Genomic DNA, 288,358 nt, shown 5'->3' with positions numbered 1-288,358 from the left:
TTAGAACAGATTCATTACAAAGCCATTGTATTGACATACAGATACAGATATCAGTGAAGGAATGTAGTTGATATTCTTTATACAGTATGATATATGAGGAATACATCTTCATAAGTAAAATAGAAGTTAGTGATTGTAATAAACTGAAGACGAAGAAACAGAATTGAGAACCTTGCATGTGTAAGTGTTCCACTTGTCAGAGAAAACTGAATTCTCTGTTTCACGTAAATAACTAATGATGAGTTGGTGAACAGTTTAGTTTTTATTGTGAAGTTCCTTAGAAGTTTCAGTATTCTAGATTTCAGACTATTTTGTACCTACATTACCTATACACATATGTACATGTAGGTGCTTTGTGTGTGTATGTTTCTGGAACATAATATATACATACTGGAGTATCTTATCTGAGTAGTTTATTGTTTATTATTATTACAATTCAATACATTAGATATCTAAAGAATTTACAACAAAATATAAAAAGTAGCCTGTCCGAATATTTGTAAGTTACGAATGATATCTCAGCCTCATTACTGAGCCTGAGTCCAACACACCTTAGTAAATATGGAAAAATTAATTTATAATTAATTTTGCTAGTTTATTTCACATAAATTGGTAGGGAGACTGAGTTTGCACTAGGACTATGGTATCGTAAGGTATTATTAGTTGTATTTACTCTTTTGCTTTTACAGCTACTTGATGAACTTTTTCAGAGAGATTATACTCTGTATCTGTATGACACACTAGCAAAAAATGGGCTTAGATGTCTCATATTGGACTTTTCAATCCTTTATTCTGAACATTCTATGCAGGTCTTCATTTTCAAAGCACCTAACAGAGGTTGCTGGTCCTTTGATATGGTTATACATAACTTAAACATTGCTAAAATGTAACAGAGTATTAACTGTGGTGTGTTATACTTCCCATATATTTCTTAAGCTATAGCTTTATTGAGTGATATAATCAAATTTGCCATTGTAGCAGCATCTAGATCTCACATTCCAGTTTGAGAGCAGTATATATGATAAATAACAGAGCAAAGCTGGTCATGTAGAAAGCAATCATTCCCTTTAACCTCTGAAATGAATCGTGTTAGGTAAACTGTGACCTGCTATTTCTTTGGAAAGCAGTTTGCGTATATCCATTCATGACAGTAACAGTATATGTTGTGGGAAACATTATTTTGCGTTATTTCCACAAAAGTAGGTTCAGGTAAAGTGAAATAAACATATATCAAACAGAATACTACATGGTATTGTTCTACTGGAACTCATATTGTGCAATTCTGAATGTGGATGGAAAGAACCCTTCAAAAAGGGGCTGTATTTGCCTGTGAGATGCACAGTGTTCCCCTGTATGGCAGTTATAGGAATCATACCTTTGCTCAATGGCCTCGATTTGTAGCTGCAGCTAAAAACAGTTCTGTTTCTTGAAGGTCATTTTTGTTCTCTCCTGAACCTAATACAACATGTATGAAATCAGTGACCCAACATACTCAACAAAATTAGTTTTATAGTAAGGAGTCCCCAGCCAAGTAACCTTTATTCCAGCCTCACATTTGCAACACCAGCTGTAACAACAATGAGCAAGTGTGTTCAGACACCATTCTGCTCGCTTAGTGCTACTGAGTGACAACACCATCACGAATGAGATTGCATTACATCAGTCCAGCCAAAAAAGTCTGTCTAAGCACAAACTGAAAGTGAAAGATTAATGTTCTGGTGCAGTGACTCAGTGGTCTGTTCTGTTCATTTCAGTCCATATATAAAATACAGAGCAGTGGGAACCTGGGGAGGAGAGAATACGTCTCTTTCAATAATTATGAAGTCAGCGTTTAAAGTGTCAGCTTTACAAAGATAAGGAATATTTAAACATTTTTTATTTCAACACTGGCATCTTTGAATAGCTGTTCTGTTTACCAGTATCTTAAAACTAGACCTTTTTTCTGACTGTTTATGTTGCTGAAGTTACTGCTCTACTTCCTACACATGCAATCGGGAATTTTCCTACATACCCTCTTTGTCCTGGGCCTTCAGTTGATGTTCAGAGGCTGTGTTTTTTCTTCAAATTAGAAATTTATTCATTTTAGCCATAAGCACTTTTCATTCTATCACTAATGTTTCTTTTCTATTCAGGGAAGTAATTTTTAATGCATTAAAATGTGATTTAAATAATATTATTTACAGAAAAGTTAATCTATGATAAATCCAGTAAAGACAGGTTTGCATGAAAATAACTGAGAGTTCACACACACTAAAAAGTGACATGCATTTTTACATCCACAGACTAGTGATGTGTATTAACTGTCTGCTTGTGTGCACTAAAATTGCTAAATCCTAATTAGCTTACGCTGAGAAGCATATGAGGAACATTGACTAGGTTTTTGTTTTGCTGTCTAAAGTATTTCTCAGCTATAGTATAAAATGTGTTGTAGATCTATCCTGACAACAAAGATGTGGAAATATACAAATAGTTCAGTGCTATGCATTTAATTTGTGTGTTCAGTAGTTTTTCCTGGGACCAGTTAGACTTAAAACTGGACAGCAACATTGCAAAGGCAGCTGAATTGCATGTGCAAATTGCACTAATTATACATTAAAATTAAGACTGTGCTACAAATTTCATTTTGTACATGTAGATGCATGAAGTTTAGAAAATGGGTCCAAAAAGCTTGAAGCTCAAAGGAACCACATGGATCAGTAAGCAAACAGGCTAAAAATTCTGCTGTATATGATGTCATCCCTTTGCTGTAGGTCAGAAATAACTTCACACTGTTAATTATAGGTATTTATCATAGTTCATATGATTTTTGTGGGGCCTTGTCAGTGATCAAAGCTAGTTCTTTGGATGCTTGTCATCAAGTGAGTTAGTAATTGTAGAATAGCTTATTTACTGAATCTAATATGCCATTAAATAGACTTATTTTCCCCTTTCAGCAGTTAATATTGTTGAGAAAAAGACAGTCACATTTTAGTAAAGTTGATGTGTTGCAGTCAGGTACAATAATTAGGTACTCATATATATTAGATGTTTGTGCATTGACACATGAAAGTTATATTACAGCAACATTAGAAGTCTGTCTTATACTGGTAATAGGGAGGGAGATATGAAATATGGTGAAATGCCCTGTGGAAACTTTATTTTAAAATAAATAACAAAAAAATAAGACAGGGAAATCACTATCATACATGTTTACAGTGTACCCAGCCTGATTATTGAAATTATTGTAAAAACTTAAGTTGGAAACTTAGACGTCAAACAAAAAATGCTGCATTTGAGAGATGAAGACTGCTTTTATAAATCATAATGAACATATGGAATACAAAAATAGAGAAAGATTTGGACTACAAGTGAAGTAGATAGTGTGACTATTAGATTGTATTACAGGTGGGAACTTTTTTCCCCCTGCTTCTCTGAGCTTGAAAGTACTTTTGTTCTAACCCTGCACCTGGATTCAACTTACTTCCTTTGAATCCACTTGCATTCTGCCTGGGAAAACCATTTATGTAAAGAATGACCTCTTTCCAGGTTTTGCAGCTTGTTTGTGGTGTAGATGAGTGTGCCAGTTCTGAGCCCTCTGTTCAGTGTTGACTAAGACCTTGAAGAGTTCTTCAGCCCCACTAGGCCACAGAAGAGCCTATTGAGACTGTCAGCCTTTTTTTCCTGCCAGCTACTTTTTTTATTAGGCTGATAAGCTCCTGAATTGAAAAGCAGCTGCTCTGAGGAGGATTTAACTAGTTCTCAGGGTGTTTCTGGGTGTGTGGGAGATATATTTATATGGACTATGAAGGTCCCTTGCATTGTTAGACCTAGGTGATCTCTTTCTAGATCAAAAAGAGGTTGCTGAAATGCAATTAAAATGCAGTGTTACTTTCTTGCAAAGCATCAGTAATCCAATCAACAATTCTCTTTCCCCACCTTTTTGTTAGTTTCTCTGCTCTTTCAGATTTTATTTCTATTTCACATTTTATCTGTGCCATAATTTGGTTTTATTGTATCAGAAAATACCACAGATGGTATTATTAAAATGCTCTTAAAAAAAAGGGGGTGGAAGGTGGAGAAAAGTATCTTGTCTTTTAGCAGCTGGTTCTGCAGAGGGCCAAACTATTAATTTTCAAATATTGCTCAAGTAAGCAGAACTATATGCATTTGATTTTTCCCCTAATAATCTCAGATGTAGTTTTGTTGTAATGTAGTACACAATTCATATTGATTATCATGTCTGTAAGTGAGATATGCATTTTATAGACACATTTCAAAGTGAAGCATGAAATCGAACTGTATATAATTACATTTTTTAAAAGGGTGGGCTTTTTCAGTTCTATGGCAAAATTTGTACTTACTGAAACAAAGATTTGATTAAAACTAAACACAAATTTACATTTGTAGGAGTTTCAGCACTGTTGTTTGCAGTTTGTTATATGCCTTTACCTGGCATGCTATTTCACCCTTCATGACACACATCAATACCTTCTTTATGTCTGGCTATTACCACTCATTTAAAAATCTATTTTACATGATTCTTTCAGCCAAAAATGGACCATAATGACATAGAATAGAGCCTGTGCTTCATAAATTCTCCGGGAATCAATACTTTGGCTGGGAATTTGTCAGTCTCACAAAGCTATGCATCATTAAACTTTACTATTATTACAGTGGACTCTGCTTCAAAGTTCACTACCTAGCTGATATTGGATGAACCCATTTAAACCAAAGAAAAGATATAATACACAAATGCTTCTGTACTGACATGTATTTATCCAGATAATGTTTAATTTATGAAATATAAGTAGCTCATAAACTGCTTATTGGTTTATGGGCAAAGTTCAGCAATATCATCATTAAAGATTATATGCTGATTACAAGTTATTGGCAAATTACTTTAAACTGAATCTATTCAGATTATTTCAAATATGACTTACTCTGCTCATAGGATTTTATACATTATTCACAAAACAATGAATTTCTAAACAAAATAATCCATTTGAATTCAGAAGCCGTATCAAATCACACCACATTAGAAGGATTTTTATTGTTGTTAGATGTAAACTATTTTTTTTTCACTGTACCTATTTGTAATAGGGGGTTTCTTAGTAAAATATAGTTATTGGTGCAAACAAAAGTATTTGTTACACGCTGTTGATCATGTCATATGCAACAGTGTTTCCTGTGCAGTATTTTAGCTCTTTTACTGAAGAGTGAGATTTTTGCATGGCTCCCAGACAGAATAGAATCATAGAATTATAGAATGGTTTGGGTTGGAAGGGATCTTAAAGATCATCTAGTTCCAACCCCCCTGCCAGGCACAGGGACATCTTCCATTAGACCAGGTAGCTCAAAGCTCTGTTCAGCCTGGCCTTTGAACACCTCCACAGAAGGAGAATAATGAATAAACAGTAAAATGCAGGAATTCATGGATGACACACAGGAGCAGAACTCTTTATTTCTACCACTCAGCATTGGATACTGAAGACATACCCACAAAATCAGGATTAGCTTATAGAGGGATTATAAGCAGAATAAAAGCTAAAATCAAAAGATTATTTGTATGCAATAAATGAAGCAGGCTGTGTATGCTGTCTGCCTCACCCACTTGCTCGCTTGATGTTTTCCTGGATTTGAGAGCTATTATTGTACCCCTTTGGGTAGTCTGCTCTTCTGCATTATTTCTGACCATGGGCCAAGTAACAGTCTGCTCAATACTCGTGCTGACACCCATGAACATCACGCTGTACCCATCATGTGCAAGTGCTTGAGAAAATACTCAGAATCAGAATTAGCTAAGTATTTTTTTCAAGTACAAGAATCAGGATTAACTGAATTGGTTCAAGGAGTTCCTGGTTCTTCCTGCTTCAAAGAAACACAGACATATGCAAGGCTCCAGTGAAAACACAAGCTTCTAAAAATGCAAGTGTTATGGTTAGTCCCATGAGAAGTCACCTGCAACAAGATAAAGGACAAAATCAATGGTTTGTTGGCAGGCACACAAAGAGGCACATGTTCTCTCTATCCTCTCCTTGGGGTTACCACACCTGCCCCTCTGCTGTCTCAGCATCATCTCTCACACTTTGGAGATCAAAAAAGGAGAAAACAAAAAGGATCATTAGTTAAGAGGTGCAGGTGTGAAGAGACTTTCTAAACCATAGACTTTGTGCACCTGCTCCAGGGAGCATCGCTGGGAATTGGGACAGGTGTGCTAATCTCCAAGCCTTGCCCGGCTTGTGGGGATTGCTGGCTATGGATGCTGAATGTTGTGGGAATGCAGGAGAAAATAGGTAAGGGCTGGTCTCACCACATCTTGGTGTTGTGATCTGGTGCATTCATGATCCAGGGCAAATTATGGTGATCTCTTGGACAGCTGTAAATGAGCTGCAAAATTATCTCTTGTGTAAAGCTAGAACAAATTCTGCATGTCTCAGATCAGCTATAAAGCTTGCATTAAAAAAAAAAATTTAAAAAATGCACTCCTGCTTTGATTATCTTGTCCGTTTTACTTCTTTCAAGTCTTAAATACTAAAAAGGAAAAAAATGCACACAAGTAGGCTGGTATATTGCAGTCAGGTTTACCAAGCTGCCCTCATATATGTTTATTTCTGTTGTTGTGTTTGTTTTTTTTAAAGTATTGGGTTCCTCTTACATGCTTTTTCCAGGGTAGATTGGGTTACTGGATTGTTTGCATGTGTTTTGATAGTATCTTAAAGGTAGCCACAAGATCAGGTTTATCATTCTAGGCCAAGTGTATATGAGGATTTAGTCAAGTGCCAAAGTAACTGTGCTGAAATAAATGTTCTAATAGCATAGTTATAAAGATGCTGTTTGGAAATCATTAATGCCCCACCAAAACCTGCAGTATTTACACTTCATTTGAAGAGTTCTCACAGCTGAACAGCAGATATATCTCTGATCTCTCATGCACGCACTCTCTTTATATCCACAAAATATCTGTTATATAGATTTCTCATCACAGAGGAGAAGACTAGAACTAAATGCAATTAATACGGTTGAAGTTGAAAGTAAAAGAGAGTAGAGAATCATGAGAAGAGGATGACTTACAAAACAGGGGTGCACATGGCATGATTGATAGAAGATCCCTGAGGTTTCAGAGAAACTATTCAGCTTTTCATTAGTATTGAGCACTTCCTCGGGGACACCAGCTACACAGAATTGGAAAGATAATCTTACCCCTTCACACACAATCCCATTCAAAACCTTTTACAGCATTTCCAAGTCAGAGGATATGACAATGATAGAACTGCTGTCTTCATTATTGTCTTAATATTGTTTCATTTATATCACATACTTGCATGCCTGGCATTTCACAGATAAAAGGCAATCCAAGGCCTCTGTCACTGGCATCTTACAGTCTAATCAGCACAAACCACATCTGAATCAAAGCCACTATAAGTATATCTCTGGAAAAAAAAGTGTGAAAACAAAAAATTATTTAGGAAATTTTCCTTTATAGTTTGCTTTTTGTTAGTCTAATTGCTTTAGTAATACTGTCCTGTTAAGGAGAAAAGAGTGGCAGTGGGCTGTTCTTAAGCAAGGCTAAGAGGTGGAAAGGGAAGATAAAGAAAACTGAAGTAAGAAAACGAGGAGCTGAAGGAGGGGGAACAAGGTCATTGGATCACTAGGGAAATGTGGAAAGGGGTTGACTGCTTGAGGCGGAGGCAGCAGCCTGGAAGAGAGTATGAAGTTGCAAAGAAACAAAAGAAGCACAGCACAAGGCAGAGTCTGCAGAGTGAGTGTGGAGTGTCTGGGGAAGCAATAGGAAGCCAGAAAGAAGATGTACATGGATTAGAGTCATTACAGGGATCCCCGCACATAAAGAGTAAAAATCACTGGTTGATTTAAAGAAACAGAAGGCTGTTTTGTAAGGTAAGTGCTGATGTTTTGAGCTGAGAGTACAAGAAAGGGCTTTGTTAGCTTGAGATTTGTGGAAATTTGTGGGACAGATTCTTACTCCAAAGAAGGAGGATGTATAAATGGTGCACAACTACTGCTACAGGCTATAGGTTGAAACAGCAGACGTGTCTTTTCATCTGTCATTTTGAGTCTAATATGCTTTGTGACACATGCTGAATCTACACTGGGCCAAGCCAAAAGAAACATCCCTGCTGTTCCTACCATAGCCTACTCACCTGTTTGGTCCCTAGCTGTCTGAAAGATGTGACCTTTCAAGCCTACTGTGAAGGTCATCTTTCTATGCATGAAATACAATCCCGACCCATTTGAACATTAGTATTAAGATTTCTATAGATGTGGTGGAACTAGATTTTCATCAAGGCTGTCAGTGGCTACCAGCAATTCCAGTGTTTAAAAGGGTTTTTTTCTTTAATGCTACCCCATAGAGGATGCTGACATACTTCTCGTTGACTCCAGCGTGTCTAGCTTCAGCTTTCTGCATTTCTTGAAGCTGGCAGTCCTACCAATGTTGCTTTAGTCTTTCAAATTTCAGAATTAGGAGTGATTTTTAAAGTGTCTGCCCAGCAATCTGTTGTCTTGACATTTGAGAAACATATAGTGTATTTTGAGAAAAGATATTCTTATGGGAGCTTCCAGTTGGAATGCATGAAGGGCAATTTTTGTATACAATTTTATCTATTAACTGCTCTACTGTGTTTTTAAAATTCCATATCTTTTATATAACTCTATATTTTATTTTATAAGATTTTTGAATAATTTATAATTTTCTTTAAGGATTTAGGCACCTGTTATGATAAACCAAATTATATTGGCTTTTGGTTTTTTTTGTGCTCAATGCACTGGCAAAACTTTTACAGGGAGTTATAGACACTGAATTCTTTATGCAAACAGCTAAGAATTTGTAAATCCTTTTTGAGGTGTCATTCAGTAAATAAGTAAATTTTTTTTCTCTAAAATTTAAGAGTAAATGGTTAGTGGTGGCAGTTCCTTCTCTAAAACCATAGTGCTTGAAGTCCTTTCGATGCTTCTTTTATCATCCTTGCAGAGTTCAACGATTACATATTTGACTTCAATTTACAAAAGACTACCACTGGGGTAAAGGTAATGTATTTGGTGTTTTGATATAATCTGTTTCATGAGCACTACTGTCAATATCTATAAACTTCTCAGTGCACCACACGAATGCTAACATTTTCCTTTTGACTATTATTACCTCTAAAGCAGCAAGGTTGTTCAGGAGGGAAGGGGGAGAGGGATGTTTTAGATGATTTGTCAGTTACAACCCAGGGGACTACAGATGTGACTAGTCTTATTTTTATATTTATTGTAAAATTAAATGTTGGCGTAAGGTCTGAGGGATTTGCATGAATACAACAATGTCAGTAATAAACACCTGGGATCCTTGAATTTTTCAAAACTAATTCCAGGGGGAAAAAAATGAAAGCGCGGAGCTCATGTGATAGTGTGTAATGAATAGTGCCTCTTGTTTTCTCAAGAAAGAAATCTGCACTCTTGAAAAAGTATCAGCAGTGGTAATTTCAGTGCTGCTTTCATTTAATACTTTTTGCATTATTCACATGAAGTCGGTAAAGCCATGTAACATGCACATTGATATCCTTTTTGCTATACCAGGTGCCAATTTTATTGCAGAATATAAATGTGTGCCATACAGAGGCCCTTTTTTCTCCTCAGACAATAATGAGATATGTTTGTGTTGTTTTAAACAGCGTTGGTTGTATTAAAACATCTGGTTACAGAGAAGAGTTGTATTAAGCAAAGGGTTATGTCTGTCTCTCCTGGCATATTCAGGACACGAGGTCAAATTTTGCATTAAATGGGTGAATGAGGGGTGAGACGTCAAAGACAGGTGTCCCTGGCTATGCTGTCAAATATTTAAAGCCTAACATCTGCTGGCAAACTCCAGCCAAACCCAGTAATGCACCAGAGCCTTGTAGCTGGTGTATGTGCTAATTCCTCCCCACATAGCTGATGTGTCTTATACGTCAGTCCCTAACCTTAATTACCCTCCTCTGGTGGAACCTCTGGGCCTTTGGGAGCTACAATACAAAGAGCTTTTGCTCTCCATAAAGGTGAAGGTTCTTCCCAGAGGCCCGGCACTCTCGCTGGTTTAAGTAGAGCTGCATCAGCTGGCAGCTTTGTGGTCCATACACTCACCACAACAAGCAACTGTACATAAGCAAACATGTATATGTTAAAAGCATGTACACTCATTGACTGAAATTCAGAAAGTCTAGTAAACATCCTGTCATCCAGACTGAAGATAATATATAATTAACCTTTTTATGTTACTACCTGCCACCCAACTTGTGGTTGCATCAGTGTGGGTAGTTTCATTGACTTCTGAAAGAGTCCTGTTGAATCCCTTCCCTTTTCATTAAGTGGGCCGCTGAAGGGTCAGTATGAGTGAGAAGTGCAAGACAGGTGTTACTAATTGTGGAATCAACTCTTAGAAAAAGAAACTCCTCTGTCCTTCCTGGGGCAGCAAGGCAGATTGATGTTAACAGCTGTTCCTAATGCTATCAAACACTCTTCCCACTAGCACACACCTTATTCAGTAAGAGCTGCATACAGAACATGGATAATAACTGGTTTTGCTTGTCAGTAAGACATCTTTAGCTAACATTAGTAGCCATCTTTCCAAATGTTTATAATGAAAGATTTGCAGACAGGTTTTCTTCAAGTCCTTTCTCAGTTTTCAAACCTACATTTCTTCTCAGTTTACTAGAATGGCAAAGGATGTGAAATTGCTATTCAAAAATCCCAAAGGACTGACAAGAAGCAGTTTATTCTTTTTCTTTTTTTTTCTGTCTGCTGTCAGTCTTTCTTTCAAGCATGGAGTTTCAGCATTAACATTTGGAAGGCAAGGTCTCCTCATCACAGCTTGCTGGATTCCAGCAAAGGCTTTGCAACTTGCCAGTAAAGCTTCCAAAGTGTTGGAGCAAAGAGAGCCCAATGCATCAACATCTTTCCAAATCTCATTCACTTCTGTCTTTGCGGTTCTTAGGAAAATGGGTGTTATGTCCAAACTCTAGTCATAACCCTTTGCACCTATTCTGTGTGTCTAGTACTCCTGCTTATTCAGCCAAGTAAGGGAACAAAAGCTAATGCTGCTCACTCACCTCCTTGTTCCAGCTGTTCGAACTAAAGGCCATACACTGAGCCAGGCTATTCCCTCACATCCCTTTCTGTATGTGTAACTGCGTAGAAAGAAGGAAGGATGAGCCTGGCCTTTGTGCCAGGACTCTTCCCCTTCCCCAGATAGCCCTAGCTCTTCTGTAGCTGATTAGGACAGCTAGCCAGCCAGATGAAGGGAAAAAACTGACATTCACAACTGCAAGAATGTAGCTTTTGTGGAGCAAAGGGAGGGAAAGTGAAGAAGGATTTCTTTCTTAGCAATGGAGAAGTCTCATTGCTATGTCAATTAGAGAACTAGAAGAGATCACTGTAATAGCCTATGCAACACAGACTATAGACTGTCCCTGAACTGATCCCTACTTAGCTGAACAAATCTTTCAGAAACCTGTTATCTTTCATTTTTAAAATTCCAGTCTTGGAACATACACCACTGTTACATGTCATGCCTTATTCATTACTACATTGAAAAGTTCAGTTTTGCTTTTAGGATCTAGGAGACACATTTATTCCCCTTAGTGGTACAGAGGGTCTTTAACGAAGCAAACACTTTTCCTCCACTGAGCAGAAGTAAAAAAGGAATGACTGGAAAAAAGCCTTAGTGAATTGGGGCACAGTTCTAGGGAGGTCTCCAAGCTTCAGTAAGCAGAGCTGAGGAAAGCTGGGACGAGGTTGATCTAATGAGTGCATCATGACCCAATGAATCAATTGGTCATTCCAGCTGTGCTTTGCCTCTGCAGCTTATTTGAACTGATTTGTTCTGCCAGTTTATTGGTACAACTGAGTGATTTTCAGAACCCATCCTTGTTGTTTAGACTCTCCACAATTTCTCCCTAATTATGTCATCTCTACAGTCATCTTTATAGTTTTAGCCCCAGCACAACTGTGCTCATCCCCTTTCCTATTGTGCAAAGTGATTAGGCCCCTTTTCATAGTAATTTGCACCCCTGATTGTAAAACTGGAGGGTCAAAGTTAAAGATCAAGCTGTATTTTACTGAATATGGTACTTAACAAGTCACAATCTTTCAAGTGTTCTGTTCAGCAAATCTAGACAAGACACAGTAGAAGTGAACTTTCTTAATGGGAAATAATTTTATAATTATTTCATCATAAACAACAGATTGGTATGGCCTTGAGATATGCTGGAAGAGCAAGGATGTATAACACAGAAAGACCTTGCTGTGGGAGTCCTTAAACTTAAGCTGAGCTAACGTGTGTGTTCAGATACAGATCCCAGTCATTTCAGCTAGCTGTGCAGTATAAACATCCTGGAAAATAAAGTACAAGTGCTAAGGCACATCCCAGGTGTTGTTTGGTTTTTGGTTTTTTTGCAGTCTTCAATTTCCATTGACTTCCAGTAAAACTGTAAGATTTTGTTACCGCCCCATGGTTATTGAAAGCTAAACAAACAGATCTGTGTTATTAAAATAAAAATAAAATGGGGCTGATAACTGTGTGTCATAAAAGACATAGAAGTAACTAAAAATTAAAATTCAAGTTGAAAATTAAAATTAATGTCATCATTGGTTCTTTAAACATTTTTTGCTGAAAGACTGAAGCAAATAAATTTTTGAAGTTTGAGGATCCAATCTTCCAAATTCACTGTGAGTCTTCTTTCATAGTTTTGCAGGAGTTGATACCTCAGGACTAAATCACCATATCATACAATTCAGGAATGTTTTAAAACCTGGTTAAAGGGTTTCTGTGTCTTTTTAAGGCCCTCTTAAATTATTCTTAGATGTGCATTAACGTGAACTGGGACTCTCCCCATGAAATTATTTTTACTTAGTGTATAAGTAGAGAATGTTGAAGCATAAATTGTTTTTTTTATTCTTAATAAGTACCAGTACAGTTCCAAAGATAATAAGATTATTCACAATGCTAATTACTCTAATTTGCTCCAGTCTAACAAGAGCTAAAGTTAGGTATTCTCTCTCTTTCCCAGAAATGGCATCACTAAGTGTGTCTCTGAAGTTTTAAACATAAATGTTTTCTTGTTAGGTCTTGTAAAAGCACTTCCTTTTTCAAGGTAAATGGTGCCATTGAAAAGAAAAGTCTGGGTTCACACAGACTGAAGATAAGGGAAGAAAAAGGAAGGTTAAATGATTCATTTTCAAATCCTCCTTTGGTGGCCAAAGCTACCCAAGTCTAACTCACATTAACAACCAGTGGCATTATTTAATTTTTTTTTCAAAATGTTTAAACTTAGGTTTTTAGGGTAAACACCTGAACCCATACTTAAACATCTGGAAAAAAAAAAAAGTTATTAGTACTGAAATTTTTCAGCGTCCTTTAACTTAACATCAACACCATAAAAAGTAGTCTGGTTTTGTTTCAGTGCTATGTTGTGAACTACATTTAAATTTGGCCCATGAACTTGGCTCCTACAGCATACTTTTGTTGTTTGGCCTTCTTGTAGCTTCATAATACTAAAATATAAGGAGTTGATGAGAATAAAAATTCCAGTTAGGCAAAATTTTTGAAGTCTCAGTTTTATTTGATTTGATGGACAGTTCTGTCTTTTGATTGTAGGAGGATTTGGAGATCCATATATGTATCACTCACTAAAACATTTTAATTCAAGCATGATCAATTGTTCCTGGAAGTGAGGGATTCTTTACATGCAAAAAAGACTGCCACATGAATTGTAGGAGGATGTTGCAGGTTACTGACATTTCTTCAAAATTTTCAGCAGTTTTATTTTTTAAGAGCTGATTAACAAGGGCATTAAAATATTTTCTGTGTTTGTACAGCACATGTACAACTATTTTTTTTCCCCTCACCATGGTTGACATGGGTTGCAGCTCCATTTCTGCATCAATTACTGGAGGAGTTCATGCTACACCAACTGATCTCAATGAGGGAGGAGGCAGGAGGTTTAAGGGAGGAAAGTAATTTCAGCCTCTTTTACCTATGAAAGCTATGTTCATAAATGTATCAGCAATGTAAATTTCTCCATATTCACTCTTCACATACTTCAACATTGGTCATTTAATCTAAAAAAATCACTGCCAAAGGTGCACAGTAATTAATTTTTGACCCTTCAGAAGACTGCAAGTAATTCTAATTGTGATGGTTGTTTTTATGGTGGGAATACTTATTTCCTGAAGTTGGATTTTGATTGACAAACTCATTTCATGTTAAAACATCACATAGCCATCAGGTGGTTAAAAGCTTTCAGCTGTTCCTAGCCTTGCCTGGATTTGAACCAGTGACCTAAAGGCAAAAAACTTTGTATCTCATTAGGAAAACCCTTTGCTATGCTCTGCACCCATTGAATTCAATTCAATTCTGTTCAATTTAAATGAAAAAATGTAGCTGTGATATGAAACATAAGAGAAGCATTTTACACTTCGTGTGTGTGTTTTAATATTGGTAGATAGAGACAGTTTCAAAAGGGAGATGATTTAAAAAAAATTAATATGTAGCCACTGCCATGACTGTTTAAATGTCAGAAATCTCTAATCTAGGCAGTGTTATTTCCTGCTGTGACTAAAGAAAAAGCAGCAAAAAGCAGCTTTACTTCTTTGCTGTTCTAACACACTTCTAATAATAAAGATCATTGTCTTTGAACTCTCCCAACCTTACTCTGCTCTCCTTTGCTAAAGCCATTAAAATGATTAGAACTTCAAGCAGGGTTACAGAGTTAAAATGCTTGACTTTTCCCTTTCTCCAAGCAGAACAAGCTGGTTTTAAACATGGCACACATCACAGTAATACAGTCTAACTCTTCTATCAGTCTGGCTAAATTTCTTCAACAGATTTGCTCAAAAACTGTGTTAAAAACATAAATCACTGGATTAAACCTGTAGAGAATGATGAAAGCTGAATTCATGTATATACATGTGGTGGTACAAATGTACTCTTTTATTATTTAACCTGAATGAAAGCAATAAATTCGAAACAGGTTTAACTGATGATATTGGTAATCCACAACAGATTTCATGAATGTTGTTGAATGAATATTGGTTCTGTTGAGTAGTCTCTCAGATTAAAGAAGGCATAGATAACTCAAACAGTCTGTTGAGATTCTTATTGTTTTCTTAAGTTTTGCTCTGAATGAAAACTATAGTGGTCATTGCATTTTTTTGTTATTAATAAATAGAATACTTGCAAAAGTCTAGAAAGACCATATTAATTCTCTCCAGAACAGATGTTCTCAAGAGCAGAAAATCTTTTCATTGACATTAGCTTAGCTTAATTTAAATGTAGAATTTAAATTGAGATTGGTAATTTTGGGGAGCCTTTACAAACTGTGTTAATTCCCTCCTTGGATTGTAGGGAACATGATTCTCCTATAATTTATTCTCTTCTATAATTTAGAAAGCTTTTTCCTGGCATTTGTGCAAAAGCAATATTTAGATGCAGGGAATCTTCAGGGTGATTTGAATTTTCTAGATAAGAAGGATTTGAGCATAAACAATTGTGGATGTGTGCTGACACAGCCATCATTACAGTAATACAAATGCATAACAACAAAACAATACACTAATCAAGAATATTTCAGCAATGTGAAAAAAATTATATTGAAGAATGAATTATTATATCAACAGATTACTGAGATAACCAAGATGGACTGAAAAGAAAAGAAACTGCAAGTATAGTTGATGCATTAAACTTTTTAGTAAATAATACATCACATATTTTATGTATTACCTTAGAATTATGTTCTGCACGTAGTCATTCCTGTTGCTTCTCATTAAATGTCATTGATGCGTATATTAACACATTTGGTTATTTAGATGTATGTTTATTTGACAGCAAAATAAAAATCACTCAACTCCTTTTTTCTCCAGTACCAATTCAGCAAGATATTTAAAATATCCACGTTACCTCATCTAAAGCAATGAGAATTCTCACATGGTTTCAGTTAGGCAGGTGCTTAAATATCTTCATGAGCTCAGTGATAACTAAGTAACTATGGCACCATATTTCCAATGTCATAGATGTTCCTTAAATTTTACTTGCCTGACACTAGAAGTAGATTTTGCCCCATGCTGCTTTTTCTCCTGCTGTGTATGTTTTAATTCCTGAACCACACTCTCCACATTAAATATTTCTCTATGACAATTCCAGTAACATTTTCTAATCACAAAATAATATTTACCATCTTCCCCCATGCGGTTTTCAGAACAGAGGGAGCTGCTGCAGTTCTGTAGAGGTCATGAACCTGCTTGATGAAGCACAGATGAATATAAAGTATTGTACTGCGCTTAACAGGCTTTATTAATGTGCAGATCCAATGCACATTTTTATTTAAATTCATCTAAAGGCTAAAGGACATATTTTTCAATTGTTATTTTGCATTTAGTTTTGTGAGATTAGTTTTGCATGTTCTTTAAAAAGAAGTGTGATTAGATATCTACAAATTACTTTCAATTAATTATAGACACTGCACCTCATAGTGCTTTTGGACTTTTAAGAGAAGAATCAACTAGCCACCTAGTATGAAATAGGTTTGCTCAAAATTCTCTGCTTCTTTCCCCTAATCTGTATATTCAGTCTCAGTTCTAAGATTCAAACTTTACACTTCTTTTTCTTTGAAAGGTAAAAAATACTTATTTTAATATATTTTTCCCTTATTTTATAGTTCTTATCTTCCAATGAGTTCCTTCCATAAACAGGAATATTTTCCCACATTGTTATTGCAGAAAAAATTTTCAAAGGGTCACAGGTCATCTGAACCTTAGTCATTGTCATACCCTATGTGTGACTCGTTTTTTAAAGGTACTTAAGCAACTAAAGATTTAGAGAAGTGATCACTGAGATTTTTCATAAGTATATGTTGTTTTTAAATCAAGTGGATAGTTCTGTAATTGCCATATGTATCTTTAAGCACTTAAGTCTTTGGCACTGAAGTCTTGGCACCCATTTCCTTTGCAGTACAACTGCTGTGTGAGATCTTATCACCTTCCGCTGTTTCTCCACTGCTGGAGATCGCAGCTGCCACCAGAGAGCAGGCAGGTTGGGACACACACCCACTTCTCAGTCATGTGAATAAGGATTCTGAGGGCTTCACTTTAAACTGCTGGTCAGGGTGCCTTTAATCTAAGATCTGAGTCTTTGCATTTAAGCATCTGAGAAGCACGTAAGCATTCAATTCCCTGTACTCAGCAGAGGGGCAAAGCAGATAGTGGGAGAAGGTATCTGGCAATTTTCTGCAATTACATTTGCTGCAGCCTGATGGTAAATGCCCTTAGTCATCTGAATCCCCATTTTCAAAAATATCCTAGGCATTCCTAAGGGATTAGCTCTTCTTAATATACTTTGGTGCTGAAATTATAGCAGGTTGTTGCCAAAGAGTGGTGTGTTACAGATCTTTATGGTAAAAACACAGCTGAAAAGCTTGTAACTACCATTTCTCTCTTAGTGTTCAACATCAGAAAGAAATTGCTTCCTGAAAAGTAACATTGAGATGATGCTCACTGAGCAACTTTGCAGATGCCAACCCTGCCATCTGGCACAGCTCCACACACTGCATGCCAGCAATATATCCCAGACACAACCTAAAATGAATTGCATACAACATTCCAGCACTCCTTTTATTTATCAGTGAAGATAAGATAGGTGTGCCAATTAGGATTGAGCAGTTGTTTCTATAAAATACAGGAGCCAGCCAAAACAGGACTTCTGCTCTATAATTTGAGCTTTTTTTCTGAAACTGAAGCTTCAGCTGCTCACCAGCTCCACCAGTCCATTTTTCTGATGCTCCAGTAGGGGCAAACTGGCATTCATTTAGCATGTCCCCGTTGCCTTCCCATTTGTGCTGAATATATTGCTAATTAACATACTTAATTTCATTTGGGAATGTTTCATTTCAGTGAAGTTTTAGCTGCTTACGCTTTCAATCTGCATTTGTGCACTCTTGGCACTGACATCTGGATACTTAGCTTACAGGACCAGTAAAGTTTGGGAATTTTGTACTTTTTGATCCTGAAGTATTCTAATTATGGAGCAAGTCAGACCTGTTCTTAGGCTGCTCTGTGGCACCAAGGAGCCATTGCATCAGCCTGAAGCCTGCATAGGTGCAAAGTCATCCTTCCCTCTAGCTGTGTCACCTTTACTAGTTGGAAGGTTTCATAGGGAAGTAAAAGGTTGTTTTTTGTTCAGTTTTTGTTTGTTTGTTTGTTCGTTTTGTCAAAGGTGGTTTTAGAAGAGCTTTTCATCAATGTAGAAAATAAACCTCTTTGCTATCAGAACATCCTGCATTCATAACTGATCTTTGTTATGCTGCTATATACATACACTTCAAGAAAGGAGTAGAAGGCAACTGCATCTTGTTGCATGTAAACATTGCAAGCAAACCCAATTACAACAAGCTTGCCAATGGGATGAGGAAGGCTTACACTATGTTGTCTAGCATATGGGTAAATGACCTTGTAGTTAAGTGAGGGAACAGAGGTTGGGGTAGTTAGTATGTAGGGTAGATTGGTAGGAGGAAGTGAATGACCAGAAAGGCTAAATCTTACCCTGAGGGCCAACCTCAAGAGTCTGTACACAGAAGCACACAGCCTGGGAAATAAACAGGAGGAGCTGGAGCAACACACAGTTGCAGAACCATGACATCTTTGGTTCTAACTGATACAGTGGAATGGCTTGTAGGACTGGAGTACAGCTGGGATGGATGGTACAGGCTTTTTAGGAAAGATGGGTGGGAGGAGTGCCATTTACATGAAGGAACAATTCAAATCACTCTTCTAGGAACTTTTACAAGGAATAGGTAGCAGGCTGGTTGAAAGAAGACTTTTTGGGGGAAGTGGTAGGTGAGGTCCCATGGGGGCCAGTGCTGAAAGGAGCTTAGGGAAGCTGGCTGATCTCTAGGGGCAGCCCCCTCAAAGCATAATAGCACTTATCCCAATAAGCAGGAAAATGCTATCAGGAGAAAATCTTGGTTAAGCAAGGAAGACTGAAACTCATTACTGAACTCCAGTGTAAAAAGGATATACACAGAAGGTGCACATATACGAAAGGACAGAGAGGATACTAAAGAGGAATGTAGATGCCTTGTCTAGGCAAGCAGGAAAGGTGTAGGAAAACTAACACTCAGCTACAGTTGAAACTGGCAAGTGAAGCTTAAGTTGGATCTGGCAAGGGGTATCAAATTCAAGAAGGGCTTCTACAGCTGTATTAGCAGCGAACAGGGATAACCCGGACTTGCTGCTAAATGGGTGCTGCTTAATAGTAGCAGCAGATGCTAATAAGCCTTTAATTTATTGCCCTACTATTCGCTGACAAAGTCTCCCATGCATCTGACTAGACACATAAAGAAAGAAATTGAAAGAGGACAGAAAGTACCAGCAGTGGGAGAGGATCAAGTCAGAGTTCTCTTGAGAAATCTTGACCCATACCAGTCCACTGCACCAGATGGGAGGCATCCAGAGGTACTGAGACAATTTGTTGATTAACTGGCCTTGTTGTGGGCAGTGAACTGGCCTTTCTCCATCATCTTTGAGAGGTTATGGAGATCAAAGAAAGTCCCCAATGACTGCAGGGACACAAAAGTCATATCCATCTTCAAGCATGTCAAGAAAGACAACCCAAGGAACTATATGCTGGTCATCCTTACTGCAGTCTCTGGGCAAATAATTGAGAGATCTTGGAAGCAATTTTGGGGCACATGAAGGAGAAGAAAGTGAGTGGGAATGACCAACAGAAATTTACAAAGGTAAATCCTGCTTTACCAACCTCATTACATTCTATGATGAAATGAGTAGATCTGTAGGTGGCAGGGGGCACAGTGTCATCTTCAATGATCTTAGCAAGGGTTTCAAAACAACTTCACTTGTATCCAGGTTAGGACATCCCAGTTTAAATGAGTGAACTACTAGGGCAAAAAACTGGTTGGATCATCTAGCTCAAAAAATACTGGCCTTTGGTTGCTACTCTGCTTGCAAAGTGTAGTTCCTCTTTCATTTATACTGGCACTGTTTCATATCTTTACCAGTGAACTGGAGGAGGAGACACTCATCAATTTTTCAGGCGTAGGAACCTGAAGAAGCTAGGAACTGGGACAATAGGACCTAATTAATTTCAGCAGAAACAAATATAAAGTCCTGAACCTGGGAAGAAATTATGCTCCTGCATCAGTATAGGCTGGGGACTGCTATACATCAGCTCTGGAAGAGACCTGGGGATTTTGTTGGACAACAGGCTACATTGGAGTCATCAGTGTGTCCTGGCAGTAATAAGGGCTAACAGCATAAAGGGGTTGTATAACCAAGAGAATATCCAGTAGATGAAGGGAAGTTAATCTTGACATGTTATTGACTTGTAGGGTAGATCTTATATAAAAAATCAGCAGGATCTGTTCCACTTTGCCTACGTACAAGTATACAGATAAAGAGAAAAAAAATTCCAAGAGCAAGAATTTGGTGATGTTTCAGCCCACCTGCCTCTGTGCACTTTATCATTCAGCCACTGTATGCTAACATTGCAGTTCTTCACATCAAAGAAGAATTGATATATTTTGTTGACTTCTGAGGTGCTGAAGATTTTTGCAGTAGCTCAGGAAGGAGAAGCTGTTTAGCACAGGTGATTTTGTAATTGTGATGTGTTGGGAGAATTCAGTGTTAAATGATCCTCTGACTAGCACTTGCTCATACATGCACTGTGATGAGGAGTAGGATTCAAATTAGTACATTGCCCTGAAATATAAATTATGCAAGAGCAGAGGCTGGCTCAGGTGCCAGATGGGTCAGATAGATTACACTTGATTAGCGTCCTGGGTCAGATATCTGGGTACACATCCATTCTTAGCTGCAATACAGGAGTAGAAGTTGAATTCACACTGGAGTGGGGATCTTATGTTGCAGTGTCCTTGTCACTGTCAGTTTAATTTAGACCTGTAGCATTATATTACTGTGATTCATTCTATTTATGCTGGAAAACACAGATAAGTGATTTAGCTTGCTGTTCATGAAACTCAAAAAAACCCAGCAGTGTGGCTTGGAGCAATATGAAGTTCAGGAGCCCTTTGCTACCCAGACCTTGAGACAACTGAGTTTAGGGGTAAAAAGAGGGAGGGATAAACACTGATGAAGTTGTTGCTACATCAAAATTTCTGTATGAAATGGCTGGTTAGGAGCTGTCAGCTGCTGTGGGGTGTCTGTGTTGTTCCTCTCCGCAATTTCAGTTCTGTGGGCATGAAACCATAAAATGTCCAAATGCTACAGAAGCATTTTATATCCTTCCAGCAGTTGCAGCTCCTACTTTTCTATATCATGGCTGAACTAGCCACCTCATGGAGTTGGTGCATAAATGCAAGTATCCACGGATTCAGTTTTCAGGGGACAATCCTGCCTGTCTTTATATGTAGCAGAAGTAATACAGATTCTAGGGGTGGCACAAAGGAAACCTGCTGTTCAAGAAGCCAATTTGACACTTCAGAAAAGCAGCAACTTTTACTGCTTTGCCATCTTTTTTTTTTTTTTTTTTTTTTTTTTGACTTGTGCATCTGTCATGCAAAAGAAGTTGTTGAAGTTCTCAGACTTAAGCTTTTAGAGATTTTGCCATCCATTAAATCTCTACATAGTAAGTGAGATGTAAGTGCTAAGTTTGGATCATGGTACCAAACATAACTGATAGGAGCCCTGCGGCTATCCACTGACTTCAGCTAAATTTAAAACTTCCATTCATAAATAGAGATTAAGAGAGCATACCGACCATTGTATCATAGCTGCAGTCCCAACACACAAATGAATGTGTGTGCATGAATTTCCACACAATTAGAAGGTAAACTCTAACTTAGGGAAGTTTTATACTCGGCACACTCTCAAGACTCACTTTCACAGTCCCTGTGATTGTAGAGCTGAGTATCTGCCATGTTGTTTTATCCAGCTACTCCAGGGGAATCTTAAATGTATGTGGAAAATGTCTGCCTACACCTAGTATTCTGACTGCATCCAGTAAATGAAAAGGAGGATATTCAGTCTTAAACAAAGCATTTTTTATTTTTATAAAGAAATCAAAACCAGTTGCAATTAAATAGCAAACAAAAGAAGAACTGGAATCCATAAAACATCGGGGCAATATTTAAGGCAACCAAACTAAAATCAGTTCAGTATTTCTCTGCTGTATTTATATACAAGTGCACTTATTTTTAAATACCCTAACACTTAATTTTGCTTTCAGTTGTATTTTTTTTATTTGGATTACATATGGTATTGTGATAGGATGTTTCAGAAATCCATAAAGTGTTCTTGCCTGTAAAAGCAATGTCCTTTCTTGTTAATGCCAAGAATTCTTTTCCCAAAACACTCATTCCCTGCTCAAGACACTGTAGCTGCTAATGAGGAAAACACTGCAAGTAGCTCATTCAAATGTTTTCTTTTGTTTATCTGCAGGGAGTTCACTCTGTAATAGTGAAGAATCCCTGAGTATCAATGAGTCTGAAAGTAGTCACATTCTGCCAAGAATAAAGTTGTAAAGCTTTGTGTGCCAACACTTTAAATTAATCTAAAATAATGCAAAGGGGACTTTGTCATCTTGGAAGGCTTTTTAAAGCCTCATCACTATTGTCTCAATTAATAAGAATTTTCCATATAATTTACATGGCTGCCTTCCTTCCTCTACTGCCAATTATAGTTTCAATGGATGATCTCCCTCTGAGGACATATGTCAGAACTGATAGAAAGGATGATATCAGCATGTGACAAAATATACCCTCACACCAGCAGCTTTACAAAACATTGCTCGTTTCCTACCCAGCTCTGCTTACTTACAACCTTCTTTCCTAAGCACCACTTAGTGCCCAGTGCTAATCAGTCAGTCCCTTTAGATGGCTTTTATGAAGTGGGTAGTGCATTAATACAGCACACGAACTGAGAGACTATCTTTGATGGTCAAAAAGAGATTAAAATACCCATGCTCACATTTCAGTTTCATACATAAAACATAAATAATGCAGTAACCCTCCCCAGCATTACAGACAGCCTCACTTTTTCTCTGTTGAACAGTGTTTAAGATCTACATCTATTGCAAACTTTAAAAAAAAAGGAAAATAAAAGGCCATAAACAAAATATCATGCCTGCCAAAATATTTTCTTTATGTTCCCATCCACAGGGCCCTTAGTCACAGTTCTGGCGAGGATTTCCTCATGAGATGCTGTTTAAGAGCTTTTTAAAAAAACACAATGGCATTCCCATGATATATGCACTTTTAAAATTTGTATTTCTGTATGGCTGAGCCTGCTGTGTTTTGTTTTAAATATGTGAAATCAATAGATTGCCCAGGTCTCCATTTTTACAGGGGATACCTCATCATTAAATACTGAAAGAATATAATGTAACTATTCAAACTGCTTAAAATATTTTGTAACCATAAATTATTATCCAAAAATATTTTTTGAATAGATAAAAAGAGTTGTCAATTCTGCATAGTGAATGCCTCATAAGGGGCTCATTTATGGTTGAAAACTGAATAAAAGCAGTAAATTAAGAACAGACGTAACCATAGAGAAGCTGTAATCCACAGCAGATTTCCTTGGTGAATGAAGTATTGTTGTGTGGATTTATCCTCCTTGCTTGTACAGTTAACCAGTCACATCTGTGGCCAAAGTGCTGTCTGTGCACACAGACAAGTTGGGTTCAGTAACCCCATGGAGGTAAGCACATGCTGGTTTACACTGTATTGATAAAGCGCAAAATAAACCTCACTGGCTGTTTCATTGGGGTATGCTATGCTGAAGGGCAGATATAATACTGAACTGAATTCCTGTGACTTGGAGACATAAAAATGTTAGGACATTTGAAAAACTGGAAGCAACAGCACGTTTCTCCTAGATTTTATATTAGTTTTGCAGGCCTTGTTTTCTGGCAAGTTACAACAAGCTGTGTTGCTGACTCACAGAATTAGTGTTTGTACTTCCTAAATACAATAATGAATGGGAGCTGCTTGAGCTATAGTGTTTGTGGAGGGAAAGCCACTTGTTATAAATATTCATTTGACAAAATGTAAATAGTTTTATAGGAGTGTAAACTGTTACAAGTTATTTGATTCAGTACAGTTGTCTCTTCCATATTGTTTGTCACAAATGCCCATAATGAACCAGCCAGGATGACATGTAGTCTTGGCAGTGAATTAGTTCAGCCTTATTGCTGTTTGTTTAACTTTGTGATTACACACCAATCAGATAACTCATCTCCTTTGTCTTGAGAAAGCCAAAAAGTCCCTTATTTCTTATGTCTCTCTATTTCTTTTTTGATCCAGTACTTCAGTGTATCACTGGACCCTAATTTTGATTCTATATCAGGTGTCTGTGTCTATTGCGAGATCACAGCTTATTAATTAAAAACATTTTTTAAAAGTCATTATGTTATTTTTCATTGTTGAGGGCTTTTTTTTTAATTACAAGGCATGTTTCCCTGACAACAATAGATCTCATTTCAAATAAGCTTCTTTCTAGATGTGTCTGAAACAGAATTTTAAAAATGCAGTAAAGACAGCAACAAATATTTAAGTTTCATCATATCGGTCCTTTAGAACCCACTGCCTTCATCAAGATTTTATTTACTTTATCCAAGCATAAAAATGCATCAAGATTTCTGTTTCCTCTTTAATTCATGTTGTAGAGAACATAGTAAATAATTATGATCATTTCAGCATCAAAAGTGAACTGTAGAGCACCTTTGTCTTAAAGAAGACAACTACAAAGTTTTGTAGTCGTTATAGATTCAGCCTGCATGGGAACTGAAACAACATATGTATAAAATGAGTCTCTTGCTGGTTTGAAGTACGTGTTCCTGTTAATGTGTGCAGGCACATGCTTAAACATTGTTATTGCATATGTGTGTAGACAGAGGCTTACTAAATTTCTTTTTATAATCAGGAAACATTAAGTGTCTTTAGAGGTCTGATCCTTGACTTGAACTGAGTGAAATAAAGTTTGCTAACTCTCATGTCTCTTTAAATTAATAGCGGACTTTGAAGATAGTGTATACTATCTTTGATTTTGCTCCTAATATAACTTAAAGTTTTAAATCATTGTTGTCGTTTTGTACTGAGTAAAGAGGTCACGATTCTGTGCAAGCTACAGTCTTTTATACAACAGTAAATTTGGCTCAGGGGCAGATTTGCTGTTTGTTTCAGTGGTCAGAGTTCTTTTATATCTATGTTTTGGTCTAGATTACATTTTTTTTCAGGAAAAAACCCACAAATCTAGTGCTTTAAAAGTATTTTGTCTCTAAGTTTTGTCCTGAAATCTTTTCTGGGAAGTTTACAATCTGGATAATTTAACTAGATTGCTATTTTAAGGCCTGTTTCCAAGACTTCAGGAGTCTTTCATCCCTCTAAAGACTGCTGGGAAAATAAAAGATTCCATGTTTTAAGCAATATTTTTAAAAAAATGTTTGCTGAAATTTATCTAAAAACCTTATTATTTACAGCAGTAAATTTACAGCAGTAAACTTATTTAGTGCTCTGAAAGATAATTAGATTAATTTAGAACTATCAAATGTAGAGGGATTTGGGATTTTTTACATTTTATTTTTTCATTTAGTAAGATTTCTTTCCAATGAGGTCAGCAGGACGTTTCTGAAGGGATTTAATTAAAGTTAGCAACTAATTGTGTGTTCTGCAGCATGTTAAATATTGTGAAAAGGTTATGGATTCATCCAGTGCAGCACATCAACAGTGTAGAGGTGATAGGTGAAATACTTTTTGTTGCAAGTGCTGAAATATAATAATTTAAAAGGTTACTTGCTCTCAAGAAGAGCTTTTATTTAAAAAGTAACTTTTTTTGGGGATATGCTGCATTTTTAAAGGTTAAAATAGTGGTCTTGCTTGCCAACATGATCACTGAGAAGCAATATTTTTGTTTCTTTTCTAAAATTACTGCATGTTACTTCACTGTTAAGATTATTTATTAACATCCTGTGTAACACATCATCAATTTGAAAGCCAAAACTACAATTCTCCACAGAATTACTAAAACCTGATACATAGAAGCTTTGAAATCTAGAATGAGTTTATTTATTATTATGTACATTATTATGGGAGTAAAGTTTTAACAATTATAAGTGTAAAAATAGAGGAGACAAGATTTATCAAAGTGCAGAGTGCATTACATTGTGTATAAACACTTGTTCTGATAGGAAATACCAATCAGCTAAAGTGGAGGGGAAAAGACTGGTTTTTTTTTTTTCTTTTTCGAAGTGATTTAGATTATGTAGGTATGATAGCTAGACAAGAGTAAATTACCTTTTAAATGGCAATGTGAAAGACCGTATCATCAGAGAGAATTTTTAGAAAGCTGAAAAACAAGATTTGTTTAAAATGATTATTTAATTCTTACTACATTTATGCAGAGGAGTTCATATGCAATGAAAATTATGTTGTATGTTTAGAGGAGCTTTTCCCTTTTCTTTAGAAACGTTTCAAATTGGCATTAAATTTCTTTAAGTCACAGTGTTCTTTCCACTTACATTGATGAATAATCCATTGACATTAAGGAGGAAAGAGATCTTTTGTAACCACTCTTTGCTGAATAAGATATTACGGTCATTCTTTTCCTTGATCTTAAAGATTGCCAGTACAGAGAAGCATTTTGTTCATAATTTGTTTAAAATGCTTTTGTGGAACCATTTTCCTGTAGAAATTATACTTGCCATGAAAACAAAACTATTATAATGAAATGGTATTGATCACTTACATCCACAGAACATTGTACATTCCAGAGCATATTATGTGAATAGGGGAAAAAAAAAAAGTGCACATAAGGAATTAACAGTTAAAAATGAATGTCTTCAATTTGTTTCAGGATAATTTTTACTCAAATAAAGTCATCCTCCTTAATTTGCCTTGCTTTCCATTTGAAAGAGGGCAAAATCTATTTCCTGGGCAATTTTGCACAGCACAGATATTAATACTTTGGGGTTTAATTGTATCCTGTGTTTAAATACACTGTGGGTGAAACCCTAGACCTCTGCTTAATTGCTGTGAGAAAATAGCCTGATTTCTCTGAGATTAGGCACACGCTTATGTATACTTTGACCCAAGAGTGCCTCCTTCAGAATTAATCTTCTAAGGTAGTGGGATTTGCTTTTGTACGTGCAGTACACCCATTCATGACAAACGGTGCCTAATAAACCAACTTCACCCTCCAGACCTCTCTTTTGCTGTCAGAGTTTTTCTTCAACTATTCATTTCACACATCCCTTGTCCAGTTGCTTATTAGCAAATAAACCTTAAAGCAGGCAATAGGAATAAATTTAATGATTCCTCTTAATTAGAGGGGCTTAAGGTTTAAATAATGTGCTGCAGAACTGGAAATGTAAAGAATTTCCATTTAATTGTTAGGCAAAAATATTCTGTACCTGATCCACGTATGCTGGCTGTTGGAAGAAAAATTTCCACATATTTATTTTTAAAATTTCCTCTGTACTATAATTCAGTTGAAGCATCTATTCCATAAAAGCACTTTTCCCTCTGTCATCTGCACTGGGATTGTTTCTATAAGATGTAACAGAAAGTTTTGGTTTTCAAATATTTATATTAGTCAAAGTTAGTCCTGTTTATACTTTTTGGCAATATAACTTTTTCCTTAAAAATGAAGTACTTCAGTTTAACTAAACAAAATATGTTGAAATGGATGGTCTTATAAACTTAAGTACACTTGGCAACAGAAAGGACTAAAGCTCCAAGCAGCAAACACTGACTCAAGTGAGTAGCCCCTGCTCATACAAATATCTCATTAACTTCAAAGGAACAATCTGTGTGAATTGGAGTTTTCAAAAACTGGCACTGAAGCACCAATCCTGACTGCAAACACTGAAGATGTAGAAGTTTGCTTCATTTTATTAATGCCATTAAAATCAGGATTTGGGATTGTTAGCAAAGTATTCTTTTATGTGCTTTTCCACAAATAATATGAGCACTTGCAGGAACATGTCCTAAAATTACAAGATAAAGACATCTGTTTCACTTTTGAATCTAGCATTAGAAAAAAATAGTTATAGTTCTGCAAAACAGTTTCCTATATTTGCAGTAGAAATGTTAAATCCAACATCCACATATTACATTTGCAAGAGTTTAGATGCAAAGACTTCACTTTTTAAAATCAGTAACATTACAGTAGCATAAATAATTTTGTAGCATAAGAAAAAATCCCAGGTGAACCAATTCCTGTAATTAAATAACTGGATTTAAAATAATATTTAAAAATGTTATTTAACTTCTATAAATTTATATTTGTTCAAGCAGACTTTTCTCTAGTTAAAAGTTATTTTTTGTCTGTTATTTGTCTGTCGTTTTCTAAATAAGCAATCAGAAACAGACTTAAATTAAAGGGTGGGTTTTTTGTTGTTTTGGGTTGTTGTGTATTTTGTAGTGCCTTTTTTTTTTATGGTAAACCCTCTAGCTATTGTTAGGGCAATAAGCCTTAGTTGGCTGATACTGAACTACATGGTCAGGACTCTCATATGGGAAATGCAGTCTTCATTAAAAAACCCTTTTAACAGCAAGCCAAGCTTGATTAAAATCATATACAGATGAAATCATTTCTTTACAATTCCTTTGTAGTTTTGTGCATTCCCAATAACTCTTTAGGCTTAATAATACTTAGGAGACAGCTGGGTTACTGCTTAAGATTCTGTTGTTACTTCCAATTACTGCTCAGAAGTCAAAATACGTAGTATAATTTCTGTTCAAATAGCTGCAAGTATATTAATGTGATATACAAATGTGAAATGGGTTGGGCAAAAGTAAACATTACAGAAGGCAAGGAATTACGGCTTGCTGTCTTACATGGAATTCCTCTGTAAAATCTAAGGGGCAAAACTTTAAAAACAAACAGGAAACATTCTGTGAGTTTTGTTATTGTTACTCTAATCAAGCTGTAAGAGCATACAGAAATCCTAAATTACTTTGCATTGTAAAATGTAGCTACCACTTTGCTTAATTTATATTTGAAAAGACATTAAGAATTTACACTTCCTAAATCTAGAAACACAATGTAAAAAAGAAGCAAACTTCACTAAAAGCTTAGGAAACTAGTAATTCTTTTTCTGACATCTAGTCAGAGGGAAAATATTGTTGGTAATGCTAAACAAATGAACACAAAACAACTCTTTTAAATCTATTAGTTCATTTTATTAGCTAGAGTCCAATTAAGTAACTATAATCCTGTTGATCTTTATTACTTGTGTGCATTCCTTCCATAGCATAAATCTCTATAGGAGAGAGCTTATGACTTCATGGATGGCAGAGGCCCATTGCAAATGACAATTCACTACTAAACAAAGCAAGAAAACAACTCAATCAAAAGGTCAAATTCCTTTCTGTGGGTGATGATGGAAGGATGATAAGAGGAAAGCCTTGTTCTTTCCTTCTTTTAATGCGTCTCTTCCTCAGTAAAGGCAAGTCTTTAAACTCCTCCTAATCAACAGAATCTCAAAAGTGGGTCCACTCTACCCTGCCAGCTAACAAGGCAATCTGGGACATTAGCCACCAGTTGTCAGAACTGATAGGATAAGTTGATATAAAGCTCTTTTTTCAAGTACTTGTAACATTGGACCTTCTCTTTCATTCCCAGTCCATGCACACACGTTTCCTCTTCACCTTACCAGCTGTTAGCTTCTCTCTACTGCTCCAGTGAAACTGCCTCAATGCTTAGGCATGAAAAGAATCATTCTGTGTCATCTTCCCACAAGAAGGATTCCTGTACATTAAGACTTATGGGATTTTTTTCCACAGCTGTTGCTAGATAGCAAGTTTGAGCATGCGGAGTAGCTGTGTCTTTGCAAGACAGCTCCTCATATGTTGCCTTCGGTACTCTAGACACTGAACTGTTTCTGCCCCAGGTCTGCACTCCACACCCCCTGCCACAGACTGGCTATCCCTATCTGAATTAGAGTAGGGATTGTACGTGTACTTACCTGATTGAAGATGTTTCTATGCAGTTCAATTGGTTGTAGATGCATTTTTTTACTGTGTGGAAAGATCCAAAGACTTCAGTCACGTATGTTTCTGTGCAGTTTTCAGCGGGATCACCATTAATGCTGTGCTAATGCATAAACTCTTCTGAATCCCCAGAGACTGTGTGGAAGTTGTGTACAATCAGTGACAAGTCACAGCAGTGCAGAGAGCAAGTTATGCATCACTGCAGTCCTGATGTTCAGTATTTAATATATTTTCTTTCTTCGTTTCTTCCTTCTAAGAAAATATAGACCTGGGTTTGTACCTACTAAGCCTGTCTAATCTATACACTACCAGAGTATATGACTGCTATTCCACAGGCACTGCTGTTTGTGTTTACAGCCAAAGCAATCTTCTACTGCAACATTCAATAAAAATAAACAAGTAAAATATCAAGAATGAGAAGGAAACACTACAACAGCTTCTTAGCTACCAACAATCATATAATGCCACTAAAGCCAATGGAGCTGCACCAATTTCTATTTGTTCTATGTCTGACTTAAATTTTTAAGGAATAATGCTTTTTGCTGTCTTCTCTGCAAAACATTTTTGTATATTCCATGCCACATATATGTGCTTGCAACAGTATTAATCTGGAAATATTAAAAAACAGAAGTTAGGCCAGAATAGATATCAGTAGATGGAAAGATACAGTAGATAAAAGTAATATGATTTTTTCAAATAATGAATATGCCCTCTGTGATTCTAATTGAAAACCAAAGGGAGAGATATAGACCATTTATATATAGCCCCCTTTTAAATGGGCATTCTGTTTACCAATAAATATTAATAGCTACCGTTTAAAGTCATAAAGCGAGATTTATAGCATTAAAACTACCATACTGCAGAAAACAGAGAGTATAAGGCATGACTGCAAGTAGGGAGCAGAAACAGATCATATGAAAGTGTTTATTCAGCAGTCAGGGAGTTTACATGTTCTGTTAAATTTATTTTAATTCTTTAACCCATTTATTTTATTTTATTTTTTTCCTAAATTTTCGTGTTTTCCCTAGATAGTTAAACTATTAGATCTGAAATCATCAGTGGTACTTAATTTTTCCCATGGAATAACTTCTCTGAAGAAGCTGCCTTCTTTTGATTGGCCTATTTTGTCTAATAGATTACTGTTTATACAATTAAAAATTGAGACTTTTCTTTCCTTGCCACATGTTTCTTAATGTGTGCATAAATATTACTGATCCAACACAGTATTGTTTCATAACACCTTTCTAGCAGTGTGGTTTAAGCAATGAATGTACCTGTGTTCCAGCCCAACATACTCTTTCATTCATTGTCTTTTTAAGTTCTTAGTTTCATGTTTCAAAAGTATCATGATCCTTTATCAGATAACAATAGTGAGCTTCTTCTTCAACAGTAGTCCCTGAAATGAAGGTAGATTGTAAATCACCAGGCACTTTTAGACAAATAATGCACTGGGAAAGGAGTTCTGAATAGTATTGTACTCTCATGGTCTTTCAATAAAAAATCTTTTGAATTCACTATCAAATTCCAATAAATTGAGCTGATCGGATCTAATTGAGCAACTTCATGCAATTCACCTTGCCTTTAATCACAATTCAGTCTGCCATCAACTGGGCTTATCAAAATTTATAGATGTTATATTTACAAAAAACATCATTATTTTTCTGTGTACAGCATGTAAAATTCTAATACTGTTCCATCTGACAGCTAAAGTTTCAACTGAATGCCATCCCCTTGTTCATCTGTCGAACATTACCATATTTCAGTAACATTGTTACAATTTCTCTGTGTATTGGTAGAAAAAGATTACTTGGTTTTATTTGCCCTTCTTTTTATGGTAGGTCAGGTCAGTATCTTGTTGTTAGCTAAAACAAGACAGCCCAAAGAATGTTGCCATTTTGAGAGCAAAACTGTTAAAAATATTGTTTTCTAGAAAATTGCTTTATTCAAGAAAAAAATACTTGGAAAACTTGTTTGGAATTCCTTCAAATCTTCCTCCTTCCATTATGTAAGGCTTCTTATAGTTTAACTTAAACAGATACCGTAATCTCAGTTATAATATCAGTTTGTATTATACAATAGCATCTACATGTCATTCTTGACATTAGATGAACAGGTTCTAGTAATAATATCTCTGAGCAAAACTAATAATGAAGTCCTTTTAACAGGACAATTTTCTTGATTATAGTAACATCCAACTTTTTACTTGACATTTTCAAATTCCTTTTTCCACTTAGGGTGAATCTCTCTTTCCTGCTTTTTGTCAGTCAAATTTTTCCTAGTCTCCTTTTTCTTTTCTCCATTTTTCACTCTTCAGCATGTCTTATTCTTAAATTCAGACATAGGGATGATATAATGCTTTAAGCTTTTCTTCATTTGTCTATCCATGGAACACACAGATCTCAAATTAGTGGTACAACGTAACATTCTTTAGCTGAATAGCAGCAAAGTTACCTCACATGTGTATAGGTCTCACTACATTAAAACTTGAGCAGGGCTAACAAGCTAACTCCACCATACAGACTATATGTGGGTTGGTACTTTGGCAAAAAAATACAAATTTGGCAAGCCAGAATATCCACAAGATTCCTTTCTATTTATGTAGACTTTGATAAATATTAATCTTAACATCCATTTACTTTAACTGCTGTTTTATCTCCAACTTCATTCCCATTACAAAAGCTTATCTATATAACACTTTTAAAGTTCAAATTTATAATTATCTGTGTATTTGAGATCTAAATACAAAGCATAGGAAGATTAAATATTTTGAGAAGCAAACTTGAAGAGCTGTGATTATTTTTCTGTTACATATTAATTCTTGAAAAGTAGGAGTATCAAATTACCTGTTGAAAACAAATGCATTGAAATAACTTGTAATTACATGCCTATTTTGTCTGCATTTGGATAAAACATTAGCTTCGGCTGTTTTATCTCCAAAACTGATAAATTCAAATGAAATGCCAACCTGACCAAACAGCATTCTTATGTCCATAAAAGAAACAAAATAAGGCCATGTTTATTTAGCCATTTGTTTCAAGATGTTTGCTTACAATTATCATAATAATTGAAAGGTTACCTAAAGAATGTGGAAGAGAGAGGCAACTGCGAAAGTGATCCATGGCAGAGCAATGTGAATACTAATGCACCTCCTCTCCAGGTAATCAAGAAAGCAGTAGGTTCAGTTTCCCTGGAACAGTGCAAAGCGTAGCACAGTGATTTGTAAACTATGCAGATTAATTTAAACAGAACCACTCATTATAGTCTTTGTTCCCTTTTTTTTACATCTCTTTCATAGTTAAAAATGCATGTATTGTTTTTAATGCTGTACTAATAATGCTGGTGTTATACTTTGAGGTTATTTATTTATAATGTAGCTCATCATTTTTATGTGTTGTCTCTATTAGTAAGTATTGCTTCTCATTTGGATAAAAGTGGCATTTTAAGTTTCCCAAACAAAATTTCCAGTGAAGCTGGTGAACAGTTTTCTTGTATTTTGTAGCTTGAAAGTCTGTTTGGGCTCCAAAAGTTTGAAGCTGACATTCAAATCTGTCTTTAACACTCTGGTAAAGACAGGCACCCATAGCATTTAAACCACTGACGTATTCAGTATTAACAGACTATTAGGTTTTAATTATGGAATAAACAATTTCAAAACTAGTGTTCTAAAGAAGCAACAGGTGAAACTATCTAGCACCACAGACCACAGTGTCTTCACCAGTGTGAGTCCATGAGTCTCTGGCATGTTAAAGAACAGGCTCATGCTTTTTCCTCTACCTATAAGCTTTTCAGAGTGTAGTGCAGCTCTGAAAGGGAATTAAATAGCAAATCTTGAAAGGCTTGCACAATTGCAGATAGGTTTCATTAGAAAACATTAAAAAATAATTTGGAATAGCAGGCAGTACCAGCATAGACCAAAAAAGGGAAAAAATAAATTGGTGACCTACCTGAGCATCAGGAGTAGAACAGTGTCCTTCAGTTCCTATTTCCACATGATGGAAGGAAAGAGTATTAAGAGAAAAATTGGGTGAACAGTCTGCATCTCTAAACTATTGTGCTGAGAAGGGTAGCTAGATTATCACTGACATGTTATCTGTATTTGTGTTTTTGTTTGTTTGTTTTTGTTTGTTTTTTTAATGAATGGGTTTGCTAAAATGGTCCTGAAAAGCTTTTTGGAGAATGTTCTATGAACCTCTGTCTTATGATACAAGGGTAAAGTTTCTTGGTAACTACCGTGTGTTAAGGTTTTTCCTGTAAGTTTTCCTTACAACACATCTGGAGTATTGTTGTTATGGTTAGATTTTATAATCCCAGGGAGAGCAGTGCAAATTATCAGTAAAATGTTTATGTTTAAGAGCAAGAATTAAATTATTTCCTGGCCAATACTCTGAAGTATGTACTCAGACTTCCATCTACTTTTAATCACTTTCCTTTTAGAACTTTAGCAAGTGGCATTCGCTGTACCAGCCCCTTTATTAATGGTCAGTTGTAAATGAGTTTAGCAAATGGAGCACCATTTGTCACACTGCAACAAGTGATGCACTGTACTGTATTTCTGGCCCTAACACTTAATTTAAGCATCGAGATTTATAGCTTGTCATCATCTTCTCTATCTTTCTGTTCATTCTGTGTGCCTTCCCAAGTGCTAAAACAGGTTGCTGGGAAAGGGGTTTGTAAGTAAAAGCTAAGACATTTCTACCTCAGCTCAGAGTACTGAAAAACATTCATTCACCTCTTTTCCTGTATGGTGAATTCTCCTGGTGATTTTTCTTCTTCTATTTAATTGCTTCTCCACATTTTACTGATATTTGATGAAAAGATCCCCTTATTTTACAATTTCTTTCAAAATAATCCCACTGTAATTCCATTGCAGTCACCTGTGTATACACAATATTTGTTTATTACTTTGAAAGACACATATGGTACAGACAGCAGCGAAGTTGTATTGAAAATTATAAACTTTTATTTGAACTTGAAATTAGTTCTTTCTTCAGTGTGCTGCTATGCTCCATGCCATCAGCAAATTTCCCTGGGCTACAAATTTGTAGCCCGTTCCTCTGTCTAGGCTATATAGATTTTTATATAGATTACAGACTCTCTGTGTGATTTATATACTGCCACATGGAAAGTGGCAGACATCCAAAAAGTGACCCCACTCGTTTAAAACTCCTATGAATCAAACATCTGTTCTGTGTTTGTGTACATTTGTTTATTTGTTTACTTAAGAGCACTGAGCATTGGCCTTGCACATACTTACCCTGTCTTTTCTAACAGAGCAGCTAGGTTGTTGGGTTTTACTTGTAATTACAGTAGTTACCAGACTTTCTATTCTTGTCATCTTTGTCCTGTTAGCAATCAACTGCTTATTTCCCTCCAAACTGGTGAGACCACTGGTCTCTTGGTTGAGGCTGTGAAGGCCTAGCTGGATATGAGAGCCCTGAAGAAAACACTGCATCTGGAGCAGTGCATAGATCTAATACTCCCAAACAACAAACATTTGTGCTGTTTCTCTCCTGCTCAACATCTTGTAAAGTAATTTCACTGATATAAGGTGAGTGCAAAGCATGAATTCAATGATACATATGCAGTATTTTCAAGCGCATGAGTGCCGATATGCACTCTTTATGCACAGCTATAGCTTAACAGAAAAGGCAAGGGATCAGGAGTACATATGTTATGCATACTGTCTGACAGGTCAGAGACACTGAAGTTGACAACCAATGTCTGAGTCTTTCTGCAGCAGTTGTGTCATTCAACGTGATCAGCTCTGTTTTCTGCACTGAAAGAATGCTGAAACCATTCCAGTGATTCTTTCCTGAATCCTTGCAGCTACAAGCCTAAGGAGGGCCTTGTCATGTGAAAATGGCATAAGAAGCTTTCAGAAATTCCATGTAAATAATGTCATATGACTGCAACTTTTCAGAACAAAAGAACTAAAGATCGAGCAAATTGTTTTAGTTAGAATTCTTGTTGCACGTTTCTACCTTTCAGGGGCCAGAGGGGCAGGCAGGATCTCTCTGCTCTGTGTGCCTGCAGTAAGCTGCAGTTTCAGCTGACACTGATGAGCTCTCCATGTTCACTAGTAAAGCTGTGCAAGTTAAGGAGCTGCCTTCAGTCTTTGGGCTAGCTAATAGTTGGGCCTGAATGATTTTCAGTTTCCCATGGGTGCTTAAAAAACCCTGGCTTATAAACTGGGAAAGGAACTGAGAATAGAATTGGAAAACAATTTATTGGCCTGCTGCTCTCCAATGTGGTCTTCTTGAAAACTTCAGGATGAATTCCCAGGAGTCTACTAAATTTATGGGAATTAAGAAGTCACAGAGTTACTGAACAAAATGAATCAAATTCAATTCTAGAAAAAGGAGGTCATTTTTATTAAGTTTTATGAAGCTGCACCTGTTTGCATAGCTTTGAATTTTAACCCAGTAAATCGTCTAGGATAGACCTACATTAATCCATTCTTTTCTACAGCATATTCTCAAGTGCTTTGTCTCCTCTGCTGCAATTCCACTGCTTCACTTTCAATGTGATCCCTTTTTATATGCTGGCCAAAATCACATTTGTTTGTTTTCCCAGTGCTGTATCACATTGCAAGCCCTTATTTAATTTGCTGTTCACTACTGGCCCTAAGCCTTTTTTGTTTGTTTGTTTTGGGGTGGTTTTTTTTGGTTTTTTTTTTTTAATGCTTTTGACACACCATCTTCCTTCCATAGTATATTTGTGTTTCAGATTATTTCCCTAAGTATGTGACTTTTTAGTTTTCAGTACTGAATATTGTTTCATCTTATTTTTCAGATTTTGTCCTCAGCTCTTGTAAACTCTTTAGGTCTCCCTGTACTAGTTCTCTTTACTGTCATTTAACTAAAGCTTCCTGGGTAAAATGTGCAGTTAGTTTGCATTCCCATTCTCCCCCTTTATTAATTTATTTATAAGAAAGGGGAAAATGCAAAAAGGTTACAATGGAAAAAGGGGGAAACAGTTATGAATGATATTAACACCAATGCGCAGAGTATTTCACTGGGTATTCCTGATTCCCTGTATGCATATGAATGTTAAAAGTTAGTATAATACACTAAAGCTATTATAAAAGAAAAGCATATCACCCAGTGCTTTGAGAAAGAAATTGATGACACAACTGTTAAATGAGTTTGCTCTGCTCATGCATTGTATGTACATATGTCTACAGTCCCTCTTTGCTCTTCCCTTTAAGGTGTGATCTTTGAACACGAAGTCCATGAGAGCCTGGCTGCAGTACAAAGTCATTGGTATTGGGGGAGAGAGCTGTAGTGGGTATTGATACAGGACTGGACCATTAAAAGTTCAAATTATTGATGGTTGTGGCCAGACAGTGTAACTTCAGAGGTTAATGTAGATTATACATATAAGAAAAGATGTAGCAGATCTTTAGGAACCAATAGAAGTTAAAGATCTGAATTTATATGCAAATAAAATACTTCCTATTCTTTATTAAGGCAGATTACTGTAAGAATCCCTCATAAACACACTGTTCCAGCTATTTTTGAGAATGCCTGTTCTCTTTTGCTCTATTTTTCCTCAGTGCACAAGGTCACACATGTATTTATAGGGGTGATGAAATGATAGATTTGAAAGGTACCTTTTAATTAGCCTTTAATTCTTGGTTTCTAAATTCTTCTATGTCAAATCCAAAGTCCAATGGCTGAATAAGAAAATTCAAGAGCTAAATGTGGGAAACTAAAATTGTTGGCTGACATGAACAATTTTATAAACTGAGTTTCAGCCACCTTCCATGTTCCCAGGCCAAAAAAAATGGTAAAGATGCAATATAGTTGTCTTTATTCAGCTTCAAGAGGGGTCTTACTGTAAAACATAATCACTAGAAACAACAATTTTTTTAAAGAGAGAAAATGTAGACCAGTTGAATTTTACTGGGCAGAAAAAGTAAGTTTGGAGCCATGTGGGGCTTTCTGTTTTTTCCAACTATATGAGTTGGTCTAATACGCACTGCAGCAGCCTACTGTTAGCAAGAAGGACTTTATTGATAACTGTAGTAGAGGTGGTATAGTCAGAACTGACCAAAAAGATAACTGGGATAGCATTTGCATGAAGGTACAGCTTCCTAAACAAACATTCTAATATATAGGGGGAAAGTGAGTAAAACATTTCTAGGTTGGTGTGCCCAGAAAATTGAAGTTCTTGGCTGTTTTGCTCAATTTTGGTGAGGTCCCCAGGGAAACCAGCATAAACTTGTATTTTGAATATGCAGATTTTGAAAGAAAGGGAAACAGAAGGATCTGCCTTCCCATAGGTTCTGTAGATAGATTCCCCTAACCTGCAGCCTTGCTGGGTTAAGGTTTTTCATCATTTGCAAGACCCTTGATGAGCCTGGAAAGCCACTGGGGTGGGGGCCAAGAAGTGTGGCCAGCAGGGCCAGGAAGGTGATTCTGCTCCTCTACTCTGCTCTGGTGAGACTCCACCTGGAACACTGTGTACAGTTCTGCTGCCCTCAGCACAAGAAAGATATAGACCTGTTGGAAAGAGTCCAGAGAAGGGCCACCAAGATGATCAAAGGCCTGGAGAACCTCTGCTATGAAAACAGGCTGAGAGACTTGAGGCTGTTCAGCCTAGAGAAGAGAAGGCTCTGGCGAGATCTTATAGCACCTTCTAGTACTTGAGTGGGGCCTCCAGGAAAGCTGGGGAGGGGCTTTTCATCAGAGAAGATGGTGATAGGACAAGGGGTAATGGTTTTAAACTGAGAGAGGGGAAATTTAGTTTAGATATTAGGAAGAAATTCTTCACTATAAGGGTGGTGAGGAACTGGAATGGGTTGCCCAGGGAGGTTGTTGATGCCACATCCCTGGAGGATTTTAAGGCCAGGTTGGATGAGGTTTTGTGCAACCTGATCTAGTGGTAGGGTTCCCTGCTCATGGCAGGGGGGTTGGAACTTGGTGGTCTTGAAGGTCCCTTCCAACCTTAATGATTCTATGATTCTATAATACCTTCATATCTTCTCTGAGGCTATATTAATATACTAAAATAAACATCTGTTTTCTGTTGGATGAAATACAGCACAATAATATGGAATATTTTCTCTTGTCTAAACCTCCACATTCTTTCTTTTTATGAACAGGAACACATTCAAAAATACTACACAGAGCAATATTCCTGTTACACAAAATAAAAATGCTAGCATTTCACCTTTTGTCAGGGCAAACCAGTGTATTTTAGTTAGTGACTGCATTAGCTGTGCACCACACTAGAATGAAGCTTCAGTGCCATCATGATGTTTTTCTAAGCTGTCTTTTTCCAATTTCGGACACAATTCTAAGAGCATAATCTAAGACATTCCCTCTGGAGCTGCCTCCATACACAAACACACTTTAATAAGTGAGACCTCTGCCGGGGTCATCAAGACTGAAATGAACAACAAAAAAAAATCTTCAGTACTGCTCTTATTTAGTTAGTGACCCAACCTTACCCTTTAAATATAGTAGGATCAACATACTGGGGCATGACCTCAAAGAGCTGTCATGTCACTTTTCCTCTGCTTTTCTTTTAAAATGTTATGTAAGTTGGGGAACTCAGCTGCAGTGTGTGCTGGATCATATGTCTAGATTTATTTCTCTGGATTATGGAAAATATCTGTGGAGTGGGTGTGTTTAATTATTTACAGATTTATATTGGTCTTTTAGGATTGAGATGGCAAAACTGAAAAATAAAACTGTCACCAGTAACTTTTTAGCAACCAAAAGTGGTCACCGTATTCAGTAGTTCTGTTCAAATCATCAGCCATTCCTTATTTCTGCTCAGTACACTCCAGTTGGGTTCAGACTTGGGCAAGTCTTTGGCTAAAGAAGGATTATTGTAACAGGATTGCCAAAGCCTTTTTGCCCATGTAAAATAATGTGTTTTCAACACCTCTACCCTCCTTTTTTATTATTATTACTTTGAGGCTCTGTTTTCTCAACCAGAAGAACAGTTTCTTTCAGACTTTTCCCACAATCTCCTTCTCAAACAAAGCTACAAGGTAAGAAAAGGCAGCAATTAACTCTTTTATACTACATAGAGTCTTAAGGAAATGTTATTTCCTATGCTGAAGAAGGAAAGGCAACAGACAAAAAAAGAGCCAGAGTACAGCTCTGGGGTACAGCTCCAGCATTGCGTGGGAGTGACGGTGTTTGCTGTTTTCTATGGTGGATGTGAAAGGCCAGTGGCATTTGCATCTCACAGGATAAACCAAATCAGGAACAAATATAGTTTGGAAAGTTTTCTGTTTTTGTAAGAAAATGGTATTTCATGAGTTTTTTTCATAGGAGGCCTTTTGTCTTTAAACTACAGATCATCATCTCAAACTCCAGTGAAAGACTGTGATTCAAAGTTTAGATCACATTGTGTTTAGAACATATATTTTCTTCCTTACGAATAAAGTAGTGTTTTATTTTCCTTTGTAGGTAGGTTTTCACCTGAAGTTTGTAGTAATTCCTATTTTAAATTTTTTCAGCTTCTGCTTTTTGAAGGCTTTTTTTCAGAGGTACCTTTAAAAACGATTTTTTAGATGCCATTTTATTGGAAACAAAGTTATGGGTGTAGTTTGTTGTTTGGTTTGGTTTGTTTGGTTGTTTGGGTTTTTTATATAAACAATAAAACACCTTCGAAGTTATAAGCAAGAGTAAGATAAGACTTCATTTATCCTGCCTTTGGTGGGGAAATGATCTAGTTCTGTTTTTCTTAATCTTTTGTAGTCAAAGGATCATCCAACCCTACTCCAAAAAGTCCATGGACTGCCTTGTCTTCAATTGTCAATTAACAGCTGGGGAGGAGGGGTAATAAGTAAAATAATTAATATTTGGATTAATCTGGACTCTATTATTTTTTTTAAAAAAACATCTTAATTTCATTTCAGTAATTACAAATATAGATTCCCAACTGTGTCTGCCTGCCTGCAGGTAGTGACTGCAGTGGGAAGCCAGCTCCCAATTATGCTCACCTGCAGGTATTGACAGCAGTCAGGAGCCAGGTTTTGCTTCTGCCTGCCAGAAGGCATTTGATAACAATTGAGAAGCAGCTCCTGAGGATGTCTGCTAGCTGGCACAAGCAGCAGTCCTGCTGCTGCTCACCAGTGGTCTACAGGCTGTTGAATTATACTGGATCAGATTAACCTCCAGAGATCCTTTCCAGTAATGTTTTCTAAAATACTGTGATATGACTTGCAGTAAATTTCAGGGATGTCAACAGGATTTTAGGAGAGGCTTTGTTTTAGAATATGCTAATGAGCTCTGCTGATATTTTATCCCACCGGAGAGGAGAGAATTAATTTATTAGGTCAGCTGGAGACTTTCTAGAAGTTGTATAAATTTAAGAGGTCTGTGAATTATTAGGGTGGTGAAGATGATAGGGGGATTGGAGCATCTCTCTTATGAGGAAAGGCTGAAAGAGCTGAGACTCTAGCCTGGAGATGAGAAGGCTGAGGGGAGGCCTTATCAGTGTATGTAAGTATCTAAAGGGTGAGTACAAGGAAGATGGACACAGGTTCTTTTCAGTAGTTCCCAGTGTTGGAATGAGGGGCAATGGGTACAAGTTGGAACATTGGAAGTTCCATTTAAATATGAGGAAAAACTTCTTTACAGTGAGGGTGGCAAAGCACTGGAACAGGCTGCCCAGGGAGGTTGTGGATCCATCTCTGGAGATACTCAAAACCCGCCTGGATACAGTCCTGTGTAAAGTGCTCTAGGTTATCTTACTTCAGTGGGAGAGTTGGACTAGATGAACTCTAGATGTCCCTTCCAACTCCAGCAATTCTGTGATTCTGTGATCCTCTACTGGTACCCTGAGAAAGAACTCTTAACTGAATATGTTGGGTAGAAGACTCTCATGACAACTACAGAAAAGTCTGTACCCACCTCCATCATAAAAAAAAAAAAAAAAAAAAAAAAAAAAAAAAAAAAAAAAAAAAAAAAAAAAAAAAAAAAAAAAAAGAGAATGCTGCACCAGATGACTGGTGATGTGATGGCTCACAAAGGCCTATTTGGTAATTCAGTGACTGGAATTATCTTCACAGAGTCAGTCAGAGCTAAAGTGTGAAGGTGGCAAAAATTTATAACAGAGGCTCTAATATTGTAATAATGCTTTAGTTTTCTGTCTCTTTGGACTCAATGATGTCATTACATAGTTTAAAATTAAGTGCACACCTATCATAAAAGTACACAACTATGAATTGACTCCTATTTTAATGAGGTTGTACAATTTTAAGGGACCAACCACACAACTGGAGCTCATTGAAAATTTACATGGACAAGAGAAACTTTTCAAATTTTTGAAGCCCTGAACTTGTATTTCAAGATAAAAGGAAGCATTGATTTGAAGACAAAGGTTTTGTTTAGAACTGAGACTGGAAATTTGATTTTCATGTCTTTTACTTTATAATATAAACCACAAAATCATAGTGTTTTCATTTCATATTTCTGAGGAAAAATTAAAATGGCAGCAGGTTATGTTTTGAGACTTCCAAAATACAATTTTTTAGACACTTACTTAATCTCTATTTATGTTATATCTTTATTCAATATGTTTCAACATTTAAGATTTCAATTTTAGCCATCTCCTGCAAGAATGAATTTTGTTTTGTTTTAAATTATTACCATTTAGTTACTAGAAACTACTTTAAAGTACATAGATGAAAAAAACACAACAAACAATAGTCTTGAATATACAACAAACTCTGAGTAGTTGATTGTATATTGCATCTTGGAAAAACATGAGACTGACACTAGGAACATATACAGTCATTAACTACTGAAATGGATATAAGGTGGACTCTGGACCTCTCTAAGGATTAGAAAAGCTCTTTTTCTTAGTTATTTCTTAGCTATTTGGATAATGACACATTTTCAAAACAAAATCAGTGTATGCAAAATTTTGCTTATAAAATGAAAGAACTAATTAGTTGCAGGGACTGTGAGCAGGTTGCAGTTTATAGACTGAACAGAGGTTATAGACTGAATCAACCTTATTTCTTGTGGGGCTAATACACATAAGAAGTTATTTCCAGTGGTATGATTTCTGCCAAGCTGTGAGTTTTGTGCAGATTTTAAAGAATATTGTACATAAATAATAATAAAATAATAAAACGACAAATCTGCCAAGTTTTAGTCTTTAGATGTGAGACTTACTGTTTAGAAAAAGCCCAATCTTAAGTTGTGTTACTCCTTCAAAAAGATGTTCCCAGAATGCTTCAATCAAGTGTTAAAATTTCATTCTTGCCTTCCTTGCACATTTCCTTATTTTAGCAGCAGCTGCCTACATAGTCTGAAAAGACATCACATAAAATCAAACTACTATATCCCTATTGGTTGTAATTGTCTTGGGAGACTTAGAATGCTTAATAATAATGACATGAATTACAAAAGATTTGTTGTAACTGAGTTTGAAGTCTGCTATTCAAAAACTGTTGAGAACTTTCCAGAATATTTTGGTATCTTTCCCTTTTTTTTTTTTTTTAATCCATTGTGTTTGAGTTCAAGACAATCCTTGAGGGCATTTACTTTCACGTATATAAAATAATCATTAAGCATTTTGGAAGTAATAGAAATCAAACACAGTTAAGATCCACAAATATAACAAGTATTTATCTCGCTGTGTTCATAAAAGGAGCAGATGGAATGTATTTCCACTATTACTAAGCATTACAACTTGTTTAAAAGTTCCTGAATTTGCAGTGCAGTGTACCTGAATCACAGATTGTATATTATTCCCCAGTCTCATTAGAGCTTTCAAGGAGAAAGCCATCCTTACTTCTTCAAGCTACTAGTGTGCCTGCCAATGCAATTTATGGTGCAGGACTGACCATTAACTCCTACTCCTTTAAAACATATTTTCTCTTAGAGACCTTGACAAGTTAGACACAGGACAAAGGTGTAGTTTATTGACTTCTGATTGAGGAAGATGGAAAAGTAATCTACTAAAGAAAAAAAGGAAGTAACAAAAATAAAGCTTGAATTATGTCTACTGTAAGGTAATAAACAAGATGTCCTAACTACTACATCCTCCCATGAGCACATATTGTTATTTATTACTTGTATTACACTGGAGATCTTAAAGAAGGAGTAGGGCCTTGTTTTGCTCAGTGCTCTATGGCAGAACAAAAGCATATTTGTCTGAGAGAATTTACCAAACACATTTTTATTAAACCATATAGTCATAATCCTAATTCTACTATATCTTTAAAATGTTAGTCACAGCAGTCATCTATTATTACCTATCAGAATGAGTATATACCTCACCTCTCAAAGCAACATTTGCATTTTATTCATAGCCACAGACCCTAAATAAGATCAAGGCAGCAATGAGCTGTCCCTGCACTGTACGGGAGCGTTAGGGTGTCAGGAAACATCGACTCATAGAGTGGTTTCAATTGGAAGGGATTTAAAGATCATCTAGTTCCAACACCCTGCCATGGGCAGGGATACCTCCCACTAGACCAGGTTGCTCAAAGTTCCATCCAACCTGGCATTGAACACTTCCAGGAATGAGGCATCCACAATTTCCCTGGGCAACCTGTGCCAGTGTCTCACCATCCTCCTAGTGAAGAATTTCTTCCTAATGTATTACCTAAATCTACCCTCTCCCACTTTAAAGCCATTACCCTTCATCCTATGACTACATTCCATTAAAAGTTCCTCCCCAGCTCCCTTAGGTACTGCAAGGCTACTGTAAGGTCTCCCTGCAGCCTTGTCTTCTCCAGGGTGAAGAAACCCAAGTATCTCAGCCTGCATTCTTAGGAGAGATGCTTCAGCCCTCGGATCATCTATGTGGCCCTGCTCTGGACTTGCTCTAAGAGCTCCACGTCCTTCTTGGACACAGCCCCCTCATGCTGGGGGCTCCAGAACTGGACACAGTACTCCAGATAGGGTCTCACAAGAGCAGAGTAGAGGGAGAGAATCACCTCCCTTGAGCTACTGGCCACTCTTCTTTTGATGCAGACCAGGATACAATTTGGTTTCTGAGCTGCAAGCACACGTGAGTCAAGAAAATCAAAATGAGCGTCTTAAGCATCCCAGGGAAGAGCATGTCAGAGGCAAGTAGAGAAAGTACAGCCTTCCTTCCAAATCCATTCCCCCTTGTCTAGATCCCTGTGACAGTTAATGAAGCCTTACTTGGTCCAACACTCATTTCCTCATGCAGCTCATACTCATGGCAGTGGTCCTACTCATTACAGTTTGACAGACTTCTGCCAGCACACTATCTAGTTATGAATATTTGTAGTATCTGGCTTTATTCATTATGAAATAATTTTAGTTATGAAAAAATGTAATTGATACTTTGAGGGACACTGATTTTAACAGTACAGTTTGTATTTTAAGTATTTATACTGCTATCAGTGGGAATAAGATTAGATCTTGTTTCAGCTCCAGCCCACAGAACATGACTTCATTGCTGAGTTACAGCCACTAATATGTGGCTGTGGGGTATTTACAGCATGTAGTGGTATTTCTAAAGACAAACATAGAAAAAAAAGTCATAGACAAAGAAAAAGAATGGAGAGTGCACAGTTTGATAAAAGTGTGATGCCTGAAACACTTAGCAATATGATCCATTTTCACCAGAAAGGCCTTAATTGTGCTTTTAGTCACCTAGTACTGCCTCTCAGTGTTTCTTTGTTCCCTAGCATAAGACTATTCTGACTTTTTCATAGCAAAGTCCAAAAAATTAATTGTCTTGCAAGCAGTCTGATTTTGATACTGGATGAGATGGTGAATGCAGCCAGTTTAATACTTGTATTATGACTTTGCCATCTCTTCAAATTCATTACATCATGAAGTTTAGTGAAATGTAGATGTAGATTCCAAGAAAATGTTGTTAAAAAACCTGGGATCTACAAATAGGAAATGACATCTTACCCTCTTTTCTCTTTTAAAACAGTCAGAGATTTGGCAACCTTGGTAAAAATGTCAAATAAAAAATTGAAACTATTTCAAATGAAAGGTTTAATCAAAGCTTTGAAATTAACCAATAGGGAAGTCAGAACCTTTATAGTCTGCTACTGTTATGTTGCATCTCAAAAGCACAAATTAAATGTCAGAAAAGAATTGATTTTCCCATCTTGCAACCGACAGCTACTTAATTTCTTTGATATTAAATATAGTGTTAAAGTTAAGGGAAACCCACAAAAGCTCCTTAAGTTTCACAGATATTTTTCTATTTGTTTTGCTTTCCTCCATTTTTTTAAGCAGTAAATGGAAAACCACAAATCCCACAAATCATGAAAGATCCATACAGATCTTGAATATTGAAGGTCTTGTTCCCGTGTCCCAACTCAAGGGCACATTGGAAAAACAATCCAAACTTGCAGAATGGCTGAGTGATTGCTGCTGAGGAAAGAGACCTTGGAGTTATGGAAGTTAGCTCCCTGAAAAACAACCAAACTAAAACTATGGCTCAATACTCGGTAGTCAACAATAACCATTAAGAGGGGAAGAGGAGCAAACCAAAGATCCACTAGACCTTCCTCCCTCCCCTTATCTTTTTTTTTTTTTTAAGTATTATCAGAACCTGAACAGTTACTAAGAAGGAGAGGCAGGATGATCAGAGGTGTGAAACAGTTTCTGTACAAGGAATAACTAGATACTTTTCAGCCTGGGACAGATGACTGATGAGAGGTATAATAAAATTCCATAAAATCAGAGTAGCATGGAGAAAGTGATTATGGAACAACTACTCAGTGTCTCATAATTTGAGAAAAATAGGCATCAGATTATGTTGTCAGATAGCAAGTTAAAATCAAACAATAGCACATAATAGTTTCCAAGTATTTCTGCTTCAGTGGGGGAGTTGGACTAGATGATCTCTAAAGGACCCTTCCAACTGCAGCAATTCTGTGATACTGTGAGGGGGCTGTAGATAATAGCATTTGCATGGATTCAAAAAGCAACTAGACAAACTCATTAAATCCGCTAAGAACTGACTCAGAATATATCTGACTTCAGGTGACTGAGAGATGGAAAGTTATAATAGAGAAGCATAACTAGATGCCTGTCCTGATGTTGTGTTCTGTTCTAAGCACCTGCTACCAGGCATTGGACTATAGTGACTTTTGGTCTGAAGAAATAATGCTAGTCTTACATATTAGATAGTGCTTCCAGAAAATATAGCCATGTTGGAATTCTCCTGCTGGAGTTTTCCTTTTCTTTCCTCTTTGTGTCTGACATATAGAGTACCCACATCTTGATTGACAGCCATGGTGATGATGATCAATACACCTGAAGAGCAGTCCCCAAGGTGTCTTTTAAAGAGATTCTATGCACAGCTGCACCACAACTTGGTCACTTAATCTTTTATTCTAGACACAAGACACAACCTTAGTTACACTGTGCTTATTAATTAATTTACAATAGCAAATCAGATGTGGATTAACCAAGACAAAGAAGAAAGTGGTACAAAGAATCCAAAGATAAAAGACGTTTTCCTCCCCGTGTTATTCACCATCTGTGGAGGGTTTTGACATCCAGTGATGTTGCATTGCAGCTATCCCCAAATGTAACTGATGTCAGAATAGTATCAGAGATATCCAGAAGTGTTTTTTTCAAATGGCATATGTTCTCTTCCAGTAATTTTTACCGATGCCTTTCTGGTCACTTGATCCAGGATATCCACAATCTTGAAACTATAAGGGAAGGCTGAAGTAGTTGTTGAAATTGTTGTACTAACCCTTTGGATTTGTAAGTTTGGTTGTTGCCTTTCCCTCTCTCCCACTCTCCAGTTGGTGCCTCACTAAAATACCATGTTATCCCAAAAGCTGGTGTTCTTCTGTTACTACTGCAATACTCACCACACATTTGGCTGCCCATAATCTACCACATCATTGATACGTACAGAAAGTACTGAGCCTCGTGCCTTTCAGTGTATGAGCAGTGCAAAACTAGTTAGGTGTACAGAGTTAGAGAAAATCCTCACCTCCAACATTTTCTCTGGTTTTGCTGTAATCTGTCCTTATTTCTCACTTCTTCCACCTCTCTTCCACTTTGGCTTGTATTTTTAAGGTATGATTTTGTAGCAAAGAGGGAAAATACCAAGAATGCACAATTTAAATTAGAGTGTGCTATGCCACACTTTCATTGAAACTACAGAAAAAAACTTAGCTTTGTGGAAGATAAGAAGAGTCACAAATCCTATCATTATGTCTTACCTTTTTTTTTCCTAGTGCAATAAAGCAGATGTCATGAATTTATAAAAGAGAGTTGAAACTGTCTGTAGCAAAAAGAAAAACGCAAACAATACAAGGTTCTTTTCCCATTCCCACATTTTGCTTCATGTTTTTATAATACTCCATCTGTATTTCTTCAAATAATTTTGATGATACAATATAATAAGGTTCCCCTGTTCTTCCCCTTCCTTTTACAATGCTGCCCTGAATAGTACTGGGAATTTACTTACTGGCTTGAGAAACAGGTCCAAAAGCTATATGAAATTTTTCAGTGTCTGAAATGACATACAAAATACTGAAGATTAAGTTTCTTTATGTTACAGAAAAATATAGCAGTTATGCCTTCTGTTGCTTATAAAATATTCCATGCCTGTCTTTGGAGACCAAAAAAGGCTGAAGTTTGTAAGCCTTTGGCCTCATTGGTAAATAGAAATAAATAAAACACACCATGAGAGCCCACTCCATCATCGCTAAATCCACTTTCTCTACAAATAGGTGTTTGCTCCGTATACTCTGTCAGGGTAAACATACTGCACTCTAAAAAAGTCCAAGATACTGTTCGTACTCTAAATATACTGTAATGTCTGAAACACAAACTGAGAGGGAAAGCACAATCCAAATTTTTCTGACTGTTTTGGATAGATATATATTCTGTGATAAGCACAGCAGCACAGCTTCACTGATCTTTTCAATATAATTAGAAGAAAGATTCAGGGCAACAAGTCCTGTTCAGTTTGGTGTCACAGTCGTAGCCTTATGGTCCCCGTAAAACATCCTTCCTCCCAACATGTACGAAAAGAATCAAAGCTTCTGAATGCCTTACCATTTGCAAACTGCTGCTTTGATTCCTTGTTGCCCTCATGAGCCATTACTAATTCAAAGTTGTAAGCCTAACATGAAACGAGTCAGGACCAAAGAAACAGCACATTTTTCTTGTATTGCCCCTGACATTGTATCGTGTGCCACTTAGATGTTCTTGATTATTTGGATTAATACCTTTGTATTTTTTTTTAACTCACTGCATCATGCACATTTCTTACACTCTGGCCAACTTCATTGCAGCTTGTTATGTCTCATCATGTTTTCTTGCAATTCATCACTCTAGCTTCCAGCAGCCGAATGGGATGCTATGTAACTGACTTTAACACAACAGAATGTATAAAAATTTTTTTTTTTTCAAAATGCTTTCGTCTGCCAGCATGTTAGGAACTGAGCCATGAATCTGTGCATAATGGGGAAATAGAAACTGTATGCCCAATGAAGTACGTCTGCTGTTTGTGAATTAATAAGCAGATCTCTCCAAAATAAAACAGTATTTCAATTTACAAACATTTGCTGTAGCTATTGGCATGCCATTGCTTCATATTGCTTATATTCACAGATCTTCAAGCCAGTGTCTCTCTCCCTCCTTGCCCATGACCAGAGCCAAAATGTCTCTTTTCTGAAGGGCAGTGATGCTGGGAGTCCATAGTTTGGATTTCCCTTTATTTCTATGAACTCCCATTTTTTTTCTTTGTTCATTTTCTACTTCTTTCTGATATTGCTTTATGCAAATGAAGAGATCATTCCTGTTCCAAAGGAATAAATAAGGTGCAGTGCACAGATTATACTTAATAACTAAGCACCCCAAGGCTTGGTACAAGTCTTGAGGTAGTTGTCCAGTTCACTTTGTAATGGATTTTTCTTAAAACACTGTGTGATGGGAATACTGCTCTTCACATCTTAGAAGAGAAAGGTACAGAAAGGCTAAGTGTCTGAATAAATATTACACATAAACTGGGTATCATAGCATATAAATTAACTTAATATTTTTGAATAGTGGTTAAACACCTTAACTTCCAGAACATCATCCTACCTATCTATTGGACCAGTTGGTTGTCTTAAAATGTTTGCAGCATCAGAAGGATAAATACAGAGCAGTTGTCTGGTCGAGAGAGGTTGGCAATATAACATTTAGAAGGAGAAAAAATTAAAACAAGTAAAAATATAAGAAGCCCGTAAAAGGAAGGGTAGGTTCAAATGTAGAAAGTGGAATTTGGTGGAATACGATAGGGCAGCAAGTGGAAAACACCAGTGGTGATGTGGTCAAGACAGCAGGTTGATGTATCAGGGTGGTTTAAAAAGCTGTCCTTTAGTTTGTGTGGAGAGGGATTAAAAAAACTGGGATGGGGAAGAGTGGTCAGAGAAAATCAAATTCCCTAGACAGAACGAGAGAAGGCTATAGACATGTTTTGGCTGGAATAAGCAACAGTGGGTTGGTATTTTGAATCTACTCTGTTTTCAAAACAAATTTTCATAAGAACCTGGGAGAGTTTGAAAAAAGTAACAGGGTACAATTTCAAATCCAATTGGTGCTAACAACTTTTCCTACAAAAACGGAAAGTGAAAGCATCCTTGTCAAATACCAAGCTAATCTTTACACCCTTTAAATGTCACATATGTTAATATTGGAGGGAATTATCTTACATTTTTTGATTCTACATATATTAGCTCCTTACTACAAAAATACAAACAATGGAGTGACAGCATATGTGTGCAGCTGTAGGGAAGTAGTTGTCCTGGGACCTGTTTTATCTTATATCCACCTTCAAAATTAGAGTCTCCAGCACAAACAGCAATGTTCTGTGCCATTGCGCCTGCTAAAACACATTTATTCCAGCTCCAAACAGTAGGAGAACTCCATGTGGCACTTCAATTACACAAGAAGCCCAAATCACTAAAGAGATGCAACATCACAAATAAGTATTTGGAAAGGTTTGTCAGCTGCAATGAAGTTATACTTTTCTAGACTCCACTTTTTCCATGCACCTCTGTTATTACTCACTTCACAGAAAAAGGATGGTGCCACTAAAATGATGAAACCTTAATACAACCTTTTCAGCAAGAGATAAAATATATTGATTGGTGACTGCTGAAGGACATCATTAAGTAGTACCATGTTTGATTTCATTTCTTATTTCTTTCTTTCCTTTTTTCTTATTTATTATTTGGTTGCCCGGCAGGCATCTCTGTACTGACTGACCCTGCCAGTTCAACTATTAAAGAATTTATCTCTCTGAGGAGGCCTGATGTAAACATGATAATCTGTTTGGCGGCCCTTATGATGGCCTATGAATAAAACATATGACAACACAGTTTGAGCTGAAGAGCTTACTGTCTGTTACCAAAGAGAATGTTTGAAAGCTCCCTAATGGCTTAGCCATTCTGAATCCCAAAGATCATCTGCTTTTTACTCTGGCTAACCCAGAAGAGGTGTAGTTAACTATTTTTCCCTGTCATCATCTATTTTTATAATGGCATATTAAGAAAGAACTAATGCAAGATATTGGAAATTTTAATTGTTTATCTGTCTATGATGAGAGATAGTCTTCAAGCCAAAGTAGTGTTTCTTGGGAGAAAAAGAAGAAAGAGAGGAAGGGAAGGGAAGGGAAGGGAAGGGAAGGGAAGGGAAGGGAAGGGAAGGGAAGGGAAGGGAAGGGAAGGGAAGGGAAGGGAAGGGAAGAGGGAGAGAGGAAGGAAGGAAGGAAGGAAGGAAGGAAGGAAGGAAGGAAGGAAGGAAGGAAGGAAGGAAGGAAGGAAGGAAGGAAGGAAGGAAGGAAGGAAGGAAGGAAGGAAGGAAGGAAGGAAGGAAGGAAGGAAGGAAGGAAGGAAGGAAGGAAGGAAGGAAGGAAGGAAGGAAGGAAGGAAGGAAGGAAGGAAGGAAGGAAGGAAGGAAGGAAAGACATTGGTTTTGTTTAAGGAAGATCCTACAGTCCTTGTACTAGAGTGTTAAAATAGCCACTTGAGCTAACATATAGAATTAAAGTGAAAGTATGGCAGTTAATTCACAAAATGTGGTGCTCAGTTGCACTGTATTTGTAAACTACTTTAAATAAGTGTATCTTTTCCTTTGATTACCTGTTTAAACCAGGAACTCTGATTCATAGTTCTACCCACAAGGATGAGAATCAGATCTTGGCAAGTTAAAGAGGCAAAACCTGTTCCTAGTTCTTATCCGGATAAAGCCAGTGTGGAATAGTTTCATGTGACCTTTCCAGCACAAGAGAACTGTTGTTTTTCTACTTCAACTTTGTTTTTAAAGCCTAGTCATTAAAAACTGCTTATAACACACATTTTTATTTTTTATTTTCTTTTCCTGGAACCCTCTCCCTTTATGTAGAAGCTTTGGCCATTAATCCTTTAATTATGTTCTTGCATATATTTAATTTTTGATCTTCTGTATTAGGAACCATAAAATGTGCCTTTTATATAGAGGCTGTTTTATACTACTGCCTAACAGCTGCTATTGGCCAAACAACTTTCCAGGAACTGTCTCTTGTCCATCAACAGTTCTCTTTTCAGCAGCAAACAGTACACTGTGCAGAGCACTTTTTACCCTGTAGCTTCCTTATTTCTTGTTAGTTATCAGATGCCACTTACTCCTTCATGGTAGTACTGTCTGCATAAAACCCAAGTAAAAATAAATGGGTTAAATAGATGAGGAGGCTGGAGTTGATTTTTTTTTAGTAAATTCAGGTCATCAAGCTGTTCAAGTGAAAAGTTATTTGAATAATCAGTGCAGCACAGTAAGTGAATGTCAAGGAAATGTCTAGTTTGAAATAAATAAAATTAATGCCTAACTACATTTGGATTTGATCACCTTCCTGATGAGTCTAATTTATTATATGAGATATCTATTATGTTAAAACTCTCCAATTAGCATTTTAGATGTAAAATCTTTTATTCTAGACTTTGCTTTTAGGATCACACATCAGTATAGAAGAGCTCTAACTCCAAAGCTTGCAGAGGTAATTATTTTTTAAAAAAGACAAGGAATGAAAATGACATGCAAGTGATTGATTAGCCTTTATGTTTTTTTTTTTTCATTCCATCTTCATTTGTATCATGGATAGTTAGAATGTTAATTCTTCTTTTATTATGTATTTTCTAGTATCTTGCAGATTCCATTTTTGTGGTCATTGTTAATACTTTACCTGAACATATGGCTGGTTATCTTCATCACAAACTTTGAAATCAATGGGAAATATGCTTCAGTTATGAATAAGTAAAGAATATTTCACCTCAGATTTGAGTTGCCACTGATTTCAAGAGTATCAAGATTTGATCCTTAGGGCAATCCACAGCTAATACATATTGACATCAAAGGAGCATAAGGATTTAAACCAACAGAGAATCAACACTTGATTTCAAGAACTACTGACTTTTATCTGTCTAGGTTTTCTATAGCTCTTACTCTCTGTCTTCTTCTATCAGGTGTATTTATTTCTTCAGAAAATGTGGACCGCCTTAAGTGTGCTTTGGAGTCTTGAAGGGAATAGCAAATAAGTTTCTGAACCTTGTTTGCCAGCTTCCAGTGATCGGGGATTTCTTTAGGGTTTGGTTTTTTGGTGGTTTGGTTTTTGTTGGGTTTTTTTGGAAGTCTGTCTCATCTTCTTCAACTCAGGAAAATCACTGTTTGTCACCTTTGTTACTTAAGTCCCTCCGCTTCTCAGCTTCAGACAAAATCTTCACTTTGACTCATGCATCAAGAGAAGGGCAATAACTCCCTCAGTGCTGTGCTTGTCTGCTCATAGCTTTGCTTGAAAAAAGTTTTCTTAATCGTTCTTTGTTTCCTTCAGAATATTCCCATGTGGATTTTTTCAATCGTTTCATTATAGACATAGACTAGAACTGTTAAGAGTTATAATAGTGGTATTCCCAGTTTAGTCTCTTCATAATGTGTTGGTAAATTTGTTACCCAAACATTGTCCAAAGATGTTAATTACAGGTGTCAAAAAAGTATGTATTATTATAGTTATATTACTATATCTGCTAAGCACTTTACCTGTGAGAGGAAATGGTGTGACAGGATAAGTGCATTCAAAGTTATATTAGTTTTATTCTGTTTTGTTTGAGAAGTAGCTTTTCAGCCTTTGAAAATCAGTTCTAAATCTTTATTTTATAAGGTAGCTGTGCTCTCATACAAGAAAACTTAACGGAATACATGCCAAAGAGCATTGGACATGAAAAAGAATGTCTTTACCTCTTTCAAGTGTGTGTAATGCATTTCATGAAGGAAGGGTCAGGTTAAGTGTTGGGAAAAGTTGTCTAAGAGAGAGTTATGGAAGTGCTGCATTATATTGCATGTGGAATTCCCATTACAGGAATTCTTTAAAATCACATGGGACAAACATCTGTAGACAATTACAGAAAGCATAGTGGGTTCCATCTTGCGTAGAAGGTTGGACTAGGTGAGTTGTAAAGGTCCTTCTCAATCCTATCTTTAACTCATAATTTTCTAACATCAGTTAACTGACACAGCCCTATGGAAATACATTTCTTTCATTTTCATTCAGAGGTGGAACTCAAGCTCAAAGGTAGGAGACTCTGGATCGACCATCAGTGAAAGCTACTTTTAATAAGCTGGCAGAGTTGGAATGTAACCCTGCAGAAAGTACGTAGTATTTTGTGTGCTGTAAGCAGGGGTAAGGGGGGAAAAAAAAACCAACAGGAAATTGTTTGCATTAATTTGACCCAATGCAAATAATATTGTAGGCTGGATTAAGAATGACGTTCTGCTTCACAGCAATCACGTGTGGTACTTGCAGGTAGATTTGAAAGGAGTATCCATGCTCACAGACAGTTAGTGAAGCTTATTTGTGAAGCTTTTTAACATCATGGTAGTAAGACTGAAAAAAAATCTAAATAACAATGAATGTTTTAAAAAATTTGAAGGGAAGGAAAAAACCTCATGGATTTCATGCTTATAATAACTCACCTTAGAAGAAATCGGGCAACTCACTTAGAGGTTATAGTACCTGAAAACTGTCTTCTGTGTCTTTCTCTTCTACATATTAACTTAGCGTCTGTGATGTAACAGAATGTTTTGTGAAAATCTCATTAGGTGCTTCAGTGATATTTTGAGACATAGCAGATTTCCAGAATATATATTAGAGTCAAGGTAGGAGTAAAAATTTCATGGAACAGAAGAGCAATAGGGTTTTTGATATGAACAGCTGTCACCTTTGAAATTTTCCTCTCCAAATCACTTTCATCTCTGACTATGCTTTATACAGGCTGAACAATGTTGGTGCCACATATTTAACTCCTAATGTTAGGCATGAACCTGCTGCAGAGAACTGACACTTTACAAAACTATTTAAATAGCATCTTTTTTTTTTAGCAAGCAAATTAGGTTTTGAAAATTGAAGAGAATCCAATTGAAATCTTGAAAAACAGTGTTGAGTGAAAACTTTAGATATAAAGAATATTCATCTAGGACTAGAGTCTTGTCCTTCAGATAGCTTCAGATTCAAAGTGCTCAACAGTGGTAGGAAATTTACTGGTGGCATATGCCAGAGGAAAGCACAATTCCTCCAGAGGAGGTTTTGATCAGGGAAGCCTCTGTACAAGGCATTTCATGGGCAGTCAGGCCAGTTCCACTACCTAATGCAGAAATAAGGAACAGGCACAAGAGGTCTCTTTGTGCTTATTGTGTACTCAGGAGAAGGTTTTGTCTGAAGTAATGTCTCAGGTCTTTCCAGCTCTTTTCCAATTTTGTGTATTCCATCCAGTACATTGGATTGCACACCCAGTTTACAGGACATTAACATTTATTTCTCTCTATCATATAAAATATTAAATACCAGTAGAGACTTCACTGGAAGCTTTATGATAACTCTTAGCCTATGGTGAACTTACATGATCCATGCATGAAAGGCAAGAAGACTTGCTAGCATATCAGAAGCACATTGATCAAGACTATTTGGGTCCTACCTACACACATGCAGTGGCTAATGCCAAAGTTGTGTATTGTCATGTACTTTTTTGCAATGTACTTTTAATTTTTTTTACATGTACTTTTTTTTTTTACTGTGTACTCTTTTTTTTTTTTTTTTTTTTACTATGTACTTTTTATATATATATGTACTTTTTGATACTTTTTTATTAATTGTGGACAATCAATGGGATGTTTACTTCAGAATAACCTGGATGAGTCTATACAGCCCTTTATGGAAGACATTATATATATATATATATATATATACATATTATAAAACACAACGTTATGTGATCTGTACTACTGGATTTCTAAGTGTTTTTTCCAATGTTGACAATAACTATTCAGTTTTTCATAGTTACTCTGAGAAGAATAATATCCAGTCTTTAGACCTGGCTGGGAAAATAGCATCTGCAAAATGTATGCCTGAAACTATGAACACCTGAGAATGTTTTATTTTAACTGTACAGTATTTCTGTTTCTCTGCTGTCCTTTACAAAAACTAGAACTATTTGTGAAAATCCTAAAACTTTTAATAATTCTGTCACAAATAATATTGTTCTTTTCATGAGGAAAGCACTGATTTTTTTGGGTCCTTCATCGAGAATAGGCCTAACATAAATATAGCTGTTTTGTCTAACTTCAACTTCTTGAAGTGTACATCTTATCAAGCCAGAAAAACGTTTTTGTTCATGCACCTGCACAATGATTAATGAATGTAAAACCCTGAAAATAGCATTTGGCAGTTAACAGCTGCTACCAGCACTCTGGAGAGTGAACAGAACCTTGCAAAATTAAAGCCACAGATTTGTTCCCCTCTAAAAAGCCAAACAGAACTCCTGAGTCATGTGTGAGGTGTAGATTGTGCATCATAATTTCAAGTATGCTCATTACCTCTTTGTCTAAGACTGATAAGTTCAAAGCCAGCTGATATATTACAACAAAAGACCTCTCAGAAAAGTGTCAGCACACACCTGGAGAATATTGCCAACGCAAGCAAAGAATTTTAAAAGAGTCATCTTAAAACAAGCTAAAAAAGTTGCAGTATGAAACATAACCAAATGACACACCTCAGCCAAGATGAAAGCACCCAGTTAGTCTCAAAAGAAAACATGTAAAAGATACTGAAATAAATTATAACTATGACAGCAACACTGAAGGATCCCTCCTTGCCTGTTACTGGTCTATATCAGTTCAGTATTGAAGCCATGATTATACATATATGGAGTGAATGACCCTATTGACCTACACCTGTGGCTGAACAGTTGGTCACAGCTGGGAAGTGACAAGCTATCTGATTACATGAAGCATGTATGACCAACTCTTGGATTTACTATGTACTTGGTAGTAAATTTCAAGGTGAGCTTCAGAAGAAAATTAGAGCTATTCTTCTTGACCCTTAGGTGACCTATAACATCATTTGCCACAGTGGCACCCTAGACAAGATACAAACCCCCCTCATTTATGGATTATGATAATTTATCTAAAGTAAATATTTTCTTTCCACAAATTCAGCACCTGAAGATCCTCTAGAAAGTCAGAAAGTTTGGATTTGGCACCAATTTGGTTCCCATCTATTCATCAAATGCTTAGTGACCTAGATCTTCAAGTAGGTTTACATATGCTTCCAATATCCATATAGCCTCAAGGAATTTGTAATTACCAAGGGACTGAAGGGAATATGAATGCTGATATAAATGCCAGAGGTGACTGTCTCAAGAAATAAGAGTCTAAAGCCAAGTAAATCTAGTTTTGATCTGGCACAGCTATATTGTGAGATCTCTGTGCCAAGCCTGCTTATGACTTGCTATGGAGAAAGTTATATACATGTTAGATACTGATGTCAAATTTGTGTTGGACTCCCTGCAAGTCTACTCATTGCTGGCTCAAAAAATTCTAGCTGTTTTGTATTAAACCTAGGCCTTCTTGTCTTGCTGTACAGATCGCTATAAATAAGCACTGTTGTTTATTCAGGTCAAAGTGTGGCCATTCTCAAACAGCTTACGTTTTCCAGTTCTTGCTGATCCTTAACAGTGGTAGTAAAAGGTTGAAGAGAAAGCTGGCTCTGTGCACTTGTAGACATCTCACTCATGCTCTGAAGCTTTTTATGGTTTATTAAATACATGGAATTAAAGGATGTGCTGGCCCTCTGTTCCTTCTTCTTTATCTAATACCTTTGAAGTACCCTCAGTGCTAGCTGTCAACTAAGGAAAAAATATCAGTCAGACTAATGAATAGGCCCAAAGTTTCCCTCCCTATTCTTCTCCCCTGAGGAAAGGCCATGGCATATTGTCGAGGCAGTACAATCGAGATTTACTATTCTCCTCATTCATGCTCAGCTAAAAAAAATCTTGCACCAAATTGCCGATTAGCAGAGGATCTGAGAACTACTTGTCAGGGAGGAAAAGTCAGAGAAATGACTTGGCCACAGAATATTTTGGAAGGGAAAGGAAGAAACTGCTAGAGAGATCAAATTCAGAAAACGTCTCTGCTGAGGAATTTGTGCCAAAGGGGCAATGGTAAGACACTGGGTTACAAAAGGAAACCAAGGCATAGAGACACTGAAAGGAGAGGCGTCCCACTGTGGAATGACTGGAATGCCTCGAAAGGGAAGACTGTATTGACCATCTTGCTTGATCTGCATGTCAAAAGCGACTTCTGCCATATATAGAAGCACACTGCTGCTTGGAAAAAATGCTGTGATAAACAAAGCACTCGAGGTCATGCTATTGTTCTTTCCTCAACTATTTTCAGGACAGGTATATGGCATGAAATGGTGTGTCTTTCAGAAAATTCTGCCTCCAAAAGGATAATGAAAGTAAGTGGTAATAGTCACTTTGTAATGACTGATTCTACCAGAAGTAGAAGTAAAGCTCACTAATGTACCATCAGATTTTAAAACTGATTAAGTCCCATAAAACTAGATATGATTTTTCAAATTATCTTGCAGTTTCACAGAACTGCAGGCAAACTCCAAAGTATTTGAGTCCAAGCAGAACACCTTCCCTAAAGAACAGCTTATGAAAGATAACAGGTATTTTTTGTGCAGCAAGGATGAAAGATACTGGTAAACAGACAACCATGGAAAAATGTTCTGTTGCCTGAATTGTCCAAACATTTACTACACATGATGAGTGCTTTTTGAGCACTTCCTCACATAAAGAAAACAGTGTAGCTTTTAGAGATATTCCCCTCCATTAAATAAATATCCATCCTCATTGTTATGATGAGAGGATCTATTTCACAGAAAATTTAGACATACTGATTTTTGTCATTCTGCCTTCCAGTTATATCCACTCACACTAATTTGTTCTTTTCCACTTCATATTGTGTCATATAGATTGAAATTTGTGAGACAATACAGAGTAATGCCAAAGCAAATACTCTTAGGTAATTTATTTGGGACAAAACTCTTAATTTTTCACTTACCCATTACTCTTTCTGCTTTTCGGGGCCTTGAACTGGCCCCATTATATAGGATCTTTGTCACTGGCTTTAACAAGAAAGTTATCATTAAAAAGCAATGGCTTTTCAACTTGTCTGCTAAAGAGCTTTGTAGTTTTCAATATAAGGGAGTTGATGCTGTTAATGAAGGAATCAATTGCAAATTAATCAATGAACCATCAACGCAGACATAGTTTTGTTCCTGTTTCATCCATATTTCTGTCTAAAGGATAAATCTGTCCTAAGCATCACTTAAGTTCCACTCAAGGTTTCTGGTACCAAATAGATTGGTATAGATACAGCTATAGTTATGGATACATACTGTTTTCCACTAAACAAATGAAACTGTCTTGAAACTAATAATTCATTTGCTATAGTTAAAAGCAAAACGTATTTGTCAAGATCTTCAACTAGAACTGACGAAAAAAGTTGTAATTCAAAGATGAATGTTTTAAACTTCATGCAGTGGAAAGCCATTACAAATTTAGAATTGTTTCAGTGTGGTTCAAATGTCATAACCAATGTTAACAAGAAGAAAAAAAGCTCTGTACTTGAAATTGAGTGATATAAGATATAATTATCTCTGCAACATCTTTTTTGCCTCCTCCAAATAAAATACATACTAAGGAAACAAACTGTGAATGCAGAAATATGGATTGTATTATTAATTATTTTGTAATTAGATAATTTTACATCATCTAATTACTAATTCCAAATGTTACTGGAGTACTGGAGGGTGTGGTATAACCAGCTGTTGCACTATACAAACTTTTCCAAAAAGTGAAGCTTGAGAAAGCACATTTTCCAAACACAATCCAGCAAAGGTAAGACAACTATTACTTGGCATATTCAGTGGTCATAATGGGTGTATCTCATATGGTACTCATTTGAGAATTATCTATATCAGCAACCAGGCACCATGGCTCCTAGAAGAGTTGAGATGGTACTATGTAAGGAGGCATCTCTGAGACTGTTCATTTTTGAGGCTGATTTTAGATTAAGAGTCAGGCATGAGCTCAGGAGATGATGTATTTGGTGAGATCTGAAACACTCTGAGTCTTGGTGAGAATCTGGAAATTTCCAGGCTTTAGTATTTACAAAAGAACAATTTTTACCACATATTATATTTGTTTCTTATAAATTATGCACAGTTTGCTAGTCCTCTACATTCTGAATTGGGCAGAATCCAGCTTTGCCAGCACCCTGTAGTAGTTGCTTGCATGATTAAACCGACATTTACCCCTGAGCTACTGCATTCTGCAACTGCAAGACATTCCACCATATGAAATGGCTTTTCAAACTCGCAGGGACAATTGAGTTTGGTTTTAAATAATATGCAGGATCAGTCTGAAACCTCTCCTTGGAGTAGTGACCCTCACTGTGTCTCATTTTGATGCACAGAATATTAGCCAGTGCCACAAGACTAGTAGCATATACCGTACACATCCGTGCAGGTGAAGAGCCTGAGCTAAACGCAGACCTCGTAACAGTGAATTCACCTCCTCTTGCCTTCAGTGCAGCTACACGCACACAGCCAGGTGGGGGTTTGTCCCGGGGCATTTAAACTTTTCAGGGAGCAAGACGAGTCTTTTAAATTATAGTAACAAGATAGCAAACATATCTAGGTGAAGGATATTTTGCATTGGATATATTATTATTAGCTGAACAAAAGCAAACCAGATAGACTTAAGTTAAAAGAGGAAGCTTGGTATGGTTGGTTGTTTGGTTGGTTTTTTTTAAGTTATCAGTCATTAGACAGAGACAAAAAAATCACAGTGGGAGACTTGTAAAATGGTTCTTGCAATTCTCAAGGGCATTTCTTTCAGTCTTTCAACAACAGAACTGGTCTATATCATAAGTCTTATTTATAAAGAGGCTTTCAGGCAATTTCACACTGCTTTCCTCTGATGCCGCCCAAAAAACATGTAAACCCGAGGGATTAGTAGTGACTTAGAGGGAAAATAGTGTAAAGTTACAGGATGAACTGAGCCAACGCAGCTGCCTTGATGCACTGTTCCCTTGGGCTACTGCAATGAATGAAACTTATCTAAGTGCCCCAGTCCACTCCCACACCGCCCGAGTACTGACTCTTTTGTTATATTGTGCACTAGAATCATTTGGTCTCAGGGGGCCGTCAAGTCTTTAATGGCTTGTAGTGTGGAAAGAGAGAGAGGTTCACTATCTAGGAGCTGAAAGTTAAACCTCCTTTTATATTTCTTTTTTGACAGTAACAATTGGGAAGCACGGTAAACAAAATGTTTACTCACACACTGCCTTTGGTAGACTTTTTGGATTCAATTATTTTTATGCTAGTCAGTTATCTTAGCATGCAAAATAAATTGTGACATTAATTATCCTTTGTGGGTCTGTCCTGAGTTACAGGTATCAATTAGATTGTGTTGCAACTAGTTAATAACACTGTACATTGCAGAGCCTTGTTTTGGGAATATATCAAATAGATAATAAGACTGTATCTGTTTAGCTCTTTTGTTTACTGTATTGACTGACTTACATCTAGTTGATCCATTTTACATTTAAATTGTTACTAAAACTCTCATATAAGCAATTGTCTTTCTGTAAACACAGCAAATGAAAACCCACAGAAATTTCATTTCAGTCTTCAATATGCACAAGCTCTGTTTTTAAATGAAGGTCTTAAACACCCACCACCACTGGAAAAATAAAGTCTGTGTAGTGTACTCTCATTTGCTAAATTAAATACTGATTTTGAATATGGTTTGTTGTGTTTAGTTGTGCAGACAGTTCCAGCAGTTCCATACACTGGATTGTTTAACATTCACCTGTCAGAAAGAAGTATTGTGAAAAAGGGTAGGAATATATATTTAGTCCCTTCTGCTATTAAAGTAAATAGCAATATTGTCTGCACTTCAAAGTTGGAATATTTTTTAATAGCTCATTAGTCCTTGTGATCTATGTTCTAATGTTCCTACTCTCCCTGCTAGTAAGTAAGAGACTATTGAGGATGGATAAGAGTAGAGTTCTGCTTAGTAAGTAGTGCATGATCAGACTTATTCCTTTCTCACTGAAGTGCCATGATGAGTAATTTGTTAATGTCAATGCAGCACTTTGAAGACAAAATAAAGAAAATAAAGTTACTCTGGTGATGAGTGCAACAGAAGTATCTATAAATGAATAAAGTGCTGTCTAAGTGCTAAGTATTATTATGATTAGTGCCTGAATTTGCAAAGAAGTGGTTAAATACAGTGGGATGTGGGTGTAAAATTACATTTTAAATGGATCTATTTTTGAGATTACTTATCAGCATGATTAGTGTGATAATAATTACATTTATCATTAATAATACATTTTTTTTAAAGTTAGGCAAAATAAGCTAACAGGTTTGATTTTGATTTTGCCAGAAATGTGCAGTGCCTTCCAAAAGCAATCTGTGGAACTTGTCTCTGGAATGCAGCTGTGTAAGATTTCACTAACATCTTGCAGGTGGAGCCTAATTTTAGTACAGCCTTGAGAAGGGGGAATTGTTTTCTCTGATATGCACCATAACAGCAGCAAAGCAGGTGGAGCTTTAGACAAGTATTTGTTTACTTTCCTGTTTAAAAGGGAAAAAAACAAAAACAAAAACCACAGATGATTCATGTCATTAATCATACAGATTCATTTTGATTTAAACAAGTCTAGCAAAATAGTCTGGAGTACATTTGACCTACTCATTTTCAAATGTGGAACAAACCCAACAGAATGGAAAAAGCTCAGAAAATGAGCATTCAATCCTAAATATAGTGGAGAGGGAGCTGGTAAATGATAGGAAGGAAAATTTAGAAATACATCTGCTCAGTCACAAAGAGTGAGCTGCAGAATCAGACTCAACAATTTCTCAGTCAGCTTCAGCAGTCTCTTATTAAGACACTGAAGTAAACTTTTTGTAGAGCTTTGAGATTCTTGAGCTGCAAAACATGGAAATTAACCAGGGGACAAGTAGTAACTCACTGCTTTTAGTCAAACTGGTAACATAAACTCAGTATAATAAATCTCATTCATTTATTTTTGATCAATTTATTATTTAAGCTCACCAAAAATTGTTATTAACTGAATGATCAATAACTGGGGACTTTTTCATCAGTTTTTATGAAACTCCTCAGTTTGTACATGGCCTGGTGGAGTAATCCCATAGTGTCCTTCAGGTAAACTGTATTATTTAGCTAGCAAGGCTATTTTGCTATACATACATCTTTTCTAGGCTTACACATTTTGGATTAATGTACATGATAAATTAAGGTTTTCAATTTATCAGCTTGAAAACACAAAGGACCTTTCCAGAACTAGGTTCGACATTTTTTATGTGGTAGACCATGGAGTTGTTGGTCACATACATGATGTATCTGGTTGTTCTTTTCCAATGGCATTAACTGTGATGTTTATGCCTTGGGTTAACTGTACACATCTCACTTATTTAAATTTACTCACTGTCAAGTTAGTCCAATGTAAGGTTTTTCAGGTCTACCAGAGAAAAAACAGTTGTGCTCTAGATCATGTATCACCTGTAAGGAGATAATAGCTACTGGATTAAAAAATCTGCAGCTCTCTGACTCTTGATTTCTAATAGTTCTTTTTAAATTAACTGAGTGGACAGGAGCTGGATCCAACAAAAACCCTATTGTTTCATGTGTTGTTATTTCCAAGCATCCTTTTGGGGAGTTCATACACTTACTACCCTTGACTATATACACCTTGCCTTCCAAACATCTCTTTTAATGACCAAGAAGAGATTAAAATTTGTCTCTGAATTTTTTTGTAATTTCTCAAGAAGCGTAAGCTGCTCCTGCACTAACAACTAGATAGGCTCGTGAAAGGAATGCATTTGGAGTTCTTGTCCTTTGCTCCAGACAGACACAGCATATCTAAATAATTCCTGAGAAAGGCAATAGTTTACTTAATCAGTTCAGATATCATCTATTTATTTCCTCATAACAGTGATAACAACATAATACCTTCTATCCAGTGGCCTCACAGTGCTTATAATTTTTTTTTAAATAACTCAGCCACCTCAGAAATGCAGCACACTCCACAGCATAATGGCACAGACTGACTTCTCTCCAAGTAATTCCAGAATTAAACTGATTGATAAGACACATGCCTGTGAAGCTCAGAGATGGTGAACAAAGCTCATCTTATCATGTATCTCACCTTATCTTGGCAGTTTCAACAGGCCTTCCAAACATCAGAACAGAAGAGTTCCTTATACTGAAAGCATGTTTTGTTGTGTTGCATCTGTTATGTCCTTCTTCTGTATGTACAGGGCCAGTGTGATGGGTCAGCAAAGAGTTCTGGGCATCAGGGAGTGACTTGTAGCTTCATTCCTGTCTGTTCCAACTCATGAAATTGCACCTGGCTAAGAATAGGTGTGTGCTAATCTAAGGATCCACCTGGAAGTGGTCCTGTTTATGGAAGTTTGTGAAGAAAGACCTGGCAAGAACTAGCAGACTAAGGATGTGAGTTCGTTGACAGTTTTGAGAAAGCAATAATATCCTAGGAAGGATTTTGTGGTCAAAATCCAGTTCTTACTCTGCCACTGAAACTGCAGTGCCCAATTGTAGGGCCAATTTTTCACTGATGCTGAGTGTCTTCTTCTGAAATATTTAATGGAAATTATGGCATTTATAGCCAGTACCATAAAACTGAGCTTTCAAAACCACTAAGAATTATATTCCCAGTGTTGAAGAAGGAAGGCAGCACAATAATTCCCTTTAGTCTATCATTTTTTGTATTGATTTATGCCTTCCTTGTGAGCAAACTCCAGATACATGTGCAAAAAAGGTTTACTTTCTCAACTGGAATACTAGCAATGTCAATACTTGAGCCTGTATAGATTAGCACTGTAGACATGGCTCAAAGAATGTTATTGCCATGCTATAATGATCAAGAAACTCTACAAAATAACGTTTGTTTCTAGTATGATCTGAACTGCAGCAATGCTGATCAGGATGATATTCAGATTATCAATAGAGACAAGTCTTTGAGCCTGGCCTGTCAGAGTAGAGAACACAAGTATGCGAATTACTGTAGCATTTGAAAAGAAGCCAGCATTCAGAAAGATACAACCTGGGAATAGATTTTGCCTTTGCCTAGTTTCAGTCTTTCTTGAATATAATGGGGCCTCACAGAATATATGGTCATTGCTAAGTTTTTAAACATTAGCAAAGGTATTCTGAATATTCTGATTGATTGATTCTGCAAATATTTGCCAAGTCTAAATGTATCCCTTTATATTTCTGTTGTCTTCAGTTTCTGTTAAGTAGAAATAAGTATTTCTAACATTTTCCTGGTTTTGCTATCTCAAAGCAACTTGAACTGACATATCTTGTTCTGATTTATATTTTTTCATAAGTAATAGAAATGGGCCTCAAATCCAGCAGAAGCTGAACATGCTCAACACTGAAGGGATGAGCATAGCAGCCACCATAGTGTTTCAATTCAAGTGAAGAAAGTGGGTTTTGCTCTCCTCAGGGTCTTTCAGCACTTCTGGTGTCAACCACAGGAAGTTACTATGCTGTTTAATATTTTTAGCATAGAGAAGTCTTCCTTCTGAACCTATTTTTTTACTGTGTAAATCAGGGTAACTCTTTTCAAGTGATGCACTGGCAGTTTATCAAACCAAGCCTGTCCTGGTTTGAGCCAGGATTAAGCTGTTTTGTCATTACTGCCACAGGTAACTGCATTTGGCAAACAAGAACTATCTGGGTAACTTAGACCTTGTGCTTTACAAATACAATGGTGGTGTGTCATAGACTTTTTCTCAGCACCTCACATTAAAAGGAATTTTTAAAGACCATATCCTCCCTTTAAATTGTTGACAAGGACAAGACCAATCTGTAAATGCAATGCTGCAAAGAACTAAGTGATCACAGTAGCATTCATGGAGGAAATAGCCTCTTTCATTGTCTTTTCTTGGACATCAGCTACTTTACCAGGGTATCCACTTGTGCATTTCTCTTTTGTCATATTTTGAATGAATTTACTCTGCCTTTCCTAGGGCCAGGCTGTGTGGAGAATAGAAAGATCTGATCCTTCTTGGGAGTGTGTTTTCTGGTTTAGTGGGAGAGTTAGATCATTTTTTTTAAACTCTTGGTATTTCTTGCTATGATAATTCTATTGGTACAAATAGGAGAAGCTCTCAGGGAGTGGCTCTGCAGCAAGAGCAGTGTATGTCAGAGGAAATAAAGTCATAAACTCTCTAGGACTACTTTAGTTCTGTAGTTGAAGAGGCATTCTGTCTGAAATTTTTTTAATTAAAATGCCAATGGGCTTATTATATTATTTTCTGTTTCTCTTGGTTATAGGAGAATAGTCCTATTGCAGACATGTTTGTGAGATAAAAGATCACTGTAATATTTTAATTTCTCAAAGGAGATCTCTGCTTAAAAATTGTATTAAGAAAGGACTTCCTTCAGCCAAATTATAAAACCAGAGCAGATGACTTTACTGTGAAAGAAACTGGAACTCAGCAGTGCCCCAGAAGTCAGCATTTATGGATCTGTGTTGCAAAGAGCTGTCTCTGCTACAGTTGCCCTCTATTTGATGCAGATTCCCGAAATCTTAGTCAGATCCAACTGTCAGCTCTTCCACTTTGCCTCCCCAGTTCCCTGTTCTTGATAGACAAGAGCAAGCCTTTTAAAAATAAAAAGCCATTTCAGGGAAAAATAGAGAAGGAGTTTTTTAAATTAACATTGAAATTGTCAGAGACTAATTGTATGTTAGCATCAAACAAACACTGTTGATTTTGTTGTTGCATTTTGTGTTTTATAAGTTTTCTGTTACCCCTAATCAAACATGGGTGAGTATCTGTTGAAACAATGTATGTAATTTGTTTACATTGTTAGTTGAGATAATTACAAAGCAAGCACAATGGAAATAACTGGTTTCTTAGTTTTATGTGGAAAGTGTCGGGGGGGAAGGAACTCCACAACTAACCAGCGGTTGTCAGCTGCTCTCTAAAATATTGCCTAATTTACAGTTGTTGCATATTAGTGCTGCTAAGAATGCTAGGGACATAAAGTGTCATGTTGAATATAGGGTGATGACTTCATACTAGAGCAAGTCTGGGGATATGACCAGTTTGCAGTCACAGAGAAATCAGCTTTAATTAATTTGAGTGCCAGCACTGTGTATAATTACACAGCATGAGAGTTTGCATGCGAATTCTAAAATGCTGATTGTTGAAATACTTGCACTTGCTTATTAATACGTTGGGACTAAGCAATCCTGGCCTGCAAGCAAAGTATAGAAAGAACAGAGTGCTGTCAGGGTAATCTCTGCTGCCCTATACTTAGCAAGCAGAATCCAGATATTTCTGCTTCTTAAGTGATAAGTATAACATATTAGTCACTCTTGTGGGTGACATACATTGTAACCCCACTCTCAGTGTGCAACTAAAACAAGATGATCTATTATTATTAAAGCTGTCAGAAACATAACAGCAGGATTTGAGCTTCATTTATTGTAGACACAAGCTACAACTCAAATATTTCTTTTCAATTTCATTTTTTATTTACTTATTATATATTGACACAATTCTCAATTAGAAAAAAATGGCTTGCAGGCAAATGTGAGGTAGAAGTTGTCATAGGAAAATTAGCCTTCTTGCATGATATTTTGTACCTTTTGGAGACAATAACAAAAGACCATAGGTAGCTTTTTCTCCCCTACCAAAAAAATTAGCAGTGCAAGGCTTTTTTGGTGATTTTACAGTTGCTAGTGTTATGTTCTCAGGCATCAAAACTCATACCCCAAGAAATGGAAGTTGTATATAGTCCTGTCTAGTTTTTAATCAGCATGTTGTTCTAAGTCACGTGTGACTAATCCTGTTTGCATTCAATTTATCTCACTATTTTACTGCAGCAATGAGTTTCACTGATTAATTAGATGCTGAAAAAATGAAATATCAGGAACACTAAAAACACTGTTCCTTAATTTGGATTAAACTCTTTTACCTGCTGATATACACAGGGAAATATTCAGAGGTCTTTTCTTGTCATTCATTAATTTATACATCAGCAACATCTGCTGTTACCTTTCTCCTTTCTAAACTCGGATAGTCCACTCTTCTTTAGTATCTCACCATGTGGAAGCTTCTTCATATCTTGAATCATGCTGTTGACTATCTCTGGATCTTGTCAAAATACATTCAGAATTCAGAAAAAAAAATTGGCATGTATTTGCTCATCACACAATGATTTTTGCATACATGTAGGTAGTATAACAGAGGTTAACATAGGACCTTAGTTTGCATCTGTCTGAAAATTTGCTGGATTTTCTGTTGTTTCTTAAAGAATGTTTTTCATTTGCAAAACATTAACATTTGTTAGGGTTATTTCCAGCCACACAGAAAAATGTTCCTTTGTGTATTTTGATTATTTAAAGCAATTTTGTTTCTTTAATGCATATGTGCATCCAGCACAGCATGTTCACTACTTTGAATGAATATGTGGGGAATGCTGTTAATTTCCTCATGTGCATGCACAGGAATGCTTTTATTGTCTACTGCACATGTTGAGATGGGGTTGCTTCGTCTTCTCTTTCACATTATTTAGTGCAGATGACTTCTTTATATTTGAAATGTAATAACTACTATAGATTACAAAATTAACTATAAACAGTATATGCTAGACATAGTTATGGTTTGGGGCTTCCCAGGGCCTCCAAATTAAATTCAGAGTACTCTGTTAGGCACCAAGGCTTTTCACCATGCTTGGGGTGCTGAGTGGTTTAGAGGGGAGTCCAATGTAATGAGATGGTACCTGAAAGGTAAAATACTGAGGGAAAATACTGATGCTCTAAAAAAAATCTTGATTGCCTGATTTAATGAGTTTAAGAAAGCTCTAGAAAGCATTAGTCAAATCCTTCCCCTAAGATGTTTTCCTGAGCACAGCAGATTCTGCTGCATTGCCAGCAAAAAATGCTCAAGGAGGTTACACCTCCAGCATGCAGTCATCTTTCCCATGGACCTAGGGTCTCATAGCTCGAAATGAGTGTCACAGGGATGAGACTGGCAAGGTGTTGTGAATTGCTCTGTGACTGTATGTGTTTTCACTCACCAAGCTTCAAGTACAACTTGAAAATATGTTGAGAGGATTATGAGCTTCATCCTGCCTTACATTTAAGCATGTGTCTAATTTTAAACACATAAATAGTTCCATTTATTGGGATTATTCTTGTACATAATTTAAAATGTGTGCTCAAGTGATTCAGTAAATTTTGTTCACAGAAGGCATCAGAAGCAGCAGTAACAATGGATGTGATGGGCCAGCTGGAGAGCAACTGTCCAGTGGAAACATCTCTCTTCTGTGTCAAAACCACTAGGTCTATTTTCTCCAGTTTAAAGAAAAGTCCCAGTTTCTCAGGATTTCTCACATCCTCCCATGTAAGGCCATTGTGGGGTTTCTACTTTGCATGGAATTCTTCCTGCAGCCTTCATGAGCTATCTGTGTTGTGCTGTGTTTTCAGTTTGAGTCTCATCAAAATTTTTATCATATTTATACTGTGCCTCTCTGTGTATCTCAAGCAAACTCAGCTATTTTTATAAGCAAGGAAAAGAAAACATTTTGCCATTGTTTTCAGGAGATTTCAGTAGAACCTAGTGTGGAATAAATAATTCACAATACAGAAATATATGTTTTTTCTTTTTCTGAAACACAAGTCAAGTACAGGACTAAAAAGTGGATAGCTATGATTTAGAACTATAACTCAGTACTAATGGATGTGGCACATTCCTTGCTGTGAAGTGCTATAAATCACTCATTGAAAGAAAACAACAAAATATTTGAGGAGCATGTTGACAAGGGTTTTGTGTGGTTCAGAGGTGACATGGAAACAATAACCACCTGAAAACAGTATTATATCTTTATGACAAGGAGCAAATCAACTCTGATCATCTCCTAAACAGAGAAAAAAGGGTGGCTATTTGATTGTTTGCGGTTTCTTTATTCTGCTGTATCTTGGATATATCCTTATTTCTCCCAGCAGGAAGTAGAAAGATGTTCCACTGCTATAATTCTTAATTAGAAGCTTTTTTCCATCCTAGTTTTTAGTCTATCAGACATGAATGTTCTTCACCGTGCTTGCCTACAGCATAAAGTGAAGTGGCTTCTCTCAGAATACTTGGTTCTGCCATCCTTATTCCTGTTGAGATTGATTTAGACACTAACTTTGCCCATCCTGAGTTATTCCTTTCTTCTCAAGAATTATACTGAAATTAGTGAGACTATTCATATTAATAACCGCTCACTGTGTAGTGATGTTCAGAGCATGGCCCAGGAAACTTAACTGAGGGCTAATATGTTAGTCTGAATGATATAAGTAGCCAAATCTGCTCCACTGAGTAGTTAGCTCAATAGCACTTTGCAGAGTAATTATTGCTTAGTATAATGGAGGCAGAGGTGGATCCTAACATGTTTTCTCTCTGTGTTGCTTCTTTGTTTTATTCCTGAAGTTAGTGTATTTGGCAAAATGTTTCCCTAGAAAAAAGCAAGGTATGTGATTATAACCAAATGAGCAACTTGGAATCACCAAAAAACCACAAATCACATTGTTTATAACTTGTTACTGCTTTTGTTTGTTTCAGAAAAGCTTATTACATTTACTCTTAAATGATACAATATGACCACTGTGATCTTGTGGCCTGAACAATAAGAATAGCTGTTTCTCAGATTTTACTTTCTGCAGCTTCTCAATGTTTTTCATTAAACAACAGAACTTGTAAACTTTAATTCATACATTCACCTTTTAACCTCATCGATCATTGTAATGAACCTTAATAGCTGGATGCTCTGATCACACAAACTGTTGTGGTTCAGATCTTGGTCAGTTCCTTTTTTGAAAGATTTTTGGAACATTAGTAGGTTTCTATTTTGATTATATGTGTTGAAGAGAAACTTTATTGTGAATATTTCTTTTTATTTAAATAAATAGATGCTTGTTTGAAAGAAAAGTTACACCAAAAATCATGGGAAGCTTATTATTTTAACATAAACGTTGCTGGTATTTTATAATTTCTGAATTTTTCTAACCTTTCTAGATGTATAGTTTTGGTAATTGCTAAGAATTTCCTTCTTTCAGCTCCTAAAAGTGAATATTTTCCCCTTTACCCTAAGAGATGAGTTTATATCAATAGGGAAATAATTTCTAAAAACACAGAGCACTATCAGTATTAGCAGTACAATTTTGCCTTGAATGTTGCTACTGAATAGATATTCCTGTTGAGCACTGGGAACCTGACTATCACTGCTAGGTTAATACTACAATTAACATGCAAACCCCAGAAGATAAGTACCCAAAGAGCTTGCACAGCTCTTGAGCAGTGCATGTGGATTATGTTCTGTGTTGGCCCTCCCCATGATGTCTTTCTACTATTTAGGCTTATTGATGAACCTGATGGCATGGGCACTTTTCTGTTGTGGAAGTATTCTCACTGCATCTTTTGCACCAGAGGTTTTCATATCAGCTGAACTGGAAGAAAGGCAGAAATTGACATTGTGAGAGTATTTCTGGTCTAAAAATGCTTAGCATGTGCTTATGCATGTTAGGTCTTTATCTATGTACATTTCTAAAATGTATGCACATATTAATTTTGTAATCAGTAAGCATACAATTTTGAAGAAATATCAAAGTATTCATCCAAGTTCCAGTTCAAACACAGAGCTACAAGGATGGTTAAGGGACTTGAACATCTCTCATACGAGGAAAGGCTGAGAGACCTGGGGCTGTTTAGTCTTGAGAAAAGGAGACTAAGATAGGACCTTTTTACTGTATACAAAAACCTGAAGGGTGGGTGTCAAGAATGGGCCAGTCTCTTTTCAGTAGTGCCCTGTGAGAGAATGAGGGGAAATGGCACTAAGCCACAGTGCAGGGAGGTCCACCTCAATATGAGGAAAAACTTACTGTTAAGGTGACAGAGCACTGGAACAGGCTGCCCAGAAAGGTTGTGGAGTTTCCTTCTCTGGAGACTTTCAAGACTTGTCTGGACACATTCCCGTATGATCTGCCCTAGATGTTCCTGCTGCAGCAGAGGGGTTGGACTTGATGATCTTCAGAGGTCCCTTCCAACCCCTATGACTCTATGATTCTATGATTCTATCATTCTGTGAACACAGCAAACACTGACAAGTTATTTCCCATACATATGCAGGAGAACAGAATAAACGATCATGGTAATGGCCCCTCTTGACCTCAGACTCATTTGAAGCTCATTAATAACAAATGACATATTCACAGGCAGTTCTTCCATTCTGTTGAGTTAAAAATATTCTTTTTTTTTTTTTTTTTTTCCCAAAAATATATGACTAATTCATTGGTAAAAGTTGCCTTCAGGCAAACACATGGAAAAAAATACAGCTTATTACAGCTTAAACTGAGAAAAACTCTTGATAGCTGATGTTCACACATCACTACTAACCTGAAAAGCTATGGTATTAAAAGCAAATTCCATGTGCTACATTGCATAAATGCCAATCCTATTCATACAAGGGTCCAAATGTTAAAAATTTATTAAATCAGCTTTCTGAATTCCCCTGTTCATTATTTTGCTGACTTGGAAACCTTGGAGTGTTTTGTATCCATTTCATTATCTCCAAAAAGCATGAATTGTAATGGAATTTACATAAAAATCCTGCTGGAGAGTGGAGACTTTACTGCACAGTCAGCTGCCCCCCTAATCCAATCTTCCCCAATGCAGTTGGCCTGGCGGTTGCCAAACTCTAACAGTGGGGATCTCCTTTGTTGAGAAAAGTATGAATTTGAGCTTTAAAATGAGCAGAAGTCTTTTCTATTACTCAGGATGTCTCCTCTTGCTGAGTTTACATGAAAAGTCTAGCAGGAGGTGTTATTAAATAGCCTCAAAAATTAGGCAAAACCCCCATTTATCTAGAAAAGGGACAGAAAAGGCTTAAAGAAATAAGCATTTGAATTTTCATTATTGAGTATCCATGGGACACCAAACCACTATTTTAATTTTGCTATTAACCCTTTGCATAAAAAGGATTTAATACTTTTAATCAGTTCTGAATTACACTTTCAAGAAAGCACAGGTTGGGAATTTTTAAAAGTCTCCTTTATTTCTTTCAGTGTTATTTCAGTGCTCTCATGTTTGCACTTACCTCAAAAGATTTTTAACTTTGTATTAGATTTTTCATGAAGGTTGATTACGTGGGCATTTCAGTCTCACCTTCATTCTTTATTTAGCTGAAATTCCTAATCACTTCAGTGGGTGGTAGACAGTACTCAAGTGTTCCTGTAGATGAATTTCAGCTTCTAAAAAATCTTAGGGGTTGAGTAATGTATTCTTGTTTATTTTTTCCACTTTACTGATAAAATCTAGAGAGCATTTATCATCACCTGGATAGAAGTGATTTAAAGCAGTTCACAATTTAGGCTAGCAGCCATTTTCTGAACTTCAGCAAAACATCAAAATCAGAATGACAAGAAATAATTTATTTGTGATTTTATGTGACCCTTGAAAAAGGGATACAGATAAAGGTACACATACTGCTAGGGAATTCTACCTGGATTAGCTCTTGCTTTATTAACAAAAAAAATCCAGCTTCCCCTGCCTCAGGAAGATTACTTTTTTCAAATTAACATTAAGGAGCCTATCCTCTTTTATTCTCCTGAAAATAAAGTTTTATAACAGTTCAGTCTCCTGTTTTATTCTGGAGGAACCAATCCCAGTGCCCATATCTGGTCATGAGTGGAGTGACTCTCCTCCAATTCTTGGTCAGTTTACATTCCCAATTCTTCTTCTTTATTTCCTTCTTCTTGTTGCAGTCTTCATATGAATTTTTTTCTATGCTCTTTTACATTTCTTTTCAGAAGCTTTTCTTTGTTATACTCTCTCTAACAGTTGTGTTCAATTTAAGTATCTTTGAACAGCGAAAACAAGCTACTCTGGCAGAACTCATGTAAGCTTAGAAGTTGTACACTCACTAACAGAAATCTTCATTTGGTTTCCTTTGTTTTTACTGGGCTCTATTGATTTCTACTGGAGTAGCAGTCTTCCCAAGAGCCAGTAGGAGAGCAGTCCTTTGGCTGTCTTCCAAAATGCATTTGCCAAATAATAGCATTAGAAAACTCCTGGCCTTTCTAACAGAGAAGACAATAGCAGAGCCCAAGAACTGTATACTAGTCTTCCTGTTTACCCTCTATGCCAAACTCTACATACATTTAGAAAGTGATTCACAGAAACCTCTGACATCAGTGGATTACAAGGGCAGAGTCTGATCATCTGAATTACAAGATATTAAAAGCTTTCTTTTACAATTTTTGAAACAGTTCAGCAACCAGGCAAATATACCACTTCACTTCAGACTTATCTAGAATAGGTATCTTTGGATGGCAGTATATTTTGGTGAATGTTGTTCTTTTTATGATCTACCTTATTTTTTTAATATGCTTTTATGTGAACAGAATTTGTTTCTCCATCTGAAAGGAATTCTTAAAATAGAGTACAGCCTTTTCATGGAGAAAAATACAGGCTTGGCCTTTGTCTGCTCATGTTCTGACATTGTACTTAGTTTTGGGGAGAAGGAATGAAGGAAGCAGAGGGCTGTGCATGGCCAGGCCTCCCTGAACATTACTGATGAGTGCACAGTGCTAGTGAACTGAGAAGGAACTGAGAGGACTGCCAATTATTTTTTAATTTTATTTTTTTTTTCTGCAGTCCTACAGAATCCACAAAATAATGCAGAAGACGAACACAGAAAAGCACTGTTATGAGAGGAATTAAACATTTTGGGGCATTCAAAAAAGCTCAACAGAAAATCAGACTCAGATCTGCAAAATGATCGCTTGGGGAAAGCTCTGTTTGAAGATTTGTGGGAGTATTAATGATTGATCCTTATACTGAAAAAATGCAACAGGGGAACCTTTAATATTTGTGTCCACATCTTTAGCTGGTGGAAAGGATGCAGTTCCATTAAGTCAAGTCAACTGTCCTAATTTGCACCAGCTGAGCTTCTGCTTCTTTGTTTGTGTAGCCTTGTCGGCACCCCTTCCAAGGGAAAGCAAACATTCAGTGTTCTTTCCTGGGTCAAAGAAAAGTCAGTGCAGAAAAGTCAGTGCAGAAGTATCCCAGAGTTTCCCTATCTCTTCTTTTTTTCATTTTTACAACTAGCATTATTCACATACAATGATTTGAACATACAGTTCTGAACTTAATGCGTTTGCTTCTGAATGTACCTGACACTGGCTGATGGATGAGTAATTTCCATGAGTAGAATTAATGTTTGTCATTGTTTTAGGCAACATAATTCATGCTACATTAATTCAAAATGTGTACACTGAAAAAACAGCACAATCTGGTTCACAGTTAATTTCTGATGAAATTAAAATCACCTTTTCCCCTAAAGATTTGCTTCTTAACCATTTATTTCTTTTAACAGTCATTTTAGGCCCTTTATTACTTTATCCTTGTGGTGTCACAGAACCAGATCTGTAACAGTTCCTTTTTCACTCTCAGTTGAGGCAATGCAGTATCTGGATCCATGCAACACTGTCTGCAAACGAGCTATTAGTGACTGAGGCATGATCATAGAGAGATAGCTGATGGTGCCTTCATTTGCATTCACATAGAAATAGACTCTTACTGCACATTAAAAGTTATATTGCTAGCTGCGATTTTATTTCCCATATAAATACTTGCTCATATTCTCACAGGATATTATGTGTTCATTAGAATGAGAGTAGCTCTCTTGATTAAGTTGAAATCTATATCATGAAGGGGTTTGGAAGTTATTGAAGGAGATTTTTGAAAGCTGTTTTCCAGGAACCAATTAAGGAGAAGTTCCTTCTCAAATGTTGGTAGGTATTTCCAAGCATCCAGCTTCTTTCAGAATTAATTGAGAGGTCAAGATTTAGTAGCCCTTAATTAGTTAATGCTAATTATAAGGAAAGAAATATCACAGCAAAAAGGGAGTTCTAGGATCCATCATCTGCTGAGACATTGGAATAACTTTCAGGACTCTGGTTAAGGATTTGGTGCTTGAATGTTCCTTGTGGCTGTCTCAGAAGGGCTTGCAAATCTCATTAAAATGCTGTAACCAGAACGAAATGTGGTTTGGAGTGATTTCCTCATCCCTGATGGAAATCACCCATTCCCAGGATATTTCTGTCTCCGTTTTGCCAGGGACAATATATCCCTAAGGCTCACAAAGCACTTGGGAGTAAGGAAAATGTTTGGCCTTTAAAATAGACAAGGTTGTGTCAAGAGTCAGTTATTTTGAAAGACAAAAAAAAGTCCCTGGAGTGAGAATCTTTGGAAGTTTAAAAACTTTCCTCTTTTCAAGTGGTGCAAACTGAGCAGTGGGCTCTCCTTGGTTGTACATTCAGCTCTTTATCCATGAATGAAGTATAAATATTTCAAAAACCCATTTCTATATTTATTTTCAGTGTGATGTCACTTCCCTCTTTGCACAGCTGGTAAGAGAGCTTTTTTTTTTTTGCTTTTTTTTTTTTTTTTAATTACTGGAGTACTTCAGTCCAAAGTGAACTCTGTTTTCAGAGAATAGAGGGACACAAAGCCAATGTGCGAGCTCTGTAACTACAGCGGTTTTCACTGGAAATGAAACAAGGTTACTTTCCAGTTCCTCACCCAAATTCTCTGTATTTTTCTGGTTTAGTACAGACTAAAGAGCACATTTTTTTTGTGCGGAGATTCGTGTAAAAATATTGATAGCCAATTACCAGGCAGACTCCAGTAGCTATTACTGTAAGCTGCACTGGTCCATCCAATAACATGAATATGTTTAGCAGTTGTCTTTCCAAAAATATCTACACTTCATGAAGATCAAAAACGAACAGAATCATATAGTTCTCTGCTACCTTTGAAGTACTTTCTGAAACGAACCATTATTTAAATGTAATCTTCAGTACACAAGTACTACGTATTTGATGAAGCAAGTTTATCTGAACTTTTGATCATACTTTTATCAGTATCAAAAGATGTTTTATCACATTTTATAGAAATGTATTATATTTATATACCTTTTTGTTTACTCTCCACCACTTTACCTCTGAGAAGAGGCTCTTATGAGGCAGGATATTCAGCAGCATCCTACCCAAATTTCAGCTTACAGAGCGCTTCCCTCAAGGAACAGAGGACTGCTTAGTATCTTCTCAGCCACTTTCTGTTAGAAAGGCCAGTGCTGCTGGGGCTCAGTCACTGGTGGATAGGCAACCTTTCTTGTCTGGCTGTGGTAAACAATCATCAGGTTTTACTTTCTCCTGCAGGAGACTAAGAGCATTAGCTTCATGATAGACCTCTGCTCAGGAAAGTAGGGATCTGTCACTGCTTTTATATCTGCAGAGTAAAATTAGTGCATTTCCTGAACCCTGGCTGTCTCTTTAACAATGTTCTTTAGAAACGTTTCATGAAAAAAGAAATTTGTTTCCTCTTCATTTGTTTGCACATAGCTTGGACGATATGGCCATGGTTTTCAGAGCAGGGCTTCTTATCTAGCCCAGTAAACTGGATGATGCTTTAAGGAAGCCAAGCAGTTCCTCAGAGTCACACATTCCTCCAGTCGCTCAATTAGGACTAAAGACAGGGTACTCTTACTCCTTTATTCTCTCACTTAACCACATGGCCTCCTTAAATGCTGACAAGATGCATCTGAATTACATTGGCTGAGAAAACTGCTGCACCGTATATCACAAGTCCATAGCCCTGGGACTTGGGGCAGGTCAAGGCAGGGTTAGCAGCTGGTTACAGGTAATGCATCTTCTCACCAGAAAAGGTCAATTTAACGTGAGATCCCTATCAAAAATGCCAACTCAATGCCCCAAAATTGTTTTGAGCTCCTAAAGAAGGATTTCAGTAGCTAGATCCTCCCTCATTAACATTTTAGTGTTGGGAAAATTACTTCCTGGAGGTTTAGATAAGTCTGCAGGTATCTTGGCTCCAATACAGGTTTTTAGAACTTCAGTTGTTATGGGAATTTTGTGTTGTGCTTTCCTTATTTTGCAAATAGTTAAATTATACCCTTTGAGGTGCTTTAATCATTAGCGTCATTTACTCTCATATTCTTACAAACATTATTTTGAAGCACTTCAGATATTTTCACTTTAATGACAGATAATGATAACTACAATTATTAAAAGAGACATCCCCATGCAAACCTAGCAATGCCTTAAGAATCCTGGAGCTCCTTAGAAAATCTTTAAGACAATAAATTAAAATGACATCTAGGCTAAGTGTGAGCCAATTTAAAAAACAGTATTTTCATTGCTATTTAACAGTAAGTGTTTTCATAGTCTGATATCTAAAAGAAAATAATTCCATTGATACAGCAATTTTAGAGCACAGAGGGTAGAAACACCTGGGTTTTGGTACACCTCTGGAACAGCTAGCAAAAACAGTGCCACAAGAAAAAAAAGAAGTAATTACTGCCATAATATAGAGAGTGCTAAGATCATGTACTAGCAATACCCTGAATGTTAATTACAGAATCTTCAAGTCTATTCAGTATTATATGAAGAATCAATTCAATGACCTGAGAACAGTTGAAATATGAAAAGGCTTCTTAGTCTGCCTTTGTACCCTGATGGAGGCACTTTCAATCAGCAGAAACAAGTACATTCATTTACTTATTAGAAAGTTATTCAAAAAGAGAACTCCACTGTGAACTGTCTATAGAACAAACTAATCTGCCGTCTTTCCAGGAGAGGTGACCACCTAATGTCTGAAATTGACAAGATAAAATAAAATTCTGCTGATGTATAGATACATGCTGATGCTGAATGACTATCAAAAGATGGAAAGAATAAAAAAATTCACCGGAAGATTTTCTTGCTGATAGAACATGTATTATGTCAGGTTTGGGAAAGGGAAGGGGATGTAGGGGAAGCAGGGCAAATCATAAAATCACAGCATGCATTCATCCAGTTGAGCTTCACGTTGTGCTCCCATATTCAACCAGTTTGACTGCATACTTGAGAAGACCTTCAATATGTCGCTTTGATGATCATTTTAGAATATGGTCTAGATGTTCTCTTATCTCCTGTTTCACTTAGTACCCTCAGCAATCTACCTGAAGAAAACAAAGCCAGGAAGGAGACAGTGTTGGCAAGTAGATAGAGCAGCACACTGGTGCAGTTTCGGGTTTTCTACCTGACTTGATGGCTGAGCACCATTTTACCTTTCTGGGCTGCCATAGCCGTCAAATTTCAGTTAACTGATTTCTTCAGTTAATAGTGCTTTGTGATCTACATGTGAAATAAACTATGAAAGACAGATATTTATTATTAAGATTATGCCTACTCAGAAATTAAATATTTTCATTAAAAATGTGAGTTTATACTGTTGTACAAAAATGTTTTCAAATCCCTTTTTTGATGTTCTTCCATTGATCTCGGAGTGGCTGCTTTTAATTTTGCTGAAATTGATTAAAAACAAGTTAAGAAGTGAAACCAAAATAGAACTTTCTTTAACCAGGATTGTACCTTTTTAATCTGAGCAGTTCACTATTTTTTTTGTTAATCTTTTGAGGCAGTTGATGAACATGAAACAGAAGAAAAGAAGGCAGAGTACAGGGCAGTAAAGGGGTTAATGATAGGGAAGTCTGAGGGACTTGATTATGGCAGATGAATGTAAGTATTGAAAAAGAAGTTTCTAGACAGTAATACATCAAGAAGTTTTCTATTTAGAAATAAAATTTTCTTGGGTTTTGTGTGTGTGTAAATGATAAAGGGAAAATATAATCCTCAGGTCTAAGCTTTTGAAAGCTCAAACTATGCAAAGCACCACGAGTAGAAATGATGTCCAACATAAAAAAAAAAAGATGGAAGTAAGAAATGTGATGAAAGAACATGTGAAACTCAAAGAAGTTATATGCATGTATGTTTATGTTTGGAAAGCCAGATAGAAAACAACAAAACAGGAACAAAGAGATTATTATTAGGAAAAACTGTTCTTAATTGCTAAAACAGAGTACATTTTGAAGGGTTAAATATTTTTTTGATATTTTCTCATACAAGCTGAGCAAACTAGTTCAAAAGAGGGAAGAATGTTTTAGGAGTGGGAAGTTTTCACAATTTTTTTTTCCTGTTTTTTTTTTCTTCCTGGTCTAGTATTGCTTAACTCTTTAGCTTGTGTAGACTCAGAACAAATGCTTGCCATTTCTCTGTACTGAAAGTCAGCATAGCTACATTTTAATAGATTTTTACAATACATAGGGCTAATGAATGTTATTTGGCATAGAATCATGAAGGGATGTAACTGATGGAAAGTCATTCTGCAATTATATAAGGGTTGCACTTATTCTTGAGTGGAAACATATAGCTAGTATTTTCTAATAGAATTATTGCATGGCAAACTACTGGGAGTCTATCATCAGCACAGTGTTTACCAAAAGCTCCCTGGAAACACCCCAGTTTATTACTGGTAATCAGTGAGAGGCTTACAGCATTGTTTCTAGTCTTCAGACTTTGCCGTGTACCTGGTTGATAAAGAAAAAGGACATTGTTTAAGTTCTATTTGTAAAGGTTCTTTGCTTGCATGAGATTTTCCCGCGGACTTAGCAAATAATTGGCAGAGCCTTTTGTGTATTAGACAAACCACATTTTATACACCAGTCCTTCAGCTTTTCATCATGCCCATATGCAATCTCTTTCTGTAAAATGTCTTTGTATTGATACTTCTGTGATCAGGAGGGACTGTTTGATTCAGGTTTCAGAAGGAGGGCGAGATTTTAATTTTTAAATGCTTGGGGATTCTTCATCTTGAAAGGTTCTGTATTATAGGAAGTTACTGCACAGCTAGAGCATTATACATAAACATATAAAACACTATTATACTGACCTGTATAGGTATATTAGGTATAATCTGACTGTCCACATTTGAATTGAAAAAGTAACAGTATATCTGTGGGTTATGTTGCTGTTGGGATAGATGCATCTGCAAACACATAGCCATAAACATAGATTTCTTCTCTTATGAAAAGCCTGGGAAAATTTATACAGTGTTTAACCACAAAGATTTCAGTAAGCCTTTGCTAAAGTTAAGTCAGGATAACTGTGAGCTGAGTTTCTGTCCTTCAGGGACAGTGTCATAACACTGTGTAAGTGCTTGAGCAGCATGCACAGAGCTGCTGCGGCCTTGCCCGTGTGAGGCAGCCGGCAGCTGGGGGAATGGGCTCCCCCAGCACAAAGCCCTGCACTGCTCAGAGCTGACTGATATGGGTGCTACTCAGGTCCAGCTGCAGGCTTTCTGGCTACTTATTTTCTCTGTGAAAAAAAGTCAGAAATGCAAGAAGTGGAGAAACAGCAAATTCTTCACCCTGAGGGTAGTAAGGTGATGCAATAGGTTGCCCAGAGAGGTTGTGGATGCCCCCTCCCTGGAGGTGTTTAAGGCCAGGCTGGATGAGGCTTTGTGAAGCTTGGTCTAGTGTGAGGTGTCCCAGCTCATTGCAGGGAGGTTGGAACCTGACGATCTTTAAGGTCCCTTCCAACTTTAACTTCCATGATTCTATACTATAACAGATTGAAAAATTGTAATTAAGAAATTTAGGTTAACCTTATTGGTTTTAGTTTAAAAAGTTTTATTAAAAGTACTGACATTTCTATTTTAGTTAGCATGCATATTTACTATACTTCTTAATGCTGTACCTGTAACAAAAACAACCCAGGTGAACAGCACAAGGTGTATAATACTTTGGCAGTCATTGGTGCTTCAATTCTGTGATTTCTTGGTGACTGTGTGTAGGTTTATTTTGAATTATTATTTTATTAAGACAGGACTTACAATTATCTGGATTCCACTAATGTGTTCCAATGTTGCAATTTTTGTGTGCATTTGTAACTATGATAACTGGTTCTTTGCCAGACATTTTGGCTAGGATAGCTATATGCTTCACTCTCAAAGTGCTGAGCGATATGGTCATGAAAAATACCCCTCTTTGCCCATTAAAAAAACCCAACAAAAACAATCCTATCAGAGATGTTAAAATTTATGCTAAGTCTATTCAGTGAAACACAAATAGTCATCACTTAGAGAACTTGCTATGCAAGGCATGATCCTGCAATATGCTAAGCTCTTCCTAGATACTTTCAGCATCCTCAGCTTCCAGTGAATTGCCTGATGCTCAGCACCTTGTAGGATTTGGCCTCAGAGTGGGAGCATGAAAAGACCCAAAGCAAACTGGCAAACATTCAGCAGTTCATTGTACAACTTTTCTTCTCTCTTAAAAGTAACAGTTCAAACAAAGGATTAATTTAGAAAGAAAAGAATAATTAAAATTGAAAGAAAAGGAGGTAGGAGGGTGTGTGAAAAAGAATGTTAATAACAGTATTTGAAGAGGAAAAGAAATGAGAGAGATGAAAAAAATTATTCTTCTTTTAAATAACATTAGGAAGGTTGTAGGTGCTGTTTAATATTGTCCTTGAATATTTTGCAAGTGGCACAACCACTTCATGAGATGCCAATTGCTGAAATAGTTGTGATTTAAAGTCACAATGTCACCTTAGTTTTAGTCCAAGAGATGGATTTTGTTTTGAAATGGATTACACCAAACCTAACATATAAAGATGTGTTTGCATTTGTTTTTTTTTTTTAATTAAAATTACTCTGATCATAAACACAACTCCCATAACTTTCTATTAACATTTTGTATCTTCTAATGTGGACTCAAATGAGACTTACAAGATACCAAGTACTCAAGAACAGAGCTGATGCATCCAGATTACCAAGACAGACACCAGAAATCCCAAACTGTATAAATTAGTTTTGGACATTTATTTCCTTTTCAACTGAATGGCTATAAACAACACGAAGAGTCATTTCAAAATAGAGGAACCATATTTTTCATAACTTGCACCTGGTTTATGTGAAAAGATAGTATGGAATCCTACAATACTGACTGATACCACTTTCATTTCATTTTTTATTATTGTAAAGTGTAAAAATGGCAAAGTGGTGGAATAGGAAGCCTAAAGTCTTCATTTAATTGTTTTTTAAGGAGCAGATTGCATAGTAAATCAACTTTATTTATGTACTGTGTTTATTGTTAAATTCTCCAGATTCATTAAAGCCTTGGAACTGCATTTGTATAACAGAGTATGACCTCTTTTCCTGCCTGTTTAATTCATTTTCAAGCTGCATACACCTCTTTGAATAAGTGTTAAAGTAGTAGCCTCATTTGACAGGGAGATTTCATAAAGCTTTGAAGTGTATCATTAAAAGGGACATTGTCAATTTGAATTTTTTCAAGATGACCAATTAAAAAAAAAAAAAGTCCTTTGAATGTTGGAGGGCTTTTTCTAGTTCCTAGAAAATGCCCACATTTTTTTTTTGTGTGTGTGAATGTTTGGAAGCATCATTTAGAAGACCAGAGAATAGTACTATCATGGCCATTGTTATTAATCATGAACACTTCCATATTCTCTGCCTCACATCAGTTTCTCTAACAGGAACTCAGCCCAGTGTGTACAGACAGCCTGAGTCTTGTGAACCATTTTAGTATTAGTTCAAAACTTGGAAACAGGATTTTACTACAACATTGCTTTGCCCTGTGCACTGTGGCTATTTGCGTTCTTTGACTGCTGCCTGTTGTTTGGCGAGGTTTTTAGGCCTGAGCCTTCCAGCTCCTCTCTCCAGCAGACCCCTGTCTGCAGAGACCACACTGCCAACCAACTTTCAGTCATGGGTCTTTGACAGACAAGCTCTGCCAGATGTAGCTGCCATGATTTTGGGTATTCATGCTCACAGCTGTCCAACTCACAATTCTGCTGGCAATTACTGTCAACCTACAGGAACCAGAGAGAGAAGCATGTGCCTGTACTTGAACCACCTACATTCACATCACCTGTTAATTTAAACTGACAGTTAAAGAGTCTTTACCCTAATCTTCTAGACTGTCCATGGGATCACAGTCTTCCAGCGGTGGGGCAGAGCATAAAGCTGGGAAGTGGCAACATCCAAAATTCTGGCAGCTTTGTACTTCAGTGTATGCAAGCCAGAACACAAATGACACACACTAAGTAAACAGGAAAAAAAATAGAGAAAAAAGGTCATTAATCTTTCTCAGCTACACTGCATGACAAGTTTTTAGATGAGAAAGTGGTATTCAAGTTCCCACTGTCCTTTTAATGACTTGGTGAAATATATTTTATTTTCCCAGAAAAGCTGTTAAACTGTGAGTGTTTTATCCAAGCAATTAAAGTCACTTTTTACTCCTACAAATTGGGCACAGAATATTTAAATATAGGACAGAGAAGGAACACTAGATATGATAATATCTGACAGTTTGTGGGAATGTGTTTCAAATTACAAGCAAAGCATGTGTGCTCACACATGAATACAGCTGTGGTTTCTCTTCAGCGTTAGGTAATGTTCTTCATAAAAGAAAGGAGTGAAGGCTCCTGCTATTCTGTTCAAAGGAAGGACGTTTATATATTTTATATAGCACTCCTTATACTGCTGTGTTATGGTACGTAATATATTGGAAGTTCTCAGTCTGTGATAGACCCCCAAAGGGTAGATATGTAGGTCTAAGAGATGAAAAAAATCAAAGATGTGATCTCTTGACAGAATTATATAACCTTCTCACAGTGCCTCTGAACTTCATTGAATCCTCGAGGTGACAGAAAGCTGGCAAGCTAAGTGGAAGCAGCTGCTTGTGATGGCATGCCTAAGATATATGAATCTATTTGGTGTGATCAATGGCTGAATGCTCAACCGCCCAAGTCATTGATCACCACGATGACCCCAGTTCCTGCTAAGTCCATCAAGCTGCTGTGGAGGTTTTAAGAAGGAGGTTTAAGAAGGAAGGAGTGGAATACAGAAAGCAGGACATAAACAGCAAAAGGAGGAGAAAGGCAGAGGCACAAGCCCTCCTCGTAAAAGCTATTCAGGAAATTGCAAAGCTCATTATTATGTGTGTGGTACTTGATCACACTGAAGTTTTTGCTTTAAGGTGCATACCTGAATAAATGCTGAGAAATTCTGTTCTATTCATAGTCTGGGATTGCCATGGGGAGCCTGCCTTCCATGGAATTTCAATCAGGGCTAGGGGTCTAGGTTCTCCATGCTCCTTTGGCAGTCTCTGCAATAATATGCACACGCACCTTATTTTTTATATCCTTTCCACAAATGTTCTTCAAAATATTACATGTAATAAACAAAATATCAACCCACATGCCAAATTTTGCCAAAGAAAACAATAAAAATATAGTGCAAGCAGAGTGTTTATTATGTGAAAGTGTAAAAAGGGTACAAGTGAGTTTTATAAAATGTGTTTTACTCATATGCAAAAATAATCTAACAATTGAATTGTTTTACAAAAGGAACTATTTTAGTGCAATTGCATCATGAACAATGACTTTGTTAGAATGGCAGAGCAGATTTCCAAATGCTTTAAGTCTCAGAGGTTTTCTCTAATTTTCTCAGTTGACTAATAAAAATATCTTCTACAGCTTTTAACTACAAAACTTGGAAAACTCAAATGGGCTGCAAAAGGCCAAGCTGGGTTCCTTCTATCTCATACATCGTGTTATTACTAAAGATGGTCCCAGTTAAACCTTAGCAGTTTTTCTGCTACCCTTCATTGGGATAGTTCTGTTTTAGTATAACAGAGAATTGAAATGCACTGAGTCTGTCTAAATCTCATTGTTGACACAGTAAGTAATGCCAAAAGAGAATTCAGTCCACTCCATCAGAAGTGGGAATAAGAACACCTTTTCCACTAAAGTAATCATACATGTATGTGAATACACACAAGGGGCCTGATCCAGAAGTAAGTCTCCCAATAACTTGGAATCTGGATTTAGGCCAAAAAGCAGATCTGTTGAACAAACCCAGTACATTTTACATTGGCGCTTCTAAACTTGGAATTGCCCTATAAAGGTAAATGTTTTTCAGGCTATTGCTTAATTTAAGGTTAGATTTGTTTCACAGAGCTCTATTCTGAAGGAAGAATAGTCTCACATATACAAATCATATAGTTTCATATAACAAAATATACATATATGAATCTCAGCTACTTGCATTTAGTATTCATGGTGCACCAATTAGATTATAAGACCTGAGCTTACAGCCAAAGTGCTTAAAGCAGAAGAGAAGATTAATTTCTGTTTTCACAAGGAGAAAGCCACATCCCTATTTGTTGTATTATTCTGATGCATGCATTAATATTTCTTTTGTTTTCATTTTAACATATTTCCTTTCATTATATAGCAGTTGGACTATATATTTAGCAGTTAGTAAAAGCTTCTAAGCACATAGAATCAGAGGAAGAGATGCTTTCTTTTGTTCTGGCGCAAACTGGGAGTACTTCCAGTGGTACTGCTGGGATTAGAGAACTGTAAAAATTAGACAGAACTACATTTTTAGTCTTCTTTCCTAGCATGTCTTCATATCCTTGTCTCCAGGTCCAAAAGCTCTTTGATTCTGAGCACTTCTAAGTCAACAAAGATGTATTGTCATGGTGATAACCGCTGGATAACACTGTGATGAAAATAACTGAATTAACAGGTTGGAGTACAGTTCCTTATTTCATTATGTCACTGGTATATCAAGCCACCTCATTTTTCTTTCTCAGTGCAAAGCATGTAATAATTGACACAGTAAAACTACCTGCCACCACATTTCTGACCTGGTTAGATGTCTGTCTTACTGTTTCTAGGCTCCTCCATTATGTATTCCCACCATCCCTCTCCTTTCAGTCCTGCAGTTTACTGAGTTTGACAGAAATTCCCTCCATTTTTATTTTAAAGGCAGTCCTAAAAAAAAAAAAAAAAAAAAAAAAGTACACATTATTTGGCTTGGAATCTTTATGAATTTTTTTGAAATTGCATTTCCTGCAGCAGAAAGTCAGTTGGCCCAGAGGAACTCCTAGACATACACAGATGGATAAATTTCTGCTGTTCGCTTTTGTCTTGCCTGTAGGCATTTTTTAACAGTTTTCAGTTCAAGTGCACTTCTACCTCTTCCTTAATTTTAATTTGTCTAACAACATAATAATACCTTTAGGGAGTACTAGTGCTACAGTAAGAGCATACATAAATTCTGTATAGACATGTATGTATGTGTGTGAACACATAAAAACTGAGCAGTGCGTCCGCTGTAGTTTTTCCATTCTCCAGCTTAGTTAAGCTGTAAAAATATAATCATATATTTACTTGTATAAAAAAGGAAAAGGGACTCTGTATTCATTAGACTTCATAGAAGGGTTCTTTAAACTTGAGTAGAGTTGAAACTAAGAGACTGAAGAACTGAGCAGAAATCACTTCAAGAAATATACCAAGCAGTGAGTCTTCACCCTGGGAAGAGGGAGAAGCAGAATGTGCTGAGCACCTGGATGTGGGAATAAAAAAAATGAAGCTCTGAAGAGTTTTACTGAGCTTTTGAATTTTCCTGTCATGCTACCTTGTCTCCCTGTCACACAAATTTCTCCCTTCTTTGGCAACCATAAGAAAAATGGAGCTGCAGCAGCTACTGGTGCCAGACTTCACATGCTCCTCTTGAGACAAGACATTCAGGCTGCGAAGAGCCAGGGTCAGGGGAAATGGGTGGTTCTCCCAAGAAAATGTCTGTTTTGGTGGATCAGGAAGAGGTTCTGCGATTGAAACTTAGGAGTGCAGCAACTCTTGGAGAAGGTGCTCACAGAGAGCAGTGTGGTGCTGGACAGTGGGAAGAAACCAGGAGTTCTGCTGGTGCCAGAGGGAAATGGGAACCTGTCGGACCACTGAAGTGAGTTTTAGAAGGTTGTAAGAAGTGTAGTTCACTGTACTAAAAATGAGGGAAGGGGTGAGTTAGGCTAAAACAGAGACTAAGGAAAAACCTACTTGGAGAAGGAATGAAACGGGAGGAGCAGACAAACTATTGCTGAAAATTAAAGGCCACCATGGCAAAAAAATTTGTAAACTGCTGATAAGAAAGCTAGTAAGAACTGTGTGTCCCCTATGGAACTGAGTGGCATGCCTTAGTTTCAAGATTATATTGCTAGTATACTCTGTTCTATGCAGCGGAACGCACACCCTCACCAAAAAACAGCTTTGAAAATGTTTAACTTTTTATTATTACAAATAGACACAAACAGGTAATGTGCTTGATAAGTTTTAAAATACCTTATCTCTGAAAAGCCTCAGTTTTGTATAGGTAACTTATTCCTAATATTTGTTGGGTAGGTCTTTCATACAATCCTAGAGGAGAATCAAAAGGATAGGAAAATATGCTCCAGAACTGGAATATTTATACTGGAAATGGACATTAATCCCAAACATAGCAACCTTTAACTCAGTCATGTTTCATAAATTAATACAATTAACAAATTAAACAAGAGTGTGCACAGAGGAATATATAATAATTCCATCAATTCCCATATTTTCTGATCATTTCTGTTCCATGCATCTTTCTTTATATGGTCCTTAAGCTCATAAGGTCACATTTCCTTTCTTCTACACTGCAGTAAAAGCCCACAAGGCCCAGAAAGCATCCTCTACTGACAAGGCACTGTTCTCTGTTTTGCAACATCTTTTACTAAAGTCTCCAGTTTATAAGCTATGCCAACAAGGAATATATTGTTTTGCTTAGATTTTCAGTTGTTTATGTCTTAGATAATTTCAGCACTATTAGATTGTCAGCTGGTGGAAATAGTATAGCTCTTGCCATGTTACATGAATCATTTTTAAAATTAATTCTTTAAGTGAAACAATTTATTGTACAAACATTTTCTAATCTTTAGGTATGCATGGATATAGGGGTTTTTTTGGTATAAAGTTTTGGTTTGTTTTTTTTGTTTTGTTTTAATTTTAGTACAGAATTGCAAACTCTGAACTTTGAATGATCTTTTCATCCTCTATGGCACAAATGCTGTTTGGACACATTATTAAAACTTACAGTGTATAGTTATATATGAAGCTTATATTATATATAGAAAGCTGCAGGGAAATACCTATTTTAAACTTCTGGTACCAGCCCTGCAAACATAAATGGTTTTAATTTATAGGATTGGACCCATTGATTTCAAAGGGTAGATCTGTACATCTTCAGAGTACTGCTGTGAAAAAGCATTGTGGATTCTGTAACTTGTAACTTGTACCTTGTCCTTCAAAACCCTAAAAATATAGCAGCTTCACTGATGGATTAGGAGACAGTGTTGTCATATAGCAGGGGAGTTGGAACTAGATGATCTTTAAGGTCTCTTACAACCCAGACCATACTATGATTCTATGATATGACATGGGCCCACAAATGTTAGGCTTCAGCACCTCAGCTGGAAGAGTCTTCCCTGATCGTCAACAGACATCCCATGTAAAATGCAAGTCTATGTTATATATGATCAGATCCCTTGTCATGTATGAAAATCATATTGGACATATTTTTTCCTGTATTTTCCACATAAGTTGATGCTTTTATGTATTTTTAGTATCTTGAGTTACGAAGCCTCTAGAAAAGCTTCTGTGGCTCACATGGAAATAAAATTTGGAGACTTTATATTGCATGGTCAGATCAGACTTTGTTATCACTAACAAGATGCAGAGTGGCTCCAACTTTGACTCCATTACACCTCTCTGGGACAACAGTGGCCCATGTCAACTCTGCACTTATCCAGGGCTTCAAAAAATCCTCTATAACAGCAGTAATCCGAGACCTTATCTGAAAATGAGCTGAGATAAGTTATTATATGTGAGCAGATGAACAGCTATGAAAAATGCATGTAGAAGCAAAAAGCAGTGTAGAACATATTTTTTACATTGCAAAAAGCAAAATCAACTAACTGGTTATTTAAAGACAATCTTCAGAATATGCAGAATTAAGTTTTAATGCCTTATGTCTATCATTCTTTCCTATATGCCTGACTGTAATCCAGTCTAATTCAATCTACCTAATGCATTTCTAATGTGTTTTCCCCATAGAAGCTGGGCACCATTAGGAACTTATCTCTGTTCCCACATTACCTTGGTGGTGACATGGTCCCAAACCAGATGATATTCTATGTTAGAAATATCAAGACTTCCCATAATCTGAATTTAGTAACCCCTGTGTACTTTTAGTTTCCTGATTCTTCTGTCTCCGTTTCAATATGGAGTCCCCAGTATCTGCTCATCACTCCTAATTACTTTTATTTTAGCCTATGCTCCTGGTTTCTGGGCCAAGAAGTTTAAAGAACTATGATGTACTCTGACGAAGTATTTAATCACGGCTGAGTAATCAAACAAAAAGCTTTTCAGGGCAGGGTGGAATATGGGAGGAACCATATTGTCTGCCTGATTATTGTGTTTCCTGTTCTCAGCCCTGAAAGAGTTCCTGCAGGGACCAGAAGACCTGCTCACAGCTTGATGGGAAGAGTTCCCAAGTAAGTAGAAGTCATGTAAAAAGGGAATAGTGGCAAAAACCAACATCAAATCAGTGAAGTAGGAAAGATTTAAAGTATACACACTCTTCAGCTTCTAAAGCCTTTGTCATCTGGGTGCAAAACTCTCTAGAAATATTTGTGGCTATGGGTGAGGGGCAGGGGAAACCTAGCCATTAATTCCTGAGAGGTGTTATCAGATGCATCAGGGTTTGGCTGTAAATTTGACTACATTGCTGTGGTGCACAGAGAAATGAGTGAGGAAATATCTGATTAAAGTGTACATTGCTGCTGAGGCAACTGAATGTTGCCATAGCAATTGAGATGAAATGTGCAAAGAAGTGAGATAATTAAATCTAACCCCTTTAGTAGTTTTGATAGTCAATGCACTGCCAATAGGAAAAGTTATCTACAGTGTTAAAGATAAAACATATTCCTCATGGAAGTACTCCTTGCTGATATTTTGTTGCTTTCTTTCTAAATGCATTGCTTCAAGTAGCTAATTTGAATGTTCTCTTTAATAATCAAATGCAGTTTTGACCTTGGTTTGTAACAGCCTAGAACTTTCTCTGACTTATTGTATCATGGGAACCGTCTACAAAAAATACCCAGAATGTTTTTATTCCCCCTTCTTCTTTGTGCAGTACAATAAAGCCTGGGCTATCATCTCAAAGTTTACTGTTCAATAATATCTAGAACGTGCTGCCCTCTTCAGGAGCTAGCAATTAAAAATAGGTGATTATGTTTATTGATTGAGAAACTCTAGTGAGCAAACAGGAACTACAGAACCGAGGAAGTCTAGGTTTTTTTACATTTGTGATGCCAATGCCAGAGACACTGAAAATAGTTGCAATGTTAATAGACAAATCTGATTTTAAAAAGGAAATAAAAAACTTGTTAGCATTTCTTAAACAAAATTTGAGAACAGGGTGGTCCTGCTCACATTCTCTCAGATTGTTTATTTCAGACAGTGAAAGCAGTAGCTAGGAGAAGCCTTGACTCACTTCTAAAAAAATGACTCTGTATTCTATATACCATCAAATAGCCTCTTATTAAAAATTATTTGTGTCCAAAAATACCTCATACATTAGCTGTCACACTAAACTTACTCTGCTTTCAGCTGCTCATCTGAATTCATGCAAGTCTTTAAGCCATGATTAAGCAGAACATTGAAACATACACTTAACTTTAAGAACAAACATTGCTGCAATGACTTCAGAGGGATACTTCTGTGAAAGTATTGAACAACTTGTCTGTCTGGAAGCTTGCATGCACAGCTGGTAGGTAGGGGACAGGCCCACAATTTTCAGTTCATATCTTACAACATTGTAACTCGTATTGTCAAATCTTAATAATTAAGCAGTTAAGAACTAGAGCCAAAATTTATCCTTTTATTGTAGATTATTCCTTTTGAAGTGAAAGAGAACTTTTTTCATTTATGAAATGATGACATTTTATTGGATTACAACTAACTTTGAAAAAAATACATTTTATGGCTTTGTGGCAGGGGGACTCAAAAGTTGCATGGAGGAAAGGCAACTACTACTTTGCTGGAATGAATGGATGCCTTACATAACAGTCCCAAACATCCAGTGGATTAACAGCACTGTTTGCAAACTGTGAGGGCCGAGGAGCCAAGATCTCTGTGAAGGATGCAGAAGCCAGTGCTTTGTGGGAACCTGGCTCAGCTGAGGTGGATGTTCAAAGGATTAATTTTAAGCTTATGTGAAATGCTGCTTTTTTGGCTGAGCGGGACCCTATTTTCCTGCATTTCATAAATGAATCAAAAGAGATATTCTGTGCCACACCTCACATGAAGCACCACGGAGAAGATGTAGCCCACAAAGAATGGAGCAAAAGTGGCTTTAAGCTGTCTCTGTAGATACTCAGATTCTAGGCTGGATACAGGCCAATGAATATCCACGTAAATTAGAGCAGCCCCTGGGGACTGTTCTAATTTACATTAGCTTTATCCAGGCCCCCTGTATCTTGTGCTGTGCTGCAACCTAGATTAAGTCATAATTTCTGCAGCTCTGAACACCCTGGAAACTCCCTTTTTGCCCAAGGTAAATTCCTTGAATGAAAATAACTCTTGTACTGTACCAAGGAATTCTTTATCTGGACACACCCTGACCTGTAAATACCTGTATCTCATCCAGTGGTGTATGTGGCCATGGTAAGAACCTGCAATCAATCTATATATTTTTGTTTTCCTTTTTAAAGGTAATCGGCCTGCCTAGACATCAACATTTTTTTCTAAGTGGTTTGTGTCTCTGTCTCTTGGTTACAGTAACATTTTCTAAACTTAATTTTTAATTGAATTCCATAATTCTCTCCCTTGCATGTTTACTTCAGGACTTCATTTTCTCAGAGAATGAAAACTGTTAAGAATAACAAGTGGATTTTGGATTGGCATAAAACTGATTTACCTCTGAAAACTATGTACGAGGCAGATAGGCAGATTCTTTACCTAATCCTGGCCACTTCAGCAGGAGTAAAGTTGTGCTGTGTGAGAAATTATGGCAGAATTGAGCATAATATCCTGAAAACCTTATCTTCTCAAACTGCACAATTGGGACATACAGCACAAGATGTTACAGAAAAGTTAAAATCCTCACTGCATAGCTACTGAGTGAATGTGATCACTCTGTTCAGCCTGTAGTTAAAGAACTGGGAGCAGTGATTAATTTCTTTCTAAAGAAAGCAGAATAACTGCGATATCAGGTATAAAACAGACTGAAAGGGATAACAGAAAAGAAGAAAGAAAAAAGAGTTAACTAGTTCCTGTTCCTTCATGTCCACATCACATTGAAAGCATGCTGATGAGGTGTGTGGTGCACTTAGTCCTTTCTCAGAACCCCAGTCTAACCAATGCACATATATAACCCATGAGCAATCTTTTTCTAAAGCAAAATGTAAAAACCGATTAATTATTTTAATCACCATGAAAATATCTTTAAAGAAATCACAATACAAAATTCTTAATGAGTTAAAAAGAAAATCCTTAACATTTCATTGATAATTGTCTCTTTTCATCTTAACCCTTTATGCACATGCCTGACTCTGTTCTCTCCTACTCCATAGCAGAGAAAGCAAGCCTATGGTTTTATTTTCCAAAAGCACAATCACAAGTTAGATGCCAAGATCCTATGTCTGTATTTTATGAACACTATGCAGATAAATTCCAGCTGGCATGAAGTTCTAAGTACAGATATACACAATATTCTGTGCTTTTTTCTAATCTGGTACCTGCTAAGTACATGTAATATATATTCAGAATGGCATTAAACTATTGATCTGTGATTTGAACACTTTTTCTTGTTGTTGGTTTTGTTTGTTTGGTTGGTTGGTTTTTTTGGATGCTGATGCATTGCTTGGCAGCTCAAATCCCTGCAGATAAGAATATAATAATAACATTTTCTTTGCTTTCTAGGGTCTTTATGGCAGAATGATGAATTCCATCTTTTCCAGAATGGTAAGCAGGAAGCTATTTCTGTTTCTGATAACAAAGAACATAAGGTAAATTCTTGTAAGAGAAGACTGCCAAATTGCTTGTGAAATAACTGTACTGTAGAATTCCATAATTATGTGGCTTATACAACTGAAAATATTCGAATATTCAAATCCTGTAAGCTACCTAGAAAAGATTTGTAGAACATTATGCTAATTTTTCAGAAGAAAATAAGTTAATATTTAGCATCCTTGTTAGAAATGCTGCTGACCCCAGAATGCTCAACTTTTAATCTTTCTTAGCAATTTATTATAATGTATAAATTACTATAACCATAAATACATTTTTCTATCAGTGAAGAACATAAATATCTCTTTTCTTTAGGCTGAGAAAGGGTGAGTTCCATAGCATGTGTTACTATTTAAACTGTATTAAATTGATCTTTATATTTCACTAGGGCTTTGCTGTACCTGTCAATTTAAAAATATGCAGTTTCCAAACACAGATAACACTTTTCCATGCTTTCATGTTGTTTAAAAAAGATGGTTTTGCCAGTCTTTTTTTTTTTTTTTTTTTTTTTATGGCTGAAATAAGCGATATTTACTCTTCCCCTTGATCGTAACATCTTTACAACCAAATAAAAAGAAAAACTCATCATACTGTATGTGTAAAGGTCATCCTAAAATAACACTTCTGAACAGACTATACTGAATCCTATGAGTACGTTGCTAAGGAGAAATGTTTTCCAACAGGTCTTGGCCACTCACATTCAAAAAAAAATTCTTTCCCACTACATAAAAATGTAGTCTGAAATCAACATAAAACCATCATGAAGTGGAACTACTGTTAAAGTGCAAAGAAATATTACTTGAAAAATATCCCATCCGAGCCCACATTTTGACTTGAAAAGCAACAGCTTCTTAGTGTTACACTTCAAAGATCTTCCACCTAATACCAAAATGAACTGAAGGCCCTTTAGAAATTGAGATTATTCACAACCTTTAATGCATAAGACTGATTTTTTGGTCTTTGATAGAAACATACCAAAGTTGACAGTGTTCAGGAAAACCAAGAGCACAACACAAGTTTTATGATGAACTTTAAGAATGATGACTTGGTTTCTGATGAACATAGAACGTTAGTCATTCTTTGAAACTTTTCTTCCTGGACCTGTAGGTCTAGTCCTCTGATAACAATGGCAAAGTCAGTCATGCATTTTTACCTGTCTGCTAGCAGGGGCTATATAAGCAGTATCAGGGCTAAGGAACCTTTAGGGGCATATCTATGATTAAAGAGAGGGTACAGTCATGTTGAACTAAGGGGGGGGGAAAACAAAAAAACAAACTAAAACAAAAAAAGAACAGTCCAAACAGGCATGAGATAAGAACTGCATTTAACCTCCTTCATCCACAAACATAAAAATGTTCAAGAAGAACTCAAGAGTCATTTTTCATCAAAAAGATTAACTATGTGACAGTTAAGTATGTTTGGGATTAAACCATCAAAGGGCCTTGTCTCTTTTGTGTGTATTTGCCTATTAGCAGTAGGTACTTGGCACAAGGATTTTATGTAGTTGCAGCCACAGACAGACACTTGCTGCATACACCCTTTTCTGCAATGTTGATTAGGCAATAATATTGTCAAAGGTAAGTGTTTACCAGCAGCTTTAGTCTGCTTAAAACCATTTCAGCCTGAGGCTGATGTTGTGAAGAAGACTTAGGGGAAGGGCAGAAGAGACGCAAAACATTTCATTTTTCTTTAAAACAAATGTATCCAGCCAGTATCCTGATCTGAGGTAATTTATAACTCTAAATTTGCATGTTAAGTGAAATGATAATTATTTTTATTTTGAGGCCAACTGTGTGACTTACACTGTAAATGAAGAAGGTAAGACAAAAGCTTGGACCTTAAGGGTTACTTCAACAAAGGCAGTAACAGATTATTTTGAGGAGAATTAATTTTTCTATGTAAAACCATGTACACCTCAATGAAGTCTCCCTGACTTGCTCAGGAATACAGGTTTATTCTGCTGATTATGGATTTCCTTTATGTAAATATTAATTCAAATATAAATATATTTTGATGTTGGGTGTCTTTTGTTTAAGGAATGGGAAACTGAGCTTCCTCATATAGGAATATGTTCCCTTTTAGCTTTAAAAGGCTTTAAAAAATCCTAAAAACAAGGTAAATATCACAGAATTAAATAAATTATTGAAAATTATGAATATCACTCAAAGAAAATATACTTTCCTTCTCATTTCTAACTCTGGCTGTGCTTAATTAATAAAGATTAAATGTACACTGCTACGAACAGTCACAACATCTAGATTTAAATCTAAAATAGACTTAATTATTTGTTACCTCAAATTATTCCTAAGTATGTACTATTCAGTGGTAGCATTTTATTAAATATATAACCATTTTGTAATGAATTTTTAATTCCACGACAGTTTTTAATATAGGGGAAAATCATGTGTGAGGCCAACTGAGAACATAAAAGACCCACTAACATACATGGAAGACCACTGCAGCTAAAAACTGAAGAAGAAAAAAATAATGCTCACTTTCCTCTCAATTAAAACTCTGTGCAATTATTCTTTTAGCTTATAGATCTCTTTTGGGATTCTGGTTACACAGAACTTTTTGGTTCATTTCATAGGAATAATATTCATCTTAATTAGCAAAAACAATTGATGAGCTTTTCTCTTTTTTACAAGAGGGAGTTCACTTGGTGTTCTGATTATGAGGAATAGATTATCCTGATAAATGAAAAGTTCTTGTCTTTCTGAACAGCTGCTGAATATGTTATCTGTCTTCACCCTTGTAGTTTCTTTGTTAGACATCACCTTGTTAAGACAGAATGACTTACTTGGTAAGTGGTTGACCCGATTTTTTGTCTGGCACCCTAACATGGCTGGGCATTGTGCCAAGCTGGATTCCGTAGCTATTTATGACTGCACTCAAGGTTCAACTATGCAAATCACAACTATTAGCCAAAAAAACATAGCAGATTTGTTTTTTAAAATATTTCCATAGTTCGCAAGGTCAAAGCATTTGTTTTCACATTTTTAAAATATAGTTTTGTAAGTAATGATCAGTAACATTCAGAGAGATTGCCACCTTTCAACATTTTATTTAGACTGAATTAGGCAGAACATAAACATTTTTGCCATGTGCTACAAAATGTATTGAGCACAGGAAGAAGAGACATAAGCTGTAGTGGGGGGAAAAATAAATAAATAAATAAATAAATAAATAATGGTATCTGTATGAGAACAGCTTAGCTGCACAATATGGAATTACAATACAATAAAATGAAGATGAACTATGACAAAAAATCTTAGTTGAGTGCAGTCTTCCTCTTGAAGACCAACCTGATAAAGCTCGCTGCAGGGAGCTGCAGAGTGGGGCAAGGCCCAACTGCCTGCCCTGCTTGATGCCTGGGCAACTCCTTGTGTCCTGCACAGCTTCTGCTCCTAGTTGGTGTGAAATCAGACCTGAATCCCAACTGAATCCCTAGCCAGTATGTGTTCACAAATATTTATGCCTCTGTTATTTCACAGACCTAAATCCATCCAGCATCTTTTTGCTGGATTGTAGTTGCAGGCAGAGGCAGGGTGCAATGGCCCTGTAGACCCATTCTTGCACCATGCACTGAAACTGTGGTGGTTTGCTAGGCTTCAGCTTGGGAAATTTCTGTAGAGTTTGGAATTGGCTGTGCACCCCCCAGTCCCAAGGTATTTGAGCAACACCAAAACTGGCAAGTAAACCTTGTGCAACTTCAAAAGGAGGTAGCACTACAGAGTTCAGTTTGCTGTGTGCTCTGTGTGTTGTCCAGTATCAGTCCTGACTTGAATCCTTTGATAATCAAACTGTCCTGGTCAGTACCATACTGCAGATTAGCTGTGGATTTGCCTCCGTTCTTTGAGGTAACAGTGAAAATGTTGACAAAACTAGCAATGGTATATGTTATGTAGTATGAACTGTGCTTAAAGAAAATCCAAATTTACTATGTAATACAGAATACAGAGAATGGTATAATGTTACTATATTACAGATAAAATATAGTAGACAATACAGTAAATTGAGACATTTCCTCTTAAATAAAAGGGAAGTAGCTTTAAACATGAACGGTGCACAGTCTGGTTTTTAATTCAGATTTGGGTATAATTTGGATTAGATCCAACCTTTGTGACAGAATCTGAGGTGTGAGCACATGTTCCTTCAGCAGGTGAGCATCCTTCACATAATACCAAGGGTGGATAAGGGCTGCTTAATTTATTGATTGTAACAAGGCTGAACCTCTGGTTCAGAATATCTCTTCGTCAGAAATCAAGAAAGAACATTAAAAAACTAAAGTAAAAGTTATCTGTTTTTACAGTTTACCTTATAAGCCAGCTGTTTTCTTTCTAGTTGTAAGGCAAAAAGAACTTTTTTTAGATACTGTTGACTGAGAAATACAATCTAAGTGTGAGATAGCAGCAGCTGAGTGTAGTTTTCATTTGTGAGATACTTATCACCTGAGTTTTATGGGTTTTATTAAAATAATGCATTTCAGCAGAAGTAAAATAATTATGGGAGAAATTACGTGAATGGGTGCAGAATCAAGCAAATTAAAATAAATCAAATGGTCAAAGTCTAACTTCTTTAGTTAGTTTTAGTGATTTAGTTAGTTAGTTATCATCCACTCAGAGCCGGACTCCTTCATCTTAGTAGGGTTTCTGCCCTTACATACTAACTGCAGGACTGAGGCTGCAGGGTTTCCCCAAATCATCTGTAACAGTATTTCCCAGTATCTCTAAAGACAAGGTGTGAAAGAGGCTTCCAACAAAGTAGGGAAAATATGTTAAAGTAGGACAAAAAATAAAGGTTGAATTGGAAATATAGAGAATTTACATTGAATTCACTGGCTTTGTACAAATAGATAGATTTTGAGCTATTAATACAATAAAAAGCCCCAGAATATATTAATGGCAAAATTTCTGTACTTTAGCCAATCCTCTTTCAACGAGTCCCTTCTCCAATAAAGGGCACAGAGCACTGTGTTACGGTAAACACTAGCAAATCTGTCCACAGTCAAATCTAAGTAATACTTAGGAAACTAAATCCAAAACATTAGCAATAAAAATACTTAGCATGTATTTCTTTCCTGGGAGCCTACATGGAAATTGAATTCCACTGAACTGCACTTACACAGAACAGTATTCAATTAAAAAAAATCCGCCTGGATTCCATGCTGTGAAAAGCCCTTGCAAATTTATTTTAGGGACTTCGGGTGTGGAGCCTGGACATAGTTTTATTTTATTTTTTAATGGAATCAGTCTTAATGTCTAAGGTTATTCTTTACTTGTCTCTGCTGCACAGTTTTCACATATAAGCCAACTGAGGACAACTTGTTATTAAAGAAGTCAGCAGGTGTTCTGTGCTCTGAAACATATTAAATAAAGAACTCAACGGGATCATGTTGACTGTAAGCTCCACAAAGAAATTAAATAATGAAGACAGAAGCTCTTCAACAAAGACCAGTTCTACATAAGGAAAAAATGTCTTGTAAGAAGATGTAAAATTCTTCTACAGATTTTTACTGGAATCTCTATTTTGCTTTTTTCTGAAAACAGGCAGTTGATAGATTTTAGACACTTAAACTTTCTGACCTGAGTCTTACAGAGTAGAGTGGTCAGAAGGGCAGGAACTGAATAGTCAAAATCTGCTTTTCACTACACTCCTTCATTGCTCAACAAAAGAGCCATTGCAAAATGGCCTCGTTATCACTCTGAAGTCTGTTGAATTGTCTTACCCATGTCAATATTAATATGAAATAGCTCCAGGAAATCAAAGAAAAGAGTAGAAAAGGGTCCATTGTATTTTTAGTTAATATTTTTCTAATGTGTGAAGCCTTTCAGCCACAGAAACATTTAAAATACAGTCTCATTTGAGATTGAAATGCTTTTTAGGATAAGGTAATTTGAAATCATATTAGGAAGGTTCAAAACCAATGTAAATACAGTTTTGAAGTTCTCATTTATTCTGAGTTGCTGAGTAATTGCAGCAGACAAATGTTTTCAAGAGTGGGCTTTAATATAAGGAACCACAAAAGGTATTGGATTTTCATTTATTAAAAAATGTTGTCATGCAGTAATTGTTCGAAGAAAATTGACAATTAAGAAATCTAACTAAGTCTCTTTTTGAAGAAAAATTAAACTTGATTTAATTCTCTTTGGGAAAAAAAAACAAAAAAGTTGACTTCAACAGAAGTAGGTCTGGGCAACTCAGAGTCAACTGGAAAATAAATTATGCTAAGTGCATCCAGACTGACCGAGTGTCTTTAAGAAATGGAGTGTTCATAATGAAAGTCTTCCATCAGCTTAATATGACTTTAGAATAAATAATATGAAAATATATTTTAAAACCTTTGCTGACCAGGTGTTTTCCTTTTTTATCAATATACCATATTCCTATAATGGCCATCACATGCTCTGTCATTAAAACGTGAGCTTTCCTTTCAGGTGCTCTGCCTCAGACATACGGAATTCTCATCTGCAGTTTTTACCTCCATTCTCCAAGTTAATCACATAGAGCTCCAGGAATGACAATTTGCTGTGAACACAATTCCTTACTCTGGGATTCAGTTTGTTTGAATTTACCAGAAAAATTAAAAACTCCTTCTCCAAAACCTGCCATCAAATTTAATACAAGACATAAAATGACACATTTCCCTGTATCTGTGACTTCTAAGTTAATATTGTTGATGAGATTTAACAGGCATAACTCCCAGGACTGGGGATATGATTTTGGTTCACCTAAACCTATGTGTTTGCAGAACTGGGACCTCAGCTTTTGTTAAGGTATCAGTATAAAATAAGCATGAAGTTCAAATAACCTGATGCCTTTCATTCCTACCAATAATTTATTCCATAGCCATATTCATTTTTCAAGAAGGAAACAAACAGTTCTCCAACATTAAGTCTTCCCTAGACATAACTTAAACTTTACTTGAATTAGTTACTATGCTTGCCAATCTCTTGTTGTCAGTCTAATGCCTCTTGTGTGGGTAATTATGTGTTTAATGGAAATTTTTCCCAGAAACTTCAGATGAAACCACAGAACTAGTCCAGTTCTATATGATGGAAAATTTTCTACCATTTTTTTCCTTCCAGTTGCCATTGTAAGCAGAAATCCATGGTGATCCACATCCTTTCTTAAAATGATATATGTGCACATCAGTCTATAATTGCCAGTGTCAAAATTTTTACCAGTGCTGCATGACACCAGTCTGTGGCCAAAAGCAAAATACCTGTAACCAACAACAGGGCCACAGCTCTCGGGGGGTGCACTGGGAAAACTGAAAGCAGAAGCTGGAGCAACACACAGGCTGAGAGCTGTGCTTGTGGCTAAGGCTACACAATGGTCTAACACTAATCCCAAATCAAAAGAACATGGTAGGAGTGTAGGATTTACCCTTGGAGATCTCTTGAGTGAAGCACAAATGGCAATCTCTAAGTGCACTGGAAGAGTGAGTGACCAAATAAATTGAATGCATTCAATCACTTTTAAGACATCTCATCCGTGTGTAGCATTTTGATCCTGTGCTTGAGTAAATGTATGATTAAATTTTTATTAAAAGGTAATGCTTCTGTTTTAATGATAGTTAATTATATATAATTAAAATGAAAGAATTAATAATATTAAACATTTCATCAGAGGTAAAGTTAAATATAAATACATATATTGTCATATGATTAAATATGAATATATAATATTGAGCATATATTATCTTAAATGCATTATGCAAATTAGCAAATTAATAATGTCATATAAGAAATAATATACTGACAGGCACTATGTGAATTAAAGGCCTGGTTCAGTGCTTCTATGTTCATAAAATCTATTTGAATTTTTGAGAGTAATATGGAGAGAATAGCTTAGATAGCCTTAAAAATTATTATAGAAAGTCCATATGAAACAGATACTTAAACTTTATTTCTATGTCACTTTTCGATGTGAAAAGTGAACGACAGTGCTCAATGACCTACATTTTGGTCACAAAAAAGAAGATCCTTTTCAGAGTAATAGATCAGAATTTGGAAATACCTCATCCTTAGTTAACGCTGAATCTATACATCTTTATAGGCCTAATTTCTGATTTTCAGAATTTTTGGGTCAGGCCTTAAATATTCGTACACAGGGTGTTCCTTTTGCATTCCATTTGCTTATACCTGACATACCTAATATCATTTTGCCTCTTTTTAAAAAAAACACCAGTATTTAGTGAAGCAACAACACAGCCTCATCTCTACCCATAGATACACCATCTAAATGCTAACACTCAGTCCAGTTGTCATTTCTGCCATTAGATAGAGAAAAGCTCTATCTCCAGATGTAAATTTTTATGAATCGCCTGAACCTCTGTCCTGTAAAATGTTGTGCATTAGCATAGTTAAATAAGCTGAGAAATGTGTTAGCTTTTTAAGTAAGTATTTAAATTGTGTAGTTTAAATCAGAGAGATGTTTTGGTCTCTGCAAACTATAAAGAACTAGTATTTTTCTAACAAGACCTTAAAACCCTCAGAAGAATTTTAAGGATTTTTATGAACCTCTGCATGCATTCTTTAGCTAGATTTTGGCATTGTTTCAGTGTAACTCCAGTACAACTCAATCAGTTTATTTTATAATTAAAAACAAGTAAATAGTAACAAAAATACATAATATATGGCACTTGTGTTTATAATAGAAACATCCATAAAGAAAGAAACATGTTCTAACTCTTCTCATTACCCCGAAGGGAATTGCATCTTTAATCACACAAAGCACAACGGCTTTCTAATTTTGTTTAAAGTGTTTCAGTACTTACAAAAACCAGATCAGGTTATTGTAAATCTAGAGCAAATTAGAATCATTGGCCTCTGCTCAGCTGTATTCAAGAATACTATGTAAATCATAAATTTAATGGCATACTAAGACACACATCTGTTTCTATTTTGTAGAAGTTAATAATCTAACTTTAGAGTATTTAAACATTACTTTCATTAACTGGAAAACTGTAAAAAATAGAAACTGCTATAAGCCACACTGTGTTGCTGCATTATGCTAGGGGAAATATAAAAATTGGGAGCCTATACAGTAAAGCATAATTTTCTGAGAGATAATGTGCCATTGTCTGTTTCATGACCTTGCAGCTCCTCTGTTTACTAGAGAAAACATCACTTACACACACAGAGCTGCATTGCTAAGTAGAATCTGCACCTGCATGTGGTAAATTTCAATTTATATTTTTTGTAGCAAATGTCTTTCACAACAAGGAATAGATGATGCCTTAATTCCCTAAACCTATATAATGACCTAATGACTTTTCTTACAGTTAGCTTTCTGTAATCCAAGTAAATAATCTTCAGATGAATATGAATATTGCAACTGATTTTAAAGGTATTTTTTTCACTAGAACTGATAAAAATGTTGTGCTGAATAGATAATTTCCCAGTATATACTTATTTTCATAAAACTTACCTTGGGGTCTAGTGTGTGCACTGTCTTACAAATTGCTTCATACTATTGTTCTCTTAGAAAAGTTGTTCATTTACAGATGAATACACTACCTTATACTGTATCATAAATTACGTGTCACACACAATATAATTTGCAAAGAACCAGTTGTCTGTGATCCATTGGAGAAATACATCACTGTTTTCAACTTTTGGTTGTAAAGACACTAGGTTTCCCCAAAGGAAACAAAAGTATTAACACGTATGTACTAATCTTTTTGAAAACATAGTTTAATTCAGTTGCAAGGCATTGAATAGAGTTGGTCTGCCAACTTTAGCACTGTAATAAAAGATCTGATTTGTAAGGTTTACTATGATAATGGATTGTAGGGTGATAAATGTTAACGAATAAATTCCTTGGAAAAGCAAAACTGGGTTGCGCTAAGTGGCAACATTAAAATATGCAGAATATTAAATTAAATATCTATTCATAAAAATTACAATGCCAAACCTATAATTCCTTCTAGAACTTTTTCACTTAAAATAATGTATTTATTAAAGTACATCCAATCTTTGGGAAGTCAGATGTCAATTATGCACTGTTTTGCTTGTGCTAAAATTACCTGTGGTAGTAGATGCTTTGCATTAAAGCTTAGGGTGCACAAAGCTGAATGGGATTTATGTAAATAGCTGTATGAATATGCATCTCACCTTTTACCAATGCTAATTTCAAAGAGATGTATCTGAGAGGGAATTATATTAATATATACAACTGATAGGGAATTTGCACATTAATTTTACTATCAACAAAAATTCTATAGAAAGCAAATTAAACCAATGTAGCCATATAGAGAGGTGACAGTGAGAGAAAACAGAAAGACACCTAAGTGGTACAATGCAAATTTGTGGTTTGTTCCTCAGGAAGATTCGGCAGTTGCATATACAGGAAATTCTCCCATTCCTGTATAAATGCAAACAGAGTTCTCATTTGGCTTTCCAAACATGCAATAAAAGCTTAACTGTGTTGTCTTGCTGATACACTACATGTAATACTAGATGTAATATGAAAAGATCATATTTTGGTGCTCATTATTCAACAAACAACAGCCAGTGCTCATAGTAGGATGGGGAATAGCATCTTAATTAATTATTGAATATATTTTAATATTTATAATTAGCAGTGGTACTAAGCAGTCAATCGATGTTCCTCACAACAGCAGCATAGCAGTAATATCATTCTTTGACTGCAGTGTTTCTAGAAAGGCGTAACCATACCTTCAATCAGAATCAAATACTATTTGTCAAAAACATTGAGGTCTGTCAGAAGAAAATGATCATTTAATTAAAGAAAAAAAGGTGGAATATCTTTGATCCCTATACTTTAGTGATATTAATTCCCATGTGCTGCAGGTGTTTGTAATGTATAACAAATCATTACTGAAACAGAGGCTTTTATAGGCAGTTTTGGTGAAGGAAAATGACTGTTCATACAGCTGCCAGAGTTATACCTGGCAACATTACACAAACATGACAAAATGTGAACTGGAAGATGTAAGCCTGGAAACAAATCTGAATCCTCTAGTCCATGCTCTGCCCATGCTAGCTGACATGGGTTGCAAAGCAGAGCTGATGTATAAAGTTGATGGGGAGGAGGGAGAGATTGAATTTGCTGCTGTTTCTAGGCTCTCTGACCAGTGATCCATGATGCATCGCTGGTATCTACTCCAGAGGGAGCCAATCACATAACTGTCAGGATTTCAATGGCAATCAGTACCAAAAGGAAAAAAATATATTCTTATAAAAAAATATAAGCGACTGAGTCCTTGCTTTAAACTGCAAAACAAAATCAAAGCAAGTACAACCAATCAGCTGAGGTTATGAGCACTTTCAGAGTGGCATGGGAAACTGAGAAACAGAACCAGATGAACTGTATGTAAAGCACAACTTAATATATTGTCCTGATTAAAGCTACCTATTAAAAGTTCTAAATTAAAAAAGAAAACAACAAAACCTACCATTTATTCTTACAGAGTAACACCTGGTGGCACACTGGGAAAACAATAAATGTGAACTGAAAGATGCAAGTTTGGAAGCAAATATGGTTCTCATGCCCTGCCTTTCAATAAGGGAATTTGAAAGTTGCAATCATGAGGTGAGGAAGTCCCAGTGGGAGTTCTTTTCTTTTCATGATTGATGGTAAGCACCCTGTTCTTTCCTGTTCATAACCTATTACCATATCTCTGAACTTGATTATTGTGACGATGGGAAAGATTTTCATGTAGGCATTGTATAGAATTTCAACAACTAGACTCCTAAAAAGAAATGTGGAAAGAATGTAAGCCTTTAAGTTTACAACTCCCTCTACTTCAATGCTGCCTAACTGGGGAAGATATCTCTGTTCAATAGACATGTTTTTATATTAAGTTTTTCTACAACTCTAATGCTCATCATGCTGATCATTGCTTCAGTCGAGATAGCACAGACTGAGGAGCTCTGTGCCAGTATCATTGCTAAGGCTTCCCATAAAACAAAGCTAGGCAGTTAAAGGTGACACTCATACTCTAAGAGCACCTCATGTCCACCAATGCTGTTAGCCTGTCACTAAACCCAGTGGTGATCACCACTTTCTCTTAACAGTGTAGCTTTATTCTACAACCAGCTGTTAGAGACTTGTCCAAGGTCTGTGAAATAGGATCAGCTCTCTCCTCTGATGAAGAGATTCAAATGTGTATCTCTCCCCAGATAAACAGTTCTCTAAACCATAGCCTGACTGTAAATGTTCTCCATTTCTCCTGTTAAAGTCATGAACCAGGCAGAAAATGGTTCGAGATTCACTGGGCTAGAAAGTGAGAGCACCAGAGGGAACATGACTCTGCAGCTTAATGATTTGGGCAATCAACTGGAATGGGGAAGCCTGAGTTCTGGTTAGTGGTCCAAGAATTTGATGTGTTTTATCCCGTAACTTCTCAAGAAGGTAAATATAACCTTACTCCCAATGTAGGCATCTAAACTGTATGGGTTTGTAGAGCTCTGAAGGTAAAGATTAATACCTCTTTAAATCTTGGCCTATGCCATCAAGGACATGGATTTTAATAGGATTTTTATATTAGGTGCTTGAGTAAGAAGAGAAAATAATTCCTTGATTCATATTGCAAACACAATGGTTTGCCTTTGAATTCACTATTCTTTGTTCATCTTTTGTGCATCACCTTTCATTTTGTGACACATGAGCAGAAGAGTCATGAGTGACTTAAGTGATATTATAGTTAAAAACACTCTAATGAATGTAAGTTCTAGATCTGCAACTGGAGTTTGATAAAGCAAATAATAAGAGGTAGAGGGATTTGGCAGGGACATCCACTCCCTCTCCCATTTAGTTTCAAATCTTTCTACTCTGTTAAATCAAGCAGTAGGGTAGCCAAGAGGTGAGGAGAGGTGGTGAGAATACACAGTGATCTCCACACATGCCAGTCTGAGATATGGGGTACTTCTCTGGCTGCAAATTACTGAGTGAAACAGCTAGAGAGATTAAGCAAAGTCATGGCAAATTGTAGAATATAGTTGTGTAAGGGGGAGGATGAGAACGAGCTCCCTACCTGCCAGGCAAAATTACATTTATTTTAAATAGAAAAATCTATTTAATTTCTTACTAATCTCTTGGGTCTTGCTTCTTTCCTTAAAAAAACGTTATTTGCCACGCAAATGCAGAAGTAATGCCTAAGTAGATACATTGGTTGGGAAAAAGGGAATCTAGAAATGTGTGAAACTGTTTGGAGAATTGGGATCTCATGACATACCTCTTTCCCCAAAAGCTCAGCTCTGCTGTTCCTTTCCTGCTATGATCGTTTCAGCTTCTGTGCTGAGCTTTTCATATGAAAAAAGGGAATTGTACTAGTCTCTTTTTAAACATGTTCTGCTACGTGACTCCTAACAGCTCAATCCTGAAAACTCTTTGGCCTTTATAAATGCCTGCAGCATTAAATTGTAAATTTTTCTCCACCAACAAACACCCATAAATACCTAAAGCCCAAGTAAGGAATGTCCTTCTTCAGTAACACTGAGTGCCACCGCTCCCCCAGATTTACTTTTCAGAGAGTGAAGAGGCAACTGCAATATCTTAGCATGAACATAAAAAAGTGCATCTAAATTCACTGGTAAAAACCATATTGATCTCTTATAATTTATTAATGTGATACAAAAATTGTTTCAGAATATCTACTTAACATGACATACATAAGCTTTTGTTTCATAGCTGCATTTTCTCTGAACAAGGTAGTTTCTAATATTATTTAATTAAACAAAATTAAATTAATTTCTGTCTAAGAAACAAGAAACAACAGCTTTGTTCAATAAAATGATCTTCATTTTCTCAAAGCTATTTAAATTAAAAACATTAGTTTCTACGGTTGGAAAAAAAAATCCATGGTTAAAATGTTTGAAGCCCATCAATCTCTTTAACCACACAGCTAATACATTCCTTCTGTTTTCTTTGAATGAAATCACTGTGAGTGGTTAGATGTTGATTTAACATAAAGCAAATGGAAATGGGTGTTTCCTTAGTCATGTGTAGAATTTATTTTTAAAAACAATTCGGAAGTGTTATGAGTAAGTCAATGATTTTGTAATTTCTTAAATAATGATAAAGATGATGAGTCATTAAAATGGATGACTAAAGTAAACCATGTAAAATGCAAATTTGTATTACATTTATTTGTTAGGAATGGCTGCAGAATTCTCTTATTTTATTGATGAGTTTAATTTTTTCCCAAGTGATACTAAAATGAACTACTTAGTTTAAAAGACTGGAAATTGTCAAGACACAATTTTCAAACTTTTAAGACAATACATTGGATATTTCCTCTTGAGGGTTGTATCACTCACACTTTATTTATCTACATTTTTCTGCAAAATTAATTGGGATTTTCCTAGACAAAACAAGGAAAATTTTGCCTTTTCAGTTTTGTGTTGAAATGGTAAAATTATGTAATGGTTTGTTATTTTTTCATGTACCATGGGAAAACCCCCTGTATCTTTACATTATACCAATTAAACCGTCTTTATATTACGCCAATTTTGGCTGATGCTACTACACCACACACATACAATCTCTTCTGTCAGTCGTTGCTAACATGACATCTAATTATGAGTTAATTGATACATTATTCAGAGGAGTACATACAGATAGGAGGAAATGTCAGTTGCTAGTATTTAAAGTTCAGTTATAAAACTCCAGTAATAAAAAAAATTAAAAAAAACCTAGGTTGCATAAAATCTGTGTAAACCATTTCTCACAGGGGAACTGACACATTGGGCAATACAAAATATTATTTATCAAGATATTGAAACATTTTAAATTAACCTTTTTAGGAATAGGCAGATGTAAGGTACAATTCCATGGAAAAAAGCCACCAACAAACCTCCAGTGGAGTTTATAAGATCATATTACTGACATAATAATTTGGCAAACTTTTGTCACAAGTTAAATCATTTTTCTCAGGTGCATCACCTTCAAGTACACAGCTGACAGTTAAATCTTTTCCAGTTATTATTGTCCCACATGTAGTCCCTAGAAATGCTAACTGATACAAAGTTCTTGTCATGTTATTATGAATTTGCTTTTAGTTTTTCAAGGACATGATCCAGCAGGTTGCACCAAAGCAATTTGAGAACAACGCACACAAAGTATAGAGCTTAAGATGAAACATTACAAAATTTAACATTAGTAAAAGAGGCAAATAAAATACTACCAAATGATTTTGCTAAGATGAAAACATTTCTTGTAATGTTTTCAAGCTAGCAGCAAAACTAGATTTTAAGGAGAATCTACTTGTCTGTACTTATGGAGTCTGTATGGAATGAGATACATTTTATAGGGATATGGCAAAAAGCAAATAGTAGGCAGTTTTCATGGTGAAATATTAAATCTGGCAATAATTGTGGCTGAGTAAAAACTAAAGGATCAGATTCAAGGATGTCATGGGTATATGTGTGTACAATTTCCCTGTTTTAAAGAGACAGATGCTGATTCACATTAATTAAAATTAATAGCTTGAATAGTAATAATTTACTTGCCAAAACAATATACACCTGTGCTAGGTATTCTTATACCTTAATCCAGATTTAATTACAATTATCAGAAGTACACTTTTTCAGAACAAATGCTGAAAGGTCTCTGCATTTTTACCAATTGTTTAAAACTCAGTTTTACAACTTCGAGTTGTAAAACTTCGAGTTGTAAAACTTAGGAGTTGTAAAACTTAGTTGTAAAACTCCATTTCTGCATGTAGAAAGAAATATGATTCCAGAAGTTTTTGGTGAAAAGGGGGAAAATAAACTTCAGTCCAGCAGTTGAATCCACATAGATGAATTAACTTCAATTTCAGCAAATAGTAACACAAGGCCAGTTTTGCAGTTATTTTCAGTCTTTTTGTGGGTAAAAAAAAAAATTGGCAGAACACGTCAGCCTTTTTCCTCCAAATATAATTCCTCATTCTCACACCCTCTCAAAGGAAAATCACCAACCCCACATAATTCTTGTATTCACAACTGTTTTCTGGATAAATCCTGCTGTCATCAAATAAGCAAAAGGCTGTTAGGCTCAGGAGCATGTATCACTGCTTATCAGCAATTACATTTATTTGACCAAAAAACCCAAGGATTTGTTAATGATATGTTGTAAAATTCTGGTAAAATTATAGCTGATCAATATGTGTATCTTTTATATTTCTATGACCCTCTTTGAAGCATGTTTCCGTAGCACAGGCATCCAACCCTTTCAATGACAATCAGTTTCTAATAAAATCTATCAAAATACCTGTATGAATTAATTCCATTAGAAATGTAGAAGGGGTTATTTAGGGTTTATACAGATATTTATAGGAAAATTTTCAATAAGAATGAGTTGTCAGCTGTACTACGGATACACAAAGGACTTTAAAAATGGAAAAAAACACCCTGAGAACCTGCTCTTTTGCTATATTTTGCTCTCACAGTAACTCATACTTCTAACTATATATAGTAGGTACGAACTATCACATACACACATGGTCTCCTGTCTTCCCATGCTGAGTTTGGTTTTGAGTCAGTTGGCAGACTTAAGCCATCTGAAACCAGCCTCAGGAAGATGCACTGCTCACTGTGGCAGAACTCCTCCTTTGGTCCTAAAGGCCTGGGACTGCTCTTCCACTTCCCAGTCCTCTCAACAGTATTGGGAGTTTAGAAAGGTCAGCATGGCTATGGCATGCTCATATTTCAGTACGATACCTTAGATACTAATCCCTGGGATTATTGCTAGCACTGCTTAAAGTTTAGTGTGGCTTTTGAGGAGCTCAGGAGCAGCTCTGTCATTCTTACCACATCACAATGCAAGATCTTACAAATCTTTTAAACAGGTTCTGTTTTTCTCAATACATGTTACAATTTTCTAAGCAGGAGCACTAATTGCACAGGTATGCAGAGAAGTCAAAATAATTAAGTTTAAAAATAAATCATTACCATTAACAAAGGTAATGTCCCTTGTTTCCTGGTGTGGTTGTGGGTGTTTTAAGCTGAATTGTTGATACCGTTTGGACCTAGAAGAGTTGACCAAGCCCCGAGGGGTCCTGTCTTGTGCATGCGATTCTGTGGGTAGATTCAGTTGAAAGGGTTTCAATTGAGTGCTGCACCTAGAAAAGGGAGGGGATGACTAAAAAACCCAAACAACGGGAGGAGGGAGTTACCAGGACAGGTCTGCGCTGCTTTGATCTCTGGCTGTCCCTCTGTTTCTCCCCATGGCCGCCGCAGTCTCGCGCTACTCGGAGCAGCGGCCGGGCCGGGGTCCCGGTGGGCCCCGCCGCCCTGGGCTCTCCCCCGGCCCCTCGGAGCCCGGCCACGCGGCCCTCCTCCGGGAGGGGGGCCCTCGCGAATGCCCAGCTGCTTCTCCCTGACCTTGAGAGCTGAAAACGGTTCATGTGGCTCATGCTGAAAGGTCAGAGCGGATCCTCAGTCAGTATTTTGCATCAATGCAGAGGAAAAAAACACCCTACTAACACCCCTGGAGCCTGGTTTCTGAGAGCGGATTTTTGGAAATAAAGCAACAGCGCTACTAGACTGCGTTTTGTATCTGAGCACGGGAATGAGTCAACTTAGTCTCCTTTAAATCGTTTCCAAGTGCTGTTTACCCTGTCCTGACATGGTTTTCCTAACGCATCGCCGTGCTTTGGAGCGCCGTCCCTGCCGAGTGCTGCGGGCTCAGGGAACCGCAGCCGGGCAATTCCGATGCGAGGAAAAGCAGACAAGTGGGCAGGGGAGCCCGGAATGCATTGGAGAGCCGGGATCCCACTTCCTCCTGGCCCCCGTCTGCTCGTTTGCTAGTCGCCCAGCCTGCCGAATTATTTTTGGGTGCAGACAGGGAGCGAGGGGAACACACAGTGGTGCAGTGAGTTGGTCCGGCCCGAGCAGCCCCGCTCCGCGCAGCACCTGAGCAGGGCCCGCCGCTCAAGTTTGTGTGCGCGGCTGCGGTGCGCGGTAGCGCTAGAGGATACGGCCAAGGAGAAAGTGCCGCGGAGACGCCTGCCGGCCTGCAGCGCCAGAGCAGCCCCGTGGCCGCCGGCGAGGGGAGAGGGGGCGGCCGCAGGCCCCAAGCCCCAGGCCCGGGGAGCTGCGGGGCCCGAGGCGCCGCGCAGGAGCGCCCAGCGGCTCCGCGGCGGTGCAGTGGGAGAACGGGCAGTGCTGGAGCGCAGCCGGTCGGCTCGGCCTTTGGTGCCGAGCGGCCGGGCATTTCATGATTAGCCTTCACCCGCAGCTGGAAGAAGGGCGGGGGAGGGAAAAAAAAAACAGGCAGGAAGGGAGAGATTTTTGTCCTTCGCTGGTGCTGCTCTACGTGATAATATGTTTATATGATTAGCTGAGCCCAGGGGTGGGAAGCGGAGGGAGAGGAGGTGGAGATTAGAGGGGGAGGAGGCTGGAGGTGACTCCAGTTCAGCGCCGGTGGAGAGTCTGTGTCAGGACTTCGCAATCCCCAGTCACACACGGAGAGGTGCATGAGCAAGAAGGAGGCTGCGATACAATTCATTGGGATTTTTTTTTTTTTTTTTGGTGTGTGTATGCATTGCGTTTTTCCCATTGCTGCGCGCGTTACTAGCTCAGCGCCTGGCACCCGGTCTCCAGTCGCCGGCGGGGCAGCAGCACCGGGAGAAAGGAGAAAATCCGAGGAGGGGCCGAACCCGCAGCCCGCCAGAGGCCAGAATGTCATCCCGGGAGATGTAAATCCGATCGGTGCGAGCGACAGAGACACAGAGGAGGGGGGTCCATTGTAACATTTTCGAGTTGTTCCCCGCTACTCCTGCTGCTGGCATCGTCTGGGCTTCCCGTCTCTTGGTCGTTGCACAAAAAGGACTCCAAACGCTGGGCACAGACTGCGCGCTGCGTCCGTGGTGCCCTCCATTTCGATTTTTGTGAAAAGAAAAATTAATTTATTTATTTGGTGCGTGCGTGTGGGAGTCTGGCTGTATCGTACGTTTCGTGCGGAGCGGAGTGTCGGAAACTGCAGGAAAATGTTGACTTAGCCCCAGCAGAGCCTGCCGCTGGCTGCTTGGAGGAGAAGCCGCCTCTCGCTCTGCGCTGCCCCAGCCCGCCGAGCCGCAGAGCCTCGCGCTCCCCGCCCGCGCCGCCGGAGCCCCGGGACGCGCCGCGCTCTCCCGCAGCCCAGCGCTCGCCGAGCTGACCTGGTTCGTGGGTCCCGCCGGGACGAGAGATCCCGACCCGCCTTCGGCTCCTAGACAGAGGTAAGCGGAGCCCCGCGCTACAGCCTCGACGCTCGTTTCTTCAGACGCGTTTGCTCCCCGCTTCGGGCGGTCCCCACCGACCTGCCGGCGGGGAAACCCTTACTTCAGGGTCTGCCTCTCCTGCCGGTGCCCGAGGCCGCGGGGGCCGCCACCCGCCTGCCGGCCGCCGCCGCCGGAGGAACGTGCCCCTCGGTGAGGCCGCGGCCGCTGGGTGCGAGCAGCGCTGCGGCGGCGCCAACCCGCACGGCCGCTCTCCGCCGGCGCGGAGCCGGGCCGCCCCCCCACCACCGCAGGCCTCCCCCCTCCCCCAGCCTTGCGGAGGGGCCTGCGGCAGCCGCGGCGGGTCCCCGCGGCCCCCGCTCGCCGCCGGGGGCTGCCCCGCTGTGGGGGCTGCGGAGCCGGGGGTCGGCCCGCGGAGCAGGCCCCGCCACGGCTCGGCGTTCCCCGGCGCGCGTCCCGCAGCGGGGAAAGTTGCATCCGTCTGTAAATAATTACCTGTTGCGGGTTTATTTTTGTAACTCAACCGAGCGTCTGTTCCCCGTGCGTGCTGGGCTGGGGGGGAAGAGGTGGCCTTGGGAAAAGGAATAAAATACCCTTCGTCGCCTGTGGAGAGAGACCAACATTTTAAATTTTTTTTAAATTATTAATTCTATTTATTTTCACATGTGGAAATCTGGGGCCATCTGGAGACAGAAAACAGTGTGTCATAAGGCACCGTTGCTGTGTCTGGCTCTAAAAATAACATCTTGTTGGTCTGCGCTAGCCCTGCTGGGGTTTGAACGTGGTGTGTCAGAAAGTAAAGAGCTGCTGGTGCTCAGGTGTGTTTTTCTTTGCATAGAAATGCCCCTGTGCGCGACGGAAGGAATCCTGCAGAACAAATGTTCTGCTGTTTGGTTTCCTCAGACGCTCCGGCTCCCTGCTTTTGTTGCTTGCCACGAAAAGAGGTGCCATTTCGCATCATTCTGCACAAATTGTTTGAATTAATGCAAGTGTGAATTCTTACCGTTTGAAGGAGGGTATTAGCATATCAAAGGTTTCTTAGCTCCGGCTCAATTGAGAAAACTTCAGCTTGTCTTCCATTTGCTTCCAAGCAGAGGCCCAAAGGGCAGTGGGAATTGTAAAGGGGTAAAATGGGGAGGTGGGTTTGGGTTATGTTTCTTAACTTCTGCTGTTCTGCGATTATGCGAGGGAAAAACAAGGTTCCTTCGCTGCTGAGCCCTTGCAGATGCTCGGACAATTACACTCCATTGATTAATGGTTTGTTCCGAGGAAAAAAAAAAGTGACCTTTTATGACAGGCACTGTTGCGTGCTTTCTGATGTCTCCTCTTAGGGGGATTTCGAAAGCCCTTTCTGCTGCACTCATGCTCTGGCCTACACGTTACTGCGTTTGGAGACTGAATGGGAAAGACCTTCTAATTACTTAAGAAAACAAATGAAATCTTGTAATAAAAGACCTCTCCATTCCAGACCTGTGAAACAAATATGCATCCCTCCTTTGTTTGGTGGGTAGACTGGAATAATAGATATTTTGATGGAGAGTTTTAAAGAAGTTTTGATGACCACCAGCTGTATGCTTCCATTTCCTTTTAATTAAAAAAAAAACACAACACCTGAAAACGAGTAATTCTTGTAGTCTCATTTAATCAGTGATACTGTGTTTACTGAGATAACTTGGTAATTAGTGAGATAATTTGTGGTTAGTATTGCCCGATAATAAATAACTTGAAACTAAGTGTGGCAGAAGTTCTGTTATGGTGGCAGTGTAGAAACATTTATTCCATTGTAAGCTGTTTACAGGACTACATATGTGCAGTTTTTTATTCTTTTGTTACTGTTTCCTTGAGCCTGAATGGCGATGTGGCCCGGCCTACCCTTTTAATATCTATGCAGCCAATATTCATAATCTAGCAACCTAGAGCCAAACAAAATCCAGTTATCTGTCAGTGAGTTGGGACTTTTTCCAGGGACCAGATGTTTCTTGAGGACTGTATTCTGGTTTGTCTCTCTGGCAAGAAAAAAAAAAAAAAAGGAACTTCTTATGTCTTCCTTGCATGTTCCTTCCTTCCACACCTTTTAATAATACAGATACTAAAATGTGCGTTTTGTGTTTTAAAAAAGTTGGTGTAAGTGCTTGATATGTAGCATTTAGTTCGGTGCTTTGTGGTTGTGTTTGTGTGTTTGCTTGGGTTTTTTTGGTGTTTTTTTTTCCCCTCCGTTTGCTGGTTTGGGGCTGGGGGGGGATTGGGCGGGAAGGGTGTGTGTCTCTTTTTAAGCCATGAAAGTGATGTGCCTTTAAAGTAGGTTGTTTCACTCATGCTTCAATTTCCTTTCCTTTAATAAAGGAACTGAGTATATATGGTATGTCTTGGCGAAAAAAACCCAACAACCTGAAGTTAATTAAATACTCTGTATAGATTTCTTTTATTCTTAAATTGACATGACCATTTGGGCATTTTGTAAATAGATGTGTTTAGTGGTCCTAAAATTGAGTGTCATTACTTTCAGGTAATTTTCAGTAGTTTATTTACCTAATGCCTTCAGCTGTCTGAAATAGTACCTTTTGGTGGTATAAAAGGAACATATTGATGTAATTGCCATTATCACACTTAAGTTGCTGTTAACTAGTCTGCTTTGAATGCAGAGTGCTATAAGAAAGTGCATTATCCTTTCAGCTATTAGGGATAATCTAAAAATTGTCTTGAAAATGTTGCCCTTTGGTTTAGAAGATGGAAACACCAAATTCGACAAATCTTTAAAGGTAAAAAAACCAACACGTAGTGGAAAGAAGATTTTCAACATTCAGATTACAAAATTGGATCACTTAAAGAAAAATTAATGTGCTTCAGCAGCACTTCAGCTGCCATTTTCAATCACTATGGGTTACTATATGTTGGCAACAGCAAAAAGTGTAGACGTTCAGGGAGCTGGTAGTTGGGGGAATCAGGATATTGAATGATGTGGGGTAGAACAAGCCAATTACTTCAGGTTTTGACTTGAGAATTTCCAGTAAATATTTTTTTTTCTGGCTTTTGGCTCCCCTGCTCATTAAAAGACCAACATCAAAGCAGGCAGACAAACTTCTAAATGTTATAAAATCTAATGTAAAGATACACATCTCACATGTAGTCTTGCAAGTCTTAATTTAAGACAAGCAGTTGGAGTTTTTATTGCTGCAATTTTCACAATCAGCAGAGACATTAACACCAGGCTTCTGGGTGTTTCCCTTCTTAAAATGAGCAAGAGGAGAGCTTTAAAAAAACCCAAAGTTTGCTTAGTTCTTATTTTATCACTTCAGAAGCTTTCTCAATGTTTTATTTATCTCTTACTGCTTTTAATGCACAAAGTCAGGAAAGGGGGTTTCTCAGGAATTCTAGTCTCTTGTAAGGAATCACTTCATTAAAATTTAAATAAGCGAGGTCATACAGTCCCAGGAGTTTGTAGTCTTTATGGTTAATAATATGTAATAATATGATTATTTTTATTTCTGAAAATGCAATATGTAGACATCACATTTTGATTAAATGGAAATAGTTATCATGAAGAAAAATACTATAGTCTTGAATGGCAGCTTTTTGGAAAGGTCCATAATTGTCACTTAAAGATGTTGGAAAGAGAAGCCTGCAGTTAGGCAAAATATTTATCAAACTTGTATTTGCAACATATTTCTATATAGTGTATCATAAATTCATATGAATAACAATACCTATCCAAGATAAATAATTTTTTAATGTTTAAAGAGGGTAGAAATAGAAGTTTTTACTGAAATTTGGTCTAAAAAATATATTTATTCCCAAGTCCTTTCTCATCCTGTGTCCACCTAAGCTGTTGGCATACGTGTAAGAAAATACTCTTTAACTTCCAGTATGGCTCTTGCTGAGGATAGCACCGTGGCAAAGAAGAATGAAGAAAAACCTACCAATAACCACTTGGAGATATTTAATATTAAAAAAATGCTCTGTGTCTCCTCTGCATTTCCACTGAGGAATGTCTGTGGATGGCTGATAATACAAGAACTGGAAGTAACGATTAATGATTTTACCTGGTGAACTGCAAGAGAAGAAGTTAAACTATGTCTGGTGTATAATTGAAATCATATTCATGCATAGGTAGACAAGCAGTCAGTTAGAAAGCAATATACTGTAGAGCACAGGCTAGGGAAATTTATAGTCAGACGTGTTACTTGGAGATGTCATGTTAAACAGACTCTTTTGAAGCATTTTTTTAGGATTGATGTTTGTGATGTACAAAAGCAATTTGAAATTGCAAGAAATTCACCTTTTTAAGCATTTGTGTGCAGCTTTTAAAAGATGTCTATTTTTTTTTAACTCTCAGTTTGAAACAAGTAAAAGACTTAAACCATCACAGTTGTAATTGGATGTCAAGAAAGCTGGAAAAACATAAAGCTATTTTAAGGCCATTCTCAGTACTCTTAACAATCATGTTAATATTTAAATAGCTTTCAAAGATAGCTGCATTTTGTTCCAACAGTTCTTAAAATAAAAGTAGTAGGTGGCTCTGTTGGAATATTGGTAGCTTGTGATTTAATGTGAATATATGCCCGGTTTAGAAAATATTTTCAGTCCGTATTTAACAAATACTATTACTTTTAATATTCTTAACTTAAAGGTGAAAGATGACAGGTGAAAGTCCTTTCCAATAGAATTATTTCTTGGGGTTCATGCTTTTTTTTTTTCAGCATGGAATCTAGAATATGTGTTTCTGCAGCATAGGCTCTGAAGATAGTGTCGCTTTCTACAAATGACTTAGTACACTTCCTTAATGAAAGGTAAGGTTTTACAGCATTCTCTACATACAAACTGATAGCAAACCAAATATTAATTCCTTAGGGAAAAAAAACAACAAACTTTCAAATTCGGAATGGTAGCATCTCCTAGCTTACAGGTTGTACATTAAATGGAATATTTTATGGGGTTTAGAAAAATACATAATCTGCATATGTCATAATTTCTTTTATTTTTCATAAGAGACTGTAATGATTCAAGTTACTCTAGCCTGCTGTTTACCCAAATTGTTTAGAAAGATGTAATAATAAAAAAAAAAACACATTTCAGCCTAACTGAAGCAAGCACAGTGTTTAACACCTGCAGGTAGAGTGCAGTCTCCAACAAAATGCTATTGATTGTTGTCCTGGCTTAAGCAAGCTTAAATACAGTTTGCTTAATTACAACAAAAATTCGTTTTTATGAGTAAGGTACTTCATGTTGGGGGAATGTTTTGTGAGTTGTCTGCTAAGTAAAATCCCATCACACTTGTATAAATTTGTTCAATTATCAGCGCAGCTAAGAGGAGGAAAAAAAAAATCAATTTACCCTGAAAAGCACCAGAAATAAGATTACCTTGGCTCATACGAACTTGCCAGCACTGTCTAAATTGCTTAATATTATCAAATGTTGCCATTTTTCATGTTCATTTAGAAGGATATCGACTGTTCTGCATGTCCAGGTCTGCTATTTGGCTATTTATGAAGGTATAAGCATGTCTTATTTTTATTCCTACAATAGGAGTTACAGATAAATCAGAGGATTTAACAATGTCTTTATAAAATAGATGGAATAATGCCATTCACTGGAGGAATAGTATTTACTTGAGATAAGTGATCACAACTAGTTTTTTCTCCTGTCTAGCTTGTTGTTCTTGTAACAGACAAATGTAAATACCTTAGCAGACATTTCAGAGTGAAAGGCAAGAGATAAAATGTAATTACTTTTCAGGGTGGCCCTGACGATGCTTGTGTTCTTGTCTACAATGCAAAAAAATATTATCATTTCTCATCACTGTAGAATATGAAGGCCATTGTTACTTCTGAATATAAAAATACTTTCTGATTTTTAATATTGACCTCGGTATTTATCTTTAGCTCTTCTGTGTAAGCTGGAATCCGTATAGCTGTAAATTTTAGTTGCTGTTACCCGACCGAGCATTTAATAGAGCACCTAATGGACTCTGCTCCTGTATTTTTCTTGAATGCATAACATCTCATTCAGTCACCAAAACTAACTTTGCTACAAGGACAGGCAACAAGACATGTTAGAATCAATGGACCATTTGTAGGTCACAAAGTCAGTTTACTGGAATTTCAGAGGAAACTGGTTGAAAAGAGAGGACAAATGTCACTTTGAATAGAGATGTTTAAATCAGACTTCTGCCTTAGGGTAAAATTTAGGTCTGTTGTAGCCTAGATGTAATGTCTCCCTCTACAGAGCACAGCATTAATCATGGCTTGACAAGTGATCATGGGCTGAGAAAAATAGGGCCTGTCTTGATTGTGTGGTGTTATTATTATTTTTTTTTCTTCTAATCTTAATCTCTTAGGAGCACATTATAAACACTAACATTTGCACAAAAATATTTAAGTATCAGTGTCTGTATTTCAGTAGTGGAAGTAGCTAGCTAATTCTAGTTAGGGCTAATAAGAATCTACTTAGGTTTCTTACGTAGATGCAATATTAAGAATATTTTCCTTTTAATGTAATGCAGCTTTTTGTCATAGGAGATGTATTTTACGCCATTTTGTCATACAAATGTTATAAGAGTCTAGGTCTGCCTGTTTTGGCCCTTAGAGTACTTAATAACCCTGAGATGACTGTCTCTTCAATCCAGCAGTGTTTTGCAATGTGTTTACCACTCCAGAAAGATGCTTCCTCTTGTCCAAGTGGCAGTCTTAGGAAAAAATGGAACAGTTTTGAAAATGTAGTGCAAGTTGACTTGACAATGATCAATGTATATGAGGTTTTTCTATTTTGTGTTTATATTTTAATGATGCGTTACTTGGCCTCAGTGAGCTACAAAAGCTGAAATGAATGAAGACTGCTATTTAAGATCCCAAATTCTGATACTGCACAAATAAAAGTGTGTTTAATATGTTAATTCTTCAGTTAGGGATGCCTTGATGCGTAGATTAGGCGTTGGGAGTGTGTTCATACAGTAAAGTTGATTGCTAAAGAACAGAATTTTCATATTTATTTGGCTTCTTTGCTGCTTTCTGTGGTGGGGACAGTGTAGGAAGCAGCTAAGCACTCAGTGCACTGCTGCTAGAGGGGTGTATCTCCTCAGATTTGTATCTGCAACTGTTGAAAAAATAGGTATTATCAGTAAAGTAGCAGCAAAACTATTTATCACTGGAGAATTTTGCTTTAAAAATTAGGCTATTTCTGTTTATTTAGCTGCCTCTGGACACGATTAAATCCCAAATCTCTCATTTAGGGTAGGCTGCTGCTTCCTTTGTGCCCTCTGTTGGTATTTTCCTATCAGTCAACACCTCAAACCGATTATTGCTCTGAGTCTGGATGACAGAATAATCTAACACCGATTACTGTTAAAAATTGTTTCTGGCAGCTGGGGAGGGGATGACCGACCTTGTTTCTGACTATTATACTTACTTTGCTGTTGATGGGATCTGGTTTAAGTAGAGAGAGCGCCTTACTGTGGAATTAGTGCTATGGTGGGGGAGAGAGATCACATGCCAGAGGAGACTTTAGTTCACTTTTCTATATATTTTCTTACATTATCTTATTTATAATTTTTTATGGCATAGCAGTCTGCACTGGTGTGAGCAGCGTTCAGAAGCAGTGCCCTTGCAATAGGCAACATGGCTTCTAAGTAAAGGGACCTGTTAAGAAAGATACCTGAGAACAAGTTCTGCTGCTGACTGCATTTCTCCGGCAAATTCCTAATGCCTGTGTTCATGGCAGGCAGATTTCTTTTCACTTGATCCAGGCGTCATTTATTCATGCTTCTAAACTTAATTTAGACTTTTTCTGTATAAAGTGACTGATTTGGAAAACGTTTTCTCAGAATGAATTACAATTGCATCTTCAGTTGAAACAAAGTGAGTGTTCACCAGAAGACCATAACTATTTTGTTGGCAAATTTGTCATTTAAATATTGAAAGGCAGTGTCTCCTCCAGCTTCGGTTTACTTCAGTGTAAAAGATATTTCTTTAAAGAAGACTGTCAATCGGTGTGCTGATTCTTTTGTAAATCAGTATAAAGTGCTTAAAGGAGAGAGGGAGCCTCTGCGGTTGATGTGTGTTCCTGGCTGAGCTGCTGTGCCAGGAAAATGGGCTGAGGCTGGGAGTTGTGCTGAAGAGGGAGGGGAGTTGCAGGCTGACATAATTTGAAAGTGAGAAGAAATCCCTTTGCCCTTCAGGCAATACGCTTACCCGGTGCTTGCATATGGCATATCTCTAAAATGTTAGATTTTTTTTTTTTTCTTCCTGCTTTCTTTATTTCCTCAATCTTTCCCTCATTTGAGGAGGTGTATAATAGTATCTGATAACAACCTGTCGTGAGTCTTACAGTTAAAAATATTCCAGCAGCGAGGAGCAGCTCTGTATGCAGCATCGTCTTGTAGGGAACACCCCAAATTTGTCCTACATTTGTCCTGTGTAATGACTGTAGCTATACTAGAGTATCATGAGTCTATTTCTGCTATACTTTTTTTAAAAGCTGACATTGAAACCTTGAAAGGTTCTATCTTGGAGTTTGTTTTTTCAGTGAAAATTAAAATCACACAGGACATATGTGACTTTATGCCCTATATATATGCATTTATTTTATGAGTATTCTTCTTGAGACTAATGACACTATTTGCAGAAGTAAAGAAAGTGAGGTTTAGCTCTGTATGAGAAACAAAGCCATAGGCATACTTTAATTCTTTCCATTTAGAAGTTAACGTTGCCTTATGGCTTCCCAGTTTTTGTGTGTGTACTAAAGGTTAGATAGGATGAAGGCTTGATTTTGATCTGCTTAATATTTATAGCTTCATTCACTAAAGCTTTTTCCTATTTGTGTTGAAGGGATTTTTATCTAGAAAGCTCATGCAATTATGGTGAACAAACGTAGACATTTAAAGGTAAGGGTGTTGTCTTTTGGAAGAAAAGCAGTTTACCTCCAACTGGATGAAAGCTACATAGTTACTTCATAATTTGATATAAATTGATAGAGATTTTTTTTAATTGTCAAGATAAGCTAACATTCAGGCCAGTTGCTTTTTGAACTTCCGTGATGTGCGTGTGCAGTTGTATCCGAAGGTGGCATTGGGTTTTATCTCCAAGCAGTAAATAGGATGAGGGATGCTGCTGTTTGTTTGGTTTTGGGTTAGGGAGATGCATCAGATAGGATGAATTTGTTTTCTTGTTTGGGGTGGTCTTTCATTTCTGTTTGGTTCTGGCTAAGCAGGGCAATTTTTTTTATTTATTTTTTTTCAATCTATTTACTCTCCCCCCCCTGCCCAGAAAGCATTTATGTGACTTTGAAAAAGAAATCTGTGTATTTTGATACAGGAAGGACTAAAGCTGGATGTTTAACTTTTCTGAGAGTACTAGAAGGACAAAGAGATGAGAGAAAAAAAAAGAAAAAAAGTTTTTTTCTGTGTTAACTCCTTATGTTAGATAACACTGGAGAAGGATTTCTGGAGAAGATTATTTAAAATGATGACTATTAGGGTTCTTATGCTGGCTGTTGCACACATTTTCCACATATTTTTGCTCGTTCTTCTTATTACCTGCAGAGGGAGCTTGTATATGAGTAATCAGAGCAATCAAGGCATTCAGGGCTGAATTGTTTCCAGTAAGTACGATTTCATTTCATAGTGCCTTCTCTGTTATGCAGAGCAGAAAGGCTCTGCAAGGTAGTTTTTAAAAAGGATGTCCATCAGTAACAGAGTAACAGTACGTAACAATAGGCAAACATTTTATAAAAATGTCAGTAAACAAAAGCTGACTTTAGAAATACTTCCTATTTCAAAGAAGTGCCTTTTTATTGAAAGCTTAAAAAGGAACTGAGGAAAAAATTCTTGCATGTTGAGGTGCAAGAGGACAGTTTTGGTTTTCTTTATGATGGGAAGCAGATTTTTTTTTTTTTGCATAAACTGTCTTCTCTGATTCTAAAAATGTCCTGTCAGCATGCGAGAGACTACACAGTACTTTTAGGTCTTCGGTACATCTCATGCAATGTAGTGTGCTAGCCGAAAAGCAATAGGTAAGTCTTTGCTATTTATGCAAGCAATGCTATGAATCATAATCAACGTGATTGCAGATGCAAGCTTAACTCTTAATTTTGCCTTTTCTCTGTTATAAAATATAAGAAGGTGAATGAGTTTCATCCAAATGTAATTCTTTAATCTAGCATGATGAAATAAATGATCTGGTGTATTGCGAGTTTTATAATTTGTATTATAGTTATCTGGATGGTGAAAGTGTATGATCCTTCAAAAAGTTAAGACTTCAGAGAAGAAAATAATTCCTTTATAATACAGTTCTGTGAGTTGAACAGGAGGCATAATAGATGGTACTTAGATGAAGTCTGCAGTATTTATCTCTGGAAAAATGGTGGCAATCATTTTACTTCAAAATATTTCAGTAAATTTAAAGATGATTTTCTATGGTGTATTTAGGAGACAAAGCAGTATGCATGCATGTTCCATAAAACAGAAACAGCTCTCCATAACATGCTCTCCTGTAATAAATCTGCCACATAAATTGGTTTGAGAGTTGATTTTTTTTTTTTTTTTGTTAGTTTAAACTAACAGAACTTTAAACTTAACATATGTTCAGCCTAATGTGGTCTTAGGGTTTTAGTTTAGATTGCATTTTTAAACACCAGGAAAGATTTACCATGTCTAAAGGAGCAGCAACTTGGTGTCGATTTATTATTTATACTAGCTAATCCTTGCTAATGTGAAAAGTCAGCTTGTTATTGTAACACCAAATGGCCCTCTAAGTAGGGAAACAGTTAAGTAGATCTCCTGTAATAGGTTGTTGTCTAATAAAGAGATTTATGGTATTGGCAAGGGCTATTGTATAGGTATTAACCCTCTCACAGCATGATCATGTATTATCTTAGCAAGTCAATGCCACATTTATGTTGAGCATTTTCATAACGGGGTAAGAATATTAACCACAGCAATTACACTCCAATAGGATTATAATGGTAAGATTTACAGAAAACATACAAATTATGTCTTATGGAGATTTTGTTAGGTGCTGGGAGTTGAAAAGTTGCATCATCCTTTTTGCATGGGAAAATACAGATGTATTAGTCACGATGAAGAGAGGTTTCTTAATCTTGTTGAGGAATTATGGGGAGGCAATGGACATAATCTTTCTTTACACAGTGTGTCTTTTTCTTGCTTGGTGAGGTAAGGATGTTTCAGAAATCCCATTCAGTAGAGATTGTAATACAATATGAAAATCAGGCATAATGTAACTAACTGTAATTCTGTTGTGAAAATAACACAGCTGGGATTAAGATACTTTTTATTTATTTTTTTTGAACAGTGGTAATTTACTTGTTACATTGGAAGAGCCTCCCTGAATAAAATAATGTTACTTTGTTCTAGCTGTAGAGCAGCACATTTTCAGTTTCATTAGCACCAGGTTTTTATGTGCTAAGTAACTCTGATACTTTTAAAAATTACTACAAGCAACAAAAGTTACAATAATGTTATACAGTTTGCAAGTGAGTGACATTCAAGCTGTTCCTTAATTCTTAAAATTTTCCTTCTGTTTTAATTTTTTTTTAAAAAAAACATAACAAAAATGGAGACATTTAATATTCAGTCACTTGGCAGAAGCAATGTACCAGTCACATCTAATAAAACTAATTATGTTTTATCAATAAAAACCACTTATGGGTCCTGATTGAACAAAATACCTTAGGTTGCATAGCCATTTATTAATAACTGCATTGAGTAGAAGAGCCGTCTGAATGGTAACGTGTGACAAAATAGCTACACATTTTAAGATGATACTTTAAGGTAAAATTCAATAAATACTGGAATAATGAGTGTTTACACAAACAAAATACGTTTCTTTTCCTAATATACTATAACAAAATAATAATCAGGTAATTCCAAATTATGAAAGTGTATAGATGACAATTCTTACTGTAGAAGAACTTTGCAGTATATATTCCATGCATTGTACATAATCATGGAGAGTATTAGTTAAATTTCTAAACCACAACATTTCCTGGATGTTTTGGATTAATTCTATTTATAAACCTTTATGCAGAAAGATCCTTTACCCATCTGTTTTAAAACGTTATTGATTACCAGATGCCAGAGGAAAGATGCACCTGTTTCTTTTGACATGAAATATTCCACTTCAGAAAATGTGCTGATAGAATTTAATTTTGAACACAGGTTTAAATGTTTTCTGCTGGATACTGGAAAATAACTGGAACCTCAAAACTGCATTAAACAATTAATACTCAAACTTCATTATTTTTGTAATCATGGTAGCAATGTATGACTTAATCTGTCATCAGTAGCTTTTACATCTTCAATTTACTCAACTAAAGCAAAATTCTGGAGCTTTGTCTTTAGCCTTGTGTTTAAAAGAAGAATTATGACCTGAAAAATAACATTTTCTATTTTAGAAAATCTCCTGTAGGTTCTTACATTGGCTTCACATTTCATTCGTTTTGAACTGTGGAAAAGATTGTGTCTTTTGTCTGTAAGTAGAAAGAAGACACAAAAGGACAAACGTTACCTCCTGTTGAATGTGGAGCTCCAACCGACTTAAGAGCGTGAACTGTGACTGCATTGTTGAGGGGAGTGCTTGGCTTGTATACCCTAAGAAGAAGCCAGTGCTTAGATTTAAAAGGGCAAATAATAGAAAAAAATGCAATGTGAGGTAAAGCATTTTTATCAATGCTTTTAAATATTGCAGTAGTTTCTGATTTATTTCAAAAGTATTAAAAATAGGTTACCGTGGACTTGTTTTACACATTTATAATTTAAAAAGTTGTCTTATGTTTAAAAAGACAATTTCTGTGTTTGAAAGAGGAAAATTATGCAGAAATATTTTTGTCAAATTGTTATCCTTATGTGCTCTCCTGAAACATTTTTGGGATATGTATATATAACTGTAACATAAAGATTAACCATTTTTCTTCTTGTACAAATCCCATAATGAAGGCCTTCTTAAAATTAGTCTTCTTCTGTTTGCAGGACAATAAATCAAAGCACAAATCCACATTGTAGTCATTTTACTTGTAGTGATCATTAAAAATGTTGCCTCACAAAGTCATACTTAACTGCCCACGGACAACTAAGCCTGAAGAAGGGATGTCTGGCTTGTTTGCGTTGTGTTTTGTTTTGTTTTTTCTCTTCTTCTTCTTCCCCCTGTCTTTTTATTTATATCTCTGTTTGGATCAGCAGTGTTGTTATGACTAATAAAGCTTTTGTATTTGGCAAATAGTATGCAAGTAATCAACAGTCTTGGCTCAAGACTGAAAAATCTGCCGAACAGCACGTGAAAACAGAATGACCTTAGAAGTATACCTGTGAATGAAATAGTCCCTTATATCACCTGTACAGAATTTGTATATGTTTACTACATTTTTTACTTCTAATGATATTATTTCTGGTTGTAGTGATACCTACAGCCGTTTTTGGAGGGTGGCATAATTAGGAAGTACTGTGTTCAGCCTGCTTCTGAACATATAGTCCCTCTGGTTTTTTTTAAGAGGTTATAATATAATGAGTTACAGTGAAATCAGCATCTTTCTATTACCTGTCTGATTAATGACCAAGTTAAAAGTTTGATTTATTTTAATTATATTTAGCTTATTTTTTTTTGTCCAGCTTCCTCTGATATTTGCATGATTACTGAGATTCTATGAACAGTATGCTTCCTAATTCTTGTGTATTTTTTGCAGAAAAAAAATCACTCAATACATGAAACAATTCTTTAAAACAATTATTTTTGTTCAATATAGTTTTATATATATATAAAAAATGAGTTACCTAAGTCGTATGTGTTGAGGGTAGTTAAATGAAAATTTTATAGTAGGTCTGCTAGAAGATGACCAGTAAATTATTTCTGTTTATATTTAAAGGTGCATAGTAACTAGTACACCCAATAAAGCTGCAAATAGTAAATAAATTATATTATTATAAGTAAATTATTAAAACTAATAGGTAAGCATTTATGAAAAATATGGGGGGCAGCAGAAAAATTTGTAGCTGTTTCAGTGCTGTGGTTATGCAGTTTGCACAGCTGTGTTTATTACTTAGGCATAGTTGAGAGACAGGTTTAATATCTCCTCCATCACTTAATTACAGCCATTATTTAAGTTACCTAAAGGAACAATTGTTCAGGTCTTGTGCATATAGGAAATAGTAGCTGCTGCTAATCCAACTGAACAAATAGGTTTTTGGAATTTTATTATGGCTCGCAAATGGTATAAATAGGTTGTTCCCAGTATTGTGCTCTAAAATTCCTTCAGGTTCATCTGGCCATTGAACAAGTTGTGTTTTTACTGCAGTGTTAGTTAAAAACTGTGAATGCTGATGTGTACAAGGTGTCTTCATTAAAAAAAAAAAAAAAAAAATCAGGAGCACCTTTTTTCACTGTCGGCTTGTGATGTGGAGCTTTCTGGTGGCACTGCCTGGTGTGTAACTGTCATCATCCTGCATGCCCGTTTGGTCTCCATCATGGCTGCCACCCAGGTCTGGGAAGGTAGGAGTCCTTCTGTGCTGCAAATCCAAATTTGTGGCTAGATTCTCTCACTTGCTTTAAAACAAAGGTTTAATTAGGGCTAATTTAGCTAAATCATAATGAACTGGAGGTAGTCCCCCCTGCCCTTCCCTCTCGGAAATTGCCAGGATATAGAAGTGCGATCGCTGTGAGATGAAAGAGGGGAGTGCTGTGTGCACTGTATGCAGATGAAGATCCTCAGAAATCAGGTTTGTCCTTTTTCTGTTATTCACAGTCAAAAAGTCAAAATCTCCATTTTAATGAAGACATTTCAAAGAACAGACGGGTTGAGAAATATACTGTATTTCTTTACATGCTCCTTCCTTTTAAACATGGAAAAACCCTTAGGCTGTAAATTAAAGAGTATTTTACCCTGTGCAGTTGATCTCAGGCTGCCCAGTAGCAATGAAGAGTTAAAATTTTAAAAAAGAGTTGTAAATGGCTTGGTGGTTTCATGTTTTTTAGTCTGTGGTTATCTTATGTCCCCCCTTGTGCCCTGTATTTGTCAATATTTTCCTAAGAACTGTAACAAGTAGGAGGAAAAGTAACTTGAAAGAATGTAATTATGCCAGAGATGCATTTTCATGTGGGAGTAGAATGCCTTCATGTAAATGACATTCACTATGGAAATGGTAAGAGCACTTAATGAGCAGAAAGGTTCATCCTGTGCTCCATGGGAAACAGCAATTTGCTTCTCTTCCTTCCCGGAACGGGCACACGTGTGTGCCAGGGATGGGGAGGCTTTGGCCATGGGTCCAGGGCTGCAGGGGAATGGCACGGGGGCCTGGGCAGCTTGCTGGGGAGTCTTAGGTAATGATATCTCTAGAATCTGTGCAGTTTTACAAATGTAAAGGAAGCAAAGCCACCTTGGAGGATAATAGTATTTCACATTTTAAATTTTTGCTTGTTAGGTTGATCTTTTTGTCTGTTTGTCTTTTTTAAAATCTGCGTCCTCACTGACATTCTTTTACACAGAATGCTTACTTCTGGAGGGGCACCAACAACAGAATAGCTGTAAGATCAAGAAAGCCATCAGAGTTGTGTTGGCAAACCTTATGAGGCCGTGCAGCACAATAAGTGGCACAAAATAATCTAGTGTGTACTTAGAAAGGCAGGGTACCTGCACGCAGCAGCCTGAGTCTCTCATTACGCTCATAGCTTTGCTGGTTGGATTCCGGAGTTGTGACTCCTAGAGTCCAGTATTTTTAACGTGGAACAAGTAGAGATGTATATTTATTTATTTCAAAGGCTTCCTATTTGTAAGCTTTTTGATGATCCGTGTAAAATCTAAAGTTGTTCTATGATGTCTGTTACTATCCCCATCATATTCTTAAAAATTGTTTTGTTAAACAGTGTTTCCCAGTCAACTTGAAATACTGATTTTTATTTTGTTTTGGTCCTTAGTAGAAGGGCAGTGGTACTTTCCCTCCCATACCACAGCCTGTTCAACCCCACTTAAGTGAGTTATATCCCCCTGCCTGTGACAGAATAACAACATGAAAAAAACCTGTAATTATGGCTTTTTGAATAGGGCTCAGAATGAAAAGTGAGAAATGGACTGTTTAAGTCCAGGCTTTAAGAAATTGGTGTTTTGTGAATGTTGATGAAATTGGTACCCGCTGTTTGAAAGTTAGAGCTGTTAGTGGTCATTGGAAGATAAGTAACTTCATAGAGAGAGATGCAACGTTTAGTAGTATCTTTAAATATTTGAAAGTATTTAGCTGAATATATTTTTATTCTTCCCTATCTTAAACTATTCTTAAATGAAGTAATAAAGTTGAACAAAAGAAAATGAGTAAATAGCTCATTGAATGTATGAATGCTTGAGTACATGTATGTCAGAGCATTTATTAATGTGGTACTTTTTCATTCAAAAACACAAAGCATCTAGTTTATCATGTAATAAAATTGTAAGGCAGATCAGGAGAAAAAACATTTGTCCATAGTCACAGACAAACATTGCTGCCAGCTGGACTGTATGTGTATATGTTCTAGTTAGTATATGACAGACCTGTGGAAAAGCTAAAGGTGATGTTTATTTACTTAACTGTCCTAAAATAATACTGTTATAGTGAGTTTGTTTTTTTTTTTGGTGACCAGAAGTCATTGGGTGAAATGTCTGACTGTTGAAATCTTATGGTGTGCTTGCTGCAGGGTCTTGTATTGTGCACTGTTATTAATCTTGTGGTATATATTTTTAGAAGATCTATAAAGCTGATATTTTTAGGTCAAAAACATCGAATTGCCTTTACTAAAGATATATTGAAATAAAACTGAATGACTTCTAGAGAGTATGCTGATAACCAGGCAATGTCAGGCGAGGTGTTCTTGTCATGCCTCCGTCTATGCCTTCTTACGTATCTGAGAAGATATGCCTTTAGGTTGGATTGGGTGTTTTTTCTTTCCATTTTTGTCTTGTGTTACTCATCCTCCTTTCTTTTTCTCTTTGTTCAGAAATAAAATCTAAGTTCATGCCAATAGTGACACATAAATAAGCTGTACACTTATTACTGTCACAACCTCTTATGGGCTTGATTTTTAAACAACAACAACAAAAAATTGTACACTTATTACTGTCACAACCTCTTATGGGCTTGATTTTTAAACAACAACAACAAAAAATTGCCCAGTGTGTGCGCTAATTGTGTTGAAATCGTGGTCAGCATTTTAAAATTATTATTATTATGGCACTGTAAAATCATCAGTCACTGACAGAATATGATTACTTGCAGAGCAGCAAGTATCTGTTAACAATTGTATACAGGTACACATCTCTTTTGCATTTGTGCACTGGCCTCTCTTGTAACATTTAGTGCCAGCATTATCTTTCTCTGTCTCCACGATTATTACTGCTTTGACTCATACTCAAACAGGTTCCTGGCTTCTGATGTGCATTGGTGGGCTTTTGATATGGATTAAGGAATGAAGAATTGCAGTTAGTGTAGCTGGTGCTTGTGTTCCAAGTAGAGAGTAAGTCTTACGCCTTGGGTCATGACTGTGGGCAACTGGTCCAAAATGCTGGCAGTCCACTTGAAGGAAATAAAATTACACTCAGGTATTTCATGCTAGCAAGTTCTTCACCTTTTGATACTGCATTGCATGCTTTCTGTTCCCTGTTAAGTTGTTCCTTCAGTTGTGCCTCTATTTTGCATGAGCTCCTGACACACCACCCCTCCTGGCACGGCGGGCCCTGCTGGTGCTGCTGCCTCTATGCTTGGGCCTTCCCTTGTCCATCTGCTTGCTTTCCTTCTGTGCCCTACCCAAGGGCTGTTCCATGGCACTTGAAACTAGATGTGGGGTTGCCATCTTCCCGCCCTGCCTGCTCTCTTTGATTCCCCCCCTTTTCTTTTTCTTTTTCCTTCCCTGTTCTTTTTCTTTTCCTTTTTCTCCTCCTTCCCCCCAACTCCTTTTTTCCCTCCTCTTCTTCCCCCAGCCCCCCCCCCCCCTTTTTTTTTTTTGGTGGCCCCATGGTGTGACTCTTAACTGATTTCTGTTGAGTAACTGTCAGTACGGGAGAGTCTACCTGATGATGATTTCATTGTGCAGCTGATTTGTGATCTGTTGCAGAAGTGCCTGCAATGCAGAAGGCTTGGAAGTGTTAGTGTTAGAGATTTAAAATACTAAAGTACATAGAACACCAGTTAAATCAAGGTGGCTTACTGAGCACATGCATAGCTTGTATGGTTTTGTGAGTGTGGAGGTTTTGCACAATAAGACATATTTGGGCAAGCTGTGAAATATGGGGGTCTAGATTACATTAGAATTTTTCAGGTTGCTGAATGCGAAGCTGGTAAAACAGCATGCATTTTCTGAACTGGGACAACTTCTCTCAGATTTACCTTCTGTCTATTGATCTGTCAGCCACTCTTGTCATTGAAGGCTTGAAACTACGTTAATGAAAACGAGCTTGCTCATTTTCAAAGAAAACGCTGTATTTGTTAGGAATAGAATCAGACCAAAAGGTTAGACTATCATCGAAGAGTAAGGAAAAATATGCTTAAGACCCTGTTCTGATCTTTGCTATCACAAGAAAAGATAACTTGTAAATTGCTTTTCATAAAAGTGAGTTTGATTTAAGGTATTAATAAAATCTAAATTTGTGCATTCTTGCTGTGGGGACTGAAGATTTTAATTTAGTGACATGCCAGAGTAATTTTTTTTGTTCTCTGTTTGATGTGTGTTATGTGAGGATTTCATTTTACTAAATTAGGGCAGACATGTATATTACACTATTTACAAACTGTTACAATTAAAACCTGTTAAATTTCATATTTAATATTCAGTCATCTTTGAGCAACATAGTCACCTTGTTTTTTCTCTCGGTGCTGTTGAATTCTTGTGTTAAAATAGATTAAATTGCAAATGTTAATTTGAGTAACTGGAAAGTTGTGACCTGGATTTGGAATAGCCATGAGACTATTACAGCAGCAGTAAATCTTCAAGAACATGTAAGGCTAGAACATGGCAGGGGATATGTCTGATGTGAGAATTACAGTGGAGGAATAGCCTGAAAACCAAGTTGTGTGCCAGTATCCTATTTTTCTATTCTAAAAGAAAAGAAAAAAAGTAAGAATGTGTCACTTACATAAAGCTGTGTTTTTACAGGCAGTGCACAGTAATTTCAGAAATTTTTATTTTAAAATGATGATCTAAAATCAAGCTGTATTTAAGAAGACTGTAGCACTGAGGCATCTCGGTTCTTAATCCCTGTGTGCTTCCTCCGGCGACAGTGATTACGATCTTTGAAATGTGTATGGGAATTGCAGGTGCAGACTTCAGCCTAAAGAAACCATCAGTCTGCAGAAAAAGTAGATAGTAAATGTACTTACCTTTTGTTTTGAGCTTTTTCCTTCTGTCCTTGAATGACTGTTTTTTCTCAACTAAGCCTGACTTCAGCACTGATTCTGGGTACTTTAAAGCTTGATAGCATCAAAAGGTCCTGAGTGTTAGTTGTCAAGCTTTGGCATTGCTGGAATCTTATATTATCTTCTTGTTTTGATTTTCCTCATCTCTCTTACAACATGTCAAGTAAGAATGTAGGCAATGTCAGGAGAATATGATAATAGTAATTTTTAAAGCAATGATTTGATTTTAATGTTAAAACAATCATGTTTAAGCAATTTATGGTGGAAAATTAATTGATAATTAAAAAAATAGATTAAATATTTTACACATACTTATTTGGTCCAGTTTGCAGTTCTGTTATTCAACTCTTTGGATATCTTTTATGCAAATTTCTTTTTGCATAAAATAAATGGTTCTTCAGATACTGGCCCGCATGTGTGCACATTGCTAGATTATCTTGGGAGTGCTATATGAAGGTATTATAAGTTTTATAATATTTATTATGGCAATGTTGAGTGTTGATTCTTTTCAGTTTCTAAAAAATACTAAGATTGTAGGGCTTATGAAGGAAGAGCCTGAAATAATACTTCACCTTTCTGTGTTTTTAAAAATACATTGAAAACTGTTTTACAATAAAATAGTAACACCAACTAGAATATGACTTTGTTCATTTTATTCTACAGAGAAGGAGTGATTGGCAGGCTCTGACGTTCAGCTGTCCAGGGCTGAACTGCAGGGCTGGAGTGGCCTTGGCAGGGCTGCGTGTAAAAGTTTGTGCCGTGTTTGCCAACTGTGTTCTTGGCTCAAGCTGATGTTACACATCTCTCAGCTCCAAAGCACGCTCGTTTGCCAAATTCTCCCTAAAAATGTATGCTGGAATTCCTAATTAAATAAAACCCTTGATACTTATTTTATGCCTTGGAAAGGCATGTATTCTTTCACAGGAGATTCTGCTTGGTAGAAATACAAACAAAAAGGTGGATTAAAAAAGCTGTACCTGGTATTAGGAGAGTAATTGTCTCTTGCAAACAGATTGCTGGCTTTGGTTTCTTGTAAATACTGAAATCATGGGACTTTGCAGGTTTTTACTTGAAATTCTTTGCATGCATTAATTTTTTGGTTTATTTTTCAAGTATTTTAATATTTGTCCAACTACAAATGATAATTGCAGTGTATAATTTTGCTGTGTTTTCCTGTTATATAGCAATATAGCTACCTTATTGCTGCGGTAAGCTAAAGTTACCAGATGAATGATAAAGGTATAATTTATGCCAAACCAGGCCAGAAGCTTTTTCAGAAGACTGATAGCAACTGCTTTTATACATATTGCCATGTAAAATGCTTATTAATCTTAGCAGATGTTGCACTTTAATCCCCCAGAATGATTGTTTGGTAGCAGCAGGAGATTTATTAAGCTTGAGTTGTGTGAAATTGTGTGTGCATAAGCTGCTATTTAGATTGTAAAAATGCCATTGAAAACTGTTAAAAAGTTCTAACTGTAATTGGCAGAGAGGTATTAGCTGTTATAAAAGAAGTGTATTTGTACCGTTGGCCCTTGTGCTGTAACCTCTTTATCATTTATCTTCTTGTATTAATGTCACTGAATTATTAATTCATGAGCAGGGTTGGATAGGGTGAAGGAACTATTTCAGTGTGTGGCACATGTATCCTTATCGCTGGAGACATGAAAAGAGTCATTTTGTGTTATCTATGAAATGGAAAGGACATTTAAACTTTCATTTACAGTAATCCACTTCACTTCCCAGTAAAACACCTAGATTATTGCTACTATAATATAATGTTCTTATTAAAATTTTGTAATATTTCCACTCTGTTCACTTATAAATATTGTTGATAGACAAATGTAGACTTATTTTTTCTTTTTAGTTGCACATACAGTTAATGAACTGCAATACATATGAAGAGCAGGTTTTTTATTGGAAAAAAAAGCCTCTGTAATTTTTAGTGAAAGATTACAAAATAAAGCCCTGTAAGTATTTGTAATTGTGAAAGGGTAAATAAATTATAATTTAAAATTGTAACATAACCTAGTTAAAGAAAGATATGGTATTTTCCAAAGTAACAGTGTCATTGCCACATTGAGCTACCAAGACCTATATTACTTAGAAGAAGTGATAAATGTATGATACAGAGTTCTTGGTCTGTTTGATGAAACCACAGAACACCAGAGGTCATGTTGCTGCTAAAAAATGTGTTAAAAATGTATCTTAAATTTAATCTGTGCTGTATGGATGATTTAAAAAAAAAAAAAAAGTATGAGAAATACAGTGTTGTCAGTCACTCCAATGAAAAGAGTTCATTATTTTGAATATTTTAAAAATTATTAATTTTTTTAAATTCTCGGAGTGAAAGCAGTTTAGGGATACTTTGTCCTCAGATGCTCTCTGTGGTTGGTGTGGTAGTGCTGGAGATAAATTATATTCCACTTTGTTTAACAGAGGTATTGCTTCACACTTCTCCTTTCACAGTGCATGGGAAAGGCCTTCACTGCTTCCAAAATACTTTTTTTTTCCTTTTTTTTTTTTTCTTTCCCCTCTCTCTTTCTTCTCACCCCCCCTCGAAGGAAGAGAAAATATTATGTAAGATGCTAGGGAGAAGATTTTGAAACCATGTTAAATGCAAGTAAGAGGAGCCTTTCTGTAGAATTATAATTTAGAGCTCTCTTTGCTAATAACTTCTTCAAATGTAATCATTATGGAGTTCCAACTTAGTCTCTGTACAAAAGGGATAAAAAAATGAACTGAAATAGTTTTCTGTTTTTCTCTTATAGTTAGAATAAATCAAAAAGCCCACGCTTCACCCCAAATAAGGGAGCGGTACATCTCCTATGAATGAGTGGGAGTCAGTCACCTGCCTTGCACAGTTAACAACAGTCACCTGAATGTTCATTACTTATTAAACTGTACAAGAAAATACTCTTAGCTATAGTTGAACCATTAGATTCCCAGGCAACTGGCACATCTTTACAGAGCCTGTTGTCCAGTAATAGAAGTGAATTCGTTTTTCGTTGCAGAATTGGGCCCTTTCTGAACAGATACTGAGGATTGATTTCCCATATTAATTGTATATGTTTTGCACATTCTTGACCATGTGCAAGCAATAGTTATGTAATTCAGTATATTTGTGTGTAGCTGCAAGGAAGAGTTAGTGCATTCTGTGCAGTACTGTCATATGTGCCTTCTTGCCCTTGAGTTCTTGTTTTCACCATGAATGTGCATATGAGAAAAGCCAATTACGAAGGAAGAAAAACAGAGCTTGTTGATTTTTGTATTTCATAATTTTGGAGTATTCAACTTCTAAGTGATACTGATATGTAAAAACGTTGAGCCTGAAAGATGTGTCTTCTGTCAATGTGGTGTTCTTTTTTGGTACTTAATAGGCATGCTGAAGTCCTCCAAAGGGTTATGTAAATTTAGTGAAATTTCTACCTTTAAGTCATACTTGTCTGGAGAATTTGTGTGCTTAGAAATTAGTTAGACCTTTCTTAGTTGATTATTCTTTCAAGGATGATGTATTCAAGGTCCTTATAATTTCTTCTTCTGTTTTCAAGACCACAAATGTTGATGTGGCTCATGGCCAAGTATGGGATGGTAGCACACAGCACTTACCAACTTTTTCTGCAAGCGGTGATCCACCACCTTTTAATAATTAAATGTTTTGTGAATTGTTTGGAAAATGCAGCTTTATGGACTTACTCTTAGAACCTTGTTGTTGTTGGTTTTTAGTGGAACTAAAATGTGGTCTGCAGGTTCTGACTATCAGGCTTCTGGTAAGAAAATACTACTCTCTGATCACTGTAATATTAATTGTGCATCAGAGAAATGAGGCAAAACCAGTAATAACTTGAGAAGGGGTTATTTGAAAGAAAAAAAAAAAGAAAAATGCTCAAGTACAGCATGTTTTAAAACATAATTAACAGTAGGCATTATTGAAATGGTCTTTTATAAAATGCGTTATTCTGATGCTATGATAAATGTTAATACTTGAGGATATGATGGAAGATGAGGTATTTTAAAACACCTTTCTTCGCTGTCTCTATATTTAGTCACAGGTTTTTCACATTTCTTTCTATGCTTATCTGATATATTTTATCCTAGATTACCTCATTGCTCCCAAGCAATCCCTTTTGGCAATATTGATAACCTAATATAAGACAGATTTTGGTCATTATTATTTCATTTAGTGGTCATATGTATAGACCAAGAGGGAATCTGAATATTGATTTCACTGAATAGCTAGTAACAATGATTTATGAGTCACGGAGTCAGTGCAGTGAGCCAAACACAGTAGAGATTACATCTTATGTGCCACCATTGATTTTGTTTCATATTTCACTGCACGATGATTAGGCCGTGGTCTCACAGAAGTTAACATTGGAATCATATTCCTCTTTAAGCAAAAAAATATGCCACAGATTACACCCAATGCATTGTGTTATTTGTAGGTGCTGCCTGCCTCTGATTTTTAAAAAATGATAAATATTACTTTACTTTTTAGAGAGGTGTTATATTTCTGGTAATGACAAAGATTTTTGATAAGATTCCTTAAAACGATCAAAAGTGAGTTTACTGTCCACACAAGCTTGTTCTCAAAACTTGGACAGTGTCATTTTATATGGAATACCGACCACATACACTGATCTTAAATACAGCTGATAGAAAATGCGATGCTTTAAAATAGATGCTCTCACAGTGCCTTCATGAATCTTTTGAATAATATTCCTTGGCATGTAGCTGGAAAAGAAGTCTTCAGTGCAGTACTTCCCAGGGGATTGGTACTACCAAACTGAGGTTTGTGCATGAATACCAGATGCCGAGGCTGCAGCTCAGCTGTTCTGCCTGTGGTTGGTTTGCAGTTGCAGTGTACTGGGGCTCTCCAGCCCCTATTAACCCAGTTACAGCACGGATAAAAATGCTGTAAATGCATGGGTAAAAATGTGATCTTGTCTGCTCTTACTTGTAACTTGATTTTTGTTTGGAAGTTCGGAGCTTGTGAGTGTTTTGTTGGTGGCTCTATGCTGGTCTAATGAGGTTGTTTCACTTCAGTGTGTCAGCTGTGAAAGGCCTATCTGAGCACATTTCCCTGCTTGAGCCCAGTGATGAGCAGTCATAAAGCAGGTCGGGTGCATTGAAATCCTTGCAGGCAGTTAGAGAAACACCACGTTGCTGCGCAGGTACGGGCATGTCTCACCTCAGTCCCAGGACTTTTCTGTTTGTTTTGTTTTTCAGTGTACTTCTACTTCAAACAAGTTCTCAGCTGTGAAAAACACTGGATGGGAGGAAAAAAAAAAAAAAAGAGATCAGCTAAGTGGCATAACAGCTTTGAAAAATGGGGGCCTTTGCAAAGCCTTGTCAAGGCTGTCAACAAACAGTTTACTGTCTTACAAGACTGCAGTGTCTTTGGTTGATGTTAGATTAATAATTTTTTTTTCCAAGGAAAAGGAATGATGTCTCCTAATATAAATAGATTATTTTGAGGATTTCTCTTCTGTAAGAAGTTTGAAAAGCCTTTGAATTTTCTTCAGCTGTTACTATTGCATCTTTTGGTTTGTCATACGGTTCTCGGTGTTTTTTATAGCTATTAATTATTGTGTATTTTTGATGTTCATGAAATCTGTCCTATGTAGGTTTGTAAATGAGAGCTATTTGTTTTGCAGTTTAATGAAGAGAATGGCAGGCAGGCTCAGACTGTGCCTCTGGTGTCCAAAGTGATCAGCATATTTAACATGCTCAGCATGACACTAAGATATTACAGCCGATAACGATTGTAATTGATTTACAGCATCCCTTTCCCTCCCCCCTTCTTTGGATGCTGGGGATTTATCTTTGAGACCTCAGGAAGAGGTGGTGGCACAGAGGGCGGAAGTGTTAAAAAGGTTTTACCTGCACTGTTTGAGTGGAAGTGGTCTGGTGAAGTGGCACTATGTCAGTTCAAGTGAAATACAGGGAATTTTTTGCAATGAGGATTGAGCAACATCCCCCTGCCCCCCTTCCCTGCCATGATTCTGAGCATTTAGCAAAGGCAAAAAGAAAAATTCAGACTTGGCAAAAGGAGAGTGCCCTGAAGCCAAAAAAAGCCATTCTTATTAGCGCTAGCAAAAGGTTTACTTTGCTGGCTTATTGAATGAAAACTCCCTGGAGTGTCCAGGCTTTATCCTGTGTTAACAAGAAGGGGCAAAGCTGGCTGGTCGGAAATGGAGTGCCGTGTAACGTCTGTGAAACACAAGAGTAAGACCAAGCTGAACTGGAGTGCTGAGGAGAAAGGAAAATCTTCATCTTTTCCTCTTAAATCTTATTTTTTTTGTGAGTGATTGCTGTAGAGCTCTGAGCTTCTGTGGTCTGATGAACTAAATTGTGATGTTGCACTGCTAAAATAGTATTTAGTGTCGTGTCTTGCATAGCTGGATTTGGTATTTTGAATTAAGCTGCACTGATGAGGCTGGTGTGGGACAGGCATTTCTGTTGTCATTCTGAATTTCAGGTGCACATTCATGGCACACTATTTCAGGTGTTCCTTAGGTATGGGCATTTCATTTCAGAGCACAAAGCAGATGAAAGCATTGAAATAAATTTTTTTTTCTTTTGTTGCAAGATGGGATAACCTTGGTCAAGTCTTGTTCTTACTGTATTGTTCTCTTCCCTAACACTGTATTCCTACCATGCAACTTGGATTTGAAAGAGTTGTTTTGTGTTAGAAATCCAGTGTTCAAGGTGACAATTAATAGGGACTGTTTAATACACAATTTAAGATAAGACTCTCTGGTACAATTTAGCATTGAATTGCTTTTAATGGAAAATAAGTCTTTGTTAACCAGTTTTGGGGAGACTTAACCTTTCCTTTCTTCTTGCAATATGCAACTTGTTTAATTGGAACAGATCAGGCACTGATTGTTTACTATAGGTACTAGAAGGATGCTGACTAAACCAGCACAGAATCTCGCTTGTCTTCAGGTTTTTTTGTTGTTTTTTTTTTAAGATCTCTCGACTTTGAAGATTTTTTTACCATCTGGCAGTGTAGCACTAATGTAACGTTCTTAATGTTAAGTCAATTTTTGAAAAAACATATTGAAGACTTAGGACTAACTCACTGAATGCATCTGAAGATATGTTCAGTGTTGAAAACTAGAGTAGGGTCTCATTGCAGATAAGTATAAAACTGTAGCTCTTGAATCATAAATGGTATTAATCTCATTCTACTATTTTGCTAATGTGACTTAGACTGTTTTACTAATCACACTGCACTAATTAAATTCTTATGTTACAGATTATAGGACTTTTTTTTTTTTTTTTTTTAATTGGGAAAGCTTCATGATAGGAAAGCACGTGGACACATGATTTCTCAGGAGACAAAGTAGTCTATTATAGTGTATGAATATATATCTACTCACCCTTGCCTCCTCTTCCCCCTCCTTTCCTCTGCAGAGTGTTTCAGATATATTACAGAATTACTTAATTTCATAAACTGGGTTATGAAAGAGGCAGTGGGGGTGCTGCATGTGTGGCAAGGTAGGTCATACAGAATTTGTAAGAAGGATTGCCTGGGTCCTGCTAGTTCCTCAGCACATATGTAAGGTGTGCAGCTATGGCTGATGTTCCTTACTTCTGTGCCTCATTGTCTTTAAAGCTAGTGTACATTTTATTTCTGTAGTAGAGATGATAAAGCTTGACCATGGTTCTAAGTGCTTCATGGTGTTTCCAAGATGATTTTGAAAATTAGGCACTGCATTGTAAAATACATAATACAGTGTTAGTCTGAAAGGTTTTCAGCTAAAGAAAAACACCCTTCTTAGCTTGAAAGATCTCTGCGCTCCTGTCTGTCTTAATTGACTGAAAAGCTAGGTGGAGCAGGAAAAAGGCATCTCTTGAGCATGCTGTGTCAGTTGTCTGGAAGCTCTTAAAAGACCCTTTTTTGGCTTTTGAAAATAAAACCTTGGGAAGGTTAAGCAGAGTAGAATTGGGATGCAACAGTGTCTTTAGAGATCTTTCTCTTCAAAGATGAAAGTATTTCAAGGAGCATGCTTGGAGCAGCTTTCTCTTATCTCTGGGGTGCTCTTGAGCAGTGTTGGGGGGAGAGGGATGGCCAGCAGTGGCACGTATTCTGCAGTGGTTGTGTTCAATCTATAAGAAGTTTCAGAACTACAGAAGAACAAGGCAGCCAGGCTGGGGCATTAAGATACTGAGAACTTGAAGCACAGCTTATGAATACAGTATGAAGAGATGCCCAATATCTTTGCAGTGTACAGGATTTAACTACATTTCCGTTACTGATCTTGTTGTCTTTAACAGCATGTATGCAAAGAAACTTAACAAGGTGAACCACTCTGTTTCTAGTGGAGGTTTGATGGTGGGTTTAGGTTGTGGTTTTTTTTCGTATGAGAGACTGCAGTATGGCCCAGAGGTAGGGATTTAAGTTACAACTGAAATTTTCTGGACAGCTTTTATTGCACTGTGAAATTCAAGCAACCTTTTGCTCTAGGGAGTTTCTCTCTGCCCCACCCACAAGCCCAAGCAGTCAGTGATGCAGAGAAAAGCTTTATTAAGGTCTGAGGGGAAATAAGTTATTTGTGCAGGACAGCCACTCACCATGGTCTCCTTTTTCTGTTTACAAAGAAGTAACGTAATATGTCTTTTCCTGGTCCTACTTGTTTGGTTTGGGTTTTGTTGTTGTTGTGAGATGCCACTGATAGTCTCCGTAGCGCTGATAGATGGATGGTCAGAAGGATGTGGCTGACAGCAGTGTCTGTAGCAAGTGCTCTCTGGCTCCAGCTCATGTCTGGGTACCTTTTTCAGGATTAGCTTTTGTTATGCTGATGAATAGTTTGCTCAGAACTGTGCAAGTAATAACATTTGTACTTTCAACTTTAACAAGTATTACTGTTCGGAGTGTACTTTTACTCAGAGCCCCAGAGTTTCTCAAATATATAGGTTGCATTAAAAATTGTTATAATTTTTATTCGGGAAAAAAAGAAAGAAGCAAACCAAACTGTATCGCATCAGTTTTCAAACACTGCTTAATATTTTCCGGCGTTTTTTTAAAAAACACGTGTTACTGATAATTTGGTAGGGGCTGCTTAGTTTATTTTGAACACTTTTTGCATCAACACACTGAGTTAAATTCTATGTCTGTAGACTACAGTAATCTAAAGAGAACAGTATCTTGCACAAAGCCCTTTAATTTGTCCTTAAAATATTTTGTGTTTATTAGTTGAATAGTTTCTGCTGGTTTTGGTATTGCAAAAACATTAATATCCTATCAGAAACGGGTTTCTTATCAAAACAGTAAAATAAATCAGTTTACAAGCTCAGAAACTCCTACTTGATTTAAAAAAGAAAAATAATTCTCTGCCATAAATTTTGCAGCTATTTCCTAGAGAGGTTTGGTACTGCAAGTAGTGCTCTGATTATTGTCTTTGTTTTCAACACAAGCCTTCACCCCCTCCAACTGAAAAACAGGCCACAAGGAGGCAATGGGTTTAAGGACGATAAAGCATCAGTATGGCACTATCCACTTGAAGGTGAAGGGAGTTGTCTCAGAATCTGCATGTGCAATGAAATGTTACGGATATAATGATAAAAGTTGAGTCTCAGGAAGTCAGTATCTTTTGGTCAGACGGAGTAATTGGAAGGCTGACTTAATTTCACTTTTAGCCATTATTGTTCCTCATTTATTCTCCTGGATTATTCTGATTGCTTACTGAAATTATACCAATTGCTCTGTAGAGCCTATGAAATAGTTTAATGATTTTTTCCTCTGGGTGCTACAGGTAAAAAATTAATTCAAGCTCTTTGCAAGCTTTTAGGTGAACTATCTCCAGGTTTTGTTTTATATATATATATATATATATATATATATATATAAAATGGTGGCAATTCTGTCTTTACTCAGCAGGAACTCCTTTGCAATAGTAATTTCTGCTGAATGCAGTGCATCCTTTACAGATTTGTAGATGTATATATATATTTAGGTGCAAAATGCTGTCAGACCAGTGTGAAGGACCTAGAGATACAATATGACTCTTTGTAACTGCTTTGGGATTGTCCTGTAGCAGCTGGTGTGTCTCGATTTAAATTGAGGGCACATCTTTTACCTCTAGGCACATGGGTCTGTGCCAGGGAGAGCTAGGCTCTGGCTGTCCTGCACTGAAGCACTTTGTTTGCTATTGCATGCCCTTTGTTGAAATATGTGTGGATAAAAGTGCCTGTGATTGAAGAGCACCCGTCTATAGTTGGAAATTGGAAAAAAAAGTTTGTTTTTATGTATAAATAAACATAAAATCAGGCAGCCTCAGATGTCGGTTCTCTTTCATTTCCCTGTGTGAGAAATCACAAACATGCTTCTGTTGTGGGAGAGGGATGCCTGCACTGAAGTGGCATCATTCCCCTTAAACAGGAGCCAAGTAAAGAAGCCTACTTGGCCATTTAATAATCTCCTCTTTTGCCACAGTCACACTGCCTTCATTGAGAGCCAGAGAAATTGTTCCATCATGTTTTCTGTTAATTCCCATCTTTCCTTAGGGAAAAAAAGTGAGTGTCAGTCTGGTTGCTCTCTGTGTGCTTAGGGAACAAACTTATCATTGATTAATATTAACATTGACTAATACAAAAGGAATTACACTTTCTACTTCTGAAAATTATCTACAGTTCATAGAATTTCTTAGTTGGTTGTTGTGTGCTCTTCATCCTTTCCAGTTCTCCTTGCCAAAAGGGTAGATGTATTGTTAAAGCCTTCAACATGCTCCAGTACTTGTAGACTCATAAGTAGCCTGTGAATCCTGCCACTTAATTTTTACATAGTCATTGTTACGTGTTTTTAAAGTAAAGTTAATTTCAGAAATCTCAGGAATAGATCCACATAATCCTGTCCATCGTTGTTGGAGTGACCAAGCCAATGTGGCACCAGACTCAGCCTTTTCAATCTATATTTGCTGTCATGTTCAGAGTCATTTTTCCAGATTTGTTTCACGTATCTGTAATATATAAAGCCAGCTTTGTAGTTAAAAATAATTTGTTTTTACATGGATGTTGATTTTTCTGTAGCTTTCCAAGCTCTAATAGTCAGGGCTGAAGCATGATCTAGCCTTGTACAGTGAGATATGGAAGAGGATGTATATAGTTACTCAATTGGCTGGTAAAAGAATGAAGTCATTAGCAAAAGGGAGCACTTTACTGCTGAATCTTCTATCACAGCAACTGCACTCTATCACCGTAATTATATTTTTCAAATGCAAATGATAGCTTTAAGAATTCTTCATTTGGTACATCGTTTACAGGAGCAGTTTGGTTCATATTTTTCAGTCAGAGGCAAATCTCATCAGAGCCTTAAGGACAGGAGAATCTCATCTGTTAGGTTTATGCCGTTATCTCTGAGGGTGTTTACTGGGTAGAAATACGGCAAACTGTAGAGTCCTATGAAGAGGCTTCCTCACCAAACAGAATGTTTTGTCAGCAAAGTTGCTGTTAGTTCTCATATGAGGAGAGCAACCTGTGTTAGAATGAAGGGAACCCTGAAGCTGTGACAAGGAGGGGACCTTCAGAGCCTTACTGTTGAGCAGAGCTAGTCGGTTGTTCTTGGCCACTCCACATTTTGAATCGCTAAGAAGTATGTCAGTGCCCTAGATTTAATTTTGTTGTTGTTCTTCGAGGTAGAGAAATGCAGGTTATATCAGATTTGGAAAGCAGGAAGAGTAGCCTGGTCATCTGCAAATCCAGTTCCTTATATTCAGAGAAAACATTATCTTCATTTTTTTCCCCACATGTCTTAGTGCAATTACATCAGTAACATTCATACTTTCAACTTTAACATGTATCATTATTTGGCATTCTGTTTAATGATCACTGACCTTGAGAGATTACATCCCACAAACCTGCCAAATTCCCAGCTACAGTACAAGTGTACTGTCAGTTTTTATTAAAAAATTCTGTCTTCATGTCAAGTAAAATTTGGTATTCCAAATTATTGGTGTTCAGCTATTGATGGATTTTTTTCTCTTTTTTTTTTTTTTTTTTTTCAAATCCTCTACTTCTCCAGGTATGAAGATGAATAATGCAGACCACTGGTTTCGATGATGCTGGGCTTTTATAACTGGATTCATTAAGGAATACAAAGAAAATTCTTACAGGGATCAATAATGGTGTCTTCTGGCTGCAGAATGCAAAGTTTTTGGTTTCTGCTCATTATCAGCTTCCTGCAGTGTACTGAAGGTAAGCTTTAGTTTATTTTTTACTTGAGTTTGCAGATGAGATGAACGGTCTACACAGTTATTTTCTGTTAGATTAATTGAAATTTTAGGATGTCAAACTAAAAGTATCAGTAGCATGTTCTAGGTTTAATTTATAAGATTCAAATTATTATCTTAATGAAAAAATAAAACATTTTTTGATTTTGATACTGTGAGGTATGTTGAAATTAAAATGCAGTGTTCAGGTGACTGAAGTGACAGTATTAATATCCCTGATTAGTAGGTGCCTTATTTTTGGACTCTTCCTGTTTATTTTTCTTTTTTTCTGTTCTCACTGTGCAACCATTTAGAAGCATATGTTAAATGTGATATAACTAAATGGTGCAATGAAATACCTGTTTTACTTTTCTAATTTGGCTGACTGAAAATAAAATGGCAAACACTTCATTAAGATGAGAACTATGCAAGTTAAATTTCAGGAAATAAAACTCAAAGTGCTTACAGGAATAGCATCTGCTTAAAAATATTTTTGCTTTTTGAAAAGGAAAAATGTTTCACTACTTCAAATGCAGTGTTTAAAATAGCGCTTTAATTAAAAATATAAGGAAGAAAAAAAATTTTTTAAAAATTGTATAATCTGTTCTTTGTTGTTTTTTTTTTTTTTCATAAACTCCATTTTACCCAATTTGTCTCTCTCCCTGGCTGTTCTTGTGGCCCTCTTAATTAGTAAAAGAGAAACAGAAATGATCAGGAGAACATGGTTTATTAATTTTTAATTACAAATTTTGTATAGAACTTGAGGCTGTTTCTAGGTGTGATAATTCTGATAGACTTCATTGCAGGTGAAAAAACTGATTTAGTAATAAAGTAGCACCTCCATGTCGTCTTATGTTATTCAGGAATCAGTATATAATATATAGGCTTCTTTGATGCATCTGTGGCGTGATCTCACCATCTTTGAAAGCAGATGCATACCTTATCCTGTCAAAATTCTTTGAATTTTAAGCCTAGATATTCAGGGGTACTTCAAGAAAGCTGCTCTGCCTCCCCCGCTCTTCTTTCCTAAATCTATACAAACAAAATGATCTAGTCCCCAAAAATTACAAAACGCAAGATAAAGAATTTAAATGTTGTATACAGTATTCCATGTTCACTGTGTGATTTCCTAAGCATTTATTATAGACCTAGTCTTGGATCTTGTGTTGCACTGACAGACAAGCTCTGCTGAATTAGGTTGCTCATATGTATGTGTGAACATACGCACGAATTGGGGAGTATGTTCTAGGAGTTTTCATGGAGATTTCTGAACGTGGGGAAGTCTCATTTCACTTAAATAGCTTTCACAGTCAGTTTCCGCTCCCTCCCCTCTTTCTTCTTAAATACTGCCAGGATATATTAGAAACTGGCATTTCCCATGGCATGCTGCAGCTCTTGTGTGGCTTTGTCATTGATGGGATTTCTGATTTGGTAGCTGCTGTACTTTTGGCTCTCTCGGTGTCTGTTGAGTCTGTGGACTTGGGTAGAATATCACTTTCATAGGAAAGTAAGTCTCAGTAGCTGGCAGGTAAACTGCTTTTCAGCCTCTTTCACAGTTAAGGAAGGTAAATGCATATTAGGAGAGTGGAATTACGAATCTTAAAATTAGCTGGCTAGGTAATAACTTGTGTTAATTATAAATGCACTTACATTGCAAAAGTTGTTGTGCTAGTTGAAACTAAAGGTGTAGGAAGTAAAGGCATCTTTTTTTTTTTCTTTTTTTTTTTTAAGCTTTAAAACAGAAGGATTTTAGTTACTGGAATTGTTTTGAATTCCCTGTATCTAGTACATTTTACCAAGACTTGCCAGACTACTTGCAGTTTAATACTGTGTGGTGGTTGAAAACATCTGAAAACAGAAAGGAAAAGCAGACAACCAACTTCCTTTTACTGGCTTGGTTACAGTAGCAAACAGCATGCTGCAAAGAGTGTTTTATCTGCTGACTTTGGGAAGGAAAAAGTCAACTGAGAACTTGTGCAGATTGAATTTTTGCCATTTGCAGAAAGCTAATTTTCGTTGTCACCTGTAATATTTCAAGTTCATTTTGTTCTGTCCCTGTTTTTCTTGCATTTAGTAGCCAGTAGCAATCTTTTGATGCATCAGGTGCCAGTTTACTTTTTTAAAGTGTATACAAGAGTTGCTTTTTCAGCTAAAAGAAAAAGGGAAGGAAATTGGGAACAGATAACAGAATCGTACCAAATTAATTGTAAATTCTTAAAATAAATGAAATATTGTGGGTCTGTATACTGGAAAGGAATATTAATATAAAGTTTGCTTCCAGCCACAGAAGCAAAATGAATACTACATTATTACACTTTCTCACAAGATTACATTGCCTTCTGCTTCAGTAATAAGAGATGCCAAGTGTAACGTGCTTTAGTAGCATTTCATGCCTGGAAGTATGAACATGAACAAAGGTTAAAATAGGAGCATCTAACTTTTGCTGGAAAATCTTTAATTCTCTCACTTGAAACTTGGGGTTTTGAATAGAAATCTTACATGTATATGCAGGTTGTTGCAGTTGGTGGGTGAGATGAAACCTGCCTGAATTCCCTGCTGTTATATTTTAATGTTTCAGCTAAACAAAGAGAGGGGAGAGAAAAAAGATCCTGGGTGTGGACAAGTGATTCATTTGTTCATATAACAAAACGCTTTCCAATCACAATAAAGACTTCATTACTCTCATAGTGCCTAAACTTTAACTCACCAGGGAGTTAGCAAGTAGGCATAGTTAAAGGAAGGCTGCAATTTTATTTCAGTGTTGCCTATCCAAACAGGAATCATATCTTCAGTTAAGCAGTCCTTTGGTTTGCTTTGTGTTTCCTGGCTGCTACAGTCTAGGTGGGGTTGCTTTTGAAGCAGTCCATTCCTTCAGGTAAAATGAACGTGGAATGGACAAGTGCTGGCAGCTGGAGGGAAAACTGTACTGAGTTATTATATATTGTTGGTACATCGATCAACAACAGGTCCCTATTGTTGTGTAGAGGCTTGAAAAACATTGTTACTACCATTATCAGCAAGCATTGCAGCTCTAAATAAGGAAAAGATGAGAGGCAGGAAAGAGAAATGAAAAGCTGAAGTAATGAGTTTGAATATTGATGTCCTTTTATGAAGGCATTTTTCTCTTCCTTTTTCTAGCATATTCTACTCTAGGTATGCCTTTAAAACTGCAATTTTATTACAAAAGAAGGACTTAAGGAACTACCTTGGGAATTAGTTTGACTAAGAGTTACACTTCGTGATCCTGGTCTAGTCCCGCAGCTAATTGCCAGGGGAGACAGGAGATCCCAATGTGCCAGTGCTGCAGTCGGTCCCATCCAAGGCTGTCCCAGCTCTGCTCCCGCGGGAGGAGGGGTTTGTGCTCCTGTCAGTCCCATGCGGCTGAGTTCTGCACCGTTATTTACCCATTTCCTATGAACTGCAGGAAACTGCCTCTTTTTTTTTTTTCTTTAGGTAAATTAATCTGGAAAGTTAAAAATTATCTGAGGCAAGGCACAGAGTCAGATCAGATGTGCCTATTTTCCATAGCAAAGCAGAGTAAAAACCTTATTATACATATTTTTGGTTTCTCTTCAAGCAAGTTCAGACAGATACACTAATATGTATACAAAAAAAAGATATTCTGATTAAGGTGGTTTTTTTCGCCTGTACAGATTTTGATATTTTAAGCTTTATCTTGCTTACCAAGTCCACCTTTCTGACTAGCTTTAGTTGCCTTTTATTTTTATTCTCTTCTACTGCTTGATAAACACAACTCCTTGGGAAGCAATGAAATAATTTTCTTCGCTTTTATTTTAGTCAAGGTTTAATACAATTTTAATTAATTTTATTATTAATTATTATCCGTACGTCATCCAAAGGAAGAAGCATCATACTTTCATTTATCGATTTAGTTCTGTTTTTCAAAACAACATTAATATTTTCTAAAAAAATCTAGCCTGTCTTTGCCTCAGAGAGTACATTTTAATTAACATGCTGAGAAAAATAGATTCCTGTACATTTCACTTATGCCAGCCAAGGCGCTTAGTGTTAATTTGGAAGCAGTTTTAAGTGTGTATGCAACATCAGTGCATTTACTAAAGAGAAGGCATAATAAATATAGTATACAATGGACCACTACAAAGGTATTTGTTATTTTAGTGTATTGCTTGAGATATCCAGATTCCACTAGAGCCACTCAGACTTGTAGTGTCTAACGCATATGACACAGGTACTCAACAAACTGTAGAACCCCATTAGATTTTCTCAAATTTACTCGGAAGTATTAGCAGGATAATGCCCAGGATAAAAATTAAGAAAATCTTGTGCCCTGGACTTGAGAAGAAATGAACTTCTGTTAATTAGCAGATTTAAGTTGTGCAAGGGATGAAACCCATTATGGAGTCACACAAGAGCAAATAGGAGCACTAATTTAATTTCTAGCTAGGGAATTTAACACAGTGAGAGCTCTGTGAAGCGCACAGTTAGTAGGCAACTACTTGGTTTGAGTTTGAAAAGCATCCTTAAGCACACCCAGCATATGAAGGCCAGCCGGAGCTTTCCAGTACCATCTTCAGTTTTATCATGTATACCTAATGTTTTATGATTCTTTAGCAAATGTTTTTTCGTAATTGGCTAACGCAAATTATGCAGAAGAAAGTATCTGTGTGAAGGAAGCAATTGTGTTTCTGCAGAAAGCAACTGCTGCACTGAGTCCTGTTTTCTTTCCTGGAAGAGCACGCTATTTTTCAGTGGGAAATTCTGGTGCATAATTATCTGGGATATTTCTTCCCTTTTCTGGGGAGGTGTAGATCCAGCATAGCTTCTTAAAAGTAAATTGATCTAAACAGTGAGACTAAACTTTGTCTTGAAGAAGAATGTTAAGTTTTTGCAGTGCATTTCCAGATAATAGAGACTGACAGAGTGCCTGAAAAAAATCAGATTCTTTATCATGCTGGCAATGAGTATTCTTTTATGTATTCCCTGAGCAGTGAGGTCTGCAGGATCCTGTGCTGTAACATTGCATTTTTTAAATCAAAGCAAAACCACCACTATTTTAAAATGTGAAGAACCATGTTGAAAAGTGCATGAAGAACCATTTTAAATACTGTACTAATATTTATATGAGAACTTCCTAGGAAATGTTAATTGAAGGATCTTATAATTCAAGCAAAGAAAAAATATAAAAGCATAATGACTATGAGATTACAGTATTACTGTTTTGGTATGTTGTCTTCTTCCTCAGTCACTTAAGAACATTCTTATAAATGAGAGGAGATTTTGCATCATTTTGAGCTGTGTAATCAGAAGAAGAAAAGAACCCTGTAATGTATAAAGCTGTAGAAATGCAGCGTGTTGTGCTAAGGACAGATGTTATATTTTCAGAGCCCTTTCAGTTTACCATCTTTTGTTGTCGTAGTGGCAGTGGGCGAGGCGAGCCCTGCAGCTGACGGCTGCAGTGGGAGTGGGTTGACTTAGCCTTCAGCTAACCTGCACTGCCACCGTTGCCTGAGAGGCTTTTCTTTTATTATCTATTAATCTGGGTTTATTTTGGATGAGTTTATTAAAGTAGGATACCTTTATAAGAAGTCTATGTAGGTTGAAAGCATTACAGAAAAAGGACTTAGGTAAACAGTTTTAATATATGTTTAATGTGTGTGCCCACTTCCATGTTTGTTACAGCATTCCAGTCTGTGTTATATGAAGAACAGGAGATAAAAACCATTCACAAAGAGAAGTACTTGGCCTGTTGTCTGTCCATACTCTTGTCATAAATGCACTTAATAGTATAGGAGCTCCCAACATTGTTTTGCAGCTGTATATATTTATACAGTAACCTTCATGGAAGAGACACTTAAAAATTGTCTGGTATTTGTAGTGGTTAATTACTGTCATGTTTACTTATCAACATTGATTAGTTAGAAGAATATTTAGAGTTGCTCCCTCTGTTTTGGTTTTGTTTGTTTATTATATGAATTGTGTTTGGATAATATGGCTCTAAAGCAGCGCAGACACATGAATGCAGGATATTTTTCCCATCATCATTCAATTTTTCAAGAATATTAATTTTTTTACCCTTTTAACAAAGGTTAAATTTTGTATAGGTGATTCTGTGGAAGAGCCGTACCTCAAATCCAAAGACGTGATAAATTGAACATACAGTCCTTTCTGATAGATAGGAGCTGAAAAAGTCCTTTTACTTGAAGGTGTCCCAAATTCCTGCTCTTCCAGAAAGAGTCTTGAACTTCTCCACTGACTTTCAGAACCCAATTGTGCTAAAGCTCTTTGTGTTTCTGTAATCTCTTATGTCCCGCTGTTCTTCTGAAGTATAAAGAAATATATCTATATGAATGTTAGCTCGGTTCGTAGGTCCTTTCAATCAGGGAAATGATTCATCCATGTTCCAGTAGCATTAAGACAGTGTGTGTGAATGTATGTGAGTGCATTGGCAGTGGTAGAGGAGATTCCTTGGTTATTCCACCTGCAGTTGGTGACTGGGGGACCACCAGTCCAGGTGGTTGCAAATGTTTCATTCACTTTGTTTTCTTGATTTATGCTAGTATAATAATCACTGATGTTTTGCCGGTGTATAAAATGTGTGTGTGGGAGGCTAGTCAGGAAGCAAAATGATTTTTTTTTCGTCTGTTGCATCAGCAACACCTACATGTGAGAAACCCAGGGGACCACATAACTTTCAGTTGTTGGTTACAGCAGTTGCTGAGTTTTATGAGGGATCTTGATGATGGAAGGAGAGCTGGCTTCTGTATTCTCCCTTGTCAGGGATTTTGATGTCTCTCTCAGGAGTGAGGTAGTTTTATTCTGTTCCAGCAGAAAGCACAATTAATGGAAGGTGCTGTTTGAGCAATTTTTCTTTTAAAATTGAATTCAGTAATTCACTTAGGAAACCTGAAAGGAAGTTGACACTGAAACCAGATTCTCCTATCTGCTGCATTTGTAGTTGGAAAAGCAATGAGAAATGTTTGCTTTTTAAAGACTTCAGCAGTTTTTCATATTGCTTCTGCTTAAACCGTCTTCCTAGTGACTTTCAGCTGGATTTGTCTGTTCACCACTGATCCTGTTTGACTATGTGTGTGACTTGATCTGCCTTCTGCAGTATTTCACATTAATTTCTCCTATTTCTCCCTGTTGTGCTGCCCCAGTTCTTTTCTGTAGCTTGGGCTTGCAGATTACCTTTAATATTGTCTTTTTATTTTAATTATAAAATGTCACTGTAAGAATAAAGTTGGGATTTATTCTGCACCATTGTTAACATTTGCCATTGAAGGTGTGCTGGAAAAATGTGGGTTTGTGGCTTAGAACTGATCATGCATTTTAGTAGCTTAAGATAAATAAGCTTTTAGTAAACAAAACCGAACGGTTTGCTGCTTATGCTTTTTCATCATTTAATTTGCAACAGATGAAGCTGGCATGCGTGAAGAGTGAGGCATGGAAAGTACTAGAGGGCAAGTGGGTGGTTTGTGATGTGGATTATTACCCGTAAAGATGGATAGAGTCCACAGAACATCACTTCATGTATTAATGTACCAGCTGGAAAAAAGTTAAACATATCAGCATAGCATATCGTGCGTAAACTGTTTGGTTTAGGCCTTCAATTCAAGTCCTGTTCTGTAATAAAAAAAACTTTAAATCTTATATATCTTTCTACTAGTGTGAAGATATATATATATTCATGTATATAAAAAACATCTGTGCAAATGCATTTTTAACATTTCAGAATACATAAGTCTAGAAGTCATCCAGATGTAAACTATCTTGAAGGATTTACAGTATACAGTGTTTTGTTCTGCATTGTAAACTAAGGGCCAACAGAAAACAGTCAAGAAATACATCTAAGTATAAGTGTTTTCTTTACCAGTTACACAGTAATCTAAGAATATATAACAATTATTTAGTTATATGTATTATGTATAGCAGTGTAAGAATTAATTTGCTCTATAAATTATTTTGAATTTCACTCTTAAATCAGAAGAGTCCTAACTCAGTACTGGCAACAACTCCAGTTATAATATGTAACCATACCTCTATGATATGTTATTTTCTAGCTCTTGGATTTGTTACGGATCATTTTAACAGCATTCTTGTGTTGCCTTCTTTTTACACAAGGCTTTTTGAAGTATGAAGAGGGACTTTCTGAATATTTGCTATCAAAAGTTTATTGGCATGTTAATGCCATTTGTAACAGACTCCTCAGTGATTCTAATTTTATTTATCTCCAAGTCTCATCTGTTTCCAGTCTTTTTAATGCCTTTTTTTAGGGTTGGTTTTTTGTTTTATTTTTTTTGAATATCTAGTGAAAGTATTGGGGAGAAACTTTTAGTAAAGAAAATCTTTGGGCAATGTATGGATGATTGTGACCTGACCAAATTCTTTTATCTTGATCTCATTTCCATTTAGACTAAGGGATCAGTTTGTAATGGGGGGGGGGAGAAGGTGCATTTAAAATAATTCAAAGATGTTAAGCAACAATAAAACTCTGTAACCGTTTAAATGACAGCAGCTGACTGCTTGAATTAACTTTGTATTTGGCTTAATTTGGGGTCCTAATTATTCCTAACTTATGTGAGTAGATTTCAATTATACAATACTGCAGGGATTTGTAGCTAAGGCAACTAAAGGAATCATTTTACATAAAGTACTTTTGTTCAACTGATTAGGCAGGTTAAAATGGAATGATAGAAAATGGGAGCTCTTCTCTGATACGGCCCAATGAATTGTTTCCACTGACACTATAAAGAAATACCATGAGGAAAAATCATTATTGAAGATCTGGAGAATTTTTATGCAACGTGTTTATCTCCTGATAACATGGTGTTAGTTAACCACTCACAAGCAAGTGATTGATATGAGTATTAACAACAGGCCTATCAATAAAAAGGCAATTCACATTTTTGTGGTGCCTTTTGATGATGGTAGACTAACACCTCTAGACTTAGAATGCTTATTTTTGGTTTTCTTTGGGTTTTTCGCACTCACCTTTTTTGGTTTCCTCAACCTTTCTATTGAAGGTTACAGGAATGCTTATTCTGCTGACTCAGGAGATCAGAAGACACGATAGGATGTCTGCAGCCTAAACTGATGTCTGTTTTTAGAGCTGTCAGGTTTGCCCATGTCCTTTGAATATACTCCTAGACTGTATAGTCAGATACTTAGAGAAGCACTGCAGTTGTTTTCTGTGTGTACTGAATTTATGAGATCAGGACTTGAAGTAGCCCAGATGAGGTTTGAAGGGAGAAAAAAAAACAACCCACCTACAAAGAAGGTGGTTAGAATGCGTGGCAGTGATTTCTAAATTGGATCCTACATGAATAGTTTAAAAAATAGTAAACGCATGTGCATCTCTTCCCTCTCCCCTGACAAATTCCAGTTTTCTGTGGAAAATACGTATTTTTTTTAATCATATGTCTGCTGTTAATACTACACACTTTCAATTAGTACTGCTGACAAGTTATTTAGGAAACTCTCTGGAGCATGTGGAGGTGTGCACAGCTTCTCTGTGTCAGGTGTTTGCTTTCCGAAGTGAAAGTATTAAGATTTAATTATCAGAAGATGTTTGCAGTAGGCAATGTTCCTTTGGAAGACTGTCAAGGGCAAGGCTGCGGGTGCCCTCCACGCAGCTGGGCAGGAGGACATCTGTGCCTGCCCCAGGAACCGCTGTCGCAGAGCTTGGGCGTGGCTGAGCTTCTGGATGTGTGCACATCAGTGGGACGAGCCAGATAATGCTGAGCTGCAATATTTTCATCTGATGGTGATGGAGAGTGTTGCGTCCTGCTCTGTTGCTCCATGAGCTCCCTTGTGCTCGCTCTGCTGCCCATGTGGTGGGCCTGTGATGCTACTGGGAGCAGGACTGGCAGGAGACACTCTTTCCTTTAGGAATTTGTTTCCCCCAGTCACCTCCCTGAACCATGTCACCTAGGCATTGGATGAGCAGGAGAGGTGTAGGTTATGGTAGAGCTGTCATTTTGCTCCACCCTTAAGTAGATGAAAAGAACAGTGAGATCCATGCGTCTCCTGGAGCTTGTGAAATCACTGTGCCATGGGCATTTTATTTTTAGGAGAGAGAATGGGTCTAAAATGTGTCATTCCTTGTTATAATCTAGTACCAGTCTGACTCTACATGATTAATGCTACTTTGTGGGACTCTGTCATCTAAAGTCAGAGTATCTAGAGCCTGAATCTCCCTGATTTGGTTATAAATATGGTGAAAGGCATCCCAAATTATCTGTAAGCGTACAAAACTGTGAAAGTGGTCTTTGTGGTGTTTTTTGGGTGTTTTTAGGGTGTTTTTAGACAGATGTTAGGATTATATCTGATTGTGTTGAAGAGGGAAACAGGATTATTCCAGACGACTCATTTACCAGGTAAGTTGCTTTAGGGCTCAAAGATGCTTTAGGGCATTTAAGATTGTGTATCTTTTTACAGGAATTGTAAATTGCCTCATTCTGTCTTGGTCCTTCTAGTTCATATTTTCCTCTTTCATTTGTAGTCAGTACAAGCTTCAGAGGCAGGTGCTAAAACATCAAAATGCAAAAAGTAGGCTTCTTACACTGGACGTTTCTTAATTATCCACTGTCATTGAGTCCCAATAGATAGATCCTGATTCATTGCTTAATGAAATACTTTTAAAATACCTGAAGTTATATTTTTAGGTTTTGGAGTGCATTACTATGGTTGTCAATCTACTTGTCTTTTGTAAACTTTACTTTTTAAAGATACTAGCATGAAGCAGGTTTCTTCGTCTCTGTCCTCTCCCATTTCCAGATCATTTGAGGAGTATACTGAGTAACACTTGCTTTACAAACTTTGTAATCCTGTTTCTCCCCCTCTATCCTCTAAATCTTCGTTTTCTGATGATCTACACCGCCTCAGCTGCGCAGGGGAAATAATTCATCTCCTCTGCATTGTCTTCCTTAGCCTTATTTGGTCACCTAATTGAGCAAACTCGTCACTCCTCACACAAAAGTAGGCTTCCTACTTTTGTTTTACTTAAAGAATTTTTGGTTATGAAATCACTGGAAAATGTTTTGGAAAAACACCTGTGAGTTTAAGATATGCACAGTACATAGACATGGAAAAATATACCATAGAGTCCAGAGACTAAAACAGTAATATTTTTCCAGTTAGTTAACTTTATATAGTTATAGAAGTCGTAGTGCCAGATACTTTACTTTTGCAGTGCAGTGCAGTTACAAGTTTTGCTATATCTAATTGCAGCAAACATTTCCTGTTCAGCAGATTTTTCTTCTTGCTGAGCAAGTAGTGTGTTTATCTGAATGATTCTTGGGTATATAAATGGTTTATGGATGTTTAAGGACTTATAATTTTTTTATTTTTTTTATTTTTTTAATGAAAGGATTTTGTGGCAAACAAATGCTCCATGAAAAAAGGAGAAAGTTACAGATGGTTCAGAGGAAAGGGTCTGCTTCATACATAAAAACTTCATGTCAGCATTTCAACAGAGCATTTTCTTAGGGTATCTCTGTTATCACTGACACTTTCACATTGACAAGCATATGGGATGTAGTGCTGAATGTGTAAATTGAAATGATCACATCTAGCATTTCCCTTTACCAGGTGCCAGCTTGGTGCTGCAGCTCTGCACTTAATGTTGAAGGAGGACTGCTAGGAATAGTTTCATTTGCTAATTACCGCTTATCTTCGGCACATAGTCCTTGGGCAAACAGCTTACCCAGGTGTTTTTGAGAACACCTATCTTCTGGACAGTGCAGGATTGCAGGTGGTCCTGTGGTGACAGTACAGTGTGCAGAACGTGTAAGAAATATCCATCCATCTGTGTATGTTTTTTGCTGGGATTTTTTTTTTAAGTCTTCAGTGAAGAACAGAAGACAAATTTGAGGGAATTTTTCTATCTTTATTGAATTTGTAAGTGCGAAAAGCAGAAGGCTGCTATTCCTCAGCCCAAGAAAAATGTGTGCATGTGTTTGTTACACTGAGGTTTTTTTGATAACAAACTTGATTGTCCTGTCTTGTGATTTCAGCAGAAAGAAAAGTACGGACATGTCAGTGAGAGTTTTGCAAGGACCTGCAAGTTAAAATAAACAGAATATGGTGGTTTAAGGAAGTGGTAGAGTCTAAATTGCTTTTCAGTACTCCTTTGCCGGGATCCAGTTTAACAGGATTATATAATTTTACTAATATCCCTTTGATCTGTCATTTATACAAAAAGGCAGGCTTTCCAAAGCATTTGCCTTACATGCTCTTTTTGGGCTAGACTTAATCACTTGCAGAACTGATAATGTTTTCTCATTCTTTAAGAATTCATTTTATAGTCTTATGCTTAATATGACTGTGGTTTCAGTGTGGAATGGTAAAAGGAGCCTTTTAGTTCATAATCCGGTAATTCAGACAGCTAAATTAAGCCTCCCTTTACCTGATATTTATTAAAATGAATCCAAAGAAACTTCAGAAGTGTTGATGTCATCCATTTGCCCTTTCAGGTTTCTTTAATACTGTTTATAGAATAGATACATTTCTTACTACGAGTAAGTGCAACATCTGTTTCTTTGTGATTTCTCATTTCTCCACACTTCTCATAGGAGTTAGTTTTCTTTCTCAGGCATTCTATACAGTCCAAAATTAATGAAGTGCAGTTACGTATGTATGCCCAAGACAATTTTATTAGTAGTGCTTTTTAAATGCTTAAAAAATTTCTTTAACTTAAAATTCAATAATTAATACCACTCAGAAGCTGTTAATTAAAAAAAAAACAAACAACAAAAAACCCAAACAACCAAAAACCAAACAAAGAAAAAACCTCCACAAAAACCAACCCAGAGAAAAAAACCACAACACAAACCAAAACCAAAACCAACCAAACAAAACACCCACAAAAAACCTGATAGATGACAATACTTTTCTTTTGAAGAACTCAGACCACAGTTTGGAATCCTGAGGAAGAAGATTTAGTTACTAATGATGCACTCTTTAAAACCAGTTACGAAGAGTTAATAAATATTTTAGTACATAGTTAATCAATCATTACAGAATCTAGCAAATCAGCAGAAATGACTCCTACTATCTCTTGATGTAGTCATGTTGAGCTCATGCTGCTAAATAATAATTTGTGTTTAAAAATAGTTATTTTAAGTGTATTAAAAAAATCAGTATCAATCTCAAAGCCTATTTTAAAGGATCTCAGGTTGTTTCTAAGGTTAATTCCTTTGTGGTTCTGTGAAAACAAATCCTTGCATATATCTCTGTCTTTCATTTCTTCTGTAACCTATTTGATTTGCAATGTTACTGCAAGAAAACAAGGAGGTTGTGTTTCAACAGCTACAAAAAAAATTTGCCATTTCATTATCACTTTGAATAGAAGTAAAACTGATCAGGGTAATAACTCTAGTTAATACACAAGGCAAGGCTGGCAATTATGGGTATATTTCTGAATGTGTTAGGTGCCTACCTTCCATTTCAATCAGGAAAAGTTAGGTGCTTTAGAAACCGTAAAAAATACAGCACTCAATAAGAATTCTCACTGCAGTAAGAAATGCTCCCTCATAAATGAACAAGTGTCTCTGCCTTTGTTTAGATTAGGAAGACTAATCAAACTTAGGTCACCTTTATCTCATGCACAGATTACACTGAATTAATCATTGTTTCCTTTCACTCTTGCCTTGTCTGTGTTCTCTCCCTGCTGCCCTTGTGCTGGTGCCAGGGCTATCCTTGGAGGGCTTTTTGGGGCTCAGCAGAGGCAGCTTGCTGTGGGATCAGGTTAGCTGTACCAGGGACCTCACCTCACCAGATGAACTTAACAGGTTATCTGAGCGGCACGGACACTTGCAGCTCTGAAACCTGCATGTGCAATCTCACCTTGAACCACCACCAACCCCTTAGTTGGTATGTTCCTCTTCCCTGTGTCTCTGTCTTTTGCGTAAGTTTCTGGAGAAGAAAATATAACTGTGGTAGTAGAAGAGAACAGCTGCATGCATCCGTTGAGTTTTATCTCCTCACTGCTAAAGCCTGGTCTTGGCTTAGGAAACTGGTTTTAAGTGAATTTCCTAATCAGAAAAAGAAAAGATGACAGAAAATTTTAAAATTTTGAAAAGAAAAAAGTAGCTTCAAAGCTTGGGAGGGTGTGCAGTCACATGTAGCACAGCTCTCCACTGCACAGTGTCCTCAGAACATTCCATGGATGGTTGACTTCTAGTACTATTGCGTTAACATTTCTTCATTTTATAAATAAATAAATCATGGAAAGAAAGGTCTACTTACTTGCCCTAAAATACAGAGGGAGTAAACACTGCAACCCTGATGAGCATTCAGAGGTCCCTTCCTCTCAAACTAAGGATGCTAAAGAAACATATTTTCAAAATAAATTAATACACTTACAGTCAAGTAATTTCCTCTGACATCTGTTGCATAAGATATACATTCATGGATGAACAGTTTTGACTAAAAACTCAGCATGTACCAAAAGGATAGTTAGATATCTATCTTTTTGCAGCTTAGAAGAGGGAAACTATCCTGAATCTGTAGTCTTAAAAGGAATGAGTCTGGAATGATAACTGAGTGTGCAGTTACTCTTATGCAAATCAGACTGCCTTAAAAATCAATGTGTGGGTTTTGATGTAATGGATTAAATCTTTTTCTTCTCTTTGCATATCTAAACTATTGGCAGTGCATGTTTCTTCTAGTGCCAATCTAAAGTAAAATAAATATTCATGATAATTTTATTCAGCTCCCTAAAATTAATTTAAAATTTCTCCATGTGCTTAATCTGTGTTGTTTTCTGTCTATGAGCTTGTAGGCAGCAATTCAGCAACCTGATTTTGGAGGTAGAATCGTCCAACTAACCCTTGAAAACTAGTGCTTACTTGAAATAGAACAGCAGCACTGGTCACTTTGCTTCATGAGCTCTGGGGTATCACTATTTCTTGGTGCATTTGTGTGGACAGGAGCTGGGGCTAGGCCTGTGTTGTGTCCCAGCCCTGAGGTGGCATGAGGGGCTGGGCGTTGATGGGGCCATGGCAGAGAACACAGGGCTACCCCTTTCTGTGGAAGTGCAATTTTGTGATGTATCAGATTGACTCTGTTTCCTCAATCTCCTGCTGGTGTCCTAGTTTCTGCACAGTTGCAGTTTTCTCTCCCAGGGGCCAGATATTTTTACAAGTATTGATGTGCTTAGAGAGAGAGGCAACTGCTTCATTGTAGGTGCATGCTGTAGGTTCTGAGGTGTTACGAAAAGTATGCTTATGGATACCATTAGGCATTGTATCTGCATTTTAGGTACCTAAGACATAGTCATGGCAGACTATGACAGTGGCACTTCGCAGCTCGTGTTTCTGCTGCAGTGCATTAACCCCAGGGAAATGGGTAAATAGCAAAGACCAAGTAGCATCTCACACCTAGGAGTTTTTTCAGGCCTCTGAAGAACTCATTTACCTTGTTTAAGGGGTCATTTCTTTAGGTGACTCCTAGACCAGGAAAAACAGGATTTTCAGAGAATAGCTCCAGGCCAGGTAAGGCCCCAGACCTTTTAACTCTGACTTTCATTATAATGACTTCCCCAATCTGGGCATGAACAGACATCTGCAAAACTGATCTGTTCATCTTGCAACAGCCTGAGCTGAAAGTCAGATCAGTCATTTCTTGTCTTTTTGATGTTTGTTGTAGCTGTTTCATAAGTTTTACTGTGAGATTTATGAGCTCAGCTGGGATTGATAATGTAGAAACAAACTCAATCCAGAGAAAACTGGACATTCACAAAAACATTTTTTCACTCCTTTCAAAAGCTTGTAATGGAAAAAAAGTATCTCTAAATGAAACAAATAGGAAATATTCCTAGTGAAATATTGTATCTTGGAAAAAAATATTAAAAATAATGTTTATTACATATATGCTAAATAGTAATTATTTAAATGATAAAAAGTTCAAATAAAATTTCATTGTATCATATTAAATTCAATTTCTAGATCCTGTGATTAAAATTTACTGCAACTTCAGTACTATACTGTGTTATGTCTTACAACTACAATATAATTATTATTTGAAGGTTAGTTTTGTTTTTCCCATTTTTTTTGCTGCAATGCATGTTTCTTTTGGATCACTTTTAAACCATTAAGACTACGTTCACATAGTATTTTGAAGAATATATGTTCTTATATATATAAGAATTCAGAGGTTAGAGGAATATAAATATTGGAAGATAAAGGCTGAGCTATAGAAATAAACTTTTCCACTGTTTTCATCGTACTGATAATTCCTGTGGTCAAGCTGTAATCTCCTTTGTTATATCAACCACCAAAAAGTGTTAAACACATTTTTGTGCAGTTCCATTCTATAAGTATCGTCACTATTCTCAAGTATCTTCTTGTGATTTGATAATTCATTTTTTGCCAAGGGATGTGTTTTTTTTTTTTTATGTACAGGTTGCCCTGTACCATTCAGAAGAGGCTCGAATCATGCAGAAGGCAGTAGATTCTTTTGGGACATGTAGAAAATATTTAAAATAATGCAAAAATAAAATCACACTGTAATTTTAAGAAACATGGACTGTATTCTTTCACCTCTTAACATGGTGTATTTTCTGTTATTGATTCTTAATGGATCCAAATCTGAACAAAGAAATGGGATGTTACAACAGTACCAAAAATACGGTTTTGTTATGTTTGGTGTTTTTGCTTAAGATTCAGCTGGAGGGAACTTCACTTGGTAGTGGCAAGACTCCCAAACTGATAGAAAACTGTAGTGGACAGTAATCTGGAAAAGATGTTTTAGATACTAGCCATGTTGTTCATATGTTGCATGTGACCTCTATAAAACACTGAAGAAAGGTATTAGGTAATAAGTAAGCTGTGTATATGCTGAATACTTCTAAATGCATGAGATGTATAATTTGGAGTTGTACATTATAGTAAAGCTTTAATCTTACAGTAGATCTTGTATCTCACTTGAATGAAACCTGGTTGCCTGGTGCAAGGAGAGACGTGTCCTACTTAATTGCATTTTTTAAAAAATAAGTTTGTAGTTCAGAAAGCAGGAGGGAAAAAACCACAAATTTCCACGGCCATATTTGATATCACTAGTGCTGGAAATTGTGAAAGGCAGAGATACCTGATAGGAGACTGAGATTTTCCACTTTGATGGGAGAGAAGGTAGCCCTGAGCAAGTGCTGTGAGCAGCCCTGGGGGGACTCCATCTTTAACAAAGGAACAGAGGAAATGTAGTTGCGAGTAACTCTGCAAAGCAAGTTAGCTATGGGTAGAGGAGGAGCTCAAAAACCTGCCAAGACTGTGCAAGAGCTAGGAATGGTTTCCTTGGAAAGCAAGCTCTGTGATTTTGCTTTCATATTTTAAACTTTATTAACTCTTCCCAGTTTTGTAATCAAGAGTGTGACCCTTTCACACTTGGTAATTTTAAAAAATGTTTATCTACCTAATATGTACAGGCAGTATCCAGGACACAAGACCAGCATCAGTGGGATGGTTTTACTGCTATGTTACTAGAATCAGCCTGGCCAGCAGTACTGTTAAGTGTCAGGCTGGAGGAAGATGCTCCCCTGGCTGATTCCCTGCAGGCAGCAAGGTGTTCCTTTGGGTGAGAGGCAGATAGCAGTAAGGCAAAATGTTCCAGTAGGGTGGAATGAAGAAAATACTCTTGCAGGAAAAGCTGTAACCTTTCAGTCCAAATACTTGCGTGCCAGAAACATTTGTAGTGAGTAGTAGGCAGTTTCTCACATGGAATTCTAAAATAATTAAAAACAAAAATTGTACGTATTTTCTAGCTAGTTTTTTGTGAGGTTGATAGTATTTGGGAGGTGTCTGAGATAGAAAAGCCTGAGTAACCCACTCCAGGTTTCTCCATAGTGGTGGACTTGAATCAGGTTGATGCAAAAAAAACCCCAAATAAAAACATTTAGCCATGAACATAGTGTACTTTTAAACAATGACTAAAATAAACTGAATTAGCACTACAATTAAAATACTTGCCTGTAATGTTTACTTTCTACATTTTAGCTATATAGATTTGTTGATACTGAAAGGAGTTAGAAATGGTAACATGTATCTTGTGTCTCTCTGAATTGGGTTGTTAGCCATCTCACGAGAGATCTGAACCCTCTTAATTCCTTACCGTGCGCAGGAGTTTCATTTTCTCTCTAGTGTCCCCTTCAGCTGTTTTTCTCTATTTCTGTCTTGTCTACAATTAAAAAAAAAAAGAAAAAAAAAGAGGAGGTTTTTAGAACTCAATCCTTGTTAATCCCTTTCTTTTGCAGTGTTTCCCTTTGGGGCAATTCCTAATCTCCCAAAAGCATCAAGGCATTCAAGTTAATGTTGATTTAGTGGCTAGTCCACATAAGAGAGCATTCTTTAGTGTTGTTCTTGTAGCTATTTTTCCCCTTCATCTATTAGGATTGTGGATTTCTAGAAAGGCTTGGAATTGAGGCTGCAGATGTGTTCAGCTGGTAGTCTATGCCTCCCACCATCCTTCCCTATTTCCTTGCCAATTCAAATAGCACTTTCCAGATTTTCCTAATGAAATTCAGTTCACCTTACTCAGCTGAAAGTGAGTAGTTGAGAGATGTATTAATTTAACCTAGAAACTTGATCTGTGAGTTATCTCAGATCTATCAGTCTAGGTGCTTGTTTGGACTTGGATCTGAGTCGCAGGCATGAAAATCTCTGGCCAGAAATTTTAGCTGCAGTCTCTAGGCATAGCTAGCATCGTCGAAATTTGAAAGAATTAAATTGTCTCATTACTCCTCACTTTGCAGAGGTGAGAAGTGTGTCAGCACCTTCCCACAATGAGTAGAAGTGTTTTAAGATTAGGTATTTTTTTCCTTATTACTTAAAACTAATCTGTGACCCAGGTACTTATTATTTTTTTACATCTTTGCCTGTTTAGACTCCCACTGAAATAAGTAAGAATCCGAGTCGTGCATCTGGGGACAGAGCTTGTCCCCTTGGAAGTGTTTCGCTGTAGGGTCTCTACTGTTGTGGTGCAAGTCTCATGATTTTAATGATTTTTTTTTCATCTGTATGGAAAGTGTGGTTCTCTTGTTAACTTTGTTAACACACTTAAGGAAAGAACCTGGCTGAAACAAAGATATGTTATCAGTACAACTCAAAATAATTGGCATCAAGGTAATAAAAAAAAGTAGTTGCTGTGATATAGTTTATTTTTCAAATTAAGGTATTGAAGGTTTTTAGAAATTGGGATTTTTATTTTTACATAATTATATATATGTTACCAGCATTTCAGAGAAGATGACAATTGCTGAAACAAAACACCATTTATACAGGCTGTTGAAAACTCTCAAATTATTCTGACTTCAGTGGTGTGAGTTACGCATATAAGCAGAATCTTTAACATTAAATGACTGCGGCACTGGCATCCTCTTTCATCTCCTTTCCCTCCCCTGTCTCACACTTACTCCTTGCTTTTGAAAAGGTCATATCTGTTAGTGTAAATGGTCTCATACACCCAGTACCAATAATAGAAGGGGAAGGCAAAGGAATCTCTGTTATGGAGAATTATCAATATGTATTGCCTTGTCTATATTTCAGTTATTATTAATTAAATTAACAAATCCTTCAACTGCTGAGAGTAATGGAAAACTGAGATTATGTTCATTTGCAATTAAAATAAGCCAGTGTGAGCACTTAAAAAAGCATCCTACCCTTCTCCCCCACCCCTGGGACCTGTTTGCAGCTGCAGTTTGCCGCTCCCTGCAGAAGTGTGGTCTGAACCCTGATCAGTTATGCAGCATGGGTGATCCACTTGCACCAAAAAAAACCAAACCGCATCACAGAGCACCTAGCTGAAACAAGGGAGGAGCAGCACAGATGAAAGCCAAACTATTTTTTTTTTTGTGTGGTGGTGATGCTTGTTTATGCCATTTGAAAAGACAGTGTTGATCTTTTTAAACTCAGTTTGTAGTTGGAGAATCAGATTTTCCCAGTGCAATAGGATATGAGAGGACAAGTTGAAGGATAGAACCCATGGTATTTTTTACTCTCACTTTTGGAAGGAAATGAGAGATTTTTATGCCCCTTTTTATTTAAGGAGAAAAATAGAACCCAGGTTGGATTCGATGTTATAAGTATTCCCTTGCTTAGAGTTTTGAGGTATTATCAGTTTTTATAGGTGGATTTAATTTCCATGGAGTAAAATTGGTGCTAATTTCAACATGTGGCAGGCTACTGTGTTATTATTTCTTTTGCTGTTTTACAATTTCTTTTGCTGTTCTACTGCTGGCATAATGTGCAGATTAAAATTACACTTTTACAAGAATGATGAAGTGTTAAACTATTTTTACACTGACATTTTGGGCAGCTAGATTTTAATTATTTGACTAAAGTTGTTAATTCAGCTCAATAAAAGCCATATCCACATGATAGATGTAGATGTCAAAATGCCACAAAGGGTTCTCCATCTTTGGTTCGAGGTGTTACTATGATGTTAAACGCAGATTACAAGAGCATCTTAAATTCTATTGATTCTGTCACCCTTTTTTCTAACGTGCTGTTCAAAATCAATGTTAAGAAAAAAATAAATAAAAAGGAGAAGGCGCAGAATGACACTATATTCCCCCCACCTTAGGCCAAGTTACCAAGAGACAGTCTTACAGTCAAGAAAGGACTCGATGAAACAGGGTTTTAGTCTGACTCGGCTGTCTGGCTTTAAGTTTCATTTTGTTATACGTGCTTCACCCATCTTGGGACGTTGTATCTGAGCATGTGCTTGGGATGCAGCTGTCAAGCATTATTCCTGATAAACAGGGCCCAAGCTACATCCTATCACTAAAACTGTCCAGAAAAATCAGATACTGCTTCTTTAGGGGTTAGCTTGGCTTTTGCTTACATGCAGCACAGAAGAGTTTACAGAGAGTTAACGCAGTCCTTGGTATGTTTTGACTAGTTGCAAATTAATGAATACTCTGTATTCTGTCTTTGTTTAAGGCTTAGTCCTCTGAGCCTAAGTGTTCAGTTATTCCCCTCCTTTTTCAGTACCTTGCTCTTCTTTTCTCAGGCAGATAGCAATGGTAGTTCTCCTATGCAAATGATACAGTTCTTAATGGCAGTATTCTTTAAAAAAGAAGCGGTAGTATTTTAGAAATAGAAAGAGAGAGAAGATAGAAGAAGGCTTTCAGTGTTTTGGGAGTAATCCTGCAGAGGACAGGTGAGACTAGGTGGCTTGAGCTTTTCCTTTAAGTGTGTCTTCCAGCGTGTTTTGTTTGAAGCTTAAGGGAATTATAAGGTGTGTATATATATGTATCTATATACAAGCTTACAGGGTAAATATACATACCACCTTTTAGCATTTGAAGGTGGAAATACAGTTAGGAAATGCAATGCCTACTGTATTGAGCAGAACATTATACTTATACCTGGTTGTAGTCTTAAAATAACTGTATCCTGCACAAAAGAAAAAAAAAGTGGAACCAAATCTTACTCAGTTCAAACGATCCTGCTAAAACTTTTAAAATCCTTTTTTTTTTTCCTAAATACAAATATTAAAATCATCATGCTTAACTTTCAAAAAAATATTTTACATAGAAAGTCTGCAGAAACATAATGTAAATGTCCTGTACTGTGACTTGGCATTTATTACAAATTTTATGCCTCAAATGGATGGCTTAAGCAGGAATTAAGACAAAATTATTTTATTTTTTTTTCCATTTAAGTAGTTGCTGGGAAAGGGAATAGTCTGAAAATACCATCTTGTAATCATGAATTAGAGTGAGTTATGCCAAGTGGCTGTGGAGGCCATTTAGTAATTCAGAAACACAGCAAGGGAGCTTTTTTAAAAGACATAATTAAAAACAACGGATGATATAGGCTGTTATGGATCTTAGGTCCCAGGCTTCCAGAATAATTTAAGTTCCTCTAAAATACCTCTTCCTGATGTTGCCTATTAGCATTTTTGCAACATTTCCCTTTAGACAGTATATTTGAACGGGGAAATTTCAGTCAAAACTGTGTTGGTCACTTCCATACTTTTGTCAAACATTGTTTGTTTGGTTTTTGACAATAGACCTTTTGAGTGAGTATTTGTATAAAGTTCGTAAGTTTTGCTGTTGTGAAAACCATACTCCAAGCAGGAGAGAGACCATACTCTACCAGTGTAGGTGATGTGACTTCTACTGTTAGAAATTACAAAGTTTTTCAATGACTGAAGGTAAGTATTTTTCTTCAGTAGTTACCAAATTGTACATGAATTGTTTACAATCAGCTCTCTACTGCTTTAGGCACAAAGCTCTATATGTTAGAACAATTCTGGGTAGCTGCACAGTTATATATCATTGTAGTATCAGCAGTTTTTACTAGGGACTGCAGCATTTGGAGGAAGATTTCTTTGCCACTAACAGTGAAGATTTATGTGCATCTTTGAAAACTAGGTAATATAAAAATACGCATAACATTTTCAATACTGTAACCATGTTCCTGAAAACTGTTAATAGGATTTTAAATTGAAACCTTTTTCTTTAGTTATTGCAGCATTGATCTGTAATCATTATATATTGTCCTCTAAATTCCAGTGATATATTCACTGCTGTAGATGTGGGTCAGTAATGCTGTGACACCAACCATTGGCATCTTTAAACAGGATATTGTCTAATACAGTTTATAGCTTTATTCCCTGTACCATTAAATAAATAAAGCATTCAGTGTGTGCATCAGTGCCATCAAGCATGAATACCCTGGTGGACTGGGAATTAAATGCCAAGTGAGGGTCAGAAGCAACAAAGGCTGAATAACACTCAGCAAATGTATACATATTAGGTAAGGAACAGTGCCCCTGATGCAGAAGAAATTGAATAAGCACCTTGCAACATCTAGATGGAGCATAAAGGCTTCTTTTGTTTGCCTGAGCTGCCGTCATTGACCCAGGTAGAATATTCCATTATTGAATGAACTGAAAAATAGTTTATTATAGGTAAAAGGAAGCCTTGGGATGCCAAATCGTTCTGTGCTGTGATACAGTTAGGCCTGATCATTGTACAAACTGTAGCCCCTCAGGCCACAAGGACTGGTAAAGTATATTTTTAAGTATGTTCTGTTAGAAGACAATATTATCACGGTTTTCCCAAAGTTTCCTTGCCTGTCTTAAAATAACCTTATAACTTTATGTTCCTATAGGTAAGGAGTAAGTGTGCTAATTGTGCAAGCTTCCCTATTTCTAGTAGTTCAGTTTTGTTTCTGTGAAATACTCTGCTTTTTTCAAATGCAAAATGTATATGTAGGTGACAGTATTGCAGTCTGGTCGACCAGCATGAAGTTACTGCTGAAGCAGCTTGTTTAATTTAAACAGTTTTTCTGAAAATATCAATTATGTTTTATGATCTAATATAAATGTAAAACGACATGTCTAGCAAAAGTTCCCAGAGGCTGAATATAGTTTTTCCTTTCTTGCGTTATGTTTGAACAGTTCTTGTAAAGAGGCATATTTTTGTAAATACTTAAATTGGTTATTCTTCAATATTATAGTTTGGCTTGCTTCATATTACCCTGCAGTGTACAAATAACCAAGAAACATTATTTTTGTTGTTAAGATTTAACAGGACTGAGTGCTTAAAAAGGTTACCTTCTTTGCTTTGCTTCCCTAAAGTATGAATAATGAGCTTTTTGGCTGATCTAATATAGATCATTTTATTTTAGCATTAAAGTACCCTGTGTAAGCAACCAAAATGAAAAGCAAGAATTGTATTATGAAACCTTTGATAAAACAGAAGGGCAAAAATTAAATAGGTGACTTCCTGGTAAGCTGAATCAGGGGACAATTATTGCTTTGGATGAGTAGTAACCCGGAATGCTGGAGTGCTGATAGCTGTCTGTGTTCCCGTAAACATTTTTTTCTTCAGTCTTCATATATAAAAATTAAGTTGGTTGTAACCCTGTCAGTGGGCTGGGAGAATAATTGCCAATAGTTAGAAGGAAAAAGCGTAGTTACAACAGAATTTTCCACTCAGTTACTTAAATGTGTTCTGCACAGAGACATTCAGCAGCCAAAAAAGTCTCTGAATTGCCTGAATTGATGGGAAATAAATAATGAAAATTAAATGAAATTTGTTTTTGGAAATAAAAATGGAAAAAAAATCAATAATGCATCAAACTGTCATAAGAGGCTATTCAGTTTCTTGCATAGTTTTAGTAATTTATCTCCTGAACTAAACTGGTGGATGTGCTGATATATGATACTACACACTTACCAAATTCTGTAATTTAATCCACACTGTAACTCAATAGCCTTTCGCCTAAGATGTTGTAATCTCTTTAGGATGTGCTTATCCATGAAAGTAGAGCCTACCAGCTTCTGTGAGACTGTATGGGAGCACAGAATTCAGTGCCCATTTAAGTAGCACGATGCCCTTTTTTTAATGTAGCTTAACAGATCTGATTTTGTAAGGTTTGGTTTCATAAAAAAAACCCTGAATCACTCAAGTAAAATAATAAAATTAAAACATCATGTAGTTGTTTTATTCCTGCAGGTGAGAGATTTCAGACTAGAAATCTCAGTCCTAGCTTTCTGTTATTAAGATTTGGTGTTATGACTTTGTGTAAATATCTCTTGTTTTCCTTTGAGTCTGAAAATATACATAAAAACCAGAGAACTGACAAGCATTTAGTGCTTCCACTAATTCCTACCTCTGTTTATATGTTCAGAGCTAACAGAAACATAAACATATGTAATGCTGGGTGCTTTAAGGCTTTCCTGTAATCTCTTTTAATGTAATCTCTTTATTTGTGAATTGGATAACAACACAGAAAAGGTCAAGCTATTGTCTTGTGATTACTCAGGAGCACAGTGTCTTCAGCCAGAGTTAAAATGGGTTTGCATCTGGTCATATGAAAAATGTATTCGATGTTCATCAATCTCAGAGCAGTCTTGAAAGTTTTATTCAGTATATAAACCCAGATACTGTGTGGTAGTAATGAGGGGTGGGTATTGTTTGAAATAAGAATAAAACAGGAGTTCTATGTGATGAGGACTGCTCACTGCCTAAGCAGAAAAATGTCTAAATCGTCCATATTCTCCCATTTTAATGCTTATATTACGAGTTTCGTGGAATAACTGGAGTGCAGACAATTACAACTACAGTAACTAAAGTTACTGGAATACAGATACTCTTATATTTGAAAGCAAATTCAGAGAAAATAGGTGAGGTTTGACTACTTTGAATCCAATGAATAGTTTTTAAAAACTACTTTAAAAGGTAGCAGTAAGAACAAGCAATAAGTGATCACATGGCTGGATGTCAATGCAGATTGCAAAATCATGTAAAATTATTTTTTACCTTGTATTTGTGAAGTCCTTACCTTTATAGAGGGAGTGATGCAGATCTTTTGTGGGAGAACAACATCAGGGTGAGTTTATGAACATGTGCCTGGTCCAGCCCTACCAGAGTCCAGCACCTCACATGGTTGGACTCAGATATTCTTTAATGTACAATGAAGTTCTGGAAGGAGACTATGAAATGGATTTTTATACTCAATAATTGTAGCTCAATAATATTAAAAAGTATTCTCTCTTTAGTTAGGAAGACATTTTCCACTTAATTTTCAGCCTCTTCAATCCAATCTATCTGTAAAAGAAGATGCTGGGTTTTGAGCATTTTTATGGAGCTAATAATGATAAATAAACTAAATTGTGTGGATTCTCACCAACATACATTTTGACTCTATTAGTTTCCTCAGACCCCTTCATCTATCCACGTACATTTTTTACCTGAAGGTGTTAATTTGTAAAATGATAATCAGTTTTGTCAATTATTTTTTTAAAAAGTTCTAAGAATTGTACCGTTATAATGAAAATGTTCAATTTGTGATTGAATGGCACAATTGCTTCTTAGCATCCTGCAATCTCTACTCCGTTATCCAAACAAGTTTTCAACTTCCTTTTCAGGTACCTCCTCATGATTAATTGGGCTTTTAGCTAGAGGGTACCTCGTACAGTGAAAAGGGTAATGTAGCACTGATACTCTGAAATATGTGTTGTGTCACCCAGAGACTAGAAGGGGCACCTCCAGGATAATATCTATAGCAGACTCAAGATACCTTTTTCGTGTTTTAATAAGCAATTGGAAAGGGTAATCCAGTAATCTGGTTGTTGTAAATAATGAGTGGTAGTTGCTAGAAAATAAACTGGGATCGTAGAAGACAACTGCATGCATGCACCTGGCAATTTTCACTGTAGGTCTGGAGACAGGAGTTGCAATCCAGTTTGTAGAAGTCTCTTTCTGCTGAGAAAGTAGACTAAAGTACAAAATAAAACTTGTGACTAAGCTTTCCAAAGGTGATGTTCAGTTAAGAATGATAGTCTCTGTCTAAATTCACATTTATTGTGGAAAATAATGTAGAATAACAATTTTCTCATTCATATTTTCTCCTATTTTAGGAATAATTCGAAAGCCCATGCACACGTTTTTAAAAGCACGTAACACTAGAGCATGTAAAAAATATTTATGAACTACTTATTGGTACCTTTTATAATACTGATAGTGTTTGAATTACTTAGCTCTAGCTACAAACTACAAATTATTTCTTACATTAAAAAAAAAAGTAAGGAGGGCTAATTCTGATGTTGTCTGTTATTTTCTTTTGCCTTTAAAATGCTTTTAACGTAATCTTTAGGAATGGTGAGCTCTGCCATTCCGCTGAAAGATTCTTAATCTGATAATTTAACAAAAAAGCTCTGAGTCTGTCCAACACTCACTCCTGAAGAAATAACCTTCTCAAATCCTGGATAAAGCTATTTAGATTTTGTCCTATACAGAAGTTCAGGGATTTACATTATATATGTGTATGTCACAGCATGTAGCCTGGTTGGGTTTGGAATTTCAGAACTGGTTAGAAGAAACTGATATTTGTGTTCGAAGGACAGTGAGTGTTCCTCATTGCTTTACAGTGTGCCACTTTTAAACATGCACAGCTCCTTGTGGCTTTGTCCTTGTGTTCTGCTTGTCTCTTGCTTGCTGTGTTTATGAGGGCACTTACTAGTGAGCTCCTTCCTCCTGTAGGTACTTACAGATATATCACCTCTTCGCCCACTTTTGGAGTGATTTTGTCCCCCATGTAATGGAAATGCATAGATTCAGAGCCATTTCTGTGATGTTTCAATAGACACTTTGTCTCAGAGGAGCTGCAGGCTTGGTATGCTGAGCCCCCAGTCCCCTGCCCCAAGCCAGGGTAGGGGCAGCCCCTGAGCTCTTGTTCCTTGGGGGCCTCCATGCTGCCTGCTTCCCAGCAGAGGATGGTTCTGAAACCACCTTCTCCTTGTTCAAAAACCTGACTCCTCGCTTGCTTTGTTCAGCCTGCTCTGATCAGAAATTTCAGTGAGGATCCAAGAAAACATCTTGAAAATTTTTAATTAAAAAAAAAATCAGTGAAATTTATAATAGTAGCTGCAGCCCCTGGTGCACGTCAGGGTCTCCCTAGCCCTGCAGCAATGTGGCATTTCAGTGGGCCTGGCCTGGCTTTGTAACTGCAGACAAGGTTTACTTTGATGTTGACTGCACAGTTTTATTTGTCTTGGTTTACATAGTAACTTCAACAGCTGCCAGAGTATACTGTGGCATAAAACTTGAGTGTGCCCAGAGCTGCCCAAGCTACTCAGTGTTATGTTGTGCTTCCTCACCTTCCCTCAACCTTGAAGAAAGGCAATATAGTATTTTATAAGCTAATTGTGCTTCATCTTGCCGAACTGTAAAACAATAAATTATAAACACTGATTTTGAAATCTGAGCTGAAGAACAACCAGTTTGAATACCAACTGATTTTGAAACAGGAGCCGAAGAACAAATGGTTTTGCCCAGGCATAAAACCTGGAGTGCTGCATTAATTTACCCGATCTGTTCCAGGCTGTTCCCTCCTGAGGTGTCGGGGGCTCTTGTCTGTGTCATGCCAGCTGGTGAGGTACACTTGTTGGGTAGAGGATGGCTCTCGGCCAGCCTGCATCGCTTCCAAACATGTTGAAGTGACTAAAATTTAAATTAGAAGTATTTAGTTACTTTGAGCCAGATCTTCAAGGTTGTTTTTTTTCTACTCATCCCCAGTGACACCCCTTTTTTTTTTTTGTTGCTGGAAGATGCAAAAATTGTGGACTGCTGCTTTAAGACTTGTGCAGAAGTTTCTGATGAACAGCAGATGAAAAAAAGTAATATTTTGTAAATGTTTATGTTACAGTTAAGAAATTATTTCTTCCTAAGCCACTACAGTTACAGACAGTAGAGTCCACTTACAGTTTAGGGATTTTTACTTTTCTAGTACTTATTTGTGCTTTTGTTATGACTCTTGGGCTCTCATTAATTTGGCATATGTCTTGCTCTGAAACAGTGTGATGCCTTCCTGGAAATATAATCAAGTCATATAAAAATGACTGTACAGATCATTTGAAATCCTGTATTCAGTGTATTTTTTAGTTTTGGCCTCATTCCTTTGGCATACATATGTATATAGCTGATCTTTGCATTTTTTCTTTTCAATATCAGTTTTTATCAGTAATTGCTAATTCTGGAAGCAGTAATATTTAGACATTTGCAATATTGGCATGGAAGCTTTGAAGATTAGACATTCAGTTTTGGTCTTCCTTAATGTTACGTATGTGGTTGCCCCATAAGGTCACTGTACTCCTTGTACGTTTGGGAGTACCTCCTAGTGGGATCTGAAGCTGCTGGTGCTGTGACCTGGAGCTGTCCACCGATAGCCAGAAGGAAGTGTGTTTTTCTGCGGCTTCTCTGAGTTAGCACTCAAGACTACTTGCAGATACCCTTCCACCTGAGATCTGTAAGTCAACATGTGTTTCTGCATTTAGCATCTTTCAAAGGCGAACCTGCTGGGAGTGGTTCTGTTCTTGCTCATGCCATCTCCCACCTTTTACACAAAAAGACTCCTGTGCAGATGCACTCATGGCGAAGACTGTCTTCTGTGCTTGACAGGGGATGAATGTTTATCTCCTCTAAGGCCACCCTAAGCTCCAAGCTGAATGGGTGCTCCAAGCTCAGCCTCTCCTGTCAGTACTTTGCTTGGAAAAGGTATGAGAAACCCTGTGAGACACTGTTCTAGAATAGCCTGATGTTATATGTATATATGCTATGTCTGCATTCTTCACCTTTGATCAAATTGCCTTAAAGCATGAAGACCTGTGCCAATGATCTCAAAAGAGAGAAGCTTCTAACGAGGTCACTCCCCTCTTGGTCATGCTCCTCATCTAATGGCAATTGTCAGCTCAGTTCTAGGCCAAGTTACAGCTGTAGTCATAGCCAGAACAATTTGTTCAGTCTTAAAGTGAATGAATCCCCAGCTGCCTTTGGGTTACAAATTTATACAACCTGGTATTGAGAACTCAAAATGGTATTGATGTGTTACCTAGGAAATGCTAATTAGTCCACACATATCATTCCCACGAAAAGCAAATGCTGAATGGTTTATTAACCTTTTGTGTGAGGGAGGTGGAGAGGAAATGTAGGCCTTGCCATTCATCTACCCTCCCAGAGAGATGGGCAGAGAAGAGGTGGAATTGCAGAGTTTATTATTTCTCCCCAGTAAGACTGCCAGTGCCATATACAGAGTTTATTATCAACTTCTGCCCACAGGGAAGCAGGAGAAAGAAAAAAGAAGAAAAAAGTAATTAGTGTCTTCTTAGCAGTAGTGATGTCAAGAGTCAGAGCTGGGTTTATTAATTCCCCAGTGCCTGGGAAGGAAGGAGAGCAGTCAGGCAAAGGGCAGGGGGAGGCCAAGCATGCTGCTGTGCCACTTGCAGGTACTGTGGTTCCCTTGCAGGCACTTCGGGGTTTGCATTTGATAAGCAATATTCAAGCACTACTGGTTTGCTTCTTCCCTTTCTATGAAAGAGGAATTGTGAAAACATTTATTTGATCTGGAACAAAAGCCTGGGAGGTGCTAAACTTGCTATAGTAATGAGTGCTGTCCTCTCCAGGTACAGAAATATTTTGGGGTTTATCTCCATTTGTTCTGTTTATTCCACTTCTGTGACAAGTTTGTTAAAAGTTAACACTATCTTGAAACAGTGAAAGTGGAAAAATGTTTTGTTCTTCTGATCTCTCACTAAATTTTTTCTTGTGATTAATGAGATGATATATGAGATTAAACCAGTTTTAAATTTCGCATGACCTGGTCACCATATCCAAGCAACTCAGTTTTTCATTCCGGAAAGTGTGCTTTTTAAACTGTGTTGAATGACTTAATTTAACTGGCAGTAATCTACAAGATTTGAAGAAGTGCATGTTTAGATCACTTCCAGTCTGGTTTTGCCCTGCAAAAGGTCCAGAATAATTAAGTGTAAGATTTGATACTCATTTAATTTAAAAAAAAATTACATTTTCTAGTATAACAGAAGAGGAAGAATATAAAAACCTTTTGAAATGCCATTAAGGTAGATACACCTAAAAATTGGCAAAAGGAAGTGCCATTTCAGTTTAAAATCTGTTTAATTATCAATCACTGACTTTCCCTTGTAATAATGAAAATACAGATGTAACTAAGGATAAATTGATTCTCTAAATACAGAGGTTTTTTCTGACAATTCAAATTATTTAACTTTGATTTAAACATCAATTTAAGCGGTTCTTAACAGTTTGATTTAGCTTCATCCATTCTGTTTCCAGAGCTGTGGATGGCAGTGGCTCTGTATGCCACCCATTGTTTGCTCCTGCAGTTATTCCTTGGCTTAGTGTTTAATTATTACTGCATCAACAGGCTCTTCAGATCTCCAGTATGTAAACAAGCACAAACGATATATTCTATCATACAAAAGCACTGTGTGGCAATGGAAACCAAAGAGCTTTCTGAGCTTTACTTAAGGTTTCCACCTATATGAACCTGCAGAGCAGAAGAGCTTCTATCTCTCCTGTGAGGCTGAGGGATCTTTCAGAAAATCCTGTCTAACCACCTGCTGAGGAATTTCTGAGTAATGCTTGTCACCAGAAGGGATCTCTTTTATCTTGGTTGCTGCCAGTGGAGTTTGGTGGAGGACTTCTGTTTTCCTGTAAAGTGCCCTTGGGAGTTTGCTAAGCACGGTGGAAGTGACCTAAATCTCTGTTTTTATCATACAATTAACTTAGGCGGGGAGCATGCCTCATTGTTTGGCAGTTATCTTGAATTCACCTTTTAACACCAAAAGCTAAAAAAACAGAGAATGTACTTACCAGCAGACCACAGATTTATAGTATGGAAATAAAATTAAAACACTGTGTCTACCAGTAATTTCAATAAATTCCCAGGGAATTTATTTTATCTGTCTCAAGCTGTTGGGGTTTTTGTACAGCCCTGTGACTGGTCATGAACCTCGCACACAGATGCTCAGTCCTGAGGTTTCCCATCATGGAGAAAGACCTGTATTTGGGGTTCGGTGCTCAGACTGGGGGATGCCATTCAAATTTACATTCCCTTCCCCTCTCCAGATTTCTGTGAATTTAACTTAATTAGTAAGTTGATCTTAACCTTTTCCTGCTGCTGCTTAATTTTTAGAAATGCTAACAACCTTAGGGAATGGTTAGGTGGAGCTATTCCTGTCTAGACAGTAAATACAGTTTAATGACTGTCCCAGTCTTTAAACAATCTTTAACTTCACGTATATGCTTCCTTATGTGAAGTAGCACAGGGGGCACCTGCAGCATCCTGACCTCTTTTCACTTCATGTAAACAAACGTGTATTTATTAGCAACCAGACCTTACTCAAATTTTTAAATGTGAATGGTGCATGTCAGTTTTACTAATCCTGAACTGAGGCCAGGCAGGGTATTAAGCAAACTGTCTCAGGTTGTAATGGATTTGTGGGGACTGACCCCAGCTTCATCGTTAAGGGATACTGGGATAGTGTATTATGGTTCCTCCACCCACTCTCCAAAATGTAAGAGCTAATTTAGCATAATGTGCAGAGTCGGGGGAATTATTACTGACCTCTGTATTTGCTTTCAAAAGGCACTGTTCTTTATAGAAGTTTGAAGTCAGACATCAAAGTATTAATTTTGACGGACACTGAATTTCACAGAAATTCTGAGGGAGTTGTCAAAATGTGAAAACAAACATCACAGAGGAAAAGCAACCAAATGCTGGTTTTAGTTACTTTAATCTATTCTGGTTTTGTATAAACACATTTGTGATGTTGCTTACTGCTTGGCTGTGTACTCTTTTGGGCATGAAGATGTCCTTGATTCCTGTCTCCGGCAGTGTTTCTTCTCACTTCATCAGAAATTGGTCCTGATTGACAACATACATTTGTGTTTTTAAACTGGCTGCTAGGAATAGTCTTGGTGCCACAAAGAAAAATGGGAGACATATGTCCCTAGAAGTGTGTAGCAAATGTAATGTATTCAGAGTAGTAGTTTCCAGTGGGCTAGCAGCAGGGAAACTTAAACACATGCATCGAAGTATTCAAGAGTCAGTCTTCATCTGCGAATCCTAAAAATGTGTGCTTTAAAAAAAACAACTCGTCTATAGAAGTCTTTCATACTCTATTGCAGATTTTACTCAGACCTTTGGAAATAAACTTCCATAACTGGCTTTGCTGAAATGGTTGCATCTGCGACTGTTTTTGTTAATGTTCAAGATTAAGGTGTCTAAGTTTATTTGTAAAAAATATTTTTTAATGTAGATTAAAACACGAACAAAATAAGTGCTGTACTTATTCATGTTCTACTACAGCTCCTACAAAGAAAGCAGCAAAATTAAGACTCAAGATCTATAATTCAGGATTTTTACTGAAATTTGAAGGCAATTTAAACCACCTACTTATTTCAAAGATAGTATTGATAGACCACCTGCTGTTGACATGCAGTAAGAAAGATGGAAGGATGTAAATGAGTTTTAGTGATTTGCCTGCTTTTGAATATAAATTAGGCTAACACTCTCCAGTCCTGCACTCTGACAGTCAACTACCAGGATGTTTTCAGCATGCTTTATTGGAAAGTGAGTGTTGTCATTATGAATTATCTTTAGACTTTGTTGTTGAAGCCTACTTGTTAGCAGCGGTAATTCAAGTGTAATTCAGTTAGAATATTTCAGGTATGTTACTAACTATGTATTTTGTAACTGGCTTTTGACAAGGAAAACTACTTCCAGCTGAAACCTGGGAAGACTTCTTTAACCTGCAAGTAGATGGCTATTGAATGATTTGTGATGGAGAGCGAGACTTAAGCTGAATTAGCTGAAGGAGGGAAGAGAGTAGATGGCTGCCTATCCCTGTCCTGCGGTTGTAAATGTATTCTTCTAAGCTCAGCCAGGGTTTTCAGTCTGTCCAGGGAAGATGTGTAAACTTCTCTAACACTTTTTTTTCTGTTGAGAACACCAGGAGACTCAGAAAGTAAATCAAAGATTACAGAAATGTCTGTGAGTTTTTTCTTTTAATGCGGATGTGGAGGCCTTTGTGATGAAGACATTATCTCTTCCAGTGGCCTAACAAAAAAACTAGGAAGCAAACTATTAAGAACAGGAAGAGCTCCGTCACTTTTTGGGCCGATGAGATAAAAATCTGAACAATTGGGACTGTCCCTTTGGAATAGCACTTGGCAGATGGGGGAGGTATTTGGACTTATTTCCATTCATTGTTTTCAGTGACCCTCTTTGAACAGCCTGAAAGACGTTTTTAAAGTAAGCACCTCTTTCTTCACTTGTAAGTTTTGAAAGCACTCCGTTGTGATTCATCTGTGGTTGCAGACTGCCACTGGCTATCTCCTCCCATAGAATCAGACACCCTTTGAATATTTGCCACCTATTCCTTGTTTATGCATGGCTTCAAATGCAACAGTTGTCTTAAAGAAACAGGCTAACCTAAATGACAGTTTTCACTGTCTTTAAGATCATAGGTCAAAAGGGAAAATGAAGGTTTGGGGATGATTAGATAGCACCAGATATTATCCTGATGACTTTGTATAATGATTTTACAGTTTAATTCACCACTATAAAACTTCCAAGTCAAAGAACTGTCTGCTTGTCCTTAAATGGGTAGCTATCATTGCAGTAATTTGCTTATGAGACGCTTTTCCTTCTGGAAGATTAGTCTGTCTCGGTTCCTATCAAAAATAAATCAATTTCCTGTGGAAACTGGCATAAATCTTTTAGACTCTTTCTTCATGTTTTGCTGCGGTTATCAGAGTTGCTGTTAGCTATAGCTGGGTATTGTCTTCAGATGAATTGTAGCAGTGGATGAACAAAACAGTATTAATCTGTTTTTGTTAATCCTGTTTTGTAATTAAATACATCTTTCATATAAATTCTGTTAAGATTTGAATGAAAGGGGGTTTATGGAAACATGAGTTGCTTTTTATAAGAGTTTTAGGATTATGAAATCAACACTGGGAAAAAGAAAAGTTTGGCTTGCTCACAGAGCAAAATATTTTCTCTTTGTTATTTTTGCTTTGCTGGTGCTATGAAAAAAATACAATAAGAGCATTCAAGCTGGGTTGCCTGTGGTTTAACTCTAATTCTATAGGCTGCACACTCTTTCTCCCCAAAATCCCCACAGCAAGTGACCTTGTCAAACAAAAGTGTGGAATAATGGGAGGCAGCCAAGGGACTGTGGCTCATTTACAAGCAGCTGTTTGCTACTGTCAGAACAAAGGCAAATCAAAGTTGCATTAACGGGGTATGACAGGCACAGAGAACAACTCCCCAACAATGTTCATCTTCTCATGCTGTTCTGGTTGTAATATTGGTTTGCCTGAAGGAGAAAATGGCCATACGGTCAAGTCAGATACGTATGTTTTCAAAAGCCCTTCAAAATTGCACAAATTTTCTAGCTGATCAACTGTTCATCTTTTTAAACAAAATTAACTTAATGGCAAATAAAGACCTGTTTATGTGTGCCTGGCTTTTTGTATGAAAATCAGAGCCACACAGAGAATTACTAATTATGTCTTATAGCAAGGTAAGTTTGTAGTGTCATCTGGCCTTCCTCTCTTGTCTGATTCAGCCAGTCCAAGAAGTAAGGCAATTGTAGGAAATGTCACTTTTGAATTCTGACATGGCATCCAAGCATGTTTGGAGCACCACTCTGTCTTCGGCATAGCTCTGGCAGTTTACAGTTTGACTAGAACTTTTCTCTCTCTACGTGTTGCAGAATAGAACTGAGTTTTCTGACCCTTTGATAAAGAAGTTACAGAAATGACATGCAACCTTCCTTGATTTGTTGTAAAAGTGTATCGTGAATCCTGAGAAAAATTATAAGCAACATCTAATCAGTTTAAGCCTGGTAGTGTGTACTTATTGGGAATACTCAAAACCGATAAAGAGCAAAGTAGATTTCTTATGGAACAGTGGAAGCTTTTAGGCAAAAAGGGCCAAAATCCAGCATATGAGTGAGCATTGCTCCCTCATCATGACTTGGTGGAGTCCCTATTAGGTGAGTTTGAGCCATGTGAATAAATGAGGCTGTTGCATAACTTGAGCCTGCACTGTTCAGCACCAGTCTGTCACCCAGAATCATTATGAATCAGTTAGACTTGCTGAGAACACATTTGAGAAAGTCTTGGGAAGAAAGGAAATTCAAACAGAAAGGACAGGAGAATTGCTGGACATGAACTTTGTAACAAGGCACACAATAGGCAGCACATTTCTCAATGTTTATTGTGACTCACATAGGGTGATAAAAGCTGAAAGCAGAGTGACTTTAACAGTCCCTGAGGTGCAGTATTCCTGAAGAAATACACAGTTTGAAATGCCTTACTGCCATAATGAAATTTATAAATAAAAATAAGGAAAGAGGTAAGACTTAGACATTTGTTGGAGAAATGGGTATGACTGCTATGTCATTAATAGCTGGTGAAAAAGATCTATTTGTTAAAAAAAAAACAACAGCACACCAAATAGCTGAGAAAAAATAGCCTTTTATGTTTATCAAGTATTTTATTACAGGTGTAATTCCTGAATTGCTTGATTATTTTTTGGTAGAGAGAGGGAAACTAGGAATAGGAAGAATAGAAAAACGCTTTCAAAGCAAAATGTACTGCAGATTTAAGGCAACTGTGGAATACATTTTGGTAATGCCATTTGACATCTGCTGTATTTCACAACTTAAGATATGAAAAACTCTTCTAGAATTTTGAACTTTTAAGTGCAGTTACTTAATTTTCAACCTAATTTCCAGTTTACTTAACTATGTTGAGAAGGTAAAGATATGAATAATGTGGATAAAGGCTGATAAGATATGGTCAGTGTATCTCCTAACCTTTAGAGATTGTGCTTGAATTCTAAACCTTTTTGGGTAAAACTTTCAAAAGTGCAGTGGCTTGTATGCATACAAAATTGTACTGACAACATCTTTTAAAGTGCTAACATGAATGTGAATTTAATTTAATTTATTCTCACATACTTGCAGTTCTAGCTGTATGTGTTATAGTATCATGTACAGGTGCCAGCCAAGATTACGGCTCCATTGAGTTCTACTCATCCAAAAAGTTCTATATTTATCAGCGTGGAGAGCTTGTCGGGTTTCCTCTTTCACTGCTGTTATCAACTGTTTTGAAATATTCAGAACCTTAAGTGATACTGAAAACTTACCCAGTGTCCAAAGCACATTGTGTATTTTGAAGTGCGAAATAGAACTGTACTTGTAAAAGTGTGCTTGCATTTAGCTTAACACTCAGAACACAATTTGCGAAGGAAATTTGATAATACTAATTTCTTTGTTTGAATGGTTCAGATTTCTCATACTGCTTGAGATGTCACGGAATGTGCAGTAGCTCTTTGTCACCTTATAGTCAGTATATTTAACAGTAATTAAAGAAATTGAGATGTGTTTTTGTTGTGAATCAATCTTTTTAAACTCACATGACAATATCCTAAATTCCTTTCAGTTAATGGTCCTACTCTTGCTGGGAAAGGAGGACATTTTGTGCATTACTTTGCTTGAATAGTACTAAAGGACTAGCAGATGGTCACTTTCCAACTGGTTTGCCTTGAAAAAAGAAATTAAAATATTATAGTGCCGGGGAGAGATGTTGTAATGTGTCCCTTTCAAATTAACAGGTCGTTTTTTCTACTATTTTATGGTTGTATAATAGCTCAATGTCACATAAAAGGTTAAAAGCTGGAGTAAATGGCATCATGGGAAATTTGAAATAAATAGGATCTCATATGGTTTATGGCTCTATACTTGAACATAGAAGGAATATATTTCTTTCCTTGAAAAGGCGTTCTGTAGGAGCTTGCCATGTTAATATGAATTGTGGTCACAATAGATTCTGTTTAAAGTAATTTTAATTCTCTAGGTAACATTTTTTTTTGTTTATTAAATTACTCCTTGCAAAGGCCACTTGTTCAAACTGTTTGCAAGCCTAAGAGAAAATGTGATATTTTCGGAAAAAAAGTGAAGCCACAGATTCATTAAAATATTCTGGTGGTATCTTGGTGGTTACTTTTTAGAAAGTGCAGACATTCCCAACTGATTAAGTTGTAGACTGCAAACTGTCAGGTATTTTGTATTCGTGCCAAATTTGTATTTTATATTAAAACTGCCTTCAGGATGATGTTATATGTTGTTCTAGTTCCAGCAACTCTACTGAGCAAAACTCAGACACATTTAGTTCCCATGTCTGTCCCACTACCTCATTTCATAGAATCATAGAATGGTTTGGGTTGGAAGATACCTTAAAGATAATCTAGTTTCAAGCTCCTTCTTTGGCAGGGACACCTCCCACCAAACCAGGTTGCTCAAAGCCCAATCCAACCTGGCCTTGAACACTTACATGAATGCGTCATCCCCATCTACCCTGGGCAGCCTGTTCCAGGGTCTTACCACCATCACACGGAAGAATTTCCTCTGAATGTCTAACCTAAATTTACCCTCTTCCAGTTTAAAGCTGTTTCCTGCTTTCACTACATGCCCTCTTAAAAAGTCCCTCTCCAGCTTTTAGGTAGGCCCCCTTCAGGTGCTGGAAGGCTGCTGTAAAATCTTCCCAATTTATTGCTGTGCAGGTGAAAAACAGTGATTGGAAGGCCCATGTAAAGCTTCTCACTAGGTACCAGGAGAGACAACCCTGGTTTCTTCTTCTGATACACTGTCACCTCTGGCTGTTACAGGATAGTGTCCAAAGACTAAGAGGAAATGCTTCAAATTGAACAGTAAAAATCAAAGGATTTCTGATTTCTAAGTCTGTGAAATTGTCGTGGCAATGGGAAATGATTTGTCTTTAAAAATCATTAGCTGTGGTAATCTTTAAGATCATCAGTCTTGTGAAGCTAGGACATTTTTATGTTGAATCTGAGACCAAGACTGTTTTAACTTTTGTTTTGAATGGGGAATTGTGAACTACATCTATGCCTTGCAGAAACTCCCAGCAGAATAGCAAAGTTTACTGAAGTCTAGGGATTAATGTTCTAGTGAAGAAGTTTGAAGGTTCTTGTTCAAGATTTCAGGAGTCTAAGCAAAAAGGTGAAGACAAAAGATGAAGGATGTATGCTGCTAAAATAGAGGACATAAAAAGTTCTAAGGAATTAACAAGTCAAATTGACCACCTGGGAAACTCTTCAGAGGAGAACTATCAGGTTGTTATGGCTTCCTACCAACAGAAGAGATGGAGGTATTTTTTTCACAGTGGATTATGAGGGAGCAGGCAGGGTCTGGCTTCTCCAGCATGTTGTGTCACTGGGAAAGCCACTGACACTGTTCTTTGAATCTCAAACAACGTGAAACTCTGGAGGGCAGAAATAGATTGTCACAGAGATATTTAGCCCTAAAGGTTCAAGATCACTGAAATTTAGGAAGAGACATAAAAATAATCTGTTTGCTGTCGTTGTGCTCAGGAATCCAAAATAATTCTTCCAATAAGGATAAAATAGTAGTAAGAGTGTGCCATAGTAAATTATTTGTGTGTCAGCTAAAGGCCTTTTTTCTTCTGATGGATGCTGCATGCACATTCTGCAAGTAAACATGTTTCTGCCTAAATGGCACATTCATTTGCTTTTGTGTTATATTTTCTGATGGAAACCTTTATTTGTCTTTTTCTTTTTTTTTTGAGGTACTTTGAGTTTTAGAGACATGAACAGTGATACCAATATTAATACACATTACTGTAGTTGTCTGTAATTAATCCATAATTGCACCTTTTTAACTGGGTTGACAACTACAGGGGCATCGGTTTTTAAGTTAAGTAGGAATAATTCTTCTTATATGTTATTTAGGTTTTGTATCTGGAAAAGATATTTGATATTTTTAAGGAATAAGAAAAGGCAGGAGTCTTTTTTTTTTTAACCTGAGTTATCCTATGATGCTCTGTGCCTCTGAACTGTTTTGGATAAAAGGTCAAAGAATAATTTGCCTGATCTCTCTTAGCTACTGCACACTTAAATTACGCTTCCTGGGAATAGGAATATGAATGAGATTTGGGATGGGTTTGGAGGAGAGTTTATTTTGTTTTGATTGAGCCTGTTCTGGAGCAAGCATTTATTGCTTCTTATGCATTGCATGTGTACAGATAGGTTGAACGAGGTTTTTACCAACATCCTTAGTTTATATTGGAATAGTTTAATATTACAGCAGAAAAGCTATGTTGTGCCGTATATTTTCTTGAGATGCTTGGTTTGACTACCAACAACAATAAAAAAATACAAGATGGTTAATAAAATAAATAGCTTTTCTTGAGTAGTAGTTGAACAGACAGAAGAAATGTTACATGTCTTTGAGTAATGGATAAAAATGAATTTGTAAATTATATTTATCCTAATGTAATGTCATGATAAAATTCAAGAATTATATAGTGAGTCTCCCAGAGTCTCACTGAGCTAAATCTTTTGCATTCTTTGAACACTGAAAGAAAAAAATATCATTGGAATGGCACACAGCAAAGGATTAAAATCACCTGGGTTTATCAGTCTAGTTACTTTTACCCTATTTTGCTAACATTAGATTTATAAAAATATATTAAAGAAATTGATTTTAGTCGTTGTGACTTGGAATGGGATTAAGAAGTTGAAAAAGATATATCCATTGGTAAAATAACAAGGAGTCCATCAACTCATTGCAGCATTTTGATCAAGAATCAATTGTAATAATTCCTTTAGAAACCTAGTAGTTTCTTGTTTCTCTCTGTAGTTCCTAAAGGGAGACTGTTTTTTTTCCTTCCCATAAACCTTCCCTGTCTCTCTGGGTTTTCTGTTGCTTAGACTCAGCTGGGAACATAATGTACTTGCCAGTTGTTCCTCCTATTTCCTTACTTTGAAGATATTTCCTCTAAAATCTGCTTCAGGACTTCTTGAAGGATGAGATAGAGACACTAATATAACTTTTTCCCCTTTTTGGCCTTCCTAGTGTTGAAGTCCTGGGAATTGCTTATGCTCAAAGTTTGGTGTGTGTCCTGTGGTGATGTGTGATTACACAAAAAACACAATGAAAAAAACAGGTTTGGATATGTTTATAAAAGGTTATTATCACAGAGGAAGAAGACAATGATGCAGTAAGCTATCTGAGTGGCTTGGCATGGAGTCAATTTCTAATCTTTTTTTTTTTTGCTTTTTGAAAGTGTTTATTTTGCCTTGTACTTCCCTTATGCTGTTCATCTTTTTCATAAGCATCTAACATGTCCACCAGTAGAATGAATGTCTGATTCCTGCTTCGACAAGAGTGTACTCAGGAGAGTAGGAGCACAGGGGAACTAGAGATTCCTGGGACTTGTGACAGGCCAAGCTAACCAAACTCAAGATGTTAGCAACAGTAATGTGGGAATGCTTTTCTAGTAAACACAGCTGCTGACACCTTCCAGTGCCGTGATCAAGGAGGTTGTTCCATTTCTAATCTAAGAGGATGGTGGTATACTCGACGTCACTGTTAATTCCTGCTGGCAGAGGGGAGGTAGGCCGTAGTGCAGCTGTGCTCCACTGAGCTCACTGCAAGGTCCAGGGTTGCCTGGGAGGAATAGAAAAGCTACTTTCTCAGTCTCTGACCAGAATACGTGATAAGGCTTGATGTCAAAAAGGGCAGGATGGGGCTCACAGCAATTATGACAGAGGCATAGAGGTTTCCTTGACAACCAGATTGAGGATTCTTTGTGATTTATTATTTACCACTTCAAACTCTCATTCTCTGATTTAATTAGGGAGAGGGATTTCCATAAGTCCCCTCCCTTCCAAATTTGAATACCCCCGCACTGTTGTACACCTGTCCCAAATTGATGTTGCTCTAAAGCAACTACAAATTAGGCTCGGTGTTTAGTGTTTGGAATTCTAGACAGGATACTAAGCAGTTAACCGAAATTCAGTGGATATTATGTGGGGTGATGACTTGTTAATCTGCACTTACTAGCAGGGATAAATAAGCATGTGCATTTACCATCTTCCCTTTAGCCCTCCCGAGCCTCCCCCCCAGTTTTTCAAAGGCAAAGGACTGAAACAAGTGATACTTCTCATTTGTCCTCAGAACTGTGGGAAAAATCAAACAGTATCTGCAAGCCTGTTTCCCAGTTTGGGAAATCCATTTTCTCTTTGAAGGCTTTATTAGCAATACAACAGCCACTGTTGTGTAAACAGAGAGTGCATTTTGTTACTTGGGGTACCTTTTAACTACTACTAACAGTTGGATAGCTATTTAAAAGAGAATTCCTCTCCTAAAATTTGGCTAAAGACAGAAGTGCAGTAACTTCACATGTATTTCAGATATGTATTTCTCACATTTTTAAAGCATTGATTGAATCATGATCCTACAGGGCCTGTTCTAAATTTAGTAATTCAGAATAGAATTTTGAACGCAATAATGTATATAATAGAGATTTTTTTATTCAAACGTCATTGGCAAATCTGTGTCATTATATATCAAGACTGAAATTGGGTCCTCCAAAGGGCATTTTTTCTTAAAGTACTTTCCTGGGTTGTGTATTTTTTATTTCATATTCAGCATGAGGTGTCTGCTGCATTTAATAAAATAAAATGAAGGTCAGAGAAGATCACTAGTTTTCCCATAATGTGTCCCAGTAGACGACTGAAAAAAAAGGTAGTGATTGAAATGGGTTGAGCATCCTCCATGCAGACTATATAGAAAACCTCTGTCATTTAATTATAAGGAGGAATTTTAGTTTTAATTGTGTTTATTTCACTACATATGGTCATTCAGCTGTACCACCCCAGTTTTAATTTCAAAAGTTGATGCATGTTTTGTCATCTTTACCAGAGGGAGTTCCTGAGGTGAGTCAATAGGTGTTGCTCTTCCCTTGAGGGCTGAACATGAAGCTCATTGAGGCAATAAAAAGACTTAGAGTGACCTAAACACTCCTGGGTCAAGTCCTAGCTCACTAATGCACCAGTGCCCCATTAGGCTGTTGAGGGAAACTGCTGAAGATCCTTCTTTAAAATGGAGTAGAATAATGAAGCTCATTAATGCATTTTTCATTAGAATGAGAATATTGAGTGTCCAGATTAAATTTCAAGGAATCTATCCTGCACTCATTGAGGTTAATGACAAAGCTCCCTGTGACATTAGTGATGCAGGATGAGAACTTAACTGGGGTAATTAAGATTCTGCTTACCTAAAATTCCCTATTTTCAAGTAGATACAGTATTACAAAATTACTGCTAGGAAGCCTTGTATAATGTTGGATCTCAACACATCGTTCAGAGATGACAGCATTTCAGTGGGAGATAATACTATTTCTGTATTTTGCATTTTACTCATAAGGTACCATTGTGATCTTCTAGAGGCTTGTGCATGTGAAAACCGTTATGAAAAATGGGATTCTTTTTAATTTTGGAGTTCAGACATTGTCTTTGTTGTGTATTTAAAAATAACATGGGCCATTTACATTGCTGAAACTAGTATAGGATGTGGACTTCAAACACAGCAGAGGCAAAGACAGAAGAGACACTGTGGTACTACTGGAGGATTGAATGAAACTTAGAGATGTTAAATAATGCTCGCTTGGTGGTAACGCAGACTTATTAGAAGCTTCACTTGTACCAAAAGAAGTGCAGCTTCCTTACGAAGCAGAATAGATAGGAAGGACATCCAGCTTTAGTTCCTTCTAGGGAGTTTAAAGCTTCTGTTATAAATTATTATGTCAGGATGCCTAATTTAAGTAGTTACCCTAACACACCTGCTCATTCCTACCTCCTTTGGACACCCCAAACCTTTTCCTTCCCTCCTTGGCATGCCCGGAAGACTTAACAACTCCCTCCTCAATTATGCTGTCGTAAGGGCTGCTTTGATCATGCTCTGAGCTCACTCTGGAAATCATCTTGTTTAATAAAACTCATTGCTGTAGAAGAAACAACAATGTAAATGTCTCAACAAGTGGAGGGACCCCACAGGTGTGAGCAGAGGCTGGCAGTCAGCTGGTCAAGGCCACCTTTTCTGTGCTGGGAGAGCAAGGAGGTGGCACCTCTGAGGGACCCCAGCAACTGAGCAGCCCTGGTGCTCTCTCCCAACCTGGCAGTTAGATCAGGAGCCATCCCCTCTGACTTGCAGGAGCCATCCGCCTGTTTGTACACCTGTTTGTACACCTAAATAATATATCAGGAGAACATGGCTCTTTCAGTTGGGAAGTGTCATTTTAGGTGGTGTGGAAAAAAGTGGCACAATCAGATCTTTTATACTTCACAGCTGCCGCCTCCTGAAATTCTTGCTTTAGATACATAGAGAAATATATATATATATATATATATATATTTAAGAAATCTGTGACCTGCTACAGTGAAGGACTATGTAAAATGCATTAATTAATGAGGAAATTACTTTTACTTCCACATCTCTAGTACTGGCGCAGTACTTTTATCTTTCTGGATATTGAGTTCATACTTGAGCATGTAATTATGTTTTTTTCCCCGTGTATGATGCACAGTGTTCCTAGTCTTTTCCTTTATTACTTGTTGTATGAAGGAGTCTTTCAGCTATTAGACATGTGCTTCCAAATAGAAGTAATTAGTGAATGCAGAGTTTTCCTTTCTGTGTTGCATTATAATATGTATTCATCTCTTATTTTATAAAGTAAATAGCTTTAATTATGGAACTCCTATCACATAATTATGGAAAATGGTTTACTTTCTGTCCCTGAGATTTCAGGGATCCTGATTTTTTTGTTCATTTCATTTGAGCACTCATTAGCTGGTTCTCTGAAAGCTGAGAGCATACTTGCATCCACATTTTGACAGTTGCAGGGGGCACAAATTCCAGAATTAAAAACCAGAATCCAAATTCAGAAACCCTGAATTTGAGTCCAGTAGAAATTTAGCTATCCTGTCATTACTGTCTTATCCTGTCATAACTCCCTTGTCTTTCATGTTTGCAGCAAGACATATGGATATTCAGTTCCTTTATAGGTGTTTGACAGCAGTTTGACAGGGTAGCAGAGGTGCACATTTCCTGTATTTACTGTGGAACTGGTACTTATGTTGCCGTTCTACTCACTGCTGCCTAGGAAACATGGCAGAACTGCATATATTCCTTAGGACTTTTAAAAATTACCTATTTGTTTATAAGCAATTAAATAGTTTTCCTTTTTTTCATTCAATTTGTTCTTCAGACAATGGTCTCAAGTATCTATGTAGGATTATCCCATGGTTCTCAGAATGTGCCAAAACCTTAAATTTGTTTAAAAACTATGCATGGTATATTTCTCTCTTCTCTATAGTCGTCTTTTAGAAATCAACAAATATTCCATAGAAGGTAAGGTCAGGAAGAAAGCCTTTCACTCTCACAGGCATTTTCCAAAATCGCTTGCTACTCTTGTCTGGTATCTATTTGTGGGAGTATTTGAAGTGACTGCACATTTTTCTTAAACTACATACATCACATTGCTCTTCTCGTTGTTTTCGGAAGGTATGATTGTGTATTTTGGTTTAGCACTTTCATCTGCAGGATCTTGAGCCTTTCTTCTTTCTACTCCTGAGTCCTCAGAAGCATTTCGGAAGCTATACTGAATGAGAAGGGGAATTGCTCTGCTATTTGCATACTTATAAGGACTTTTAAAGTGGCTTGCTCTCTTTAAAATTAACCACATCGTTTTTCCACTGTGTAATTATATTGTGACATTTGACTCCACCCCATCATCTTACTGAAACGAGACTATATGAACTCTTACATTGTTGCTTGATTCCATGTTAAATGTATATATATTTCTATTTTTATACAAGAAAGTGCCTCCTTTGTAATTTTATGGGTGTGATCTCAAATATTATCATGTGGTAGCAATCGTACATTATTTTTAATTACATCTGTGATAATTTCTTAGCACTAGGCCTGCATTTGCTATTTTAAAATCTGACACTTGTAGAATAACATTTTCTTTAAAATGAGCCAGAATTATCAGGGTCAGATTTCTACATTTTAGTGTTATGAAGTGTTTTGCTATCTTAAACAGGTTAGGGTATAACCCATTTCAGAAGCCAATGTACACAGCACAGTAAGGGGTATTATTGGCAACCAGCATGTCACCTGCTGGAGTGATTTAACTTTCACCAATGACATATTCCCAAGAAAATGGTGCATCTCTGTGTGGTTTCTGTCAGCCTCTGAGGTGACAAGGCTTTGAGTTTCTTAAAGATGGGAACAAAAGCATATTTCTTTTGTCAGCTGTTCACTCTGAATACTGCTGAGGGAAATAAGACCCCCTTTCTTTCTCTTCCCCTGCCCCTCTTTAATGCATGGTTTCCAATAGAAAATGATCAAGATAAGTGGAAATATAAGTTGTTATCAAAATACATTTTAATAGAAAATAAAAGAATATGTATTTTTATGCTGCTGCCAGCATCCTGTGCGGAGGAAATAATTCAACAGGAAATCCTGTTGACATATCTGACACATCAGCCTTTGTGTTTCTTACCTCCCTGTTTCGGAGGTTGCTTCTGATTCAGAAGCTTCTCTTTCCTGACAGGTGGTGTGCTCAGGGAGTTCACTGTTGGTAAACTGGAGATAACCTCCAGGAGAGGGATTTACAGAGACCATGGGACTTACTTGCCTTGAGGAATTTTGAAGATATAATGTATTTAATGGCAAGAAGGAAAAGGGTAGAGTGCTTTCTGTGAGCTGGCAGAGGATCAAGTGTGTATGATGTGAAGGAAAAAAGGAAGGAGATTCTTGCAGCCTGAGAACAGACATCTGGCTGGCAAAAGAAATATCATTGACAGATAAATACTGTTTCAAACTGGGATAATTTTACATCAAGAGGGCAAAGTTTTGCTCTCATGCATACAGCTCCCACTGAAAGGAATGGGAAAGGTGCATGCATATGAGAATAAAATTTGGTTCTAAGTGAGAACTGAACACTGTGCATATTTTTGCACTAGATATTTAGACGTTCATGTTTAGCTCATGTGGTTTCCTTCTACCATATGTAGGCATTGCTAAAACACTGCCAGGAACTAGGCTCTGGTTTGGTGACTTTCATTAAAGGAATTAGTGGTTTCTATCCAGTTTCAGTGGGGCTAGATTCAAAGTGCAGAAGCCCATTTTCACAGTTTAGCATTAATTAGCACTCTTGTGGCAGCCTCAGCAGGGAGGTGAAGGATTAAATAGGCATGAAGACCAAACTATCTCTTTTCCCATAGTGGTGATTCCTTCAAAATAAGGCTGAGACATGATGGACTAATGTGGGGATGCACGCATGGCTGCTGTCTGAGCTGTTCATGTCCCGGGTGATTGAAGGACTTTGGTCTGCCGGTCTGTCAATGTCTCTTTTCTCTCCTGCTGTTTAGAAAAACCCCACACAAATCCCAACAAAAATACAATCCACAAAACCCCTTAATTTTGCGTCCTAGGAGAGACATATTCTCGCCCTTCTGAATGAGGGGTGAGAGCTGTTTAGGAGAATTTAAATGAGAACCTTGCCATCTGTACACAGAAAGGCTCAATGCTGTTACTTAAAAAGGCTGAGATGCTGCTGGTCACCTTAGGGTTTTGCTGAATCATCCAACGAGGTACAGAAAACAGGTAAGCCCTGACTCTTTTTGCTGAAGAGAGCCTCACAGGGATGTTTTTGAGAATTGCATGGAGACTGGAAAACGTAAAAAGAAAATTTTAATAAGGCTCAGTGAACCTGGAAGGCAGGACCCGTCCTGGTGTGAGTCAGAGGGCGTAACTCAGGCTTCTTGTCCTGAATTTCATTAATCAAGCATACTGTGCTTTAAGTTTGTGTACACTGAATATAAAGTATATAATTACAGAAAATTACTTACAGTAATTCTGCTGTTCACACTGAGTCATGAAAAAGACTAAAATCTGACAAAGATTTTTGACATTCTGAAATGTATTAAGATGATAGAGCAACCAAGTGAAGTGTAAAAAATATTTAGAAAAAGACATTATTAATTACTTAGTATTTCTAAAAGCTTTTTTTTTAATAGCAATTAATATCTCTGTTTTGTAAGAGATAGACTTACAGATTTTACCTAAGTAATTAAAATCTGAAATGGTGTATCTGAGAAGCTGAAGTCTAGAAACTGAAAATCAACCCTCACAGCCAATTTATTCAATGAAAAAGGTGCCTTGCTTCAGTGTAATTTATGTGCATGTTTAAATGGTCAAGCATGTACTTAAGGACTTTGAGCCTCTTTGTTAAAGTCCAAATAATGAACAGGCTTTCACATACCTTGTTTTGAGTTAATCCCATTGCATGAATGAGTTATAAAAAATGAGAAAGATGTCTCTTAGAAGAAAGCAGATTTTCATCACTAAATAATCCATTTTCTCTAGATGTCCCATTTCCTGCATCATAAATGAAAATAATGAGTATATACTTTAAATGGCACAGAATACAGCTGTAGGAGAAGATTTTTGAAATGATGGCTTCCTGCCTCATTTTGCCCCGGCTGAACAGTGGGGTTTTGTCTGCCAGGCTGCAGCACTGGCTGGCTGTGTGCTGGGTTTCCCTGAAAGAAGAGCTGAGTGCTGTGAACTCCAGACCTCTGTGCAGTATCAGAAGCTCTTACTGTGCCAGTGTAATCTTTTAATAGACATGCTTGCCAGGATGACTTTTTTTCCTTCAAAGATAGAATTAGAAAGCACAGTTGTAATTTAAGTTGCCGCTATCTTGATAGTAGCTGGTAGTGATCTGTTGGCTAGGATTGGATAATTTAAAGCTGTATAACAAAGTAACATGCTTGTCTGTATGAAATATATACAGTGATGTGAGGTGGGGAGAAAAGTCTCTGTTGACAGAGTTTGTGGGATTCTTCAGAAACTCTAGGATGCTGAGGCTTTTCTGTGGAATTATAAAAGCTTTGCGGAGCCCATGTTGAGCATTTGCATGATTTTCAGATGTCGAAGTATGTTCAGCTGTCTCTGTGCACCCTCTGTGTGTGCACGTACATACTTTGCTGGGAGAGGATTCTCAGCACAGTTTTTGTCAGTTTTTGCATTTGTTGAATGCGTAGTATTGAAATGCCGCCCAAGATACATCACTTTATCTTGTGTAGAACTTGAATCATCATGTTGCATGATTTAGTAAATGAAAAGAGATTGTGAAAGAGACGACTGTAAACATTCTGTTTGGAAAGATGTGCTCTTTTCAAAAGACCTTTCTGTTAGAGCCAAATAACACAAGAGGCAAAGTTTCCTTGTGCGCAGACACTCTTATATTTATTTCTGCAAAGATTTGTTTTGAATTCTCAGTTCTTCCAGTATCTGCATTCTTTGAAAAAAATTTGTATTTCAGTGTTGGCTTTCTGTATGCTCTAAGTTTTAATCAAAGGTTCCTTGCTTCTGATGTTGAGGAGTACTGATGTTAGCCTGTTTACATTCCGCTATTTTTTCTCTGTTAGGAGTGAACATTCAAATTGGGTAGTGCCTTTTTGCTTTTATCTACCACACTTAGCACGCTTCCTTATTATTGACAGCTCAAAAAGATGGCATGCTAGTGGGCAGAATGCTGTGAATTATTAACTTTTCTTTGCACTTTGATAAATGTAGGTTATCTTTGTAAAGATAAATAATTTCTTACGAAGGAACCAAGTCTGTAAATAAGGTGGTGTAAACATACATAAGACAAATTTTAGCCAAATGGTTTTTAAATGTATTTCTAAAACACAATTCTCAATTACATTTCTTTCACAGGACTTGCATTTTCTCATTTCACAGTCTAAAGTGTAAGAGGAAAGATTTTTGTTTGTGATGTTTCATTTATATTTTTTTCCCCATCATGTTTATCTACACGGATTGATCAACAAAGCATTAAAGAATGTGTATTACCACTGAAAATCCCCTCTACTTTTTTTCTTAAAATATAATTTTGCAAAAGCTATTTATTTTGTTATTTTCATGAAGAGCCTGCACTCAGCTAATTTGTAAGCAGATAAAGTGTGCATATGTTTGCCAGAAAACTTGTCTACAATCAGAATAGTCAGAAGGACAGAAACCACGCTCTTTTTCTCATTAAGTATTAATCTTTGTTCACTTAAAAAAAAAACAAACACAAATGCAGCACTGATTAATGTATACAAACATGAATGAATCAGAGCACATGCCGCATTTGGTATTATACACTTACTTGAATTAATGTTCAGGTTGTGCTGGATGTCCCAGCCCTGGCACCAGAAAGGCCTTTGCAGTCGGGAAGCACTTTGAATTCCTGGGTGGCAGACAGCAGGAGCAGTGTCAGCCATGGCACAATTTGCCTTGAAGCAATTAACAGGAAGACTGAGGAATGTTGATTTCAACTGCAGGATGACAGCCAAACAAAATAGGTTTGTGCAAGGTGTACAGTAAGGCAGGCAGCAGGGTGAACACAGGTTGGTTAGAAAATGCAGTACTGAAAAGATTCATGAGGAATTGCATTGGAGATACAAAGTTACTGGTGTCAACAGTAATTATTGATAAGGCCACATACTTATGTCTAAAAAGCTCTGGAATGAGGTAGAACCAGGCAGCATTCAGATTCGGTCGTTCAAACTTCCATCCTGTGGCAGTGCATCTGTTTATCAGGAATTATCTCCTGAATGTAAATGAATTTCAGTCCTAAGTCATTGCACCTGTTGCCAAGAGGTGTTTATTCCAGTCACTTGCCTAAAGCACAGGGAGTTATTGCTTGACATTTTATAGCTCCAAAAAAAGCTGTCGTTTCAAAATCATTTGTTCAGAGAGGAGAAAATGGAGCAAAACAGTTCATTTTACCCTAAGCACTGCTATTTGGCAGCATTCACATTTGCACAGCACAAAGCTGCAATATTGATTTTTTTTTTTTTTTTTTTGCTCACAGGGCCTCCCACTAGTTCTTTCTTCGATTGTCAGGGTTGCAAGAGGGATTGAATTACACTTGGCTTGTTGATATACTTTTTGTTGTTGTTGCTGTTGATCAGAAAAGAGTACAAATAAAGCTTCAGAATAAAGATCACAACAACTTTGTTAGTGGACTTTACATTTATTTATTTTATTTAGTTAAAATTCGGCGACGTGGAGATTCCTTAGAGCAGTCTGCCCACCTAACACATGCTACATTGTTTTGCTTTACTGCTTGCTGCTTTTGCAATATAACACATTACGTTACAATCTCAGGTGTGTCATTTGCTGCTCATGAAGTGATCTAACACTTTTCTAGTATTTTTAATGTTTGTTCTAATACAGAATTTCTCATGGATGCCTGCAGGGGAAAAATTGCAAGATAAAACACATAGTACTTATGGCAGTTGCCATAGATGATGAAATATGATTTTCAGACAGCTGATCTTTGTAACGAACTGTCTTGTATTTGGATTCAAGGTACCTCCTAGCAGAAGTGGAGGGTGCAGCAGGTTCTGCAGTAAGGGTTCAGTGCTTGTCACAGGTAGCTCGGATTGGGTTTCTCAACCCTGGCCCCGTAACGTCATACTTCTGTCGTGCTGCTGCACAGACACTGTGTGGCAGCCACCAAAACCCCTGTGGCTGTACCCTGTGCACCCCCATCCCTACTCGCTCTGCCCTCTTGCAAAGAGCCCCTGTGGACAGCTGAAGCCACTATTCCTCTCTTTGCTGATGGAACCCAGAAGTGGGGCCATGTAACCCATATGACAGCACCTGTGGGGCTCCTGTGGGAAGCAAGAAGGGCAGGTGGGAGGGGCAGCCAGGCTCCCTGGGCTATGCCATGGCAGTGTTGCGTGCTGGGAGCAGGAGATAGAGGCACCATTTCTGCCAGCTTGGAGGGATGGGCTGTATGTGGACAGTGTTAAATTTGACAGGAAACAGTAGCATGTAGGAATGGCAGTCACTAGCAGGTATACATTCAGTCCCAACGTGGCTGTCATGATGGTAATTAATCAAAGGAGCTGCTATATGTACGTGTGGTGGGGGCTTTGTGCATACCCCTCTCTGTGCCCATTTCACACCCTCACTGAGCCATGAGCAGCTCCTCTCTTCACTGTATTACTTTGCTGCATGGGAGGAACATGTAGGATGTTAAAGCGATGGATTCATGTTTTAGCTCTTTCCAGCTTTCAGCTCCTGATACTTCAGCAAGCCTGTAATAAAAGTCCTTGCTATTACACATGGTATGTGCAGCCAAAGGTACAGCCAGTAGTGAATCTGAGATGGAACTGTGGTGCCTTGCACAGCAATATGGCGTCTTCCTTTATTAACTTACACTGAAACATATTGGCAGAGTAATGGTACTGGTTTCATGTAGGATACGGTTCCACAAAATGCACAGTAAAGGCAGACCTGGTTGCTGTGCTCTGGCCTTCCCCTTCCACTCATATTCGGGTAAATTCCTCCCCAACCAAAGAGCTTGTCCTTTGAGACCTCATCAGTTCTTCTGCAGTAGAGGGACATTTGAGTCAGACCAGCCCCTTGAATTTGTTCACTGCACGAGTTGGACAGAAGCTGGTGCTGGTGCAAAGGGGAAGGCAGGGGCATGCAGACAGAGGAGGGGGAAATGGGAAGATGAGCTCTTGCTGCCAAGGAGCCGCATCTTGACACTAGAGTGTTCATTATCAACAACTCATTTTTGCAGTCCTAACAAATAATAATCTTCATACAGTAGGAGTTCTAATCCACAGATCATTAATTCAGTAGAAAAAGTGACAGCCTTTGGTTTGTGTGAATTTTTACTATCAAGGGATTATCTCAAGTTGTTCTTGATCTTTTTAGATCCTTGCTTCCTTGTCTTTTCTAACTCATCTTCCTTTTTAAGAAAAGTTTATTTTCTTTGCCTTCAAAACACTGTAGAGCTCCAACTTTCCATACTTACTAGCTATTTCTCTTTGCTATCACAACTTATTTGCAGCAGCCTGCACTGAAATATTCATGGCCTTGTCCCACTGTATTAGGATGACTTTTTTAAAAAATAGGAAATATCAGTAATTCTGCTGAAAATTTAGGAAGAATTTACTATTTTAAAGAAATAGCTAATTAACACCACCATGTTACCCAACTTGTCTTCCAAAAGGCAGTAATGCACACGTTTTGTAAGAAACAGAAATAATGGTTTAGTAATAATCCAGTAGCAACTGTGTGCAAGAAAGTGTAGTATGCAGATACATTTTTTCCTGACACAGTGTATTTTGCATGAAGACATGTCTATGAAAGACTAAACATCTGGTTGAACGTCTGAACCATTGATTTGTTTCTAAAGTATTTTGTACAGCTTTGTTAGAGAAGTTACCAGTTTTTAGAAAATCTCTCATGCAGAAAAACATGTTAAAAATGAGAGTTCTGTGAAACACACATCATTTTGGGAGGGATGGGGAAATTTTTATACAGCACACAACTGCAGGTGGCAGTACTGGTGAAATTATGTAGTTGTTCAAAATATTATCTATCTGTGGTTTAATTTACGTGAAAGGCATAGTAAGGAACACAAGTTCAACTAGGTAAAGCATCAGCAGGTATATTAGGTGTGGTGGCACAAACATGTCTATGCTGGGGACATAAAATAGCTAAGGAAAATAAGCCAACTGGTCCTGGAGAAGGGAAGATACAAATTAAGACAGACTAAGTTGGAACTATGACTTTGGGGACTGGTTTGTTTTGGGTTTTTTTAAGTCACTTTGGCATTTGCAAATCCTGCCTGCTCTGCTGCTTCCCACTTTCAGACTTAGCCTGACTGACTGCCCAAAGAGGGAGAAAAAAGCAGAAAGAAAAGAGGTGGGAACAGGAACAGGCAGTGTTGCTATGCAGGCAGGTGCCACTTTTTGCCCTGTCAAGGATTAGAAGAAGTGAAGGGGAATTTCCTCCTTTACTAGGTTAAGGACATAGTAACAGTAGTATAGGGATAGTGTAGGAATATGAGAGTTTCACGGAAGATGCTTCACTTAATGCAGTACCAGGTCAGACTGTTTGAAGTTGTACTTCCTTTAGCACAGTGATAAAAATTAGTGCCTATTTGACAGAAAAAAAGAACAGTTCAATGTGATAACTCCTTTAGGCTCAGTCTCATTTCTTTTTTCTTTTCGCAGGTTTCAGCCGAGCAGCACTACCGTTTGGTTTGGTTAGGAGGGAGCTCTCCTGTGAAGGCTACTCCATTGACCTCCGGTGTCCAGGAAGCGATGTTATTATGATAGAAAGTGCTAACTATGGACGAACAGATGACAAGATTTGTGATGCTGACCCTTTCCAGATGGAGAACACAGAATGCTTCCTTCCAGATGCCTACAAAATTATGACACAAAGGTAAAAATATTATCATTTTGAGGACTGAAGAAGAAAAATGCCTGAATTAATACAGTAAGAGGTACATACTGTTGAAAATGTTGAGTTATTGTTGCCAGTTTGCTATCAAGGTAGTATTATTTCTATCTATTAATATTAGGAGGAAATAAAAACTACGAGTTGCAATTAGAAATTTTTTTATTTTTTATTTTTAATTCTGTGAGGAAAATTTAAAAGGCAGGAAGATAAGTGCAAGGAGAATGGAACAATTCACTTACTTGGAGACTCCCTGTCTCCTTGTCTTTTAGGTGGCCAAACAGCACACTAAGTGTGCCTAAATGCTGATTTTTCAGTAACTTCTACATTCCTTAGCAAAGTTACATGTTTCGTACAAATAAAGTAAATTATTGCCACAGTTCCCACCTGTAAAATACATCCAGTGGAAAATGCCAGAACTATTAAATCCCAGGATGGTTATATGTCATTCTGCATGTGTGTACAGAAGCCTATATGTGTATACACATAAGTTATATTATGTCTTAGTGGCAGCAGTTGTCATTCAGAAAAGACAATCCATCAGAAGAGTGTATGAAAGTGTTTTTAGTACAAAAGCTGCATCAGAACCAAAATTTCACAGAAATTTCTATGCTACAGGCAGCAGTCACCTAGTACTGACATTTTTGGAAATGTTGGCATAGATCAGTCATTGGCATTGCTACTGCCTTAAACTACAAGCCTTGAATAAGTTCAGGATTGGTGCGAAATTTTCCTCCCAGTGCATTTTTCTTGGAGTGAGAAATCTGAACAAGAAGGGAGTGGAAATAACCTGGGAGCTTTGTGGTGTATGTACACAGACATATCAAATGAAACATAAAGTTGCCCAGCATGCTGTGCTCCTTTCACTGTGTTCTGTTTGAGCATGGTAGCACTCAGGAGCATACAGTCACATCTTAAAAATAATCTTCCATTTTGTTTTCCCATGCACTCAAGTTGCCATGAATGTGATTCTTAGGATTCTGTCATTTTCATATGAATGCGTGGATGTAGTTGAATATTTGGGCTAGATGTCAGGCTTCAATTTCAAATTCTGTAGAGAAATTACGGATATCGGATCAAATCCTTGTTCTGCGTTCAACCTGTGACATATTCTGTGATCAGTAAGGGAAAGGATCCGTTGCTGTGCTAGTATAAAGGTAATATAACTTCTTTAAGTCATGTTTGAATTATCTTTTTGTGGTTCCAGTTTGTTGTTGTTAATTAGATCAAGCCAGATTTCCGTTGAGACTGCAGCAGCAATGTCATCATCCTCTAATCTGTCAGCTCCCTTTGAAACCACCTTCAATTGCTTTTGTAAATGTAGTGCCTCTCTGTAGACTTCCTTGTTGTGTAAAATGCATGTTGTGTTTTGATCAAAGTCCTCCTTATGTTCACTATAAATACACAGATTAAGGTAGTCAGAGACAAATGTAGAGGCACAATCTTGCTTAGAGTGACATCAAACTGTTACTGGAAAACTGAAATTTCAGTCCTTCCCTTTCAATTAATTGACTGTAAGTTTATGATAGCAGAGAGTGTTTTTGAACTTCCCCAATCTTCCACTCTTGCCCTTTTGTCAACAGATTAAAATGAAGTTGTAAACACATGTATTACATTGGTTCAGAAGATCTATGCTCAGAGAGAGTTTTTCAGATTTTTGTTATTGTTATTTTTGGGGTTTTGTTGTGTTTTGTTTTTTTCTGAAAAAATGGCAAGATTGTTTGTTACTTTGCTTTCTATTTTTGTCTGGCTTTTATAGTAATTTGGAAGTTTGCTTTTGTAGTTTGCTTCTCTGCTCCTGTCATTAAGTAGAAAAGCTATCTCTTTTGCCTTGTTTAATCTTTTATCAAAATTGTTCAACTTGTGCTATATTGCAAGCATAGAAGAATGCTTCATATTTATGAAATATTTTAAGTTCTTCTATCTAATTTAACTGCATTGGTGATCATAACTTTTTGTTGTCTAAGTCAAACTGTTGTTTGGTACTCAGCATATATCCTTGTTCTGGTATCTAAAGTATCACATGAGCTGTATTTTGATGGCAGCAATTGCATAGAAAAATCTCACCTGGAAGGCCTGTGAGATTCATTGGTTTGTTTGTTGTTTTTTTGTTTGTGTTTTTTTTTTTTGTTGTTTTTTTTTTTAGCTGACTAGGAAAAACAAATCTGTTAGAACATTTGATCACAGTGAAAACTTTTCTTCCATACCATTAGAAAAAAGCAGCAATAGATCCTACATAGCTACTTAAAATCTTAGTGTTTACTTTTGAGGACTAATGACGTGTTTTTATCATTGCAGCCAGCAGTGTTTTTACCACTGCATTTGACCAGTGAATTCTGTTTAGACCTGCAGTTAAATGTCATTCCATGGCAATTAATAAATTCTCGTAATTCATTTGCAACATTACTCTACAGCTTTTGCACAGCAACTACATTTACTGCAGTTACAATGTGAAAATATGAGTTTAATGAGATCAATACTGTGAAATCTGAAGACTGAAAAATAAGATGAGGTTTCCAGTTGAAGACAAAGCCATGTAATCACATGCCCTGCTCCCTTTCCAGAGAATATGAGATACAGCACACAAAATTTGCCAGTGTCCACTGATGCATTAGCTCCTCTTTCTCAAAACAAGTTGCTTCTTAATCTTTTCTCCCTCTCTCTTTTCTGCAGTTCTCAATAGACTTTTAACTTAGTGCTTTACTAGGAAGCCTGACTGGAACACTAATGACTTCATTGCTTTGCTTTTACCTTTGTAAAGTAGTTATTAAATTTTTATTCCCTGATTGAAATTACATTCCGATTATTATAGAATAAAGTCTTTCAGATGTATTTAGATTCTGTGTAAACTTCAAACTGGCACAATTAAAATTAAAGCTTTGAAGAAAGAGACTAGACCTTTAGAAAATCCCTCTCCCCTTTCACACTTCTCTGATCATTAACCCCATCGTTTGCATACAGTCAAGTTTGAGACATCCTACCATGTGCTAAGGTCAAGTATAGAAATAAGTTTATTTCTACAATATTTGGTGAGGGAGTAGTGTGAGTGGCAGAGGACCCACATTTCAGGCAGTTAGATCTTACAGTAGACAAATTCCTTGGTGCTGCACTGTCCTTTAACAGGGACAAATCCACCTCTGTTTACTCTTCATTTAAAAGTAAATTAAATCAACAGGGAAGCAGAAGATGCAAAGCAGCCTGAGGAAATTGCTCTAGTTGCTTGCTCATAAAGTGTGCATGTGTGGCTGTAAGCGAAACTGTCACGAGACTTTGAAGTTGATAAGGCTAACTAGTACTGATCTTTATAGGCACAGCGAAGATTTGAAAATTAACTGGCTTACAAACTAGCCTTAAATCCATTTCTATTGTAAGCATACTGCAGGTGGATCCTGTGGTTATATTCAAATGGCCTGTGCATTTATGGGGACGTTCTGCCTCCAGTGTCAACTTCAAGGGCCCACTCTGCAGGCTGCAACTGCAGGTGGATGGACCATAGCTTTTTGTTAAGACAGGCACTAAGGATTGCATAGGTAGCACCTAGTACTTGGATTTCTGTTTTATTAGTTTAAAATAAAAACAGATGCTTCAAGGTACTTGTAAACACTTACTTAAAATACATTTCAAAGGCGAAGGCATATTGTGTACGTAATTTTATAGTGGAACAATAAGCTGCTAAGATGTGTTTTTGCATGCTGGAACTGTTCTCTTCTGAATTAAAAAATAGGCTTTTTTTTAGGAGCAGTCATTTTTCCTAGTCCTAAACTTTTTGTTTAGGAAAACTTCTCAATTATTTTACAGGTTAGACATTATAAATAGCTCTACAGTTCCAGTACGGTACAATTAGATAGTTTTGCTTATATACTTAAAATACTTGGGTAGTGTGACAGGTGATAATTTTGAATAATGCAATTTTAAATCTTGCTAAATCAAATATTGAAAAAAAAAGTCATGTCCATTCCAGTCTGTACACTTGATTTTTTGAGTAATTTACAGATATAGCTATTTGTGTGTCTTGTAGAAAATTACATTTTGTATTTAAAGAATCATAGAATCACTTAGATTGGAAAAGACCTTCAAGATCATCGAGTCCAACCATTCACCTTACTCTACCAAGTCCAGTACTAAGCCATATCCCCAAGCACCACATGTAGATTACTTTTAAACACAATTAGGGATGGTGACTCAACTACCTCCTTGGGCAGCCTGTTCCAATGTCTGACAACCTTTTCAGTTAAAAATTCTTCCTAATGTCTGGTCTAAACCTCCCCTGGTGCAACTTGAGGCCATTTCCTCTTGTTCTATCACCAGTTGCCTGTGAGAAGGGATCAGCACCTACCTCTTTACAGTGTCCTTTCAGGTAGTTGTAGAAGGCAATGAGGTCTCCCCTCAGCCTCCTTTTCTTCAGACTAAACAGCCCCAGTTCCCTCAGCCACTCATAAGACTTGTTCTCAAGGCCCTTCACCAGCTTTGTCACCCTTCATTGGACACACTCCAGCACCTCAACGTCCTTGTATTGAGGTACCCAAAACACAGTATTCAAGGTCTGGCCTCACCAATGCCGAGTACAGAGAAACGATCACCTCCCTGGTCCTGCTTACCACACTATTTCTGATACAGACCAGGATGCCATTGGCCTTCTTGACCACCTGGGCACACTGCTGGCTCATACTCAGCCACCTGTCAGTCAGAACCCCCAGGTCCTTTTCTGCTGGATAGCTTTCCAGCCACTCTTCCGCAGGCCTGTAGCACTGCATGGCCCAAGTGCAGGACCATAAACTCTCCTATTCTTCCTGAGCTCCAGCCAAGTCTTTCTGTTCAGCCAGACCAGTCTTCTTCCCTCATGGCTCATTTTTCAGCACATGGGGACAGCAGCTCCTGGGCCTTTGAGACTTTCTTCTTGAAGTATGTGCAGCCTTCCTGGACTCCTTTACCCTTCATGACAATCTCCCAACGGGCTTTGTCAGTGAGTCTCAGGAACAGATCGAAGTCTGTCCTGTGGAAGTCCAAGGTGGCAGTTTTACTGACACCCCTCCTTACTTCTCCGAGAATTGAAAACTCTGTAAGTTCACGGTCGCTATGCCCTAGACTTCCTCCAGCTGTTACTTCCCCCACAAGTCCTTCGCTGTTGATGAGCAGCAAGTCCAGACGGGCACTCTCCCTGGTTGGCTCCCTCACCAGGTGTGTCAGGAAGTTAATCTTGCATGCACTCTAGGAACCTCCAGGACTGTTCTCTCTCTGCTGTATTGTGTTTCCAGCAGAAACCTGGGAAGTTGTAGTCCCCCATTAGAACAAGTGGCAGCAACTGTAAAGCCTCTCCCAACTGCATATAGACTATTTCATCTGCCTTCTCATCCTGGTTAGGTGGTCTAGAAAAAAAAAAAAATGCAGCCTATTAACTGAATTTATGGAATCCATCACTTAGAGGTAAAATTCAAGCGTTTAATGTTGATAGCCAAATTAATGTTAACTTCAGAAAGAATTCCTCCTCTCTTGAGTTTTTAAGTAAGAACTTGTAATCTGTGTTCTAATGCTGAGAGCATAGTTGCAATCTTTAAAAAGGAAAAATTCAAACTGTTTAAAACTAGAGTTTGCAGACCATGCAAACATCTACATTAAAAATTATAATCTCACAGTTGGTGTACTCAGGTTTTTTTTGTTTTACAACAGAAGGGAGGTTACATCAATCCTTCACTAAAATGGCCTTGAAATTCTATTTTCATCTCCAGTTTATACTGTAATTGTAGCTTTATGTGATCTTTACAAAACATATCTAATCAGTATCATTTTGATTTTAAAATATGCACAGACAAAGAAAACCTCATTAAAATATGTAATTGTAGATATAAAAAGATGTTGTTTACAATAGATGAACTTAGGGAACTGTAATTTTTTTAAAAATACCTTTCCCTTTAAAAACATTACTGCAGAAAAATAAAAGGATTAAAAGAGGAATAAATCTTCTTCAGCAGTGTTTTATCTCTTGTGCGTACCCTGTCCTGTCTTAAGCACATGCAACACATGTACCTTCAATTACCATGTCCATCACGACACCAGTGAAGAGTTCATGCTTGGGTTTTTGTTACCATGATCTTCTCTCACACGGTAATAATCTTAACCTGTTGGAACCATCATCTCTCTGCAAGACAGCTGCGCTTAAATGGAGGGTCTTCAGAATTGAAAGCGAAGTGCCTCCTGCCCCACAGAGTGATCAAGGGAAAGCTGAAGGAAGCAGCATATCCATTCCTTGTCCTGAGACTTTGTTACTTAATCCTTCCCAAAAGGAGAGAAGGAGAATGGAGCTGTTCATGCTTTTCTGCCTATTCACATGTCCAACAACATGTCATTTTGAAAAATCCTGTATATAAATGAGAGTGAGACAGTTCTGAAAGAAAACAAAATAAATTCTCCTCTAAGAAGACACATTTTTAAAGCCTTCCGTCTTGTTCCTGCTTGTCAGGTCTGCAGAGGAAACATTGTCATACTGTATTAGTGTCCTTTCAACTGAAAAGAAGTTTGGTCTGTTCTGTGAGTCAATAAAGGAAATCTTCCACTGGACTCCAGGCTGGGATGGATAGCGGGTAAATCTATCACTGCTTAATCTCACTTACCAAAGTGAAAAGGTCTAGTGAAAAGGTCTAGCGAAAAGCAAAGCTCGTACCGGGTAACTTCTGGTAGAAAGCAAAACCTGCTGTGGGGCCACGGCAGAGCTGACTTTGAGCCTTTGCAAGACTTCCATAGAGAAGCATTTTAGCGCCTCAAGAACAGCTTCCACAGACAGGGCCCAGTGTTTAAACCATAGTACGCTTCAGATTTGCATTTTTTAATGTGACTTAGAACAGTTTTCACTGGTAAGATTTTATCCTCTGCCATTCACAAATGACTGTGATTGTGGTAATGGTGCACTTCACTTCGGGGGTCTGCCAGGCTTAGACAAGGGCTCTGCTGACCCCTGCTGCTATCCTTGCTTTTTCCGTTGCTTTTCCTTCTGCCGCTGAAGATTGCCTCCCTTTGCTAAAGATATTATGTAGAGAAATGTGTCTTCAGAATAAGAAATATAGCTTGCCTTTTTCTACTTTCATTAAGAGCTTGCACATTTTTTTTTTTCTTGTGTCAGAGAAATACCAGTGTTGATGATAGGATAGCACAGGCTGATGTGGAGGTTTGTTCTCAGAATTTATGCACATCAGAATTGCTGTGGTACTGATACTTTATCTCATGTACGAGGTCCTTCTTTTGCTTTGGCATGCCAGCAATTTCTGTTTCAGCTTGCTGCCAACTGCTTCACAAAACATTTACCATACAAGATTATCAACATGAGATACCTTTTTTAAAGCATCCCTTAAAAATGAAGATTTCTATTCATCTAAAATAGATGTAGGTCTTAGTATGGCAGTCACTCATGACTATTTTGATGTAGCAGAAGCTTAAAATGCTCTTTGCTTTTAAAGTAAGCCTTTCACAATACTGGCCAGATAGGTTTTTGTTTTGTTTTGTTTTCTATGTGTTAGTCACAAGACGTAGTTATGACTTAAATGTAAAGAAAAAAGCAGAAGTACGTGTAGCCTGTTTTCATGAACAAGGCATAATCACTTAGCCTAGAATATTCATGAGGGATGCCACAGTCCTTGGCTTTATTTCAGGAAAAAACAGTTACACCCATGACTGAGAAGAACCTTATCTGGCACTGTGTGTTTTTGCTATCATTAGTTCTTAATACAAAAGTAGTAGGTCTAGTTTACTCATTAAAAATAGGGGAGTTTATTAATGGGGCTGTTTCATCAGGGTATTACTTAGTAAATGAAATACAAATCCTCATATTACAAGGTTCTGAGCAGTCAGGCAAGGTGAAATAGCTGTCAGTAGTACTTGATAATCCTTTTGTGGTGTGTTCTGTTATTATTTTTTGCAGAAGAAATTATATTACACATGTGCAAGCACATAACACACATGCGTGTTGCTGTAATCATGGCATTGGACCATGTACAAAGGAAACAACAAAAGCATCATTGATATCATCTAAAAACATTTAAAATTTAGATTTTGTTTACTTCAAAAAAGATTGGATTCATTATTTTACCATGGTGTAGTATGATATTTTATTTAGTGTTTTCATATCTTATATTCAAGTTGTTTTCTTTCCTTTATTATTGGAAAAAAACCTCATCATAGTCATCTTAAGTCAGCATGTATTTCATCTGGCAGGATGCTATATACACATTCATCAGTCTTTCCTTGCTGCTTAGGGGTGAAAATAAATATAAATAACTATACATACGTAAACATAACTTTTTAAGTATTGCACACTGTTTCTTGTATATCTCAGCATCATAAAAAAAATGCTTCAGCCTGTAATTTTCTAGGTTGTTTTTTTTCGATTTCAGAAATGGGCTTTACTAGGTTGGCAGTACTAGGTGTACAGTTAATCATATACTATGTTTTGGGAACGTAAGTAATGCTCTTGGTAATTTGCTGATGTTTTTCAGAATATGACTGAGACAAAATTGCTTAATTTTAAACATCTTTCAGCTGAATGTTGTATTCTCTTGGATGAATTTGTGTGAATTTTTATATAGTTTTCAAATTTCTAGTCTAATCAAGATAAGTTATTGGTTTAGTTGCACTCAGAACTTTATTATGAAAACATTCTGACTTACTTATATATTACTGTGCCAATTTTAGTTCTTATAGAATAATACTGTAATAATTGAAGCCTGTCAATTCCTCACACCCCAATATATCCTCTATCACACTTAGCCAAAACAACTACATTATCTGATAAATTGATTTAGGACTTTATACATGTGTTCATATAGCCATTTATCGCAACCCTTGCTGAGGAGACCTTTATTAAGCTGTGATGACTGCTGAATATGAAATGTAACCAAGATTATTTTTTTATTCAAATATAATTTACATATTCATCAAAGAGGAGTTATGCTTGAAACTGACAGAGACTATTAACATCAAAAAAATATAATTAACTGCACTGGGTATCATGAAGCAGAGTTAGCCAAATAGCCGAGAGGTCTAATTGCTCTGGAGTCTGAGAAGCAATAGTTTTATTTTATACTGTTACTGTGGAATTAATAGTGATGTGGTTTCCTATGCAAGGCAATTAAAAGCTGCCTGTTAAGGTTCGTGCATTATAGGAAATCTGCTGAATATCACTTAGTAAACAGAATTGACATGGAAAAGGTACATGAAGATGGGCAGAGCCAGGATATAGATTGTAAATTAGGACAGATTGATATGAATTAGATATAGGTAGGTGAATTATGAGTATTTTTTAGTTTTGTCAGCAGTAGTGATGAAAATGAAAAGTTTTTGTTAGTAAAGCAAAGGAAATAGAATTTAAAGATTATTACAGTGAGACTGTTTAATTCAGAGGAAAGGAATAGAGTAACATGGGTTTAAGAATTAAACAGTAGCTACAGAGCAGTATAGGAAAGAGCAGATCTCATAATCTGGAAGTTTTCTTCTGCCACAAAATAATCTCCTACTTAAAATAAAAAGAACCTTCTGCCATTTGTGGCTCAGTTAAGCTTTTTAGTTGAATTCAACAAGAAAAAGCTTCTTTATTGAATCCCATAGATTCTGCCTGTGCCCAGGCTATATAGTCTAATAAGGGGTGGCCATGTTCATGACATTTTGACATTAATGAGGTTGCTGAAATGGAAGAGTTTAAGGATAAAAAGATACAAGCTATAACAGTATTTTTCAGCTTTTCTTTTTTTTCCTCTCTAGCAATAAAATTGCAATCTAATTACTTAATAAATGGACCATGATTACAGAAAGACACAGATAATTCCCCACTTTGCACTTTATTTTCAACATATTGCAGAACAATAATCAGCAGAAATGCTATGGCCACCAATGAAAGAGGCCTTTGTATTTTTTCTTTCATATACCTGTGAATGAAAGGAGTTTGCCTGTACTTTCTTTAATTTAGTCTCATAGTCGACTTCTGTGGTTTTCAAGAAGTGCTCTTAAAAACTAGTGTCATACTGGTAAAATAAAATCAAGCAATTCAACTGGAATTCCTGCTTTATGTAAAGATTGTCTGCCTGTTTATACATTATTTAGCGTGCTTACCCTGTTTATATCAGTGACATAAGAGTGTGTGCTACTTTCTCAGAAGAGTTCTGTCTTTGCCGCTTCACAGCACAGTGCCTTGTACTCCCAGGCTTGCACATGGTGTTAGCAGATATTTAGAGCATTTCAGCCTAACATTTTATAGATCATGATGAATCGAGCCTATAAAACAACTTACTGCAATGAAATGAATGCAGTCTTAAGAGTGTGACATGGACGAAATACTCAGTATTCAGTATATTTTTAGCCTGCTGTAGACATGTCAAGCTCTTATTGTATAGAATTTTTCTATGTCAAACCTGCTTTATAATACATAGGTACTGCAGAGTCTTTACAGTTTTACTATTGAAAGCTGTAATATTTTTCAGGCTTTCACTGTAATACAGTAGCTATCACAATCTTTGGATTTCAATTTCTTGTAGCATGCATGCTCCTTTTCCACTCCCCATTTATTGCATTAATTTAGGCTGACATGTAAGCATAACAATAACATGACAGTTCTGGACCTATAACCTTTCCCTGTTTTTACTGAATTTCTTAACAGCTGTGAACTCAACTGTACTACTACACTTGTGAAGCTGTAGGTGTTTTCTCATCCTAGGATGTAGTAGCACTGATACTGCCTTCAGTATATTATCCTAGTACCAGCATCACTGATGAGTATGAAAAATATAATATACTTTGTATCTTTAACTATCTTAGATAATTTTGCTGCCTTTGTGACAGAAATACAGCAAAAGAACACCTCCTGGAGTCACATTTGAAACAGGAGCACTTTGAGTAATGGGCTGTAGACAGAACACATATGAGTTAGTGCTCAGTTATCATGCATGCCATCAACAGTGCCTTGTTGCTTTCTTATCAGCCCCTTCCTGCTGTCAGCCCAGTGCTTATTTCAATAGAAAAGGATTTGCATCAAATGTAGTACAGTATTATGTATGGCTAACATGGGGTTTTTAATTGTGTAGGCATGAGACTCCTTCAGTGGTAGACAGCTTGATAAAAGGATTGGATCATGAATATTTTTGACACAATTAGAGATTATGCATTGACAGAGTCAAGCCAGTGAATTTTCTGATGTGTTTTCTTACAGAGATTGATTCTGCTTGACTTGCATAAAAAAACAAGTGCAGAATGTGGAAGATTTTTGCAGATGTAAACAAAAACAGCCCCTTCAACTTTGTTTGGCTTAAAACTGGAAGTTTCAGGAATCAGTGCACAGTTCAAATCAGTAACTTAATCCTTTAACTTCAATCACAAAGAGAAAAGTGGGATTTTGCTTTCCAAGTTAGAGCAGAAGAATACTTTTGCAGGGAAAGTCCTATACCTGGAAGCTTTGCAATCCTTCCAGATGTTAATTAGATCCAGACATCACTGTGGGTAATGAATAATGGTGCTTTTGTGACAGGCATTCCTCTCAGAAGAAAAGGAAGTATTTGTAGCAAAGACTTTCAGACATATTTTAATAGGAAATGACACCACTTTTACAGAGTTGATTAAAGCCCTACCAAGGAACAGTACTTCTGGAAAAAATCAGCAAATAAAATAAGAAAAGTTGCAATTTTATTAGTTATTGATTAAATATATACAACTTTAAAGCCATGAAATCCACATTTAAAACTATGAGAAAAAGGACTATACTATCTTGCTATCAGATTGCACTTCCAGAAATCTTGTAAAACAGTCAAGTTGTCTCTTGTCCTCTTGCTCAGCATTTTACTTTGAGTTCTGTTGAGCCGCAGAAATGAGTCACAGTCAGCCTTGTGGAATTGGTAGATATGCAGCAGTGGGTACATGGCCTCTGTTGATGAAAATTAGAACCCAAAAAGGGGATATTCCCTGAGGCAAGTTTACCAAAAAACAATTTATTTTTTTTCTCCCTGTAAAACTCATCTTACATGCAGGATCTCTTGCATTATTACAAAGTCTAATCCTCCGAGTGGGTAATTAACGGACCAGAAAAGCCATTTGTGGAAAGAAAGAGCCATAAGGGTGAAAAATATTTCTCCACTGAATGATCTTTAAGGAGTAAATAATTACAAGAGTGAGAGGTTTGGGATGACCAGTCTAAATCTGAACATAATTAGGATGAACACAGTTTGAAAATCGAAGCAGTTGGCATGTGCAACAATTCTCATATCAGAAGACTAATTAAATATTTAGAAGCCCAAACCTCCTCACTATTCACAGAAAAATAACCTGCCACAAAAGGGTCTGTAGCTTTGCAGATAATTAGGAAGGGTTACAGAGGAAGAAATCACAGATTGGCTCCAAGGTCCTGCAAGGTCACGTCTTATTATGGTGTATCTTTTATGTTGTCTGATAACAAGTTTCTTACTAATTTAATCTTAAGTAGGGCATCCCATAGCGATTTCCCATTTCCCTGGTCAAAAATGTGATTGTTTTTCTGTATGCAAATTGCAATAGGTGAACATTTTTATAAATAATTGCTCCTAACTGATACAGCCTATATTATTTTTAATTATTCAAAGGGAATGCTTGTGTTGAAGTTCAGTTAGCGTTGTCGCCCACTACACTCCCCATTTGAAATTATCTTCATCATGTCCGTTGTAGAGGGAAGCCAAAAGGACCCTATGAAATCATGTTGCCTCAACAGCCAATTCAGTAAATTAGTAAATCTTACTTTCTTGTTAGAGCTGAGATGCATTTATGTTGAAAATGCATTTCTGCAAACAAAAGAACTGTGTTACGGTCAGGAAACGCATAGTGAGTCAAGCTGAATTTGTGTTGACCTGGGGATCCAGTCAAAGCACAAACAGTAAATTGTACCAAGGTGTCTACACTTCAGAAGTTGCAGTAACAAATCACACTTGTCCTTTGAAATACCTTATCTTAGTTATGGAAGTGGATGATTTTTAACATTTATTTAAGATCTATGCAAAGTAACATGAAGGATAAATCTACATATTTTCAATACTGTAGTTCTTCAAGTTACTCATTTAATAATGACCCAAGCTGTTTTAAGTTACATAACTTTTAACTACATTATGAATATGCCGAAAGCCAAGCCATGGATAAAAAAGATTGGCACTGCTGCAAAAAAGAGTTTTAAGGATTTTTTTACTCTTATCCTATGTTCTCTACCCAGGACTCTCTTTTCCTACAAGTCTATTACAGCATTATGCCTAAGGATCAGACACTGTGCTTCAGGATTTTCACTTGGATTTTCTGTGTGCTGTGCTCCATCACTGTGCTTCTGAAATAAACACCCCTTCGTAAAACTTTGATGTTATTACCCAGCCCTGTGTTTCTCCCTGGAAACCTTCTCAACGCACAAGGCGTGATGCTGCACTCACGCTCACTCAGTGTGAATAATCTGTGTAAATTGCTCACGCATTATGATGCCACACTACTGAAGTTTTCATTAGTAAATAAGCATAGCTGCAGGCTATTTATTTGGTCTAAATGGTGAAACATTTACTTGGATCTTTTGAACTGATTAGTTGGTATACCAAGACATACACTGTCTCTAATCCCATGCTGCATTTTGCCTGCAAATACACACACACAAATAATACAAGTTTATGACTTTATTTCAATTTATTCTTCCTCAGGTGGGGTTGCATTAGAAACATTTTCTATAAAAAGCAGGTCTCTTCTTCATATTGTATGAGGTTTGGGTCGCTTGCATCTACGCAAACCTCACCAGGCTGTTTTACTTTGCTCACCTCATTGCATCTTTTGATACCTACTTTTCCTGTGCTTGTTGTACAGTCGGCTCCTCACAGGCTCTGGTAGTTCTAGTAAGCCTTTCACATACATGGTAGAAAGTAGTGGGGATAGAAATGGGTTTATAAAAGCACCAAACAATTACCGAGAGAAGGCAGGATTTATGTATTCCACTGAAATCTACATTTCCTTTTCCTTTTTTTTCTGCCCCCTATTTTATCTGATGCTTCAGTTTCAGGTTAGTAATAACCCCATAGCCATAGTGTTTACACTAGTAGAATGAATCATAACAAGAAAAAATATCTCTTGATAGCTTAGATGTGAGTGAAAAGGCTAATCTGTTTAACAGTGACTGCTTTGAACTTAGACAACATGAATACTAATGGTAAATGCATCATAACTAAGGGTATTAAAATTGTAAGAAGAGGTTGAAAGCAAGAAATACTGTGTTAAATTACTTTGCCACACAAGTCTGATACACGTTCATTGATAATAAATCAAACTGGGTAATCCTAAGAAAGGGCCTGTGGTGTTGTGTTTTATTGTCTATTTGGAGTTTTCATCTCAAATGTGTACCCTTAGACTCCCATAAGATTACATTGTATAAAGAAAACACAAATATTGTGTATTTACTGGGTAAATGGAAAAGATGGGGTGGTGCACCTTCTACAATATTAATTATAGACTATTTAGCTTCCTTGTGTCATGTTTACTCTGTAATTAGAAATATGCAACAAATCACCAATACATTTAAAAGGGAAGTAGAAACAATTTTCTCAGTTTTTTTCCCATAAAATATTTTTCATCTGAAGCCACCAGTTCTATTGCTGTAGTGGTCACGTTGCCAAGTGCACATAAAATCCCAAGTCTGGGTTGTGAATTTTCAAACCAATTTCTAGCATGCCTTACTGCTTTAGTGGTCACAGAAAGGTTTCCAATATTTAGATGTAACTCTTATCGCCAAGTTCTGCTTGCATACATGCTCATGTATCTGCCATTTTATTCTTAAGTTATGCTTCTTCTCCCATCATTGTCTACGGATTCTAACTTGAAAATATTTTTTAGAAAATCTTACACATCAGCAAGCAAAATTGCCAGTATGGCATCCTGGGTTTTTTAAAACCCAGTTGCAGGATTGCATATCTGTCTTCAAGGAAGTGTGGCTCTGTAGAGAGGTGTGTGCTCACTCTTCCTTTGTGGGTAGGAGGGTTGTGCTAGTGCTGCTGCAGTTGCATTCCAGATATCGCAGTAATGGCCAGCCAATGCTGCTTCAAATCAGGGCTTTATAGCAAGGCTGGGTTTTTTAGCAGGTCTTTTCTGTTTTCAGGCTTTGGTTAAGCCCAATTTGCTCACTTATTAGGTTTCAGTATGTAATAATGTATTTCTTGTGAGGTGAATTTGAAATTCAGAATTTACATACATTCCTTTAAATAATTTGTGTGTGTGCATACGTATGTATCTATACACCCCTAAAATAAAATACCTGTTCTCTGGCTATTTTTACATTTAAGTTTTGCACATATTTTCTAAGACCGGATTAATAAAACATAGCATTTAAGTAATGCCTGACATCTTCATACATATGTAGCTTTGAATTTAATAACAGGAGTGGAGGTCTAGTGAATATGCACACAAAAGCTGGAGCTCATCTCATGTGGCCGCTGCAGACCATTAGGAATACATATGTCAAGACAGCCATTTACTCTGGGTAAAGAGGTTCAGGAATTTTTCGGTTTAAAATATGCTGCTGCTAAAAGTCATTACATGAAGTGTAGTCATCCCACATTCCCATCTCTTTTACCTCAAACTGCAGCTCACCCAGGGTGAATAAGGAACAAGAGGACCATATGGGAGTATGTGGTGCTACAACTCACTTTATGTGCTTCAAGTGGCCTTTAAGCAGGTTGCTGCAGGCGATGTGCAGGAACATGTCATCGTGCTAGCTTTTAAGTATTTCATCAATATGCTGAAAGAGAAATATTGTCACATCTGACTTAAAAGTTTAAAAACATAACAAGATAGATTTTTAATGTATTGACAATTTTATTTAAAATAATTTTATTTATTAAACGTGGCTTCATACTGTACTTTTTTCTTCTTCTTTTTTAAAGTTAAGTACACATGCCTGTTTTCTGTGCTTGCCAGTGTGTACCTTACATAGTGAAACACTGCATTCACAGAAATGCAGCATTAGGAAAACCCAGAATTATTCTGGTAGCCCTTTTCTGATTAGACATTAACTCATAGTCTTTCCAAAATACCGTTGATGTTTCTTTTATGTTAACCATCTTTTTCAGCTATTTATGCAAAACAAAAGCATTTGAAGGATGAATTGTGTGGACATTATTTCCTACATACCTTAACTTTGCAAACCACTTGGAAAGGAACTGCATGTATCTTTCCATGACTGATGTGACTTAGTCATAAAAATAAGCTCTTCCCTCAGTCAATCCGTTTGATCCTTGTAATGCTGATGTCTTTCCAGAAACTGCTTCTCAGATTCCAGTACTTCACTTTCTGGTCTAGTCATGATACACTGTGTTTTTCATTTTAGTGCTGTAATATTTGTTCAAGTCCATAGATTTTGCATTTTTAATCTGCCTTAGAACAGTGGTGAATAATGGCCCTTGGCAGGAGATAATGAAATTTTCTTAATTTATATTTTCAAGCAGAAGCTTCAATTGAAACTGGCATCCTATGGCCTGGAGACATAGCTCTAGTACAAGTTTCAGGGGAGCTGTGATAATAATGCGGTGCCAGCGGTGACGGGGCAATGATAGGACAGTGAAGAAGTAATTTAAGAAAGAAAAGAGAATGTACCAAAGCTTTATTGTAGCATATCTAATAATCTGCTGAAGATTTCCAATAGTGTTTGGAGCATGACAGGAGAAACTAATGTTATCTTGCCAAAACAGAAGCCCTTGCTTAATCAGCAGAACAAGATTATTGATTAAAACACCTCACACAATAGATTGTGCATGGAGAAATCATCTTCATACATTGCAAGTGGAAGAATGCAATAATGAGCATAAGATAATAAAAAAGAGTAAAAGCAATTTGTTGGAAATTATACAAGTCAAGATTAGTGTTGAAAAGCAAACAATTTATCATGGAAAGTACAACAGACCTTAAAGCTGAGGACAGAAAGGGATGGATGCAGCAGGGACATGGCTACCTCATAAGCAGGAGATACCTGGTGACAGCCCTGCTGGAGGTGCTTCACTATCCTTTCTTTCTGTATTCATCTGAAATGTGAATGGGCCATTTGTACAGTCATCTTCCTGAGGTGAAAGGAGTTCAGACATCGCACTGTAACTATTAATTAAGCACTCCATTTGATTTTTAGATTACTCTACATGATATATCTGCATTATGAAAATGTAACCTTTCTTCATTCATACTAAAGTACTGAAGGAAGGAGAGTTAGAGTACACAATGGCTCATTGCATTCATGAGAATAGCGATACTTTCTACATTTCCTCTTGCAAAACTGCTGCTGCTACTGGCACAGGAACCTGAATTATCATTCCTTCAATGCTACAGTTAGTCTTTTCGTAACCAGGGTTTCAAATGTAATTAATATTGCCTTTTCCAAATCAACTGTTACTGAGTTTGTATAGAGTTCTCTGCAGATCTGCTTTATATCCTCGTCAACAAGAGGAAGATGGAGACAGGCTCTGCTCAGTAGTTCCTAGTGTCAGAATGAGGGGCAAATGGGTACAAGTTGGAACACAGGAAGTTCCATTTAAATATGAGGAAAAACTTATTTACAGTGAGGGTGACAAAACACTGGAACAGGGTGCCCAGGGATGTTGTGGAGTCTCCATCTCTGGAGATACTCAAAACCTGTCTGGATACAGTCTTGTGTAAAGTGCTCTAGGTTATCCTACTTCAGTGGGAGAGTTGGACTAGATGATCTCTAGATGTCCCTTCCAACTCCAGCAATTCTGTGATTCTGTAACAGCTATTGTAGCATAAATCTTTGTGAATGTCTTTAGTGTGAAGATATTTCTCAGTATGAGATCATATGAATTTTAAGATTTTACATAAAAAACTAAGAATTTGCATATTTTAATATAAGCTAGGGAAGTTTGCAGTTAACTAGATTGTAGAACACTTAAATGTTACTTAAAACCCACAGAAAATGTCAATGCTCTATTACAGACACTGAGACACTAAAGTATTTGTGTTTTGACTTCTTAAATTTGCAGAAATTAGAGTTGGTTTATTTCATGCCTTCAGCTGGAACAATTCTAAAATAGTTTGAAATAACACTGTAGAAAAAATCGCATTGGTTAAAATTAATCAGGGACTTCAAGCTATTTGCCAGTGAAGGTTTTTGGGGTTTGGATTTTTTCTTTCTTTTTTTTCCTGGTAGTGTCTAGGCCAAATTTGCAAATTGCCAGGAACTTTTATTTCCACTAGAGTCTTGTTTTGGAGAATCCCGTTAAGTGGTTCCACTCAGAAAGGGCTTGCCCATTACTTAAAGGAATGAAAACGAGTCACAGAATTGAGTTGAAGGTTGTGACAGTGTAATATCCTCTTCAATGGGCATAGTATTTCTAAGTATAAAGGTTTCTCAGAATGATGAAGCTCTGCTATGGCAGTGGTGCAGTAGCTTTGACAATCTGTAGCCCTGTAGGTTAACCTGCTGCTTAGTGCTATTTTATGGAGAGTGGAGTATCTTTTGTACAAAATACCACACAGAATTCAGTGGGTTTTGTCTTAAAGAAGCTCAACTGAAACCTATATTATACAGCTCAGAGCTGTGGGAACCATGATACTGAACCATGTACTACAGAAAGTCTTTGTGGGAATTACTTTGGCTTCAGTGTAAGGTTTTTACTTGAAAAACAGAAAGAAATTTAAAGAAACAAATTATGAAATGTTGCATCCGAGGTTTTCTCATGCTGATTAGTCTGGTCCGAGGCAGGGGACATAAAATGCTCCATAGAGGGCTTAGAACAGAGATACCTCTTAACATTTTGAGCCATATTGCCCTATCTTGCTTCTACAGCCCCCACCTATACAACACACACAGAAGCAGCACTTTGACTTTTGTGTGAGTATAAAAAAGTGGCTTTATTGTATGTTTTCAGTATTATAGATTCAGTACAATGATTTTCTCTGCCAGTTGGGTGCACATTTCATCACTTCAGCATGGGTCTGAAAGCCACTCTGGATGTGTCATACTCATTCCAGACTCCCTAATATACTACTTGAGCTGTTGCACTGAATTTATTGTGCTGTTGAGAGGGGTGTGGCGTTACCTGCGCCATAGCTGTGCAGGAGCCTGCCTGTGCTGTCTGGAAGGTCACTGCCACAAGCAGCACAGAGGTGACAAGTGACTTTTCCTTACCATCTATCTGTATCCATGGTTGTGCGTGTATACAGAAATCACTGGCTATTTCTAATTAGTTTTGCAATTACGAGCTTTATGAGGCTAGAAATAAGTAGCTTAAAAAAAAAAAAAAAAGACAGCAAAAGAAAAGAAGGATTAACTGATAAAGTCAGAAGAGTTTTTCCCAAGTTTGCTCAGCAAGAGGCACAGTATGTCCTGACCAGCTCTGTGCTAGTTTGATGAGTATTTTAAAAAAGAAAGTGATTTATATTAGAGTTCTTCAAATGAGCTTGCTCTACCTTTTATGAAGTAGCATGAATTATTCTTATACCTTTTGGCAGTGTAAAGTTGTGGAAAGCTGTTGATACAAGATGGATTATTTTAGCTTGGGAGGTGCCATTCAGGAAGTGTGGGAAGTAGTAGAGCGATAGAGAAGTTGATGTACAGCTTGAGTCAAAGGCTAGACTATTACTTAAGTTCAGACTTCTGTTATTCAGTTTGCTGACAAACAAAACTAACCCCTGAGAAGATCAGCTAAGCTCTTTTTCTTCTAGTTGCCAAAGCCCCTGACCTCTTCTTTTTTTTTTTCTTCCACTTCCTTCTGACTATTTTTTCTGTGTTACATTTTGACCATCCCTTCAGGGTTAGGTCATTGTACTTCCATTTGTAACTTGCAAGCATTTCCCCTCCTGCCCCGGAAAAATGAATAGTAGAATGAATAGGAGTCTAAAATCTCTTGATTATTGTTATTAAAAAAAAAAAAAAAAAAGGCAATTTCATAAACCATGAAATTTAGTACCCTCATGGTTAGGGGCATCGTAATACAGTTCTGAGTACCAAAATGCATTGGCTTCCATTGTTAAGCAAATAATATATATACGTTTCAGTATTTAGTATCTTCCAAAATACATTTTAATTAATTTTATTGCAGTTCTTCTTTTTAACTGTTTACCTTATTTTCTCATACAGTCATTCTTTTCCTCTTCCTGTAACCTAATAGCGGAAGCTTAGAGTCCACCAATTTCTCCTAGAGTAATTAAAATGGAAATGCTAATGCTCTTTGTCTGCAGTAAGTCTTCCAAGCAAAACCGTAACTTCCTTGAATCACAACAAAAATGTAGAACCATTCAGCAGCATGTATATGTCCAAAGATGGAAGGAATTGCTTATTTGTATTATGGTACATTATTCAAATTTACATATTTTTCATTTTGTAGCATCTTTGCATTTTGTTTGCTTTTATTGAATAGTAGTATCAAATCAGTATATATTTGAGACAGTTATATTTTCCAGCGGGAACAAGTGACATCTGTGATAACGTCAATCTCTAACTTTAAAAGTATAAATTCTGAACTGAAATACTGTATTGGAGCCTTATTTATGGACTCCAACGGATCTAGTAATAAATAACTTTACTGTCTTCTGGACTGCCCAAAGGTGAAGTGAGTTACCACTGCATATAGTACCATGAACTTGCACATTAAATGCCATTTAAATTAATCAGCTTGCTTTCTTTTTCTATTACAGGTGCAACAACCGAACACAGTGTATAGTAGTTACTGGGTCAGATGTGTTTCCTGATCCTTGTCCTGGAACATATAAATATCTAGAAGTTCAGTATGAATGTGTTCCTTACAGTAAGTATAATCTTTTTATTCTTCCTCACTTCCCCTGGCCCTCACAATTAAAGCTGGAGTGCTGTTACATGGAAAAGTAGCATATGTTTATGGCCCATGAACCTATTATGCATGCAGAGCACTAGCAGACTAGGGCCTCCAGTTAACTTCACAAAGTGTGGAAGGAAGCCATGATGTGATGCTGGCCAAGTGTCTGTCTGTGTTCTTAAGTGTTTGGCATTTAAGGCTACTGTTTTTGCAGAAAACAAACTCGAATTAGCTATTCAGTAGGCCAGATAGAAATTTGTACTTTTGCCCGTTACCAGTCACTGACAAATTGGTTTGGCTCACAGACTTCTAAAGCAGGAATTGACTTCAATTTTAATCATGATCTACTTGAAAGGCTACCTGCTGTTGCGGTGTCTTCAGGTGTACAGCGAAAGCCAACACTGACACTCCGAGGCAAATGGCCCAGTTGGGGGACATCGTAAGAGGACTTTGTGCTTCAGGGGCACATTCATAAGTGAATGCGGATTCAGAGTGAATAATTCATCAATAAGTTTCTAAGGCTTGGTTCTTAAAAACAGTCATAAAAGAGTGAGAAAGAAATGTTCATTTTTACTGTAAAGACAAAATATGAATTGTGCCTTGAAGCAGCTGCCAAAACATAATTTTTTTACTGCAAACAAAGTAAATGCAGAAATCATACTGAGGTAGAAAAATTTGAAGTTATGGCTACTTCAGCAGTTTTGTATTTCTAATGCTGGAATTCACTACCTTCAGACATACTTTTTTATTTCCTTGCAATAATTAATGCTTTTTTTCATTGACATGTATGCATGTTTCTAAAAATTCTGCAGAGTCTACACTTTTAACTGGTTTTGCTTTCTTGTAAGGTCATTCTTTGCAGTGACTTCCCCCGCGTCCCATAACTCAACAGAGAAATAGCTGTGTTTGCATTGGAATTTGAGCAGTCCACTGATGATTCCCTTAAGTTATTATTAAGTGTGAATGTCTTGATCTGCAGTAGTACTTAACCAAAGTCACATTTTTTGTTGGTACAGGAAACAGGCCAAGTCTGAGATGCAAAAACACTGTGGTGACAGTATACATCCAAAAAAGAAGGAACTAATTCTACCATAAACAAAGCTATATCAAAACTGTCCATACTGATTCCTTCACAATTTTAAAATTTAGACTTCTTAAATCGAAATCCTACTCTGTACTGCTTCACCACATCGAACACTCACTGTTGTTAAAGACCAAACACAGATCATCTGTTTTTTCTTCAGTTCTTCTGTGTCATTGTGAAATGGTTGTTTGCTGATTTTTTTTTTCTGTACCGTTTGTAGGATTGGAAGCCTACTGCATACAGTGATCCATAGTACCATTCCTCCTGTGTGTAGTATCGGTGGCTTGTTGTAACCATTCTTCTCGTGCCACTTTTGAGGAGTGATGTCTAACCCCAATCTAACCAAAGCTTTGTTCCACAAAGATTGCTTTTACTTTAGCACTTTTTTCATTCCCAAATTCTCAGAAAGAGGGCAGTGCATCTGATTCCAAACCATGAGGTCAGTCAAATGACAAGAGGTTATGTTTCCAGTTCCAGTAGGCTAGCTCACAGAGAAAAAATGTGATGCAAATAATGTTCAAACATGATTTTTTATGCTGTTTTAGGAAGTGTGGATATGTTCTACCGATTGGGTATTGCTATCTACAGGAATCTTTCTTTTCCAGTTTTCAGAAGTTTAGTGCTACAGCGCGGCCTACCCTGTGCTCTAACATGTAGTTATTCTACTTTTAAAATGTGTGGGTATTTTTGTTCACTGTCAATTGCATTGGCCTGTCCTCTGAAATATGTAATTCTGTGTCTATTACAACTCCGGATTCTGGATACTTCTTGTTTTTCAAAGTCTATAAGTTTTGGAGTTTGTCAGCTGCTTTATGTACAACGATGACACTGTGCCCAATTCCAGAACTGTAAGAGAACCTGTCATTACCAGCAGTCATCAAAAAGGTTGCCAGTTACTACAGTCAGTTTTGAAGTTTGATTTCAAAGCACATTTTGATTGTTGGCCATCTTTCTTCCCTGTCCCACAAAGCCTATCCTGATACTTTTCCAAGTCTCTTTTCTTGTCACCTGATAAACTTAAGTTACCAAGTCTTGTTTTTTTCTCCTTTACTTGTTCCTGTGCTCCATACCTAAACGTACGGAAGGACTGAAATTAGGTTTGCAAATAGCAGCTGTTCCCTTCATAAGAGACTTGTTAGGAAGATGGGATAGGTATTTGTGGGTCTAGGAAGGGAGGTTTTTAGTGATAACAGAACTGCTAACCAAAGTTCATTTGTGGTTCCTTACTTTCTCTGAACTTTAGTTACTGCAAGACTGCAAAATTTGCTGTGTCTCACTGTGACACCTTTCAGTCCATAAGAGATTACAAACAGCAAACGTATCAGGTTTTGTGGTAAAAGTTGTGAGTTCTTACACACTGGAGTTGGTGTCACCCTTGTACAGAATGCAGTTTATGAGCTCCTCTATGCCTTGCTGACTTCCAGAAATCCATAGCAGCTTTGCTGATCATTCATACTGATTGAGCTTTCTTGGGGTTCTCTATTCATCACCTCCATAAGAAAGTACATAAAGAAAAACTACCTTTTTTTGCATCTCAAAGTGGATACCTGTTGCTGATGTTTTTCCAATCCTCTTTAGTTAAAAAAAAAATTAAAATAAAAGCTTTTGGAAATATTAATGTGGATATCCAACAAGCCTAAAATTCTAGACAAATTTGATGGGAATTGCTTTGTCCTAAAATAGTGTTATTGAGTAAATTATAAAGAAATTGAAAGTACCATACTTAACATTTCTCTCAGTTATGCTGCACAATGTATGTTGAATAACAGAAGTCAGCCCTTTTATAAAGAAGGACATTAAAATAACCATTTTTTACATCTGTGCATTTTTATTTTAAGCCTTTTTTGGACTCAGGAATTCAATATAAAATGTTTTTAAGTGTTTTATTCTCTGTCTGTATTGGTGGGACGTTGCAGCATTTGCTTATTTCAGTAAACCCATCAGTCCCTGAAAGAAGTACAGCTGTACACTAATGCATGCAGAGCTGACATGCCAGTAATTATTTTAGTTATCCCAGTCTTTTTCCCCTTCTATTACTAATGCTAAGCAGGTACAATATCAATGTTGCTCTTCGGTGAGGAATAAACTCACTCATAAAAGTTCACAAACAGAATAATCTGAAAGTCGTAAACACTTATTTTGAAACCCAGGAATTCACCTCAGAATATATGTTCTGTTTACTTGTATAACTCAAGAATTACAAATTGCACAAAAATAAGTAATTTACCCCTCAAGCTTCACCATAAAGTTTTGTAATTGTTCCCTGAAGGAACACTAGATCAGCTCAGCCAGTACCATTCTGTCAAAATAATCTTACATAATTCTGTTAAATGAAACTGAAAATCCAAAACTTTAAGTGAAACATGCAAAGATCATACTGTAACACTGGAAATGTAATAGCTGTGAAAATAGTTTGGATCCACTTCCTTGGTATCAGCAGCTACTGTTACACAAATTGATTCATCTGTCATTTTCCAGGTCATTTGATGAAACTGAGGGAGCATACGTCAAAGGCTACTGAGTATATAAAATAGATTTTATTGCAAATAATTATTGGAAAGCTGTTTACTTACTGGACTTCAGCTGTATGTCTTCCTGTAATATATTCCTTAAAACTTCCTTGGGGAAAAATTGCTATAGCAATATAACTTTGTTAATCAGACCCAGTTTAATTTTTACATGTATGGTGGTGGGATGGATATTTGTTTTAAACACTGCGTATGACTGTCCTTGCATACTAGCTTGCTGTTTTGGGCTTAATCGATGGTGCTGGAGAATATCTGAATGAGCTAAATGTTAATTTTTTCATTTCTTTTCCCCTTGCTTACTGTGCTTTTGCTTCTTTTTTTCTAGATCTTTTTGCTTATTCCTTCTAGTCTGATTTTGCAGTTACAGACTGCAAGTGACAAAAATTCTCAAGATTAACATTCAGGAATAAAAGTAAAATAAAGCCTAAGGAAGGCTAAAGGATGTAAGCTGCTTTCTTTACAAGAAAGAAGAACAGAGGGATGTCTGGGGCAAAGATGGGGGAAGGTTTAATAAGGACACATACAAACCTTTATAATTAATATACTACATTTTTTATTTATAATTATTTAATCGATATGTATGTGTGCACTTGCACATACATGATAAATTAATGTGTCATTTAAGAAACAACTTGATAGCATTATGCTTTGAGAAGAAGAGTATGTCTAGCATGCATTAGTAAAGTAATTCATTATTTATTCAGGTTCACTAAGTGAAACTACATGCCAACATATCTGTATTGCCTCCTTAATCTACTATAATGATTGATCCATGTTCACTTGTGTAACCGTAGAATCTCTCTCCTGCTAGGTTTTCCTGTTGTCTGTTTCTCTTTATCCAATATAGTGCAGTTCTTATTCTCCCTATATTTAGCGTCTGTTGCTAATTTAATCTTTAGATTAATAGTCAATTTATGTTAATCTTCTTTCTTTTTTCCTTGCACTTTTTTATTTTTCTTCCGATGCTTAAAATAGAAGTGGAGCAAAAAGGTAAATAACGTATACAGTCCAAACCCCAGCTCCTTGTTATGTGCCTTATGGATGTTAACCTCTTCCCTTCCCCTCCCCACAACACTCTTATATTATGATAATCAGCAGGATCTCATAAGTACACCTCATAAAGAAGTCGACTGTTTGCAATAAAGTGACTTGGCTGCTTAAAGTAGGTGGCGGGGTATAGTATGAAATACTTGGGCTGGAGGGAAGACTCCCTTGCTTTTTTCTCTCCCTTTCTCTTTGTCTTTCTTTCCCTCTCTTTCTCTCACCCTTCGGTAAATTCTTGTTAATCAAGTGTCATCTTGCCTGGCTTCCAGAACCCTCTCCATAGCATGCCATGGTTACAGGGTTTCCTGGTCTGTTTCATTCATTGCTTTGGTTGTGTTTTGTTTTCTCTGCTCCTAATTGCTTTCTCTATATACCTGATGATTTGTTTTGTTCCTTTATTTTTAATCGAGGCACCTCCTTTTTCAGCCTCACCACTTCTTAAAGTTCTAAACAAGTTGATGTGATTTTTTTCGGACTGAAATGACCTAGCACGCTGCTGCACACCAGTTAAAAGCTCTGGAGCGTTAATGCGTACTCACTAAAAGTCTTAAGATGAAAATGCAAGAGTAGCTCTACATTTTCAGCTGTCTGTGTATGCCATTGAGCCTTGGTCTGTACTAGTGAAAACAGTTCCCATCCACTTCCCATACTGGTACAGCAAGAACATGGTAACTTTAAGAAAAGTGGATGATAAAGGGTGATAATTGCATTAATTATAAAATAAGGTATAATCTAGTGCCAATTAAATTGATTTTTTTTCTTCCTGACACAGTCATTATGATTTACCTACCTTTTTTTTTTTCTTCTTGTTTTATTTCTTTTCATTGTGAGACAGTCTTAATTTGACATCATTCTTGTCTTACTTCTCTCTGTGACTGTTAGTTTTTGTTTGCCCGGGGACGTTGAAAGCAATTGTGGACTCACCGTATTTATATGAAGCTGAACAAAAAGCAGGTGCTTGGTGCAAAGATCCCCTCCAGGCTGCAGATAAAATATACTTCATGCCATGGACTCCGTATCGCACTGATACTTTGATAGAATATGCGTCTTTAGAGGACTTCCAAAATGGACGCCAGCAGACAACATATAAACTCCCAAATCGAGTGGATGGTACTGGATTTGTAGTGTATGATGGTGCTGTCTTTTTTAACAAGGAAAGAACTAGGAACATAGTAAAATTTGACTTGAGGACTAGAATTAAGAGTGGAGAGGCCATAATCAATTATGCAAATTACCACGACACCTCTCCCTACCGATGGGGAGGAAAGACTGATATTGACTTGGCAGTTGATGAAAATGGCTTATGGGTAATTTATGCTACAGAACAAAACAATGGAATGATAGTGATTAGCCAGCTGAACCCCTACACCCTGCGTTTCGAAGCCACCTGGGAAACGACATACGACAAACGGGCAGCATCCAACGCCTTCATGATATGTGGTGTCCTGTACGTAGTACGGTCGGTGTATCAAGACAATGAGAGTGAGACTGGCAAGAACACCATCGATTACATCTACAACACCAGGCTAAGCAGAGGCGAGCATGTGGACATTCCTTTCCCCAACCAGTACCAGTACATCGCTGCAGTGGATTACAACCCCAGAGACAACCAGCTGTATGTATGGAATAACAACTTCATTCTGCGATATTCTTTGGAGTTTGGCCCACCTGATCCCGCCCAAGGTAAGGATTTGTATTTTCTCATCTTTAACCTCTTTGTACTTTCATTCAGATAGCAATGGTACAGTATCTTCGGTCTTGGACCTCCTTGGCAGAACGGCAAAGAAGGGTTCTTTGTCTGTCCCATGCTGAGCAGTACAGCTTTACAGTTAATGCAGTTTATAGAACCTGTGAAGAGAGACAGAATTGCTTTATTTGGTTTACAGGTTTGTGCTTTTTTTTTTTTTCTATACAAGTGTTTAGTGTTTCTGTGTTCAAGAAGGAGTTGAGGAGTTCTTTCTTTACTTTATACCATCAGTCAGTTTGACTTACATAGCTAACCTAATTTTAAGTTCATTGACATTAGAGGCAGAAGCCTGTTCCCATCCATTCCGTGTTACGCAACTTCTGAATTGATTACAACATACATGCAAACCTTTTAAGTTCATGACGCCGGCAGTTGAGAGCAATGTGCTGGGAGGTCCCAGAGGAGGTGTATGGGGTTAATGTGCAATACCAACCATAAATATTTTTCTGCAGTTTCTAATGCCAAGTCAGACAAGATTATCTTATGTCTTTTTAGCAGTTTTCTAGGTAAGTTCATTACAATTGCAGTTCAGCTCACTTGAAGTTAGAACACTGACAGAAAAGGAAAGAAAAACAGAGGTCTTTAGTTCTCAGAAATCCCTGAAAATGACATGAACAGGCACAGCCACATACCATCATCAACAGAGGAGAGCAAATATCAAGAGAAATTTTCAGTGGTAGAAGATGCTTGCAGCAAGGGACAGAATGTTGATAAGCTGCTTTAGCAATTCAGGTAAAGCTTCTCTCATATATCTAGTATGTATGTTTAGCAGCTGTTTTTTCTACGTAAAAAAAGTAGTAATGATGCCCCCTGCACATGAAAAGCAGCTGTTGTGCTTCAGTGCAGCTGATTAATGCATGGCAGTGCAAACTACATAGTGTACACACAGTTACACCAACATACATATAGCTTTTCCTAGGTACAAAATTACATAAGATGCAGCAGAACAAGACATTTGAGAACCAATACATTAGTGCTCTTCAGAGCCAAGTGACTGTCTGTCCAGTCTGTTTCCCAGAGAACTCCCTGGCAATGCATGGCCAGGCTCAAGCAGGTTCCAGATGTTTGGGGACTGAGATCCAGCTGTGAGGGCAGCCATCCTGGCAAGCTTTGCTCTCTGGACGTCAAGGTAGTACATTCCTAAGGGAGGCTTTGGGGCTGCTTTTAGTAGAGACATACTCTCCTATGTAATTAGAAAAAATCTAAATCTTACATTTTCATATGTTCTCGTGCATGTCACTTTTCATTCAGTTTAACTGAGATGAAGATGCATTTTAAATTCTCCAAAGCTTTAACAGTACAGGGAGAAGATGGAGGTGCAGGCTTTAAGTAGCTTTCACAGTTCAGGCAGCTTCTGCGAGTGTGGCAAAGCTTATAAATCATTGCATTGAAGGAAAGCGTTAAGAAAAATCAGGGAGAGGAGAAAAGGCTTTGTGGAATCCTTCCTTTGCTTTAGTAAATCACCAAAGGTCTCCAGTAAGACATTTCATAAAGTTTTTGTTACGAGAGAATCTCCAAGATCCTAAGTTAAAGGATATGTGTTAGCCATATCCCATCTAATATCAGAAGATTTGGGCATACCCTTTAGGTTCTTGGGTTCCTTGCTGGCATGCAAAGCAGGGGCTAAAACAGTTTATTCCATCCAGTCCTAGACAAGAAGAAGTCCAAGACATAGAGCAGGGTGCTTGCCTTTCAGCTGAGCTCTGTGGCCGTTCACCCGTGAAGGCAGAAAAATAATATTTTTTGAGTGATTTATGAGTTTAGATTTTAAATGTATTATGACATCCGTACATATATTTTCACTATGGACTTCTTAAAAGTTTAGAAACCATATACAGACAATAGGTTTAAGTATGTGATGCATATGTTAACATACTCAAATTCTATAATGTTGCTTTTCCTTCTATGAAGCAAATATCCTGTATTTCAGTTTTGTATGGATCTATACATAGCAGATCTAAGAATATGTTTCAGTTAATTTCTTCTTTTGCCTAAGCCAATTGCCTGTAGTTAAAGACTAGTAAATTAAAGGAAAAATTATCCAATATGATTGTCCTTGAGATGTACTGCCAAAAAAACAAGTAGAGCTCTGGGTTTTATTTGTATTATATTCTTAGTTCCTCTTTGTTTTGGCATAAAACCTGTATAAATTTTAGATTGGACCTATTGTTACACAGTTAAAGGATCTATATATGTAATACAGATTAGGACTTTTTTGTCTCTTATGGAATAAGGTCAGACTTCAGCACATTTAATGAAGTGTGTTTTTGTATTTCTTTTGTTCTGATTTGTTATATTTTTGTTGTTTGTGTTTTTTTTGTTGTTGTTTTTTGTGGTTGACTCATCATTCTTTATCATCCACTCAAAGACATAGGCGTTAGGATAACATTCTTTAAGTCTCCTCACACAATAACCTTCTTTTAGTGTCTTTTGCAGCAGTACTTTAATATCAAGTATTAATGGTGTCACAAGGTCAGTGCTGCAAAATTGGAAGTTTGGCATTTTTTGTTTGAATGGTTAACTTGGGGCCATTGTGGGGAACTCAGTAATCTGTGTTCCTTCTCTTGCCGTGAGAGCAATAATGATATATAGACACACAGGGATTCTTTTTTTTTCCTTGTCTACCCATCTGGGCTGTGAGTTCTTGTCTATACCATAACTTCCAACTACTGAGTGCTTCAAAACGAACAGCCTTTCTTCCTATGTGAAAGATGAATTGTCACATTTGAGTCACACTTTTGAGCTCAAGAGTTTACATTTGCTCCTAGCACCAAAATCTTGGACTCACCCGTGAGCCCAAACCTGCCTTTTTTCTTTTGTTTCTTAATTTTTAAATTTGCCTATTGAAACCTCTGAAATACCACTATAATTAACATAATTGCTCTTTCTGCAAATCTATGCCATTTTCCCTTCTTGCAGCTTTCTAATGTTATGTTCTCCCCCTATCCTTATTTTCTTAATCTTCAGGAGAACTCCTCAGATTTCTAAATCTATGGATCCTGAAGCCAGGCTGCTGTTTTAACCAGACAGTGGGGGCTGTGCCCTTCGAATTCCCTCCTTAACCTCATTCTTCATGTGTTGCTTTTTCCTTCTCTCTTCTCATGGGAATTATAGTGCATAGATGTAGAAATCATTTCCAGAGCTACAGGTGACAGGTACCACTCAGATACTGCAGAAGAGCAGATTCTCTAAGGTTAAGTGTAAAAATCAGATTTCACAATCAAAGCCTTAATTTATAAATAAAATAAAATATATCAGGCCCTGAAGAAAGTCACTATGAAAAATTTGAAGCAAACCAGAGTTTTTATATCCTTGGTATATTTAGTGGTTATGTTCTGTTAGTTCTTTTTGAAGGAGGTATCTAATGCACCAAATTAATCCTTACTGAAATAGGAATTTTAAAAGGAATTTTAAGTTAAAAGATCAGGAAGAATGAAGGGAATTTTCCCAAAAAAAACCCTGAATATGAGCATTGCATTGGAAGGTTTCCTTGGTAACAAAAACAACATAAATCCTGTTCAAACCAAAGTTGTCTTCCCTTTTGTACCACGATTCCCATCATTAAGTTTTATTGGATCACTGTAGGTGTTGTGAGTGTGGACAGAACAAGAACTTGGATAGTACTATCACCAAGGGCTTGAAATAATTGAAACTAGTGCAACTAAATCTTTATAAAGCCAAGAATCTGTGACAAAGTCATGCAGCATATATTAAGTAAATTAGATCTTTACTCTTCCGTCGAATCTGATACACTGCAGATTGCTTAAAGACTGGCTGTACAAGTAAAGACAACATAATGGGACCAGATAGCACATTTCTTAATCACTGTTATTTTGCTAATTTTGTGGCATATTTGTTAACATTTTCAGTGTATACATTTATAAATAGCTGTGTAAATATTTCTTGTTCACCTAAATGGGGCTTGGCAGGGTCAATAGAGTACTACTGGCTAGGATAATAGCTGGAACCTATAGGTAATCAGGTGAGTCTTAGTGACTTCCTGCTATTCACTGAAGCATGAAACCAGGCACACAGTGTTAATAAGCAGAAGGCAGGGAAATCTGGATTTGCACAGGTTTCTGATCTCTATTGCTTTACACAGCAGCTCAGTGTATGAAACCTTTTGAAAATGAATGCAGGCACATAGATTTTCATGTGACCAAATGCATTAAAGTACCTGACCTACAAGAGCATGTTTAACTGAAAAATCTATGCAGCTGATTTCTAAAATTACCTAGATGCCAGAGATGAAAATAGAACCTTCAGTATTTTCAGAAGTAGCACAACACCTGGACATTTCAGCACCATTTAAAATCTAAGGTCAAAGTTGTAGTTTGAGTGTGGATTTTTTTGGTTTTGGCTTGGTGGTTGTTTTTTGTTTGGTTGTTTTTTTGGGTTTTTTTTTGTTTTAAAACATATTTTATGTCTGCTTAGAATAGAAACCTTTTGCCAAGGAATTCTAGATAGCTTGTGTGCCTTCTTTAAATCTACTCTTCACTGTCAGTAGTAGAAACAAAGTTACTATTCCCCTGCTGTCCTAGGCAATTGTGTTATGTTTTTTATAGACATCACACTGTTAAACAGGTGTTAAGTTTTACTCCAGTGGTGTCTTCATTTTTAGAAATGGATAGTATGCATAACTGTTTAAATCAGCTGTTAGGAACTGCATGAAACAAATGTAAATTAATTACCCTCAACTTGAGTCTTTGGATTTACTTCCTATTGCTCTTTTCTTACTTTTTTTTTTAAATTTTATAAAGACTCTTTTTAGCTGGTAATGAGGCACATCTGTTCTGAAGAAAAAGGAAGAAGGCAGGTTTTGGCAGAAGGTTTTGGGTTTCTCCTCAACATGTCAAGCCTAGACAAAAGGTCCAAAAATGAATCTTGCATTGTAAAAGCAGCTTTTTTGGTGTTGGACAAAAATTACATGTCTTCAGTCTTGTAGAGACTCACCTCTGCAACTTGGAACAATAGGTTAATAACCTCAACATGGAGTTTGTTCTTCTTAGTTGCAGTGTATTAATCATCACTGCCATTATCTTATATTGGTAAAGTGATCTGCAAGACAGTGCGTGGGAGCCCACAGATGCCATCACCCTCAGCTTTCAGAATAAGACACATCAGGTGGTGGCAGCTATCATGTGTCTTCTTGCAGCTCAGGAGAATGTCCTTGCAGATCAAGTTCCTCAACAGGTCATTACAAACAAAATGATCTGCCTTTTAAAAGCTGGATATATTCATTAAAGTGGTGTGTTCGGTCATTTCTCATTTTTTCAGCCTTCTTTTCTAGACTTCAGCACTTTCTGAAGTTTCCTTGTGCATTATGAACTATACTGATTTCTTTCTTAAAATGTAATTCAAGAGAAAAATTTCTTAGAAATTACCTGTATTTTTTCAGTGCTTTGAAAGAGGTGGTTTGAAATCTTTCTTCTAAATGTGAGATCATAAACATATTTCTAAAGTATGCACTACTGCTGAGGTATGTGGGTCATTTTTTAATCACAGGTGATATGCTTTTATATTTATTTTAATAGATAGCATTAAAATAGTTCTCCCTAAAGTTGCATAATGACAGCAGCATATTTTAGCTCAGGGTACAAAACAAAATGTGTTCTGAAATTGTTACCTCACTGCTGAGCTTGAGAGTTGTTACAAATTCTTAGTGATATTTTGCTCCTGAGACAAAGCTATCCTAAACATTGTAAGTTTTGAGTAGTAATTGCAATAATGCTAATACACACTTCAGTGATTAAATTTGTACTAATTAGCACAATGTGTTAGGGGATGGATACTTGTAATTGGTTGCCCCCTGCATCTTTCTGTGTCCCCACCAGTTCCCTCTTCCCCAGGACCTGATTCAGCAGGCGTTGCCTGACATTTCTGCAAGTGATTGCAAATGCTTTTGACAAACGTTAATTGGGAAGGCACTAGAAGGCTGGATGCATTGTAATCAAAAGAAAATTACAGCAGTTTCACAAGATGTCAGGCAAGCACTTGCAGAACAGACCTGGGGTTTCACAGAAGCTGGCTATGCCACAAGCTCAGCACAATCACACAGGCTTGTATTCAAGGAACCAAGAATGAGACTAAAGGCAACCTCTGAATAAGTTTCTCATTTGTGAGCAATACAGGGATGAAAATCACATCTTTGCATTTAGCCTTTAAAAACAGATCGTGATTTTAAAACACCTCCACTCTAACTTCATATATTAAAAAAAAAAAAAAAAAGATCATGTTGGAGACACCTCAAATAGAAATATAATTGAAAAGAGATTTTGAAATAATGGTTATCTGCCAAACTACTGAAAGTGTATCTTATTCAAAACACTAACTTAAAAAAAAAATCTGCTGGAAGAACTCAGGGCACCTTCTCTTTTGGCTTTTTGGTTGGTTTTTTGTTTGTTTGTTTGTTGTTGTTTATTATATAATTGGTACATTGTCCAATAAGTCAGAGTTCAAGGGTCTAGCAGAAGATAAAAAGGAGGAAAAAGAGCCACTTTATCCAGTGAAGTTAATTTTAAAATTAGCTTTGTTTAATTTGGTATCAATTAGGATTTAAAAATACTTGATATGAGCTTATTTATTCTCAGCACAAGGATCTGTGCTTTTATGTGCCTATAAAGCACTGTGAACTCTAATGAAGATTTGCAAATAATAACTGTTTCAGTTACTTTGCTCACTTATATTGTTTCAGCTGTTGCTCAATATACACTTGAAGGTGATGAATAAGATTTGCAGACTGTTATCTCCACTAGCAGTAATGAGTATACTCTCTGCAGAGCCTCAGACCCATGGCATAGCTTGTCTGGACCTCAGCAGCTCCAGCCATGCGTTCCCAACATGGGTCAGTGAAGTGAGCAGCTCCAGCTCCCAGGCAGGAGGGATTTGGCCTAAAATGATCCTGATGTTTCATAAAAGATTAAACTAGGTACATGCCACTGGCTTGAACGTGTTCTGTCTTCATACATGCTTTATGAAAAAAAGGATGTTAAGACCCAAAATGTTCCAACACAAGAACACCACATACATGCTAGGTGCTGCTTCTGTTTGGAGCTAATCAGGCATGCTGCAGCTCTCTCAAGCAGAATGTCTGTTGGATAGGAAGATGTTATTGTAATTATTTTCCTGGAAGGTGTGTAGTGGGTGACTTGAAGTTTTGGGGTCTGTCTTTTTAAAATGGTCTCGTTAGGTACAGCCCACTGCCTTTGCTGATAAAGCCTGGGCTACATTGTTTATGGCATGCTGCTTGAAGTGATTCTGCCTATTTGAGTTATTCCTTCTGCAAAAGTGATTAGGTAATCTTTAATTGCTTTCAGTGTGTTTGTTATGTACTGGTAACTCACTAGTACTGCCTTCCAACCTGTAGAAATGTAACTTACCAATTTTTATTATGGAAGAGGTTATTTAGAGAATGTGCTGAAACATCATCATACTGATAGGAGTTGGGAGTAAAAAATAAATAAATATTGAAATTATACCTTAAGCACCCCAAATAGCAATATGAAGATAAAAGAAAGGAGACATCAGATAAACCTTTAAAATATAACATTTAAATAACCTTGTTTTTTATAATTTTGAAGTAATTTACTTTATTATTATTCTAATCTATGTGCAGTGCCTACCACAGCAGTGACTATAACTTCTTCAGCAGAACTATACAAAACCACAGCGTCAACCACTAGCACTACATCACAGAAAGGTCCCATAAGCACAACGTTAGCTGGAGGAACAAAGGAAGGAAGCAGAGGACCCAAGCCACCGCCAGCTATTTCCACAACCAAAATTCCTCCTGTGACAAGTTTTTTCCCTCTCCCGGAGAGATTCTGTGAACCCACTGAGGCCAGGGGGATCAGCTGGCCTCAGACACAAAGAGGAATGATGGTTGAACGCCCTTGCCCCAAAGGAACACGAGGTATTGCCTTTAAAAATCTATCTTTCTTTCTAGCAGACATCTCATAAGGAATGTGCTGGTCTATTATGGTGAATTTTTAAAAAATCTCAAGCTTTCTATCACACAGTTTTTGCTTGGAGGATGCAGCATCTACAGGCGATGGTCAGGTTTTAATCTGCAACTGGCAGAGTGTAGGCGCAGAATTATCTTGCGTGTGCACTTCTGACAATCCAGGGTAAATTTTAGGACTTTGCTTGAGGACTGTTGCGAAATATGCTTACAGCTGCCTTTCTCATTATGAGCTCCCCCCTGGATGAGCTCCAGGAAAAATCAAGGGCTTTTTGTTTGGTGCAGAAAATGTCTGGTACTTTCTACTGATTTTTTTTCTTGCTGTTTGTAATTAACATTATTTCTTTACATTTTTGTCAGTTATTGTCAACTCCTGCCATTAGCAGCATTCAGAATTACCGTTGCTTAGGTGTACAGTGTAGCCCATTTCCTGACTGCGTGGGGGAAAATGGTTTCTATTTCACTGTGGTTTTCTGCATCTGTTGTAGGAACTGCTTCGTATCTCTGCGTGGTCTCTACAGGAACATGGAATCCTAAAGGACCTGATCTTAGCAACTGCACCTCACACTGGGTAAATCAGCTGGCTCAGAAGGTTGGTTGAAACCTTTTAATCTGGTGTACACTGATGATTAAGGATTTTAACTCTGAGCATTAATAATTCAGTTTATTGAATCTATCTTTATTATTCTGTGTTCATTTAAAGTAGGAGTTATGGGTATTTTGTGTGCAAAGCATTGGCCACCAGTTAGATTCATGTGTGTGTTTGGTGTGCCTTCCCTCTAAGTTCTTTTATTGAATCTGTAATTACATGTTTTCAGTGCTACTTAAAGCAAAGAAGTAAAAAAAAAAAAACAACACACAAAAACAAAACCTAGATTTTATTAATAAATCAATATAGGAAAAACTGTGGTATACAGCAAGGTATTTTGGTTCAGAAAAAAAAATACTTTAGTAAATAGATTTTTGTCTGCATGCATTAATAACTGCATGATTAGAGTGCAGAGCCACTTTCTGTGTTTTACCTCCCTCCTGAGATTTACTAAGTTTATGAAAACTGGGTAATTTGTTGTCAGTACAGGCTACTTGACTTTCAAATGCCTCAAGCACTAGTATGAACAAATAGATTTCTTACTGTCTGATAATAGCATAAGGTCGAATAGAAGAACTAGCCCAAAAGTCCCAGTCTGATTTCTGGTTTCAATGGCTGTTAAGAACTGCTTTTGTGTGCCACGGATGGAAGAACCTTTAATCTTCTGAGATAAAGAGAACATTATTGGTCTCAATTAGTTGCAGATTTCAATGTATGTGCAAATGGTTATTTCACCACAACAAAGGTACACAGGGAACTGGAATTAGGAGCTGCAAGCAGAACAAGGAACCCTGCTGAGATAATATAAATTGTCATTTCAGATCAGAAGTGGAGAAAATGCTGCAAGCCTGGCCAATGAACTGGCTAAACACACCAAAGGACCAGTCTTTGCTGGTGATGTTAGTTCATCAGTGAGACTGATGGAGCAGCTTGTGGACATTTTGGATGCTCAGCTGCAGGAACTGCGGCCCAGTGAAAAAGACTCTGCTGGAAGGAGTTATAACAAGGTACACACCTCACGTCACCTCCTCCTGCTGTGATAACCATTGCCTTTGGTTTTTTTTGTGTTTTTTTTTTTCCTTTCAGAAACATTAATCTATACTTTGTTCCTGCGTGCTTATAGTTCTGGAATAAACATGCAAGAGAAAACAGCAGTAAATACACAGGGGAAAGTTGCAATTAACTTCTTTAGGGAATAAGATACAATTCACAATAGGTGACTGGTCCTAAAATACGTAGCTGTGTCCCTTATTAAAATCTGGAATGCATTATAGCTAGTGTGAAGGAAATGGGCATTAGCTCTCAGAAATGTTGTAACAAATCAGCATGTTTATCCAGTGATCCTTTTAACCCTGAACATGTAATAAAATCAGTGGGATTCCGCGTAGGTGCAGGGTTTTATTTTAATCCGACTTCCTGCAGAATAATAGCACTTTCTTAGCCTTCTAAAGACGCCAACATCATCTATAATTGATCTTTATAAAAACGCCTTAATACACATATCTAAAACATGAAAAAGTGTTTTCTCTGGAATGATGTTCAGAGAAACATTTCAGAGAAAACATGTATTTTTGTGGTTTAAATACGAATCACAAGTGTTATTAGCATTCCTCAATTTCTCAGAGGAAATGTTGTATATCTTGGCCTCTTCCTTGAGTCGGCTTAGTCAACAAGCTACATATGAAACATTTTTTCAGCCTCCTTTAGAAAGAGAGCTGCATGGTCTCCTCTGTTATTTTGGCAATAGTTTTATTTACAGTCCCTAGCTGCCCTTGAAAGTTTTCCCAGAGACGGATCAAGTGGCAACACAGGGATTTTCTCCTTTGACCTTTTAGCTGAAATCCCACCATTTGGGGAAAGATAGCTGGGCACCTGTATAAAGGTTGTGGAAAAGCATTTCCTGTGTGATGGGTTTTTTATAGTAATCACTGGACAGAAACTAGATTAATGTCCAAGGTATAGTTTGAATTTGGGATTTGAAATACTAGAGGGCTGTGCTGCCATCCAGCATGACCTGGACAGGCTGGAGAGCTGGGCAAAGAGGAACTTAATGAGGTTCAACAAGGGCAAGTGTAGGGTCCTGCACCTGGGAAGGAAGAACCTTATGCACCAATATAGGTTAGAGGTGGATCTGCTGGAAAGCAGTTCTGAGGAGAAGGAACTAGGAGTCCTGGTAGACAGTAAAGTATTCATGAGCCAGCAATGTGCCCTTGCTGCCAAGAAGGCCAGTGGAATCCTTAGTTGCACAGGAAGTGTGTGGCCAGTAGGTCGAGAGAGGTCATTCTCCCCCCTATTCTGCCCTGGTGAGCCCACATCTGGAATACTGCCTGCAGTTCTGGGCTCCCCAGTTCAAGAGAAACAGGGAACTACTAGAGAGAGTCCAGTGGAGGGCAACAAGGGTGTTTCGGGGATGGGAGCTTCTCCCTTATGAGGAAAGGCTGAGAGAGCTGGGACTCTTTAGCCTGGAGAAGACTGAGGAGAGACCTTATTAATGCCTATAAGTATCTAAAGGGTGGGTGCAAGGAGGATGGAGCCAGACTCTTTTCAGTAGTTTCCAGTGACAGGACAAGGGGAAATGGGCACAAGCTGGAATAGAGGAAGTTCCATTTAAATATGAGTAAAAACTTCTTTATAGTGAGGGTGACAGAGCCCTGGAACAGGCTGCCCAGGGAGATTGTGGAGTCTCCTTCTCCAGAGATGTTCAAGACCCATCTGAATGCAGCCCTGAGTAACGTACTCTGCGCAATCCTGCTTTAGCAGGGGAGTTGGACTAGATCTCTAGAAGTCCCTTCCAACTCTGACAGTTTGTGGTTCTGTGATACCAGACTATTACTTTTCTATTTCTGAAGCTTTCCAGAATGTGTCTAACTTCTGATTTTCTTTTTTCTTACGAAAAAGCTCCAAAAACGAGAGAAGACATGTAGGGCTTACCTTAAGGTATATCTCCTGTGCTGTCACCCTGCTTTCTCCCTGCTTCATCAACCTGCCACGCTTTATCATCTTGCTGCATGATCCTATGTATTTCAGTCTTTGATAAATGTGTAATTTGCCCCATGTCGACTGTACAAATGTTGGTCTTGCACAGGTATAACACTCAGGAAAAAAAAAAAAAAAAAAAAAAAAGATCAAAATTTATTACTTCTTTTACCTAAACTTGTTCAAAACTAAAATAATAGTAATGGTTATTGTCTGAATTGGAATAACTTCTCTCTCATAATACAACTTTAGGTAGAGGAAAAAAGCTGGCAACTTAACAGAAATTACTTCAGCCTGGTAGTATTTATATCAAAGACTGTTTAGAGTCAATTCGCTTGCATGAAAAATGTGCATTATATAGCCTGCTTTGTTCTTTGTGTATTCTTATATCTAGTGAAATCACTCTTAGTTTTAAGAGTTGTTACAAAGGCCAGATTCAGTGTTTTCAAGGATAAAATGTAAAGACAGACATTTCTCTAACCTCACTAGTAAAATGTGTGCCACGTGTCCCATTAATCATGCTAGATGGAAGGCACATAACACATTGCTACCTGATTTTGACTTCCTTTTATCTGCTGTGGAATGGTTGTCCTTAGTGGCCAGCTCCTGCTCTGTAACACAATGCCATTAATGCCACCTCACACCTGTAAACTATCCTTGAACAGATAAGTGTCTGGCTCTGAAAAGTTTTGTTGCACATTTTTTCAAAGTTTCTTTTAAAATACTATTTTTTACTTGTATTCTCTGAGATAAAATGTAAGAATGATTTTTTAAAAGAACTTTGAAATATTTTGCAACATGATAAAATATTTCAGACCCTTGCTGAAGTGACATTTCTCTATACAAGGGCACTTCTGTCTTCTATCCTGCAGCCCAGGAAGGAGATGAGATGATGTCCACTTACACCAAAAATTGACAAAAAAGAGACAAAGATGTGGAGAGAAATTAACGTCTCAAATAGTATTTGTGATAGGTTTTTTTATTAGACAATATTTCTAATAGTAAAGGGAAATCCAGCAGAAATGGTTTGGGTAGACTGAGCTTTCATGCTTTGTTTTCAATAATAAACATGAACATGAGAAAAGCAGTAATGGACTTGCTCTGACAGCTGCATCACAGGGGCCACATGGTCTTCCTACCACCAGCTCACCTCTGTCTGAGAAGGAGTGTCTCAGATGTATTACTGGGCAGGTGATCGTTTTCCAGAGGAAAAATGCAGTTAGATTATCCCATAACAAATAAACCCCATTTCATGTTAATGTGTACATACCATCAGAGATAGACAAGAAACTGTAGCACAACTTCAATTTCTGACCAGTGTCATTTTCTGTACGTCTCAAATGGGCTTCTCTTCTTAGATAAGACTAATAAAGCTCTCGAAATTACAAATCAAAAGCTGACTTACACTATGCAAATGAAGGAAGTTCCCACTTTGTGACAGAGGAGTCATTTGTACCTCAGATTAGAGGCTCCAATCTGTATTTCTTGGTGACTAATGAATCTGGCCTCTGCAGACCAATTTCTGTTCCACTCCAGTTAATGGCTACAGCAGTATCAGTGTGAGCATTTTGACTATTCTGTCTCCCATTAGAGAAAGAAAAAAAGCTTTAATGCTACTTTGAAATACCTTCCACCTGCCAGGAAGGACAGTGGACACAGAAAGAGGATATTAAAAAGGATTTGGCTAATTAATCTTGCTCTGACAAGAGCCTTGACCAACTTTTTCCTATTTATTTATTTGCACAGTATAGTATTCCAGACCAACATCTTTCTGTTTGTACAGTGTGTTCTGTTTCTATTCCCAATGCTTTTAAATTGATCAAAGTAATTATATATATGCCTAATGACACATTATGACTAGGTAAATGGGACAGGGTAAACAGGGTGTTTCAGCAATGCATGGTGTACTCAATGCACAGCTGCATTATGCATTAATGTAAAAGCCTGCCTTCAATTGATTAACTGATTACTGTGATTGATTGGATTATTTTGTAAAAATAATGTAATCATGTTGCTGAATTCTTCTTCTTCCTTATTTACTGTTACTTTATATGCAGCTTAATGAACCTTAAAACATGATGATAGAGTTGTTACAAGAAAGACTTCTTTAAATGGCAGCTTTATTCAGTTTTACAGTTTTGCCTTCACTGATAACAGGGATAGTCAGTGGACATCTTGTTTGCTCTATTGATTTCCTTTTTTAACTGACCTTTGTGCAGGAATGGCAGTTAGTAATCTTTTTAAGAATCTATGAACAGGTACAGGCACGGGAGGGGGAGTGAGAGTGGCCTGGGCTAATTTATATCCACTGAGTCAGCTTCATTTAATGCCTAATAAAGAAGACAGTTTGTCATAGACAAGTAGTTCATATGCTATGGCTGCATGAGTTGGGCTAAGTTTCCCGAAGAGCATTATTGTCACTTTAGCCTAAACTGCAGAATGCCAGTTTTGGCATTAGGATTTTTAAATAGAAGCTATACCTTTTGACATTAACTCTAAGATGAAAGCTTCAGGCATAACTTCTGGCATTTAGTTTTACATTTTTCAGCACATTATTAAGACGATCTTTATATCTGACAGGAGTCAAGTAAAATCTGCATGTTTACCACTTAGAGACCACACAGTGCTAGTGGCTAACTGCACTTCTATTAATGCTAATCCAGCGAGAGGATGGAAAATATTTTTACACTGAAAATAGTTTTTTAGAGCCATTAAATCACAGTAAATCATTCTGACAGTTAAGTATTATAATTGTCACCAGATTACGTTGAAAATTTTCCCCAGCCACCTAGGGCAATTGAACCTAATGATAGTTTTCTAATGAATGCAGGCAATTGTGGATACAGTGGACAACCTGCTCAGGCCTGAAGCTCTGGAGTCCTGGAAGGACATGAATTCTTCAGAACAAGCCCATGCAGCCACGATGTTACTTGATACATTAGAAGAAGGGGCTTTTGTCTTGGCTGACAATCTCTTAGAACCAACTAGAGTCTCAATGCCCACAGAAAATATTGGTAAGTAAATTTCTTCACAAGCATAATTTAAAGTGCTGTGCATTGCTTTACACAAAATCAGGAAAAATATTCCAGGTAGCCACATACTCTTTGAAAGCTGAACTGTGCAACATTTGGTGGAAAGGTAAGTGCTCCTAAGTGAGGAACTTGTTTAGTTCTTCAAAATTAATGTTCTTCTTTAGTGTCATTTATACGGTTTAAAATGGAAAGTAGTTGATGTTGCAAAATTGATTTACCACCAAAAAATCATTAGCAGAACATATGAAGAGTGCTTAAATGGCAGAGTATAGATTTTTGGAAGTAACTGCTTTCTGTAGAGCTGAAGAAATGCTTTCCTGTTACATATATATACTGTTCCTAATGAATTTATATTACCTTTTTGTAACATACTCTGCCAGTTAAATATTTTAGGCACCAGAACATAGGCCACATATTTATATTAAACTTGACTGCCTTCAGATAAAAATGTGTGCAGTGAACTACATCTCCCTTAACGCAGAATAGCTGTGCTCTAGAGACTGCAGAACAGCTGAAGATAGTTGGAGTATAATTTGGAATTTAAGTGGTGACAGAGAAATGAAGGGGTTTGGTATTAGAGATGTGCAAATATTGGTACACAGAATATGTTAAGGCGAAAATAATTGCTATGCATAAAATTAAAATTCCTTCATCTTATTACAGAGATTACTCTAGTCCCAGTGAGTTACAAGGAAGCTGTAAGTCTGCTAATTTGAGAGGTACCAAGATGGACACTTGGACCAAACTGAAAAAAACAAACTTTTCACATTTTAATCTCCACATATTTGTAACTGTAGAAGGTGATTCTGCCTGGTTTTTAATTTTAGTAGGAAGAAACTGGGGAAGGCTGGGGAAAGGTGTTGCAGCCCCTCATCAAAGTAACTGCAGCAGTTGCTTCTGAAGGAATGTGGGTAGAACCATAGAAAATCCCTCTCAGAATGTACATGAGCAGTTACATGGAGCTCAGAAGACTCTCTGAACACCACTTCTTGTTGTAAACTGTCTTCAAGTCATAGACAGTAAAACAGTGATGCCATGGAAGACTGAATTCCCAGAGCACATACATATGTGTGGCTCAGAGAAAGAGAAACCATTCCCTAATTTCATACCTTTTGTCAGTCTGGGCTTTAGACCAGTTTAATATAGTGCAGATATTTGTCAACAAATTCACCACTCTGACTTACATGATTACACTGACTGTCAATGGCAGCCTTGGCTGCAGTGATCACGAGATGGTGGAATTCAGGATCCTGTGTAGGAGGAATAGAGTACCTAGCAGACCAGAAGCCTGGACTTCCGCAGTGCCAACTTTGGCCTCCTCAATCAATTGTTAAGGGAAGTCCCATGGGATAGGGTGCTAGATGGTAAAGGGGGTCAAGATAGTTGGTCAACATTCAAGGACCACTTCTTGCAAGCTCAGGATCAGAGTGTCCCAATGGGTATGAAATCAAGTAAGGGAGCTAGGAGACCAGCATGGTTAAACAAGGAACTGCTGGGCAAACTCAAGTGGAAAAAAAGAATCTATGGATCGTGGAAGGAGGGGCTGGTCACTTGGGAGGAATATAGGACAGTTGTCAGAGGATGTAGGGAGGCAATTAGGAAAGCTAAGGCCTCCTTGGAACTTAACCTTGCAAGTCAGGTCAAGAATAATAGGGCTTTTTCAAATACATAGCAAATAAAACTAACACTAGAGGCAACATAGGCCCACTGATGAATGAGGTGGGTGCCCTAGAGACAGAGGATATAAAGAAGGCAGAGGTGCTGAATGCCTTCTTTGCCTCTGTCTTTACTCCTGCAGGCTTTCCCCAGGAGCCCCAGATCCCTATAACCCCAGAAGAAGTCAGGACAAAGAAGGAGTTTGCCTTAGTAGATGAGGATTGGGTTAAGGATCAGTTGACCAATCTGGACATCCATAAATCAATGGGTCCAGATGGAATGCACCCAAGGGTGCTGAGGGAGCTGGCAGAGGTCATTGCTAGGCCACTGTCCTTCATCTTCGGTAAGTCATGGGCAACAGGAGAGGTGCCTGAGGACTGGAGGATAGCAAATGTCACTCCAGTATACAAGAAGGGCAAGAAGGAGGACCCAGGTGACTATAGACCGGTCAGCCTCACCTCCATCCCTGGAAAGATGATAGAACAACTTGTTCTTGGCACTATCTCTAGGCATATCAAGGATCAGGGGGTCATTAAGAGCAGTCAACATGGTTTTACCAAGGGTGAGTCATGTTTGACCAACCTTATAGCCTTTTATGAGGAAATAACTAGGTGGATAGATGATGGTAGCGCGGTAGATGTGGTTTATCTCGATTTCAGTAAAGCATTTGACACTGCTTCCCACAGCATCCTTGTAGATAAGCTGATAAAGTATGGGCTTGGTGATCAGGTAGTGAGGTGGATCATAAACTGGTTGAAGGGAAGAAGTCAGAGAGTTGTGGTCAATGGGACAGAATCTAGTTGGAGGTCTGTGACTAGTGGAGTCCCTCAGGGGTCGGTACTGGGACCAGTACTGTTCAATATCTTCATCAACGACCTGGATGAGGGTACAGAATGTACCCTCAGCAAGTTTGCTGATGACACTAAACTAGGAGGAGTGGCTGACACACCAGAAGGCTGTGCTGCCATTCAAGGAGACCTAGACAGGCTGGAGAGTTGGGCAGGGAGAAACTTGATTAAATTCAACAGAGGCAAGTGTAGAGTCTTACATCTGGGGAAGAACAACCCCATGGACCAGTACAGGTTGGGGGCTGACCCGGTGGAGAGCAGTGTAGGAGAAAGGGACCTGGGGGTCCTGGTGGACAGGAGGATGACCATGAACCAGCAATGTGCCCTTGTGGCCAAGAAGGCCAGTGGCATCCTGGGGTTCATTGGAAAGGGGGTGGTTAGTAGGTCAAGAGAGGTTCTCCTCCTCTATTCTGCCTTGGTGAGGCCGCATCTGGAATATTGTGTCCAGTTCTGGGCCCCACAGTTCAAGGACAGAGAACTGCTTGAAAGAGTCCAGCGCAGAGCCACAAAGATGATGGAGTGGAATATCTCCCTGGTGAGGAAAGGCTGAGGAAGCTGGGTCTCTTTAGCTTCGAGAAAAGGAGACTGAGGGGTGACCTCATCAGTGTTTACAAATACGTAAAGGGTGAGTGTCAGGATGATGGAGCCAGACTTTTTTCAGTGATAACCAGTGATAGGACAAGGGGCAATGGATGCAAGCTGGAGCATAGGAGGTTCCATGTGAATATCAGGAAGAACTTCTTTACTGTGAGAGTGACAGAGCCCTGGAACAGGCTGCCCAGAGAGGTTGTGGAGTCTCCTTCTCTGGAGACATTCAAAACCCGCCTGGATGCATTCCTGTGTGATGTGCTCTAGGTGATCCTGCTCTGACAGGGGGGTTGGACTAGATGATCTTTCGAGGTACCTTCCAACCCCTAGGATTCTGTGATTTTACACATCCAAGGGAATCCAGTCTTAAATGGTATGCCATGAAAATTTCCCAATACACAATAAATTATAAAATTAAAACTTAAGTAAGGCTAAGTGGCATCTAAGTTTTCAATTTAAATATTTTTTTATCAGAACCAATAAAATGGTTTCCTATAAACCTTTATATAGAATTAGATTTAGGAAAAAAAATACACCTTTTTTTTTTTTTAGCTATGAATACTGATTTAGCTAAATACACAGCATATAAGTTCATTTGCTAACCGTTTTAAAACTTTCTTATCTAAACTAATGCTTAAAGTTCTGATAATTTTAGCAGAGGATACTGCGTAGATGTTAAGAGCTTAAAAATAAACATATCTCTGCAATGTGTGTGTGTGGTATTTTTAAGTGGATGTTTTGGGGACACAAAACAAGGTTTGATGTCATGTTATCACTGTTAAAGTGCTGTCATTTTAGTAGTGTGCACTAGGTTCAGTTAAAGACACTGACACTGCGTGCTTGAAAAAATGCAATACAGATCTGTCTTATGGTGGCAAGTAAGGACAGCAATGTGAGAAAACTAAATATCGAGTGGGGGGAAATAATGAATAATGTCATGGCATATTGCAATCTGGCAGAGACTTTATCTGCATTCTCTTTTTTTATGTCTTTCTTTCTTTCTTTCTTTCTTTCTTTCTTTCTTTCTTTCTTTCTTTCTTTCTTTCTTTCTTTCTTTCTTTCTTTCTTTCTTTCTTCCTTCCTTCCTTCCTTCCTTCCTTCCTTCCTTCCTTCCTTCCTTCCTTCCTTCCTTCCTTCCTTCCTTCCTTCCTTCCTTCCTTCCTTCCTTCCTTCCTTCCTTCCTTCCTTCCTTCCTTCCTTCCTTCCTTCCTTCCTTCCTTCCTTCCTTCCTTCCTTCCTTCCTTCCTTCCTTCCTTTCTCCTTCCTTTCTCCTTCCTTCCTTTCTCCTTCCTTCCTTCCTTCCTTCCTTCCTTCCTTCCTTCCTTCCTTCCTTCCTTCCTTCCTTCCTTCCTTCCTTCCTTCCTTCCTTCCTTCCTTCCTTCCTTCCTTCCTTCCTTCCTTCCTTCCTTCCTTCCTTCCTTCCTTCCTTCCTTCCTTCCTTCCTTCCTTCCTTCCTTCCTTCCTTCCTTCCTTCCTTCCTTCCTTCCTTCCTTCCTTCCTTCCTTCCTTCCTTCCTTCCTTCCTTCCTTCCTTCCTTCCTTCCTTCCTTCCTTCCTTCCTTCCTTCCTTCCTTCCTTCCTTCCTTCCTTCCTTCCTTCCTTCCTTCCTTCCTTCCTTCCTTCCTTCCTTCCTTCCTTCCTTCCTTCCTTCCTTCCTTCCTTCCTTCCTTCCTTCCTTCCTTTCCTTCCTTCCTTCCTTCCTTCCTTCCTTCCTTCCTTCCTTCCTTCCTTCCTTCCTTCCTTCCTTCCTTCCTTCCTTCCTTCCTTCCTTCCTTCCTTCCTTCCTTCCTTCCTTCCTTCCTTCCTTCCTTCCTTCCTTCCTTCCTTCCTTCCTTCCTTCCTTCCTTCCTTCTTCCCCCTCTGTTCTGCTCAGTTTTGGATGTTGCAGTGCTCATTACTGAGGGCCAGGTGCAGGACTTGAAATTTCCTCAGGGCAGTAAAGGAGGCAACTCGATTCAGCTCTCTGCAAGCACCGTGAAACAGAACAGCAGGAATGGTGAGTCTTGGGCACAGAGCACTGAAACTCCATTAATTTTTATAAAACCTGCATTACCTCCCCTAGTTAAAATATCAAAACAAAACACAACAAAACTGCTCTGTGACTTTTTCTCAAAGATTGTGGGTACTTGGGCATTTTTCTTCAAATCCATAGCCTGAAAATGCCTCTCTGTTCACTGATGCTTTGTTATCAGCAGTTCCTTAGAGTACAGGTTGCTGTCTTTCTGTAGACCTCTGTGGCATGATGATGGGATTTTTTTTCTTTTGTAGGATTAGCAAAACTGGTTTTCATAATTTACAAAAGTTTGGGGCGTTTCCTCAGTACTGAAAATGCAACCATAAAGCTAGGCAGCGACTTCACTGGGCGGAACAGCACGATCGCCGTCAACTCCCACGTCATTGCAGCCTCTATCAACAAGGAGTCCAGCAGGGTGTACCTCACTGATCCTGTGCATTTTACACTGGAACACATTGATGTGAGTTATGCTAATGAATTAATAGGAAGGTCATAAAATCAGCAAGAGAGAAATGCAGTGCAGAAAAAGAACCTTTTTTCCCATTTGAATTTTAAATGTCAGACTAGGTCAGAAACACAAGCTTAGTTAAGTCTATGAACATAAAATTAAATGAGCCTGGTTCAGTGATTATTAGAACTTAAGTGTATTCTTAATGAAAGCTAATTCAGTAATCAACATGAAAATGTAAATTACTAATTTGTTTCTAACTGAAAATTAACTCTTACCTTAGTAGCAGGCAGTAGCAGGGCAGAAAATAACTTCAGATTCTTGATGATCCAATATAGCCAGTTTTAATGACACTTCTTACATGAATTTTTTTGACCAAGTTCTGGAAGCCTACACAAGTTGCTTAAATGCAGTGAAGAATTATTATATCTTGGTTTGTTTTACTTTCTATTTGTGTATATTTTCTTCATGGTAGTTTATCTGATGTACTGCTATGTTTGTTAGTTTGGTCCTTTTTTCATGTTTTACATGGGAAAAGCAAATAATCACTACCATAATAGAGAAAATATGGTTGGATTTTACTTTCATTTTGCCTCTTTTTTATAAATCTGTTTTGTCTGGTTTTCATCAAAATAGACAGGCATTGAGGATTGAACTTTTTCCTGATGTCTGTTCACATGAATTTGGCCTGATCAAAGAAAACAGATCATATTTTCCAATTCTCAGTCACAGGAAGATATGTTCAGAATAAATTCACAGTCCTAATTTTGTAGAAAGAAAAAATGGCTATAATGTACCATCAGTGCATAAAATCGTAAGATGGAAATTGTAATTGTTTAAAATTGGGTCTGCAGTAATTGAGACTACACTTTAGAGTGTTTCAGACTATAAAGTCCCTTTTAAACTAGATGTCTTAGTTGTATAACATAGTCCACGATTCTGCTGATGAAAAACTTTATTGTCCGAAACATGCAAAGTTTAATCTAAATTACCCTTTACACATATTAAACCATTGTTATTGCCATCTTAGTGTGCAAAATCCTCATTTTATGTTATCCTTTTATCTCCCAGCCTGACAATTACTTCAATGCAAATTGTTCCTTCTGGAACTACTCAGAGAGGACTATGATGGGATACTGGTCAACTCAAGGCTGCAAACTGGTTGACACAAATAAAACTCATACAACGTGTGCTTGCAGTCACCTAACCAACTTTGCAATCCTTATGGCTCATCGAGAAATTGTGGTAGGTAATGATGTTTCTAGCCATCAGCAGGGAACAAATTTTAAAGATTTAGCTTTAAATTTTTAGCAAGTTCCAAAATTGTTGAAGTTTCTTAAGTATTAATAGCTTCTATCCATTATTTCCAAAGCAGTTAGATTTCTGTAGCACTCTTCTTCCTCACCCATAAAGTTACAAGCAAAATAACAGGAAAAAAAGCCATCAAGGAAGAAAAGAGTTTTCTTCAAGTCATATTTTGAAGTTACTGACCAACCTTTCAACCATTTTACAGACTTCCCCTCAGTACAGCTGGAGAGTATCTGTGGGGACGGCTGTATAGGCTGTTCCCTGGATGCACAAGTGCTAGCTCTTCTTAGAGCAGGAAGGTCAAGGAGCTACCATACTGGTTGTTTAAATGCCTCGTCATTCTTTGAAATGTTGTTGTCTAGTTAAAGCACTCGCGGGATGTCAGGGAGCCTAGAGGATGCAATATTTGCAAGGATATGAGAATCTGGTAAAGCCATCGTATTTAGAAAGGTTACTGAAAACATAACCAAGAGGACAAAAGTGATTCTGTCACAACTGAAGTAAGCAACCTTCTTTAGCTAAACATGAGAGTAGACCTGGAATTACACATGTGGTTTGTAATTGCTTTCTTCTCTGTGGAGCTGCAGGTCTGTAGGAAGGAATATGTACTCTTATAGGAGTTCCCAGGCTCTCCTCTTTGTGTACATTAGATCCTAGTGGCACTTTCCAAATGCTACATTTCTCTACCTCTTGTTGTCTGACAGGTTTACAGCAAGTCATAAGAAAGATGCTATCTGATCTGGCTAAAATAGTCACATTTTTCTCTATCCTGTTTCTCTTCTACTTACCCTAACCTTACTCTTCTGGGAAGCTGACCTGAAACTGAGAAATTACTGAGTACATTTTGCCCATCTCATGTAATGAAAAAGTAACTTTTCTGGATGCTACATGTGAAAATAGGTTTTTGTTTATACTCATAAAGAGTCATATTAATTTTCTCCATTCTTGGTTATTTCTAGTACAAAGATGGAGTGCACGAATTGCTCCTCACTGTCATCACCTGGGTGGGAATTGTCATCTCTCTTGTTTGCCTGGCCATCTGCATCTTCACATTCTGTTTTTTCCGTGGCCTGCAAAGTGACCGTAACACTATTCACAAGAACCTTTGTATCAACCTATTCATTGCTGAGTTCATTTTCCTAATAGGCATCGATAAGACAGAGTACAAGGTAAGTTTCTCCATGTGTACTGATCTGGTTGTCTGAAATGACTGTTTGAAATGGATTTGAATTAAAAAATGACAACACTGCCAAGCTTTCAGCATTTTGACATAGCAAGGCTGAAATAAAAGCTCAGTGTGAAAATAAGATAGACATGTTCACAAATAGTATTTAAATCCATCAAAAATATCACCATGGCCTTAATTGCCCACTCACTGCAATATTTTTCATTTTCAGTTAAGAAACATTGGCTATTAATGAATCAGGTGGTTAAACTTTTCAAAGCAGGGATGAAATTAATATATGTTTTCTCTGTGTATTCATATTAACAGCTATTGACTACTTTTTTGTATATTAGTACAGAGCCTTATCTATATTTTTGCACTTTTTTACACTGCACATTCATACAGGTTTTTTGGCAGTATTGGTGAAATTAATTCTGAAGTGACTCATTGAGTTGAAATCTAATAATTCAGCATGGTTTCATGCAGAACTCAACCAAAGGGGAGAGAATTCAGGCTGCTTTCTGTTACAACAGTAGACACTTCCAAATTACATCAGATAAAAATGGCTTGATGGCTGCTTCATTGTTTTTAATAAGCACAATTACATTATGCACCTAGATCCAATTGTTCATGTCTCAGATTATCCAGACTGTAAGTTCTGAAACCATATCAATTTCAAAATTAAAGAGTTGCTTTTAAAACTGGAAAGTCCACTCTATAATTGAAGACTGGAGGGTGAGTGTGTGATTTCCTTATCTTCATTCACACTGTTTAGGTAATTTACTTTCTGTAACGACTGAGCACACATTAGTATTTTCAAGTGTTCGCTGTATGTTTTTAGGTAGGGAAAATGCTCCTGAATTTGTGAAAGATCTCTAATAGAAGTATATCCTGTTCTATTAATCACCATTTAATTGGAGATGTAACAATGTGAAGATTTTGTGGTTTATATTTCCATCTTTCTTTTTCTTTGCAGATTGCATGTCCAATATTCGCAGGTCTCTTACACTTTTTCTTCCTGGCAGCCTTTGCCTGGATGTGTCTAGAAGGAGTGCAGCTTTATCTCATGTTAGTAGAAGTATTTGAAAGTGAATATTCTAGGAAGAAGTACTATTATGTTGCTGGCTACCTCTTCCCTGCTACAGTAGTTGGTGTCTCAGCAGCTATTGACTACAAGAGCTATGGAACAGAAAAAGCGTAAGTAGTTGCAAGTGACCTGAGTGTTTTTCAAGTGAATAATTTTTTAAAGCCTATTAGCTGTCAGAGAGTCCCTGACAGACTAAAATACCATCTGAAAGCTTTACTGGTAAGAGAATGGCAATGCTGTGCACAAATTGCAATCAAGTCTTTTGTAATTCTCTAGGTTCAAAGAATTTTTACTCCAGAGAGACCAATTCTAAATTATGGTCTTTCTTTTAACACAAAAGATTGACCTGAAACAAATTGAAAAAGTAAATAACTTTTTGGCCTCAAATGTATATTAAGTAAAAATTCTCAACTTAAAGTATATGACAGGCCCAACCGCCCAGTTTTAAGCTAATGCTTCATTAGATCTCTTTGTTCAGCTGCCCCTCTAGCTAACTCTTGTCCTGAATTATGACAGTACAATATTCCAACCCTTATGTTTCACTTTGATAATAATTTCTCAGGCAAGTAGAGCAGGATTGAAATTAGCCTCTACCTTTTATTTACAAAAATACAGATATATATAAGAAAAGACAGAAGGTAGACAGAAAACATTTCTGAGGATTTGAGTTCCTGGAGTCATGAATTTGCCTTCCAATAGTGTTTACTTTGTCCTTTGATGAAATTAGCTACAGATAGAAGATAGTGTTGACTGCAAGAAAGCTGCTTGATTTTGCTACTGATGAAAGACAAATAAGAGAAATTCAGCAAGGAATTGGGCTCTATGAAGAACAAATGGCTAAATGAAGTTGGTCCTAATAGGTTTTTAGGTTATGTAATCTGGTATCATATATATTCTTTCTCTACTGGTCAGCTTCCACTTGGGGCATTTTATTGATACCATATTGTTTTTCAGTAAAACATGGCATCTGAACATCTTCCATTTTGTATTCCTCAGGAGTAAGCCCTTTGCAAATGATACAAAGTTCAAAGCAGATTTTGAAGAATACAGGAAAAAAATGAAAAATATTTACTGATACTAGATTCGATAGTCCATGATAGCACCTGTGACCAAACGTTTGGCTGAGAGAGATATCGTTTTGGTTTTGTTTCTTTTATGTTTGCTATTCCTGATGATGTATTTTCAATTTTAATAGTGTTACTGAACAGGACTCATCAGAAGAGTTTCAGTTTAGGACTAAATGGTACTGTGCAATGTTTATCATTGTTTGCTGACAGAATGTTAGCACAAGGAGTATTTTTGCACTTTCTATCTATTCGACTGAGATGCTGATGCCTTTGTTCACTTTTAATTCTTTTTTTTTCCATGATAGTTGTTGGCTCCATGTAGACAACTATTTTATCTGGAGTTTCATTGGGCCGGTTACCTTTATTATTCTGGTAAGAACTTTGCTTTTTCCTTTCCTTTTTGGCTGACCCACAGCAAAGTTAAAAAGACTGAATAACCTCCATCAATACCATCCTTATTCAGAAGTCATTTAATGAAAACACTTCTAAACAATCTGTAATTTGACAAATGGTTATATAAATGTGTAGAAAACTTTAGTGAGTGCTGACCAGATGATTAATTGTCAAAGCTGTGGTGGCACTTCAGCATAGCCATTTTTTTGTAATGGCTTGAACTCTGAAGGTCATATTGACATGTGTAGTCATATGAAAAATCAATGAAGTACTAAACACAGGGGATTTTTTAAAGGAACCTTTGCTATTGCTTTCAATTGAGTCACTATTGTACACGTTCCAGAATTTAACTTCTTGTTATCCAACTTAATTATCTCAAAAGGGCATCCTAACGCATTGAATAATTAAATAATTCCTGTATTCCTAATGGAATCATTTACACAGTATTAGTATGTTTATTTGCATATACATGTTTTTCCATGACTACTACTGTGTGTATTTATGCTACATGTAATGTATGTCAGATGTACAAGTTCCTCTGTTTTAGTGTAAATACAGAATGTACTGTAACCAGGAGAAAGGAAACTCCTGCAGTCATTGGAGTAAAGTCATTGTGTGTGTGCACACTCATCTGCACACACAGCTGTGTGCCCCAGTGTCTGGTTCAGATTGAATGTAGCATTTGTGCATCAATTATCCAGTCTCTTGAGTTCTTCCAGTTAAAAATCTCATAGTCACCTGTGAACCCACAGAAAAAACTTCTCATTATTTCAGATTATTAATACCAACACTGGAATACTGCCAACACAGGAATTTGGAAGGAAAGTGAATGCAAGATGTGCATTTTGGCTTACCTTGGTTTTCTTTTCTAGTTCATCATAGAATCATAATCACAGAGTGGTTTGAGTTGGAAGCGACCTTAAAGATCATCTAGTTCCAACTCCCTTGCATGGGCAGGGATACCTTCCACTAGATCAGGTTGCTCAAAGCCCCATCCAGCCTGGCCTTGAACACTTCCAGGGATGGGGCTTCCACAACTTCCCTGGGTAACCTGTGCCAGTGTCTCAGCACCCTCACACTAAATAGTTTCTTCCTAATGTTTAACCTAAATCTCCCCTCTTCCTGTTTTGATCCATTACCTCTTGTCCTCTCACTACACGCCCTTTTAAAAAGTCCCTCCCCAGCTTTCCTATTGGCCCCCTTCAGGCACTGGAAGGCTGCTATGAGGTCTCCCCAGAGCATCTCCCCAGTTCAGTATCTTTAAGGCCTGGCTGTACTTGGGAAATAGTCTGAAAGTCTGGCACTAGGGACATAGCCTGTGTATGTACAGAATCACAGAGTGCTGATAGTTTGGAAGGATGAATGAATTTGTTTTCGTGCTTTTGAAGGTCTAAATAGTTAGCTATTCCCCTGCATTTAAACAGCGGTAGAGTTCTGAAATGGTAACAGAGGTTCAGTTCCCTTGAATTTCTGAATTCAGGAATTGTATTTTTTGTTATTTTCAGCCTGAAGCACATGCCTCAGGCATAATTTTGAAATCTCTGACTTTTATAGATCTCTATGCCAGATGTACTATTTCAGCACTTTATGTTGTTTATAGCTTACATTACTTCTCCATGTAAAAATACACTGATGCTTTGATTGTGGAATTTTCTATCAAAAATGGACCTGGTCAGTCTTTTGTAGGTCCTGTATTCCCTCCTGGTATCTTCAATATTGAAATAAGCTTATGTATATTTAGGTTGGGTTTACTCTTTGTTTATATTAAAATCTATTTCAATCTTTGAGCAGTCACTTAAGAAAAGACAGTTGTGCACTGTAAAAGTTGTTTGAGTTCATTGGCATATTTTCAAAGAAATAGTTGTGGATGTCAAAACTCATGTGTGTATGAGTTGAATTAGAAAAATTATAGTGTTTCTCAGATTTAAGTATAGACCACAGTAGTTTGTACAGAGTTTATTCTAAATACATTTAAATTAAGTCAAGTCTTAGGATAGTAGGGATTCTTTTTTTAATTAAACCTACAATTACAATTGGAAGATATACTTAGTATTTTCAACATGATACACAGTATTTTTCAACAAAAGTTATTTCTTGCCATTGTAATCATTACTAGAAAATTGTTCTAAGTTTCATGCCACAATAGTTCAGTCACCTCAAGTCTGACTGTGTGGTGATAATTTTTCTTTTTGTGTCTAGCTTTTTATTTTATTGTTACTGGGAGTATTTGTCACCTCTGTTTCTCTCCCTTGCTTTAAAATAACATTTCACATGGGAAGCTTTGGGCATTGCTGACGGCTTTTTCACTTCCTCATAACCAGGTCACAGTGAGAATAGAGGTGAAGGACATTTAATCATATTGACCATGTACAGACATAGCTCACTATTATTTACTGGCCATGACATTATTATCCTCCAGCAAATCATTTAGGCTGAGACGCAAAAGGCCTTTGGGAGCAGTATTCCCAACTTCAAAAATATGAAACAGCAGGTAGCAATCACAGCACAGTTCCTGGGAGTAATTCTTTTCTAGCAATTGCTTTGCCCTTTAATCGTCCCAACTTGAGAAAGCAAGAAAGACTGGAGGAAGAAGTGTGAGAACTGTAATGGCTGAAAAATAATGCCATGTGCAATGTAAGCAAAGAGCCGTATTTGTCCTGTAGCTTACTTAGTGTCAGTAACTGCATGTGGGAATTTCACCTTGGTAAGCTTTTAAACATATTAATCAAATCACTTTTATGATTCTCAGTTTCATAGTACTGCCAATGCCCATAAACTCTTTTTTGACAACATTGCTTACTAGAATTTTATATTATTTTTTTTTCCTCTGAGTTTATAATAAGAATTTGCACTTGCATGTGTACACAGTTTTGCACAAAATGAGGATGGGAAGTATGAAATTTCTCAGTATGTGTTCTGAGGAACTTTCATCTTCACTATTTCCATAGCCTTTCGTGCCTTTGGGCAGCAGGGTTATTATATCTATGAGAAAAGAGCATGTAAGTAATGAGCAGTGGGAAGCCATTAGTATGCCTGAAATGGTTTAATGAAAGCTTGGATCATGATACGTCAGGAGCTGTTCTTATCATCTGGACAGCTCCATCTTCATCTTCAATAATTAATTCAGTTCAGTAAGAGTTCAGTGTGCACACTCATTTAGAAGTCTTCTACAGAGGGCTGCCAGTCCCAGAGAGAAACAGGCATCTGCATGGCTAAGAGCAAAGATCTGGAGATACAAGAGCAGTTTTAGAGCTGCATTTGCCAGGTAACAAAAGCTCAGGGGAGTTCAAAAAGGGTCAGAACATGTGCAGTTCAGCTAGGTTACTTCAGAGTGGTGTTTCTGTTCTTCTGTCTTATCATATCCATGTCAGCACTGCAGGCTGCGTGGAATGAATTTTAAGCTGTTAAGCTCAGGCGGATGTGATCCAATTGAGCAGGTTCATGGCTATAAAACAAACAGTGCACTTCTGTAATCTGTGGTCAGAAAAGTCCAAGTATTTTGACTTCTGTGTAGATCCATATTCATTCATAGCCAAGGAATGGGTAATGTTGGTTTGATTTTATTCAGCCAAAACTACTGGAGTTTGCTTCTTGCAGACAGAGCCAGTATAGTAGGCTACCAAAGGTTGTTCAAGCAAGAATTCCTAGGATATCCTGTTATATGAACATAGGAAAGATAGGTTCTTTTTTCACTTGGGTTGAGGCATCACTTCACCAAAGTCAGTATACATAGAGATGCACACATAATCTAGCTTCACATATAAAAATAGACTGTATTTTTAAGTGTATGAATAATACAGTTATATTTTTCCATAGTAGACACTTGATAAATAGTATTTATCTGTTTATCACAGAGGGAATTTATCATAATTATTGATAAATCCAGCTTTATTTGGCTACTAATTCATTGTACCTGCAACTGATTCCAGTCCATTAGTCTTCTATGCAGGTTATTGCATCCACTTTTAATAAAAGTTAATTTGCCTTGAAGACACTCCCTTCCTCAAAATCACATAGGTTTCTGGAGTCAGAAAGACAAAATTCCTTCTTAAACACACAATTTTTCATGTCCAGATCCTTCCGATTTCCAAACTGGAAACGGCCGTCTCTGTGTTGGCTGTGAAAGAAGTTGGATGTTTCAGGAGGCTGCATTTGATTAGTACTACCATAAACATTCTTCAAATGTTATGAAGTTGTTACTTTAAAATATATATATAATTGTCTCTTTTCCTCTGATCTGTGCAGTTATAGTTGTAATATTAAGAGATAAGTAGGGACTAGTATTTTAAAAGATGGTCTAATGCATTTTTTCCACTTTTATGCATATTTCTAAAATCAGAGTATAGATTAAGCTGGTTATCTAGGTAATCCACTGTGCTCTTATAGTGAATAATGTATTTTAGAAATTACAGCAAAAATCCAGTATAAATATAATGAAATAGTATCAATCTGAGTTTTTGCATATTTTTATAAGCTGAGGTTTTGAGAGATCTCACATTACAGCTCCACCTACTGTAACTGTGTGTTTTGTCACTCTAGGTATAACAGCAGAATCTTCAAACCTGGCCAGATTTTTATATACTTATTTTTAGCATTCGAAAGAGGTTTGGTCTGATTTTTTAAAGTGCAGAATGAAAGAGATTTTACTGACTTTATCAAGGGTATAATTTCATGGCTCTCTGAGATGTGGCTTTGTGTCCTGCCTGACCAACCTAGTGGCTTTCTACAATGGAGTGACAGCATCAGTGGACAAGGGAAGATCTATGAATGTTATCTATATAGACTTCTGCAAATCCTTTGACATGGTCCCCCACAACATCTTTCTCTCTAAGTTGGAGAGATACGGATTTGATGGGTGGACAGTTCAGTGGATAAGGAATTGGCTGCATGGTGCCATCCAGATAGTAAGTCAATGGCTTGATGTCCAGATGGAAAATGGTGACAATTGGTGTCCCTCAGGGGTCTGTATCGGGACCAGTGTTGTTTAGTATCTCCATTAACATTATCGACAGTGGCACTGAGGGCACCCTCAGCAAGTTTGCCAATGACACCAAGCTGGGTGGTGTGGATGGGATGCCATCCAGAGGGACCTGGACAAGTGGGATAAGTGTGCCCTAGTGAACCTCATGAGGTTCAACAAGGCCAAGTGCAGGATCCTGCACCTGGGCCAAGGTAACCCAAGATATGAATACAGGCTGGGGGAAGACATGCTAGAGAGCAGCTCTGTGAAAAAAGACCTGAGGGTACTAGTGGATCAAAAAATAGACATGAGCCAACAGTGTGCAATTGCAGCCCAGAAGGCCAGCTGCATCCTGGGCTGCATCAAAAGTGTGGCCAGCAGATGGAGAGAGGTGATTCTGCCCCTCTACTCTGCCCTGGTGAGACCTCACCTGGAGTACTGCATCCAGCTCTGGAGCCCCCAACACAAGAAGGATGTGGACCTGTTGGAGTGTGTCCAGAGGAGGGCAATGAAAATAAGGGCTGGAGCACCTCTCTTATGAAGACAGGCTAAGGGAGTTGGGTTTGTTTAGCTTGAAGAGGAGAAGACTCTGGGTGGGACCTTACAGCAACCTTCCCATACCTGAAAGGTGCCTGTAAGAAGGCTGGAGAAGACCTGTTTACTAGGGCATGCAACAATAGGACATGTGGTAATAGTATTAAGCTAGAGAAGGGTAGATTTAGGCTGGACACAAGGAAAAAGTTCTTTACGATGAGGGTGGTGGATCACTGGAACGGGTTGCCTAGAGAGATGTTGGAGGCCCCATCCCTGGAGACATTCAAGGTCATGCTTCATGGGGCTCTGAGCAATCTGTTCTAGTGAGTGATGTCACTGCTTACTGTATGGGGGTTAGACTAGATGGCCATCTTTTGACGGCTGAACCAGAGAACTATGCAGTATTTCACAGTGATGGAGAAACAAGTATCATATGCTTTGTTGTCGTAGTTACTTTGTCTTGAAAGTACAATACTTTGATATTATTTTTTTTTTCTTGAAAGGATTTTTTTAGCTACTGTGATACAGCATTACTAGTTCTGTGGGCTGCTTTTGGGAATCTGTACCTAAATTAGAACTGAACTGTTTCTTAAGAAACTATGTACAGTTACTCCCTAGTCCAGCAAGGACAGATACACAGACAGAGCTGAGTATCTACATAAAACCTGCTTAATATGCTGGAGACTCGCTCAGGCTCTGGGGTAGGACCGTGTCTGCTTGCATGTCACTAAAGGAACCTCAGTATGTAAAGACAAGCTTTTGTTTTTCATATGTCAAACTAGCACTTCAGTCACAAAAAAACAAGAGGATAAAAGCCTCTTGTTTCATAAGGCAGTCACTTACGGGCTAAGTCATATCTACGAGTTTTTGATCCAAGAATGATGTAGCTAGTACAGTACAGGATACTCCAGGGTAACTACTTAGGCAAGGATTAGCTTCCAGCTGTTCTGAAAATACTGTTTTGAACTGGATTGTGCACTCCCAGTTGCATAGGTTGCAGTCAAAGTTGATTTACATTTTAGGATTGGCATGGTGCATATCTCTTAGCTCTTAATGCTTGTTTTCACAAGAAGTACATTGAAGTTACATTTTTTTTAAGCAGGCTGGAGAAATTCATATTATGTCATGCTAGCTACCAAAATGGGCAAGGAACTTTTCTAAATACAGGAGAAGAAAGTCTGCCTGCAAAGGCATGGGACTCAGGGTCACACACAGAGCCCCCCATCCTCTGTCTGGTGCAAAGGCCAGGGAGAGAAGCAACTTTTCTCACCCAAGGAACTTATGCAACACAGTGGAAAACTAGATAAGAGGAACAAAATTACCAAAATGATGTAATGAAATGTTTCTCAACTGATTAGTCATTACCTTTAAGAATCATAAAAGGTAGTCAGCAAGGTCATATTAGCTTCTTTTACGTTTGGCAGCAATGGAAATCATGCTTAACCTGTACTATGTACATACCTCCACTTAATGGTCAAGTTATTTTCTGTCTGTTCTTGAAATGCAGACAGAAATAAATTATAAAAGCTTATTTTTGTTATTTGTATCACATATACTTTTTCTATTAATCTCAAGATACAATTGTAAAAATGTTTTACTTTGAATCCAGACTGATGAAGTCAAAAGCTGCCAAACACTGTTCTGGTGTTCAGAATTGCATTTATAGTTCATACAGGCTGTCCTGATTTTAAGACAGCAGCAGTCAGCAACTGATTGCCCTTAGCAGTAGAAATTATTTCTGTAGTGCGTGTCTCCATTAATAGATTCTGGTCAGAGCTATCTAAATACACATTTTTTGAGGCTGTTGAGACCTGCTCTTTATTAGGATTTGAGTGACATTTCTGACCATTGTGGCACAGCTGTAGGAACATAATCTAGTATGAACTGTTATCCTCAATGTTAAAAAAATTGTGAGGATTTTGATGCTATTTCAAACCAAAGGCTCCCCAAAATGAGAGGTGGGGCTTGATCATTCCCTCAGTAACCAGTTGCAGATAGATACATAATATTGTAAGAATGGGGTTATGATTTGTCCAATATATGTGTTCCAAGGATGTCCAAGCATGTTCTCCCATCTTCTCTGATCTATCAGTTCAGCCATTTTTTTGTGGACCATTGTACTAGTAGATAAGGATGTATGTCTCCTCCCTGAAAGTACACAAACATATGATTTTGATTGTCTGCATGATATAGGACAACACATACTAATTACTCAAATTAACTGTATATCACCTTTTCAACCCATATTGTGCAGGCATCATTGCATGTAGCTTACCTGTGATCTTCCCTTGCTTTGAAATTGATAGGGGAAAGGCACTTGGTTATCTTCGATGTCTGAGATTCTGTTTCACAATAGGAAACTATAAAAAAAATTACCTCCAGTATCTTCCCTTGTGTTATCTATATGAATAACACAACACAAATAAGATGGGATAGTCCTTTCCTTCAAGTGGCATGCAGTCTCACTGTGACAGAACCCAGACTACAAACGGAAACGGGGCAGTAGGAGGGTGCACCACCAGCACATGCCTGTGGCACTGTTAAGTTTGATGCATTTGCTTCATCTTTGTGTTTCTTATTTCTTTTTCTGCTTCTTTTTCCTCAGTCACATTTAGGCTGTTTTCAAGACCCCAGTGGGATTTATCAGAACAAAATGGAATAAAAAAAAAAAAGAATGGGAGAAGCCAGCAAAGGCAAAAAAACATTCCAGAAGAAAGATGGGGTCATAAAAAGACAACTAGTATAGTACAGTAAAGGGGTAACCACAGTCCTCAGAGGACGTCAGTGAGATGGGGAACAGGGCCAGAGGTGACAGGCAAAGTTGAACAGAGAATGTTGGAAAGCAAAGCTAGACTGACAATGACAAATGTTGGAGTTGAGCTAAATATGGTGCTTCATGATGATGTGGTAAATTTGGAAAATTAAGTGAAATAAGGAGTTCTAACATTTTTTCCTCCCTCAGTATTTGCAATCACCTTTTAAGACTGTCTGATGTAGTTACCAGTTTCACTACATATTTGAAAATAAACTATGGAGGTTTTGTTTAGTCTGTAACAACATCATTATTCAACCTATTACTGAATTAGTTTAATTTCATTCTTATCTGTTTTGACAGCTGAATCTTATCTTCTTGGTGATCACATTGTGCAAAATGGTGAAGCACTCAAACACTTTGAAACCAGACTCTAGCAGGTTGGAAAACATTAAGTAAGTGCTTTGTGTTCAAGTATGAGAACTATGATTATTTTCTGATTGCTGAACTGATTGAAAGCTAATCTCCATTAGGAGCACATGCCATTGTCTCCCAGCAACTGCAGATGTCAATTAGAAGCAAACAGATCCAATCCTGCTTTCGTCACATTGTTGCTGTAATGTCACAAACGCTGGTCAAAATTAGATAATTTCAGCCTGGAACTAGTGCCAAGAAACTATTTCACGGAAATGCCACAGCACTGTAGTAATTTCATTTGCATTTAAAATGCAGTTCAAAAACGATGTTCCTGTTTGCATGGCTGATGTGATTATATTAAGTTTGTTTTGTTAAATGACTTTTTGATTTAGGGATTCTGAGCAGTTTCGACTCGTAATCCTGTTCTCCCAAGAGAATTGACTCTATTATTATTGTTAACGTGAAGATTATCTGCTGTTTTTATGTTAATTTGACCAATGTTTAATTTTGTCATGGTGCTGCACTGCAGTATCCCTTTTGCAGAGTAATACAAGTGTTATAAAATGAACAAGACTTTGGCAGCTCTTGTTTCTTTAGATAGTCTTTCCCTGTGCTCGGTATAGCTTTACATTGTAGTGAAGGTTTTATTATCAACACTGAAGGGATGGTGCAACTTTCTAACACTGAGGGTTGGATACGAAAGGGTCTTACAGATTTGCTTTGAATGTTGAAAATGGTGAAGGGAGATTTTCAGTAAGGCTAACGATGTGAACTAGATATTCTAGATAGGTCAGTATCAGCTTCATTGCATGTTGCATGATGAGAGAGAGAGCTAATCTTTAGCATCTCTCTCTTTTCTTCCTTTTCCTCTTTCTGTCTTCTCATCCACACCAGTAATTACCGTGTTTGTGATGGCTACTATAATACGGACTTACCTGGGTAAGATAGAACCCTACATTAACAAATTTCTAGCATGATTTTTAACTTTACAAACTCGGTCAATATTGTGGATTTCCCTTAATTTTAATTAACTGGTTTTGAGATACCTGATTTGCTAATGAATTTTAACTATTAAATACCTTTATAATTTTAAATTGCTTGCCTCTGCATTTTGAATTTCCTGATTTTGACTAATTTTTGTAGACACTTAAATATGCACTTATTAATTTCTGTTTCAATTCTGTCTAATAATTTTGTTTCTCTTTTCTGCTTATAATGCTTTCTAGCTATGAAGATAATAAGCCATTTATCAAGTAAGATCATTAGTTAGATGTGGAATTCACTGACTAAATTCCCTTTCATTCTGTGCCGTTCTCTACAATTCCTCTTCCTTAACCTATTCATGATGGTATCTTTTTTAGACTATTCTGTAGAGCAATATCCATATTTTTGTCACATTTCAGCAGGGTTTTTCATGCAGAACTTAGATCATCTAGCTTCAGTTTAGTTGAGTTTATGTGAGCATTAAAGATTTGGGCTCTAGGCTTTTAATCTGCTGTTTAACCTTTGTGCCTTTGTGTTACATTATTTGGTGTCATATGGCAGCACCACTGTTTAAAATCTATGGTGTGATTAGTGGCTAAGCCAGATTTATCAGTCTCTTTTCTAAAAGCAGATAAAGCAATGGAGTAGCTGGGGCTTGTACTATACTTCTGCATTTCAAAATAGTTCTGACATCCTGTGCAGTTCTTGAGAAAGAAAAAGAACATATCTACTCTTGCTGTTTTCACTGGAGACTAAGAGTTCTAAATGGAATTGTTCTTTCTTTAATAGATAAAAGGTTAAACCCAAGGAATTTTTACATTTGAATATGAACCTAGTAAAAGTCAACTGCAGGAACTGAAATGTTAATATTGGATTTGGCAACATCCTTTCTCATAAGTAGTGTTACTAAAATGAATTTTCTTTTACAGATCCTGGGTCCTGGGTGCATTTGCTCTCCTGTGTCTCCTTGGCCTAACATGGTCATTTGGCCTGCTCTTTATCAACGAGGGGACTGTTGTGATGACCTATCTCTTCACAGTATTTAATGCTTTCCAAGGAATGTTTATTTTCATCTTTCATTGTGCCCTTCAAAAGAAAGTAAGTTACTGAAAACACAGATGCCTAACTCCCAAAAAATACCACATATATTTCTTAAAAAAGAGAAAAAAGTAGTAATGTCAAGAACTGGAGTAGAAAGTAGTTTGAGGAGGGGACTAATATTCGAAGGCAATTCTTGCTGTGTGTGCTTGGGAGAGTCATGTAACTGCTCTGTGGCCTGGGCAGGTTTAAAATGGATGCAGGGTTTCCAGCCTGGGCTTGAAAAGTTTTGAGGCTTTGGGAAGAAAATTACCATAGAAAATGTGCTGTTTAACACTGGTAATGTGGTATGTGTTAGTCTGGATTTTGAGCCAAAAGTCCTTTATGTGCTCATGAGACAAAGCCTGCCTCCACTGCAGCACTGCAAACAACAAATCATTTACAATATCAGCTCATCTCAGCCTGAAAACTCTCTCAAGGCAGAAGACCTCTCCCATTAAGCTGCTACATAAAGCTATGGGTGATGGGCAGGACTTGTACTATGCTCATTCATTACAAAATTAAGTGAGATCTGAAAATTAATTTTAACTTCAACACACCTTAGAAAAAAGTCATTAATGCTTGACAGCTGCTAATGGGGAGGGTTTACAAAAAATGCCAGCATAACTATTTTTTTTCAAATGTTTGCCTCCCCCAGAATTCCAACAGCTTCATGGTCTTAACTGGAGAAAGTGGAATTCTCTGGCAAGAGCCTTCCCTCATGAGTGGGATGTGCTAAATTAGTTCTGCTCCCATTTGCCCCATGGGAGCAGAGGAATCTGCTGAGGAGAGAGAAGGCTTGCAGGGGAGAGAGGAGCAAACAGGAGAGAAGGAATTGAGGGGCTTATCTGGGTGGGATTCTCTTTGGGTTCCTTGCACCCTTTTTCTTCTTTTTTCTGCACCACTCAGACTGAGGGTGGAGACTTGTTCCCAAGGATGCCTTAGAGGTGCTTTAATGAAGGACGAAAGAACAAAGCTCATAGCCTGTGTTAGAAGATGTGGCAAAGGAAATAAATACGAGTTGAGAAGCAGGGTAAACATCACAAAAATCCCACCCAAAAAACCCTAACATAAAATTCAATACATCCTACCTTTTGAAATACCCAATTTTCAATATTTAGGTTGTAAATACTTTTACCAGTTTTAGGCTGGAGACTTAGCAATTATTAGCTTACCAGAGACATAACTAATGATTGGATAAAGTGTTGTTGTGCAAGTACAAAAATAACTTGTGTGTTCTTGGGTGTTCTCAGCTGTACCAGCTCCAACAGTACCAGCGTCTCTAAATTTGTAGACTGTGGCATTCAGACACAATTTAGAAAAAAATTTGGTAGAGAGAAATAATTTTATCCAGATGAACATGGGACTCTTCTCATTTTGAGAGAACAAAAGCATGCTTAAAGAGGAGATTCAGCCTAAGAAGAGAGAGGAAAATGCAAAGATTCTCAAAATGCAAATAATTTCTAGATTAGTGTTTCATTTAATGTTGCCCTTTCTACCACTTGTATTGGACTTGAAAATCACAAACCGATTCCTTTTTTTATTTCTTTTTACAGCTGTGCATTGTTTTTATATTAAGTGGAGTCAGCAAAAAGCAATATTAAAATACCAGTCAAGTGTGAAAAAGCATAACCTAAAGCAATAAGATTTATACCTGAAAGGATGTTAAAGCTTCTATTTAAGATCTTAAGTTTTGATGCCTTTGACTGGATATTATCCTACCCTTTGTCTGCATAGCTAATACAGTTTTTTTCATTCTGTTATTACTAGTTGGTCACTAAATTGAACAGAAAAATAGAATTGTGAACGTGAAAACTATTATGTTTCCAGTTCTGACAAGATGATAGTGCTGTTGCTTCCATCAGTTTCCAACAAGCTATAATTTAGAAATAATGGCAGAGGAATGTGTAGTAGTACTAACATATAATGTACATTCACTGCCATACAGGCATTAGGTAAAACCAGCCCTGGAGGGTGGTATTTGGGTAGAAATACAGTTCTGATTGTTGTTGTCTCTACTGTGTAGTGGTTTGGAGCATTTAATATCCATTAGTGTTCAGAAATATATTTTCTTAGGTGTTATACCATCTAATGATCATATACATAGATTTAAGTTTTTCAAAGTACAGAATTAAACATTATAATGCTATGTCTGTACATTTCTGTTTTCATTTTTTTGTGTCTTTTGTGCTGATATAGATAGGGGTTCACTTAAAGTATGTACCATATTCTTTTATAAAAATCTAAGTTATTGTCCCTAGCCTGATGTTAAGGCACTAACTGTTGAACTTTTCTTCAACCTTGTGGTTTATAGAAATATCACACTATGGTATTCCATAAGAAAATTTTTGTAATGCTGGAAACAGCAAATGGCATCTGTAAATCCACACTAGTAGCTTGTTGCATTTTCCCCATTCTCCTTTATACATGCATATAACCTTCCTTCCATCCTACAGATCAAGCAGACTTTCTAGGTTAGCTGAAATCCCACGTTGCCCAGAAATTCATTGATGTATAAGTTCACAGAATGGTTTGGGTTGGAAGAGTCCTTAAAGGTCATCTAGATCCAACCCCCCTGCATGGGCAGGGACACCTCCCACTACACCAGGTTGCTCAAAGCCCCATCCAGCCTGGCCTTGAACACTTCCAGGGATGGGGCTTCCACACTTTCCCTGGGCAGCCTGTTCCAGTGTCTGACCACCCTCAGAGTGAAGAATTTCTTCCTAACATCTAACCTAAATCTGTCCTTTTCCAGTTCAAAGCCATTACACTTGGATACACTTAGATTCCCAAGTATCTGGTGGAAGATACTTTACCATTTAGAATTAACACTTGTTACACAAATTTTATTCCCTGTGTCCTTTCACTGATGCTGTCATGCTGCCAAGATGTGTATGTTCTCTTCTGTTATCTGGAAAGAGTAATCAGTGTAACAGTCACCAAATATGAGAAAATTAACTGCTCTGGAAGTTAAACCTGGTTACTTTAATGACAAATGTTAACACACATAAATTAAAAAACCTAAAGTTTCCAGTAGGTGACTGGAAACAGAAGGTGAATAAATGCAGGCCAAAAAATAATTAATTAGTTTTGTTGCTCTGTCAAACAAAATTCTCGTATACATAGCTGTATTCAGATTTCTAGGTTCAGCAAAGACAGTAATACGGATCAGGGTTTTTGGTCCTAAATGTGGAAGGTGCTTGATTTCCCAGCCTTTACAGTTCAGAATTTTACTCTGGGACACTGCCAGTGCATCCCCCAGCAGAGCTGGTGCTCTCCCTAGGATGGAGTAGTGGCACCTTGTAAGTTTTGTACAATCCTGAAGCAGGTGTGACCATGTGAGCTGGCAGCTCTTTGAATTACACAGAAGTATCTGTACATGAAAATGCCTTGATACTCATTGTAGGTTTTGCACACTTTTCCTGGAAGGGGTAAACAGAGCAGGCAGTACCGAGCAGTGCTCAGCCCTTCTAGTGTGCTAGAGAGAGCAGATAGGCTTTCTGTGGTTTCTGCACCAAGAGTTCATAAAAAGGACTATTTTCCACCAGCATTCAATTCAGGTAAATACAACTACATTAATCTACAATATAAAGATGAATTAAAATAATCCTGTAACTCAGTAATGGTAATTCAGGCACATCTACATGGAGTGGGTATATAGCTTGGAAATAATTTGCTCAAAAATCTTGGATAGCTGATAATGCTGCTGCTAAGTGGAGAAAAAGACCTGATTTGCTAATGGTCACCAATTCAACAGAAAAGAATTATCTCTTGCCTGAAAAGCGTGTGAGTAATTTTAGTGCATTGTTCATGTATGTTTGCCAGTGGAGATTTAACACTGCTTTTTTTTGTGCTAAGTATTTTTTTCCCCCTTGTAGGTACGTAAGGAATATGGCAAATGTTTCCGACATTCCTACTGCTGTGGGGGACTTCCAACTGAGAGCCCCCACAGTTCAGTGAAGGCATCAACAACAAGAACTAGTGCTCGCTATTCCTCTGGCACTCAGGTAACAAAGATTTTGACAGCATCTTTTAATCAACCTTATTTATAAAAAGCCAACTGAGATGTGTTCCAATCAGAAGCACTAATTGCCTTCTCATTATTATCATTTAGATGGTGAATACATACTTCTGCATAGTAGAATGGATATCTTTTTAAACATTTCCTTTTACTTTGGTCTTATGCAAACACCTTACTTTTCTTGCAATCAGGGGCTTGTTTATAGGAATGTTTATACCATCATGTTTCATCTAAATGAAATTTAATAAATTAAATTTTTAATAACAAAAGGAGTTTAATTATGTGCTAGAGGAATGGCTTACTTTAGGCCAAAATAAACAAAACCATTCTACATAACAGCACATAAGTTGGAAATAAACTTGTTATCTTACTATTTTCTGTCTCACTATGTAACAGAGTCGTATAAGGAGGATGTGGAATGACACTGTGAGAAAACAATCTGAATCGTCTTTTATCTCAGGTGACATCAACAGCACTTCAACACTTAATCAAGGTCAGTCACTGGGAACATTTCAGTTTTAGAAGCCTTAAATTTTATACAGATTTTATATTGTTTAACACAGAAGAATTGAGAAGATTTTTTTAAAAATAAATAAATAATCTGGAACAAATGTTCTCTAAAAGCAGAGTTTTAAAGTCATCCACCAGCATATTTTAAAACCATGTTCCCTTAACTGGCCCCATGATATAGGAGTTGAATTTCTCCATTTGTGGAAATGTGTTTAAATAAGTTTCATCAATAATTTAACTTAAAAGCAAGATCATAATTTTAAATCTTTCCTAACCTTTATAGGTTAAATCTGAAACAGAAATAAGAGTGCAGTAACATTTTAATGCATATTTTACTATGATTTTTAGGCACAGAAATTTTCCCAGTGAAATCTAATTGATCTCATTTCTATGCACAAGATGTCTGTAAAGCATTTATCTTTTCTGTTTCAAAGAGCATCATATCTGTCACATGGGACAGAATCCAGATTTTCAGGCACAGAGAAGCCAAAACTGCAAATTTCTCAGCTCAAATAGACTTTGAAATCTGTAACCTCATTCTCATGTCCAGTTAGAAGACAAGGGTATTAATCGAGACAGAACATCCCTTCCTTTTTCCCCTTCCCCCTGTGTTTTTCTAAGGCAGTTTGAGCTAGCAGTGAAGGGAAGACTGCTCTTTGCAAGGCAAGTTCAAAGCCTGTTCTTTCACCCACATCTCTAGGAGAAAAACACCTAGACTTGAGCCATTGTGACCAGTTCCTATTCAACTCAGAAAGCTTCAGACAGAAAATCCACCACTGTCAGTCAGGGCTGCTGTAAAACCCTCATCAACCCCAAGTAGCAAATTTTTTTCTGTTTTTTGGGGTTTTTTTGTGTTTTTTTTTTTCAAGATTTGGTGGTAGGGACATGTACTTAACACACATTAATTTTGTAAGTAAAAAATGTGGTATTTTGCAAAAGTAAATCTTTCAGAAAGCATGGTTCTATTTTGGCTATTTGGCATATAGGAAGTGGATAAAACCTGTGTCTCTCACTGCTCCCCTCATCTGAATCTTGTATGTTCCTCTGGCAAAATCAAAATGAAGTTATTTCTCCTAAGTAGAAAATGTGTATTTTTCATGCCCCTGAAAGAAGCACATTCCCTTCCAGTATCTTATTATAATTCTGTGAAGACACTTTAGATGAAAGTCTAGCATTTCACCCTAATTTAGTGTTGCTGACTCCTGAGGTTTGCTCTCACTCTGCTGCACCCTCAGTTAATACAGAGTTGAAGAGAGGTCTCAGCAGCTTCTCCATGCTTTGGAGCTCTTGTCTCAAGTCACCAGAGGTGTTCTGCCATTCTGATTAGAAAGACTGGTATTGTCCTTATTTAATTATAATATTGTCACTATCTCAGAGATAAATATGTACAAGGATAGTTTAGAAATTATTCATGTGTCATTTTTCCTTTAAAATAAAAATCAATTTTTTAAAGGTGGAAAAAAAAATGTATTTAAAAACCCATTCTCTTAACTGTAAATTACAGGTAATAATTCTATCCAAGATGAAACATAGTACATAAATAAAAACCCCCAAACCAAACAAAATATATTTCAGTTAGTATTTCCTGTAATAAGTATATTACAACTGAAAAAAAGCTATGATAAAACCTTTCAAACAAGATTAGCATAATTAGGCAATAATTCTCTGAATCTTAGAATTTTCTGCTCATTACTGTTACCAAGTATTAATGGTAGTACAAAAGCATTAATATTTGGAATATATAGTATCTTTTCCTTGCCAAATAAAAATATCCGTACTATAAAAAGATACCTGGCTCTTTAGTTGTCCTTGGGTCTGGAATACACTGATCCTGATATACTGCTGTGCAATGCAATGGAAAAGGAAGTGGAATTTTACTGTGGTTCAATGTTTAAAGTAAGTTTTAAATCACGGCATTTTCTGTGTGTTTTTTTGTTGTTGTTGTTGTTGCTCATTATTCAAACCCATTTTTCTTCTAGTAGCTAGAAATCAAGAGATTGACTTTTTAATAATTTCTCAAAATATGCTGGTTTTTTTCTAATTATTCTAGGAGTTGTTTAGATTAACATGTAAAATGGGTTTTAAAAAAAACTGTTAATGTAGTATTTTGATTCATCTTACATTGTTTGTAAACTGATAGTTGAAAGAAAATTTGTCACTCGAGGAGTTCTTTTTCAAAACCTGACAGATAAATTTATAGCATGAATGTTCCAGGAGAAAATGTGAATGCTCTGATTTCTTAGAGCAAATATTTTGCTTTCCCTTCAGCATGCATACTTTTGCAGATACTAAGATACGCTTCTTGCAGTTTGTCATCCACTGTCTGTTTGAAAAACAGCAATTCCCTTCCTCTGTCCTTGTGTTTTTAATAAAGTGAATAACAGTTCTGATCCTGTCACAAGAGATTTTTCAATACCTTTCAATTTGAGAAAGTCAGTTTTCTCAATTCTGTACAGAAGTGTTCTATATCATCATTTTTAAAGTTATAATAGTTTCATGTAGTACCTTGATCTCTACACATTTAATTGCTATTCTTGTGTAACAGTGATTTTGTATACATTAGTAAATGTCACTCTCACCAGATGTTTACTTTGGGGATTTGGACAGCACCTGTGAATTACTGGAATCTAACTGTATTTTCCTACTCCCATCTCAAATACATTCAGAAATTTTCAGCTGAATTGCATTTGACAAGTCCTACATGATTCATAATGAATAAAAAATATTCTTTATTGAAACTGTCAGCCTAAAATTAAGGAACTGACATTATTTTTTCTGTTTCTTTTGCTTTAGGAATGACTGGCAATTACCTACTAACAAACCCTCTTCTTCGACCACACGGCACTAACAACCCCTATAACACATTGCTCGCTGAAACAGTTGTATGTAGTGCCCCTTCAGCTCCTGTGTTTAACTCACCAGGTGTGCTTATACTTCCTGGATAAAACTGCTTTTCTTGGCTCGCTCCAAATCCCTTCTTTTCCCTAGATAGAAACTCCAGTTGCAATGCCCTAGCTGTACATTCTGAATTTCTGTCAGTTGGAGAAATACAGTATTGCCAATGTCAGCTTGTAAAACTGCACTATATTATAGTAATGCCTTTGCCATAACAGTATTTACCAATAATTATCCATGTTTTTAACACAGGTGGCATAAATCTTAATATACTATTACAGGACTGACAACACATGGTCCGAGAGCCCATCTTCAAGATATATATCACTTAGAGGTATCATGTCTATGCAATATAAGGTTGACTCTAAAGCTTGCTGAGAAAAACCTGCTTATGGAACAGATTAGGTACTAAAGCAGCACAAGGCATCTTGACACCTTTGGATACCCCAGCATAGAAACTGTATCCAGCGTCAAGCAGACCTAAACTATAGTATAGTGCAGCTTTATGGTAGAAAATCTTGTAACAGATAGAGGAGTTTTGTGCTGTAGAAATAAGGGGTGTCATCACTTACCTAACATTTTGTTGTAACATTAGCTAGTTGCTTTTTTTAACTTTGGTGCAATTCATCAGTAGATACCTAGCAGTCACTGTTTGACAAGTCATAAGATCACTTTAGTATAACTGGAACAGTAAATCCTTGATAAAGAGCTCATAAAACCTTGTTTCCAGTTTTTATTTCAAATTTCCTTTTTAACTGAACTGTAGTTTCTATTTTCATTCTCTTGTTTTCTTACTTTCCTTATGCTTTCCTCTAGCAACCTACAGAGAGACAAGTATGGGAGTAAAACTTAACTTTGCCTATCAAATGTAAATTTTTTCAGCATGATTTTTAATGGGCACAATTAAAACATAACTAGCGGTCATGAAGTAGACTCAGCGGGCAAGTGGTTCACAATTTGCAAATGAAATGTTTCCCCATTCAAAAAGTACTTGCTTTTTGGGAAACAACATGAGATCTGTACCAAACCTTATTGGTAACAGAAGTTATGCAATGCTGAAATAATTTGCTGTTTAAAACCAAAGCAATGTAAAGCAGAAATGCTGAACGATTTCCTTATATTTTTGCATTCCCACAGTAATCTTGCTACAGGCTGTGGAAAGATTTCAAATTAATTACCTGATCATGGGCAACAAAATTTGCCTCATCAAACCAATTTAAATATATTCTAGTGTGCTTAACTCTGCAGTATATCATAGAAAACTCATTTTGGATTATCAGATATATTTTGGTATCTGTTCAGCAGAAGAAAAGAGAATTAAAATTATAGAATTAAATCACTTCCATGAGGGAAATGAATGCCAGCATGTGGTCCATGTATTGTCTACTTTTATAAATGCCATATGTTCTGCACAGCTAAATCCATTGCAAGAAGAATCTTGGAACATATATGAAATTGCACAACTACAAAGTTGTTTAATCAAAGCTTAAAGAGACCTTTCAAACAACCTGCATCACTGTTTAAATCAGTACACATGGAGAGAAGTCAACAATAACACTAATACAGAATATTTGCCAATTACTCAGAATTTATTTGGAAATTGTTACTCTATTTTTTTTAAAGTTGAAGACAAAAATCTTTTCCTGAGAAAATGCAATTACTTTTTAATTGAAAACAATATTTCCAGAGAAGACTGAATTTTCTAGGATAAGCTGCAGTTTTAATTATGAAAAAAAAAAAATAAATAAAAAAAAAAAAAGGGAAAATGTATGATCTTTTCCAAAACGTTTTTCTTATACTCCTCCAAGCCTTGCATATAATGCAGCAGCCTCACAGTGGTCAGTCTCATTTCAGTAAACTCACTCCATTCTTTCTTTACTTCCAGACATATCTGTAGATTATGTGATTTTATAGGAATGCTCTAACCATCTGACTTTCCATGGTTCAGACTGTTTTAAGTTCTTTCAAAGTTTTGTTTGGGTTTTTTTGTTTCTTTTTGTTTGTTTTTTTTTTCCTTTGCTTGGGAAGCACTGTGCTGTCATAGTTTACATGTCTTTGTGTCTATAGGAAACCTTTTCTTTATTGTGTTACCACCCCCTGCCCCCAAATAATAAAAAAAAAAAGCCAGAACTGAAAGCATAAAGACCTTAATCATCATAAGACTTCATTTCCGCCCTCCCTCCCCCCTTAAATTTCTTTTCATGTTTCCAGCAGACTTACCCAAGCTGTCATTCCTCTAGCAGCTATGAAATATCAGCCATGGCTGATTTCCCATTCCACAACTAATATTTATTCTTTGGTTTAATTTCTGTGACCCATACTTACAGAAATTCCTAACATTTCTGCATTTGACTTCCATGCCCATGGTAACTGTGGGCCTAACTCTTAATTAACTATTCTGGTTCATTCAGCGCTGTCACTGTGACTGATGCAGACTGCAGGCAAACTTTGACCTTTGGAAGCCTGGGGCCGCTGTTGGCAGACAGAATATTAGTGCAAAAAAATTACATTAAGTGGGAAAAGAAAAGCTGTTATTGCTTAGTAATCTAATTTGCTGAACCCTTGCTCTGACTAAGTTGCTGAGAAGCTCAGTAATTCTTCATCATGTTACAATAAATCATTTTACTTTCTTTTATATATCAGCTACTCTTAGGCCAGATAGCCTGAGCAGACAGACATGATGTGAGTTGTCCAAAGTGAGTCATTCCACCTGCTGTCTATCGTGTTGTTGGATGGTGCTTGTGGGCCCTGGTCCCTGTAGTGTGAAACATGGCTGTCCTCGTTTAACATTAAATTCTTTGTATTTATCCATTTTTTTCATTCTTTTCTTTACTTCATCTCCAAAAAAACAAAAAAGGAAAAAATGTTAGAAATGTTGTTAAAGTAGTTGCTTGCCAGTTATGTGGGTTTATGTTGTACATTTGCCTTCAGTTATGTCTGTGATCTAATTCCTTTTTAATTTAGTGTTGTTTAGGACAAATTCTGTTAATTTTCTTTTTCTAAATCATGGTGGTGTACTTCAAAACAGAGATGTTTCCAAACAAATTGCTTTGCATTACATATGCAAGGGCATGGAGTGAACAGTTCCTTGTGGAAGAGTCACAGAATTGACACTAAATTAAGAAACTTAAGTGCCACTATTCCCCACAGGAAATACACGTTACTATTTTTACAATGCATCTTTCCTATAAGGTGTGCAACTGTTTACATTTGGGAATGTTCCGTAACCTAACTTTTCTCACGTCTTACTTCCAAGTACAACTTTGTCCTGAACTACATTAAAGAATTTTGTTTAAAAAAAATAATTAAGTGATAAAAAGCACAGGCAATAACCAGCACTGTCCTTTTCCATTTCAGGACATTCACTGAACAATGCCAGGGATACAAGTGCCATGGATACTCTACCGCTAAATGGTAATTTCAACAACAGCTACTCATTGCGCAACGGAGACTATAAAGACAGCGTGCAAGTTGTAGACTGTGGACTAAGCCTGAATGATACTGCTTTTGAGAAAATGATCATTTCAGAATTAGTGCACAACAACCTGCGGGGCAGCAGCAAGAACCACAACCTGGAGCGCACGCTGCCGGCCAAAGCGGTGATCGGCGGGAGCAGTAGCGAAGATGATGCCATCGTAGCAGATGCCTCATCTTTGATGCACAGTGACACTCCTGGGCTGGAGCTCCACCACAAAGAGCTTGAGGCCCCACTCATTCCTCAACGGACTCACTCCCTTCTATACCAGCCCCAGAAGAAAGTGAAGACCGAAGGAACCGACAGCTACGTCTCACAGCTGACAGCCGAGGCTGACGACCACCTCCAGTCCCCCAACAGAGACTCTCTTTACACGAGCATGCCCAACCTCAGAGACTCTCCATATCCAGAGAGCAGCCCCGATGTTGAAGAAGATCTCTCTCCCTCCAGGAGGAGTGAAAATGAGGACATTTACTACAAGAGCATGCCAAACCTAGGAGCTGGCCATCAGCTTCAGATGTACTATCAAATCAGCAGGGGTAATAGCGACGGCTATATAATTCCCATTAACAAGGAAGGATGTATTCCAGAAGGGGATGTTAGAGAAGGACAAATGCAACTAGTGACAAGCCTTTAATAGTGTAGCAAAGAAATATTAAAGGCCACGTATGAGTATTAAAAAGACTTACCTGGCCCCGTGCAGGCTCTCCCTCATATCTGCTTGAAGAGACAATTCTGTTGACCCTGTGGTTCTCCAGTAACGGGGATGACTGGACCTCGCAGTTCTGTGAATTTTTATAAAACAAAAGCTTTGTATATACACAGAGTATACTAAAATGAATTATTTGTTACAAAGAAAAGAAATACCAACAAGGTATTTTAAGATAGCTTCTGCTGCTGAATTTAACAAAATTGTGGGAAAAAAAAAAAAAGAGAAATAAACACTTTCCAGCCATTTTACTGCAGCAGTTTGTGAACTAAATTTGTAAATATGGCTGCACCATTTTTTTTTCTAGGCCTACATTGTATTATATACAAGGCGTAGGCACTGAAATCCTGTGGGACAAATTTACTGTACCTTACTATTCCTGACAAGACTTGCAAAAGCAGGAGAGATATTCTGCAACAGTTTGCAGTTCACTGCAAATCTTTTCCATTAGGGCAAAGATTGAATACATGTCTAACCACTAGCAATCAAGCCACAGGCCTTATTTCATATATTTCCTCAACTGTACAATGAACCATTCAAATGAAAAAATGGCTAAAGAAATTATATTTTGTTCTATTGCTAGGGTAAAATAAATACATTTGTGTCCAACTGAAATATAATGGTCATTAAAAAAAAAATTTTAAGAGTTTGAAGAAAATATTGTGAAAAGCTCTTGGTTGCACATATGTTATAAGCTGTTTTTCTTACACTCTTGTTCATAGTATGGTAGTATGTTTAAAATGGAAGCTCTACCCGTTTTCACTTATTTTTCACTGTAAACAGTGTTCTGCTTTGACATTAGTTTCTATTACGTTTTGAATTTTGATTGCCAAAAACCCCATAATTTCGGGAGGAAATTGTTTTAGAAGCCAATTATGCCAAGCCTTGCACAAATTTGGTATAGCTAACAAAGATTGTAACTCAATTCCCTGTTCATTCTTTAGTCAGGGTTGGGTGGTAAGGGGTAAAGGGGACACTGGACACTTCTCACAAGCTTTCTCGTGAATAAAAGGTGCCTGTCCTTAAAAAAAATAAATAAACCATAACTATTACTCTTCCATATTCCTTCTGCCTATATTTAGTAATTAATTTATTTTATGATAAAAATCTAATGAATTGTAAATTGTTTCAACAAAATTCTGCTTTTTTCATCCCTTTGTGTAAACCTGTTAATAATGAGCCCATCACTAACATCCAGTGTAAAGTTTAACACCTGTTTGACAGTAAATAAATGTGATTTTTTTTCCAAATAGGTAAAATGTGCATTATTATGTACAAAGCATAATTGGCATCAGCAGTCCTTTGACCCAGCTGTCTCCTGCTTAGAATGGCTTCTTTACATTTCATGATTTAAACGTTGAGAATACAGTAGAAACTGTCTATGTAGCTCTACAGGAGAGGTCATCTTTACTATTCATTACTGTAGTCAAAAATTGGATAGGATCAAACTCAGACATAGCAGGGTCATTAGGAAAATGTACTGTAATTTCATATATTTACATAACTTTTAAGTAGGCATCTGTCATGAAATTTAAAATAAGGTGGTAAACACCACTATCATGTTCTTGGCAACTGTAATTAGTGGTTTATTATTAGTGATGAAGATACATTGTTGCAGTAGGGAAAACATGAATAAGCAGCATTTGGATAGCACTCCAAGTGCTATCTAAATAATCCATCACAGCACTGTTTTGCATTAGATAATAAGCATGATGGTCCCTATTTTTACCAGGCTAGGGAACTGCAGAAGGCAGCTGATGCCCAAGATGTTAGCTACAAATATCAGTGGCAAAATTGGAAGGCTGAAGTCTTTGTTGTCTTGATTCTCAAGCCTCTTTCGTCCCTCTCAACCAGGGCCTCTCAAACATAATGCTAAGGCCTTCATTTGTTTCCACTTCCAAAACCTGTGTTTTTCCAGATAATGCTAAAATTAATGCCCTGGCATGGTTTTCTTTGTGGCCTCTGGGACTTAGATGTATGACAGCAGCAAAAATTAATCTGAAAGCTCTATCAATTCTGTTACCTCCTAATGCATTGGAATATATAGAGACCATGTGAAAAATAAATTGATGGATTTTGAAAAAGTTTCACTTTCAGAAAAGTATTTTGGGTAAGACTGCACCATAGATCCTACTGGTAACATTTGCCAGTATGGTCCTTATGCTTAAAAGTTACTGTGTTTGTGGTAGAGTCACTGGAACATTTAAAATCTAATAGAAAACTGTTTACTTCTATTTAGTAGAGATGCTTTAAAAAATCTGAAAACTCTATGAAATAAGAATTCATTCTGAGTCAGGGTATACAGCAGACTCTTTGGAGCAAAAATTACTCCTTTGATCTGTCTGGCAACTTAAAAGCATACTTGCTGCCTTCTACCTAGGAAATCATGTCTTAGGGATTTAAAAATAGTGCTCAAGTAATTACAGTACACATGACCTAATAACATCACCAACGTATGGCAGAATCGTCAACCCTAATTCAAGCAAGTACTCCTTTGTAGCTAAAGGTGGCAAAACTACAAGCTGGAACAAGGTTTGTAGAATTGTGATCTTAAATATATATTCAACTGCAAATGTAACAAGTACTCATAGAACAAGAAAAAGTAGCTGATGAACCTAAGATGAACCAGCTGAACCTAAGTATCATAAAGGAATTCTTTTGTTAGCTTCTTTGTGAAGTAGATGTTGCTTTTTAGTGAACCTGTTTTTTTTTAATGTTAAGCTAGTGAGTGTCCTGTGTTTAGCTAGCAGCTAGGAGCAGATACCTTGCCAAATTTCTGTTGGTGTAACTTCTCAGTGTAGTAGGTTACAGTATAATTATATAGCCGACAGCTTCTTGTAATTTCTTTAGGTTCTCTTCTCATGTTCCTGCCATCTTGTCTTGGGATCAGAAGGACAGAAGAATTCAGAGGAAGAGTTTGAGAATAGCAAAATAATGACAGCAGAATTAATGGAAACAAGTGTTTCTTCAGGGTCATCAGTTAACCAGTTCCTACAACGGTGCCAAGGATATGCTGCTATTTTAGGCACCGTCTTTCCGAAGAGCTGTAATTTTCTTATGGCTAGTAATCTCCTGTTAATGTTAACCCTACTGGCTCAGTTCAATTCTTCCTTGTAACTTCAGTCCAGTTATATTAATTTCTACAAAAGATTAAATGGGATGTGCATTTAGTGAACTGTTGTATAATGGTGCTATGCATTGTTTAATATACATCTCAATACTACATAAGTGAACCGTAACATGAAGAAATGCAACACTGGTAATAATACCTTTCTAGTTAAAATTAACCTTTATCTGTGAATTCTACAATACACCTTCGCTTCTTTTAAATTTGAAATGAAATTACTAATAAAGTTTACATATATTCACTTATGTAGGCAATAAAAGGTGTTTCAAATTGACAGAAGTTATGGATAAAATATGTGTCATTTTATGTCCTAATTTTGAAGGATATTTTTTCCTGAACTACTCAGAACAGACGTTAACAGAACAACAACAAAGTAAACAGTCCCTATGTACTGTTGTTATCCCACTTTGCCTCAAAACTAAGAAAATTTGTCTTCTAAACTTGATTATATGACAACATATGCTAGTGTAAAGCTTTATCCCTGAATAAAATTATTTTTAAAAAAATATTTACAGGTAGACAATTATATATATACACACACACAACACCATCACTGGCATTCTAACTCACTAATTCTAGGGGATGATGGAGAATGAAAGGTGATGGGACACAGCAGTAGTTCCTCTATTCCACCTCAGCTGTAGCCCTGCAAAGGCACTTATGCCAGGAGGTCACAGTAAAGCATACCTTATTTTTTTTTAATACATGGTGACAGACACCTTCCACATCAATGAAGAACATTGCTGCCATTTCAGTAAGCAAGGATCTCACTGTATGGCTGCACTATGAGATAAGGACCCCAAATGTATGGATGCTACTGGCCTGCTGAGTGAGTCTCTACAACTACACCACAGGTGGGAATCCAGCTTTGCACTGGGCTGGGGTTAAAAGTTAGCCCAGCCACAGCCCTGGATGCAAGAGACCTGTGCCTCTTGTTTATATAAGCATTTTGTAAATTAGCAGGAATTCCATGAATGGATCCAGCTCAGTGATCCAGCTCTGACAAAAATCTGGAGTAAAGTTTCATTAAGGCTGTCTATTTCAACAGTGTGTTTGGAGTTGTGGGGTTTTTTTCAGTAAAATCCTTCATGCGGTTTTTAGACTGACAAGTTCCAAATCCTTTTTTTCATGCAGGATAAATTCTCAATGGTATTTCATTAATTCATGCCTAAGAGCATTAATAACTCTTCTTACGGTATAATGTCGTTATTAATCTCAACTGCTCCCCATCAAAGTTCCTGGCATGTGAGACGGATCACATCATGGTGCAGCCTGAGTGGTTATAAACGCTGGTGAAAATCATGCAAACTTCAACTCAGCAGCCAGGAGATTTTGAAGGCCCATTCCATATAAGGCACCAGCTGCTGAAGTCATCAGTCCAGGAGCCCAGACAGGGAAAGTCACAGTTGCAGAAATAACATTCAGAATAGGTAGGTTTTGATCAAGAAAATTCTTCTACAGCCAAGTTTAAGTAATTCTTAACCATTTCTTCCTTCGGTGCACATCTCCTTGCATTGCAGTAGGAGCCCTGGCACAATGTAGGCAGCACTGCCCACCCATTTAGAGACAGCAAAACTGAGCACAGAAAACATCCACGCACATTAGAAGGTTTGATTCACAAATAGGAAGCAACAGGCTAGTATTTGTACGGCCTTTTCTGATAGAGAAGCAGGATCTCCGAATAAGCAGCACTGAATAGCTGCCTGGAATAACTGGTCCAGTCCTCATGTAGGCTAAGAATTGCTTTAAAATAGTATAATACTGCTGAACTTTCAGCCTCCATGATTGCTTGAGAGAAAAAGAATCCTAAAGGTTAACAAGGTTTTCATGAATATAATTCATTTTCAATATACCACTTTGTTCCTTTCTTGCATTAGGCTAAACAGAAACTTTTAAAGCCTGTATTCTTTATACCATTAATTAAGTACTTCCCCTCTGTCTCTTACTACTTGACTCCTTTTTAAACAAATACTTGTTTTCAGCCTCCACCATTTCTCTTAACAATTTAGTTGCCAGTCCACAGAATTACTTTTTTTGATCATGCTTTAAGAGCTAGGGAAAGAACAAAATTTTGGGTGCATTGCTATTGTTGATTTATGGATGGAATTGTATTTTCTATTATATTTTGGTTTGGGGGATTTTTTGTTGTTGTTTGTTTGTTTTTCTTTTTTTTCTTATTTCCCTCCCCCCCCGCATGGGTTCACATCATCTTTTGTTTTCACAGTACCCTTTCACAACCCTAGTTTTTCCACTGAGCTGATCATAGCAAGTAATGACCTAAATAGTTATGGCTAATTTAGAACTCCACAAAGCTTATGCCAATTATTCCCCTGAATCTGTGCCCAAACTTGCATTTGTCAGCACTGCGTTTCATCTGCATCATACTGCCTATTTTTTCACTTTGTTAACCCAGGTCATTCACAATCTTCCCTAGTTCTGATTAGCTGAAATAATTCTCTGTTGACAGCAAATAGGGCCACCTTTCAGATAGCATGCTCATCCCCATTTCCAGATAGCAGCAGTCTGAATACAGAGTCTTGGGGCACTCTGCCATTAGCCTTTTGCCATGATAAAAAAAATACAAAAATTACCACTTAATCCTGCTCTATGTCTTAATTTCTAGTGCACAACTACTTCAGTTCTCACTTCCTCAATAATGGTTTGCTTTAATGGCTTCTTGGTAGGGCTATTTTTATGTGGATTTTTTTTTTTTCTTTTAAAAATCCAAATAAATTACATCAACCATGCCTTTGCTTTCAGCAGCTGCATTATTAGTTTTAGTATGTTAGAGAGGCACAATTTACTTGCCCTAAGCAGTTACATGTCTTTCAGCAATGTTTCTGCTGTGCTATGTGCTTAAATGTGGAGCTGCTAGATGTCAGAACCAAAAAGCACTTAACTGTTCAAAGTGAAACTTAGGTGGAATTTAGGCACTGAAATCCCAAGGTACATCATCCACAGATAAAACAGGCATTACTTCAGGGGCAGAATTTATTCTAATGATGTAGACACATACATTTTTGTCACTGGAGATACTTTCTCATCCCAAGTGCAGTTTCTGTGTACGTGCAGCCACACTGTGACAGCAGAGGTGAACCAAGGGAAGCCAGGCACCACAAGCAGTGCCACTGCCTCCTCCTGTGTACCTGTGCTGCCTCTAAATGCCACCATCCAGAAATTAGGTTACAAACAGGCTCCTCTTCTCCCCTGCTGAAGCTACTGTCCTGACAATAATTACAATTTGTCTGGAGATAAGAGATAAGCCCTGTGAGTCTGCAACTTCACAGTGTAAATGCCACCATCAAAGCTCTGCAGCACCCCCTGATCTGCCCATATGTCAGCTGGCTCATTGCAGCAAGAGCTGCAGTTGAGAATCTTTCCAAATCTTCATGAGCCCTTGTGTATCCCTTTGCTATGGAAAATGAGCTGTAAAATTTCTCCCAGATCTTTGTTTTTATCATATGGCAGCTGAAGGCTCTGACCAGGCCAGGATTAGTCTTTGTGTTGTGAAAGGGTCACAGATCCTGCCTAGGCAGATCCAAAAACTCCATGGGTTTTGCCATGACAGGCAGGGAGCTGTGTGAAGCTGCTGAAAGGCCAGGCCGCACCATGTCTGAAGTACCGGCCCTGCCATGCAGCATGCAGGGTGGTGGGTAGATGCTCTCCAGCCAAAGGTGGGCTTCACAACACAAGGTGCACTCAGGGCCTTCCATTTCCCACACACAGCTACTAGCTAAGAAACTCACAGAATCAGAGTTGAGCTGGCTAGAGTAGTTAGCTCCTCAGAATGGCACTGAAAACCTGCTCACAGCTGCCTAATTTCAGTATCTGTGCTGAGTTACAGCCACACTACTGGTACAGATGTTGACCTGGGCCCTCATATCTCAAATTCTCAAAAACCTTCCTGAGGAGAGCGTTAACCATAGCTGAAATGGCTGGTAACAGTGTTGTTTCCATGACAAACCACAAACACATGCAAGTTTATATGAAAGAGTGAAGGTTTCCAAGTACACTAGAGGCTGCTGGAAGTGCCTGAGCCTGGATTTTTTTCCAAAAGCTGGGAAGGGAAGGGGAATACAGACAGATGATGAAGAAGAAACTAAAAGGATAATATTAATTGAATGAGATGCAGAATTAATTTTGCCCTTTCTCCTTTCTCTCCAGTACCACTAGCCACTGCCTCTTCAAGGCAAGACAGAAAAATCTCACTAGTGTCCATTCACCTTGGTAATTTGACAAAATACTTCAGTTTAGGAAACAATTTCTAACTCTTCAAATTTGTTAATTCATGTTTACAGCCTAGCATTGCCAGATCACAATATGCTTACAGAGAGCAGTCTAGAAATTTATCATTCCAAGCATGTCTTGTAATTTTCAAAGCACACTTTCAAAACTTAACAAAAAAAAACAACTTCCTTCAACGGACCAAAACTCTACAATTCACAAAACCACTGAAAATGAAGAAAACAGTCAATGTACCTGGTGAGAGAAAGTTGGTCAGGCCTCTGCCTCAGCACAGGCTTCCCATAAATTACCTATCCCAGGTTTCTAAAGCTATGAATACACCCTTCACTGCAAACAACACTGATCAGCACCAGCAAGGCAGGGTTACTCACCAGAGTAACCCATCATCATCACAGCATCATAGTCCTCAGCATCACTTAAGGAATCTGGTCTACATTCACTCTTAGAAGCTATATATCTGAAGAGACAATGTTAGTCTTCATTCAGGCCAGCAATCCTTTAAATATGAGACAAAGAGAAAGTAAGCAAAAGTGTTAAGTGAGAGTGACACCTATACACAAAGAAGGCTAGCCTACATTTGTGGACAAAACTCCTCCTTTAAAGTGCTTTGTAATTTGCTGAAGACATTTCATGATTCAACTCATGGTTTGCACACAGACAATGCTCTTAATGCAGATGTAGAGAGTACAAGAAGCTACATTCTGGATAGTCTGACATCTGAAGCAAGCAGGTAGCTGATGCAGGGGGGTTCTTCTAGGTCTCAGCAAAAGTTTCTTGTAGATTAACTGGCACTTAAGGGACTACCTGGTCTCCCCACGTCAAGATAAGAACATGTTACATGCTGCTTATACTTATAAGTGTTCTAATTAGGTCAACTTTATTATTGTTCTGTGGTTTGATAGATGTTGTATTTAAAGTAATTTCAAATACTAATTTTTAGACCTTTTTTGTGAACTAGTAAATCAAGTGCAATTTACTCACGGAATTATTCTTTTCTTCCTTAATGCCTATTCCCTCTGGCTTGTAACTTTAATTAGAACCTGCTATCTCTTCATACTGGTAATGGGAGCAGTTGTCACTAGAGTACAGATGCATAGATTCAGCTCATACTGCCACTTTGGCTTTATATTTAAAACCTAACAATCTTCCCAGCTATACATCTGAGAATACCACCCATTAATGCTGCCACCCTGAATTCCAGACTCTACATGCTAACAAACTGATTATTTTTTAACCATCCAATAATGCATTTTCTAAAGAATAGAAACTTAAAAAATAAATAATTTTTAAAAGCTTCATTTGGAGACAAATACCTGCCTGAAAAGGTTATTCAGCCCATCCAGGTTTCTTCTTTATTACTATAGATTTTCCCAAGGCAGTATTGCTTCTTGAATAATTGTCTATCTAAGCAATTGTATGCTGAAGTAGGCTGATTCATTCATTAAACATACACACAGAAAAGCACTTGGTTCCCCTGGTAAAAACAAACAGCTCCTTGTCTTCTTTCTCTCTGCTCCTCCACCCTTCCCTAGAACATGATGATTAAATTGAAATGTAGTCAGTTAATATTTGATTTGCATTTGTCAGGAAAATGAAACATACATTGTATTTCTTTGAGCAGAAGAATTAGGATCTGGAAAACTGTTCAGATAACACTAGCCTTGTTTGGTTTGCTGCTTTACACGCTGCTTTACAAGTTTCAGAAATTTGAAAGGAGTCTTCCAGCAACTACTTAGATGAGTGATGTTCTAAAAGCTTGCCAAGTTATTATTTAGATAAACTTTTCCTTCCAAAAAAAAAATTAAGTCCCTTCCCATTATGCGATATGGAAAATTGTATGTTTCACATTTTTCTGATTAAATATATGAGGAATAGAATAGCATTTAAGGTCCCTGGTTGCTACCAAGGTACAGACAGGCTGCTCTTGAAATGGTCTGCATACCAGCCAGTGTATTTGGTGTTAAGAGTCAGCAACACCAGCAGGGAACAGGGTTAAGAAGGTAGGTATCCATGAGCAAATGCCAAAATGAAAAGGACCTTTTTTCACTGACTCAAGTACTCTATGGATCATACAAAGTTGCATTCAGCCTAGCAAATCTACACACCTTCAAACCTCCTGCACCACTTGCTTACCAAAGAGCTGCATTACTCCTGAATGGTGATGATGCTTAAGCAGGCAAGGGGAAGGGCTCCTGCATGTCAAATATTTAGTGGTTAGTTACCCTCCAAAACAGGGCAAAGGAATTATCTAAAGTGCCTCCATGTGGAATGGTGGATCAGGATGCTGCTGTCTGCTTTGTACCCTAGAATTAAATAAATTCATTATACTCTCAGCTACTAAAAAGTGGTAGATCCAGAAGAACAATAGCTCAACAGCTGGCAATCTGCTCAGTATACTGAAATTTGTGAGTCCTGTATCCACTTGGAAAAGTCAGTATAAGGAATGAAATTTAATTCTGTAACTCATCCTCACTATCACTCAAATGGAGATCTGTTTGGCATGGGTGAATTATGGAAAAAAGCCTGCAGCCTCCTGATACAGCTCTCCATGAATATTCTTCCTGAAATACTGAAAGATCATCACAATTGTTTCCTTGTAGTGACAAGGCAGTACACCAGCAGGCATTCTGTTACAAAAGGGAGTGGCAGAACATGCAGGATCTGACCAAGTAAGTTTTGACTAAACTTATGCCAATATGAAATTAGCATATTTTGATTGAGGTATGTAAGATTGTTCCAGACCTGTACTAGTTAACAAGAACAGAGTGAGGTTTTCTGTCTGGTACCATCTATTCCCTGCCATTTCTCTCTGTTTCTCCTCCCCTACATTTCATTAACTTGTTCCAGAGCCAGTGCTGTTCCACATCCATGATCTCCTTGTAGCATTGCTGGTAAATTTAATGCTCACTACTTAATCACTTTTCTCTCAACAGGAAAGGAATAACTATACAATTAGGGGGGGGGAACGACGAGATTTAGTGCATGATTTCCTTGTAGGTAACAGGATAACCCACCCATTTATATTTATGCATTTTCAATGCATTCCAATAGCCAAATGACCCCATGAGTAAAGAAATCCATGTCAACCAGCCCAGTTGACAGAAAATAACCAGTACCATATACTCAAAGCCCAGTACTGGGCCACAGTAACATCTTCAACAGAAGAAAAAGTGAAGAGAACAGAAGATAGGAGGTTTTGGAACATACTTCCTGTCTCCATGTTTTGCTCTGCCATCAGAACCAGATTACTGTTCATAACAATAAAGTCTATAGTGAAGCCCTGGCCCCAGTGAAATAAATGGCAAACGTTTTTGCTGACTTCAATGAGCTTGTGATTTCTCTTCCAAATCATTAAGAGGTACTGGACATTAAAAATGAAGACAAAAAAGATCTAAGTTTTTCAAAATGCTTTCCAGCCATGAAAAAAAAAAAAAAGCTTTGTTCCTCTTCACTACTTGTAGCCTTGTCCCTGTGTGCATCACCCCCAGTAAGTGCTATTTCACAATGGAGAGCATACACTCTGTCTCCTCCACTAGATCAATACCTGTCTAAAAGTATTTACTCACCATAAGGGCTATGATCCTTTTCTTTGTCATCCTTGAACTTCTGTTCTGCTCTTGAAATTTTTTTTTGCTTTTTGACACAGGTTCTTCTTTTACTTCCTGGCTATTGCTTGCCTGTAATAGCATGGTTTTTTTCTTTCTTTCCTCTGGTATTTATTATACAGAGTATACATCACAGTTTTTCCACTTGTCCAATCAGAAGGTTGGTCCAGCACTGAAACTGCAGCTGTTTTAAAATGCTACCTATAAACATATGTTTTATCTTCAGTTCCTGTTAACGGTACTTTAAGGAGAAAAGAAGATGATGATCGTAACAGGAAACAGGACTGACTGGGAGACTTTATAGAACAGAAAAAAGAGTAGAAGGGCAAGTAAGACACACAGGTAATCCATTCTATGTTGGAATAAGGCAGAAGTTATTGTATGATATTTCTGTGAATGTATTCAACTGAACTACTTTATACTGGCTAGCAAAGACTAAAGTGATGAAAGAAGCTGGAATAAAAGGATATTAAATAAACCCTAGATAGTTGACTGCAATATTCACAGGTTTTGGAATCCTTTATCTTTCCTGCAATTGGCTGCTGACATGCCATTTGTCTTTAGAGGAGCTCATGCTTCTGTCTGGCTGTCTGAAAAACAGCTAAACCATGTTGACTGTCAGTAGGGATTTAAAACCTACATTCTTAAAGCAGTCTGCAGGGCAAAACCAGCACTTGTTCACTTCCTCCATTCCAACTGAAAGCTTCTTATGGAGACAGAGATACAACAGTAAAAATTAAGGCAGTCACCCTTTTGGCACCTCGAAGTTGAAGTCCCTGCTTTGAGTCAGCTAGAAAGGATTTAACAACCGATACCTCAGCTCAAAAAAGAGTAAGCCAGTTGGAGCAACACCGGGTGCCCAGTACACACTACCAGTGCCCACTCCTGGGCCCTGACACAAAATGATGACCAGAATGCCTGGTTTGCAAATGAGTCTAACAGCAGAGATGTTTCCTTTAGCTAGTGCTCCAGATTTCAAGTTTCGTGTAACATATATCCTACCTGAGAACTTATCTGTGACAGCTTTTTCAAAAAAAGGGTGACAGTACCTTGTTTCATATTTCAGACAACATAATCCTTATCTATACCCTGCCCTCACTTTTTATGCTGATTTGCTTCCAGAGGCTAATTTCTGTTATACCGCACAAAGGTGGCACCATTTACAGCCCTAGTTTCAACACAAGACACATATATGACTGTGAAATGAATTCCTAAGTGAATCTTTGTTGATGTATCTAAAATAATAAGAATACTTTTCTTTTCAAAGGGCAGCACTTCAGCATATCTCTGAACTCAACATAAAATGGGAACTGACAGTGCTCTCTGACATAACAAAATGTATTAATTAATTCACTTTCCAGATTTCTAGTGGCAGTTACCTTTTTCAACCTTAGCAACTAGTCAGATTGCCATAATTACAGAGTATACTTTGCATAGTGTACAATCAGAAGCACATAATATACTTGACATGTAAAATGCTCCAACAATAAATCTAAAATAAATGTATTGTTTAGCTATTGGCACAACTGGTATATTTATAGCTGCATCCAAATAGCTCTTGACTCTGAAATTAATGCCTGTGCGTAACTTTTGCAATTTTGCACATATTATTTTTCATTTATGTCGTGGTTTGGGCCTAACCAACAACAAAGAACCAACCACGTGGCCGCTCATTGACCCTACTCCACACACACCTTTTCTGTGGGAAGGATAAAGGCCAACTAGAAACTTGTGAGTCGAGACAAAGGACGGGTTCACTGACTATGGTCAAAGGCAAAACAAACTCAACTGACTCAACTTCAAGAAAAAATAATGTATCGCTAACTAAAAGCAAACAGGACACAGCACAAAGAGCAGTGCTCACACACGTTACCCCACCCCTCCCTTCTTCCCGGCCTAAACTACTTTGTTGCCGATTTCTCCACCTCCTCCTCCCCCCAGCGGCAGAGGGGGACGGGGTTTAGAGTCCTATAATAGTGTGTTGTTTCCTGCAGCTCCTTCTTTCTCAGGGAGAAGGAGAGACTCCTCAGTCTTCCCGTTTCCCCATAGTGTCCCTACCACGGCAGAGTCCTTCACGAACCTCTTCTTCATGAGTCCTCGCCACGAGGTCCAGAACGAGCTGCTCCAGCGCGGGCCTCCCCCAGAGTCACGAGCTCCTTCGGGAACAGTCGGGGTCCTCCGCAGCTGCAGATCCAAGTCCACGGGCTGCAAGTCCACATTCGCCCCTCCAAGCACCTTCAGGGGATGCTCCGCCTCGTTCCGCCATGAATGCAGGGAGCCAGCCTGCCGTGTCCCCTGGGCTGCAGGGAACTTCTGCTCAAGCACGTCCTTCCCCTTCTTCCTCACCAACCCGGGGATTTCCGCTCTGGTGCTGCTCTCGCCTTCACTCGCCAGCTCAGCTCTTCTACCTGTCCGTCTGCTCTCGGGTCTTAATCAGTTCTTTCACATGTTAATCACAGAGGCACATCTGTTGTTTCTCTAATTGCTCGGCCTTGGCCACCCTAGCCGGGCGAGTTTTTAGTGGCTTTTTACAGGAGCCACCTCTGGGGCCCCTCCCCTGCTACCGAAACCACGGCAGAACCGAACCAGCCCATTTTATTAAGCCAGAGATTAAAGCAGGAGAGGGGAACCTTTTAAACTACAAATATATTGTGGCTTATAATATTACATTCATATTAAGGGTTTGGTTTGTTTTTTTACTGGGGGGATAATGAAAACCTTTTACTTATCCATGTCAGACAGTATGATAATAACTGCATAGAAATATAAACCAAAACAAAGGTCAACTGTCTTCCCAAGTCACTCACTGTATTTTCTTGTCAAAGCCATTGAAAGATTAGGTGAGGTGACATACAAAAGCTGAAGTGTCATCAGATTTTTTTCTTGCATCATCTTTCCAGACTCCAAAGGAAACTGCAGTTAATGAGCATATTGCTTTTGATTTAAACAGGCTTTGGGTCAGCATACTGGTGTTACTACTTCACCCTCTTTGTGGTCTTATTTGCTGCTCATTAATTATACTCATCTACAAGTGTCAGCTGTGTCAACAACCTAAACACAAATAATGATGTGATATCATTTGCATTCATTGTCTGAGCCTCCAGCAACAAAGTCTGAACAGTCTCTGTATCTGCTCCAGTGCCTCAAAGTAAGAAAAGTTCATCGACTCAATGACTGCGTCAAGAAGAACCCACAGTCTGGTGTCTTACAGCACTGCAAGAAGGCTGAAAGACCTTACTATAGTAGGGGTTCGAGAAGACTTTCAGTAAACAGGACTGTAATAGGAGAGAGCAGGCTTATCAGCAGATTTTGTACAACCTCTAAGCTAGATTGCCATACTTATATACCATGGCTGCTTTCTTTCCAAGTTTTCTCATTCATTCCAGAGCCAGGAACAAATCCAGGTGTTACCAGACAGAAATGTACTCCTGATTTATACAATTTTCCCTCCAAGATTCTGCAGTAGCAGTGTCTAACACACCACAAATTACTTGAAGAACATAATACCAGTTGTAAACCAGCAGTTCCAGTTCCCCTAGCAATAACACAGCTGCAGTTGACCTTGTATTAGCCTGGTTTTAAAAGAGAATAGCAATGAACTGTATGACATCAGGGCAGTCATTCTACCGCTATTGAAATCAGCTGTTGAAGTCAATACAAGTTCTACCAATGTATCTTTAACTTCCCTTACAACTTGGTTTTCTACCACTTGTCTGCCCTTGCTCCTGTGCCCTCTCCAAAGAAACTTACTCCATGCATGTAAGATCTGGTAAGAGAGAAATCCCTGATTTCAGAATAAAAGGTAGCTCAACCAATTTGATCACACAAAACTAGAACAAAAAAAAAAAATATTCCATAATCTATCCATAGACCACTCAGAGACAAATTTCAGTCCTGCAATACTTAGGACTACATTATTAACAGTATTCTGTAGGTTACAAGCTGGTTTACCCATATTATTTCAAGGTGACTGCATTTTTATGTAGCATATGCCAAACACCATGGGTACGATTACTGCTACCATGTAACATCAGTTTTCATGGGTAATTAACTGATAAATTACAGCAAACTCCTTCTTAGCTGCTACATAAGTCCTTTATTAACACATTTAATTTAATAAAGAGTGGGATAGTACAAATCATAGTGAAGGACAGAGAATCAGCTTGTTCATTTTCATACACTGACTTCCGCAGTGCTCAGTAACAGGGCATGGCTCATTGCTTTCTCTTACAATGGGTCAGCTGCAGTTAGGAGAAAACAAAAAGTAAAAGCAGCAGACACCATTCTTTCCCCAGAATAAGCTGAG

General features: G+C 37.3%; 1 protein-coding gene across 21 annotated transcripts; it reads left to right on the top strand.

Annotated features, from left to right (window-relative positions):
• The first annotated feature begins 112,555 nt into the window (after positions 1–112,555).
• Positions 112,556–274,325, top strand: ADGRL2 (adhesion G protein-coupled receptor L2). 21 transcript variants are annotated; one of them, XM_051624350.1, is made up of 25 exons: positions 112,556–113,357; positions 144,758–144,930; positions 198,194–198,407; positions 219,072–219,181; positions 224,747–225,547; positions 233,227–233,523; positions 234,060–234,163; positions 234,982–235,167; positions 237,059–237,097; positions 239,967–240,150; positions 245,133–245,255; positions 245,528–245,733; positions 246,793–246,966; positions 247,989–248,198; positions 249,171–249,391; positions 250,654–250,720; positions 259,351–259,442; positions 260,299–260,343; positions 260,631–260,657; positions 261,318–261,486; positions 265,344–265,472; positions 265,883–265,979; positions 268,790–268,918; positions 269,708–269,759; positions 272,249–274,325. In XM_051624350.1, exons 2-25 carry the CDS (start codon positions 144,858–144,860, stop codon positions 272,307–272,309), a joined length of 3,810 nt encoding a protein of 1,269 aa, XP_051480310.1. In that variant the 5' UTR covers positions 112,556–113,357; positions 144,758–144,857; the 3' UTR covers positions 272,310–274,325. The 21 variants fall into 21 exon arrangements, with proteins under 21 accessions (XP_051480310.1, XP_051480311.1, XP_051480314.1 ...); XM_051624351.1 differs by lacking the exon at positions 269,708–269,759 and adding an exon at positions 271,535–271,587 and having other exon boundaries at positions 272,249–272,299; XM_051624339.1 differs by having other exon boundaries at positions 112,557–113,357; positions 265,883–265,946; positions 269,708–269,725.
• The last annotated feature ends 14,033 nt before the right edge of the window (positions 274,326–288,358 follow it).

The sequence above is a fragment of the Apus apus genome, chromosome 7 (genome assembly GCF_020740795.1).
Source record: "Apus apus isolate bApuApu2 chromosome 7, bApuApu2.pri.cur, whole genome shotgun sequence".
In the NCBI taxonomy this organism is placed as follows: Eukaryota; Metazoa; Chordata; class Aves; order Apodiformes; family Apodidae; genus Apus; species Apus apus.
The sequence above is the reverse complement of the archived record's forward strand: the minus strand, read 5'-3'. Positions and strand labels throughout refer to the sequence as shown.

What these genes read in the sequence shown, in the direction of transcription:
- ADGRL2 (XM_051624336.1), top strand. Translation starts at nt 144,858, where the DNA reads ATGGTGTCTTCTGGCTGCAGAATGCAAAGTTTTTGGTTTCTGCTCATT. An exon ending in CTGGAAGGAGTTATAACAAG is followed by an intron (nt 235,168 to 237,058) that starts GTACACACCTCA and finishes CTTACGAAAAAG; the next exon opens with CTCCAAAAACGAGAGAAGAC. An exon ending in AGCAGGTTGGAAAACATTAA is followed by an intron (nt 259,443 to 260,298) that starts GTAAGTGCTTTG and finishes CATCCACACCAG; the next exon opens with TAATTACCGTGTTTGTGATG.